Raw genomic sequence first — 256,475 nt, 5'->3', positions numbered from 1 at the left:
CTCTGTGGCAGTGTTTAAAGAAATCTGCATCTCCTGCCAACTTAGTGCAGACTGTGCTGAAAATCAGACCCAGGATTTGATTGTAAGGGTGCCAAGAGTACGGTTTCCAGATGAAATGTAGGCTTTCCAGTTAAATTTGAATTTCAGATAAACACTGAATAATTTTTAGTATAAGTATGTTCTAAATATTGCATGGAGCATACTTGCTTATCCTAAAATATTATTTTTTGCTTATCTCAAATTCAAATTTAACTAAGCATTTTTTATTGACATCGTTCAAATCTATACCAGAAATACAAAGGGAACACCCTGAATACATTTTCTGTGCTTAAGTCAGGGCATTGATAGGGTGGTAGAATCCTGTGACCTGGGAGGAGGACATTTGGATAGATGAGTATAAGCTTGAACACCTAGATTCCCAACAATCCTCTTGGGAATAGCCCTTTCCCTTTTCCCAAGGATGCTGATACCTGGACACTGTGCAGCGTCTTCACCTGAGATGGTTGCCTTCCAATGTGATGCTTGTCCTTCTCAAGATCTGTCTCCATCTCTTCTTATTTCCTCTACATCAATAACTAGGGCCAGGTCCCAGGATAGCCCAAGTGGGAAAATAAAGTTTCTTTTCTGGGAATAAACAGCATCTAGTGAACATAACTGCAAGTCTTGGCTAACATAGGTCACCAAGCAACAGACAGAAATGTGTCTGAATAAGCCATGAAGATACTGAATTCAGTTTGTTGATTTGGGGGAACTTGTCTATGTCTTAGAATTTGGCTTCCTGGCGAGGATACTTGGAAATCATTCAAATACATTGCTGAGATGGCTCTGCGAAGCTTGGGCGTGTTGTAAATGAGGTGTAGATGCTGTGCTCGCCTTGGCAGAGTATTGAGTAAGAGCTTAGAAGGCTTAGGGAGGTAGGAATGTGAGAATGGATTTATTATGTAAGATCAAAGACTCTACCATTTGACTGTGTTTCCTGGGAGGACCCAGAGGACACTTTCTTCACCAAAGCAATAAGAAATGTACCAGTGTGGGGAGTGTCTCCATCTTTTGGCAACTCAGTACTGGCTGTCCTCTGAAGCTGGTATTGACAGTAGGAAGTTACTCCGTGGAACTACACTCTGTCGTGTCACGGAGGATGCTGGGATTCTGAAATAGAAGAGTTCAGAGAGAGATCCTCAACTATCAGAGGCAAGGTGGACAGGATTTCTGTAATGGCAGAAAATCCAGAAAAGCAACCAACCCAGTATCTACGGGATGGCTAGTAGACTGTGGTATTCCTTGGGGCTCAAAAAATTAGCAGACGACTAAGGTACTGGTTGATTGTGCACACAGATAATTCAAGGACTGGTGAACGGAAGGCTGATATCAGATGCTGCAGTGAAAAATCACAATCCCTCACTCAGTTTCCATATCTAAACCAGTTTGTATAGACCTAGACCCCATCGACTAAAGGAGAAGCATGGTCCCTTTGAGAAAGGACTTTACAATGTCAGTACAATATATACCATAAATATTATACGTTGTTTTCCCCAAAGGGCCCACAGTTATTTACCAGGATAACTGTACACAGGGGAAAGGAAAACACTCAAACTTCGGAGGGTGATTGGACACAGATTCTGAGCTGACATTAGTCAGGGAAGCCATTACAGCATCATCAGAAAAGATCTGAAACAGCTTTTACGTGGGAAGGACAACAGTACACCTTCTCTCTATTGTCTGTCCCAGGGCTATATCAAATCTCTGATTGCTGTCACAATATAATCCTCAGGAACCTTGAGCACATGGGTGCAACATATGATGATATTTTCCAGATTAGACCCGGTAAAAAGGAGAGTAGAAGGTTGCTGAATACCCTGGTAAGACATATGTGTATTGGGAGGCCAGTCTTATGATGTTCCAGGGATATACAACTTTGGTTAGGTTTTTAGGGGACTAAAGATGTAGAGTGTACTGGGACATACCTTCGAAAGTATAGGGCAAATTATTCTCTTTGTAGGCGCTGTGACAAAGACAGACATAGCACTAGGTGGAACTTTGGATTTTGGAGGCAGCACACGGCTCACTTGGGAATACTACTCCAATCCATTTGGGAAGTGATTTGGAAGGCTGGCAGGTTTGAGGACGATTAGAGCATGAGAAAATTCTGTAGCAGGTCCAGGTATTAATGCAAGCTTCTCTTGTTGTTCAGGGAACTGGAAGAGAATAAGGTTGAAAGACTGGAGACAGAGACGTATGTGCAGGGATCTTGGCAATAGGCACCATGTGTGGATCTTCTATCTCATGTCAGTGCTCACCAGAGGCCACCCAGGACAAAAAGGACACTGAATGGATGATTTCACCCATACTAGGTGATTTACCCTGTGGAGTCAGACTCTGTCCTTGGTCACCTCAATGTTCATGCCAGGGGTCCATGAGGGAGGCCATATGGTCTGACTATGTAGGCTCTATCTCACCAAGGCTGACCTAGCTACTTCTGTTGCTGAATATTTGACTGATGCTGAGCTCTTTACATGGCACCATCCCCTGAGAAGACCAATGAATCCTTTGGAGCTGGTGTAGATTTGGGGTATTTAGTGGGAGTCGGTGAGAGGTAGGTTGGAATGTGCTATTGCAAAGCACTTAGGATTTTGGTTCTGAAACAAAATGGGTAGACTCACTTTTCCCTACTCCTCCCTTCTAAAAACTAAGTACCATGGAAATTATTTAACAGACAACAATAAAAGGACTCTGAAAGTTGGGTAGAAGAAGGTGGACTGGCCAGAGACCTCAGGACTGGAGGAAAGATAATATGGTGAGTTCCTTAGGCTTTTCTTTTTATCTCCCATGTAGCCTGGACTGGGTATCAGAGATGTCTGCAACCAGTATCTCCAACAGGAGATATTCTTTAATGTTTTGTAATAATCTTTTATTATGTTTGAACATAATAACCAAATGACCAGGATACAATACAGACCCACCTGTCATACCAAGAACCAGAAAAAAACCACCCGATTGAGAAAAGACAATAAATAGATGCTGATACTTCGATGCATCAGATGGTGGAATTATCTGGTAAGAATTTTAAAGCAGTTATTATAAATATGCTTCATAAATTAACATCAGTGCTTCAAAACCAATGCCATAAAAATGCCTCAACATCAATGTCAAGTCACTGATATACAGAACATCAATACTTAGAATCAGGAGACTGGGATGTCACACCCACTAGCTGTGTGACCTTGGGCAAGATTTCCAGCATTACTGGGCACTGATTTCTCTGTCTCCAGAGTGGAGGTTACATAGACTATGCAACAGCATACTGGCAGGTCCCGTTGGTTGTCCACCCAATAACCATGTCCCTTGTGTGCTAACAGAACCCTGACTCCAGGTAGAGGAGCAAGGACTTCCCCTAAAAATAGGCATTTTCCAGCCTCCCTTGCAGTGAAGATAGCCTGCATGGACACTTCTGGACAAACGAAGTGCAAGAGGTTCCTGACCCTTCCAGAATAAACAGGAAACCCTTGTAGGAGGAGGCCCTTTACCTCCTGTCCTTTCCCCCTTCTTCCTGCCTGGATCTTGAGTCTGAGGTCTGCAGCTACAGCAAGTATCTGGCAACCAGAAGGAGACCAGCAATAGGATGGTAAGGATCCGGGATGGAAAGAAAGCCCAGTGTCCTGACACATTGTTGAGCTGTGCTCCCAAGCTGACAGGCGACTTCTGAACTCCTTGTTATGGGAGAAAAAGACACCCGCACATCTAGGCCACTGCCAGTTGCGTTTCCTGAGCTTGCAGCTGAATGCATTCCTAACTGATCGAATGAGGAAGATGAGGAGGAGGGTGCCAGCTGCAAGCCTTTCAATGCCAGGTGCTGTTCTAGCGAGTTTACGGGTTCGACCACACTTCATCCTCACAGCTACCAAATGAGGCAGATGCCAGTGTGGTCCCCACTTCAGAGAGGACTGAAGGGAGGCATGGGTCCTTGTCTGAGAGGTAGGCACAGTGAGTCAGCGGTGGAGTAGGAGTGTGTCCACAGCACTTCCGAGTGCCCGGCGTATTCACAAATGGCTCACAGGTTCTGTTGTTGTGGTTACCTTAGAGGATTTGTGTGTGCGCGCGTGTGTTTGTGTGTCAACACCTCTAAGATGGTGCTTATGGCGAGGGAATTCCCTTCCTCGCTTCCTGCATCCTTCCCCTGGGTCTACTACCTTTTGCCAGGGGCTGGGGCCATATGAAAAGATAAAGATCGAGGGCATCCTCCAAGGCTGATCCCGACATCCCCAGGACTGACGTACGGCCTCCAGACCAATGTCAGGATCCTCTCTGCCAAGAAAGGGGGTCCCCGGGCGGGCAGCGCCCACCCCCACTCGGGGCCCCGCCGGCTTCGGGCTGTTTCCCGCCGTGACTCCTCCGCTCCGGGAGGGGGCGACAGAGGCCGCCGGCTGCAGCCGGGCGCGCCGCCAAAGCTCCTGCCTGCAGGGCGGGCCGGGGTCCGGGGCGGTTCGTCCGCAGGGGGCGGCGACACCGAGCGCGGCTCCTGCCCGGCGTGGCCTCCGTTTCCCAGGCTTCTGAGCTCAGGGCCCCGGCCGGGCTTCGGGAGGGCCCCGCGCCGCCTTCCCGGAGCCCCGTCCTCCCCGCGCCGCCCCGGCCCTTCCCTCCGCCCCCCGCGGCCCGGCCCCGCCTCGGAGCCTTTCTGGGCGCGGCCTGGGCGGCCCTGGGGTGGTTACAGCCCCGGCCGCAGTTCCGCGCGCCCCCGCGTCTGCGGTCCCCGGACCCCGAGACCGGAGATGTGCGCCCCCGGCTCTCCACCCCTTCCCGGGGACCCCGGGGACTCTGAGCCCCGCGCCCAGGCACTGTCTCCTTGGAACTGGAGCCCCCCAGCCCCACGTCATGTTGCCGGGAGCCCCTCGTTACAGCAAGCGGCTGCCGGGAATCAGTGGCCACTAGGACCTTTACCCTGAACGCTGCGCACCCGTGGGGCAGCTCTCCGCCCCGCCCTTCTGTGGGATTCAAAGTCAAACCGCACTAAGCCATAAATAAGTGGTTGTGGGAATCCAGCGCTGGGCCCCTGCATCCAACAGACTTTATCCACAAATTACTTGAATGCCTTTTTGCGTGTTTAGTATCAAATTAAAAAAATTCTCCACTCTTAATGCCCTGCCTGGCGTGTTGGTGGCCCAGGCCGCTTCGTGGTCAGCCCCTGGGGAATGGCTTTGCAGGGAGGCCTGCATCGCATTGCACCGTTGGGCTTTCTGCTCCCTAAGTTCTGCTAGGGGAGTACCTGGGGTCGGGGAGCTGGAAGTGCTGGGATTTCCCGCCATCCCCAAACACAAGGTCAAGATCCCTGGACCATTGCCCATCCAAGCCCCAGGAACTTCAGGCCTGCAGAGGCCTCCAGGGACCCACCCACAGCCGCCTGGGGCTCTCCAGCCAGGGCTGCCCCCCCTTCCCAACCCCAACCCCAGCAAGCACTACTGCTTGGGAAGGCCAAGCTCCCAGCTTGTCCTTTTCTGGCCTGAGCTACCCCTGGAGGCCTGGCCCCTGCCCCACTCTGGGGCCAAGCTGAAGGGCATCATTTCTGGCCACAGTTGCAGGGCAGAGGCTGGGGGCAGTCAGTGGGTGGGCCAGGTGGGCCGGGTGTGCCAGGGAAAGTTGCCAGGCTTTGTTTCTAACTGAGGGTAGGGGCGTAGATGAGCTGGACCTGGGCCTGCCATTTCCAAGGAAACAGTGGGAAACTGTGGGTGTCTCTGTCTGCGGCTTCTTCATGTCATGGGGTGTGTGGTTTCTGGAGCCGCCTATCAGCCTGACCAACTTGGGGCCGCTGTGGCTGCGGGAACATGTATCCTGAGTCCCAAGCCATTGAGTGAGGAAGCTGCAGAGAGGTTGGGAGGTGCTTCTTCTCACCAACCCTTCTCACCCAGCACCTCCTATCCGAGGACTTCCCTGGTGCTGCTGCTTCACCTCGGTCTGAGGTCTGAGGTCTGGACGCTCAGCCCTCATGGCCTGGGTTTTGCCCCATCTGGTCTGCCTGGTGCCCTGGCTCCACCCAACAGGACACTGAAGCGAGGGCACTGGGCTGCGAGACTTGGTAGCTGAAGGGCTCCGGCCTGAGGGCTAAGCCTAAGCTCTCTCCTCCTGGTTTCCTGTGGTTCCCCTGCATGTCCTTCTCTTGCCAGCCAGGATCTGGGCAGGAGAGAGGTGGCAGAGTTGCTGCCACGGGGAGCTCTGACAAAGGTGTGGCCAGAGTTAGGAAATAGGCAGGTGACATGCCTGGGGAGGGGCTGCAGTAAGAGCTGTTGCCGCCTCAGGCCTGAAAGACGCACGTGAGGGCTTGGTGTCTGGAATGTGGAGTGTGGAGCCTTGAGAGGTTCCCCCAGAGCTGTGGGGTCCAGGCAGCAGCAGCCACTGCAGGCAGGGAGGGAGACGGGGTCAATGCCAGGCTTCTCTCTTCCTGCTCCCCAGGCTCCTGCTGGGCCCCTCTTGGCTGAGCCCACTTGGAAGCTGGTGCCAAGAGGGCAGTTGGTGCAGGCTCTAGTGGCTGGTGTTCAGGATAGAACAGGGTGATGAAGGCGGGTAGGGCATTGGGAGGGGCAGACAAGTGTCCTGCTGGGGGCTGCCACCACACTGCCCGGGTGGGTTTCTGAGTGTGCAGGAACCCTCTGTAGCCTGGGCTGCTGGGCTTTTGCGGCATTGTAAGTGCATCTTAAGGAGTAGCAGCCAGTGGTGTGAGACTCTACCACACCCCAGGCCATCTGACCACCCGGGCCACATGGGCTTCTGGGCTGGCCATCTGGGAGGCAAAGGGAGTCTGGGGAGCCTCCAAGGAGGAAGAAGTGCTTGACCCCTTTGCCTTCCACACCCAGGTGCCCAGCCCGGTGGTGTTCCAGCGGTAGCCCCAGTGCCCAGGACCACATCTACATGTGGTTGCCTCAGCAAACGCTGTTGTGTAAGCGATGGCCTGGACCTCCCTGCTAATTCTAAGAGAAAGGCCCATCTTCAGGTGTGGGGGAGCGGGGCAGGCCTGGGGCTCCTCAGGGGATGGGGTGCAGCACCCAAAGCCCTGCAAGTGGGGGGCCCTGCCCTGGCCTCAGGTGAAGCCCAGCCTCTGTCCCAGGCCCCGACAACAATCTCCTGCCCTCTCTGCACCCTGAGCGACAACCACGTGATGCTAATACGGCTCCCTGATGTTGAGCCCTTCCGCTGTGTGCAGCCCTGCACCCCACGACAACCCTGGGGGACAGGCACTGTTATTAACATCCCATCTTATAGAAAAAAAGACCGCAAGGGAGGCTGAATGTGAGTTAAGCGACTTTACAAAGGTCACTGGACAATGCCGGTGGAGCCGCGGCTCCTGCTCAGGCCTCTGAGAGCAGACGTTGGCCTCTGTGCCTCTCTGCTTCTCCTAGAAGGTCAGGCAACTGAGGTCCCTGCAGTGGCCCTGGGGAAGACATGGCTGAGTCCCAGTTTGATGATGCACCAGGCCCTTGGGCAGAGCCACCTTGGCTGCTTCATGCATCGGGACAGGTCCCTCTCGAATACCCTTCCCTTCGAGACCGTCTTCTAACTGCCACCATAGACCTGCCCCAGGCCCCCACACCCCTGCCTAAAATGCACCTCTAAGCAGTCCTAACAGTCTGCTGTTCAGGTGTCTGGAATGGGCCCCTGAACAGTCCTGTGCCTACAATGAACCCTGAGTGGCGCTGTCCCTGGAATGCACCCATAAACAGTCCTGTGCCTGGAACACACGCCTGAGCAGTCCTGTGCCTGCAATCAGCTCCTGAACAGTGCTGTGCCTGTAATATACCCATAAACAGTCCCATGTCTGTGATGCACCCGTAAATAGTCCTCTGCTTCTCTTCTCTCCCCTCTGGCCAAACGTCCACCTCACCCTGCGGACATCCCTCCAGCCCTAGCTCTGCTGCGCTGAGCCCTCAGTGCCAGGTCTCCCTCTCATTCCTCAGGTGGCTCCTTTGGCCTTGCAGTATACCAGGCCATCCTCAGGAGCTGGCTTCAGGGCAATGGTGACAGGTCTGACCCCGCATTCAGTGCTTTCTCAGGGGGCTCATTCGGGAAGGGAGAGAAAAAGCATCGTCCCAAAGGGCCAATGTTTCAGGAGCCGATGACCCTGCAGGCCTCTGTGGCTCCAGCTGCTTCACTGGGCTCTTAGGAGCTGCTTCCCTCTAAGCCTGGGGGCATTCACCCAGGAGGCCTTAAAAGGCAGGTCTCCCCAAGCCAGCTGGGGTGGGGACTGCTTGTGCTACCTGCTTGGTCCCTCGGCCTTCTGATTCCCTCTACTGGCCAGAGCAGGTTACTGGGGATGACTGTGCAAGCTGAGGGACCCAGAGTCACACACACACTCAAGACAAGAGCCATCGGGGCCAGGCCTGCATGCCGGCTTTGCAGCAGGGGACTGTCCCTGTTTTGAATGTGTCCATCTAGCCGGCTCTGCTCTGAGACCTCCCTGTTTCTACCTTGCTCAGCTTGAGTGACTCCCGGGTGGCCCCATCTGACTTCCCATAGTGTCTGAGACGCACATAATCACAGATTTCTTCCGAACAGACTTACGTGGCATAACTTAATGCTCTAATGTTTACATTGTTTTGCTAAACGGCTTGCCATGTCTTTGGGTATATGGTTTCAAGCCAATGGTCTTTGGAAGAAATCAACGTCTCCGCTTGATTTCTCAGGAAGAATGATTTCAGACGTCTGGATGCTGGAGTCAGCAATGATTCTGCCAAAACATCTGAGTGTAAAATCCGGATGGAAGTTTGCTGGTCTGGGGAGCCCTCCTCCTGCATGGGCTTCCCAAGTCGGGGGCATTAGCCCACCAGGTGCACCCATGCTCAGTGCAGAGCCCTGATAGGGCAGCCTGGTGCGTGAGCTCTGTCCGGGAGGAGGCTCAGCTGCAGGCACTCACCTTGCACTCCTCTCAGACACAGTTGGAAACAAAGATCTGAGATTGTTTAGAAACTGAACAGTAGCTTACCTGCTAAGAGGAGTTCATTCTAGGAAATCTAGAGAAGATTATAAAATCCCATAGCTACATGTCTTCTTTAAGGTACCATCTTGAGTGAAGCATTTGTAGTGTTATGAGTGTGTTGTTTAATTTGTTTCTTTTCCTTTGGTCCTCTGAATATTGATCAAAGTGGAAAATTCTCGCCTTCCGGCCTTTCTAAGGATTTCCATCATTGTCGCAGTTGTATTGCTAAGGAGACTTATTGCTAGTGTGACCTTTCTTCCTCTCCTCTTTTCCTCCCCTCCCCTCTCCTCCCATCCCCTCCCCTCCCCTCCCTTCCCCTTCCCCTTCCCCTTCCCTTCCCTTCTCTTCCCTTCCCTTCTCTCTTTTCCCCTACCCATTTTTATGACAAGAATCAAACAGTATTCAAGTCATTGCCCCTTCCTCAACTATCTGGACAGCCAAAGCTGCAGCTGCTGTTGGCTGAGTGGAGTCATTTCCCATAAGAGCCTGCATTGCCAGGGGAGCAGCTGGTAGCAAGGGTCCAGCCTCCTGCAGTGAAGGCAGTATGGACAACAGTGCAGAACCAGGCAAAGGTCACCCAGGTGGAAGTCAAGGGCCACCTGTGCCTGTGGCTTGTGGCCCATTCTTCTTCCATCTGAATCAAGGTTGTATCAGCGTCATCAAGCCAGTTTCTCCTGGGCTGGAACTCTCTCTATCCTGCTAGGAAGCAGGGAGGTGAGGTCCAACTGGGTTGAAGAAACTGGGATTTTATTCACCTATACCCTGTCTGTCATTGATTGAGGCTGGGTGAGCTCCTGCAGTTGGGAAAGATGCCTGAGACAGAGTCTGAGTGTTACCACTCAGTAGCCTGGGTCACCTGTAGGACGTGTAGGAGAAATGCAGTGCCAACAACATCTGTTTGCTGCAGCTCCTCCGTGTGCCTCGTGTCCCTGGGGCTGCTCCAGCCCCCTGGCCAGGGCCTCTCCTGGAATGTCTTGCCCTATGTGCCAGATGCCCTGCTCCTTATGATGAGAGCCCTACCCCTGATACCACTGACCTGTGAAAGGCAAGAACCTGCTGAGCTTTTTCTATTCCCTTCCCTGCTGTGCAAGGGTCGAGCCCCACCCTTTGTCCTCTCTCTAGCAGTGGTTGGATTCAGGACCACCTGTTGCGAATTTCTTGACTCTGACTTGTACTGGAGCTCTCACAGGATCTTCAAAGGATGGGTAATACGGTTTGGCTGTGTCCCCATCCAAACCTCATCTTGAATTGTAGTTCCCATAATCCTCACATGTTGTGGGAGGAACCAGGTGGAGATAATTGAATCATGTGGGCGGTTTCCCCCATCCCGTTCTCGTGATAGTAAGTTAGTTCTCACGAGAGCTGATGGTTTCATAAGGGGCTTCCTCCTTCGCTCGGCACTTTTCCTTGCTGCTGCCATGTGGAGAAGGACATGTTTGCTTCCCCTTCTGCCATGATTGTAAGTTTCCTGAGGCCTCCCCAGCCATTCTGAACTGTGAGTCAATTAAACCTCTTTCCTATATAGAGTACCCAGTCTCCAGTATGTCTTTACTAGCAGCGTGAGAGCAGACTAACAGGATGGGAGATAAGTTAAAATTTTAGTTCAGATTATTTTGTTTTCTTAAAAATGAATGGTTTATGACATTAAGGGCACAATAATCAAAACTGTGAGGTACTGGTAGAGGGATAGACATGTAGTTCCATGGAATAAAATAGAAGACCCAGAAACAGACCTGCACAAATATACCCAACTAATACTTAACAAAGGTATAAGGGCAATCTGATGGAGGAAAGGCTGCCTTTTAAACAAATGGTGTTGGTGAGGGGCAAAAATATAAACTTCAACTTCAGCCTTGCACATTATATAAAATTAACCCCAAATGGATTACAGACTTGCATTTAAACCGTGAAAACACTAAACTTTTAGGGAAAAAAAAATAGGAGAAAATAGTTTGGACCAAGGGCTAGGTGAAGAGGTAGTTGTCTGACTTGATACCACAGGCACAATTAAAAAGGCACAATCCAAAAGTGGATATATTGGACATCAAAACTCACAGGTCTTGCTCTGTGAAAGACTCTGTTATGAGGATGAAAAGCAAAGCTTGGGAGAACATATTTGCAAACCACATATGCAACAAAGGATTAGTATCTGGAATATATAAAGAACTCTTAAAATTCAACAGTTAAAAAAATCCAAACAGTTTCATTAGAAAACAGGCTAAGGACATGAACAGGTATTTCACCAAAGATAATACACAGCTTGCAAATAAGCTCATGAAAAAATATTCAACACCATTAACTATTAGGCAGAAGCAAACTAAAACCACAATGAGCTATCACTATGTACCCATAAAAATGGCTAAAATAAAAAATAGTGTTAATACCAAATGTTAGCAAGGATGTAGAGAACCTGGATCACTTATACATTGCTGATAGAAATGTAGGATGGTACAGCTCCTCTGGAAAAGAGTACGGCAGTTTCTTACAAGCCCTCACCATATGGCCCAGCAATCGCACTATTGGGTATATATTCCAAAAATTCGAAAACTAAGTGTTCACACAGAAACTTGTATATAAATGTTCATAGAAGCTTTATTTATATTAATACTAGCCCCCAATGGAAACAACTCAAATGTCCTTCAGTAGGTGAAAGGCTGAACAAACTTTGGTACATCTGTATTTCAAAGTACTACTCAGCAATGGAAAGGAAAAGGCCATGGATGCATTCAACAGGTTGGATGATCTCAGGGGAGTTACGCTGAGTGAAAAAAGGCAGTCTCAAAAGGTCATCTGTTGCATGATTCCATTTATGCAGCATTCTTGTAGTGAAAAATTTATAGAGATGCAGAATAACAGATTAGCAGTTGCCAAGGGTTAGGGACAGGGAAAGAAGGAGTAGCTGTGGCTATGAGAGTAGCATGAGGGATCCTTGTGACAGACCATTCTGTATCTTGACTGTGGTGGTGTCACAAGAATGTACATGTGATAAAATTACATAGAACTAAACACACACACACAAACATACCAAGAGCACACATAAAACTGGTGAAATCCAAACAAGGTCCATGGTCCATATCAAGATCAATTTTTTGATTGTGATATTGTGCTACAGTTATGCAAGATGTTGCCACTGAGGAAACCAAGTAAAGGGTATATAAGGTCTCTCTGTATTATTTCTTACAACTGCATGTGCGTCTACAAGTATCTCAAAGTAAAAAGTTTAAAAATGGGTTGTAAGAGAAATGAAGCCTTGTACACAAATGTTCATAGCATAATTGCCCACAGATGGAAACCATGCAAATATCTGTCAATAGGTGACTAGGTAAACAAATTATGGTATATTCAGGCAATGGGATACTATGCTGCAATAAATAGCATAAACTGAAGATTCGCAGAGCACCTTGGGTGGATCTCGTAGACACTATCCTCAGTGAAAGAAGCCAGACACAGAAAAGTACATAGAATCTGGTTCCATTTATATGAAACTCTAGAGGAGACCAGCCTAATTTACAGTTTAGATAGGTAGTTGTCTGCAGCTGGAGGTGGGAGGTTGACAAAGAAAGGGCACGAGGGGTCATTTTTGGGTGATGGAAATGTTCTCTATCTTCATGGAGGTGGTGGGTACATGTTTTGTTTTTTTTTTTTGGTTGTTGTTTTATTTTTTTATTTTATCTATTTTTTTTGAGACAAAGTCTTGCTCTGTTTACAAGGCTGGAGTGCAGTGGCACCATCTGGGCTCATTTCAACCTCCGCCTCCCAGGTTCAAGTGATTCTCCTGCCTCAGCCTCCTGAGTAGCTGGGATTACAGGTGCGCACCACCACACCCAGCTAATTTTTGTATTTTTAGTAGAGACAGGGTTTCACCATGTTGGTCAGGCTGGTCTCGAACTCCTGCCTTGTGATCCACCCACCTCGGCCTCCCAAAGTGCTGGGATTACAGGCGTGAGCCACCGTGCTCAGCCAGGTACATGTTTTTATGCATTTGTTGAAACTCATCAAAATGTATACTTCATGTACATAGGTGTACATATTTGTCAAAATTCATTGAAATGTACACTTAAAATGAGTGCAGTTTTTGGATACAAATTATATCTGATTAAAAAGAAAAGGTTATTCAAAATTCAAGCGGGAGGTTTTTGGCCCCGTTGCTAGCCCTGGTTACAAATGTCAGTGTTAGAACATAGTTTCCCATGTTCCATTGACGACTGGATGAGATTTATCTCTTCAAAGATTTCTCTGTATTTTGTAGATAAGTTAACTCATCCCAGCTGGGCCTTAACAAGCCCATCCACTGTGACTCATATGGTTAATGATCTATTTAAAAGTGTCCACGGGGAAGAGACTTTTGGCACTGGAATTATATACATCAGTTTTTTGAGGTTAGGCCCTATTCTTGTTTATGTCTCAACTCAAGCGGAGTTCCTTTAGGATGAAATCAAGATGTAGTTTAGATGATGTTTTACTAAAGAGTTGCTTGCTGTGGCGGCTATGGCGTGCACCACTTGGATCTCCCTCCAAGAAAGAACTTGCTGAAAGCTGGAGGAGTATGTTAGCCAGTGTAACCGCCGGAGGGATTCCTCCTGTTCCCTGCACAAAGAAAGACGATGGCACTGTAGTAAAGAAGGAGTTTAATAGACGTGAGGCTGGCCACACCACGTGGGAGACAGAGTTAGTACTCAAATCACTCTCCTCCAAAGCTCCTAGGTTGGGGGTGTTCAAAGGCAGTTTTGGGGGAAGCGGTGGGGGCGACCAGGGTTGCTGCTGATAGGTTGAAGTGGAGATGAAATCAGAGGGGTTGAAGCTGTCCTCCTGTGTGCTGCATTGCTTCTGGGTGGGGCCACGGGAGTGGGGTTCGGGGGTCCAGGTGGAGCTAGGGGTGTCTGACATGAAACAAACAAACAAACCCTGAACAGGTATCTCCAAAGGCCAATCTACAATACAATCTGCAGGAGTAATTGCAGAAGTTGCATATCCTATGACCTCCTGAATAATTGCTTGCCATTGTGAGTAGCATGATGAAATCTTGTGCCATCCAGTTCCATCCCACTGTGGATGTGAATCATCTCCTTGTCCAGCACATCCACCCTGTGTATGCTACCCCCGACCCGTCACTCAGTTAGTAGCCATCTGCGTTATCAGATCAACTATTGCTGTGTCGCAGTGCTTGTAAACCCCGTTTTACTTAATACTGGCTCCAAAGCAAGAGTAGTGATGGTGGCCTGTTTTTGTAATTGTTCTGTTTTATTATTAGTTATTGCTGTTAATCTCGTATTGTTCCTAATTTATAAATTACACTTTATCATAGGTATGTATATATAGGAAAAAAACAGTATGTATAAGGTTTGGTACTATCTGCTATTTCAGACATCCACTGGGGTCTTGGAATGTACCCCCCTTGGATAAAGAGGTCTACTTTATTTCAAATAGAGGACATGATACAGAGAAGTATTTATACAGGTGGTGGAAAGAGATAAGAAGCTAAATGCAGACAGAACAGGCAATGAAGACAATAGTAAGAACAGGAAGTTCCTCTCTTCTCAGGCCTGGAGGGATAAAGCTGGAGAAGATGCGGTAGAATCCAGGACCTGGGGCTGTCTGGAGGAAGCTGGAGTCATTGCAGGCATGTCTGGGGGCAGGTAGAACCCCAGAGGGATGCATCAGGGGAGATGGAGCTATGGGGGAGATGCAGCCACTGCCTCAGGTGCTACCTAAGCAGAGAGGCAGACACACACACACACACACACACACACACACACACACACACCCCACACACACACAGAAAGGGAGAGAGAGAGAGAGAGAGAGGAGAGAGAAACACCCCAACCTTCTCCTTGCCTGTCGCCCTCCAGTCTTCCACCAGTGCCTGCCCTGTCTAAACTTACCGAGAAGCCAGGAGACAGTGAGGCCTGGGAACCATATTTTCCTTCAATGCAGAGCAGAGGAAGGACAGGTCAGGATGTGAATCTGAAAGAAAACAGGGAAATGACCCAGGTGCTTTTTCCAAAACTTCTTTTCTGCGAATTCACTAAAAACATCATTAGGATTCCAGCTAGGTGGCTGGGTGGATAGATGGAGAGATGGATTGAAACGTGATAAAGAAAATGTGTCGTGAAATGTTAATGGCAGAATCCTGATGGTGAGATTCCGGCAATTTTGCTGTATGGTTGGGCATTTTCATAATAAACTATTGTTTAAAATAAACGTCTTTAAGTAGAATTTTTATCTTTCCATGGAAAGAGGCAGGCAAGCCTCTGGCACAGCCACTTCTCAAGGGAGCACAGTTGCACAGCCTTTTCTTTCTCCTTGCCAAGAAAACAGTGAGGGGCAGTGGAACTCCCAGGGTCTGCAGTATCGGTGATCTGCCTTCCGTCCTGGTGGGACCAGAGGTTGTGTGCCCACGGGCAGGCTTCAGTCCAGGATGCGCTATGTGTGGCTCACCTATTGTTTCACAACTTTTGAGATAGATACTCGCATGTCAAAATCTGAAAACTTCTCATACGAACACAGATATCCAGCTTTTCTTTGAAAACAAAAGATTGGACAGCATCAGGCCTGCATGTCTTCGTCGTGACAGCTGTGTGCAGCTGAGCGAGCTGAGCACACCCTTTCCAGTTCACCACCGCCTCCACCGCTCCCTGTATCTATTGTATCACACCTGGCCCACTTTCCTCATTTAGATTTCCTACGTGGTCCCCGAAAACATTTGAATTTAGAACCCTGGATTCATGAGACCACTTCCATTTATAATGAGCACTACAACTATCCCTTCAAGGCGCTGCTTCCTAAGTATCTTAGTATTCCTAACTATCCCTTCAAGGCCATGCTTCACGAGTTCATCCATGAGCCCTCTTTTGTGGCTTGCCATATCCATGTGCCAACACTACTTGGTTAAAACTTTAAAAACAGATTCTCTTAGAGTCAAAGCCTGTTTTTCCGGTTTCCTAAGTAGTAATTCCCAGAAGACCAAGAGTTTGGTGTGCTTAATAGGTTTTTTCCCCTAACGCAAAACAAAACCTGCTTGCAGCTAAACCCTCAGAGATCATCTCTTGCACTCTGGTGACACCTGCACCTCCTCCCAGGCAACACGATTTGTGTGCCCAGGAAGACTGACCCTGTCTTATTAGTGTGGCCATCCTCTCCCCAGATGGCCTTGCTGAGTTACACTTCACCGATCCTAGGCCATCTATGCTTCTGCTGTGCTAGGCTGCCTTTCTTGTAAATCTCTGAGCCTCAGAGCATGTGGAGTGGCCTCTGAAGTCCCCACCACTCCAAGAGCTACCTGGTTCTTGCCCATTCTGAGTCCTGGTCCTTCCATGCCTCCTTGGATTCAGGACATCCTCAGTTTGCTTAAGTTTGCTCAAGTTCATTTCTGTTGCTTGTACATAGAAACCTTTAACCAGTTCAAGGTGTAAGTCATTCATCATGGATAGGGTGTGTGGTGGGAGGTAGGGACACGGCTGGGGGGTAGACAGAGGCTAGGGATGAGAGGGTCTTCTGTGTCACACTTAATATTAATAATTTCCTCTCAAGAAACCAACAACTTGTAGGAATCATCGTGTTATGCCAACGATGGAAATAGGAATCAGAACAACAGCAGCAACAATAACAACACCCACATTTAGCAAGCATGTACCATGAGTCCGGCACGCATATCATCTCATTTAATGGTCATAAGAACACCCTGAGGAAGCTACACTGACTCTGCTATTTCACGGGTGAGAAAAATGATATTCAGAGAAGTTGAGCTACACAAGTAATGCCCCACAGCTGCAAGTGATGGAGTCAGTGCCCAGTCCCAGGTCCGTTTGACGCCCATGTCCACACACTTCATGACTTGCTGTTTGCAGGCTTTTGATGCTGAGTCATTTCCTGTCTTTTGGTGAATTAATCCCAGTCCCTTCCATCTTCACTGATAGGTCAAGTGGCTTTGTTATTCTTGGATTTCCCTCTGGGTTCTCCACCTTTGCTCTAATATAGCATCCTGAATTGGGCACAGTGTTGTGAAAAGAGCATACAAACTGACTTGCCCAATGTGGCCAATTTTGGCTCCCATAATGATGCTGTGTGTTCTCCTTCACTAGGTGGGAACCAGCAGTTACGCAAGCAGCCTCCACCCTTCAGAGGAATGAATTCCTCTCCATTCCGGCCAATACCACAGAATACTCTGGAAAGAAGATGAGAGGTTGGTGTTCTGATGTTACTAAGCCCTCATTTTCTGGCTCAGTAACGCCCACTGACTTTTACAACTGGAAGGGCTCTGTACATGATGTATTCTCCAAACCCATCCTAGAGCAAGCAAGAAGGTGGGTTGGTTATGCTGTCCTCCACGGGAGGCTGTCCCAGTTTACACTCCCACCAACAGAGTATGGGAATCTCTGCATATGCTGGGTTCGTTCCGCAAAGGAAATAGATGAGGGAGCAGAGACAGTTAAGGCCAACCAAATAGTCACACACTCCTCTAACTTCCAAGCTTTCCTCATAGTCAAGTGGGGATCACATGGTTATTCTGGTCAATGGAATGTGAGTGGAAGTGATATGTCACTTCTGGGCAGAGGCATTTGAAAGGCATTGTACTTCCTCCAGCTCTCTCTCTCTCTTTTCCTCTGCCATGATGCCTTTGGAGACCACAGGCTCCAAATGATACTAGCTGTAAGATGGAGGAGGCCACTGGCCTGCCCAGGACTAACTTGAATGAGTATGGCAGCTGGTCTTCAAAGAGGGCCTCACTGAACCACGTCTCCTGATATTCACACCCTTGTGTCATGCCCTTTTGTGTTGAATCTGAGCTGGCCCTCTGATACCCTTGAACCAATAGAATATGGCAAAAGAGATGCTGTGCCAGTTATGGATCCAAGATGGATCCAAGCCTTAAGAAGTCCTGGTAGCTTTTTCACTTTTGGGAGCCTTAATCTGCCTTATATGAAGTGTGGCTGACCTTACCAAGTTGGAAGAGAGAAGACCTGAGAGGACACGGAGACAGAAGATGCTCAGCTATCTTAGTGTTCTTGCCATCCCTGTCAAGGTACCAAGTGTGTGAGTGAACCATCTTGGATTTTCCAGCCCAGTTGAGGTCTTAAGGGACTGCATCACCAGCCAACATTCTGTGGAGCAGAAGAACCACAGAGCAGAACCCGCCTAACCCACAGAATCATGAGAGATAATAGAATGGTGGTTGTTTTGTACCAGTAAATCTTAGAATGTTTTGCCTATAGCAATAGACAACCAATGCAGTAAGAGAGTAGCTGGTGACATTTTGGCTACTATGACTTGGCGGTTTGTTGGAACAGTTAGTGTCTGTTTCCTTGAGGTAGCAGATGACTAGTGCATTATACCGATCAAGAGATAGCCTTGAGCTCAGGCAAAGATGTAAAGACTGGAAGAATGTGCAGACACAGCAGTTGCTCTCCTCATTGCCTGATTGAGTAGAAAAGGAGACAGAGCAGAGAAGTGACAGTGACTTTGAGAATTCCAGCCTGTGACCATGAGAGGGTTCATGGTTTTAATGAGGGCAAGGGACCCAGGAACAGGAGTGAGTCTGCTTGAGGTAAGAAACTAGAAAAAGAGGGCATTTGAGTTTTGGATCTAAGGTGCTGATGGGCTCTCAATAGGAAAGTAACCATCAGGTAGAGGGCATTTAACTTTGCTGCTCAGACGAGAGGTCAAGGCTGGACGTAAGAGGGGAAGTGAGAGCTGAATCCATGAGAGAATGACACCCGTGGAGAGGGTGGAGGGAAAGGGAGAAGGCAGAGGTATAGTCATGGAGAATGCCTTCATGGAATTGGCATCTGGGGAGCTAGCAATCAGGGAGGGAGACCAAAGAAGAGCTGAGACAAAGAGATAATTCCTCAGAGCCTGGGGTCAGAGAATTTCACTTAGTGATCGGGAGTCAGTGGTATCAAAGCCTGTGGTAGTGCTAAGACGGGCACTGGCAGCAGAACCCCAGACTGAAGCCAGAGGCAATGGTGAGCAAAAAGTATTTGATCTTCATCTATCCATCTGTCTATCCCTTCATTTGTCCATTCATTCACCGATTCACCCATTTACCCATTCACCCATGCACCCATCCATCCACCCATTCACCCACCCACTCATTCACCCATTCACTCATCTACCCAGCCACTCATCCACCCATTCACCCACCCACTCATTCACCCATTCACTCATCCACCCATCCATCCACCCATCCAACCCATCCACCCATTCACCCACTCATCCATCCATTCATATATCCATCCATCCATCCATCCACCCATCCACCCACCCACCCACCCACCCATCAACCCATCTGCCCATCTGTCCACCCATCCATCTAACAAATCCTTGTCAGAGCCTGCCATGGGCCAGGAATGGGTATCGTATTAGGATGCAAAGCAGATGAGGTTCTGTCCTTTATTGAGAGCATTTAATGGTTCCCCTCAAACCCTAAGATGCCCAGATTTCCTGATAAGTTCTCTCCTGCATATGAAAGGCAACAGTAAGGATAATAACCACCATTTGTAGAGCGCTTGTTTGGGGCCAACTGCCATTCCTTGTGTGTTATGTATGTTGTACTACTTAATCCCCCCAACAACAGCAACATAAGATGGAGACTATTTGGAGGTGAGGTGATTGAGAGTTGAGAGGTCTCAACTGAGGCCAAGACAGGGTGAGCATCTGATCAAAGCATGAGGTGGCCTTGGGAGTCACACTCATATTGTGGGTCTCCAAAGCTGATGGCCACTGACCCATGTTCTTGTGAGTGCCTTACGCCATCACAAGGCCCTCCTCACTGCCATTCACTGACAGGAGATCTGGACCTCAGAATTTAACTTCTCATGGAAGCAAAGCTATAGATGATGTTGAGGGGAACTGGGAAGGTGAAAATGGTAGTGCATTTCAGATACTTTATTCAAGAAGGAGACATCTATGGGTTAACTTTGTGACCAATGCACATAGTTTCTATAGGAAAACGAGTTTCAAACTCCAAACAACTGACTTGGAAACACAGTCCTGGAACTCAGCCTGCATATAAATCAGGGTCTGTCTGTAACTGTAAAAATTGTTTATTTTGAAAGTGGACCTAACTGGGCTTTCCTTTCCTCACTCTTGTTCTTTCTCTTACGTTTTTTCTTTTCATTATGCTGTGCAAATATCCCCAGACTTCCTCTTCTAGCTAATTGGCACTAACCACATTGTCCCCTAGCTGAGTATACATTTTTGTAAATACCCCCTAGAGGTTCGTTTCATCGTGATGGAAAATGTAATTCTGTTTTCCTAAGTGACGGGATGTGTTTATCCAGGGACTCCAAGTGGGCTCGGGTGGTGGGGCCAGATGGCTCCAGATGTCCTCAGTGTAACCCGAGGAGTTGAGCCCGAAGGCCCTCCCTGAGCCACATGATGTGCAGCGAGGGCCAGTGTAGACGGAGCTGTCCACATGGTCCACATGTTCTCTGTGGAGGCCTGAGATGGTGTTGTAGGCGGGGGAGGGCTTGCTCTCGCTAGAGCAGTGGTGGGGCCCTCCCAGCCAGATGTGAGTCATGCCTATTTTTAGCATGCCACTCACCCAGGTGGGCCCGGCGCCACCCAACTGCTCTCCAGATTCTGTCTCTATTTCCAGAGTCGGATGGCTAGACCAGTCAGGGATTTGGTGGCATTTTCCGGCCAATCCTTCTGTACGTGTGACTCTTAGCAGGGCTGGCAATGGAAAGAAGGAAAATTAGCCATGTTGGGAACTGGTGACATTATGAGAGTGACATTTGTTTTATGGCTGTCAGGGCTCAGTAAGCCAGGGGCTGGAGTAGGGATGAGAAGTAGCTGTGCACTTGCCACCACCCCAACTCTTCTACAGGGACAGAGGTGACTGACTGGTTACGATGCTCTTTCTCCTCTGTGCGTGAACACAGCTTCGGAAAGTGCCATGGTCAATTAGACATGTCTGTCTCTAGGGGTGGTGAGGAAATCCCCATGGCCATGCACTGCTAATGTGCCATCCTGGTTTGATGGGTGTTGAGACATGACTTACTTATTGTATAGAATTTACTTATCTCTACCTTCTTGGCAGCAGTTTGTTAGTGTGGACAGAATATCTTAATTTGGGGCTCCTTAGAAGCAGACCAAGATAAGAATTTGAGCTCAAGTTTACTTGGGCAGTGATCCCAGGAGGACCTGAAAGTGGGCCAGTGAGACAGGGTGTGCAAACAGGCAGGTGGCCGCTGTGGCCTGCTAGGGCTCAGTCTCATTGTGGACCTTGGGGGGACTGAGTAGAGCATGGCCGAGAGTTGTCCCTCCCTAGGGCTGAGGAAGTGGGAGTCCCCATCTCTGCCTGTCGCTGAGTGAGGCTATCATGGCTGAGTAGCACCCTGGTGCTTTGGTCCTGTCTGCCTGGGGGCCATGCCTGCTTCTGTGTCCAAAGAGAGCTCTCAGACTGAGCTGCAGGGGAGCTGGTGGGAAGCAGGGAGAGGAGTTCTGGGTTCTGGGTGGGATACAAGAGTGTCTGCTATGGAAGGCCATTCATGACAGTGTCATGAAGTGGAGAGAGCACCCACTCTGGACTGCAAGAACTGGTTCATACCCCTGCCTCGCTGTACCATGGTGGACAAGCCACTCAACCTCTCTGGCAGCTGTAATCCCTGCTCTGTGACCTCAAGGGGCTGCTGCGAAAATGTTACCAAACCAAACTTGGGGTCTGCTTGCCCAGGGCAGTAAGGACAAATATCCACACTGAGGTTTTGCAGTGGGAGAACAGAGGGCGTTTATTTGCAGGACACCAAGCAAGGAGAATCAGATGCTTACACTTAAGACCCTAGGTCCTCAATGGCTTACAAGCAAGGGCTTTTAAAGGCAGGGGTAAATTTCAGGAAAGCAGAAGTTACAGGCAAAATTGTAAATCAATACATGGAGGTTGATATGGTTTGGCTGTGTCCCCACCCAAATCTCATCTTGAAATGTAGATCCCACAATTCCCACGTGTTGTGGGAGGGACCTGGTGGGATGTAATTTAATCATGGGGGTAGGTCTTTCCTGTGCTATTCTCATGATAGTGAATAAGTCTCATGATATCTGATGGTTTTATAAAGGAGAGTTTCCCTGCACAAGTTCTCTCTTTTTGCCTGCCACCATCCATGTAAGATGTGGCTTTGCTCTTCCTTGCCTTCCACCATGATTGTGAGGCCTCCCAACCATGTGGAACTGTGAGTTCATTAAACCTCTCTCCTTTATAAATTACTCAGTCTCAGGTATGTGTTTAACAGTAGTGTGAGAATGGACTAATACAGAGGTTATACATTGGTTTAACCGAAAATGATGAATATCTTGAAACCTGGGGGCTTACAGTTCCTATAGGTGCATTCAAAAACTCCCTTATTTGCAATTGGTTAAGGAAGTGAAGCTTTGCCTAAAACCTTGGGGTCAGCAGAAGGGAACATTAAGATCTGGCCCGTGGTCATGATTTCCTCCAGGTCTCTATGGACAGCGTTCAGTCCTCAGCTCCCCCCTTATCTGAGGCTACATGCCAGCAGATGGACTCCGTGGGGATTTGGGTTTCTGAAAAACAACTCAGAGACCTATGTTAAGGTGCTGTCTTGATAGGAATCACACACCTTGTGGCTCTAACTTCCTTGGTTATTGTTTTAAGTTGTTGTTACCTTCTTGCTCATCAGGTTGCTTATTTACTTCTGAGGACCAGCTAGGTGCCTGCAAATTTCCTTGAAGGAACTCAAGATTTTCTTTTATTTCCATGCTTGGAGACACCTGGCAGACCCCTAAGAGGGGTCCCTGCTCTGTCTCAAGAATGAAATGAGGTAATGTCTATGAAAATGCTTTGTTAATTTTAGAGATCTCTGTAAACGTCCGTGTGAAGATAAATTTTGACTGCCTGTTTAACTCCAGGGAAATGCTAATTGTGATCTCTCACTTCCCACCTGCCACACAGGTGGCACATGGCCCAGCCTGGCCCAATGGAGTGTTCTCTCTTCCCAACTGCAGTGGTTGGCTCAACAGGAGCACGTGACCCATGCAGGGCCAACCAGGGTCTCCCCTGGGATTGATATGTGGGTCCTGGGAGACAGAAGACCTCTGTTCTTGCCAAAGGAGGCTGTAAGTGTGGGGTTGCTGGTGGTCACTGTGTCACACTGGGGAGGCTTCCCTGGAGAATAAATCAAGGAGAGCCATGCAGGGATGACTGGCAGAGAGAAAGACAGAGAAAGAGGGAGAGAGAGAGAGAGTAAGATAGAGAGAGAGGGAGGAAGAGAGAGAACCCTGGCACAACCTTCACTGGGTCCCTGGACCCAGCTGTCATCAAATCTGGCACCATTCTCGAACTGTCCTGCTGGGTGAGTCTTTTTGCTTTCATCCATTGGAGCTGGGGTTTCTGGGATTGGTGGCGAGAACCCTGTTAACTGAGGATAGAGGCATTTGGAAGTGATGGGGAGCCTGCTGCGCAGGTGCTGGGTTATATTTGCTGCTACTGAGGGATCTCGAGGCAGGTACTGCCTGGCCTACATCAGGTGTGGAATAGCAAGGGGTCCCACATTGACCACATTTGCCCCAGGCACAGTGGGGTTGCCTTTGCAACTTGTTGACCAGGATTCTGCCCTCCTACCCCATCCCTGAGGGGCCATATCTCCTTGGCCCTTACCTACCAGTGGGCAGGTTCCTTAAGGCCCTTCTACTTTCCCTGCAGGGAATTAAGGTTACTGAGGCTTGCTGGTGTCTGTGATTCACTCCCAGTTCTGGGGAAGAACTAGTGCCCGCTGATGACTTAAGAGGCAGCCTGTCGCTGGGGATGCATTCGCAGCTTTGTCGTAGAATCTGGTATTCTCACATTTTCCTCCCCAGGTAACTCCAGCTGGGGAGGACAGTGAATGAGCAGCCCAGACACCAGGGGTCAGGCTTGGTGGGCTGGGTGAAATGTCTCCACTGTCTTCACATTCATCCTTAACAGGCAAGTGAAATTTGCTTTCTATGACATAATCTAACACCATTTTACTTACCATCAAATCATGTTTTGAATGACTTTAGTCTGCCACCCTCAGCTTGGAGTTTGGCAACATTCCAGAGCAACGGGCGAGATTGAGCCTGTGATCTCTCACCCTTCCTAGTTCTGCTGGAGTACGAGGACCCTAGTGCCACAAGCAGGGCCCATGTGAAAGGGCTAAGCTAGGGTGGGGTCCCCGTGCCCTGGACGGTGTGTCCTGCCTCCCACTCCCTGCCCGTGCCTTTCCTTTCTCGTCTCCCGCTGCCGTCTGATGTGCCTTCCTTCCCTCTCCTCTCGGAGGACACACTCCCCCTGGGGCCGCCTCGGGCACCAGCATCTCCCTCAGGATATCCTGGTTTTCCTTAGGAGCCCTTACCTACGTTCCCTCCGCTGCTGTCATGGGCATTGAGCTGTGGCCTGGCCATCTTTGGGGCCCAAGTTCCTGGGGAAAGGAAGGATGCAAGGTGTTGAATGCACCTCTGTCCCTGCAGCACAGAGCAGCCTGCCTGGCAAATACATAGTAGGTGCTCACTAAGTGAGGCTGAGCGCCACTCCCTGCAGGCCACCTCCCTCTCCGCTTTCTCTGTGTGGGACTGGTTTTCCTGTGTGATCCGAGAGGAAGTGGTTTGAAAAGGCTGTAGGGGAGTGAACCTCCCCGAGCATGGCCAGCAGGAACTGGGGTGCTCAGGGGGAGATGGAACCAGCCACATGAACTCACCATTAACTCTCGGGAAGAGGTGGGGGTGGTGCAGTCCAACAGCCTTGAGTGCACTGTTTGCAGTGATGGTTCCCAGCTGGTTTTCATTTTCGCAGGGGACTGAAGAGGAAATGGGTCTCAGCTGCAGCAGGAGGGTCTTGCATTTAAAAAGTGAGGGAGATGCTGTCACTCCAGAGACAGACCCTGGATGGGGCCCAAAATGCAGACATGCATCTTTAGGGCCATATGATGTGGGCTCTGGAGAGAGGGGTCAGGAGCCCCAGGGGTGCCGGGAGGAGCATGGTGCCTTATCCTCCTGTGCGAGTGAAGGAAAGTCAGCTCCCTCTTCCTCCCCACATGCCTCCCGGACTGGACCAGCAGAGAGGGCCTGCGTGGTGAGGGGGTGGTGATAGCAGGACGTGCTTGTTTGGGCAGAGGTTTGGCCGATTCCTTTTTTTGTTATGGAGGGCTTGTGTGTGCCTCCGAGGAGCTGCAGCGGCCACAGTGGGACTGGATGACGCCAGAAGAAACAGCTGTCGACTTGCTAAGGGTTCATCGGGGCCCAGGGGAGCTCAGGCTTTCCTCTGCGATGTGTGCTATAGAACTGCGTGCATCCCCGCATAGCGGGGGGAGCTCAGTGCTCCGCAGGTTCCTCGTGTCATTCTCCGCAGCTCTGTGTGCTGCACACCAACTTGGACGCAAATTTGCCCAACTGATTTTTGACAAAGGTGTAAAAGTCATCTTGTCAACAAATGGCAACGGAGCTCACGACCATCTGCCGGCAAAAGAATAAATGGGCAATCTTATATATTAACTCAACTGGGATCATGAACTCGAATGCCAGGCATAAAACCATGAAGCGCTTAGGAAAAGCACGGGAGAGAATCTTTGGGAACCAGGAGGAGGTGAAGAGTTCTTGGACTTGGAATTGAAAGCACAACCCATAAAGTGAAAAAGTGATAAAGTGGGCGTCATCAGAATCAACAGCTTTTGCTCTGGAAAGACGCTGTTTAAAAATAATGAACAGCTTCAGAGAAGGAGAAAACATTTGCAGACGGCAGATCCAACAGAGGACTGGTATCCAGAACATGGAAAGAACTCTCCATGCAGAATGTCAGTGGAGTGACCTCCCCAGAGGGCTGGGATGCCAGGCACTGCCGCTTCCTCTAGAACTTTCTTCAGTGAAGGAAATATTTGCTGGCCCTGTTCACTATGGTGGCCACCAGCCACACGTGCCTCTCCTCCCTGGTCACTGGGATTCGTCTAAGGGTGGGCATGCGGTGCAGGCTGGCCCCTCACAGCACCTCCTTTTGCTGTCCTGTGGCCTTGGCCTGAGACCCAGGGTGGGGGAGGTCAGTGCCCACCTGGCTGGGCATCACCACCTCCTGTGTAGCTTGTGTGTCAGGCCGGGCAGCCCGGTGCCTCGCACTGTTGGCCTCACTGCTGTGCTGTTGTGCACAGTTGGGGTAGACGAAGCTGAACTGAGGAAAGGGTGAGGCGTGTGTGGGTGTTGAAAAGGTGTTTGGCTCCTTGTCTATCAGATGTGGGCTTCATCACTCCCTCTGTAGGATGAGGAACGGGCTTGCTGGCCAGTCAGTCGACCCCTGACCTGTGATTAGAGCCAGACCCTGGATACCCACTAGGGCCTGTTCAATGGTCGTTTATGCTTTTTCTTAACACTATGATGCCTGCTTTAAGAAAATGTTTTTGGCAAAAATGTATTGAGTATATGGGCCGTATGAAAAATTGCCTGAATTTGTTGGACTTGGGGATTTGGAAAGTTACCCTGTTATCCGCTGGAGATCAGAACTCAGATGGCCACCACCACATCACATTGTCACGTGGTACACAACCATCATGCACCGTGGGCCTGGCTGGGGAGCTCCTGCCTCCCTGGGCCTGCCTTTCCCTTGCTGGTGCCTCAACATGGGAGTTGGAGCTGTCCCCCTGGACCAGGGTCGGACCTTGTCCTTACTGCCCATGAGCCCTGAGGCCTCTTCTCACACTCGGAATGATAGCTGCAAGCTAGTTCCACTTTCCCGCCTCATCTTCTAGAACTTTCTGTGTCATTTCTCTAGTCAGTCCTCCATGGACTCAGCCTCTCCCTCTAAAATCCCAGCCCTCCCTTCACACTTCCTCTGCCCCTCCCACTTGATTTTGTCCTAGCTCTTCTCACTTTAACACAACAGGCTCTCTCTTATGTATCTGAATCCCTCTCTAGAGTGGAACCTCCCTGAGGGCAGGAGCCTTAGCCTGTCTCCTGTGTCACAGGGCATCAGAGAGCAGCATCCAACACGGGGAAGCTTCTCAACACATGCTTGGTGAATAAACGATCAAATGGAGTGCCATGCACATGACACCATGTAGTCATTTTTGGCACAAGAAGAACCAGTTGGATCCGTATCAGAAAGCAGGCAGGACGGTGTGTTCCCTTGGCTGGAGAGCTCGAGAGTAGCCAGTGCTCTAGTGAGTGACACACCAGACTGGCAGGGTTTGCAGGAGTTGGTGTCATTTATGCAAACAGCATCAGCAGCAGCAGCAGCAGGAGATGGACAAAAACCGTTAACGGCCTTTTCAATAAACGAACAAGAAGACCCTTGGACCGCACTTCCTTCTGAGCTGACTTCTGTAAACACACGCGGGTCAAGCCCAATTCCCTGCTCCCAGTGGGGGCGTTTCAGCCTGGCTTCTGCCAAACAGGAAACACTTGGGCTTCCTGAAAATGCTTTTCTTATCTTTGACCAAAGTGCTAACTTAGAAGATCTTGATGTGGACATTGGGCAGTTGGGGGAGCTGTCAAGAATTCCACGGAGGTCCCCAGCACACGGGGCATCTCTCCAGGCTCAGGTGCTGGAGAAAGGAGAGGGCACAGCATGCTCCCTGGCTGGGTCTGAGGGAGGATGGAACCAACACGGCCCTCCGGGGAGTTGGGAGGGGAAAGGAGCACGGTCGGGGGAGGCACTTGGAGAAGGCGAGGCCACAGATCAGACTTGCCCTCACCCTGCTGTGGTGGGCAGGGAAATAACAAGAAACAGTTGAATAAATAAAGCTTTCCACTCAAAATGGGCCACAGACATATGTTTTTCCACTTTTTTTTTTTTTTTTTAAGAATGAAGAGAAATCTTCCCATCTGCACATTCTGAAGGGGAATTTTATTTTCCTTCTTTTCTGAGTGACCTCTTCCAGCTTGGTAAAAAACCTGCTCAGATCAGGAAATATTAGGAACTGGTGGGTCTGCTTGTGCTCAGAACCTTCCAGATGTGAGGGAAGGGCTACCTGGGCCTGGGCCTTTGTAGAGAGATGGGCTGGAGTCACTGTGGCCCAGATGCTGGGTTTCTGCCCTTCCTCTTCACCTGAATTCTAACGCGTCGGAGAGTCGGGGGTTGCTGGTGACGGACGAAGGTGTGATGGGGGCCCTGAGCACCTGGGCTCAGCTCCCCTTCCCATTTTCTCAAGCCCTTCCCTGGGCAGGGCTGGAAATACTTTACCAAAATGGCCCCTCTGCCAGCCCAGAGAGATCCACGTTTGCACCCTGTCTTGGAAATACTGTCTGGATTAGATGTGGGTCTTAAGGCCCTTGTCTCAGTGCCCTCCTTGAGGAAGGACACCTGAAGGTCACAGCCTTACGTCTCCGGCCCCCCGAGGAACTGGGACACAGCCTGGCAAGGAGCAGCTTGGGGAGCTGCCGCCTTTGGTGATGCTGCCTCACAAGCCCAGTGTACTGTCCTCTGGTCCTGCCTAGTCTTGAACCCCTCACTCAGCTTCATTCCCTGCCCAGGCAAATGTACTAGGGACAGCGACGGGCAGAAGTTCCAGGTAACAGGACGACTGGCTGTCCTCAGGGGAGGCGTGGGCCCCTAGAGGGCAGGGAGAGTGAACGTCTTCTGGAGCCGTGGTGCGGGGGAGGACTGAGGCGTCCACCTCTGCCATGCCTGTGAGAGTATAGGAGAGGTCGAGGGCTTGGGGTCTGATTCTTGTCGCTTTTGAAGGGCAGGGATCTGCCCTATTTTGTCTCAGGCTGTGTCCTCAGGGCTGAGAACAGCTCAGGACTCAAGGAATGAACAGGCAAAGAAAGAAAGTCCCAGCACCTCTAGTTCCAAAGTCTCGACTAAAAGAAAGCTGTGTGGATTAAAGAAAACGCCCTTGGAATCTCCAGATGTGGCTTGGACTTGGGCAATACTTTCTACTGAGTCGCTGGATTCCAGGCCAATCTCTTGACTTTTCCAGCCTCAACTGCTTTATTGGAAAACCTGGGAACAGGCGATGGAGCAAACACTATGGAAGGGGTGGCTGTGGGAGAGCATGGAAAGCAACCTGATGAGTTGGGTGGGTTGCTTTTCCCTGGGGAAGCCCCAGCTGGGGCATTTATTACAAGAGCAGGTTCCCCACACATCATGCTCAAATTACCCAGGCCACTGCCATTTCTCCTTCTTCGAAAGACACTTGTTTCTTGGTGAGAAAGATGGTATACACACACCTCTGCCAGGAGAGCCCAGGAAGCAGTGTCTCTAGGAAAAATCTGGGAGGTCCACAAAACCCACCTGAAGCAAGAGAGGCAAGAGCAGTGAAGGACCAGAGAGGCCTTGGAGCATCGCAGACAAGGTCAAGGGGAACCCCGGCCACTGCCGCACTCTGCTCTACCAAACGCTGAAAATTAAACCAGCCACACGAGCGAGTCGGTGGCCACCAGCATGGGAGCATCCTCTTGTTCTCATTGATTGGTAACCTGGTTCTTTCATTTTCATTTCATTTCTAGAAATGGGCTGTCTCCCCTCTGGAATAATGAATACACTGAAGTGTCATGAAAAGGTCTTTGAACTTTGTTATAGTTACTAGCACGTGCATTTGAATTTTTTTCTTAGTTGTTCATCAACTAAAATTAGCTGTTCATCAAAACCATAATGTAATGCTGTCTTCATAGTAAGCCTTCTCAGGGGTTGTTTCTGATGACAATGGTTTCGGTTTTTCCTAATTTGTTCCAAATATTTGTCTTTGTATTTTGCTCTAGAGCGAAGAGGGCTGCTATGGTCAGAATGTTTGTGTTACCCCAAATTCTTGTGTTGAAATTCTAACTCCCTCTACAAAGAACTCAAACAAATTTACAAGAAAAAAACAACCCCATTAAAGAGTGGGCGAAGGATATGAACAGACATTTCTCAAAAGAAGACATATGCAGCCAAGAGACACATGAAAAAATGCTCGTCATCACTGGCCATCAGAGAAATGCAAATCAAAATCGCAATGAGATACCATCTCACACCAGTTAGAATGGCGATCATTAAAAAATCAGGAAACAACAGGTGCTGGAGAGGATGTGGAGAAATAGGAACACTTTTACACTGTTGGTGGGACTGTAAACTAGTTCAACCATTGTGGAAGATAGTGTGGCAATTCCTCAAGGATCTAGAACTAGAAATGCCATTGGACCCAGCCATCCCATTACTGGGTATATACCCAAAGGATTATAAATCATGCTGCTATAAAGACACATGCACATGTATGTTTATTGCAGCACTATTCACAGTAACAAAGACTTGGAACCAACCCAAATGTCCATCAATGATAGACTGGATTAAGAAAATGTGGCACGTATATACCATGGAATACTATGCAACCATAAAAAAGGATGAGTTCATGTCCTTTGTAGGGACATGGATGCAGTTGGAAACCACCATTCTCAGCAGACTATCGTAGGGACAAAAAGCCAAACACTGCATGTTCTCACTCATAGGTGGGAATTGAACAATGAGAACACTTGGACACAGGATGGGGAACATCACACACCGGGGCCTGTTGTGGGGTGGGGGGAGTGGGGAGGGATAGCATTAGGAGATATACCTAATGTAAATGATGAGTTAATGGGTGCAGCACACCAACATGGCACATGTATACATATGTAACAAACTTACACGTTGTGCACATGTACCCTAGAACTTAAAGTATAATAATAATAAAGAAATTCTAATTCCCAAGGCGATGGTATAGGAGGTGGGGTCTTTGGGAAGGGGATTAGGTCACGAGGGCGGAACCCCCACGAATGGGATGAGTGTGCTTATGAAATGGGAGCTCGTTCAGCCCGTCTACCTTGTGAGGACACAGCCGGGAGGCGCCATCTATAAACCAGAACGTGGGCCCTCACCACACCCCAGGTGCTGGTGCCTTTATCTTGGATTTCCAGCCCCAAGAACTGGGATGCACGGATGTCTGTGGTTTATGGGCCACCTAATTTATGGCATTTTGTTAGAACAGCCTGAAATAAGGGCTCTGTTTGTACAACACTATAAGGTGAAAGCAACTTGATAGTAGGTTTGGTGTCTTTGGCAATTAATGTGCCTTGATGTTAAACTTTCATGTGCAAAAGTTGAATTCTACATTGTTAGCAAAAAGGATGGTTGCTTGACTCGATATTAAACTTCTTTGTCCCGCCTCTCTGATTAGGAAATGTTTTTATTTAGAAAGCCTAACACAGGCATGAAAATCATACCAGGCCCGTTCCTCCTCCAACAGGGGACTCTGACTGGGGGACTTCCCTTCTTGGAACTGTGCCGGAATCTGAGCCTCCTCCAACCAGGTCCTCAGGATTGGGAGTTGCTCAGTATGTGGAAAAAATGTAGTTTTCTTCTCAACAAACGTGATCCATGTGGTGGTCATTGGTGAGCATTCACTGAAGCCCTGAGGAGGGCAGGACTGGAGTCAGTGCTGGGGCCAACCAGGCTCTCTCCGTCCTGCTCTGTCACTCTCGCTTTGCTAGTTTATCCCACGAAGACGCCATGCTCCCTGCTGTTGAAGCCTTTGCTGTGTGAGGCCCTCCCATGAACCCTACCGGGGCAGGGGTGGCGATGCCCCAGGCCATGCAGGAGGGATCAGTCAAGGTCACATTCCACAGGAAGCCTGGTGCCCAGAGATCTGCCTGGCAAGGTGGAGCCAGCGGGAGCTGCTGCAGCTGGTGGGGCCTGGAAACCAAGTCCAGGGAGAGTGCGAGCCAATTCTCACCCAGCCATACCTGCCTGCCATGGGGCCGTTGGGTCGAGAGGCTTTTGTAAGCCGACCCATCCCTCAGGAGCTCTTTCCTTCATTGGGCACCTGAGTCAGCGCTGCCCATGGCAAGCTTGGGTGGGAGGGCCCAGATGCAGCATCCACATTTATTGTGGGTGAGTGACCCTGGGGCTCTGTTCTTTGTGGCCGCTTGCGCTTATGCCAGTGTCCCCGCCCTAGGGCTCCTGCACCTGAGCATGGCGCCAGGTGAGCTGGGGACTCTGCCCAGTGCCGGAGCCTGTGCCTCCCTGGGCTGAGAGGTCCTCCCCACCCAGACTCCTGTGGGGGTACATAGCTACTCCCACACAATAGCATAGATTTTGTTTCTCTGCAAAAAAGGAAAACCCCAATTGCTGGTGCTGGTGCGTGGAAAGAGATGAAAGTAAGACGAGTTTAAAAAATGGCTAGTTCTTTGAGAGAAAATTGCTTTATGAATCACTTTAATCTTGAATGCATTGATTATCATCTGAAGGCACCGCGCAAGTGTTCACTGAAGTTGTGTTTCATGTGATGCAATGAATTATATGCTATACAATTACATGCAAATTTTTGGGATTCAAGAAAAGTATCAGATGCAACACTTTAGATGCCCAGGGTGGAAAGCATCTAACTTTTTATGTGTGAGTCTTCCTCTTCCCCAAGGGACTATGGGCCCCTTGTTGGGGGGAATTATTTTCTTTTATTTATTTATTTATTTTTAGTATACTTTAAGTTCTAGGGTACATGTGCACAACATGCAGGTTTGTTACATATGTATACATGTGCCATGTTGGTGTGCTGCACCCATTAACTCGTCATTTACATTAGTTATATCTCCTAATGCTATCCCTCCCCACTCCCCCCACCCCACAACAGACCCTGGTGTGTGATGTTCCCCTTCCTGTGTGCCAAGTATTCTCATGGTTCCGTTCCCACCTATGAGTGAGAACATGCAGTGTTTGATTTCCTGTTCTTGTGATAGTTTGCTGAGAATGATGGTTTCCAGCTGCATCCATATCCCTACAAAGGACACGAACTCATCCTTTTTCATGACTGCATAGTATTCCATGGTGTATGTGTGCCACATTTTCTTAATCCATCTGTCATTGATGGACATTTGGGTTGGTTTCAAGTCTTTGTTATTGTGAATATTGCTGCAATAAACATACATGTGCATGTGTCTTTATAGCAGCATGATTTATAATCCTTTGGGTATATACCCAGTAATGGGATGGCTGGGTCCAATGGCATTTCTAGTTCTAGATCCTTGAGGAATAGCCACACCGCCTTCCACAATGGTTGAACCAGTTTACAGTCCCACCAACAGTGTAAAAGTGTTCCTGTTTCTCCACATCCTCTCCAGCACCTGCTGTTTCCTGACTTTTTAATGATCTAACTGGTGGTGGGGGAAATTATTTTCTATGTCTTTGTGTCTTCACACTGTGCCTGACCCAGTGCTGAATATTTAGAGGTGCTTAATAAATGCTTGTTAAGCGATTAATTTAGAAGCTACATGAGCCTTGGTTTTTGCTCTGCCTTCAGCATTGTAGGGGAGTGTTGGGATAGACAAAATGTACCCCCAGAAATCAACTTAGGAACATCTGGTACACCGCCACGTTAATAGTTGTAAAATATACCTGTGTTTCCCTATGCTATGGCGTGTCCCAACCGCAATGATTTTCTTCCCACTCCACCAGCTCTGCTTCCTCCCAACCTTTCTCTCCCAGGTGCCCCAGATTCCCCAAGGCTGCTGGTCTCTGTATACATTTGGATGTGTGGGCTGGAGACTGAGCAAAGAGTCCAGGTGTCCTCTGGCTCCTTTGTTCTGTTGTCCAGGTGAGCATTGAGGTCCCCACTGGATACTGTCCCCTTTTTCACCAGCGTAGCCCTCTCCTGTGGACACTGTCATTAGTGTTGACCACACTGGCTGCCTCTGGCTGGAGAACCAGAATAGCACTGCTGTCTCTGGAGTCCCCAGGTGCCCCAGCCAAGTGACCTTTCTAAGAGAAAAGGGATGGCGCCTCCTCTTTGGCTTTGGTATCTGTGCTTTGTCAATAATGGATGATTGTTCCCGTGGGGTGTGGTGACCCAGCCTGAGGAGGTAGCCCCGAGATGGTGAGGGGTGGTGCAGAGGGAGGAGGAAGTGATAGGCACAGGAACTCCGAGGGGCATGTGGAAGGGGTGGGGCAGGAGAGCTGCTGGGAGGCAGGCAGGCTGGGCAGCAGGCTCAAGAAGGTCTGGGAGTTAAGAGTATTTTCCGCTGGGCAGTTCTGAGAGACACAAGCGTGGACATTCCTGCTATTTTCAATCATGTTTAGGCAGCTGGACTGTTTCTTTGGATGGGACTGTGTGTGGTATGGGGTGCAAGAGGAGGCTCCCAATCCTGTTTCAGGAGGACAACTGACTTTGAGGGTAGCTGTGCCCCAGGGGCTGGATCTCTGGAGGGAGCCAAGGGAGGGTCAAGAGGAAAGAGGTAGGAAACAATGAGAAAAGATGACAATTTGTAAACTTCACCATTGCACAGTCTTAGAAATATAAACAATTTGGCTTGATTTCCAAAACATGACCTGAGAGAACTTAGGAAAGCCATGCTCAAGCTTTAAGGCACGATGATAAAGCCTTCACGTGGAGATGGCAGATGGCTCAGTAGCTGTATCTAGTATGTCTGCAGATGCATTAAATGCAGTCAAGAAGTTTTTAAGTTATAAACCCACAGAAAATAAAGAGATGGGAGAGGATCCTTCAAACAATGAGTGGGCCGGGCGTGGGGGCTCATGCCTGTAAGTCCAGCACTTTGGGAGGCTGAGGTGGGAGGATTCCTTGAGCCCAGGAGTTCGAGACCAGCATAGGCAACATGGTGAGACCCTATATCAACAAAAAATACAGAAATTAGCCGGGTGTGGTGGTGTGTGCCTGTGGTCCCAGCTACTCAGGAGGCTGAGACAGAAGGATTGCTTGAGCCCAGTAGTTTGAGGCTGCAGTGAGCTATGATAATGCCTCTGTACTCAGCCTGGATGACAGAGCATGGTCCTGTCTCAAAACAAAAACAAAACAAAAAAAACAACCAACTCCCAACTCCCTACTACCCCTCCAAAAAAAACCATGATGAGCAATTTCAACAAATATTGGGAAAGTGGAGAGCAGAAGAGGGCGTTTTGTGGAGGTGCCTCATATGAACACTCGCAGGGGGCAGAGCCCTGCAGAGCCCAGAGACGCCCAGAATTCAGAGCGCCAGGTGTGGAGAAGGCTGTGGGCCTGCAACATGGGCACCCCATTCTCCTCTCCCTGGGGTACCTGGCATTTACGTACTCCTTCTCCCCAGCCCCTGACTATCCCACCTTCCCCTGCAAATTCAACCAACCAACCAACCTACCAGTCCAACCAGTCCAACCAACCAACTAACTAAGCATTCTGCTCTAAGGAAATTTAATGGGTTATTTTGGGAGGTCTAGAGGTTATTTTGGAAGGCACCGGTATTCCGAAGCCAAGCCCTGTGCAGTTCGACATTTAGTGACCCCTCCCCTGGACCCTAGTCCTGGGATCCTGAGCTGTTGTTTGCACCAGTGCCATCACCTGAAGTGAGATCTACCAGCTATTGGCCCCTTTCCCAGGCAGCTTCTATTACCTGCTCGAATAAATGAGTAGACAGCCAGGGACTGCCAGACACTTAAACTGGCAATGTGAAGGAGAACAGAGGAAAACACTCAGAAAGAAATGCAGAGGAAACAAGCGTAGAGGCTGATGTGCCAGCCGTGGAGTTGGGTCACTCCGATCTCCTTCCAAGGGAGCCTGCAGCTTATGGGCAGCTCTGGCTGGGTGCCTTCAGGCACCGCCCTGCTTCTGAGCCAAGGTCACATGCTCCGCCAGCAGCCCCCAGCCAAAGATGGAGAACAGTGGTGGTACAAGGGCCACCCATCCCCAGCTGTGTGTGACTTCTCTGTGGATGTAGTTGCACCAGAGCTCCCTGATGGGCTGGCGGAGGCTCTTCCTACCATCACAGTCCTCCTTCCTCCCTCTCCTTACATAGGTGTCACACCTGCATCAACATCTAAAGATGTTGTTCTTGCTTTTGTTTGCAGAGGACCCAAGAATCGGGTTTAGGAGCGGGATTTTCCACTGCCTGGTTGGCAAGGGAGACTCTATCCTAAGTGGTATGGGGCTATGGATAGTCCCAGGCACAAGATAGTGGACCAGCAGTAACAATTTTAACGGCGGTGACTTGGACAAATGTCCCACTCAAGAGGGAAAGCCCTGACGAGTGTGATGATTCGATCTTTTGAAACATACAGAGGCAACAGTGCATATGAGGATGGTGAAAATGGCTGGCTATTACTGCATTGCATTGAATTCTGCATTCACTTCCCAGATATGTAATTGGGCTTAATATATTTGGCAGTGAGTTCAGCACCCATGCTGGATCCTTGGAGTATGGAGTAAGAGCAATTGTGATGAGGAAGACCAAGCAGAGCGCTCTGAAGTTCCACTCCCCACCCACCATGACAGTGAATCACAATTCCACACTCTGGAAGGGAGGAGGATGGATCAGGGTCAGCCTTGAAGATTTTAAGAGTGCAGGATTGGTGGTCAGACCCACCACATCACATAGCTGGGTGTGCCTGGGGAAGTCCATTTTCACATGGAAATGGCACAGCTGGGATGGAGCCTGAACAGGACCAGAGGACACAAGTGAGCTATACAAGCAGTGGTCCCAGATGACCACGTCCCCTGCCACGCTGGGCCAGTGCCCTCCCCCAGCTAGCACCAACAGCCCTGTGAGTGGGTCTGATAGGCTCTGCCAGAGGAGAAACAAAAAGTTGAAGCCTGGTTTACAGATGGTTCAGCTCAGAATCTGGAGGCAGGCTGGAAAGGCTCCTTCTCCCTTTGATCTTAATCATCACAGGCTTTTCTGCCAACACATCTCATTCTCTCTGACTCTGTCTTGTCTGCTTTGCAGATGACCCAACTCTCCTTCCCTCCCCCCACACATACACACAACCAGCAAGAACAACAATAAAAAAGAAATCAAACAAATCCTCAAACCCCATCTGAGTGAGCAACTTAGATGAATTTTGTAAAAAGATGATTTATGAAGCATGAATAGAGGGCTGTGAGAATAGAACAGTCACTACAAGAAGGTACAGTGAAATTAAAAGTGTGGGAAAAATATCAGCACAAGTGTTGGAAGATAAGTAGGAGAAATCTTCCAGAAAATAGTACAAAAAGACCAAGAAATAATATGAGAGAAAAACCACAAAGGCTCAAGCCAGAAGCTCTGATGTTTGACTATCCGCAGTTTGAGAGATGACAATGAGGGGGCAGCCGCTCTCTCTCCCTGACGTGGCACTCGCACTTCCCTGCTCCTCTCCCGGATCTCTCCCCAGGAAGGGCCCTGTGACCCTTCTGATGGGTAAACGTTGAAAGGTTACTGGGCAGGGGCAGCCCCATCTTTCTTCCTCTTCAGAGGGAACTGCCTCCTACTAGGAGCATTTTCTACTCTGTCTGCCTGTCAGGAGGTCTGCTGTTTCCCCAGTGCCACTGAAACTGGGTGGATGGGTCAGCCCAGTTCTGGATCTGTGTGATTTCTGGATCTGTCTCATTTCTGGAACTATGACATTTCTGGAGCTGTGCAATTTCGGGAGCTGTCTTATTTCTGGAGTTGTGTCATTTCTGGAGCTATCTCTTTTCTGGAGCTGTCTTGTTTCTGAAGCTGCCCAGTTTCTAGAGCTGTGCAGTTTCTGGAGCTGCCCTGTTTCTGGAGCTGTCTCATTTCTGGAGTTGTGTCATTTCTTAAGCTGTCATGTTTCTGGAGCTGTGTCATTTCTGGAGCTGTCTTGTTTCTGGAGCTGTCCTGTTTCTGAAGCTGTCTCATTTGGCTTTCGCCATGAGGCACATCCTCCAACTTGGTCTCCCCCAGTAATATAGGTGATGTTTTCTATCTTCCATCTGGCACTTCCTTGTTTTTCAATTTGTTCTTAATTTGTCCTCCCATGCCTCAAAAAGACAACAAGCAAGACCAGGGAGAATGGAAGGGAAGACATTCCCAATGACAGAAAGAGAGTGTGACAAAGATCACTCATGAAGAAATAAATACTAGGCTTCCCAGAAACTTCACCAGTAGCACTGGATGCTAGAAGCCAATGGAGTGAGTTCTAAAGGAAAAGGACTCTAGTTTATGACACCTTTAAACTATTGCTCAAGTGTGAGGGAATAACAAAGATGTTTTCACGCATGAAAGAGCTAAGCAAGTTTACCTCTCATGCATCTTCCCATGGGAGGTGAATGGAGGACATTCTCCCAAAAGAGAAGAGGCTAAATCAAGAAAGAGCCAGACCTGACTTTTAGCAGTTGGTGCATTTAATTGTAAGAGCACCATATTCTCTGCAAGGATGGTGGCAGTGGGGCATAGGCTGGAGGGAAGGGCTGAGAGGAAGTCTCTGGGAAAGGAGGAAAGAGTAAAAGAGATAAAGCAATCGAGATCCTGGAGGGTCTTGAAAAGATATAAGGCATTTAGCAGAGTGCAAAAAGGACTCACATCCAGAGACAATTTCTTTTTAGTTGTGTTGTTCGCCTTCCAGAGAAGGAAATGCAACACCCGCACTCTACTCAGCGGTGACACACATTTACATTGTGTGTGATATCTCTGTGAAGTGGTGACAGGTTTTTAACATTTAAATTCAATTTTTGAATAATTTACTCCATATGGAAACAGCATTGAATGTTAATATGACCAAATTTTTAAAAATAATAAAATAAGAGCAATGATTCCACAGAGTGGGGTGGTAGAAGGTGCTGAGGAGGGGAAGAGGGAAGATGAGGGCATCATGTCCTGTTATAACATGCCATTCAAGAGGCATAGCAAGAGTTAGTGGTTGGTTGTTTTAGGCCCTTTCTTTTTCCTTATCTTTTCTTTTCTTTTTCTTTTTCTTTTTTTGAGTCAGGCTCTTGCTCTGTCATCCAAGCTGGAGTGCAGTGGTCCAATCAAGGCTTACTGCAGCCTTGACCTCCTGGGCTCAAAAGATCCTCCCACTTTGGCCTCCCAAAGTTCTGGAATTACAGGTGTGAGCCACCTTGCCTGGCCATGCTTTCAATCTATTAATGCAAGTTATTCAATTCTGGGAAGTTTTCTTGTGTTATTTCTTTCATAATTTCTTCTCTCCATTTGAGGCTTCTGAGATAGATCAGTCTTTAATGGTCTTATCTTTTCCCCTCCATTGTAAATTCTTTTATTTTTGTTACACCTTCTTGGAGATTTTCTCAACATTATTGTCTATCCTTTTTGCTATTTTTTTTTTTTGGATATGGAGTCTTGCTCCGTTACCCAGACTGGAGTGCAGTGGAGTGATCTGGGCTCACTGCAACCTCTGCCTCCCAGGTTCAAACAATTCTCCCTGCCTCAGCCTCCTAAGTAGCTGGGATTACAGGCTCCCACCACCACACCTGGCTAATTTTTGTATTTTCGAGTAGAGACAGGGTTTTGCCATTTTGGCCAGGCTGGTCTTGAATTCTTGACCTCAGGTGATCTGCCTGCCTTGGCTTCCCAAAGTGCTGGGGTTACAGATGTGAGCCACTGTGCCTGGCCTATTTTTTTGGTTTTGATCTTTGTATTTTTAACTAAAGTGGCAGTTAAATATTCTACCTTAAAAAAAATTAAAATAACATCTTGCTCTTGTTTTAAGAATGCATTATTTTTTCTTTCTCTGAGGTTATAAAATATAGTGGTTTTTGAGGGTTTATTCTGCTCTCTTTATTGCTCACTTTAACTCCTCCCCCTCCCCATGTGTTGATTGTCCTTGGTCTTTGACTTCTATGGCAGGTACATATGTAAATTTGGGGCCTCAGGATGATGGTGGGAGGGTTTCTAAACATGAGTAACTTGGGCTTTACTGCAGGGTGACCTACAGGCCAGTTGGCTTGTTCATTAGGAACCCCCAGTGTCAGTCTCTGTGGCTGTTTTCTCTGGAGCAGTTTGGTTTCTGTAGAAAAGGACTCTGATTGCCAGCTGGGTTGGGGCAAGGGCTACTGGTGGTCTGGGTGAGGCGGCAGGACTGGGAATTTCCATGCTCGGCATGCACAATTTCCTTGCCTGCTAGGTTTCAGTCCAGCCACTCTTTTCTCCCAATGTGCCTGTAAATTTGGTTCCTTTGGTTCACTTTCCTCAGAGAATAAACCTCCTGTCTCAGCAGGAGTAGGTGGGTGTGGAACCCAGGTCAGAGGGCTCCTTGTACAGATGTTTACACCATGTGCTATTTCCAGCAACCCCCTCTCCTCGCCGCCTGGGTGGAGGATCCACAGGCTACAGTACCTGTCACCTGCAGTTCCCAAGCCTTCCTGGATTTGCTTCTCATTGTTCTCTCTTCCACCGGCCTTAAGTCCCACCCTCTCTGGCCCTGATGTAAATTTCCCATTCATTTACCTGCTTCCTGCTTTCATGTTGTGAATTGGGGTTATAAATATCGTTTGCATCCCTATTTCCCTGTTCTCCTTGCTAAAACGTGCTTTTTGAGAAAAGTTGGGAGTGGGAAAGCTTCTACTCCAGTATCTTAAAACTAGGACTCCCTGGTGTATTTTTTTAAATTAGAAATTTAAAAATAAAATGTAACAGGGCATTCATTCTCTGCACTCATGCCTGCTTTGAAGGGATTTATCATGCGGCCTGGCCCCAAAGTTTAAGTACAGCAGCTCCTTTCTTCCTAAAATCCAGGCACGAAGTGGCCTGCGGGGCTGTGGGGCTGTCTCCCCGGGATGCAGGAACAGTTAGATCTGAGAGGCTCAGCATGGATGGGGACCTTGATGGGCACACATTGTGGATGGGTGGTTGGCAGACACCATCTGGAGCTGGCAGCCTGCGGGTCACTCTGGCGATGACCGATGCCTTAACAAGCTCTCCTGGGCAGGCACAGCATCCACCGGGCTCCCGGGTCCCCAAAAGCTGTTCTGTGGAGTGGCCTTTCTCTGGTCCACTGACCGTGGCTGACTCTGCGGCTGCCCACAGAAATGGGCTCAGGTGCTTAGGTCACGCCCAGCCAGTGCCGCTTCTCTGACCCTCCCCATGTCCCAGTTGAGCTCCTGTCCTCACTGGGCAAGGTGCCATGGGACCCCTTCTAAGGGTGACACCCTCTCTTAGTTTCCTGTGGCTGCCGTAACAAATCACCATGAACTTGACTGCTTAGAACAACAGAAATGTATTTTCTCACAGTTTTAAAGTCCAAAAGTGTGAGATCCAGGTGTGGGCAGGGCTGTGCTCCCTCCAGAGGCTCTGGAGGAGAATCCTTCCTGCCTCTTCTGGCTCTGGTGGCTCTGGTGTTCCTTGGCCCCAATTTCTCCATTTTCACAGGGCCTTCCCCTCCTGCTCCCCTTGCAAGTCCTCTCTCTTCCCCCCTCTGTAAGGACACTACTTGTGGATTTAGGGCCCACCCAGGCAGTCCAGGATAATCTCATCTCAACTTTTTTTTTTTTTTTTTGAGATAAAGTCTCACTTTATTGCCCAGGCTGGCACAGTGGCATGATCTTGGCTCACTGCAACCTCCTCCTCCCAGGTTCAAGTGAATCTCGTGCCTCAGCCTCCCAAGTAGCTGGGATTACAGGCGTGTGCCACCACGCCTGGCTAATTATTTGTGTTTTTAGTAGAGACGGGGTTTTACCTTGTTGGCCAGGCTGGTCTCAAATTCCTGACCTCAGGTGATCCACCCACCTCGGCCTCCCAAAGTGCTGGTATTACCAGCGTGAGCCACCGCGCCCAGCCTTAACATTCTTAATTACACTGCAAAGACCCATTTTCCAAATATGGCCATATTCTAAGGTTCAGGGGTTAGAACATGGATTTACCTTTCTGGGGTCACCATTCAATGCATGGCACCCTCTAAACTCCTGACACATCCTCCTTTCAGCCTAATCCCTGCGGAGGGAGTTTTCTGCAGAGTCTCGCTGATGACTGTGAGGGAAACAGCCACCTTGTTGGATCTCCAGGGGGCCATTCTGCTCCTGGGCACTCACAGGTGGGATAGTCAACGGTATGAAGGGGTGGCTTCTCATTTGCATTCATTTAGCAGATGTTTACCCTCCGTGTGGCACAGAGCAGGTGCAGAGTGGTGGAGCAGCTTCTCTTCAAGGTGTATCTGTTTTTCCCGTAGGATGGTGCCACTGCCTGAATCAATCTTCAGGCTCATAAACCCTCTGCTGGACCGTACGCTGGTCTTGGTCCGTCCTGGGGCTGGTCTTCCTCTGGGGTTGACCAGCTGTGTGGCATGGCCACACTCCCCTCACCCCATGAACGACTCTTTAAACACCCAGTCCCTGGTGACAAAGCAAGAATTCGGTGCCCCTCCTGGGTGAGCATTTCACAGGGCAGAGCTGTACTCCAAAGAAGAGGCCAGCATGATCATTTTCAGCGGTGTGTAAAGTGAGATGGGATCGTTTTGGCGGGGTGGGGAGGGGGGTGGGTATGTACTACTGAAGTTGAGGTAATAAAAATACACATGAACCTTTAAAAGGAATAGTAAAAATAAATGAGCAAAGGCAGAGCAAAAACTAGATAAAGGAAAGGGGTTGGGGGAGAGTGTACCAGAAACACTGTATTTGTCCTCAAAAGTGCTAACATTTTCTGTTTGGAGCCTGTTGCCTAGTGAAATTCCACAACCGGGGCGTCATTCCTGCCGCGTGCAGGCTTCTCCAGAAGCCTCATGAGACCAAGGGCTTCTACTATTTTAATATATGGGTCAATGGAAAACAGTTGGAAATCTGGTAGTTGGTTAAAATTTCACTGGCCAGGCCCTTGTTTGAATAGACACATTTATAATTCAGTTAATGCTCTAGTAAAATTACACCAAGAGGTGGCTAGAAAATGTAAGGAATTTTTTTTTTTTTTTTTTAATTTTGGAGGAGAGGAGAAGAGGAGGGGTCGGAAATGTCCAGCTGGGAAGGCACTGAAAGACCCTGTGGCTCACCTCTCCCTTGTTGGTGAGCCAGGGGACAGAACTGAGACCTGTCCTCAGGTCTTCTGGCTCCAGCTTCTGTCCCACTTCCCTGGCAGAGGTCGCGACTCTGCAAATGTGTTTTGCTTCAGAGAAAAAATTTGCTCCGACATTTAAAAATTCAAATCTCACAAAAAAGGTGGAATTTCTAGCTCCTCTGAAAATGTTGGAAGTTCTGCTGGCTGTGACGCTGTCCCTGTAAGGGTGGGCCAGCACAGCCATGTGGAAGCCAGGGGACCACCGCCCGCCTGCCCTGGGGCCCCATGGGATTCGAGTCCTGTGGCGGCGCGGCAGAGGAAAGTTGCTCATCCTTAGTTCGGCTGCACCTCACCCAGCAAAGACGGCCCCTATAGGTCCTAAAGGGGCGAGGGACGCAGCCAGGGAAGCTTCTTGCAGACTCTCAGGTCTCTGAAGTCATTGTTGACTCCCAGGGGCCTGACCCCCATGTGCACGCCTTTGTTTATTATCTCCCGGGGTGATGTGGCAGCACATGGGGCATAAGGAAGGAGGGTTCTGGAATACCCCTGAATATGGCCTTTACTGGCATCGTGAGCCCCTCCCACCACTTCCTGCCACCCCTACTCGCTTTCTAGCCGCACGGAAATGTTTGTGGTTCTCTGCATCCACCACAGGGTTCCAGGGCCCACGTCGTGGCTCTCACAGTCCGCTCGGCTGGGATGTCCTGCCCCCGCATGGCTGCTCCATTTGAATAACTCCTGCACATCCTTCCAGACCCAGACCAGGTGTCTTCTTCTCCAGGAAGGCTTTTGTGACCCCAGCTGACCAGACTGAATTAGACCTTCAGGGGCGGAGCTGGGGAAAGGGTGGGGGGTGGTGGGGGAGGGGAGCTAGCAGTTTCAATAAGCACCCCCAAATGGCTCTGACAGGCAGCCAGGCTTGCCAGCACTGCTGTGTTCAAAGCATCCTACAAAGGCCGTGCTTATTTATTTACTTTTGTAAGCTTCATCAGTTCTTCCAATTTTCACCCTGAAAATGATCCTTCAACCTCAGCCTCTGGGTAAGACACCCTGAAACGGACATGCCTAATGTGAAACATAGGTGCTTGATTGAGTTGGGCTATGATCATCTGCAGAAGGTTGAGTAAAAGGGTGTCCAGTGTGTTATTTGTAGCTCAGAGAGACAAGCTGCTGGCTACAGTGGTAAGAACTGATGTCTCCTCCAGGTGCTTCTGATGGGCCAGGTATGTTCCAATTCCTTTAAGTGTTATGCACACGGTGCACTCTGCACTGCACCCTTACGTGCAAGTGTGACTATTATCCTTCTTTTACAGAGAAAGACAGTGAGACCTGGGGAGGTTGAGTACTTGGCGCCGGGTTACTCATCACACCTGAGATTTGATCCAGACCCTTTGGCTTACACATGTCTTAGGGTCTGGCTCCCTGGAAACAGTGCCTGAGCAAATTCTTAGTGCAAGTGACTGATCAAGGGATGCCCATGCTGTGGGAGAAGATAGTACAGGAGGGAGGGGAGCAGGAGAGGTTGGGGAGAAAGTGGGGCAAGGGGTGTGCGGGGGAAGTGCAGCTGAGCTGGCTCTCACGGAGCTCAGGAGCATTCACTAGGTTTGCCCCATCGTGCTTGGCACCCTTGCCTCTGCCAGTCTTTGGCTTTGGGCCTTCCCTGGAGGGGGACATACTTCTTGGGACCGCTGGGGAGAGGCTGCTGTTGCTCAGGAATGGTTCTCCAGGGAAGGCTACCTGTGCAAGTGCTTAGTAGCACCTGCAGCAGCTGGGAGATGGGCTCTCCCATGGACAAGGAATCCTAGGGGCTGGAGGGAGAGTAACCAATGATATGGCTGTCAGAGCCCTCATCCTTAGCTATGATACAGAATGCAGAGCTGTAAGTGATCCCGGCAGCTCTCAGCCTGGCCCAGACAATTCTTGAAAGGGAATGTTCCTGGGCTTTTTTTCCCCTGTGATCCAGAATCTCCACTATGGTTGCCATCAATAGACACGATTACCAGGCACCTCTCTCTGGCGGTACCTGGATGGGCTTCCTTCCTTGGGAGTCTGAAGGTGGCAAAAGGGTGCAGAGGATATCCTGAGAGTTCAAAGCCCTTTGCCTGCATTGAGAGTCACACGCAGGCGTCTGTGTTCTGCACCTTTAGCCCGTGGCACAGTCTGGCACATGGTAGCTCTCAGGGACAGCTTAGTGGCATGAATGAATGAGTGAAGCAATGATGCCATCAACCTTATTACCACCAAGTTCCTGGACATGCTGCTCTCCAGAAGCCCTGCTGGGCAAACTCAAGGCCTCGTTATCTTCTCCTTCACCATCTCTCTAAGAAACAGGCTTGCAGCCCACTCGCCACCCCTCCCAGAGTTTGGTTGGCAGATTTGATGCAGGTCTTGGGTGTCTGTGCAAGTGATCATGTGTGTTTCCTGGGGATGCAGACTGCCAACGTGCAGGTGAGAAGCCACAGGTTAGTTCTCCAATGCCCAGTGACCCTACTCCGGGCTGGAGAGGTGAGTCGAGGAGACAGCGAGGTAGGGATGCTCATGCATGGTTACCGTTACTGTTTATAGCTTCTCGGCCATTCGTGGCTGCAGCCAGTGGAAAAAGGACTTCACCATTGCTTATAAACCATGAATCAGTGGCCGCCTTTGCTAACGGCTTCCTTGGTGAGTATCTCATTCACTTTGCCCCTGAGGGAGGATTGGGGGGTAGCTGGAACAAGGTGTGTCTGTGCCATTTCCTGTGAACGGTTGCCTGGCAGTCGTCTGCTCATCAACCCCAATGCAGCGCTCTGACCCCTCCCGGTCTGTGGCCGAGGTGGGTGGGTGGGAGGTGAGCCTGGCTCCTCTGCTCGCCTGCCTCCCTACTTACTCACTGCCATGTCATCTACCCGGGCCTGTCCCCGCCCACTTGCCGATGGCATCCCGGACCTGGGACAGCCTGGCAGGGAGCCCATGTTTCTGTTCTTCCCTTTCCCTTCCCTAGAACTTTGTTTATCTACCCCAGAGAGCCAGTATTCCCTCCTGCAGGGGCTCATCCTCCCGCAGTGCTGTGGTCAGCAGGGGGCTGGACATAGAGAGGTGAAAGCTCATGTCCTGTCTGTGAGAGGCACATGGTCTTATCACAGTGTGCACAAGTGATGACACAGGGGTCGGGCACACTCCTGCTGGCAGCCCTGTTGCAGGAGGGCATCACTCTGTCTGGGGTGTCAAGGACGGCTGCACAGCGGAAGTGATTGTTAAGTGTCTAGGTGGAGAAGAGGGAGTGGATGTTCCAGGCAAAGAGAACAGTATGAATGGCTGTGAAGTTCCAAGGCTCTTTATTTGTTACATGTGCTAAAACATTCTGGGGCCTTCAAGTCTCTTCTACTCACTCCTCTCAACCAATCTCCATGATAACCCTGGGAGGCCAGAAAGATGAGGACATTATTGTCATTTCACCACCGAGAAATTGGAGGTCAGATGGAGTAGCCAACAATCCACATCCTCTCCTTCAGACCAGTGACAGACCCCAGCCTGCAGTGTGCCCCCCACTTCTCCATTGCTGGGTCAATGCACAAGATACACGATTTCATTTCATTTCATTCCATTTCACTTCGTCTCATCTCACTTTATTCCCCTTGCCTCCTGCTCCCCAGCTCTAGGCAACTACTGACCTTTCTGTCTTTATAGGTTTGCCTATTCAAACATTGCATAGGAATGGAATCATAGAACACATGGTATTTTGTGACTGACTTCTTTCACTTGGCATGTTTCCGAGGTTCATCCATGTTGTAGCATGTATCAATACTTCATTCTTTTTTAATAGATGATTAATCCATTGCATGGATATAACACATTTTGTTCATTCATCACTTGATGGACATTTGGGTTGTTTCTACTTTTTGCCTATTATGAACAATGCTACTAAAATAAACATTTTTTTTGTTTTGCTTTTGTGTGGACATTTGTTTTCAATCCTTTTGAGTGTATACCTAAGAGTGGAATTGTTGGGTCATAGGATAACTCTATGTTGATCCTTTGGAGGAACTGCCAGAATGTTTTTTGAGGTGACTGCACCATTTTACATTCCCACCAGCAGTGTGTGGGAGTTCTACTTTCTCTGTATTCTCATTAATACTTGTTATCTAAGTCATCCTAGGGAATTGGAAGTGATAGTTCTTTGTGGTTTTGATTTGCCATTCTCTGATGACTGGTGACATTGGGCATCTTTTCATACACTTTTTAGCCATTTGTATATATCCTTTGGAGAAATGTCTGTTTAGGCACTTTGCCCATTTTACAAATTGGGTTTTAATTTTTTTTTTGAGTTGTGAGAACTCACGATATATTCTAGATACAAATCTCTCATGAGATATGTGATTTGCAAATATTTTTTCCCATTCTGTGGGGTGTCTTTTCACTTTCTTAAAAGTGTCTTTTGAAACACAATAGTTTTAAAACTTGATGAAGTCCAATTTTTCTATTTTTACATTTGTTGCTTTTTTTGTGTGTCATATCTAAAAAAAAAATCCATTGGCTAATCTAAGGTTGTGAAGATTTACCCCTATATTTATTTATTTCTAGGAGTTTTATTGTTTTAATTCTTGTGGCTAGGTTTTTTTTTTTTTTGGACAACATCTTGCTCCATGGTCCAGGCTGGAGTGCGGTGGTGTGATTACAGTGCAGCTTCAACCTCCTGGGCTCCAGCTCCTCCTGCCTCAGCCTCCTGAGTAGCTGAAACCACAGGTGTGTGCTACCATGCATGGCTAATTTTTTTAACTCTTTTGTAGAGACATGGTCTCACTATGTTGCCCAGGCTGGTCTCGAACTTTTGGGCTCAAGTGATCCTCCCACCTTGGCCTCCAAAAGTATTAGGATTGTAGAAATGAGCCACTGCATCAAGCCACATTTAGGTCTTTGATTCATTTTGAGTTAATTTTTGTATATGATGTGAGGTAGGGATCAAAGTTCATTCTTTTGGATGTGGATATCTAGTTTTCCCAAGAATGATTGAAAAGACAACTGTCTCCCTTGGAGTTGTTTTAGTGCCCTTGTTGAACATAAATGTAAAGGTTTACTTATCAATTAAACATAAATGTAAGAGTCTATTGCTAAGACTTGTTAGATTCATTAATCTGTATGTCTATCCTTATGTAAGTCCCATATGCTCTTGATTCCTGTTGGTTTGTAGTAAGTTTTGGAATCAGAAAGAGTGAGTACTTCAGCTCTATTCTACTTTTACATGATATTCTGGGTACCTTGCAAATTTTAGAATAGGTTTGTCAAGTTCTACAAATACGTTAGCTCTTTTTTTCCTTGTTGTAGATCCAAATTTCTGACATCCTGATCATCTTAAGCCCAAGGAATAAGCTCAGAATGGCAATGGAAGAAGTGTTAAGAATGTCAGATGCTAGGTCAGGTGCAGTGGCTCATGCCTGTAATCCCAGCACTTTGGGAGGCTCAGGGGAGTGGATCACTTGAGCTCAGGAGTTTGAGACCAGTCTGGTCAACATGGTGAAACCCTATCTCTACTAAAAATACAAAAAAATTAGCTGGGTGTGATGACCCATCCCTGTAGTCCCAGCTACTCTAGAGGCTGAGGCAGGAGAATCGCTTGAATCCAGGAGGTGTAGGCTGCAGTGAGCCGAGATTGGCCCACTGCACTCCAGCCTGGGTGACAGAGTGAGATTTTGTCTAAAAAAAAAAAGTCAGATGCTATAGAGACAGAGGCATGGGAAGCATAGTCAAGAGGTGAGGGAGTGGTGCAAAGTGAGGGACTCCAATGAGCATGGGCCCTGCCTCCTGTCTGGGTGTCTCCTTTCTGGGTTGTAAGTGGATTCGGGGTGCCGACAATCCCCAGAGTCCCATAGGGCTGCTCAGCAGGCTTTGCAAAAAATTCTTACCAAGCTAGGGACACATTTGGGTTCATTTGGGGCTAATAGGATAAAATAATTTTGCCCTCAACCCTGTCTTTATTCTGCCTGTAACTTTTAAATCTGAAACTTGAGTTTCATATGTGTTTAGTATCTTGGAGACTTGTGATCTCAAGCAACTGTATAGAAGCTTCAACTGTTTGCATCTTGGATACGGGCTGAGGGCTGGAAAGCCAACAAGGACAAAAAGGCCAAAGAAGCCTATTTATTTCCCCATGAACATTGCAGGGATGTGACTCAGTGTCACTTAGGTGATGTGCATGACATGAGGGAAAAACCAAGGCTGATTTACAATATGGAAGAAGCCTCATCATAGTGTGTCTTCTACCAAAGATCAAAATAGTAAAAAAAAAAAAAAAAAAAAAAAAAAAAGTAAAAACATTTCGAGGCTGAAAATAGGCAGAATAGAGAAAAAGTCAATGTTCTCCTCAGGAAGTTTGTGGTTAAGGGCTACAGAGTATGCAGCAACCCACATGGAGAACCACAGAAAGATTAGAAGGTCATCAAGAGAGCTGGGACTGGCAGGGCTGGGAGCTGGAGGCTGAGGCTCTGCAGTGGATTCAAGCGATTCCCCTGCCTCAGCTAGACCTTCCTGTGCCAGTCATGGTCTCTTCTTGCCTCAGTTTCCTCATCTGTAAGATGAAGATTTGCACTAGATGCTCTCTAAGGAGGCTTTCAATGATGAAATTTTTGAATTCTGTGGATTGACACATTTTTGTGTAACATGAAGTTCTCCTGTTGCACCAGTGATTCAAAGAGACTCATGGGAAAGAGGAGGCTCAGGACATTCATCAGACAGAAGACTGAGTAGAGAACTCAGCACTTGCTTCCTTTGCCACCTGCCAGCATCCAATCGGATTGTGAGGAGAAATGGTTTTTGTTGGCAAAGCATTTGTTCAATGCTAGGAATTGAGGAAGTTTGATTTTCTCCAGCTCCTTTACAGAATAATCCCAGTAAACGCCCTGATATTTTAAGAGGAGGGAGAGGGATGGAGAATTGAGAAAGAGTTATGAATGGAGGAAGGATACACAATGACTGCTTGGGGCTGTGGGGCTCTCTGCCCAGGCTCATCTGAATCTCAAGGACCTTTATGACTGAACTCTAGGTCTATTCGAAGTCTGTCTTCATCTTCCCTGCCTGGCAGTTTGTGCAGGGCTCAGCTGTCTGGGTTCAAATCTCAGTTTTATCACTTATTAGAACAGTGAGCTTGGGGAGATTTCTTAACTGCTCCAAGCCTCATTTTCCTCATCTGCAGATGTCAGTGGTGACAAGAGTGTCTCATGGTGTTGTGGTGAGGTTAGAGAAGGCAAAGCACGTGATGTCCCCAGCATTGAGCCTGCACTCAGTGCTGATCATTGCCACTTGAGGGAGATGGTGGGGCCCCCCACAGAATGCACAGAGCCTATAGCAGATGAGGCTTCCTGACCTTGGGGCCACTTTCCAGAGAGTGGGGCTCCTCCATGATGATGAGTCAGGGAGGCACCTGGTGGCAGAGAAGTAGTTGGCATTGTTGGGTAGTGAAGAACACCAACACCAAAACCGAACCTCAAACCAGAAACAAGACCCGAAACTCAACTTGCCTGCTATCCTCCCATTAACCAAGCAGATCAGAGGGGACAGAACTGCATCTTTTGAAGAGATTCGCAGCCATGCAGGAACTTTAGGGACTGGGATGGATAGCCACCTTGGAGGAGATGAGTGTAGGACATCATATCAAAGGGTTGAACTGAAGCCACCCCAGAATGGCTGAGGGGCCACTGTGCTGCTCTACATGACCTTTCACAGCCAGAGAAGAGACACCACTGGAACCCAGTGGTAAGGCATGTGGGAGGGGCTGCTTGGCACAACCTCATAGACATCTGGAAGAACAAGTGTGGGGACTGACATTAACACTAATGAAGCATGAATTGGGGGTTTTCAGCTGCTGAGTCCTAACTCCCTTGGAGCTATGTAATGTCCATGTCTCAGAAGTGGGAGTGAACAACAATGATTCCTTGGCCTGCCCACCATTCAGGACTCATAAAGCTCATCCCTAATGTCCATCCTCAGAAGAATGAGAGCCAGTAAGACATGACCTGGCCTCACATCTCTGAAGGATGGTTCTTAGAGCAAGCATGGCCTTGCTCTCCTCCCCTTCCACAGGGATGGCTATGACTTTTGTATACTCTGGCTCATTTCTGTTTTGAACTTGTTAAATTTTATCAACAGCTACCTACAGAAGATTTGTTCATTATACCTTTTCTTGGCCACCATATTTTTTTAATGGTAAGTTAAATCAAAAGAAGTCTTAAATGGTATTGTGATATGTAGATTCTTTGGAAAGTTATTACGAAGTAGAGTGTCAGGTGATATGTGAAATACCTAGTAGAATCATTTCTTTCTTGCCCTCTCTTTCTTCCTTTCCTTTCTCTTTCTCTTTTTCTTTCTCTCTCTCTCTCTTTCTCTCTTTCTTTCTTTCTTCTTTTAGATGGAGTTCTGTTCTTGTTGCCTAGGCTGGAGTGCAATGGCACGATCTCTGCTCACTGCAACCTCCACCTCCCAGCTTCAAGCGACTCTACTGCCTCAGGCTCCCAAGTAGCTGGGATTGCAGGCACGTGCCACCACATGTGGCCAATAATGTTTGTTTTTTAGTAGAGACGGGGTTTCACCCAGTTGGTCAGGCTGGTCTCGAACTCCTGACCTCAGGTGATCCACCCGCCTTGGCCTCCCAAAGTGCTGGGATTACAGGGATGAGCCACTGCACCCGGCCCAAGTAGAATCATTTCTTTTAGAAAATAAGGGCTTTTACTAGACTTTTAGATTTAACTGGAAGTTTCAAAGAGCTCAATCCAGATCTTGGGGTGCAGATTAAAAGCGAAGAGTAGAATTAGACCTTAAGAGGCACAAGACTGAATGTATTTTAGGAAAAGAGAGGATGTGGAAAGAGAAGATCCTCATATTTTAGGAAACTGTCTTCCACCATCTTTGCAGTACACAGCTGTTGCCATGGTACTACTAACCTCGTCTGTTAGTGAGCTCTGCTGTGATAACAACCCCCAAGTCTCAATGGCTTTGAACACTGAACATTTCTTTCTTCCTTATGTTACACAAAAAGTGGCTATGGATTTGCCAACAGCTGGGCTGGTGCAGCTGGACTCCAGGAATCCAGTATTCTGGAAAAACAGCTCCTATTTTGTATGTGCTCATTTTGTAGCATGTAGAAAGGAGAGTTAGGGAGTCACAGAAATTTGTAGTGCGTTTCTCATATATCACATTTTCTCAAGTTCCATTGGCTCAAGCTAGTCACATGGTCAAGGCTGGCAGTACGATGAAGAATTAAAATCTGGGCCAGGCGTGGTGGCTCATGCCTGTAATCCCAGCACTTTGGGAGGCTGAGGCAGGTTGGAGGGTGGATCACCTGAGGTCAGGAGTTTGAGACCAGCCTGACCAACATGGAGAAACCCCATCTCAACTGAAAATATAAAATTAGCCAGGCATGGTGGCACATGCCTGTAATCCCAGCTACTTGGGAGGCTAACACATGAGAATTGCTTGAATCTGGGAGACGGAGGTTGCAATGAGCCAAGATCGTGCCATTGTACCCCAGCATGGGCAACAAGAGTGAAACTCTGTCTCAAAAAAAAAAAAAAAAAAAAAAAAGACTTAAAATCTGCATAAAGGTGGGTTCAGTAAATCAATGGTGATTAGAGGGAATGTATAATCTTCTACCAGGCAGGAGCTGCATATTAGAGGAACAATCATACCCTCCGCCACACCCAGCAGGTTGTCCTCTCTTTCCTGTAAACAGGGGAAAAGTCACAGATACTGGAAATTTCAGATTGGCTTCGCATGGTGGATGGGACGCTCACCAGACTGCATCCCTACAATTAATATAGTGCCTACTGCGTAAAAGGTGTGTTGAAAGAGTTAAAGAATCATGGAACACAGACACAGTTGAGATGATCATGCGTCCTGTTCTTTAGTAGTTGTTTTATTTGTGCTGTCTCAGATTTTAAAACACAAAAGCCGCAGTTAATTTCATTCACAAAATATGGTACGTCTGGGGAGCAACTCTCCAAATTATCTTTTGGATTTCTTTCCTAAGCAGGAAAATTTCCCGGGAACACAGAATGGCTGCTCGTTTAGGATTAATGAAAAGCAGATATTTATAGTTTAGTCTTCAGAACCTTCCCTAACTAAGCCCCGTGTCTTAAAAGAATGATGAAAAACACCTTTGGAAGGTATATTGGCATGGCACAGCTAAAACTTCCAGTACATGTAAGTACCAGGAATGACCTGTGAACAGCATGGGTCTCCTTGGCAGGCAGTTCTAGTCCATAGGCAGTGTCCCAAGCCACTCCACAGTCTCTTCAAATCACCAAGGATGGGATTTGCTTCTCAGTTTGTGATGAGGTTGGAGTTGTTTCAGACAACACAATCTATCTGTTTTACTTATGACTAAGGGACTCAGTAGAATAAGAACAGATGAGAAAAAGGCATTTTAAAAGAAAGGTCTTCTTGCTTCAGCTTCCTATAGGGCAAATCCTTAAAACCGAGACATCAAGAGGGAAAAATATGCCTTGGAGACTGCACACAATTTCTTTCTACTGCTGTTTTGAAGGGTATGGTGGATTTCAAGAACGTGCCAGTCCTTTGCTTTTTTTTCTTTCTGTTTTAAAATGGTAAAAAGGACATGTGTATATAAATTTATGTCAGAAAATTTTAAACTTTAAGCCCAAAATTCCATCTCTCCAAATTGTAAAGTAGTGCTTGGGAACAAATGAACTTGATGCTGTTGCTAGGACCCTTTCCCCCAATTTCCACCCTTTGATCATCTTCAGAAACTTTGAAAATGAATTATTTGACAGGGAGCTACATTTAAAAAAATTTTTGTCTTGATTTTCTCTTTCTTTTCAAAAGGGATTAAAAAAATAAACCACAATCCAGCAACCCTCTGTCTTTCCTGAAGCCACTTTCAATTCTTTTCACTCTTTCTTCTGTCATTTTCCTCCCTGTGAAATGCTTATCCTGCTCATCTCAGCTTCTCCAGTTATAAATATCTCTGACTTCCTTCTATGGGAATGAGCATTTCCTTGTCTTATGTCAGCCATTCCTCTCTCCCTGATAATTGTATCACAAGTGTTGTTTAAAGAATTCTTCAGTGTTTACATGATCACGAGAGCTAAAACGACCTCTTTGGTTTGTTTGCTTGTGTGTGTGTGTGTGTGTGTGCGCGTATATATATACACACATACACACACACACACACACATATATATATATATAGAGAGAGAGAGAGAGAGAAAGGGAGAGACTCCCAGCCTCCAGAACAGTAAGAAAATAAGTTTCTATTGTTCTAGGTGACCCTGTTTATAGCAGGTTGTTAACAGCAGTCCTAGCAAACTAACACAGAGATTGTGTGTGCCCACTGCTGCCCAGGATGCTGGCCAGTGGGGCAGGGGCTCGGCGGGAAGCACTTTCCCGAACCCCCTCCACTTCCAGGGAAGCACTTTCCTGAACCCCCTCCACTTCCGGGGAAGCACTTTCCCGAACCCTCTCCACTTCCGGAGAAGCACTTTCCTGAACCCCCCTCCACTTCTGCGCCTGCTGTAGGTCTCCCCAGGCCCTGTTCTGTGCTTGTTGTCCCCGGGTCTGGAGCTTGTCTGGTTTAATTGCTCTTGAAATTAATCCCAGGGTGAGGAGGGAGGAGTGGTCAGCGTGGGGTGGGGACCTAGGGACTTAAGTCCTCCCTACTGACACTCCCAACTCATCCCTGTGTTTTCAGCCTCAGCTCAGTCTTGGATAATAACGGGAGCCTCCAGTTCCTGAGCGATCTGTTATCACTGCAGATCGGATTTCCAGTTTACACGTTCCTCAGGGCTTCCTTCCAGGTGGAAGTGAGGGCGCCCTCTCCTGGCGTCCCCAGCATCCGCCCGTCCCTTCCCGGCTGGCCCCTTAACCCCGGTTCTCCACAAGTCTGCAATGAGATCCTTGAGGTCCACGCCTGCTTCATCTTGGCATCACCTCCACTTCCTAGGGCAGGGCTTCCCCACACAATAGCCCCTCAGTCACATTTGTTGAATAAGTGAAGGAATGAAGGAGTTGAGATGACTTTGAAGCTAAAATGAGTAGACATCTGACTTTGTGCCTAAGAGAAAATTCTTCCTAAGGCTAAGATTGTTAAATAAAGGAACTGGTCCACCCATCCTTTACACATGGAAATTTATATTTCAAACTGAAAAAAGCCAAATTGGCACTTTGGTGTCGTCCTATAATTATAAAACCAAACATCTCCTTGCTAAAATTTTTGAATTCCAATCAACTGCAAAAAGTTTCTTGGATCTTCTCACATTTGGGTTTGACAGCCTTAAAATTAATCAGCTGAGCATGGTTTATAGCTCACAAAAATCTAGGGAAAATGCTTTTTTTTTTTTTTTTTTTTTTTTTTTTGAGACAGAGTCTTGCTCTGTCGCCCAGGCTGGAGTGCAGTGGTGCAATCTTGGCTCACTGCAACCTTCACCTCCAGGGTTGAAGCGATTCTCCTGCCTCAGCCCTCCTGAATAGCTGGGATTACAGGTGCGTGCCACCACACCTGGCTAATTTTTTTTTGTATTTTTAGTAGAGAGGGGGTTTCACCACATTGGTCAGGATGGTCTCGAACTCCTGATCTCATGATCTGCCCGCCTCCGCCTCCCAAAGTGCTGGGATTACAGACGTGAGCCACCGCACCTGGCCAGGAAAATGCTATATATTTTAACTAGGCAATTTTACACCGATTTTTCCTAGAGCCACCTAAAAGCTGGCACATTCTCTTTAATGCAATTTTCTCATCCTCCTCAAATGTCTGGGTTCACATGTCCCCCCAAAATTAATCATTCAAGATGAATATAAAATTGTTTGTTAGACTTTTCTTCACAAGGATGTTTATTTTCATAAGGTGTTTCCCATACACTCAAAGACTCACTTTAGGACCCCCAGTCCTTGCCCATGTCTCCCTGGGTTGATGCTTTAGGAAACATATTTGGCATCTACTTTATATTTCAGGCTTTTGTGCTACTGAGAGGCAAAGACTTCCCTTCCTGCCTGTTTTACTTATTTATTTATTATTTTTTTTGAGACTGAGTTTTGTTCTTGTTGCCCAGGCTAGAGTGCAATGGCATGATCTTGGCTCACTGTAACCTCCACCTCCTGGGTTCAAGCGATTCTCCTGCCTCAGCCTCCCGAGAAGCTGGGATTACAGGCTCCTGCCCCTACACCCAGCAAATTTTTGTATTTTTAGCAAAGATGGAGTTTCACCATGTTGGCCAGGCTGGTCTTGAACTCCTGACCTTAGGCGATCCACCCATCTTGGTCTCCCAGTCCTGCCTGTTTTGATGAGAAAAGTGTTTTTAAGAAAAGTCAAGGAAAATCTAGAATAGCTACACTTTCCACAGCAGAAGAAATTGTGGAATTACAGTGGGAATAAGTGTAATGGCTTGACTGATCTGCTAGTCCAGGACTTATTTCAGAAATGTGTCTTCTTTGAACAGATTGTATTAGTGCATCAGGCAGGACTTCTTTGGTTGTAAGTGTTGGGAACTTAACTTGAACTAGTATAGAAAGGATGTCTGGAATCAGGAAGCCGGTTGCATTCTCTTTCTCTCCTCTCCACTTCTCTCTGCTTTGCTGTCCTTGGCTGGCTTCCTTCAAATGGTAGCAAATATGGCAGCTCCTGGTATTATCAGAGAGGGCTCAAGACTGGCTGGCTCTAAGATGAAAGCAGGCAGACCTGGGGATGAGCTCACCAACTCTGGATCACCTGGTAGAGGAGATGCTAGAAGGTTCTTCTGGAAGATGGCAGCTCTCATTTGAACCCCTGGTCAAAGAAGGGGATGGACATTCCTGAAATAAGAGAAGTGTTGGTCTAGACACATGGCCCAACAGCTCTCTGTGCATGGCTGGCACTACGTTTTCCTTCATAGCCTGGTATGTTTTAGTAGCATAAAGTGAAGTGCTATTTGGTTTTACTCTCAAAAATTGCGGAAACAGCATCATTTGTGCAGTAGAATAGAGTAGGAAACATTCACACCAACATGTCCATATGAAGTGCTTAGGGAATGGGGAGGGGCAGCTGGTCCATCCTTATTCCTGAGCCTGGGTCTGGGTGGGTCTGAATCTAGAGGTGGGAGCTTTGAAATGTGCAAATTGGGGCAGGGAAAGAAGTTGAGGCTGAAAATGAGGCAGAGACGAATATGGTTGATGCAGCCCAGATCCCTGGGGGGTTATTGCTGGATGATTCTGGACATTATTGAGCACAGCTACCACTCACTCTGCAGAAGAGAAAACCGAGTTGCAGGAACCTTAGCTGACGTGTCCAAAACCTGTGGTGAGTTAGTAGCAAAGAAGGCACTAGGGCCTCATTCCCAGAGATCTGCTCAACTTTCCATTCTTAAAACAGGCACAGGGATGGAATGAAAAACCCCAGTTGCCCTCTGGCTGTGGGGTCATTGGAAGCCTCAAGTCCTCTTCCTTGGTTGGGCTTCTAATCCTTCTCGTCTTGAAACAGGCCTAGTTGCCTCAGTGGAGCATTTTACTTTAAGCTGATTTTAGAATCTCACATACCTCTTCTTCAATAAGATGATACTCCAGCCTCACTGCAACAAGCAAATCTATTAACATGATCGCAGATCCATCACCGGGAGCTGGTTGGGAGGGTGAGAAGAGTGGACTTGAGCTGGCCCTCCAGGAATAACTCACAGGACATCCCAGCAAGAACCCTCTGGTCCATTCTGGGAGGTGGGGAAACAGGAGCCTGTACTGGAGAGACTGAACTTAGGAATGCACTGCACAGCTGCAATCCAGGGTTTAGAGGATAAAGATGGAGGCACCCTTCAGCAACTGTCTGGATGCTGGGATGTGGGGTGTGGCAGACGCTGCTGCTGTGGCTGCAATTTCCCTTTGAGTCCCATAGACTGTGATGGAACCCGGATGCTGAGTCTGCTACACTGTCTGCCACTGCCTCTTAACATTCAGGAAACTGGAGTCTTCATATTGGCTTCTCTATGACTGTGTGTGTGTTCAAGTTCCTTCAAGCAGAGCCTGAGATGGGGTGCTGTGCAAGTGATTACTGAGGGAGAGCTCCCAGGGGAAACCTAGAAGGCAGGCAGGAAGGAGGACAAGGGCAGGAGAAGAAGCCAGGCAAGGGGTGGGTTCTGAGAAGTCAGGCTGGTCCCATGGGAGTGCTCTGCAGTGGGAATCCTCTTGCCAAGTTTTTCTGGCCCAGAGGCAATGGACCGGAGTGTCATATCCCACATTAGACATCACTGGTTGTGGGCCACCCCAAGGGAGATGGGCTATAACCCTGTACTAGTTATCAACTGCTGTGTAACAAATTGTCACAAACTTAGCAGCTTACAACAACATGCATTTAATATCTTGGGTCAGGAGTTTGGGCCTGGCTTCGCTGGGTCCTCTGCTGGAGTCTCAGAGGCTAAAACCTCAATTTGGGAGAATACATTTCTTTCTGAAACAGGCAATATTTTCAAAGCTCACGTAGATGTTGGCAGAAGTCAGGCCCTTGTGGTTGTTGAGTTGGGGTTATTGCTTGCTTGCTTGTTAGGAGCTGCTCTCAGCTCCCAGAGGCCCCCACATTTCCTTGCCATTGGCCCTCACAGGATGGCAGTTCACTTTGTCAAGACCAGTGTCTTAGTCCATTTGGATGGCTGTAACAAAATGTCATAAACTTGACTTAAACAACAGAAACTGATTTCTCATGTTTGGGAGTTTGAGAAGCCCAAGATCAAAGTGCCCGCAGATTCAGTGTCTGGAGAGGTCCTGCTTCCTGGCTCATGCACAGCACCTTCCCTCTGTGTCCTCACATGGTGGGAGGATGGAGCGGTCTCTGCATGTCCTCTTTTATAAGGCACTGATCCCATTAATCAGTGGGATGATGATCTTCTCCTCTATGACCTAATAACCTCCCAAAGACCCCATCTCCCAATACCATCACTTTGGGGGTTAGAATTTCAACATATGGATTTTTGGGGGACCTGACATCCAGACCCCAGCAGTCAGCAAGATAATCTCTCCCTGCCGTTTCCTAGGACAGAGTCTTCCGTGATCCCTGGATGACTTCCCGCGACCCAACTGTAACCTAATCCAGGGAGGGACACCATTCATCTTTGTCATGTTCAAAGGCTGGAATCAGGGCTCAGCTTCCATTCGCACTCAAGAGGAGGGGATTACACAAGGGCTTGACTCCTGGGGGTCACCTTAGAATTCCACCCACCCTACACACCCCAATGTCTCCAGAAGAGACAATTCCCAGCATCCATGAACAGTCTCCCAGGAAAGGGCATGGGAGTGAACCACTAGCATTTGACTCTCATATGAAGGGGTTCTTGCAGAGGCACTCATGGGACCTTCCACACTGTCCTTGCCCACGGGAGAAAGGCCAGCCAAAGTCACAGAAAATCACCCTCCCTCAGGCCACCTTCCAGCCTGAGTATCTGGGTGGGGAAGCCTTATCCCCATCAGGGCCACAGCCACAAGGGAGCTTGGGAAATGGAGTTCTGAACTTGCTAACTTGTATAGTTAAGGAAAAGATATGGGAAGAAAATGGGAAGAGGTGCCAAGGGCCAGTTCAAGCCTGCAGTGAAGGGGAAACAGATTTAAGAGATTCTGTGACTTAATGAGGTCCCACTGACGGCCTGGCCTAGATCCAGGACTCGGGCCATTTAGGGCAGCTCCAATTTTTGAGGTTGTTTTCCTCCTGGGATCGGGTGGCAGAGAGGAACTGGAAATGTAAGTGGAAATCCACATACTGGTGACTAAGGAAGAAAGCTGCCATAGAACCCAAATTCTCTCTTGTTAGCATGAGAGAGGATTACCACGAGTTTCTGGAAGTTTCTAGAGCCATGGGCAGTGCTGAAGAGGATCTGGATCATCAATGATTAGGTGCAGCTAAATATTAAAGATTATGGTTTCCTACTGAATGGGAGCTTTTATTTCTTTAAATCTTGTTCTAAATGATTTCTTGCCCTTGCTATTTAAATATAGCCATCCATTGGTATTCATGGGGGATTGATTCCAGGATCCTCCATGGAGACCCAAATCCACAGAGGCCCAAATCCCTGAAATAAGGTGGTGTAGTATTTGCACATAACCTACGCACATCCTCCTGTGTACTTCAAGCCATCTCTAGATTACTTATAATACCTAATACAGTGTAAATGCCATGTAAACAGTTGTTATACTGTGTCATTTAGAGAATGATGACAAGGAAAAACATCTGTACATGTTCAGTACAGATGCAATCATCCACTTTTGAAAACCATTTTTGAACCACAGTTGGTTAAATCCATGGATGCAGAACCCATGGATACAAGGTCGACTGTAATAGAAACTTTCAGTACCAAGAAATGCTTGTGCCTAGCGATTTTGCGAAAAAGAGTGTATTTGTATTTGAAAGAAACCATGGAGTGGAAACACCTAAAACGTGCTTGTTCAGTTAACCTCAGTTTGCTGAGCTGCTTGGAGCACGGGGTTGTAATCAAAGGTTGTCTTCTTTGCAGCAATGTTCTGGGAGAAATAGTCCTCCCTAGTGCTGAACTTGCAGACTCTAACCACGGGGGTGGCAGCAAGTATCCCAGGTCTCTGCAGGGGCTTGAGTCCATGCCTGCACTGTGCAGAGAGGATGAGGGCAGAGAACTGGATGCCCCTGGAGGGGCGTGTTATCCTTCTACATGGCATGCAGGCAGCGCGGTTCTATACTCGGAGCCTTTGCTCAGCACGTTTTCACCTAAGAACCCCATAATTCATGTTCCATCCTTGTTCCCTACCCCAGTGCTCTGCAAGTGAGCCCTTTGGTGCAGTGATGGGTTGGGCCCCTTTATGGGAGAGCAAGGGAGCCCTGGAGCTGCAGAGGGGAGCAGCCGTTCTCTCCGGGGTACTGTCTTCTTTCTTCCCTAAATTGGAGGGAGATAATCCATGGAAAGGAGTTAATGATTTCTTCACTCTTCAAACTTGGTCCAGAAGGATCTCAAAGTCAAAAAGACCCTTTGGGATGTCTCTTGATATTTCACATTAATGGACTTTTCATAAGGACCACCTGATGGGAGAGCAGTGAGAAGTCTGGGGATGGCCAAGGCTGGAGTTGTCATTTGAGCTCTGATACTAATCCAGACCGGACAATGACAATGTCACTTACTCTCTTGGAACTTTCTTTCTTTTCTTTCTTTTCCTTCCTTCCTTCCTTCCTTCCTTCCTTCCTTCCTTCCTTCCTTCCTTCCTTCCTTCCTTCCTTCCTTCTTTCCTTCCTTCCTTCCTCTCTCTCTCTTTCTCTTCTCCTTTCTTTTTTCTTCCTTTCCTTTCCTTTCACTTTCTCTCTTTTTTGGAGTCTCACTCTATTGCCCAGGCTGGAGTGCAGTGGTGCCATCTTGGCTCACTGCAATCTCCGCCTCCTGGGTTTAAGCGATTGTCCTGCCTCAGCCTCCCAAATAGCTGGGACTACAAGCGCCTGCCAGCACGCCTGGCTAATTTTTATATTTTTAGTAGAGACGGAGTTTCACCATGTTGGCCAGGCTGGTCTCCAACTCCTGACCTTGTGATCTGCCTGCCTCGGCCTCCCAAAGTGCTGGGATTACAGGCGTAAGCCACCGTGCCCAGCCTGTTTCCTTCATCTGTAAAATGGGGCCACAATTTCACCTAATAAAAAAGGATATCTTTCCATTTAAAAGGGCTCAGGATGTTGATGTTTGTGATAAAGGAGAGAATGTGTATTGAAGTGTTTTGAAATGTACAAAGCTTTCTAGAAACAGAAGTTCTTACTCAAGAATTTTCCTGAAGCTTTGGCAAGATAACCATTTTCATTACCCCTGTCTGTGCCTAGAATGGGCCTATAAGCTCCACAATCAGAATCATTAGATATAGAAACTAAAAGAAATGTAGCCTCCTTTTTTTGCCTTTTCATTGGTGAACAGAGCTTTGGTTAACGGAAAACCAAGGCGATTTTAATTGCTGGTTTTTCTATTTGAAAGGGGAGGTTATTAGTAGAAGTCTCAATTCAGAAACTTCAAGAAGAAATGGGAGGGTGTGGTGAGGGTAAGGGGGGGACTGCATTTCCTGTTTTCCTTTCAGATGGTGTTGGAAAACATTGCAGGAAAACCATGGAGACCCACGAAGAAATTCCAACATTTATTCTTTTTGACGCCAAGGGCCCAGCCCAAAAGGTGACGAGTAGGAGTGGTCAATTTTTTTTTAAGAGTTGGGGCTTGCGGGAGTCCAGCTAAACGCTTGTAGGGTGAAGACAGAATTCAGAGGGTGACATCAGCCCGAGCGGGGGCCAGAAGAAACAGAGTGGAGGAGTCTGGTTTCATTTACAGTTTGGGTCAGTTCTGCAGTGAGGAGGGGGAGAGGAGGGGTCAGGGAGGGGGGAGGAGGAGGAGGAGGAGCTGGAGGAAGCCCTGACTGGTATCCCTGGCCCCAGTCCAGTTTGGAGCTCAGTCTTCCACCAAAGGCTGTTCAGTTCTCCTGGGCTCCAGCCTCCTGCAAGGACTGCAAGAGTTTTCCTCCGCAGCTCTGAGTCTCCACTTTTTTGGTGGAGAAAGGCTGCAAAAAGAAAAAGAGACAGAGTGAGTGGGAAAAATATGCATCCTATTCAAACCTAATTGAGTCGAGGAGCCCAGGGACACACACGCCTTCAGGTTTGCTCAGGGGTGAGTGTGATTTCTGTTCTGTTTTTCCAGGTTTGGGGCTAGAAGGAAATGCTCTCAACCTGAAGTGACCGTTTCTAGGTAGCTTTAGTGGCTCTTATGTTCACGCTGTTCGCCAGTTTTCTGTACGTGTTTTAGGTCTCTGGAAGATTCTGCTGATTTTTCTTTCTCACCTTGTGGCAGTGGGGTTTCCTTAACTTGGTTAAGGTCATGCTTGCCTAAGAGCGTGAGCGCTTTTCCACTGTGCGTCTGTGGCTGCTACGAGCGCCCTGTGCATTCCGGGCGGCAGCGTGTTTTGGCGCATGATTTATTTAAGTTACTGCTGCCTTCTAAAACCCATTTGGGATCCGCTTTGTTTGCAGAAGCGTCTTTGCCGAGGACTAGCAGAGCTCCCTACCGAGCGGCTCTGCTGGGAGGTTTTCTGAGCTCTCTGGGTGGTGACACTAGGTTAGGGTGCAACAACCTGCGTGGGTTTTCAGCCCAGGGCCGCCCACGGGAAGGTGCTGGTGGAGCACATTGGCTGCTTTCACGAGATTGGAGTGACTCTGGTGCCCAGGATGGGGGCCAAGTAAAGGGTCACTCAGTCATTGCCATCAGGCTTTCGTCTTTTCAGGAACCTGATGTCTCTGTTGGAGACTTTGTCCCTTGAGGTTGCTTAAAGGAGTTGCAGGGGTCAGAGAAGAAGAAGGAATTTGGCATTTGGGCAGCATGCTGAGTGTCTAAGGCAAGGCCCCTGGGGCTGCAAGGCCAGCCCATGCTGCACAGAGGTGAGGCCAGTGCCAAGCTGGGAGGCCCCAAGGGCTGTTCTCTGGCCCGGAGGATGCAGGGTGGGGCTTGAGTCCTCTCTTGCTGAGGATGGAACACGTTCACTGACAGTGGCCAGCCTGTTTGGGGAACCTGTTTCAAGGGGCCTACTATGTTCGAAAATGAATGGGGATTGAAGTATGGGTGGAGTCACTGGGAGGGACTAGGGGATGGTTGAAGAAAAATCTGCTTCCACAGGAAGCCCCAGGAGCCAGTTTTGTGGCTGGTGCAGACCCCAGGAGCAAAGCCCTCTGAGCGCAGGGGAGTCTGCTGTACGGGATGGGGAGGCAGGGCTGTGGCCCCGGCTGACCAGCTTCTCTCCCCACACACAGCTCACCCCGATGAGGACCACAGGGTGCTAGAGCTGCAGGGTGCTCAGAGCTCACAGATGGTGGATGATTAACCTGGGATCCCCCAGCTCCCCAGGGTCCCATTCTTAACACTGTAAAACACTGAACCGAAATGGCTTTAAAATTGAAGTTACATTGCTCCTAAGCAAAACTATATTGAAAACTGAGTGGGTGGTCATTGATGACATTACTGGGACTTCTGAGGTTTTTGTTGGGCTAAAGATAATGGAAGAGATGTTTGGTCAGAAGCCACGGACGTAGTCGTTTCCTGGTTTTCAAAATGAGCAACCAGGGGCTCTGAGATGTGGAATTCCTTGCCTAGGCCATGGTGCGAGTGTCTGAGATGGCAGTGAAATCCTTCCCCATTGCAGGAGAGCAGACAAGCCAGCAACGGGGGATCCCAAATCACTCATATCTAGTTGGGAAAACTACTTGGGGCTCACTGAGACTCTACCAATGAACTGAGAAAGAAGTGAGGTGGACTGTGGGAGGGGGCATCGGCTCTGTGACCGGAATACCGGGGCTGGCCGCCCTGCTCAGGCCACCTCCTGGGGGTGGCGGGCCCCGAGGGAGGGGACTTGAATGGTCTTCTTTCTGAAGTGGGCTTGTAGCTGAGGATGAAAGCCTGGGGTGGGGAGGCGGGGCTTTTACAGAGATCAGGATCTAGGAACGGCTGCCTGTCTGGACTTCTTTGTTTAGGCGAGGGTTTCTTGTAACCCAGAGGTTTACTTCTTTCCTCACTCATGGTCGAGAGAAGCCAGGAAGCAGACACTGAGCAGAGAGGAGGGTTTGGGAAGGAATTCCATGTTGGGGTGAAGTGAGGCTGTCCTGTCTTTTCCTATCCAGGCATTGGAGGGTGTGGCCACAGCACCTTTCTGGGAGGTGGCTGGGGAAGCCTCTAGAACGTTAGCCCTTGGCCCCGCTCTTCCCCTGCTTGGCAGGGAGTGTGTTCCACCCCACCATGGTTGTGGCCCACAGGTGAGGAGATGTGTGGCAAATGTCCAAACCTGGGGTCTGAGTGATATTTTTGATACGCGATAGGCATCTTTATGAAAAACTGTCTTCACTTCGCACTTCATTTTATTTCTAAAGCGTTCAGGACTCAGCAAATTGCACTGACTTTATCATAAGTGCCTTTTGTGATTTCCTATCCTAGAACTTAATACGTCCCCGATGAGAAAGTAGGAAGAAGCTCCTCTCTCCAGTCGATTGTTGATTTGTGGTTCCAATGAGGCTGCTCATCCTGACCTTAGTTTCAGGAACGGAACCCATAGATGCGGATGCCTAAAGCCGGCTTGAAACGAGACCGCCTTCTTTGGAAGCTTTGGAAGCTGGCGGTGACTTTTTGCCAGCGAAGCTTCATTTGTTTCCTTGCTCATAGTGTTTAGACAACTGGGTCAAGCGTAGACTTCATCAGTGGTTGATATCACCTCCCACTTTTATGTGAAATTCCATGTTTAGGATTTAAAATTCACCGGCAAGTCATGAATACTATTGCGTGACACTTCCTTACAGGCACAGTAGCAGCTTTAGCAAAAATTTTTATTTGAAAGTTCAGTTTTGTCACTGCTCTTTTCGGAAGAAGCTGAAAATCTAGTATCTCTCGGGGGAAGAATCGCAGGTGGTTTCCATCTGACGGGGATGTTGTGTACCAGGCAGCTTTTCCACCCTGACTTAAGGGAGCAAATTTTCACGGTGTCCTGGCTGCAGCAGGCAGTAAAAATACACTGCCACTACATAAATAGCTGACGATTTGAGAAGGGACCTGACATTTAAAGAAAATCCTATTAGCTCTAGCTAAGGAAATGAAAGCCACAAACCATCCAAATTTTAAAGCAGGGGAGCTTTAAAGGTTCCTGCTAATTCAGACAGCTATGAACTAGATAAGAATGGTTATCTTCATTCTCGCATTTCTAGATACAGCTTCTCCGCTTCCACTGTAAAACTTTGGTGGAATTCAGTGTAAAAATTCAGTGCAAAGAAAGGACAATCCTACTCTTTAAATAAAAGATGTTGCTTGCCCCCTCTAATATATGGTGATGAATGTCTTATTTGCAGGGAGTATTCCACAGGTCCTGATTTTGCAGAGATATTCCCTTCAAGAATTCACTTTGTTAATTTTGAAAACATATAATTTTAATACATTCTGGTCTTATAGTCCATTTTGGGAAGGAGATGAAATTTTGAGGGCTGGGCACTGTGGCTCATCTGTGTAATCCCAGTATTTTGGAAGACTGAGGCGGGTGGATCGCTTGAGCCCAGGAGTTTGAGACAAGCCTGGGCAACATACAAAAGCCTTGTCTTTACAAAAATAATTTAAAAAATTAACCAGACATGGTGGCATGTGCCTGTGATCTCAGCTATGAGGTTGAGCCTGGGAGGTTGAGGCTGCAGTGAACCGTGACTATGCCACTGCACTGCCCTTCAGAGCCTGGGCGACAGAACAAGACCCTGACTCAAAAAAAAAAAAAAAAAAAAAAAGAAAAGAAATTTTGAGTTAGCACGTTCATCCTGGTCTAGCTGTTTTTGAAAAGGCAGTTTGGTTTTCTTTCCTCTAGAGGGAGGTGTATCTCTGCAAGCTCCAGAAAAATCTCTGAAGTGGTGCCTGGAGTCTCCCTGGGTGGGGTTTCAGGGTTTGCAGTGACTCAGTGATGACCATCTCAACAGAGCTTGTGGGCAACTTTAGGACTGACATTTCCAGACATGATTATCATTATTATATTTATTGTGGTTGTTCATAATAACTGAAGTGGACATACATTAGAGCTTTGTTTTTCTTCTCTGTGCAGGTGTAAGTGTATTGAGATGAAATTGTGCCATCAAAGGAGGCAATCTTGGTTCTCAAACAATTGCATTACAAGGGTATCCAGCAACTAAAACATTTTATAGGAAGCATTTTACCCATATCTAATCACAGAGGTTTAAATGAATAGTCGGGTGCTTGGGAACCAAAGTAAGTTTGCATATTCACGCCATTGTGGATCCCTGTAGAATTACTGGATTTTAGAACTGTAAGGGTGTTCATGACATGTCCTTTGATACTTTCCCCTAATGGACAATGGGTTTTAACATACTTTAAAAAATTCACACAAGCTATAATTGTGAATGTCTCATCTTAAATATTTATTAATACAAATATAAATTACTGACGCTCAGATTTATGTTTGTTAGCTTGAGATAACCAGTGTTAGGACCCTGAGGGAGACAATTCTAGCTCAGAGTAAAAATAATAATAATAATAAAAACAAAACAAAATAAAACAAAAAAACCTAACCCTTTGGTTGGTCTTTGTGTTCTCATGTTTACTTAAGTTTAACAAGACCTATTGTGCATCACAGCCTTGAGCGCTGAGATTCAGGGAGGGAATAAAAATGACCAAGACATAGCCCCCTCTCTTCTGGTTGGCAAACACATAATTTCTGTTTGGCTAATTGAAATATCAAAAAAACTATCACCTTGGTGGATGGTTTCTCCATGCCTTTTATACTTCAGATGAAGACAGAGAGCTCAGAAAGGTATGCCCAGCGACAGGGCCACAGAGCTAGTAGCAGAAGTGTCTGATGTTTCCAATATACAGACATCTTGGACTCTGGACATTTCAAGGGGGACAAGCCTTTAAGAGTGTATTTTAGGGTGCCATGTGGAGAAAAGTACTCTTGCCATTCCCAGTCTTCCTTGGAGTAACCTCTTTTAAGTTGATTCAGCAGAGGAGTAACTGTTGTTTAAAAAAATCTGGAAAGAAAAAGGAGAGAAGAAAAAAACAAATACGAAAAGTTCTGCCAAACCCTCTCCCAAAGGCAAATTGTTAGTCTTGTAGGGATCTGGCAGCATTTAGCACAGTATGATCCTACGGCTCTCCTGAAGTTTAAAACTCATGAAATACAGAGAAACGTTTTGAGAATGTGAGTGGCCAGGGATAAGTACAATGGGAAATGTTTCTGTAAACCCCCCCATGTGTACTATACATTAGATTTTCAGGAACCCAGAGCATTGGGAATTGGCCACTGGAAGGAAGAGCTCATGGCTCGGTTTAATTTCAAAATTAAAAATTGAACAGCAGCTGGAGTTGACTCAGATCTCAAGGGAAACCATTCCAGGAAACTGGTTTTTCACTTCTGGAATCTTCATTAGTTGATTCAGCAGCCCAGGGCTGGTACCCAGAGTTAGCGCCAAGTCAGCTAAACCCACAGCTGGCCCGGCGGTGCACCAGGGTGCTCTGTTTCTAATTGGGGCTGCAGAAAACCCATCACCCCTCAGAGCCCAAGGCAACAGATGGAAGAGAGCAGTTGCAGGACTTTGGCCAGTTTGAGCAACAGACAAGGAGCATTCTTTTACACAAAAGGGAGGCTGGGAGAGATTGGCTGACCATTGCTGACAGAGGCAATAAGGAAGTAGAATTTCCCAGGTTATTGCAATAAATCCAGCATGGATGATATTTTATCAGGTGTTCCAACTTGATTTTTGAAAAGGTTTCTATGTTCAAGAATAATTTTCTCTTCTCTACTTGATTATGAATTAGACTAGAAAACAAACAAAATATTGAACTTTTCTTTTTACAATGGGAGCACCTTTCAGCCTTTTTAATCATTTACGATGGAACACCATAGTTTTGGAAAGGTCAGTAGCACCCAAGTTCATTGCCAAGAAGGAAAGAGACAGGAATAACTGCCAAGCTCCAATCTGGATCCAGCAGCGTCATGTGGCAAGGGGTTGGAATGGAGTGGGCATTTGTGCAATATTTCTTGAAGCATTTTCTAACGCACCCTCTTCTTTAACGTTGAAATGGAACTAGTCTCTGCCTGATGTTTATAATTAGCAGTGTAAGCGCAGACAAAATCTCGTCTGGCTGCCATATATTTCAGAATGTGGAATGTGTTTTACATTTGCCTGGTGGTGTCTAGCTTTTCAAATCACACCAGATATGGAACTTTCTGCTTCATGGTTATTATCTTGAATGCTAGGAATATGTTTTAAAATAATTTTTTCAAATATCTGGGCAATTAATCTGGAGTTTCTTAATTGCCTTTGTAATGGGAAGGAGACCTACCTCTGAGGAGCTTGGCCTAAGCCTGGCCGGAGGTCGGCATGTTCTTACAGGTGCTCTTGTTCACAGAGTGGGGGCATTGCTAGGGGATGTCCAAGCCCTCTCTTTCTGCATTGCTTTGTTATAATCCACGAGTTGCAGGACAGGTGTTGCTTTGTTAGATTTTACCGGGAAGAGCCGAAGATCTCAAATTGGCTACTCTATATCTAACAAGGACCACAGTAGGTAATGAAATACCCCAGTAGGTGACAAAGGAGGTCTAGTTACCCTGCCTGATGAGAAGAGTTTTAAAATGTTGCTATCACAGGACACACATTCAGTTTGAGTCAAACAGATTACTGTTCTAGAGTATTTCCATAGAATAGAAATTTGAAGGCCAGGTGTGGTGGCTCATGCCTGTAATCCCAGCACTTTGGGAGGCTGGGACAGGAGGATCCCTTGAGCCCAAGAGTTTGAGACCCGCCTGGGCAATATAGCGAGATCTTGTTTCTACCAAAATTAAAAAAATTAGCCAGGCATGGTGGCACACACCTGTAGTCCCAGCTACTTGGGAGGCTGAGGTGGGAGGATTGCTTGATCTCAGGAAGTTGAGGCTGCAGGAAGCTCTGATCGTGCCACTGTATTCCAACCTGGACAACAGACCTATATTCTGTCTCAAAAAAAAAAAAAAAAAAAAAAGAAAAGAAAAGAAAGAAAGTAAAAAAGAAATATGAAATCCAAGTTGTTAAATAAACAGGAAAAAACCAAAATTTGATGTATTTCTTAGAGCTGTTCCAAAACATTTAAGGATTTTTTTGAGAATTCTCCTTTGGGTCTTTCAAACAGCAAGAGCATATTAAATTCCACTCTCCTTCTACCCTAACTGCAGGACTTAATAAATTCTTTCTTAGCTTCCTCCCTGAGGTAAAGAATGGGGACTCCTTTCCCAGGATTCAGGCAAAACAAGAAAGAGTGAGAAAAAGAGAAAGAAATGGGCGCTCCTTCTCACAGTCTAGGAACGGGTGTGGCAAAGGCAAGGGTGGATGAGTGCCTCGAATTTACTGAAATTTGACTTTTTATTTCACAGTCAGTATGCACGGCTCTCCCACTGTGGTCTTTGACTATTTCCAGTGCTCCCATTTTAAACAGGACAATTAGGAACTAACAGAAGTCCCAGAACTTGATAGGAGGGACAGACTGATTTTAAAAAGCAGTGCTTGGAGAAAACCAAATAAATGGCTTCAAAATGGGAGCTCTGGATTTATTTGAGTCTTTGTTTTAAAATTATTTCCTTGTGTGCATGTGTGCGTCTCTTTCTTAAAAAAGATTTCCAGACGTGGAAAATGAAAAAGGTTTTGAGTAGGCTGAATGAAAACTAATTTACAGAATTGCAAAATAGCTTGGGAAATCATATTCATTGGAATATGATTGAATATGATTTCAGGTTGAAGGGCCATGTAGGGCAACCTTTGTAATGAAAGGTATCCTTTTAAATTTCAAAGGGATAGAAACTAGACGGGAAAAGGCACCTCGAATCCTTTTAGAATGAGGCAGAGTAAACATAAAGATGAATAATTCTAAATAGAAAGATGAGAATGAAAATGTGATAAATGTCTGTTATTGAACCTGTTGCCTTTAGGACGCAGAATCTAGGATGAAGGAACAGACCCCTTCCAGCCCAAGGTCTCAAGCAGCCAATTCGGAGTCTTTTTTTCATATTTGAAAGAATGATAGCAGACAGCCGAATTCTATTGACATAGAATCTGTGGTGTGTCACCACCAAGGAAGTCTATTTCTTCCCCAAAAGACATGGGGAGTTTCCTTGAGATCTGGATCAAATCTGGCACAGCCTCTAGGGTTTCCTGGGGTTCTTCCCACGAGCTTTGGAAATGCTAACTTGGGTTAGGTTTCTGGTTCTACCTTGTTTTATCTAGGTAGCTTTGAACAATCACTTTGACTTGCTGGGGTTTCAATTTCTCAGCCCTAAAATGGAGGGAAATCAGCCACTGGGCAGTGGGGAGGAGGATGTGAAGTCCCACCCACAAGACAGAAGCCCAGGAAGCGTTACTAGCGCTCTCCTCTCTCCTTCCTCGGGGAGGGTGGTGTCGGCCAATGAGCGAGGATGGCTGCCTCATTCCTCCTCGTTGAAGTGGGCGGGTGGTCATTTGGGGAGATGGTGTTTGACATCTTTTAATAATCTAAATGAAAAAGTTCTCCAAAATTTGCTGCCAGGGAATTTCATTTTTTATAAATGGAGACTCCAGGACATGATAAACAATAGAAGAGAGTTAATTGCAAATGAAAATATCAGCAAATATTCAACAGCTGGGCTAGGAGCCCACGAGCCACAAGACCTGCTTCCCGCATGATGGCAGGAAAGTGTGTGGGGCCAAAGGCGTTTTTCCCACCTGGGAATTCAGCTCAGCTGAACCACATGAGTTCTGAGTCATCAGTGGAGCCTGGATAACGCATTGTCCTACAGGCATCATCTCCTGTCCCTTTCAGAACTGGAAGGGCTCCTTTCCTTCTCTTCCCTCCCCTCCTTTTCCCTCAATATCTGGATATATTCTGGATAAAATAATTCCTGTGCACAGTGTATTTGTCCCATTACTTTGTGTTCCAATGGGAAGTATCTCCATTGAGGAGGTTACTCTTCTAAAGATTCATATCTTGAAAATAAAAATCTTGACATATGATTTTCAATGAACTGAAAGTTTATTTTACCCACAGAATTGTTGATGTAAGTGAGTGATGTCTTAGAAAGACTTCCCAGATTTTATTTTGTAACTATTTAGATTGTATTGAGCACTCTGGAAGATGAGAAAGGTAGTTTTGGAATTGCTCCAGAGTGAGCCCACTCAATGCTTTACATGTGACAGAAACAGTGGATTCAAAGGTGTTCACTGTGTGAAGGATGGGAATGGTGAAGAAAACTGTTAGCAAAACCTGCTCAAGGCATAATTCATTTGTGCTCTTTGTCCATGCTCCCTGCAGAGGAGTCTTCCCATCCCAGACTCAACAGTGAGGGGACGGCTCTCATCTTATCACATGTCCTATTTTCTCCACCTGGATTACAAAGCCGAATGCTTTACAAAGAGCTTCTCTTATGTTCTCATTCACAAACAAGATTACCGCTTAAAATCATGCCTCTTGAACATGGATTAAGCATTTAAAATAATTGAACTGGATCTTCCTGAAGATTTGCATTAAAATTTTTAATTGAAGCAGTGATGCTTAAACTTTGGGGTGTGAGGAGTGGCACAACTGCCTTTTAGAATCACATACAAACATGGACCCTTATCCCCAGAAAAACCCTCATCCATAGATGGGATTTTGCACTCAACTGTGGGAGGATCATAGACTCTTTAAATCTGTAGATCCCATATTAAAACATTGATCTAGACCAATTATAATAATACAGTTTATTTTGGAAAGAACAGGACATTTTCCTGGAAAGAATCTAGCAGTAAGTTTATACCTTTGCTAACAAAAATTGACTCTCAAGTTTGATAGAAAGAATCAAGAATAGCACATATAAAATGTACTTTTATAATATTCTAAAGTGTATATCATTATTTAATTGAGGTCATACAAAAAATTAGATATTGCGATTTTTTTTTTTTTAAGAAACACTCAGGAATGGGTCTAACAGACTGTAGGGAAGAAAGGTAGAGCTTGGTGGAAAGGTCTGGAAAGTTCCTAGGGTTGCATGGGCTTGAGGGATTCCTAGAGAGTGAAGGGGCAAAGATGGGGCTGTAGCACGGTGGGGGTAGGGTCATCCTAAGTGGAGGGAGGAGAACGGGCAGTCCAGCTTGTCAGGGGTCCCTGAGCCCTGCTGTGCTGGGACTATGCTAAAACTTGGGAGCATTGTCAAACCACAGCATAAGCACTGGAGACTGCTCTTCTACATTGTGTTAACATATATCCATGTCCAAAAGGCAGTGACCATTGCAAGGCAAAAAAATCAGGCTGAGCTTTTGCAATGCTGCCTTTATCACCAATCATTGCTGTCACTTCGTTGCAGAAAGAAATGTGTTCTGTTGATGGCTGGCCTCCTGAGCATCATTAGAACAGCATTCCTTTCTCACTGTTGATACATTTCCAAGAGACCACTGTATTGACAGGTGGTTCTGTTTTAGCTGCTGAGATCATGCCTTCAAGTTCTCAGAGTCTGAATCACAGGGTAGATTTGTTTCATCACAGGTGGTACTTTTTGTTGATTTTTTTTTTTTTGGAAATCCAAAGCCACATGGGTCCTGGTGTTCATTCCCTTGTTTATGGCTTCATCTGTCTCCATCTTACCAATTTTTGGCAGGTCAGGCTTAGGGCCCACACTGTGTTCCATCTTCCTCATAGCTGGGCCACATGATTTGGACTTCAGCTTCTCCCTCTGGGCCTGACCTCAGGCAGGAGGAATTTCATGGCAAATCCATGGCACTGAGCTTCAGGTTTCCTTTGCACCCACTTAGCTCCTGTCCTTAACTGGCAGTCTCAATAACTCTCTGTGGCTCTCCCTCTACTTTTGCTAAGTGGTCCATTTGGACACTAGTCCGCTGCTCCATTCATGGCAAAGTTACATCACTCATCAGCCAGACAGACTCTCCTCTGCTATCAAACTTCAGATGGCAAGGCTGAGAACATTAGATTATCCTCATCCCTGATTTCATTAGCTATATGGGGAAAATGGAATTCCTGTGCGACACAACAGACAACCATAAAGACTTGCAGAGCCCATGGGGGCACCTGTGGAGAGAGGAAGGTTAAGATAGAGATACAAAAGCTCAGGCCCTGGGTGGAGCCGATTCCAAAGCTCAGAGGATACTAGTCAGGGCAGAAGCCATGATTGCACCAGGTCTGAATGTTCATATTAGATTCTCTCCCACTTTCATGAGACTCTGATCTTCTTTGCCAAACCCTAACATTTTGCATGACATATATTCTTTTCTTCTTTTCTTTCCAAATCTTATCTAGAACTAAGGGCAAACATTGTGTTATTTGAATACAGCGGCATGTAGACACACTTTAGGATGTTTAGTTGTGTTCTTTTCTCCTCTTAGCTCTTAAACTCTATCACACCTCAAAAAAGAGAGGCTACACTTACATCATTCCTGTTAAATTGATGGCTACATTTTAGAGGTAGTTACCCATGCTTTTAAAACCTGGCAAATGATATTTCCTGTCCTCATTTCTATTTTAATTGTGGTAAAAACCTTATAACCGGCCGGGCGCGGTGGCTCAAGCCTGTAATCCCAGCACTTTGGGAGGCCGAGACGGGCGGATCACGAGGTCAGGAGATCGAGACCATCCTGGCTAACACAATGAAACCCCGTCTCTACTAAAAATACAAAAAAATTAGCCGGGCGAGGTGGCGGGCGCCTGTAGTCCCAGCTACTCGGGAGGCTGAGGCAGGAGAATGGCGTAAACTGGGGAGGCGGAGCTTGCAGTGAGCCGAGATAGCGCCACTGCACTCCAGCCTGGGCGACAGAGCAAGACTCCGTCTCAAAAAAAAAAAAAAAAAAAAAAACAAAAAAAACCTTATAACCTGAAACTTACTATCTTGACTATAATTAAGTGTACAGTACAGCAGTGTTAACTATATGCACCTTGTGGTACAACAGATATCTACAACTTTTTGATCTTGCAAAACAGAAGCTCTATACCTATGGAACAGTAACTACAACGGCCCCCCTCCTCACAGCCCCTGGCCAACACCATTCTAAGTTCTTTTTCTAAGACTTTGGCTACTTTAAATACTTTTACATAAATGGAATTATACAGTAATGTATTTGTCTTTTAGTGACAGACTTGTTTCACTCAGTGTAATATCCTCAAGATTCATCCATGTTGTAGTAGATAAAAGGATTTCCTTCTTTTATAAGGCTGACTAATATTCCTTGTATGTGGCATGTGTAAGACTTAGTATAATACAGTAGGCTATGCACGTGGCTCACGCCTGTAATCCCAGCACTTAGGAAGGCTAAGGTGGAAGGATCTCTTGAGCCCAGGAGTTCAAGAGCAGCCTGGGAGACATGGCAAAATCCTGTCTCTACTAAAAATACAATCCTGTCTCTACTAACAATACTACAGCTGGGTGTGGTGGTGTGTTCCTGTAGTCCCATTTACTCAGGAGGCTGAGAAGGAAGGATTGCTTGGGCCTGGGAGGTTGAGGCTGCAGTGAGCTGTGATCATGCCACTGCTCTCCAGTCTGGGTGACAGAGTGAGACTCTGTCTCAAAAAACAAAAAAAAAAAAAAAAAGAAAAAGAAGTAAAGAAAATTACAGCATAAGTGGTGTAATAACAGTGCAAAGTCCTAGGAGAGCTGTAGGAATAGCAGTTAATGAATTTAACAAATATTTACTACACACCTACAATGATACAGACAGGCATTTTGCCATACTCTATGCTCAGAGTGTGGCTGAGCTTCACAATCCTGGAATACTCTTTGTGATAAAGCAGACTTGGGAATCTATAATTGATTTCATAATTGCAAAAATTCCATTGTGTGTGTATATACACATACATGTATATATATATACACACACACACACACACACACACTTAACCAGGGAAGAAAAAAACCTGTGCACTAAAAACTATAAAATACTGTGGAAATAAATTAATTTCTTTATTCATCTCATCTATTGATGGACATTAAGTTATTTCCACCTTTTGGATATTACAAATAATGCTGAAATGAACATGGGTGTGCAAATATATCTTTGAGATCCTGTTTTCACTTCTTTTGGATATACCCAAAAGTGGGATAGGTGAATTATATGGTAATTGTGTTTTTAGTTTTCTGAGGAACATTTATACAATGGAGTCTATCCTTTCCCCATTATGTGGCTTTATTGAAGCTCAAAGATCATATATATGAGGTTTTATTTCTGGGCTCTCTATTCTGTTCCATTGGTTCATATGTCTGTCTTTAAGTCAGCATCATGTTGTTTTCATTACTGTCATTTTGTAATATCGTTTGAAATTATAAGTGTGAGGTCTCAAGCTTTGCTATTTTCCACCCCCTCATTATTGCTTTGGCTATTTAGGGTCCTTTGAGAGTCCATATGAATTTTAGTATTTTTTTTTCTATTTCTGCAAAAGATGCCATTGGGATTTTGATAGATATTGCACTGAATTTGTAGATTGCCTTGGGTAGTATGAACATTTTAACAATATTAAGTCTTCAAATCCATGAACATGGGATGCTTTTCCATTTGTTTGTGTCACTATTAATTTTTTTCAACGGTGTTTTATAGTTTTCAGTGCACAGGTTTTTGCTTCCTTGGTTAAGTTTATTTCTGAGTATTTTATTATTTTTCACGGTATTATAAATGTGATTGTTTCTTAATCTCCTTTTTGGATAGTTCGTTGTTAGTGACTAGAAATGCAAATGATTTTTGTTTATTGATTTTATATCCTGCAACTGTGCTGAGTTCGTTTATTAGTCCTAATAGTTTTTTTAAATATTTGGAGTATTTAGGATTTCATACATTTAAGATCATGTCATCCATGAACAGAGTTAATTATACTTTTTCCTTCCAATTTGGATGCATTTTATTTATTTTTCTTGCCTGATTGCTCTGGTAAGGACTTCCAGTGCTATGTTAAATAGGAGTAGTAAGAGAGATCGTACTTGCCTTTTTCCTGCTCTGAGAGGGACAGCTTTCGGTTTTTCACCATTGAGTGTGATGCTAGCTGTGTGTGTTTAATATATGTTCTTTATGGTATTAAAGTCATTTTCTTCTATTCCTAGTTTGTTGAGTGTTTTTATTTCAAATCATGAAAGAGTGTTGAATTTTGTCCGAAGCGTTTTCTGCATTAATTGAGATGATAATATTTTTCCCCTTCATTCTGTTAATGTGGCGTATCACATTGATTGGTTTTCAAACGTTGAAACATCCTTGCATTCTAGAACTAAATTCCACTTGGTTATAGCGTATAATCCTTTTAATGTGCTGTTGATTTGGTCAGCTGGTATTTTGCTGAGAATTCTTGCATCGGTGTTCAACAGGGATATTGATCTGTATTTTTCTTTTCTTGTCATGTCTTTGATTTTGGTTTCAGGATAATACTGGCCTTATAAAAATGAGTTTGGAAGTGTTCCTTCCTCTTTAATTTTTTTGAGAAAAGTTTGAGAAGGATTAGTGTTAATTCTTCCTTAAGTGTTTGGTAGAATTTTCCAAGAGTGTACATCTGGTCCTGGGCTTTTTTTTTTTTTTTTTTTTTTTTTTTGGTGGACATCTGGTCCAAGAGTGACATCTGGTCCTGGGCTTTTTTTTTTTTTTTTTTTTTTTTTGGTGGAAGGTTTTTGATTACTGATTCAACCCTGTACTAGTTTTAAGTCTGTTCAGAATTTTTTTTTTATTGTTTCATGATTCAGTCTTGGTGGATTGTATATTTCAAGCAAATATCTATATTTTTTTCTAGCTTATCCAGTTTCTTGGTGTGTTGTTGTCCTCACTTCTTACAGATCTCATGGAGTCTTGTCAGTCTTTCCAAAGTCTTGTATGAACAGTTTCACGTGCCTGATTTGCTCTCATTTCCCCTTGCTTTCTTCAGGGAATTGTCAAATTATTCCTGATGCAGGGGATATAAAACCAATTTAGAAGCATTTGGGGTTTTAGAATTATAAGATGAAAAAAGTCACATTTCAAAATCTGACATATACTTGATAACCAAAAAGATGTTTTTGATTTTCATTCACACTGATGCTGAATGCCTTTACATGCTGTAATCTGTGAAACAGACTTCTTTTTAACCTTTAAACCCTAACAGTGAAATGATGATGATAACTCAATCTCCCTAGATTATGTGTATTTCAGTGTCTTAAATCAAATGGAATTTCTAATTTAACTGTACTCTACACTGTATCATTTCCAATATCAAATAGTACTTCCTGAAACTCAGTGTAAGAAAAAATGACAATATTAACTAGTGTCATGAAAGTTCATGCTGATAATGAGATTGAGTCTGGTCCTTCCCCTGGGCTTCTCTGGGGAAACGTCAATTGTCTACCCATTCTAATTCTCTCACCTGGTGACAGGCAGGCGGCGAGCTCCACCATCAAGGCACATGGGTCCCACTTACAGTTAACGGAGTCCGAGAGAACAGATATTTGCAAGCCCAGTGACCTGGGCTCAGTGGAGGCCTGGGCAGGTGGAGATGCCTTTGGTTGCTGCTTCAGAGGAGTAAGAACTTAGCAAAATTAGATGCATGGAGAGGAATAGTCGATGGAATATGTTTGGGGAATTCTGGGTTAAATCAAGTACAGCAGGTTTCTTTATTTTTCAGGACTGCTATACATTACTGTATATTGTAACTGTTCCAGAAGGAAGCTCGGTATTCAGCACTTTCCAAACTGTGTTGCTCATGGAACGCCTGTTTTTCCCCCTAGAACATCTAATGGAATGGGTGTTCCATGGAATGTGCTTTGGAAAATGCTGATGAAACCTAAGTTGTTGGAAAATGGTAGGTAGAGTTCACTTGCCATCCATTCTGCGTCAGGCATTTACTGAACAGCCTGCCACATGCTCCTCACAGAAGGCGGGAAGAGAGGCATGGCTGTCATTGCTCTTTGTTGTAGAGGAGGAAATGGAGGCTTTGAGCAAGTATACCACCTGCCTGAGGTAGGGTGTGGTGGATCCAGGATCCAGATTTATCTGATTCCAAGCACCTTATCTTTCCCCAATATCACTGGCTCCTTTTCTGATTCCTAAAAAGCCCAAATTCAGGCTGGTGAACTTGACTGAAAAGTTGCTATGGAATCATGGGGTTTTCATGGAGGAATAAAAATGTTCTTCTTATCCTCTCATCTTATGAACCTCAGTGTGGCAGGTGCTATTGAGCACCAAGGTGTCTTTGAATAGTTGTGCACCTTGGCCACTTATTCTCTGCACTCCCATTTTTTCCTGTAAGCATGAGGACCAGCATCTACCTCTAAGGATAATGTAAATATAAATAAGACACATTATGAAAAATTATGAAAAACTGCAATTATCACATAGTAGATGCTGAATAACTTTTGATAACATGGCACCCAAAACGGTGGTTTGATAACATCCTAGCCTACTTGTGTTGCCAATGTCCTTGTTCCCCAGTACTCTTACCCAAACCTCTGCAAAGGGAACCCCTGACCAGAGAGCTCCTAACTGGGGAACCCCTGGCCAGTCTGGGTAAGAAGAGTCACTGACATGCACATCATTGCAAAATGAAAATGAGCTTCTTGTTCAAATGTTTTAACAATTCCAAGATAGCAACATCAAAGCATCAAACTGAGCATGGGGCCCTTCAGAGCACAGGGTCCTGTGGGCAGCCCTGGCTGTGGTCTAAGAAAAAGTTAAGGGAAACCAGAATCCTGCATCAAGGAGAGGAGAAAAAAGGTGCTGTCTTGGCAAGGGGACTTCAGCCTAGACAGAAAGACCTAGGGTAGCTCTCTGGAGGGGTCTTAAGGGAGACCCCAGCCCCCAAGCTGATCTCTTAGATTGGAGATTGGAGAGTGAAGAGGCTGTCACAAAATCTTGTGGTAGGAAGAGAAGGTGTTGGCAGGGGAAAGATCTGATAACGCACCTACTGAGCTCATGTCAACATAAACTTGGCTGGTGGGGCATCATGTGTGCAGCCCCCAGAGGCCCGTGAGTATGGGAGACTATGCAACAGAGCAGTTAGCCTCCAGGTCTGCCTTCACAGTCTTACTAATTAAATCACCCTGGGCTCATTCCATTGTGAGATTGGAGGTTGGCATATGGCAGATTTTCTGTGGAGGAAAAGTGCTAAATATTAATAGAGAATACGGACAAGGCTTGACGTGGTCCCAGCTGTGTGGTTGGGTTGCATTTGGTGTGATTTGGGCAAAGACTGTTCTCTCTAGAAACTGAAGCTTTCCTCTAAGGTTCTTTTAAACACGACTTACAAACTTAAGCTGGGTGTCAAAACCTGACACCTTTTGTGCCTATGAGTGCCTTTACTCCTGACCCATTTCCATTCTGCTCTTTGCTTAGGAATATGCTATGTCCAAATTGCTGCCCACATCACTTTGGGTGGAAAAAAAGGTTTAATTGCATAGCTTTTAGCTGTGGCCAAAGTAATAGTCACTGGATTCAAAAATTCTCATTTATATGTTTAATCAAAACTATCTTTCATAATGGGTAAAATTTTCATTCATTTGTAATTTGAAAAAGAAAGAGAATATTTTCAGATTGTGGAGAAACTACTATGGAATGCCTACTTTCTAAAAATGTAATTGTGTTCTTTGAACTATGTTTAAGAATGTCCAGAGAGGACAATGAGCAGTGTCATTACATGTGATCTATATTCTGCTAACAAGAAGAGATCTGAGGTCACCTTAGACAGAGAGCTCTGACTATTCACTTCTCATTTACCTATTCTTTACCTCCCTCCCACCATCCCTCCTCTCTTTCTTTTCTCCTTCCTTCCTTCCTTTTTTCCTTCCTTCCTTCCTTCCTTCCTCCCTCCCTCCCTCCCCCCATTCCTTCCTTCCTTCCTTCCTTCCTTCCTTCCTTCCTTCCTTCCTTCCTTCCTTTCTTTCTTTCTTTCTCTCTTTCTTTCTTTCTTTTTCTTTCTTTCTTTCTTTCTTTCTTTCTTTCTTTCTTTCTTTCTTTCTTTCTTTCTTTCTCTCTTTCTTTCTTTTTCTTTCTTTCTCCTTCTCTCCTCTTCTTCTTCTGGTTCTGTTTCTTTCTCTTTTCCTTCCTTCCTTCCTTCTTTCTTCCTTCTTCCTTCCTTCCCTCCCTCCCTCTCTTTCTCCTTCTTTTCTTTTACTTCTTCATTCCTTCCCTTCCCTTAACTTTCTTCTCTTCTCCTTTCCCTTCCTTTTCCTTTTCCTTCCTTCCCTCCCTCCCTCCCTCCCTCCCTCCCTCCCTCCTTCCTTCTTTCCTTCCTTCCTTCCTTCCTTCCTTCCTTCCTTCCTTCCTTCCTTCCTTCCTTCCTTCCTTCCTTTTATATATGCATATATGTGAAAGTGTATGTATATATATCTATTTTTGTCTATCTATCTATCTATCTATCTATCTATCTATCTATCTATCTATCTATCAATCGATCATCTATCTATCTATTTATCGTCCATCCTTTTGCTGCTGGTTCAAAGAATGAATCAGATACAAAGTCCTCTTGGAAGTCTAAAAAAAGACATGGAAAGCATGGGATTTTGATGGGTTTTGCATAATGAGATTCAAAAACTGATCATTCCCTTTGCCCTATTTTCTCTTTTAGGTTCATATCTGGTGCTTAGACAAATTCAAAATGAGGAAACATCGGCACTTGCCCTTAGTGGCCGTCTTTTGCCTCTTTCTCTCAGGCTTTCCCACAACACATGCCCAGCAGCAGCAAGCAGGTAAGAGCCAGAAACGTCCCTGATTTTGTAAAAAGAAATAGCGTTCTTTGATTTTAGATCTTAGGCATCATGCACTGACATGGAGCTTAGATATGTTTTTAAGGCAGCTAAGCCATTTATTATAGGAGAGTCAGATAGGATAGTTATAGGGTTTACAGACCTTTTCAGTGAGAGATGACCTATTTTTATTAAAATTTGGGTTTGGTATTTTGGAATTGGCTTGAAAATGATTTGTTTTTACATTGGATGTGAACGGAAAGTTTGTATCTCAAATGTTTTACCACCTGAAGGGACTTTCCACATTTCTGGCATTGGCTGGTCTCTGAGCACATAAACTAGGCAGAAGTCAATGATTGAAAGTAAAAACTATTTTCCCTGAAAAAAACAAAGATCACCCTCTCTCTCTAACTCCACATGCAGAAAGGCATTTTCATCTAGGATCATTGGATCTTTAAGATTTCTGTTTCCCGAAACGAATTAAAAACACGGATTCTAATTAACTCCATTAGGAATTTGATTGCAGGGTTTTAGAAAAGTGGGAAATGCTTCATGCATTGCAAGCTGGAAAGGACTGAGGTGGGTCTCCCTCTCCCTGATCCAGAGAGCTGGGCCTCTGAGGGATTCCTCCTGCAGGCCAGGTTGCTCTTAGATGGGGGGAAGTCTAGTGTCACTTCAATGGAAGAAGAACGTGGGTTGGGGCATCAGGTCAGCCCGAGGTAAGTAGAGTCCAGGAGCAAGCCTGGCTCACAGCTGCGGAAGGGCACCTCCTGGGGCGGGCCACTGACAGCCTGATACCCTGAGCTCCTACCCTTGAGGGAGAACTGGGTTCATCTGGAAATGAGATAGATAATGTTTGACATCTATGAAGACTTTTCTGGCTCTGAAAAATATGCAGTAACTAATTAGAATACCTTTTGTTCATGCTCAAAAATCTGGAAAAAATAAGTCTTTTCCCTTCTCTACATTTACACAGGTCCTCCTCTCTTAAAGAACATGTATTTATTATATTTATTTTTCATGCAAATTACCCAAAGCATTGGGGGTTAGTGAATGGAAAATAGCAATTTTTACTTTTTCTTTTTGTCAAGGCCCAGTTTCATATTCCAAACTAAAGAATGAATTTATAAAATGATGGTTGGTTGTCTGTGATAAGACTTCCTTCTGGTTTAATCAGGTGGGTCTTGGGGCTCAAACTGCCACAGGGAATCATGTTTGAGTTAAAGACAGCCCAGGAAATTGTTTCCTCAATCTGGAGCATGCCACTGGCCCATTCATGGTGGTCTCTGAGTATGGAACTTGGGCTAGTGACTGGGCACCAGCAGCTATTGAGTGCATGGGCCCAGGTCCCTGGTTCCCAGGTAAGTGAGTCTACCTTCCTGTATTACCAGTGAGGTGTGAAGTGTTTAGTTAAAATATAGTGTAAACCAAATTTGTTTAGGAAGGCTTTGCACTGATAGGAAGTAATTGCTTACATAGTAGAAAAATCTAAACCAATGTCTTTTTTTAAAGATGTCAAAAATGGTGCCGCTGCTGATATAATATTTCTAGTGGATTCCTCTTGGACCATTGGAGAGGAACATTTCCAACTTGTTCGAGAGTTTCTATATGATGTTGTAAAATCCTTAGCTGTGGGAGAAAATGATTTCCATTTTGCTCTGGTCCAGTTCAACGGAAACCCACATACCGAGTTCCTGTTAAATACGTATCGTACTAAACAAGAAGTCCTTTCTCATATTTCCAACATGTCTTATATTGGGGGAACCAATCAGACTGGAAAAGGATTAGAATACGTAATGCAAAGCCACCTCACCAAGGCTGCTGGAAGCCGGGCCGGTGACGGAGTCCCTCAGGTTATCGTAGTGTTAACTGATGGACACTCGAAGCACGGCCTTGCTCTGCCCTCAGCGGAACTTAAGTCTGCTGATGTTAACGTGTTTGCAATTGGAGTTGAGGATGCAGATGAAGGAGCATTAAAAGAAATAGCAAGTGAACCAGTCAATATGCATGTGTTCAACCTAGAGAATTTTACCTCACTTCATGACATAGTAGGAAACTTAGTGTCCTATGTGCATTCATCTGTGAGTCCAGAAAGGGCTGGGGACACGGAAACCCTTAAAGACATCACAGGTAATGGCAATGCCACCAAGCTACGCCGTGCCCTGCTGTTCTTGGGAGATGAGCTTGGCAACTGCTGGCCTTAAAGCAACAGCTTGGATGGTGCGCGGGCCAGGGAAGAGATGAATGTTCACAGGTTTAAAAACAAAGGTTTAATTTGGAATATTCTTCCGTAGTCTTCTCCCCAAGTAGGGCATTCACCTACGTACAAGAAGAGTCTTTTTTTAAACAACTAATATTTTCACTCTAAAAAAACCCACATTCTAATATCATGATCCCACGAAGCACTCTGCCTTCCTTAGAAAAGAAAGCCTCAGAGTGGTGAGATGTGCATCTGATCAAACCCCTGTATCTGGTGTTGGGATCTGTTTCATTTAAGGAAAGTTCCCTGTTGGACAGTGCATGAACTGAGAGGGGAGCGAGGGCATCTGTTTTTGTGTCCAATGGACTAGTAGAGAGCTCCTCTCTTCTACTCCATGGAGTTAACTTAAGAGTGTTGGTAGAATCGGAATTGCAAGAAACCTCAGCTATGATCCAGTCTAGATCAATTTGGAAGGAATTGAGTCCTGGATGATTAGTGACAGCCAGAGCTGGAGGCTGCGCATTTGGGCTGTGGGTCTGGTCTTCTTACTTATCCTCCATGTGGTAATCATGGCTGTGCCCACAGCCACTCTTCTAATTCTAATGGCATTGATGAGAGCCACTCTGGAAGTATTGAGAGCACGTGGACATTGCATTGATGTGTCATGTGCTGTTGCATGTACAGAGACAATTGGCCGACAAGTTATTTAACCAGTTAAGTCCATTAGCTCTCCTTCCAGGGCTAAGTGCCTAAATGGCCAGTGGGAAGGAATTTGACAAGTAAAATTTCAAACTGTACCATATCACAGCAACTGTGATGAGTGCTCAGAGTTTACTCACTAGTGATGGACAGAGCAGAGGGCCCTCCCCTTTGTTAGAAAATCAGTCCATGCAGCCATTTGATAGCTGGTAGCAGAGAATTCTGGGTGGAATGAGCAGGAAATGAGAGAGGAATCCAAGGGGAGAGTTGGGCTCCAGAAAGGAGACACACATGTTCTCTGAGATGGAGGGAAGGGATGAGAAAAGGGGCTGTGTTTCCAAGATATTCAGGTGGAAAAGAGGCACATTGAGAGAGAATTCAAGTTGAGTTGACATCCATCATCTCAATAAAGGAGGGGAGCAGTGGGGCTTGGGGTCTTGGAGGGATTGAAGTTATTTTTGATTAGCTGCTATAGGGATGTGAAGAGGGGTCACAAAACATTCAGGAAGCAACTGCTGATTTGCAGTGGTGTCCAGTTGCTATCAGAGATTATGAGTCATTGGGCATCTCCATTAGTGTGGATCCCTGCCTTTCTGCAGATGTCTCAGGCACTCCCAGGATCAAAAGAGTTCCCAGAACTGGGACTTGCAAAAAGGGAACAATAGAGAGGACAGAAGAAAATTTTCTCAATAAGGAAATCCAGAGTGGTGGCTAGTAAATTCCTAAAATAGCCTGCCATGGTGTCCTGGCAGTGTGGGGAGCTAATGAGAACTAGAATGGGCCAGGAGACCTGTGAAGAGCCAGAGGATGAGAGGCCAGGGCTTGGAAGGAGAGCCCTGGAGACAGCTGAGTATGCAAGTCAGAGACACTGCTGGTGTGTAGATAGGGAGACCTCCAAGGGCCAATCTCAGGGCTGGAGGAGTTTCCAGTGGTGCTCAGTGTAGTCCTCGGATGTGTAGGAACTGTAGACAGCCAGCCACTACAGAAACCAGAGAGGCTGGTGCTCACAAGCATTGTCCATAGAGTCCTCAAAGTCTGGAGATGACCACAGAGCCTGCAGTGTGGATGCAGGCTGAACATGATGTAACTAAATCACGTAGGAAGGTTAGAGACTCTTCTGTGTATTTAGTAGGCATGAGGAAGTGGATAATTCTTTGAATCAAAAAAGAATGAGTGGGCAACCACATGGCGTAGGGGAACTGATCATAGGAAGCAAGATTTATGAACAGACTTTTCTCCTACACTTTTAAAAATGGTTACCACCGAGACAGCCATTGAGACAGGAGGTAGGATGTCAGGTGACTGATGGAGAGTCAGTCTCTTGTGAATACACAGGGATGGTGGGGCAGGAAAGAGAGAGTTGAGGCCTGGAGGCACACATCACTCTATAGGACCACATGGGAGGGACAGCAGAAGAGCTGCAAGATTGCAATCAGAATAATGGAGCAGTTGTAGAGAAGCAGTACCAGAGGTCAGTTTTTCATAACAAGGATTCAGACAGCAGGAGCTGAAGAGAGATGACCCGACGTCAGAAGAAAGGAACCAGCTGTCTTGGGCAGGCAGAGCTTGGTGAAGAAGAGGGTTTCAGAACTAGCCAGCCCCAGGGTGTTGCAGCAGTTTGTTCATAAAATGGTTTTCCCAGTGGTTACCCCTGATTTCAGCTTTAACGGGGCTGGCAGTGCTGATGCCCTTACACAGTGGGTCTACTTCTCAATAGGAAGGAGTGAGAGGCAGTTCAAACACTGAAAAGTGTTCCCTGCTTCCAAATGACAGGCCTCCCCCCTGGCATTACCACACAGGCATCAGTCCTGCCAAATGACAGGAAAAGGTGGGTGTCCCCAAGAGCACCCCAAACCACTCAGGTTACCAGGAAATGACAAGAGGGTATCTACAATGAACAGCACTGTTTGTTACCATAGTATCAATATCATTAATTCCCTGATCCATCACATTTTGGAGTATAAGGATAATAACAAAGACCTATCAAAAAACAGTGAAAGGGGCTCACGCCTATAATCCCAGCACTTTGGGAGGCTGAGGCAGGTGGATCATCTGAGGTCAAGAGTTTGAGACCAGCCTGGCCAACATGGTGAAACCCCGTCTCTACTGAAAATACAAAAAATAGCCAGGTGTGGTGGTGGGCACCTGTAATCTCAGCTACTCGGGAGGCTGAGGCAGGAGAATCGCTTGAATCCGGGAGGCGGAGGTTGCAGTGAGCTGAGATCATAACACTGCACTCCAGCCTGGGTGACAAGAGTGAAACTCTGTCTAAAACAAACAAACAAACAAACAAACAAACAAACAAACAAACAAACAGTGAAAGGGACCAGTAGATAAATGGACCATCTTTTATTGACGTTTTGTTATACTCACAAAAATAGCTGAGTTTGCCTTTATGTTTAACCATTATGTAATGGACAAACAATGAGATTACCATCATGAATGTTAAATGAAACTACCAACACCGTGTGTTTCCACACAGATGATAAAACCTTTGTTTTTATGCCAAGAAAGCATCTCTGTCTTCTAGTGTCCAAGCCACTAGCAGCACCAGGGCAGAAAATTAATCCGTTCATGTCTCTTTTCTAATTAACATCACTCTGCAATTCCTCCTAGTACCACGTCCCACTGCATGTTCCACTGCAAAAACATAGAATAATAATCCTAGGAAGAACAGTACATCTCTGCTTATAGTTTTTGGAAAGGCAGTTAGAAGGGCATTATAGAAATTGCAGTTCGTTAGGGCTGCTTTTCTTACTCCCTGTCTGCTAGGTAACTTCCCCATAGAGCGTTCTTGATTATAAAACACACATATGTGTAAAATTTGAACAATCACCACAGTTGTCAATGAACTCTACTCAAATAATCAATCTCCAATGGTTGTGTTTTAAAAAATCCCTCTATCATTCTTTAAAAAAATGGATATACCTGAGATACAAAATCTTTATTTTTAAACAAAAGCTAAAGGTGACAGGGAAGATTATGGTATCAGCTTTTTTTTCTTTGTGAAGGATGAAGAATTTTTAAATTTGTAAAATATATCTACAATTTTGTGTTTTGCATAGGAAATAAGAATGTGAACTTGTTTTTCTTAATGAAAGGAGGCATCACATGAGCTAAGAAAGGCATTGTGCCCACACCAGTGAGTTCAGGAAAAGAGCTTCCAGGGATGTCGAAGGAAACTGTGAATTTTCCTTGGACACTGTAAAACTTTTCCATAGAAAACACCATAGAGGCTGTGATACACAAAGCCTAGAAGCAGAAAACCAGACAACTCTAAAGCTTTCAAATTGTGCATAGATCTGATTCCTCGTAACATTAACATTGGTCATTGGTCCGCCTTGCTGTACACAAGCACACATGGCCCCTGTGTGTCCTTGAGGCTTCAGCTCTCCTGAATAACAAAGCATGCCCTTGTATGTCCCATTATTGTGTGTGTAAGAGGATAATGTTGTTATTCAGTGATGACAAATTATCCAATGTGTTTCTATGACCGGTCACTGTAGATGTTCAGTCTTTTAGAAGAGAATGTCCAAGGATTTTCCCTCAGGGTTCATTTATCTTACTTGCACGATTATAAATTTCAACCCAAAAGTAAGTTACAAATGGAGAAGAAATAGTGTTATCCTGCGACTTAGGGATCATTTTTAAAAAACTTGACTGTATTGATCATATTTAATCCTTCTTTTAAATGTTTTGATATGCTGAGGAAGTGGCAAACCCTCCCATGTCCTTTGAGGTCATTGGTTTAAGCCTGGGAAATGTTGAGGAATTTTGTGGGATTTGTGGAGCCTCTGTATTATACAATGAGGTAGGCCATTTCTACGGCTTTCTGTGTAATTCACACCCCCTGGCACCACAGCCTCTTGAAGATCCTTCAGGAATCGTATATTTTGGCTGAACAGTGGCAAATGCTTTGGGCTCTAATCAAGGGCTCAGTCTTATATAAAACTTTTGTGTGGCAATCACTAAAAACACAAGATCTTAATTACTGTAGCACAACAATTATCCTACTCATTATATCTTATAAGAAGGATTGTGATAGCAATGTTGCCCGGTTAATATATTTCCCTATGCAAAGAATTAATCTGCAAATATATTGTCAGGAACTTTCGTGTATATTAGGAAGGGAAGAGAGCAGTTCCAACCCTGGTAATCTCTGTTTCAGTTCACACAATGAGAAGAGCTCGGGTAAGAATGTAATTTCACTAGAGCGGAACTCCTCAATTTGGGAACTCCTCACTCCCAAAGTGAGACAAGCTTTGCATCATTTTCTACAGTGAGAACAAAAACAATTTTATTGGCACAAGGAAACATTAACTTTAAATATAAAATGTTCACTGTCATTGAAAAATCAGAGATCAGAGTGAATGGTCTTACCTGTAATATTACCGTCATTTAAAAACGATACCCTGAGTGTATCTTTCTGGAATCCCAGAATATAAATAGATAAGCGCACACATAATCTCTTCTTGTCCCTAACACATACTTAAGTTATCAAAAAAATCGACTAGAATAATTGTGCTCTTCCTTGAGTTTAAATCAGCCAAATTTAAACTTTCAAACTAAGGCTGTGAAATCTCTGGCCCTGCGTTTTAGATTTCTCAATCCCTATTCCTCCCTCAGGGCTGTTGTACATCCCTGTTCTCAGTATCAGGATGGAAATTCTCTGTTCGCCGTTATGGGGGAGAAAAGAGGTCTTGGTCAGCTGTTTTTCTGTCCTTTGTGTAACCCCAGGCGAATTCTGATTGGGGTTTATTTGATGCTCATAGTCCTTTAGGTAACTAGTTTAGGATGTCATAAAAACAAGGTTGGATAATTATGTCATGACTGGTTTAATATCATTCTACTTAACACTGTTCTGCATTAGGTGACTGAATATAGAGGCAATGACAAAATAAATGAACAAAACATCCTGCCCGATCCCAGAACTGCATTTGAGTTTTATACAACTAAACATCATTTGAGAAAAAAAAAAAAACACAAAAATTTCATCAAAGTGTTTTTTACGTGAAAACTTTAAATGTAGTTTGAGTTCTGATTCACAAAGTTGCATGTACAAGGTCATTTTGGCTTTTAAAGAAAAGAAGAAGAAACAGGAGTTGCTTAAGGCATCGAGCAACATACTGGGCTGAGGAATCACCAAATCGTGACTGTTTTATAGCTGTGGATTTATATAAAAATTTTTTCTAATCATTTGAGAAGGCAGGGGAAATGACCAAAAATTAGAAATCATCTCTAAAGTTTTCTTAACCTACTCATTGATTTTCCCCGGTAGGTTTGGTAGCAGACAATTCATGCAACTACATTTCCCAACAAATTTCTAGAATATGCACCCAAGATTCTCCCCTCAGAAAAGTGAATATGATGTTTGGAAATTTAACTATGAGGACAGCACAAATGAAAAATTGCTATAAATGTCCCTTTTTTATACAATGATTCCTAAGAGGTTGCCTCTTATCCATTCAGAATGCAGAACTGAAAGAGAATTTCACATTCCTTCATCAACATGTGTTTTGTTTGCCCATATTTCGTGTTTCTTATTGGTTTCCAAAGAAACATGTCAGAACACTGAATAATGCATGTGGTCACTTGTTCTAATGCTTTCACATTTTTTGCATTTCTTTCTTTTAAAGCACAAGACTCTGCTGATATTATTTTCCTTATTGATGGATCAAACAACACCGGAAGTGTCAATTTCGCAGTCATTCTCGACTTCCTTGTAAATCTCCTTGAGAAACTCCCAATTGGAACTCAGCAGATCCGAGTGGGGGTGGTCCAGTTTAGCGATGAGCCCAGAACCATGTTCTCCTTGGACACCTACTCCACCAAGGCCCAGGTTCTGGGTGCAGTGAAAGCCCTCGGGTTTGCTGGTGGGGAGTTGGCCAATATTGGCCTCGCCCTTGATTTCGTGGTGGAGAATCACTTCACCCGGGCAGGGGGCAGCCGTGTGGAGGAAGGGGTTCCCCAGGTGCTGGTCCTCATAAGTGCCGGGCCTTCTAGTGACGAGATTCGCTACGGGGTGGTAGCACTGAAGCAGGCTAGCGTGTTCTCATTCGGCCTCGGAGCCCAGGCCGCCTCCAGGGCAGAGCTTCAGCACATAGCTACCGATGACAACTTGGTGTTTACTGTCCCGGAATTCCATAGCTTTGGGGACCTCCAGGAGAAATTACTGCCGTACATTGTTGGCGTGGCCCAAAGGCACATTGTCTTGAAACCGCCAACCATTGTCACACAAGGTATGTATCCTCTTCTCACCATCTGTGTGGGAGTGGGGTGTTGTGTGTGTTGGTTTTCGTAGAGGTAAGGTAGGCACCAGCATGATTCGCCACAGGAGAAGCTGTAAGTACCCACAGTCCAGTCCTTCTCTGATGAGCTGGGTCCTGGATGTCATGTTTGTGATTGTTGCAGTGTGCGGAAAAACTAAAGACCAATGAGTGAGTGAAAGCTCTTACGAGAGTATGAGTTGCTGAGAAAGTGTGCTTTTAAGGCTAATTCAACAAACCTGTTGCTTTGAGATTATTAAACTACTTATAATCCAGTCTTTCTAAAAATGGGCTTGAGGGGCTCATTACAGTTCTGAGAAAGTTACTCCAGGACCATGGCACTGGGCTCTAAAAGTCAGTGTTAGAAGTGTGCTCACAGTGTCTTTCCAAAAGCACAGATGGAGTGAGGGTGTCTCCTCAAAGTCCTTTTGTGCTAGGGTGCTGAGAGTTACACTTCTGAAGGTAAGAAATAACAGTGCAATCGCTTGATGGAATATTTATGAAGTTTGTTTTTTTTTTTTTCCTGTGCTTGTCAAGTGTAGGAGGAATTCTCTTGAGTGGCAATATTAGGATACAGGCTCAAATGGAGGGCCTTTGGCAAAACAGCCAATTGGAGTGGTTTAAAAAACAAACAAACAAACAAAAACAACCAAGTCACATAACAAATACGCACTTAACAAACATAGGAGGTGTGGTGGGGGCATCAGGATACATAGCCTCCTCCACCTTTTGAACTGTTTTCTGAGACATCAGTCACTTTTCAGACCTATCAATTTCATTACCTAGGTGAGGCCAATAGGATGTCATTTGGTAAATTAGGGACACAGTGGCCCCCAACAGTTTCCAGAAACACCCAACTCACTTCCGGTGTTGCTTACACACTGGGATGCTCTAACAAGATCAGTCCTTGAATATAAGACCTTGTTCTTCATTGTCCTTCCAGAGTATGGGCTCAATGAAAATTGATGAATGGATACCGAGGCTCCTATAAGACTCTGATTATCATCTGCAACAAATCATCTAAATTTTCTTGGGTGAAATAACACACTATCACAGCTCTTATATGTTAACTTTATAAGTAAAGTCTGGGTCTACAGGATAAATATTGTAATAAGATACTGCTTCACCCATCGTATCAATTACAATTGATAAAGGGAGGTTTTCCTTTGATAAAGGAGTGACAATAATTTAAAAATAACCCTTTTGGAGACTATACTGTTGTATGAAATTAAGAGTAGAACATTTTAAAGTCTTGATGAAAAACATCACTATCTATTTATTTAAGGAACTGACATCTACTTAATAGTGCCTTGCTAATCATTAGCTCTAGTTGCTGCATTCATGTAAAGACAACATCACCACATTTCCTTACAAGGGTTACAAAATTCACCCTGAGTTATCTCAAATTTGCTTCAGATGAATTTAAACCGCGGCTTTTGTTGTAATAAAAATTGCAGGTAGAAAGCTCAGGCAATGGCATCTCTACTTAATCTGTATATTGGAACTGTGATCTGGTGATGTAGCAAGAAAAGTGTATGTGAGCATTGCCTTCTGGAGAAGCCTATGCCTAGCATTTATTTAAGTTTGAAAGGCCAATTCCGTGTGGCTTAGCTTTTGCTGCATACGGTTTTCCAGCTTTTCCTCTCACTTAATGGGACCACAAAATTGGCCCAGATTCTTCAGATGAGCTAATAGGGAGACTAGAATTTTGAGCATAATGTTCTGAGTGCAAATGGAGATTGAGAAGCAATGGAAACACAGCGTGCAGGACTGCCTGCCGGGTGCCTGGAGCTGCTCACGCTCATTCCATTATGGCGCCGTTGTGTGACTCTGGCAGTTAAGAAAACAGTCAAGTGAAAATTTATGACCTGCCAAGGTTTCTCTGAGCTTGCATACTTTTAGTTTGCATCCCGAAGTATAGAAGCCCAGACATTTCCCTATGTTTTGCAAACACCGAGGATGCGACATGGCTGTAGATGGGAAAGCTGGTCTCTGGTCCTTGGTCTTATGTGAACCTGTCGTGTGATCCTGGGCAGGTCAAACTTATTTCAAACTTAAATAAATGCAACCTCTCTGGATTTTGATTTCTTGAATTTATGACAAAGGAGGTGCACCAGATGAAGATATGTCTGTACCAGGAGAAGTTTCAACTTTTTAATGAAAATGGGCAGAACATGACCCTTGTTTCAGCTTTTCCCTAGCTAAGTAGAGTTTCAACCTTCATTACAAACATCATGTTTAATATCAATGATTAACTTGTAAATATTCAACAAATATCCTTGACTATCTGTCATGTGTCAGACACTATGCCAAGCACTGGAGACATGGTGCTGTTTAATGAGACAGATGTGGCTGCTTGTCTGTTACAGGATAATGGGGAAAGAGATAATAATATAAACTAGTGTCCAGGCAAAATATTCTGAGCATGATAAGTTGCAGTGGGGCACTCAACAGGGCTGTGATAGGAAGACTGGGGAAGAGAATTTTAGATCAGGTGGATGGAAGGCCCTGAGAAGGCATGGGACCCAAGCAGATGAACATGTGGAGAGCAGGGGAAGAGTGCTCCAGGCAGAAGGAAGAGCAGGAGGGGTGACCCTGCAACACAAAGGTGCTTGGTCTCTTCCCAGAACTGTCAGAAAGCAGTGTAGCTGGAGCACACTGGACAGGGAGCCTGACAGGGAGCCAGGTTCAGGCTCCCTGGATGCGTGGAAGCTGGAGAAGCAGCTGCTGTAGGGGGATGAGAAGCCACAGGGAGCAGGGCCTGTGGGTTGGGAGCCAATGGCAGAGGCAGGTAGGCTGTGGGTTAGGGGTGGGAGCCGGGGCTCTCCTCTGAGGGCTTCTATTTTCTCAGAGACAGATGAGGAGGCCTTGGCATGGTGGAGGCAGTGGCAGAGGGCTGAGCAGAGAGCACAGCCATGAGACAGTCATTCTGGAGGACAGGACAGTCAACTTCCCAGGGAGGCATGGGAGGATGGTGGGCAGGCACAGGTCTCCTGATGGGGGTCTGGAGTTCTGACATGCAGGTACCTGGTTGTGTGGTCTTCTCCAGAAATGTCCCCTTCTTGGGTGATGCATGAGGAAGACCGCGGGCCTGATGGAGGCTTTGTCAGGAGAGTCTGATGGAGGCGCAGGGACGAGGCATGGAGGACAACATAGAGAGGCGCGGGAGGAGGGCTGAAGAGGGTTGTGCCGTGTTGGCGAGGAGTAGCAGGACCTTCAAGTTCATCTTCCAACAAGGCAGTGAAGTCAGGCCCCACAGACTCACATGAAAGAGAAAAGACAGCTGTGTTTGGGTTGATATTTATGTCAGGTGGAAGGAAGTGCAGATGCATCCCTGACCTAGCTCACGGAAGGGTCAGCTGTGAGAATCCCAAGGTTTTTATCAGCAGGTCGGAGGAGATTCATGGTGCAGCCCCCAGAGAAATGAAATGATTCTGTAAAGGCTAGGTGACTTGTGTCAGAGTCATGAAGCAAACACAGGAATTCAGTTGTTCTTCCAGTTACTCAATATTTTTCAGTGTTTATTGTATTTGGCTAAGCATGGTTTTAGGTATATCATCTGTTATGAGCTCCCACGACTTGAATAAAAATAAAACGTAAATGACCTCTTACCTAGTCAAAGGGGACTCTGCGACAGAGCCTCTGGGAACAAGAGGTGCATTTCAGGGTTCCCAGAGCTGAATCCATGTTGGGTGCAAGGAGACTAGGCCAGTTGTTTCATCAGATCTGGAAGGTAGTCCTTCCCACTGGCTCATCGGGAGAAGTTTTAGTGATGCATCGGTAGGAGGAGGGAAAACGTGGGGGCGGGGAGAGAAAATGTGGGGGGAGAGGGAAAATGTGGGAGGGGAGGGAAAACGTTGTGGGGGAGGGAAAACGTGGGGGGAGGGAAAATGTGGGAGGGGAGGGAAAACGTTGGGGGGAGGGAAAACGTGGGGGAGGGAAAACGTGGGAGGGGAGGGAAAACGTTGGCGGGGAGGAAAAACGTGGGGGGGAGGGAAGACGTGGAGTTGGGAGGGAAAGCTTGGGAGGGGAGGGTATGATATTTATCTTCTCCCACCCCAAGAGTTGTGCCACTGCTGGTACTTATAAAGAATAATATAGCCATCTGGGCCAGTTGGTATAGGAGCAAGAAGCTTCTCAGGTCATTGTTTTATGAGTATTTGTCTATTTTTCTGTCATGTGTGATACACATAGTAAATACATGAGTGGTAGATTCATGGATAGTGTATATGGAATTTATATGTGTCTCTATATATGTGTGTGTGTATATCTATATATATACATATGTATATTCTCTCTAATGGTACAAAGGTATAAGAAGTCTTCTAGACATCTAAACATTAGTTTTATCTGCAAAGATATTTTAAGGCAAAATCAAAGGGGTAGCCCAGAGAGACAGCATATTCTAAATTAAATGAAGGAAGGAAAGCCCAGAATCAATGTTCATAGCAATGACCATGAAATATCGAGGAAAGGTTCAATGATATTCTGCACACATTGTTAACACCAGTAGGCAACTGAGTTATGGTATTAAGGACGTTGGTGCATAACATGTTACCCTTCTCTTAGAACATATACCTTGTTTTGGTGCTGCAGGTGAGCACCCAGATGAGGCACTGTTGTCCTAAAACGATTTCTTGAGGCATGTATCAGCGATTCTCACCCCAGGTATCATGCTCCCAGCCTCTGATCCAAACAACTAGAAATGAACTGTATTTCAAAAATGTGTTCTAGGCTTGATGTGGTGGCTCACGCTTGTAATCCCAGCACTTTGGGAGGCCGAGGCGGGTGGATCACTCAAGGTCAGGAGTTTGAGACCAGCCTGACCAGCATGGTGAAAGTCCATTTCTACCAAACCAAACCAAACCAAACCAAACAAAAATTAGCCGGGTATGGTGGTGCGTGCCTGTGATCCCAGCTACTCAGGAGGCTGAGATGGGAGAATCGCTTGAACCCAGGAAGCGGAGGTTGCAGTGAGCTGAGATCGTGCCACTGCACTCCAGCCTGGGTGACAGAGTGAGACTCTGTCCTAAAATAAAAATAAAAATAAAAATAAAAATAAGTTCTAGAAGGTAGCTCTGATTCTTAGAAAGTTCTTCCTTACCTTCATCCCAAACTTTGTTTCCTTTGTCTGCTTTTACAAAATCAATTTGCCATGCAATCTATCTGATGGTATATAGTAACGGAGGACTCTTTTGCAAACAACCTATCTCAGGTTTAATCATTTATGTTCCTCTACTTCTTGGAAGCTCTGTCAGGTTTCTGGGTTAGGTGTTGTGGTCTAATAGAGTTCATGGTTCTTGCAATATGGGTGGGGTGCCTACACGTGGATACGGCAGTTCACAGTCACTGTCAGACAGTGTCTTATTGAGATGTTTTTGTTTTATGGTTTGCCTTTAAGTTATCACTGTCATAATGTATTACTTAGGACCTTTAAAAACAGGTCTTTTTTTTTTTTTTTGAGACAAAGTCTCGCTCTGTCACCCAGGCTGGAGTGCAGTGGTGCAATCCCAGTTTACTGGAACCTCCTTCTCCCAGGTTCAGGCGATTCTCGTGCCTCATCTTCCCAAGTAGCTGGGATTACAGGTGTCCACCCACACGCTCAGCTCATTTTTGTATTTTTAGTAGAGATGGGGTTTCCCCTTGTTGGCCAGGCTGGTCTTGAACCCCTGAACTCAGGTGATCCACCTGCCTCGGCCTCCCAAAGTGCTGGGATTACAGGCGTGAGCCACTGTGCCTGCTCAAAGCACAGATTTCTTAAGTGAAAAATGTTTGCAGCACTTGCTGACTTTGATGCTAATTTCCTTTTTATAAGTTTTATGTTAAGTAATTCTTTTACCTGTCAAATGAAGACATGGAATGTAGAACTGAGAAGAACAGGGATGTGCTCTTTCAGCTTGTGCACTTGACAATGAGCATTTTGAAATCAAGACTGTGAGGCAAAGGGTTCTCTGAGCAGACATCAGTGGTTTCTTTAATTATTCAAGCAATGGCTTCACTCTGGCCAAGTTGTGTATTTGTGGCAGAAAAGAACTTACTGCATTTTCAGTGACAGCCTACAAAACAGGTGGCTACTAAAACTAAATTTGTTTTGTGCAACTATTTTGTAAAAAGTACTGACTGGGCAGGGTGGAAGGGGAGCCAGCAGGTGGGGAGGCAACTGTAACTTATGTGTTCGTTAGGACAAATTCCCTTTGGGGCGGCCCTGTGGTCACACTGGCCACAGTAAATGGGGGTGTCCTTTAAATGGAGTTAGCTTTGTAGAAAGTCATTGTTGATTGTGCTTGGTAAGGCCATTCTAATTGCCTTATAATGTTGCCACCTACAGTCATTGAAGTCAACAAGAGAGACATAGTCTTCCTGGTGGATGGCACATCTGCACTGGGACTGGCCAACTTCAATGCCATCCGAGACTTCGTTGCTAAAGTCATCCAGAGGCTGGAAATCGGACAGGATCTTATCCAGGTGGCAGTGGCCCAGTACGCAGACACTGTGAGGCCCGAATTTTATTTCAATACCCATCCCACAAAAAGGGAAGTCATAACCGCTGTGCGGAAAATGAAGCCCCTGGACGGCTCGGCCCTGTACACGGGCTCCGCTCTAGACTTTGTTCGGAACAACCTGTTCACAAGTTCAGCCGGCTACCGGGCTGCCGAGGGGATTCCTAAGCTTTTGGTGCTGATCACAGGTGGTAAGTCCCTAGATGAAATCAGCCAGCCCGCCCAGGAGCTGAAGAGAAGCAGCATAATGGCCTTTGCCATCGGGAACAAGGGCGCCGATCAGGCTGAGCTGGAAGAGATTGCTTTCGACTCCTCCCTGGTGTTCATCCCAGCTGAGTTCCGTGCCGCCCCATTGCAAGGCATGCTGCCTGGCTTGCTGGCACCTCTCAGGACCCTCACTGGAACCCCTGAAGGTATGGTGGGGATGGCTTCAGACACACAATGGGGTGGTCTCCAGGCAGGACTTTTGAGAACAAAACGAAATGAAGTGTGTTTGTGTTTAGCTAAGAGACCACAAGTGACGAAAACAGCAGCAACAAACACAATTTATTTCAGGTTCCCTTTTGCACTGGATTGAGGATTGTATGGTTTGAAACGTCATACAATAAAATTTCACTTGATAAGAACCATGTGATTTAAACCGTAGGACCATGGGGCCACCTGTCTTTGAAGCGGCTGGCCGAGGAGGTCACATCTCAGTTCTTACTGCTTGTCAGATCCCTGTGTTCTTCTGTTTCTACTGGTGATTTCTGTCAGTCTCCTCCCCACCACCAGGATGTAGCTTTCCTTTCCTGAGTTGACCATCTACTTCTAAACAGCCTCAGTCTGAGCTGTTTAGGGCACAGTGTCCTCAGTTTTTAATCCCTCTCTTCTCTCTCATTAAGGGATTACCCTCAATGGGAAACATATTGAATGGATAAGTGTGGAGTTCAAACCTAGTGGTTCTTCAAATCCCTCATTTAATATGATTGTCAGTGGAGAGTTATTTTTAAAGATATTATACAGATATATGAGCTAATGAGTTGAAGAAATACAATTCACCATCCTTAATGAAGAGAAGATGAGTATCACAGAATGACGCTTTCCCTCCTTGCAGACTCGATGACTAGAGGATTGGCTGATGCATGACCCATGCTGCCTGGATACATGCTTTCTCTTCACATTCCCTGGTCTTCTAAATCCATCTCTTTCTCTCTCTCTTCCAAAAATTTTCTTAAAACTTTTAATCAACACTTTCATAGCCAAAGTTCAACTTAACCTAGGATACAATTAGTTGTGAGGTCTAAATTACAGTAGGGCATCAGGGAAGAAATAAAAAAATAAAATTTTAAAGGCACATGCTAAATGTGTTGGGTCAAATACGCTATTTTGAGAATTATACTTTTTATTCTTGATGTGTATAACTTTGGCCAAGCCTAGCAAATTGTCTCTTTCTATTTTACTGTGTATTTATGGTCCCATCATCTCACTTTGGGGGAATTCCCTTGTTGGATGATTACCTAGCAAGGCTGTGACTTCCTAATAGAAGAGTCCCAGTAGAGAATGACAAACAGGAAAGTCTGAAGAAGACTTCAATATGAGACCAGACTACTTTTGTTTCTTTTTTTTTAGCCTTAAGGAACTCATGTTCCCAGGGCTAACTGCTTCTGAGCTATGGATGGAAGACCCTCTGTTAGTGGATAGAGGTGAGCCCCAGAGGACCTAGCCAGGCACACTTAAACCTGTCTGGGATGAGTGATGTGGAATGATGCAGCACCTTCATAGAATTCATTTTTAGGGAAGGAGTGTTTTGTTTCAAGGATTCTGATCATTTTTGTTGTTTGTAAACATTCTAACTTTGATGTTGCAGCTCTCTTTGAGCCAATTTGGTTTTGTAAACTCGGCTACCAATATGTCTCACAAACACCAGCCACCACCAGAGGAAAATATGCAGCCATCTGCCATATTTTATAAGACGGGCATGCTTTGCCACACTGACTCTCTCTGTGTTCTAAATGTTGGCATGTGTGCACGTGTTGTAGGCACACATGATAAAACTCTCCGTGGTTGTCTATGTCTCACTTTGTTTTCTGTGCTTCACTGCAGTTCACGCAAACAAAAGGGATATCATCTTCCTTTTGGATGGATCAGCCAACGTTGGAAAAACCAATTTCCCTTATGTGCGCGACTTTGTAATGAACCTAGTTAACAGCCTTGATGTTGGAAATGACAATATTCGTGTTGGTTTAGTGCAATTTAGTGACACTCCTGTAACGGAGTTCTCTTTAAACACATACCAGACCAAGTCAGATATCCTTGGTCACCTGAGGCAGCTGCAGCTCCAGGGAGGTTCTGGTCTGAACACAGGCTCAGCCCTAAGCTATGTCCATGCCAACCACTTCACGGAAGCTGGCGGCAGCAGGATCCGTGAACACGTGCCGCAGCTCCTGCTTCTGCTCACAGCCGGGCAGTCTGAGGACTCCTATTTGCAAGCTGCCAACGCCTTGACACGCGCGGGCATCCTGACCTTTTGTGTGGGAGCTAGCCAGGCGAATAAGGCAGAGCTTGAGCAGATTGCTTTTAACCCAAGCCTGGTGTATCTCATGGATGATTTCAGCTCCCTGCCAGCTTTGCCTCAGCAGCTGATTCAGCCCCTAACCACATATGTTAGTGGAGGTGTGGAGGAAGTACCACTCGCCCAGCCAGGTAAACCTCCCCTGTTGCCGGGAACTCCCTCTTCTTCCTCAGGCACCACCCTGGCTGGTAGTTGGCCAGTCTGAACTCAAGAGCATTGTGGACTGTAGAAAGACAATTGTCTCCCTTCCATTGAAATAGTTTGAATGGGGACTTGAGACACTGTACCAGCAAGGTTGGACTCTGTCTAAAGGGTATTCACGAAGGAAAGTCTAGAACATCCAGCTTACGTTCTGTCCATTTTGCCTTACCCTTTATTCAGAAGGATTTTTTTCCTCTAATGACTATGAGGATTCTAGAGTTCGAATCCAGAGTTGGGGGCCATGGGGTAGAGAGAGACAGAGAGGGACATTTTTCTTACATGAGTATGCCTTGGGATTATTTAAACATTGAAATTGTTGTTTTTACATGATTTTTAAATGTTCAACATCTGCTGTATCTAGAAAATTATTTGTTATAAAACAAACAAAGGGTGCGTCTTCATGCAATGGTAAAATGGTTTCTAGGGGAAGCCTAACTTACTATTATTATTGCAAATTATTATGGTGGTAAGATATGGTTGTATTAGATCTACCAGTCTGCTAACATCACACAAACGAGTGGCAAGACTGAACCCATTGAAACCTAATCAAAACAGCTCTAAGAGTTGTTTGAACTGAGAATGATATTTACATTACACGTTGTGGCACCATAGGGCCTGTCGTCTGTGTTTCCTATTGTCTTATTACAACAGATTGGGAAGCACTGACAAAGAGCCTGACCCACACAACAATAATGGGCACTATTGTGGGTCTTGGCTCGTAACCTCAGATTTAATGATCTGATCATTCAATTACAGCAGATTCATGGCAACCCAGTTATCTTAGAGTGGTTGACTCATATCAACCCCCCCTTTTTTTTCCCTAGAGATTGAGGTCAATTTTTTAAGCAAAAGTATATTAAGTGCCATGTTTTCAATACTTTTATTTGTAACAGTTTGAAAATGCTATCTGTTTTCCTGGAGTGATTGCCACCTGATGTAAGAACAGAACCCGGTGGAGCTTTTCCCTGGCTTGGTTTCTTGAAGAAGCACGATGCTAGATGGGATAGGCTGATCTAGTCACTAGTTTTGTAAATATGCACTGCTTTGAAATAGGACACTTTCAAGACAAGTGGTATGAATTTGGGTTTTCTCTTCTCTTGCTGGCACAGTGGTCATCAGATGAGTTATGCTAACTCCCATTGTCAAATGGTGCTGGGCTGACGTCACTTTGGTGCCTGTTGTGCTCTTGTCCCTCATTGTATCCTAACCTACCTTCATTGCAGAGAGCAAGCGAGACATTCTGTTCCTCTTTGACGGCTCAGCTAATCTTGTGGGCCAGTTCCCTGTTGTCCGTGACTTTCTCTACAAGATTATCGATGAGCTCGATGTGAAGCCAGAAGGGACCCGAATTGCGGTGGCTCAGTACAGCGATGATGTCAAGGTGGAGTCCCGTTTTGATGAGCACCAGAGTAAGCCTGAGATCCTGAATCTCGTGAAGAGAATGAAGATCAAGACGGGCAAAGCCCTCAACCTGGGCTACGCCCTGGACTACGCACAGAGGTACATTTTTGTGAAGTCTGCTGGCAGCCGGATTGAGGATGGAGTGCTTCAGTTCCTGGTGCTGCTGGTCGCGGGAAGGTCATCTGACCGTGTGGACGGGCCAGCAAGTAACCTGAAGCAGAGTGGGGTCGTGCCTTTCATCTTCCAAGCCAAGAATGCGGACCCTGCTGAGTTAGAGCAGATCGTGCTGTCTCCAGCGTTTATCCTGGCTGCGGAGTCGCTTCCCAAGATTGGAGATCTTCAACCACAGATCGTGAATCTCTTAAAATCAGTGCACAATGGAGCGCCAGCACCAGGTACGGTAGAGAAATGCTAGTTGCTTCTGCCACTCGGTTCTCTAATGCATGAGTTGAGGGTAGGCTGCTGGCCACTGGTCCTCAGATAGAAGCCCTCCTTGAGTTTACAGGAAAGGTGGAAAATTAATCGCCTGCTGGTTTCAGCAGGAACAATAGAATATGAGATTTCCTTCCTTTGATTCTCTAGCTGCTCTCGCAGGAGAATCAAGGTGAGTATTTTTAAGGGCATTAGATTATTTCATAGTAAGACATGTTACAAAGATTTAGATATCAGTGGTTAAAATCCTTTTTAAAAAAGTTTTTACTGTACGCATAATAAAAGCCATATCATATGGTTATATTGTTATCAGTCCTTCATTACATTCATTAAAAATTAAAGGATTAGAAGAGGCAGATAAATTTCCATCATAAACTCTGCATTAAAACCCCCCAACTGCTAATTCACACGGCCATGACTTTTCATTTAACCACTTTCATTCGGTGATAAAAATGCAGTGAAGAGACTAACTTCCCCTATACGCCTTTTGATGAAAAGCGGAGACTCCAGAGCCTCTCCTTCGACTACTGGGCCCATTGGCCATTGGCTTGGGATGGTAACTCTGACATCTGGGTTCCATTTCCTCCCATTAACCCACTTGTGACTTAGAGCAACTCACTTGAAACCTCCCATCAATAAAATGCTAGTGGCTGTGCAGGTGCTGCCATCCCATATCTCTCCTCCCATCCCAAGTTTTTTCTTGAATACACCTTTGAAAGCTAACAATACTCTTCAAGCACTGAAAAGTTCAAAAATAAAAGGGGTCCCTATATTGGTGTATTAGTTTTCCATTGCTGTTATAACAAAGTAACACAAATTTAGTGGCTAAAAACAAAACAGGCTGGGCGCGGTAGCTCACACCTGTAATCCCAGCACCCTGGGAGTCTGAGGAGGGCCCTTACCTGAGGTCAGGGGTTGGAGACCAGCCTGACCAACATGGTGAAACCCCATCTCTACCAAAAATACAAAAATTAGCTGGGTGTGGTGGCGGATGCCTATAATCCCAGCTACTCTGGAGGCTGAGGCAGGAGAATCACTTGAACCCAGAAGGCAGAGGTTGCAGTGAGCTGAGATTGCACCACTGCACTCCAGCCTTGGTGACAAGAGCAGAACTCTGTTCACACGTGCCCCCAATACCCCCCCAAAAAACTTATTATCTGACAGTTTTGAAGGTTGGAAATTGGAAACCAGTGTTGCTAAGCTAAAAACAAGGTGTCAACAGGCTGTATTCTTTCTACAGGTTCTAAGGGATTCTCCATCTGCTCACCTTTTCCAGCCTCCAGGGGCCGCCTGCATTCCTTGCCTCCTGGCCCCATCCTCTATCCTCAGTGCCAGCAGTTTGGCACCTTCTCTCCTCTCTGACCTCTGTTTCCATCCTTACATCTTCTCTCTGACTCTGAGCCTCTTACCCCGTCTTATAAGGACACTTGTGATTGATTCCATTGGGCCCACCTGGCTAATTCCAGGGTCATTCCCCCATCCCCAAATCCTTAACTGAAGCACATCTGCAAAGTCCTTTTTTCAAGTTCAGAGATTTAGACTTGGACATCCTTGGGGTGCTGTTGTACAGCCCACCTCGCTGATATGAAGTTGTTACCACCTCGCTGATATGAAGCCTGTGTGAGTTACCAGGCTGTCCTCCTCCCAGTTTCAGGCGAAAAGGATGTGGTGTTTCTGCTTGACGGCTCTGAGGGCGTCAGGAGCGGCTTCCCTCTGTTGAAAGAGTTCGTCCAGAGAGTGGTGGAGAGCCTGGACGTGGGCCAGGACCGGGTCCGCGTGGCCGTGGTGCAGTACAGCGACCGGACCAGGCCCGAGTTCTACCTGAATTCATACATGAACCAGCAGGACGTCGTCAACGCCGTCCGCCAGCTGACCCTGCTGGGAGGGCCGATCCCCAACACCGGGGCTGCCCTGGAGTTTGTCCTGAGGAACATCCTGGTCAGCTCTGCGGGAAGCAGGATAACAGAAGGCGTGCCCCAGCTGCTGATCGTCCTCACGGCCGAAAGGTCTGGGGATGATGTGCGGAACCCCTCCGTGGTCCTGAAGAGAGGCGGGGCTGTGCCCATCGGCATTGGCATCGGGAACGCTGACATCACAGAGATGCAGACCATCTCCTTCATCCCGGACTTTGCCGTGGCCATTCCCACCTTTCGCCAGCTGGGTACCGTCCAACAGGTCATCTCCGACAGGGTGACGCAGCTCACCCGCGAGGAGCTGAGCAGGCTGCAGCCGGTGTTGCAGCCTCTGCCGCGCCCAGGTACGCAGGGAATTCTTTGCGTCCTCACTCTGTGTCACTGTCTGGGGCTACTTGTCTGGACTGTGGGCCACAAGGTGTTTTCAGTTTTGCTTTTCCTGCCGTATGAAGTGAAAACTAAAATTACAGGAAAATTTAGGAACCCGCATGCCCTTTTTGGCCTCGATGGGCAGAAATGGCAGAGGTTCAAGGTGGGAGATGCTAAGATTCATGTTTTAGGGCAAATTAAATTCTCCAAAAGGGACATATATGCAGCTTGGAGTTCAGACTCCCTAACTTTGCATGAAGGCTTCTGTCTGGATATCCGAAGGGAGGGGCCGTCTAACTGATAATGCCTGTTCCATATCAGTCCTGAGTTCCCCTGGTAGGTTTGGCAGCAGCCTTCTGTGAGGCAGGAGGGAGTCTGACTAGAGACACTCTGCAAGCTGGGACATAGACTCTGAAATATTGGTATCTCCGGAGCTAAGGTGTGAAGACGATTTTGACTTTGCTTGGTGCTGAGAAGTAAGTGTCTTAACTGGCAGGAAGACCACCCGGCTCTTATGACCATAGTTCTATTTCCTTCTTCCTGTTCCCTCTTTGTAGGCCTGGTACAATAAACTAAAAAATGGTGGGAGCCCTGGTGCTGAGAAGGAAGGAGGGAAGATATATCCACCTCTCGATGAATGCCCTCCAAGGGCCACTCTCCCAGGATACTCAGGTGGGGGGGGCTCACAGTGGCGAAGGAGGCAGATGTGGCCTTGCTCCCTTGTACCCACTCACTCGCCTGCCCTTCCAAGAGGAGAGAAAAGAAGGAAAGGTGGGAGGAGCGGAGGAAGGAGTAAAAGCAAGTGAAAGGAAATCACCGCAGGATCCAGTGGGTGATGAGGGTGGTAAGGAGGACTATTTGGTGCAACTGAGAGGGACTTGGTTTCTCCTCACTGGTGTCCGGGGCAGAGAGCAGTGTGGCCCACCAGGTTTCTGTGGGATGTTCCTAAGCATTTGTGGTAGGATAAATTTGGGCAACAGGGGGATAAACAAAGTGAAAGAGATGTTCTTTCTCCCTAATTAACGTGCTTTGTGTGTCTCCAACACAAGACAGGAAATGCAACATTTCCAAAACGTATCTGCCTGCAGGAGGCCTCTGTTATGCTGTGTCTTGGCCCCAGGTTGCCGAGAATGGACTTTGGGAATATTGTCACAGTGCGGGTGCAGCTTCTGTCGTCAGGAACGTACATTTCCACAACCCTGTGGCTCTTCGCCCACTCACTCTCCTGCGCTCCAGAACGGCCTCCCTCTTTCCCTCTTCTCCCATTTGGAGGCTTTTCTCACACCTCTCCTGACCCAGCTGACCCTCAGCTGGTAATCTTGAGCCCCATTTCTCCAAGAAAATGCAAGTAAACCTGAAGAGAGCTGTCCCCGGCCACGTCGTCCCACGGTTCCGTGGGTGGCCTGTCTCCGCTTCCTCTGCTCCCTTTCCTCTCACCTGCTCAGTGGCACCATCTGCAGTTCCCTTTCTTGCTCTTGTGCCACCCTTTCTCCACTGTACTGGATGGTTCCATCCGTGATAAAATGCATTGCTTCTTTTCTCATAAACACCCTCTCTGATGCTCTACTTCCCCTGTCAGCAGCACCTGTCTCTTTCTAAAGACTTATCTATACTCTAAAGTTCCTTTCCTTTCAGCCTCTCTGAGCCCACCCTCCTTTGTCATTCATCCTTGCTCCTCCCCCAAGTGCTCCAGTTGAGGTCACTCCATCTGATAAGGCCTCTGCCTCCAGTGAAGCCCAGTGGCCGACCCTCAGGTCCCCGAGCAGCACCTGCTGCAGTGCAGGTCCCCTCCTTCCAAAGCACCATCCTCACTAGTCCTGAGGCAGCTCTTCCGGTTTCTGCCTCCCTCGGGTTTTTCATCCTTTGCTCCCCTTCTCTCTGACATGGAAACACTGAAACACCCAGGACTCCCACTTCTTGGACTTTTAACAGTGGTGATTGGTGTTCGGATGCCCTGCCTGTGACTCCATGACAAACTGGGCAGTGGTTCATGAACGCTAAGAATTTGGTGACAATGAAGGTGAAGCCATGCTCACATTTGTTTTGCAGGTGTTGGCGGCAAGAGGGACGTGGTCTTTCTCATTGATGGTTCCCAAAGTGCCGGGCCTGAGTTCCAGCACGTCCGCACCCTCATAGAGAGGCTGGTTGACTACCTGGATGTGGGCTTTGACACCACCCGGGTGGCCGTCATCCAGTTCAGTGATGACCCCAAGGTGGAGTTCCTGCTGAACGCCCATTCCAGCAAGGACGAAGTGCAGAACGCGGTGCAGCGGTTGAGGCCCAAGGGAGGGCGGCAGATCAACGTGGGCAGTGCCCTGGAGTATGTGTCCAGGAACATTTTCAAGAGGCCCCTGGGGAGCCGCATCGAAGAGGGCGTCCCACAGTTCCTGGTCCTCATCTCGTCCGGAAAGTCCGACGATGAGGTGGATGACCCGGCGGTGGAACTCAAGCAGTTTGGCGTGGCCCCTTTGACGATCGCCAGAAACGCAGACCAGGAGGAGCTGGTGAAGATCTCACTGAGCCCCGAATATGTGTTCTCGGTGAACACCTTCAGGGAGCTGCCCAGCTTGGAGCAGAAACTGCTGACGCCCATCACGACCCTGACCTCAGAGCAGATCCAGCAGCTCCTAGCCAGCACTCGCTATCCACCTCCAGGTGAGATGCGGGTGTCGGAAGTTCTCCTTGGAGTATTTTCCATATGAAAAATAACAGGCTCAGAGGCCATAGTACTCAGAATAAATTAAATTAAAATAAAGGTTGTGTGCCCTTACCTTTATGGTTTTTTACTTTGTGACAGGGTCTGGCTCTGTTGCCCAGGCTGGAGTGCAGTGGCATGATCATAACTCATTGCAACCTCTGCCTTCTGGGCTCAAGTCAACCTCCCACTTCAGCCTCCTGAGTAGCTAGGACTACAGGTGCATACCACCACGCCCAGCTAAGTTTTGTATTTTTTGTAGAGATGGGGTTTTGCCATGTTGGCCAGTCTGGTCTCAAGTCCCTGAGCTCAAGTGATCCACCTGCTGTGGCCTCCCAAAGTGTTGGGATTACAGGCGTGAGCCACTGTGCCCAGCACCGTTATGTTCTTCATGCCCACCAGCCAGCCCCCACCAGGACACACCTGTGATTGAGCAGGTTGGGTCTATTGCTCACAGAATCCAGGGAGAATGCATACTGTGGCGAAGCATGGGACATCTCCATAGGAGGGTGGCGGGAAGGACTGGGGGGACTTGAGCTGGTGGCAGGTCATTTTGTGGAAGGCTTAAAGAAATGGAACTTTGGCCTGGATTGGATGTTGTCAAGATGCGGAGGTGATTATGTAGCTGTATCTTAAGTCTTATCTAGAAGCAGGATGGCCCTGGTATAGACTGAGAAGAGCAGTCACTCTTATTAACCAGGATAGGGGGTGTTTTTGTCCTTTTTGTGGTTTGCACCATGTTTTTCTTTTTGTCTGTGTTCAGATAGGGTTACAATGTGTTCTCATTTTCATCTTGCCCTGTCATGATCACACAGTGGACTTGTCTGTTGTGGGGGTTCTGTGAGATCATGTGTGCTCTACAGAAGAACCCCAAGGCCGTGTGTGCTGGACCAGCTCCCCAATGCGGGGCTGATTCTCTCTTTCTTAGAATAAACAGCTCCATCACAGGAGCTGCTCAGCTTCCACTGTGCTGCATTTATACTGTAAATAGACCAATTGTGTATGAGGCAAAGGGCAGGTTGGAATGTGTGGAGTGGCAACATACAAGTTTAATAAAATGGCATCTGAGGAGTACCTAAAATTCTGACTAACAGGAAAATGTGGCTCATCTTTCTCAGGATCTTTTGATTAATTTTATTGTTGAAAAGGCACTAGGCTGGGTGTGGTGGCTCATGCCTGTAATCCCAGCACTTTGGGAGGCTGAGGCAGGCTGTTCACGAGGCCAGGAGTTCGAGACCAGCCTGGCCAGTATGGTGAAACCCCATCTCGACGCAAAATACAAAAATTAGCTGGGCATGGTGGCACACACCTCTAGTCCCAGCTACTTGGGAGGCTGAGGCAGAAGAATCCCTTGGACTTGGGAGGTGGAGGTTGCAGTGAGCCGAGATCACACCACTGTACTCCAGCCTGGGCGACAGAGTGAGACTCTGTCTCAAAAAAATAATATTAAAAAAATGCACTAATGTAAAGAAAATTAGGGTGGGTGGGGGAAGCTGGGCACTGTGGCTCATGCCTATAATTCCAGCACTTTGGGAGGCTGAGGCAGGAGGATCACTTGGGTCCAGGAGTTCAAGACCAGCCTGGGAAACATAGTGAGACCCCCATCTCAAAAAATAACAAAAAAAATTTTTTAAATGAAAATTTAAAAATAAAGGCATGGGCATGATGGTGCATGTCTGTAGTTCCAGCTACTTGGAGGATAAGGAGGGAGGGTCACCTGAGTCTGGGAGGTCAAGGCTGCAGTGAGCTGTGATTGTGCAACTGCACTCCAGCCTGGGAGATAGAAAGAGGCCTTGTCTCAGAAAAAAAAAAAAAAAAAAAAGGAAAGAAAAGGAAATAGAAGGAATAATAGCGAAAAATAAAAACTTTGTATAAATGCTAAAGATGTGTGAGCAAAAAGGAAATACGAGGACGCAAATGCCTGGGGAGCATAAATGTGACCCCTTGGATATGGCACTGTGTTATATGTGCCCTGCTCCCATGGGCTGAGCCTGGGCAGCACGCTGGGCTGGTGTTGGGCTCCTCAGGGATCTCGCTTGCTAAGTGATAGCTTTGGACAAGGCAAGGACCTATGGCTTCAGCTGTTTCTCTTCTTGTGCAACAAAGATGTAGACCCCAGTGTCCTTGGTCTCTTCTGGTAGCAACAGTTCATGATTCTGTAGATTATGGTAGCCCAGGATTGATTTCTAAAAGCTGCTTACATTTTAGAAATCAGTAGTAACCCAGACCACAATGCCAAAATTTAAATAGAGTAAATTCAGAAAGACACATTTTGGATAACTTCAAATATTTCAAGAAGCAGAAATTGCTTTGGTGTAAAAGGTCCAATTTTTAATAGCTAATTTCGAAAAGCCCAAGATACAAACAATACATGCATCTTGGGATATAATTTTAAGGTTGATTAAGATTATGGTGCAAGGTGCACACCAAACACAGGCGAGGGTTACTTACACACTGAACGTTTCCCTTTTTCTTCTTTGATCTGTAGCAGTTGAGAGTGATGCTGCAGACATCGTCTTTCTGATCGACAGCTCTGAGGGCGTTAGGCCAGATGGCTTTGCACATATTCGAGACTTTGTTAGCAGGATTGTTCGAAGACTCAACATTGGCCCCAGTAAAGTGAGAGTTGGGGTTGTGCAGTTCAGCAATGATGTCTTCCCAGAATTCTACCTGAAGACCTACAGATCCCAGGCCCCGGTGCTGGACGCCATACGGCGCCTGAGGCTCAGAGGGGGGTCCCCACTGAACACTGGCAGGGCTCTCGAATTTGTGGCAAGAAACCTCTTTGTTAAGTCTGCGGGGAGTCGCATAGAAGACGGGGTGCCCCAACACCTGGTCCTGGTCCTGGGTGGAAAATCCCAGGATGACGTGTCCAGGTTTGCCCAGGTGATCCGTTCCTCGGGGATTGTGAGTTTAGGAGTAGGAGACCGGAACATCGACAGAGCAGAGCTGCAGACCATCACCAATGACCCCAGACTGGTCTTCACAGTGCGAGAGTTCAGAGAGCTTCCCAACATAGAAGAAAGAATCATGACCTCATTTGGACCCTCTGCGGCCACTCCTGCACCTCCCGGGGTTGCCACCCCTTCTCCTTCGCGGCCAGGTACATGCTGTGTGACCCATGACTGCAGAATGTGACATCAACATTTTTTTTAAATTAAAAAATTTCAGTAGTCATTTTTAAATAATTTTCTTCTCTCTGGGTTGTTTCTGCAGATAATATTAGAAATTAAATACTGGAAAAGTAGTTCCATTGAAATTGCAGAAGGAGGCATATTATTGATCTTCCATCACTCCTGAGACTAATCATAGCCCCATTGAAAGGTTCTGTAGTGTTGCACTGAGTTAATTATAAACTCATTGGGTCTCAGCATAGGATGGCATCTTTGAAATCAGCCAGTCCATGCCCCATTGAACATGACTTTGAAGTTGGCCCATGCCCAGTGGCCAGATGCCCACCATAGTCTGGGTTCCCTCATTCCTTGTCCTGGTGGGACCATCAGGGAGTACCTCCCTGGAAGACTTGCAGCCGTCCACCTCAGCTTCTACCCTGTGCTCCTGGTTCTCACCTTTGGGGCTGCAAGAGCAAAGTGGATCTCTCCACCAGCCCATATTTTTCTTTGCCCCTTCTCCAGGCAATTGCCGTGTAGACATCTGAAGCAAACCATTAGGGTTGGTTCTTCAAGGGGGAGCCATATGCCTGTTTCCCTGGCTCACTGCTCCCCATCAGACTGCCCATGGCACATCTCACATCCCTCATACTGTCTCTCATACTTCCTCCTCTCTACTCCAGTCTTAATTGCTTGATTATAATGAAGAGATTACCCTCGACATCGCTGATATTCAGCCAGCTCCCAAAAAACTCTTAGACCATCCTCCAAGGTTTAATGGGATCTCTTCCTATTTTCCAATCTATTTCTCCTGGTCCTTCCTTGCCTTGCCCCTAATACACCTCTCTTCACTTCCAGGCACCATTTAAAATTCTTGACCACAAAGGAAGCTTCTAGTGGCATTTCCTAAAACACCTGAGATCACAGATGTCAAAGCCAGGTCCCTATTGAATTCTTGTCACAATGACATTTTGTACGGGATAACTGAAGTTCTCTGTCACTGAGTTTTCACAGAGTGTGACATCAAATAATTTTCCTCCTTTCCTTTTTAAGAGGATTTATCATTCATCTTCTTATATTTAGCATGTTTGGGAGCTGCAAATTCAGGAACTACAGACTAGAGAGGCATGGATTTGAGTTAAGGTTTCACTGTGAATAAATTATTAGGAATGTTTTATTTCAGTTATTTAATTTTACCTTTGGATCTGGAGACCCAATCTCTTCTTATTTTCACTTTAATCACTTCTAGAGAAGAAGAAAGCAGACATTGTGTTCCTGTTGGATGGTTCCATCAACTTCAGAAGGGACAGTTTCCAGGAAGTGCTTCGTTTTGTGTCTGAAATCGTGGACACAGTTTATGAAGATGGTGACTCCATCCAAGTGGGGCTGGTCCAGTACAACTCTGACCCCACTGACGAATTCTTCCTGAAGGACTTCTCCACCAAGAGGCAGATTATCGACGCCATCAACAAAGTGGTCTACAAAGGGGGAAGACATGCCAACACCAAAGTGGGCCTTGAGCACCTGCGGGTGAACCACTTCGTGCCTGAGGCAGGCAGCCGCCTGGACCAGCGGGTCCCTCAGATTGCCTTTGTGATCACGGGAGGAAAGTCGGTGGAAGATGCACAGGACGTGAGCCTGGCCCTCACCCAGAGGGGGGTCAAAGTATTTGCAGTTGGAGTGAGGAATATCGACTCGGAGGAGGTCGGAAAGATAGCATCCAACAGCGCCACGGCATTCCGTGTGGGCAACGTCCAGGAGCTGTCCGAACTGAGCGAGCAAGTTTTAGAAACTTTGCATGATGCGATGCACGAAACCCTGTGCCCTGGTGTGACTGACGTTGCCAAAGGTAACTCCCATTATATGCATATTTTCTATCCTTTCCTATTGATGTTTGTGCCTCTTTAGCTGTCTGCTCCCTGGCGCTGACTTCTGGAGTCCTTAGTCATTTGTTTGCCTCATACATTTACTTATACCTAGTGGGACTGGTCCTGACACCCACCTCACCACTACCTAGGGTGTTCTTCCAAGATAAGAATAGAAGTCTATTGTATTTTGCTTTTGTAAGATTTACTTTTCTCCCCTATTTTTTAGTCCCTCAAACAATTCAGATTTATTGATTCCTGTTTCTATTTATAGATTTATTAGATCAAGTATTTGAGATCAGAGTATTTGATTTTCAAGTGCTTTTAATTTAAAGCACAACCTTGGGATTCATCTAAACACTGATGGTGTATTGTTACTCCAAAGTTAATTAACAATACCGAAAAAGTCAACTTTAAAAAATAGCTTATCATTTGGCACCTAACAGCCACCCTCATTTCTGTCTGTGAGAGGAATGGATTGAATTGCTTCTCAAAGCTCACACACACAGGATCTCATTTTGCACTTGAGTGCGATGCCCTGGTCCTCTGCCTGGGTTGTCCCTGTTGCTGGTATAAGTAGAGTTCATCTCCTTAGCCCCAGCTGAGAACTCATCACCTGCATTTCTCCTTTCCAGCTTGTAATCTGGATGTGATTCTGGGGTTTGATGGTTCTAGAGACCAGAATGTATTTGTGGCCCAGAAAGGCTTAGAGTCCAAGGTGGACGCCATCTTGAACAGAATCAGCCAGATGCACAGGGTCAGCTGCAGCGGCGGCCGCTCGCCCACCGTGCGTGTGTCAGTGGTGGCCAACACGCCCTCGGGCCCGGTGGAGGCCTTTGACTTTGATGAGTACCAGCCAGAGATGCTCGAGAAGTTCCGGAACATGCGCAGCCAGCACCCCTATGTCCTCACGGCGGACACGCTGAAAGTCTATCAGAACAAGTTCAGACAGTCCTCGCCGGACAGTGTGAAGGTCCGTGGGGCCCCTTGGTTTGGGTGCTCCCTGGGCAATTTCCAGATTTTTACTGGAAAGGAGGAAGCCCCTTCCCCCAAGTTAAATCCTCTTCATGTTTAACTGGATTGTTAGTGCCTATATGGAAAATTCCTTACTTATTAACTGATCTAATGTCATGTACTATCCTCCTCATTTTGGTAGTCTTACTCAAGCTCTAAAAAGATCCTGGAAATCAGTAGTTTAACTTGAATGAGTTGAATTTGTGATTGATTTATGTTTAGGTATAGTCCAGTGAGGTATGTTCTCCACTTCCATTTCTCTGTGTGTATGTGTGCATGCATGCATGTGTGTACATATATGCATATATATTGTGTAGACACACACACTATGTGAGTTTGCTAGGGATCATCATGAAGTACTACAGCCTGGCTTGCTTTTGCAACAGACATTTATTTTCCCACAGTCTTGGAGGCTTGACATCCTCGAGATGTTTGCAGGGCTGTTTCTCCTGAGTCCTCTCTGCTTGGCTTGTAGGCAGGGGTCTTCTCCCTGTGTCTCCACATGGCCTTCTCTCTGTGCATGTCTGTGTCCTAATCTTCTCTTCTAAAATGACATCAGTCATACTAGATTAGGGTCCACTCTAATGACCTCATTAACCTTAATTACCTCTTTAAAGACCCTATCTCCAAATACAGTACCATTCTTATGGTACTGGGGGTTAGGACTTACAATTTTTGAGGAGACACAATTTAGCCCATGACACATGCACAAACACACATGCATGCACCCCCACACATGCACTCCTACACATGCATGCACACATGCATGCACACACATGCACACACACATGCATGCACACACATGCACCCACACACCCACACATGCACACAAACATGCATGCACACACATGCACACACAATGCACCCACACACAGGCCCACATATGCACCCACACACATGCACACACACATGCATGCACACACACACATTATTTGCAGAAAATACATCTTAGAAATATGAGAATGAGATAAATTGCTTTTATTGTCATTGCTGCTTGTCTTTTAAAAAAATAAATTAAGCACTCAAATATACTTCTCCATTTTAAGTGTAATATCAAAGGCCTGTGAACATGGGTAATCATTCCTCAACTTGGGCCCTCAGTTTCCTTAAGTGTAAAACGAAGGGTTTGAGACAGCTGATCTCTCGGTTTTCTATCAGCAGTCTGCAATAGTCAGCAGTTTTCTATCAGCAGTCCTTTTTCGTTTGCATGGGGTTTGACAGCTCTCTTATCTTCAGGTGGTCATTCATTTTACTGATGGAGCAGATGGAGATCTGGCTGATTTACACAGAGCATCTGAGGACCTCCGCCAAGAAGGTAGGTGCCAAGGCTTTTAAACATGAGAAGTTAACCCCTGTGAGGCAAGGTGTGCTGCTCTGATGGAGAGAACCTCTCTGCTAAGGCAGTGCCCCGAGGGAGCAGCACGTCTTGGGAAACTCTTCTTCCCAGCATCATGGCCCTTCATCACCCGCTTGGAGCTGTGGGATGGAGCTAACAAAAATTCCTTCTGTACTTAGACAGCTTTACTGCTGTGTTGTGGCTGTTCAGGTGGTAGAATGTTCAGAAAGCATGATGTGTTTGCAAACGATCTTGAAATATTGATTCATTTATCTTCATCATATAAACTAGGAATTAATTACTAACAAAAATACATTGCTCTATTTTTGGTTTGCAGTTATCACAGTTCAACATTTAATAACAATACACCTAAATAATACAAAGAAAATAATGTAAGCAATGATGTACCAAACATAAGGTGACCAGAAAGCAGCCACTCCTGTTATCAGATGTGATACTTGACTGTTTGCTTGCTTTGGTATTTGGCAGCACTGACTATCAGAAAGTGGATGCCATTACAGAGGCGCAGTTTATCCTAAGAACGTTCTATTTATTAGCTTACTTTTCCCAAGCAATGGAGATGAGGCTGCTATTATCTGATTTTGGAGGTGTTAGTATTTCAGTTCTTCCCACAGCATACTCGTGTTACAGAGGGCCTGAGTTTGAGAACTCATGCATGAATATACTTCATGGATGCCACTTCCTATAGTTTTGGTAATAGGTTTAGTTCTTGACATACTGGAAACAATTATTCAGCAGAGTCCAAAGTTTCAGTATTTCAACTATTCAGAGTAGCCAATTAACTTGATTAAATATATTCAAGTTAGAAGCTAAATTTTACACTGAAGTTTTCTTTAAAAATGTAGTCAGGAAAAAGGACATTGCAGTTCCCACCAGCCTAGGTGAGCCGTATTAAATGTGTCTTTCTTTGCAGGTGTCCGCGCTTTGATCCTGGTGGGCCTTGAACGAGTGGCCAACTTGGAGCGGCTAATGCATCTGGAGTTTGGGCGAGGGTTCATGTATGACAGGCCCCTGAGGCTTAACTTGCTGGACTTGGATTATGAACTAGCGGAGCAACTTGTGAGTTTTTTATGTCTTTATACACAAACCAGTTTAGATACCACACCTTTTGGCATTTCAAGAGAATGAAGTTAATTATTATCAGGCGAATGGGGGAGGGGTGCCTGGAGGATAACTAAATTTATTTAATTCACTTGGGAACTGCCTTGTTGCCATAACATTTGTGAATCTGGAAATGGAGATAGCAAATCGCTGGAAATCCAGTGATCTGGAAGGGGGTCCTAGGCGCACTGAGGTTGTGGCCTTAGCATTTTCTCTGCTCCCTTAGCAATGGCCTCTTTTAACACCATTGCTGGGATGCAAACCATTGAGATGGCCATCCTCAAACAGGAAACTGTGCCAAGGACATCTGAAATCTTGCATGATAAAAACAAGAACATGCAGGAAAAGACTGTTTCTGGGTGAAGTGCTTTAATTGTTCTCTCTAGTTTCCCTCTGTGTCAACGAAGCTACCTCCGAGGCTTCTAATTCTGCCCAGGGCCAGCCTCTCTCAGCTGGAGGTATGACCTCCTGGGTTTAGACTGGGGAGATGTGGGGCTGAGCTGCGAACTCAGAGGTTTTTTTTTTTTTTTTTTTTTGAGATGGAGTCTCACTCTGTTGCCCAGGCTGGAGTGCAGTGGCGCGATCTCGGCTCACTGCAAGCTCCGCCTCCTGGGTTCACGACATTCTTCTGCCTCAGCCTCCTGAGTAGCTGGGACTATAGGTGCCCACCACCATGCCCGGCTAATTTTTTTATTTTTAGTAGAGATGGGGTTTCACCGTGTTAGCCAGGATGGTCTCGATCTCCTGACCTCGTGATCCACCCGCCTCAGCCTCCCAAAGTGCTGGGATTACAGGCGTGAGCCACCACACCCGGCCTAACTCAGAGGTTCTTTGGTGGTAGCAACAATGGACTGTGGCTATGAGAATGGGATGAATGGACCCTGCTCCTTCCTTTCTTCCCTACTTCTTTGCAGGGCTAGAATCAGGATTTTTTTTACTGGTGGAAGTAGGTTGAGTTAGCTCACAAATCTGGGACATGGGAGAAAGGGAAAGCTCTTGGAACCTCATTGGAAGAAAGTGCATGTGCCCACCATTAGTTAGCAGATGGAAATGTATTTGGGCACGCTCTTTCTCACATTAGGTCAGGGGCCGGATGGGATGAGAATGTAGAGGGTGTCTGTGTGACCCGGAGTTGAGAAGCTTGTGGCTCTGAGGCCAGGACCACTTGTGCCTGCTCCCACCAGGGCTGCTCTGGAAGCCTCTTTCTGGGCTGGTACCATATCCCGTGACTCTCACCCTGGTTCCAAGGAAGGGTGGTCATGGATTTCTGTTCTGGAACCACCTTCGGTCTTGGCCATCTGCCATTTGCTTGGCTTTGCACTTTGGAACTGGAACATATGTAAGTTATAGTTAAGATGTGACGATGGAAACTTCTAGAAATAAGGTCCAGCCTGAGGTGACATTGTGCATAAGATCTATCTTACTTTGGTTGTTCTTTCCTTTCCCATTGGTGACTTCCCACCCGCACCCTGACTGCCAGGAGCTGGGCCCTCCTGACTTTGCTGATCAGCCGTCCAGCAAATGTCACCTGGAGGGACTTCATCTCTCACTGTGAAACCCCCACGCATCCGATTTTGACCCTTAAAGCATATTTGTGATTTTCTGCTGGGCGTTTCTTGAGATCTGAACATTTGGTTTCTCTTCCTTTTGGTAGGACAACATTGCCGAGAAAGCTTGCTGTGGGGTTCCCTGCAAGTGCTCTGGGCAGAGGGGAGACCGTGGGCCCATCGGCAGCATTGGGCCAAAGGTATGGTGGCTTTACCCTTGCCCACCCCTGAGATGAACTATCAGAAGTCTAACATTACTTTGGTGGGGTAATTTCTCTAACAGGAGAGTGTGGAGATGAAGGAGGAGACGAGAGACCATATCTTATGTTAGAAGGAGGAGCTCTGAGGGGCAGACCCATGTGCTGCTCTGCTGGGGCCTCTCCCAGTGAATTTGGTTCAGGCGGAACCCTCCTTTTGCACGGGATAGGGGGAACTGTGCTTTAACATCTTGGTCCTTCATTTCATAAAATAACGTTAAAGTGAGCTGGCATCCCTGACAGCAGCCTGGCTGCCAATGGCAGCCGGCACTCGTAGCATTTGCTCTGAGTCAGTAGGAACTAACAGGCTTTCTTGGCAGAGCAGGAGCCTTCGAGATCCTGACAGACAGAATCATGACATGGCATAGTGAGGGGAAAAGCAGTAACAGGGAAAGCCATGCTGAGTTTTAGTGCTGCTCTGCCAAATGAAGGGGGGACCCAGGGATCCTTACTCTAGAACAAAGAAGACCACGGGGTTTAACAAAGGACCTGATTTACTATGTTTCAGGGTATTCCTGGAGAAGACGGCTACCGAGGCTATCCTGGTGATGAGGGTGGACCCGTAAGTAAAAGTTGTTTTAGTTCCTAAAATTTCACGCCCTCCTTGATCCTTACCCATTGGGATTGCATTGTGGATTTCATCGTTTGTTCAGTTGCTGATGGCTTTCCCTTTGGGAGAAAAATTAATTTCTAATTTTCTTAACAACTTTGCCCAGATGTCTAAGTACGGTAATTGAAGTATGACAAATGTGGGCATGAAGGGTGGGATTTGTTCTTACTCTATTTCAGAGGGAGGAATTGATTGGTTTCTGAGCCAGAGGGACACCGAATTTGCACACCCAGTATCTACTAGATTAAGACATGCAAGTAGAGATGGGAGTGAGCTGAGGGGTGAGGGCATAGTAGGAAACCTCACCAGGGCTGTAGGGGTTACCCTGTTAAGGGCAGTCCCCAGAGGGAATGTGCTGGATCAGATCATCAGTGTCCGAGGGTCTTGAGGATGGACAGACCCCAGTAGCAGGGTCCATGGGAGCAATGCCCAGGATAGACGCCTGTCTGGCGAGCTTTGGGACACTAGATCAAGGTCCAGCCCTGGGATAGGGGACAGAGGGGCTCACGAGCAACAGTGCGGTCACCAGGGCCCAGCCGGCAGGGCTTGGCTAGAGAACTGGGAATCAAGCATCACTTGGAGGAGCTGTCGGGCCAGTAGGTCTTCCCAGGATTCAGCACCCACAGAGACACGGTGCTGGGGGCCGCCCACTCTTAGCCCGCAGAGCAGTGCTGTCTGCACTGCCTCCCTCCCAGATCTCATTTCCTTCAGCGAACTGCAGGTTCCAGGCCAGGCCTCATGCAGGAACCCAAGAGGCTCCCTGGCTCATGTAGCCTCAATCGACGTTCCCCATGGCGCAATCTGCTTTCTGCTGCATGCTGTTCACAGTACCTTCACGCTGCTGCCAGCCCAGCGGAGACAGGGTGATGAAGGGCTCCAGCTTGCAAAACGCCTTTGTCTCTCACAATAGGGTGAGCGGGGTCCGCCTGGTGTGAACGGCACTCAAGGTTTCCAGGGCTGCCCGGGCCAGAGAGGAATAAAGGTGAGGTGTGGGTGATGGGCGTGTTAGTGTGGGGAGGGGTCAGGTGACTCGCAGTTTCTCTGGATGCTGCCAGGAGGGGAGGCCACCGGTCCAGGTTTCTTGACCTCAGCATTCAGCAGCCCATGACCTCTCATGGGAAGGCAGTTCTGAGCGGGGTGGGTTCAGGAGTAGGGGCTGCAGCTGGTGGGGAACCTGAGAGTGGGGAAATAGTTTCCTATGGAAACATGAAGGAGCCAGGAAATGCTCACCAGGAAAGAACATGGGTCAGGGTGGAGGGGAGGTGGTGCCCACGGGCCCAGCCCTGGACCGTGGGAGCGGCCGGGGAAGGGAGTGGACTGAGAGGACAGCAGGGGGGTTGAAGGCTGGTGAACTTGCTTCTCTGTTTGCTGAAGTTTGAAGGCAGGTGCTGAAGGGAAGGGCTGCAGAGTTACAAAGTCAGCTGCTTGCCCTGGGTTTTGGGCCCCCGCCCCCCGCCCCCCTACCCAGGGAGCCAAGACCACCCAAGCGTTCAGTTCGAGTTTTAGCTTTAAAACACCGCACGTGGTGGTAAGAGAGGAATCCAAAGGGGTGGGACTCTAATATTAAATTTTCAGACACTGCAGCGTTCAAATGGGGTGGAGCGGGGGAACAGCCCTCGGCCTCTTCTGCCCAAGGGACCAGCCCTGTAGGAAGAGCTAATGCTTCCCCTGTCCTCTTGCCTTCCAGGGCTCTCGGGGATTCCCAGGAGAGAAGGTACGCAAGCTTGGTTTTGTTTTATAAATGGAAAACTCTCCCAGCATTTCTCTTTTCTTCCTTTGACAGAATAGCTTTCTCTACTTACCTGTCTGCCTTATTCCCTCGTAGGGCGAAATAGGAGAAATTGGACTGGATGGTCTAGACGGTGAAGATGTAAGTGATTTTACTCTAAGTCCAAACTGCTTTTGGTTCTGAAGATTCCAGAAACTAACAACTCAGTCTATGATCGAAATTGCAGCAGGTGTGACCTTTAATCCTTGTCTTTGGCAGGGAGACAAAGGATTGCCTGGTTCTTCTGGAGAGAAAGGGAATCCTGGAAGAAGGGTAGGTGTATTTCCACAGTGCTGCTATTATGGAAAGAATATCAACATTTCATTTAGGGAATAGTTATTTCCTTTCCTCATATATGTCAATCCCGCTTCCTCCAGGCAGCCTTCCCTGACTTCCCCTGTGGGTGCACCCGTGACATCCCCTCTCAGCTCTGACACATTACAGTACATTTTCTCATTTGGAGATCACGTCCCATAGGGCAGGGACTGAGTTTGTTTTGTTGTAAATAAATCCCCAGTGCCTGGCACAAAGTGGGTCCTCAATAAATATTCATGGATTTACTAAACGAATAAAAAATATGTGGAAGTGAATTTGCCTTCATAGTGAATGAATAAATTGTAAACATTGTTCTAGTTAAGATTTATTATTTGAAGAATGTGATTTTTTAGGGTGAGATAAAAATGGAAACATCTAGTTTTTAGCATTCACTTGTGCTTTTTGTTTAGGGTGATAAAGGACCTCGAGGAGAGAAAGGAGAAAGAGGAGACGTGGGGATTCGAGGGGACCCGGTAAAGAAGATTTCTTTATTGACGATTTCAGACCTGAGCCTGGGGAAGAGGGTTGTTGGGAATGTGAGATGAAAGGAAGAATTCTACTTTTGAAATTGCTTTAAAACATGTTGATAAAATATGTGCTTTGTCTTTTTCTTGCAATTTTGGGGTTTGGGGAGATGTATTTGTTCTGTTGCTAACCAGATAATCATTTGCAAGTCCTGTTATACAAATATCTGAGAAATTTCCAAAAATGTGGTATCAGGGCACTTTAAATTTGCTTTTGGAAAAGAGAAGAGTTTGCAGCTTTTCTCATTTTGTGGCTCTGTAAAACCGTTAAGCAAATGAGCAGTACATGCTAGCCTCCTCCTCCAGTCCATCCTGCCTCTGTAGCTAAGGATGAGCAAGAGTGAGCCTGGGGCGTCCTCCTCCCTGGGGAAGAACCACTGCCCCTGTTTGGGGCTAAGAGTGCTTTGCTGATCCCGTGATTAGATTCTGTAAGAGCTACATGGATGTTACCTGGATGGGCTGTGGCCGACGGGCTTGTCCCTCGGAGCCTGGCATGCAGGTCCTTGCTAATATTTCCCTGACCGTTGAGTCCAGTGGCAGCTTCTTTCCTTCCATATGTGGCTCATTTCACTTTCCCATATCGCTTTCAGGGTAACCCAGGACAAGACAGCCAGCAGAGAGGACCCAAAGGAGAAACCGGCGACCTCGGCCCCATGGTAGGGTGCTGCACATTCCTAGATTCTCCCTGTACTGAGGGCTAGAGAAAGGACATTGTCCTCGGCTCATCAGAAGCCACAGAGGCCAAAGACGTGGCCTTTAACACTCCTGAGTAGCCTAAGATTAGGAGCAGAGTCCCCATGAAGGAAGTCTCCGTGGGGAACCAGAGTGACCCTTGCTAAGTGGGGCTTTTCAGCAGAATCTGTGCCTCTTAGATATTTACGGAAGGTGCTTGTTAAGCCAAAGGCTTGTAGAGGTGGGAGTGTACTGAAGTCCAATGCATCTGGCAAAGTGTGCAACTGTCCTGCAGACGGGCTCTTCCTCTGTGAATCGACCCCTTTCCCTGCAATGTCTTGTGCAACATTTCAGAGCTAGACATTCTTCTCTGCAGTTGAGAATCTCATGCTAATTTTCCCCCCACCAGGGTGTCCCAGGGAGAGACGGAGTACCTGGAGGACCTGGAGAAACTGGGAAGAATGTGAGTGCCATTAGAGCTTTGGGGAGCTCTGCAGCAATACTCAGTGCCCTAAGATCTGCCCGACATTACATGGTGCATGGTTACTCCGCAGCTCTTTACTGAGTGAATGTAAAAGGATTTCTGAAACGGTTGTTACTCCAATCTATTTTCATTCTTATAATTTCCTTGGTGCCTCATCTCTTCTCTCTCCCCAATTCTTGCTTTCCCCAAAAACGTACTGAAAGATGCTTTTAAAAATAATATCTTTGCTACTTTGAAATATCGGGCCAGGTTTGATCCAACTAAATATTTAAGAAACCCAAATAGAAATCCTAATACTGGGGGAGGGAGGGAATAAGGGGCAAGAAGGCTGAGGGGGTTGTAGATCTGTTATTTTTGTAATTATCTGTGGGTTTTTGGGGGGATGCTGTAAGTGAAATAACAAAACTAGATTTATTTCTTTTCTGGTGTATTGCATCTTGCAATTTCAAGACATTTCAGAAATATCTGTAGCAGAATAGTTCCTTGTATGCCTAATCCTCAGTCTTGTTGAAGAAATGCTAAAGTCAAAGTGATGTGAATGATCTTTCTGAAGTCATCCAAAAGCTTCCAGGGTCTTCCTTGTAGCTGGGAGGTAAGACCCCTGCTCAGGGAGGCAGTGGTGTAGAAGTTTGTAAACCCTCAGAAGAAATTCAGGATGCTGGTGGGTGCCTAGGAGAGGTCTCTGCTCAGAAGTGAACAGAGCACGAAGGCTGCAAGCTGGGGCTGGGTGTTGGGAACCGGGCCCTCAGCCACGCCCTGAGGGGCAGTGGCATGTTCAGCGCTGGCACTTGGACCAGTAGAGTACGCTGGGGTGAGGGGCTTTCAAAAGGAGAGACTCACCAAAATCAAATGAAGGACTACGGGCACCATTTTGCTTTGAAAATTCAGAAGAATGTAGAAATTTTGAAAATATCATTTTAAAAAGTTTGAGCACTATTTATTTATTTATTTTTAATAAATTGCAAAGACCTCGATCAACTGCTTGGAAGTGAGCATTATTTTTGAATAATGCTACGTAATGAAAAAGAAGCTATATAATGGAAAAGAAGAAATACTCATCAAATGTTACAATGGGCTATTACAACTCAACGTGTGAGCAGAGCCAAACCTTGTTTTCATGAAATGACTTAAAATTGAGTAGTTCGTACAATTAATTTCAATTCTCCACACAAGGTAGAAACTGGATTTGAATTCGGGTTCAGTCACGGGCTCTTGAGGACTCAGTTCTTCTTTTTGTGGCCTAACGGCCTGCTACCCCTTCCCTTAGGACCACAGTGCCAGGCCCAGGCCAAGCTGAAATGTGTCCTCCCGCTGGGCTTCCGCATGCCTACATCCGGTTTTTAGAGTCTCCGCAGGCGGCCTCTGGCCTGAGCAATGTATCATTGAGTGCTGGTGGACTCTCATGGAACTCTGGCATGTCTCTTTTGGGAGGGGCCAGTCCATATTGTTGCTTTGTAGAGGAGAAGAGTGTCCCCTTCTCTGAAATTCTCCATGGAAGGTGGCCAAGATCTTCCACTGAAGCAGGTGACACTACAGTGAATAATGGCAAACTGGTCACCGCAGATCACTGGGCTGGTCAACTGGAAGCGGAGAGTGAGGTTCCTAGGTTGATGTAGCAGATGGCCGAGCCTCACAACAGAGCTAGTGGGTCACAGCCTCTGCAACACCAACCCTAACTTTGCAAAGACCGCCCAGGACATTCATAGAGTCCCACCCCAAACCTTTCCACTGCCGAGGAAACAATTTTGAGGTGGAAATTAATGGATTACTTGTGAAGTAAGCCCACATGTTTGAACTAAAGGTCACCTCTGGAGCATCCAGGAAGATGCTGCCAAGTCATGAGCCCTACCTAAGTACACGAGACGTTTAGGTGCACATGTGTGCACTTCAGATACTTTACTTAACCGAGTGTGTGTTGTGTTTGGCCAGGATCACCTAGAGAACTCAGGACTCCCTTCCATTATAATTAACGTATTTCATGACTTCTCACTACAGTTGGGAAGATGGAAGAAAAATAGACAGGTTGACATTCCCTTTTCACATTCCTCATTTGAAACTGGCTGGGATCTTGCAGCCAAAAGGAGTCATTATTTCGCTTGGCAGGTCTGCAGTAATTCTCAAAACTTCCATTGGGTGATTAACAGGAGTAGTAAGGAAGCAAAACTTCACCCGGATGAGGGTGGAGGAAGGGTGTCTGTGTGTGCGAGTTTCCCCAGGGCTGATGAGGCGTGATTTCTGCTTCTTGGCACAGTGTGGGTGCTTGGGAAGATTCCCCTGAGTAACCGCAGAGTAAGAGGGTGAAGTCTGAAAGAGCTCTAGGCCCCATGCCCAGCATCCCATGCTCCCCCTCACGGTTTGTGGGACTTTTTCTTCCACAGGGTGGCTTTGGCCGAAGGGGACCCCCTGGAGCTAAGGTGAGCCTCATGGAGTGCCCTCGGGAGACTCTCTTCAAACAGCCCAGATGCCGCCCAGTCCAGGAGTGAAAAATACTCTCTCCTGTAAACCCAAAGCTTCGGAGACAGATGCCAATCAATTTAGAAAGTTTGTTTTGCCAAAGTTAAGGACATGCCTGTGACACAGGCTCAGGAGGTCCTGATGACACCTGCCCAAAGTGTTTGGGGCACAGCTTGGTTTTATACATTTTAGGGAGATATGAGACATCAATCAGTATGTGTGAGATGTACATTGGTTCGGTCCAGAAAGGTGGGACAACTCGAGGCATGGGAGGGGGCTTCCAGGTCATAGGTAGATAAGAGACAAAAGGTTGCATTCTTTTGAGTCTCTGATTAGCCTTTCGCTGAATACACAGTTTACAACAGTCACCTATGCCTTAGTTAGGCTTAGTGAAAAATAGGGCTAAGGAAGCAATTGGATATGTCTTTGTCTCCCATCAGCAGAGGGATGACTTTCAGTTCTGTCTGTCCTTTGTCCACAAGGAATTTCCCTGCAGGCAGAATGTGAGGGAGGTATGCATCTTAAAAAAAAGAAAAAGAAAGAAAAGTCTGACCAGGCACGGTGGCTGACACCTATAATCCCAGCACTTTGGGAGACTGAGGCAGGCAGATCACCTGAGGTCGGGAGTTCGAGACTAGCCTGACCAACATGGAGAAACCCCATCTCTACTAAAAATACAAAATAGCCAGGAGTGGTGGTGCACGCCTGTAATCCCAGCTACTCAGGAGCCTGAGGCAAGAGAATCGCTTGAACCCGGGAGGTGGATGTCGAAATGAGCCAAGATCGCGCCATTGCACTCCAGACAGGGCAACAAGAGCAAAACTCCGTCTCCAAAAAAAAAAAAAAGAAAGAAAGAAATCTTTGTAGCTATCTTATTTAAGAATAGAATTGGAGGCAGCTCTGTCTGATGCAGTTCCCAGCTTGACTTTTCCCTTTGGCTTAGTGATTTTGGGATTCTGAGATTTGTTTTTCTTTCTCCTTGGGCTGTCATGGCTCCTGAGCCTCTTTCCGCCACCTCCTTAAACTTAGCCTCCTCTGCAGAGTGTAGAGAAAATGGTGCCCAGTGGGAACTTGGGGTCCAAGTGCAGGAAACATGATTGAGGCAGTAGTGTCCCGGGCGGGCGCCTCTTCCAGAACGTGCCCACCCTATCTGGCCATTGGCAACACGCAACTTCCCGGTGTCTTGGTCCCCTGCTTTGGGTCTAAACGATCCTTGTTTCACAAAGCTGTCCTAGAAGAGGTGAGGCAAGAGTGAGGAACAACTGTAGAAGCTCAGGGAGACAGCTGACTCCTGTGTTTAGCGTCTCGTCCTGGGGTTACCACTTTGATCATCTGTTACCTCTGGAAGAACTGAATTTTCCCTGGTTGCTTTCCAAGTCCCTGGCCCAGAAATGACTGTAGAGCAAACAGCTGACGTTGACAGGAACCTTCCTGACTCCTCCCTGCATCTTCTCTTATTTCAAAGGGCAACAAGGGTGGTCCTGGCCAGCCGGGCTTTCAGGGAGAGCAGGGGACCAGAGGTGCACAGGTGAGTGCTTCCTTGTGTGACTGCATGTCCTTTGATATTTTCACAAATACCCTGGTAAGTTCTTTGGAAAAATGATTAGGTGGCATTTATATCACGGAAAGTTAACCATTTTAAAGTGAACAATCCAGTGGCATTTAGTACTTCCACGATGCTGTGCAAACAACGCCTCTGTCTAGGTTCAAAACATAGCCTTGAAGGAGACCTGTACCTAATAGCAGTCGCCCCCCATTGCCCTCCACCCCGAGTCCCTGGCAAACACTAATCTCTCTCTCTTTATGGATTTGCCTGCTCTGGACATTTTGTATAAATGGAATCATTTACTAGGCAGCTTTGTGTGTGCGGCTTGACGGAGCATCATGTTCTCAATCAAGAACAAGGAGGCTCATGTTCCACATTGAGCTTCATCCACATGGCAGCACGTAGAAGCACTTCATTTCTTTTCATGGTGGGAGGATACTTCGTTGTGTGGCTGCAGCACACTTTGTTTATCCACTCATTGGTTGATGGACATTTAGGTTGTTTCCGCCTTCTGGCAATTGTGAATGATGCTTCTGTGAAGATTCTCCTGTACGTTTTTTTTTTTTTTTTGGAATGCTTGTTGCTTGTATACATTTAAGCTCACTTGCCTATTCACATTCTGGATTGAGGCAGCTGCTACTGCAGCTGAGATGGAGAATTGTGGGTTTGGGTGGCCTTTTTTGGCTGGCAGAAGTGAGGCTCCGGGTCCTGTGGGACGGGCAGATGCCATGCAGAGGCTTCTCACGGAAAGTCACTTCATTAGCACTCACGTTGGCCTTTTCCTTCCTCAGGGTCCAGCTGGTCCTGCTGGTCCTCCAGGGCTGATAGGAGAACAAGGCATTTCTGGACCTCGGGTAAGCCTGTCCCAATACCAGGCCCCTCTCTAGCTGAACAGAGGGCACGTTGCCAGGCAGGCTGAGCGTGTCTCGGATGATGCTCTTGTAGACAGACCTCCCTTTAGCTCTCCTCTTTGGCAACACAAACCCCAGATTTAACCTCAGGCCTTGCAGTGACTAGATACTTCACCCCAAGAAAGTAAGAGTTTCCTTATTTGGTGCTCCAGGGGCCTCTAAGTCTCAGTTCTGCTCCCTCCAAGCGTAGGCCTCTGGGTGGAAATCAGGGGATGTGCTTGAGATGGAATCATGGAAAATCTAAATCCCCCAACATGGTTAGATTATGCAAGGTATTTCACCTTTGGTCCCTGGCGATAGCCCCTTGTGCTTATGTATTTTGTATAGTGATTGCCTCAAGTTCACCCTTGAGTTCAGCACAGAAGATGGTCCTTAAACTTACTGTGACTGCGGATGTTATCATGCATTGTAGCTATCAGCAATGATGAGCAGAGACACATTGTCATTGCTGGGCTAGGATCAGGTGTCATGGAACTACATATTCGAGTTTCTCTCATGTCTGAGATGATATTGAGGGAGGTATCCTATCATTTGTTACCAAAAAATGACTAATAAACTGATAACAAGCTCAATATGTTGCTACATAAACGCACAAAAATATTTTATGGTGGAAGAGGGCAGGAACTTGCTTAGAAAGTCCTTCTCTAGCTTGAAAGCTGATAAATACATATTTTTAGAGGTTTTTTAAAAAAACATTTACTTAACTTGTAGTTCATTAACAATTTAAGATGGTATAGATGCAAAGCTATTCAAATAGTTGTCCAATAGCTCCAGAAACACGTATCGATTTGCACTTTTTCACCACCTATTTTAAGTTATTTCTGGGCTAGGTAGACTGTACCACATTTTAAGAGTCAATTTCTTCGATCAGTTTATTCATTCACCTAACAGGCTTTAACAAACCTGTGTGCACCAGGTGCTCATTGTGAGTGTGAAAAGGGAGGCAGGATAAAGTCACATAAAATCTGGGAGCTTGCTGTCCAGTCAGGAACCTAGGATATGTGTATTAATAACCGCGACATGCGTTAATTTGTGAAAACTGGCACTGAGAGGTAATACTCATGTTTTAAATTTGTGCACGCCATTTCTGTGCATGTTTATCTTTGAGTCTGTACCCCTGTGCTCAGAGCTGAGTGCTTGGGATTTGCAGGCGGGACAGGTCCCATGCCCCTGGCGGGCTCTGACCTCCATGCAGGGGACAGTCAGGTTTCAGAGACAACTTTGCTTGGATGGTTGACCGCTTGACTGACACATTCCTCCCCTCCTGCTCCAGGGAAGCGGAGGTGCCGCAGGTGCTCCTGGAGAACGAGGCAGAACCGGTCCCCTGGGAAGAAAGGTTTGTGTTGAGAAAGGCAGAGCTTTCCTGAGGACAGGGACCAGCCAGGCATACATGCCCCCTCCCTCTTTTGTCAGTCTGTCTGTCCCTCCTCTTCAATACTACTGGTTCCCACCCCAGCCTCCCCTGTTGATTGCGGCTTGGCCAGTGGGATTATTGTCCCCCAACAATTCCCACCATAATCCCCACTACCATCCCTGCCACCAACCATCCCTGCTCAGAGGGCTGGCTTGCACCTGGCCACAGCCCTCCATCGGTGGCCGGCTTTTCTGCTCCTCTCTTGCTTGGCTTGTGCCGATAGTGCAGCACCCTCTGAGCCATCAGAGCAGCCGGGCAGTGCTTGGCACCGTTTCAGTATAATATGGAATGAGCAGTCTTTAAACACAGGCAGTGCACGCACAGCGGCTCAGCTAGTCACATTTAGATCATCCAAGAGCCCCGCCCCTGACTGTTCTGGATAACAGCAAGTCTGCTGTATGAAGGCTACCTGAGAACCTCCTTTCTATCAGCTTTGAGATAAATTACGATTTGTCATGACCAGTCTGAAAGACTGCATGTTTTCTGTAAAAGAAATGAGTTCCTGTGAATCCACGATGGTCTCTGCCTGGAAGGTGTTGCCGGGTTTCGTGCTGGGCTCAGTGTCGTGCTGGGCTCAATGTCCGCTGCCTTCTGTGCCTTCTTCTCCCAGCTGTTACTCTCTCTTCTCATCGGCCTGTCCCCCATGCCACGCTGGTGAAAAGGACAAACACAAACCCTCCTGGATTATTTTCCAGGAGTTTGCACATGAACGTTGCAATTTAGAAATTCATTTCACTGAAATCTCAAAGGTAAAGTCAGCATGTTGCAGCACCCTTACCTAGAGTAAAAGCAGGGCTTGGCATCACAGTGTAAGCCAGCCTTAGGCCACAGGGTCTCAGCCGTGTTTCTCATGTCTAGGGTGAGCCCGGAGAGCCAGGACCAAAAGGAGGAATTGGAAACCGGGGCCCTCGTGGGGAGACGGTAAGGTCACGCACGCTCGGGGCCACGTTGTCGCTGACTCTTTGCTCGAAGGTGCAGGAAGCCGGGAGAAGGTTCCAAATAAAGATTAGCCTTGCTTCTTGTGTTATTGGGGATATGGCTGGAAACAGTGAAACTTGCTGCTTATCCATGGCGAATTAACAAGTTTTATTTTACTGGCAGGGTTAGAGAGGTGGTGTGGGCAGTGGGTAGAGACGTATTTTTCCCCTGTGTTTTTCCTGATACAAGGGAATGTAGAGGCTAATGAAGCTTAAACCACCTTCATCTGAGGTCCCGCAAATGCTTTGCAAGCATAACTAGATGAAGCTTTTCTGCAAAGAAGTAAATGTCATTTGGGTTAAAAAGGAATTGGATTTGATTAGGTCTCAATCCAGATGGAAACAATTTCTTTTGAATGAGACATCTTAGGAATAGAAATTATTACCCCAGTAACTCATTTTTCAAATGCTATTTAAAAACGCCCCAACAATTCACCAACAATAATTTTGTAATGTACATTTCTACATTACAAAAGAGCACAGAAATCTACGGTCCATTGTGACTTTTTGCAAAAGGAATCATGACACCTAAACACCATATAAAAGGACCAGGTTGATCTGACTGCTTTAATCCCAAGCTTTAAAATATTTTTCTTCCTTGCATTTTTTTCTTTTCAACTAACTGAAGTTTAAAAACAAATCTGTTTGTATTAATTTTAATCTCAGAAGCACAGGGAAAAAAATCAGACTTTAAAATCTATTCAAACCATTGAAGGAAATCTCTTCCTGATTCTGTTTCTATTAATTTGGGTCAACAGATCTCTAGTTGTTGATATCTGTTGAAAACTATAATTTAACTAAGTGGCAAGTTCCTACATATGTTAGAGATAGTAATGGACAACTCACAGAAGTTCTTCTGATTCTTTTGAAATAATTAATGAAGTCCAGTTCTGAATGCTCCACATGAGAGAGCAACAGGAACAGATCTGAGCATGCTGGGGGGAGGTGTTGGAAAGGAGAGGGTCTAGGAGTGATGACTTGGAAGGAAGGGAAGGGATATGGGGAGGGGGAATATGACCTGGGCCTGAGAGATGGAGTTCAGTGTTCTTGTTTTGAAATAGAATCAAAGCTCATGGATGCATAGAATCAAAGTCACCATCAAGATTCCTGTCAATTCTAAGATTCTCGGGGTTGATGAGTCTTTGATTCTACATCCAAACAGAATCTTTACCCAAAGCTCCCAGCAGTTCTTTCTATGTTAGTCTGCCAGCACCATTTTGCTACGGGAGTCCTTTGAGCCCATCGCCTACAGAAATGGTCTTATTCACCCTTGGAGGATAGGACAGGAGCAGGAAGTGTGCCTACTCCTGTACCTTAGTCTGGAAACATTTCAGGAGCTCAAGATCTACTTCCCAGGGCAGTAGTAGGGCAGAGACGGTGGTTATGGCTCGCCACGCATGGCGACCTGCAGTCACATCTATTTCTTACTCTTAGGGAGATGACGGGAGAGACGGAGTTGGCAGTGAAGGACGCAGAGGCAAAAAAGTACGTATCTGCTGACGATTCTCCAAGAGTCCTTGCTGCCAGGAGGCTCCAAGGACAACTTCTGATATGTTGTGTTTTAAAAGAATTATTTCTTTAAAAGTTGTCTTTGTATTTGAGTGAGTGTTTTCTTTTGATGACTCTGCAGACATTTCTTTCTTTCAAGGTCAATTTATTTTAGATGAATTTAAATTAGTACCGAGTATTCAATAATGTATTTATCTTTTATAGGGAGAAAGAGGATTCCCTGGCTACCCAGGACCAAAGGTAAATAATCCCCGGTTGGTTTAAATCTGCATCACGATTCAGCTCTGGTATGTCCACAGACCGAGAGTCAGAATATCTTCGCATTAGGCATGGGTCAGCCACTCAGTTAACTGGGCTACCCTGAGAAAGACCCTTCCTCCCCTAAAACACTCTCTCATCTGTCAAGTGGAGGTCACAATACATACTTGTCCTGGTGCTTATGAGATTTAAATAATATATACTACAATCAAAGTACTCTGTAAGCTGTGAAATGCTATAACCTATATGATAGTATCATTACTGATTAAATAAATGAAGATTATCTGCAAATACCACAAATATACTAGTGACCCACCAGAAAAGTGAATCAAAGCTAACCACTTGGTTGCCCTGGAAAAGTGTGGCCCACATGTCCCCTGGATGTCTGGCCCCACGGACCCTCAGTGAGATCTTCTGTTCCAGAGCTTACTGTGCCACTTCTCGGCTTTATTCCCAGGGTAACCCCGGTGAGCCTGGGCTAAATGGAACACCAGGACCCAAAGGCATCCGAGGCCGAAGGGTAAGTTTGCCTGGGCCTTGGCTGCAGGTGAGGAATGAGAATGGATGTTTCAACGTGATTAACTGCTGAGGCTTTGACAATTATCCTTCACTTGCACCCTGGCCAGGGATAGCACAGAGTGGAAGGAAGGGACTCCTGAGCCCCAGACCAATGTCCTCAGGGCACCCCCATGGCTGTGGTCCATGGCTGTCCTCCTGCAGGTGTATTCCTCTTCCTCCAATTCACCTCCAGGGTCGCCAGCCCAGCTCACTCCAGGCACAGCACCCACCTACAGTCTCAGGTCTCATTATGGGTGACTGGGAAGTCTGTGCAGTCACTTTGGGCCATGCCCACCCAGACGGTCAGGCAACAGGAGTGAATGAGGCATGGTAACTGCTTCCGAAGCCTCTGGGCTCGTAAGCGAGTCAGGCCAAGGCCATGGGCTTTTCAGCCTATTGGTGCTGAGATTCCTCTTCCTTAAGCTACTTTTGGTCCTGATAGCTCTTTTCTTTTTATTCTTTGTGTGTGTGTGTGTGTGTGTGTGTGTGTGTGTGTGTGTGTGTGAGACAAGGTCTCTCTCTGTTGCCAAGGTCTTGCTCTGTCATCTGGGCTGGAGTGCAGTGGCGCCATCTTGGCTCACTGCAACCTCCATCTCCTGGGATCAAGCAGTGCTCCCACCTCAGCCTCCCAAAGTGCTGAGATTACATGCGTGAGACACCACACCTGGACAGATTACTCTTTTCAATGGATGTTTACTCACTCTCCTAAAATGGCAGAGTCTTCAATTAGCAAATTGTGGCCTAGATCTGGGTAAATATTACTAACAGTTATTTTCAGCCTGAAATGTAGTTTGAAAAGAAACATAATTATCCTATCAATTTGATCAGTGAAGACAGTCAAACCAGATCATTTAATACCCCAAAGAGCTTTAAAACATTGGATGATTATCTACACTGAACACATTAGCTAATTCATTGTCTGTTACCTATTCTCCTGGGAGTCCTTCATAATCATATTAATGGTTCTTGGGAAAGCATCTGTCTTACCTTAGCCTGGCAGAGAACATAATCCCTCCATAGTTGGTGGGGGACTCCCATTGGCTTTGTTGAGGTTGCTTGTCCCTAAACTTGAATTTAAGAGACATTCTAGCCCCTTAAAGTGAGAGATTTCTCGTGGTGATGGAGTCCCTTGGGTTAGATCACTTTTACCATCCCTTCCAACTATAGGAGCCTTAAACTCTCCACTTTCTGACACAATTGAACATGTTTGTTCTGCTCCCTCTAGGGAAATTCGGGACCTCCAGGGATAGTTGGACAGAAGGGAGACCCTGGCTACCCAGGACCAGCTGTAAGTATTTATCCAGTTCTGACCCAGCCACCTGGGGCTGGGTGCTTTACACATGGTCCCTGAAAACTTCCCACCACTGCTTTGCTCACAAGAAAGTGTGCTCTGTGTGTATTTGCTTAGTTGTCAGACCAACTCTCTGACATCATGATGCAGCAAAGAGATTTTGAATTTTAGAGTAACAAGAAACTTAAAAAAAATAGGTTTCATGGGATCCTGTCATCTAGAGAGTGTTGTAATTTATAGTTTCCTGGCATAGGTGCATTTGAGGTTTGTATAGAGGAGAAACCAAAGAGGAGAAATCTGAATGCCTTTGGCTCGCATCTTGCAGAAGCAGTGCAATTATGCCAGGTCTTGGTTTGGCAATGCTTCCTTTGGTCTATGAAATCCCCAGGGGAGCTCCTGATTTGTGGTTAAAGCCCACTAGTCATGCCGCCACCAGGAGCCAGGAGGGCATCCTCCCACAGCCCTTCCAAATCTCTTTATTGCTAATACCTTTGTTTTCTTATTTGAATTTCTCCCTATATTGTCCCTCAATATTGAAATTGATGAGTTTCAAAAAATAATGGAAAAGATAATTCAGGAGTTGGAAAATCATTCCTTCTTCAGGGCTTAGTTTAGATGAATTAGGGAAAAGAAGGCTGGTCAGGTGGGTCTGATTGCTGTCTTTAAGTAGATGAAGTATTGGGGGGAGCACATTAGGCCAGTTCCTGCAGAAGACTAAGCAGGCAGAAATGGCCCCCGGAAAGACAACTAATGGCCCATGAGATGCCTGCTGGACTGTCAGGATGGTGAGGTTTAGGGATAGGACGCTGAGGGAAGCCTTGAGTCAGTCCCTAGAGCTCCTTGGGGTGGAATTCAGCTGGGATGCATTAGACACGGAGGGAACCAGGACAGCTCGATGATCTCTCACTGCCCCTTCGGCAGGGGTGTATCAAGCAAGCGTGTGAGAGGGAGCTCTTTTCTCAAGAGAAGGAGAATCTAGACCCAAGCTCACTAGTGGGCTTTACATGGATTGGTGGTGAGCTTCCTGGTTTCAGGACCTGAGGCTATTTCAAAAGCCAAATGACCTCCCAGGGAAACACATTTGCTCTGAGAATCTTTTCTCTTTTGTTTTGCAAGAGAAAAAATCAGGTTTATAGGGAGCGGCTATAAACAATCAAGGTTATCCAGGGGCCCCTTTGTTTTGCTCTGTGTATTTCTTCAGGGGGCGGGGAGCAAAGGCTGTTTTTTCAAATTCCCCATCTACTGTGCCTCTCAGCCTTTCCTTCCTTGGTTTTACAGGGTCCCAAGGGCAACAGAGGTGACTCCATCGATGTAAGTTGCATGTATCCAGAATGACTCATTACCTCATGAGCCTTTGATTTGCTCTCCTTACATATTCTTTCATTTTCTTTTAAAGCAATGTGCCCTCATCCAAAGCATCAAAGATAAATGTCGTAAGTACACGGTTTTCTGTTGTCTGACAATGCATATTTTTACATTTGAAATTCTCACATGGTAGAGTAGTCTCTCACCCTTTCTTCTCTTTGTTTCTTTTCTAGCTTGCTGCTATGGTAAGTTGATTTTGGTGACTTTTTCCTAAGGAAAGGAAGCCTCCCTTTTGTAGTAAGTATGGTTTGTCTTTAACCCTCCACCCTTCACTTTCCACAGGGCCCCTGGAGTGCCCCGTCTTCCCGACAGAACTAGCCTTTGCTTTAGACACCTCTGAGGGGGTCAACCAAGACACGTTCAGCCGGATGCGAGATGTGGTCTTGAGTATTGTGAATGACCTGACCATTGCTGAGAGCAACTGCCCACGGGGGGCCCGGGTGGCCGTAGTCACCTACAACAACGAGGTGACCACAGAGATCCGGTTTGCTGACTCCAAGAGGAAGTCGGTCCTCCTGGACAAGATTAAGAACCTTCAGGTGGCTCTGACATCCAAACAGCAGAGTCTGGAGACCGCCATGTCATTTGTGGCCAGAAACACATTTAAGCGTGTGCGGAACGGATTCCTGATGAGGAAAGTAGCCGTTTTCTTCAGCAACAGGCCCACAACAGCATCCCCACAGCTCAGAGAGGCTGTGCTCAAGCTCTCAGATGCGGGGATCACCCCCTTGTTCCTTACGAGCCAGGAAGACCGGCAGCTTGTCAACGCTTTGCAGGTCTGTGCTCTGTTGGTGCTATTGCCATCTCCCTTTCTTCTGGGGCTCTGAGGAGGTTCTCAGACACGCCCATGATCCTCGGTGGCTTCATGTCGCATAGCTCCTACAAGGTCCCCAATGAGGCCATCTGCCTGAGAACTTCTCTTGTGAGGTCTCCAGGACAGCCTCGTGACCCCAGCACTACAGGGATGCCTACATGCCTGTAGCACTGCCCCCAGGTTCCTCCTCACAGGTTGACAGCTCTTGCTGGTTAGTGATGCTAGTGTTAGTGACACCCTCTATCTACTAACAAGGTAGTGTGGCTTGTTTGCTTTATTCAACATGTGAGGAGGACCTGGACGTTTGGATCAGTTCTGTCTCCTCCCAAGATAGCCCCATGTGCACACTCTGAGCTGTGTCTTACTGTGTGTGTACTGGGCATTTGCTTCCCATAACTGGCTGGTGAGGTTTGTGTCATCCGTCTCACCTCATGGAAAAGGACGATCCTGCTGTTAGTGAGGTGCTCGTGAGAGGCTAGGACCCTAGTCCATTAGACTCTGAAACTCATGTGCTGATAATACCCATTCCACTCTGTCCCAGTCAGCTCTGAAGGTGAATATCCAGGGTGGCCCTGGAGGCCTGCAGTCTTTTAGTAAGGTCCCCAAAATTACGCCAACTCAGCAACCCCGATCTACACCACTGTGCAAAGCTTTCTTCAGCCAGGCCCCAAGGGCAGCCCACAGAGAGGCCAAGCGTCCCTTGTAATTCTATTAAATAACTGGTTTAATTGTGTGTGTGTGTTTTTGTTTTTGTTTTTGTTTTTTTGAGAGGGAGTCTTGCTTTGTCACCCAGGCTGGAGTGCAGTGGCGTGATCTTGGCTCACTTCAACCTTTCAGGTTCAGGTGATTCTCCTACCTCAGCCTCCTGAGTAGCTGAGATTACAGGCACTCACCACCATGCCTGGCTAATTTTTGTATTTTTCTTTTTTTTGTTTAGTAGAGACGAGGTTTCCCCATGTTGGTCAGGTTGGTCTCAAACTCCTGACCTTGTGATCTGCCTGCCTTGGCCTCCCAAACTGCTGGGATTACAGGCATGAGCCACCGTGCCTGGCTGACTGGTTTAATTGTTATATCAATTAATATTTATTCAGTGCAGTTCTGGTGATACTGTTCAAGACAGATGGGTGATGGATAGGAAGGAGTCCAGCCAGGAGTCAGGAGGCCTTGGCCTGGTTCCACACTCCCCCCACCCATTTAAAGTAATGCGCACACCACTTAGCTTCCCTGCGTCTCAGATTTGTCATCTGTAAGTTGAGGCTGGGGCAAGATGATTGCTGATGTCTTTCCTTCCACATTGGATGTTCATTGGGAATCCAGTGTTGAAGTTGGGCTACTGGCCGTGTGCTCTTGTTGGGGGTTCATTCACATAAATCTGTCCTTGTGTGGGCTGAGGGACTCAGAGCCACATGAGTTTCTTAGCATGGTTTCAACAAGACCAAAAAATTATTCGTTCATTCGTTCATAACGATTCACTCATTCATTCAGACTAGTTATTTGTTAAATGAATAATTACTAATTGTGTGCCAGGTACTGCGATAGACAGGACTCTTTGCATCCACTGGGAGTGATTTTGTTACTTGCTTTAACCACACCTGAGAGGGTGGGGAAGGGATGGAGCTCCCACATTGGTGCTAAAAATAACGATAAGATTAAGTTCCTACTATTTGCCAGAGGGTACACCAGGTACTAACATTTATTATCTAATTTAACCCTCCAAATGACAGCATTAGGAAGGTATTACCCCCATTTTACATCTGAAAAAAGCTGAACCCCATTTCAAGGGGATATGAACTCCAGCTCACCCTATTAGCATAAAACCTATGTCTTTCTATTATACTCAGAGTCCAGCCCCACTCCCAAATGAGAAGATATTCCCAATACTGCCCTGTTGGGAAGTTAATCTATCTTATTGATGTGGCTTTGATTTACTCCTCTGCCATATTTTCAGATATTACTGATCATGTACGCCCCTACTGAAATTGTTCTTTTGTTTAAACCAGATCAATAACACAGCAGTGGGGCATGCGCTCGTCCTGCCTGCGGCGAGAGACCTCACAGACTTCCTGGAGAATGTCCGCACGTGTCATGTTTGCCTGGGTAAGCTGTTTATCTAACAGGAAGATCTGCTCAGCTGCAATTGCAAAGCATAATATCCATAGGAGAGTGAGAGAATAATGATGATCTGTAAAAAGAGCTTGAGTTCAGTTGATTCACAAAGCCTCGTATTTACCCGTGTAAATACTACTGCAGCAGTTTCTGTATTAAAAATGGACCTCCCAAGACAGAGCTTCTCTTTGATGGGGGATAATTCATTTTATAGTTAACAAAGGAGGAGGTGGGTTCTGCTTAAGTTTTGACATTAGAATCTAGAATGAAAATATTTGGCACTAGCGACATTCTAGAACATATTTCTTCAAGGAGTGGCAAAGTAAGATAATGTTTCTTTTCTTTTAAAAATGCCAGCACGTGGCATACTACAAAGATTTGATGTTACTGATTTGTTTCATCTAAGTATTAGGTGATGGAAACTGAAATCTGGCCGTAATCAAATCAAGGCAGCAAGATATAAATTGGTTTTGGTTTTGGTCCTTTTTGCTTCTTTTTTTTTTTTTTTTTTTTTTTTTTTTTAAGACAGAGTCTCACTCTTGTCGCCCAGGCTGGAGTGTAGTGGCACAATCTTGGCTCACTGTAACCTCCGCTTCCTGGGTTCAAGCGATTCTCCTGCCTCAGTCTCCCAAGTAGCTGGAACTACAGGCACCTGCCACCACACCCAGTTAATTTTTGTATTTTTAGTACAGACAGGGTTTCACCATGTTGTCCAGGACGATCTCGATCTCTTGACCTCATGATCCGCCTGCCTTGGCCTCCCAAGGTGCTGGGATTCCAGGCGTGAGCCCAGCCCGCTTTTGATCTTATGGGATCATTTTAATCACCCAAGGCTCCCAGCAGATTGATGAGTTGTGTATCCTGCTGTGGGTGTCACAGAATAAATGGGCTGCCATGCTTCTTTCTAGACATCTGCAACATTGACCCATCCTGTGGATTTGGCAGTTGGAGGCCTTCCTTCAGGGACAGGAGAGCGGCAGGGAGCGATGTGGACATCGACATGGCTTTCATCTTAGACAGCGCTGAGACCACCACCCTGTTCCAGTTCAATGAGATGAAGAAGTACATAGCATACCTGGTCAGACAACTGGACATGAGCCCAGACCCCAAGGCCTCCCAGCACTTTGCCAGAGTGGCCGTTGTGCAGCATGCACCCTATGAGTCCATGGGCAATGCCAGCGTGTCGCCTGTGAAGGTGGAATTCTCCCTGACTGACTATGGCTCCAAGGAGAAGCTGGTGGACTTCCTCAGCAGGGGAATGACACAGTTGCAGGGAACCAGGGCCTTGGGCAGTGCCATTGAATACACCATAGAGAATGTCTTTGAAAGTGCTCCAAACCCACGGGACCTGAAAATTGTGGTTCTGATGCTGACGGGCGAGGTGCAGGAGGAGCAGCTGGAGGAGGCCCAGAGAGTCATCCTGCAGGCCAAATGCAAGGGCTACTTCTTCGTGGTCCTGGGCATTGGCAGGAAGGTGAACATCAAGGAGGTATACACCTTCGCCAGTGAGCCAAATGATGTCTTCTTCAAATTAGTGGACAAGTCCACTGAGCTTAACGAGGAACCTTTGATGCGCTTCGGGAGGCTATTGCCATCCTTCGTCAGCAGTAAGTCCTAAGTGGCACAGCATGTGCCCTGGCCTGGCTTTATGCTTGGGCCGGGAGGAGTGTGGGAACAGTCATGGAAAAGACAACCGATGTGTTGACTGGAACTGGTTCATTCATTTAACAAACATATATTGACACCTGCCATATGCCACAAATGCTTTTAGGAGCCAGAGTAAGCAGGGAACATGCAGACAGAGTCCTTGTTCTCATTGACTCATTTATCCCACCACATTTGACCGAGCACCTCCTAGCCATAAGGCACTCTTGGTGTCCTTAACAGTTTACATAGAGGGTGGGCAAATGGATCAAATGCGCATTTATTATGCATGACATAATAGGCTGGCATGTCGCAAAAAAAGTGATTTATGTTGGGGGCACTGGGGAAAGCTTCTAGAAAGAGTTGCTTTGATCTTGGCTTAGCCACCAGTCCTGTGCTTGGATACCACTGGGCCTTTGCTCATGGGGCTCCCCCTCCCTGGAATGCTCTCCACCGCACTTCAGCAGCAAACCCATATTCATCTTCAAAGCTCATTTCCAATGGCTTCTGCTCGCCGTGGAGGCTCCTGCTCCCAAGGCCTGCTCATGGTTAATCCGGACACCCTACTTAGGGCATCTTTACCTGGCCTGTGGATCATTTGTTTGTGGGTCTGTGGTCCCCTAGACTGCTCTTTGAGGAGCTGTAGCCCATTATAGTTTCCAGAGCCTGTGTATAGTGTGCAGCCTAGGGTCAGTACAGGCAAGGCTTGGAACAAATGAGGGAGATTTATAAAGTATAAATAAACATGTATATACTGAATGTTTATTATTTAAGGGAATGTTGAGGTCTATGAAAACGGTATTCACATTTGTGAAGGTCTGGCACCCAAAAGACTCAGGGAAAAATGTGAAGCAAAGGTAAGCCAGCAGGTTCACCCACGGGTCACTGTTCCTGTCTTCCTAAGATTAAAAACAGAAGCTTTGTTCAACAAAGCATTGAGAAAATATGAAAGCTGTTGGATTATAATCTGATGTTCAAGAGACTAGAACTTGTCAGACTCTCCACTTGATTTTTCTTCTATCCCTGTCTTCTCCCTCACATTGAATAAATATATTTTTAACTTAATCACCCAAATATTGCCAAATAGAACATATTGGCTTACCATGTTTCATGGATCAAATGCCATCATACTTTATGTTTAAAATCACTGGACATAGTTTGTCTGATATGGTTAATTCAACAATAATTTGGGCTAAATAAATGTTATATGATTCATTTAACTCGCTAACAGATTATTTTTAATTTTCATGTTATTAGCATGCAGTTCAATTGTTTTCTTTTTTTTTTTCTTTAGGCGAAAATGCTTTTTACTTGTCCCCAGATATCAGGAAACAGTGTGATTGGTTCCAAGGGGACCAACCCACAAAGAATCTTGTGAAGTTTGGTCACAAACAAATGTAAGTGATTATAATTATTGTCTTAAAAATTATAGTGCTGCAGGGATTGCCCAGGTCCTCCAACCAACTCCTGACTTTATGTGATGAGGACCTTGAAATCCAGAAAATGTGACTTCTCAAAGCTAACGTGGGTCATGCTTCTCAAATAATCTGTTTTATCAGTTAGCTTTTGCCACATAACAAGCTACTCAAAACTTAGTGGCTTAAAACAACCACCACCTATTTATTTACTTAATTAATTAATGTATTTAGAGACAGAGCCTTGCTGTGTTGCCCAGGCTGGAGTACAGTTGTGCAGTCTTGGCTCACTGCAACCTCTGCCTTCTGGATTCAAGCAATTCTTGTGCCTCAGCCTTCCGAGTAACTGGGACTACAGGTGCATGCTGCCATGCCTGGCTAATTTTTGTATTTTTTTCAGTAGACATGGGGTTTTGCCATGTTGTCCAGGCTGATCTAGAACTCCTGAACTCAAATGATCTGCCTGCCTCAGCCTCCAAAAGTGCTGGGATTGTAGGCATGAGCCACTGTGCCTGGCCAACAACCACTTACTTAGTTTGTAATTCTGTGGATTAGCAATTTTTGTCTGGGTTCAACTGGGTGGTTCTTCTGTTTTCTACTTGGCTCCCTTATGTTTGTGGTCAGCTGCTTGTCAGCTATAGAGCTGCTGGTCTAGAATGGTCTCAGCCGGGCTGACTCATCTCTGCTCCATGTGGTCTCTCATTCTCAGCAGGCTAGCCTGGGTTTGTTCACAAGGTGACCTGGCAGGGTTCCCTGAGAGAAGACAGAAGTGTGCAAGGCCTCTTGTGACCTAGGTTAGAACTGGCACACTGTTACTTCTGCCACATTCTATTGGCCAAAGCATGTCCAAAGGCTAACCTAGATTTAAGGGTGAAAAACTAGGCTTGATGGAAGGACTTGTCACATTACATTGTAGAGGGCATGGGCAGAGAGAAGGTAGGTAATTGAGACCGTATGTCCAAACAATTTGCTATATCTGGTGTGAAATGGTTACATAAAAGAAGGATTGGATACATCAAAAAATGGACTCCATGTCTTCTTAAAATTGTTAATGCTGTGATAACATGTAATAATGGTAATAATAGGAAGCCATGTGCATGTTCCACTATGAAGACTGAGGGGAGGGATGGGAGTGGGCAGGACTGTGGCACCCATGCTGATGCTGCTGCCTGGCCCATGTGCCATGGTTCGTGCCCTGCTCCATCTCGGGTGCCAACTCTAGGAGCAAAGAGGGCAGTGGGGCCATGTGACAAAGGGCTAGCTAGGGCGGTGTGGCCACAGAAACTGAGCTCCTGTAGTGTGTCAGCAACGTGTGCTCCTTAAGAGAATGTCACAGTGGGTCATGCTTTGGAGGGAAGTGCAGATTCTGCAGATTCTGGACTTCATGCACAGATGAGATGTGAATGCAGATGATCCTTGGAAAATTACTATCTGGCTTACTACTGGCTGACTCTCAAGATGGGGAAAGAGAGCCCATCTCTTCCTACTGCAGACCCTTCTCTCTATCACCACTTAAGTCCTTCAGCTCTTTCCTTTGACCTCAGAAGGAGTGGCTTTAAATCTCAGCATAGCAAGAATGAATATCATTGCTAAGGCAACTAGGACCTGTATCATGGTACCGGATGCTTCATTTAGCTTTGTAGCCTTTATTTTTCTAGGCTTTAATGGTTCCTATTATTTCTCTGAAACATTCCCGAAAATTGACTTAACCTTTCATCTTTTGGAAAACAGAAGGAATGAAGTAACCTAGTATTTGAAGTCTTATGATATTAACTTGAAAATATATTATTACTTCCTAGGACATGTAGCAAGATATGATGCTAAAATAATACATTTTCTTCTAAGATCAAGAAAGCTACGAAGTGTGGGTCCGTGTTGTTGTGTCTGTTTGATTAGGTTGCTATTCTCTCTAGATATTGGTAATGGATCAAGAAATTGTAAAAAAAAAAAAAAAAGAAAAACACATACACAAAAATAAAGACAAGTAAAAAAAATATATATATACTCCCAATAAGAAGCCGTGGAGCAAAATAGTACATGCTAACTTCATAATTTTCCAGCTCAACATAGCATTTGATTGAGTAGATATTTTCTTATAATGTAAGTAGCTAACTACTGATTTCATTTAATTTTTGGTGTATGTTTTGGTTGGTTAATTGCTATAATGATAACATTGTTGGATATTATTTATTATTGTCTCTTATTTTCTCTCAGCCTTTATGTTATAAATTGAAAGATGTTTTTGTAGAACAATATAAGCTTCATTTTTAATGATTCTATTTTTCAATATGCTGTTTCATATATTTTTTTAGGGGGGCACAGATCCTTAAAAGAAGGAATTTAATATATGCACTACTATACATAATCTGTAAAAACTATTGCATGCATTTTGCTAAAACAAATTTAATGTAGTTCATGGGGTTATGTCTTTGTTTATTTTACATAGCGGGCAAAAGTAGAGGTAATATTTAATTTGTCTTAACAGAAATGTTCCAAATAATGTTACTTCAAGTCCTACATCCAACCCAGTGACGACCACGAAGCCGATGACTACAACGAAGCCAGTGACCACCACAACAAAGCCTGTAACTATCGTAAATCAGCCATCTGTGAAGCCAGCTGCTGCAAAGCCGGCCCCTGCGAAACCAGCCCCTGTAAAACCTGTGGCTGCCAAGCCTGTGGCCACAAAGACGGCCACTGTTAGACCCCCGGTCGCGGTGAAGCCAGCAACGGCAGCGAAGCCTGTAGCAGCAAAGCCAGCAGCTGTGAGACCCCCTGCTGCTGCTGCCGCAAAACAAGTGGCGGCCAAGCCTGAGGCCCCTAGGCCACAGGCAGCCAAACCAGCTGCCACCAAGCCAGCCACCACTAAGCCCGTGGGTAAGAAAGCCCTTGCTAGGGCTGCCGTCTTGTGACGTCCTCGTTTACTGCTCCAGCATGTGTTCCTCAAAGCCTGCATGTAACACACTCAGAATACAGTCCTTGATCTGGGCTTGGACATCTGGATGATGTATTTTAAGAGGTGTTGGTTAGGGATTCCAGCCTCTGCCGCCTGCCTTCTCCCACGCCCCATCCTGTGCCCTCAATCCTGTCCTGGGGTAGGGATGGGAAGCTCTCATTCTCTCTGGAATGTCAGTGGGGGCACAGCTCACCTCACCTGGAAACTGAGTTGTCTTAAACGAAAGGGAAAATGTTCCAGGTCAAAATAGGGTTTTAACCCCTATTTAGGGAGTGGGAGAGACAGAAAGAAAAAGCCTGCAGTTGGTTCTTAGGCAGCAAGGCAGCTGTTTCTGGGCTGGTGTTTGGAGCCGGACTTGCCTACCTTAGAATATGACTTGAAAAGGTCTGGGGGAGCCCTTTGCAACTGCAAACTTTGTCCCTGCCTCATACCCACAGAAAAGGGGCCCTAAGCTGTGTGCTGTGGCAATGTTGGGTGTTCAGTCCAATAGCCTGAAAAGTGAGAGCCTGGACCATCAGTCGTTCCCCAAGGCTGAAATCTATGCGCATACTGACCATGAGAAAAATATTGAAAGTAATAGCAAAACCGACAAGCACTCTGCACCAACTTAATATATTTCAGACTGAATTAGATACAAAAGGTAGATGACTCTAATGAGACCAAGAGTATGTTATTTTATCGTTTTATTAAAGAAGACACTGGAAGACACTACCGAATGTCACAAGCTGTAAAGGAAGGCCCATGATAAAACGGAAATTATCTTCATTTTATGAGCAGTATGAAAGAGAGAAAGCAGAATTCCTTTAAAAGAATTTCATGTCATACCCTAACATTTTATGATTTAATACATTTTAAATTATGGGGCTCATTTTGTAGCAAACACAACTTATGATTAGTATGCAGGGCTTGTATTTCCAAAGTATCTTCTTAACAGTGGAGATTTTTAATAGAAAAAAAGATAGTTGATGAATGATGAGATTTTTCATTACTGTGAATTTCACATTTCATGTATGCTGATAGATTATAAGAGCAATATTTTTTAGGGGCTTGAACAAGAAATTAGTTCCCCACCTCACCTAAATTTCAAGTCAATTTGTCTGTTAACACACCCCTTTCAGATTTCCTCTCTTGCTCATGCACAACAGTCATGGAGGGTTTTATTTTTTATCTTCACACTCTGATCTATCTTCCAGTTAAGGTGTCCCGAGAAGTCCAGGTGTCTGAGATCACAGAGAACAGCGCCAGACTCCACTGGGAGAGGCCTGAGCCCCCCAGTCCTTATTTTTATGACCTCACCATCACCTCAGCCCATGATCAGTCCCTGGTTCTGAAGCAGAATCTCACGGTCACGGACCGCGTCATCGGAGGCCTGCTCGCTGGGCAGATGTACCACGTGGCCGTGGTCTGCTACCTGAGGTCTCAGGTCAGAGCCACCTACCACGGAAGTTTCAGTACAAGTAAGTACATGATCGGTACAAGTCAGTACCTGATTTCTATGTAGAGTATCAAATAGGACACAAAGGAGACACTTACTTATTGAATCTATTCTGAAATAAACACAAATTAGAAAAAAAAAACAAAAACCAAAACAACTCAGCCTGGGTGCTTTGGTGGCACCCTAACTTTATAAAACACAGAATGGAAAATGGGATTCCATGTGGAATGCAGTCCTCTGGGTCCTGGGCTACTTTATGGAGGAAGCCAGATCCATGTCACCTGAGCACAGCCCTTTCCAACACTGCACCCGGGAAACATGGCCACGTCTCCGGGCGAGGGCTCCTGGTTGCCCACCACCCTGTCCAGGTTTCCATGTTCAGGGAAACACTAGTCAGTCACTGGCCCCTTAGGGAGTAATGGAGGTTGTACCTGAAGTCTCACCAACCCAGGGGTGGAGGATGTCCATAGCTGAGTCTCCCTGCCCTGATCTCACCATAGTTGGGCTCTGCCCTTGGCTGGCTCTTGTCCCCAGGGCTCCCCCATTTCACTGAGGCCTGCATTTGAGTACTGTCCCAGCTTTTCTTAATTATTCATGGTACCCTCTCTCATCTTTCTAAATTCTTCTGGGATCCCCCCTCCCATTCTTCTTGACCCCCACTGCTCTAGGAATGTGAAGGGGAAGGCTCCTGTTTTCTTCAGGCCAATGCTATTCAGATCGAGGAACCAGCTTGAGGAAAGGGAATTCCCACCAATGCCCTGGATTAGGCCCATAGAGATATGAGTCCAAAGATCCAGTTAACCCTAGGGCTCTATTTTCCTGGACAGCAGCAGAAGAGGCTGTGTGGGAGGGGAGAGGATTTGTTCGGAGGTTCAGGGATCCCCTCCAGCTGCTTATTAGCATGTGGATCCAACTTGCAGCCCACAGCATAAGTGGTGGATGTAGAGATGTCTCGGATCTCTCTTTCAATCACCGCTCCCCCACATAGGACATTAATCACAGCGGGCAACCTTGTATCAGTCACTAAGGATTCCCAAGCCCTCCAGTTTCTGATTTACCTACGAGTTGCATGTATTTTTCTTTTATAGAGAAATCTCAGCCCCCACCTCCACAGCCAGCAAGGTCAGCTTCTAGTTCAACCATCAATCTAATGGTGAGCACAGAACCGTTGGCTCTCACTGAAACAGGTGAGTTGTGAAACTATTAGGTCCATTAATGGCACTAAGAAAATACCCATCCAAAAACGTTAAAGCTCTGGAAGACTTGATTCCAATTTACCTTCTTGGGTTCTAAGTTTTAGCCCAGGCATGACTTCTGTGGGGAAAAGGTCCACATCAGCTCTGTGCAGCCCAACGTCATCTTATTCTGCAAGATCCCAGGTGTAAATGAAGTCTTCCTTTACCTGTGACCAGACTCAGTGAAAAATAGATGGGAGGTGCTTTTGGGGCTATCACTAGAATTCACGTATCCGTTAGTCATTTCTCCTGTGCCTCATACTGGGACTCGAGTTGATTTGTGGTCTGTGATGCTGTGAAGATTGACGTTTCATTTACTCAGTGATTTAATCTAAGTTAAAAAACCTGCTTAGAAGAACACAAGACAAATCTGGCTGGAATCCATGAAATGCATGGGTTTGAATCTGACCCACGGGGTGTTCTGGTCCTAACATCCTAAGTACATACCCCAGCTTAGTGTGTGAGTCTGTGATACCCTCTCTCATGTGCTTGAGCCCCAGAGTGTGTGCATGGTCTACGCTAAGTTAGTGACTGGTTAGTGTAATTCAGGAACTGACAGCTGTTACTTGCTTTTGTTCTTGGGCAGTGAAACTCTGAGAGGCCTGGAATCTCTCATTCAGCAGAATGTGGACTTGGCTTGTTCATCCGTGAGAAACTGATTATTAAAAGAGTTGATAGGCTTTGTTGAAGAGTGTTCAGCAAAGAATGATGGTACTAGCATAAAAAATGGAGATTCCATGGGAATTTAGATACAGTACTGTTTTATAGACCTGAAGCAAAAACTTTCTGCTAACGAGGGGACAGTTCATTATTTTCTGGTGTATCATCTACCATCAGGAGGAGGAAAGCATTTCTCTTCACAATGCTCATTTCTGTAATTGATTTTAAAGGCGTTTGTTGAGTGAGCCTGTTAGGCGACCCCACCATGGTGCCTGAGCTCAAAGAACAAGCCACAAAGAACAAAGTAGATTTCCCCCAGAGGTGCGGGTCAGGACAGATTCAACTCTAACTTCAAAGTTGCTGAAATCTGCATGTGTCATTTCTCACTCAATGGTTAACTTCACCCTGAATACGGTGTGGGAAATATAAAATTTTTAGCCAGTTTAGTGCTTCATTGAGAGAAAATGACTTGGAGTAAACTAGAGATCAGAGATCAATACTGAGTAAACTAGACAGCAAGATTTGGGGATGTTTTTGATTCTCTTATGTGTGGTCCAGAAGGGACAAGATTGTATAAACAGTACCTAGTTAATATAAACAACAAAATCTTTAAGCAAGGGTCTGGCTAGGCTGTTTTGTTTTTCTTTTCTTTTCTTTTTTTTTAATATTGAGTTGTGATCGAGTTGCTTTTGATCCAGACCTTTAACACTGAGATCGCCTGTCTACCTGTGATAAAGAGAAAAGAGTTTTTGAAATTGGGGCTTGTGTTTCTTTCAAGGCTACAGGTAGTTGATACAGATGAATCTAAATAAAACCTTTCTCCTTCATACTAATTGGGGCATAACCCTCAGACCCAGGATGTGAATGTCCTCTCACCATTTCCCGTGTGTGTGTGTGTGTGTGTGTGTGTGTGTGTGTGTGTATGTATGTGTGTACACGGGCATATGTGTGTTTTCCCGCCCAGAGTGAAGACATAAATTACTTTTTTTTTAAAAAAAGAACAAGGCCCTGCATAATTGATCTCTGATCTCTTAAACTTAATTACTTCATAGTAACAAAACAAGCACTTAACATACCTCGGCCTGATGAATGCATGTTGGTGAACACACAGGCATGCCATTTTTGAGAGCTCTTTTTGAATTATTAGGTTGGTGTGAAGGTAATTGCGGTTTTGCCACTGAAAGTAATGGTGACAACCGGAGTTACTTCTGCACCGACCTAATAAATGGGACATTTACTTAAAAATGTCTAAAATTCAAAATGGATAACCAGAATTAGGAGAGGAATTCTTATCCCCCCCACCCCCTACCAACCTCTCTCCCTCCCCTCCTCAGTCTCCTGTAATTGTCGTTTTAACCATTTCCCCTGGGGCGGGGGGAAAATCTTTTAATGATTTATATATTTTTGGATATAGCAAAAGGAGTGACAATGAATCACTCTTTATTAAATAACCTAAAAAAATAGTAACTGCATGCTCACTCAGGAGTTGCATGTGTATTTTGCCTCCGTATTCCAATGACCACAAGATGCATTATTTCTCCAAATATACATTTTCCAGACCATTCAGGCAAAACGAAATTTTACAAATATATTTTTTATATTTACATGTGTGTATTTTAATTCCTCTTGCTTTCTGCAGCATCTATTAATTAGAAACATTGACAGAGATGGGTCCATTTCTTAGTATTAAATAGTAGGCACTATCGTTTGCTTTTTTACTTCTGTGAATAAAAGATGCTGTCTTAAGAACCCATATTTTTCATAGTTTATCACGTTGGATTCTGGGAACCTGGTGACCTGTGTTTGAATCTGTGAAGGAATGTGTGGGCAGAAACACTCTGAAATGGAAAGGTTCCTAGTCCTGGGCACCTAAGGCAGGGGAAGAGGAGAGGACCAGTGTTACCACTGGTTTTCATTTGCATATGTTAATGTGTGCCCATTTTGACAATAACATTGAATAGACGCTTGTTTATCAGGAGTTTGAGTCAGGCGTGTAATGCGAGGGCCGTCTGGTTAGGGGATTTTTTTGTCCGAGGGCCGTCTGGTTAGGGGATTTTTTGTCCCCACAAGGTCTGGCCCTATTTGGTGTGTGGCAAGGAGACTCTTGCCTTTGACATGAAGGTTGATTCTGTTAACAGACCTTGATTCCGTTAATATACCTAGGGCATCATATACTGAGGGCAACCACTCAGGATTCCAGCTTTGCAATATTACATGATTTGATTTTAAATGCTTAATATTTGTATTTTTAAAAAATAAAACCAAATGAACCCCCACAAAAATATCTCACTCCGCTTTTTGCTTTGCTCAGCATCTAAAAGAATTATACTCCAGCCGCTTTTCTGTCACACATCTGCTGCCTGTAAATGGCGCGGAGCAGCAATGGATCTTTCATTCATTACCATGGCCTCCTGAAAGCGTGGGTGTGCTGGGCCTTTCTACCACCGGCTTTGTCGCTGCTGATTTTGACAGTGCTATGTGGTTGCTAATTTTGGTTTTAGGCTTTTGTTACCGCCTCCCTCTTCTCTCTTCTCATTTTTAGCTAAGGAAGCTTTGGATAGATATTTTCTATGCATGTTACTACTAAAGCTAAGACTCTCTGAAGTTTCTAAACAACAACAACAAAAATCTAAGTTAAAATTTTCTTTTTGCAATATTACAAAATGAATCCTAAATTATTGGCTTAATCACATGTGTTAAAGAAGTGTCAATGCAGAAACTAGACAAAATAACTAACAAATCATCATGTCCTTTATCATTTATTCTTGAAATTAGCAATCTGTAGAACTGATCGCATTTTGTCCAAGTAGACATGACCGGGCCAATTGTATACCCTTGAAGGAACCATCATTTTGTGTTTACTAACGTTTTACTTATTGATTCTAAGATGCACATTTTTTTTTCCATTGAGACACTTCTGAAACTGAAATGTGACTTAGAATTGACAACGACATATCATGGTTTATTGGTAGTATTTTGTGTTACTTAGTGGAACATACAATAATAGTGCACCATAAAATTAAGATATCTTATATTGGATGGAATACAGTATTTGGTTAGCCATGTTCCATGTGAATATATATCACTGATTAGCATAAAATGGTATATTTGGGTAAAATATCTGACTTTATGTTAATAATAATTTAAAGAACAAACTAATCCCATGGCTGAAGTAAGTTAAATAGCTACAGGGATTTGGGAAATGGTCCTCTCCAGGCTGTCTGTTGTTCATTGCTGTGTAAGGATGTTTTCTGGTTAGTTGCCGGGTAGGGGTTACAATGAGACCAAAGGGATGTTTTTTATCCTGAAGTCTTAAAAAATAGAAGTCTGTTGGTCAAGATCTGAAAGAGTAAAGGCTCCAAAAGTTAACCACAGCTACATTCTGTAGCTGTTAAAAATTGGCCGGGTGTGATGGCTCACACCTATAATCCCTGCACTTTAGGGGGCCGAGGCAGGAGGATCACTTGAGGTCAGGATTTCGAGACCAGCCTGGCCAACATGGTGAAACCCCGTCTCTACTAAAAAATGCAAAAATTAGCTGAGCATGGTGGCTCATGCCTGTAATCCCAGCTACTCCGGAGACTGAGGCAGGAGAATCACTTGAACCCGGGAGGTGGAGGTTGCAGTGAGCTGAGATCATGCCACTGCACTCTAGCCTGGGCAACAGAGTGAGACTCTGTCTCTAAATAAATAAATACATTAAGTAAGTTAAAAATTTAGTAAGTTTCCTTGGTACCCTTTGAACTGACCAATGCTCAAAATGTAGACGGCGGAAAGTGTTTTGGTTCAGGCAAATCATACCTGCATCCAAGGTTTGGAAGTACTTTATACCATAACACCAATGCCGAGTGAGAAGGTGATTGAATTTTCTGGTTTTGAGCACCATTAAACTGATGAGGAACATGTTGATGATTACAGCGTAAACACCTCTCAGTCTGCCTTCCTTCAGTTTGCTCAAGGAAGTATTTACATAGTGATTTGGAAATCAGTATGTTTGGGAAATGTCAAAGCTGATGCCTTTAAAAATGCATTGAAACACTATGGGAGTATCAAACTATGAAAAAGACAAGAGTTGCCAATCAATATGTTTTCTGCTTTGAAGGATACATATTTTTTTGCTGATTATAAAGTTAATAGATATGCATTGTCAAGCATTCATTCAGGACGTACAGAGAAATATGTTACACGATTCTCATTGTGACAGCATTGCTGGCTTTTGATGAAAACCAATAGTGACCCAGTGCACAGCCTTCCTGTTTTTTTTTTCTATGAATATTATTGCTTGTGGGAAGGTGCATGCATTGCACAGGTGCATCCACTCCCACAAATATTTATTACAAAAATGGATGGTGGTGCTTAGGGTGCCTTGCACCCCACTGTTTTTGAATGGTTGTTGTTAGGATGTTCTAGATAGGCACCTGTGGCTTCTGGGAACAGGTGGGATTCCCAGAACAGGGTCTTAACCTAACACTGTGCTTGCCTCCATTTCCTCTCTTCTAGTTGGATGCTTTCCTGAAGCCCAATGACCAATAGTAAGGAAGTTTCAGCAGACAGTGGTCTGCGTCAGGCAGCCTTTTACCTCTCTGTTTTCCAAGCAAACTTATGTACATTGTTATTCTAGGTTAGGAAACTGGGGAAGGTTGTGGATACTTTTCAGTCCCTATTGTCTTTTAGGCTCCCACTAGGTTCTCAATAGTAAGGAAGAGCAAATTAAGGAAGACTCAACCAAGCACTCCTCTCAGATAAAGAGAAGGCTCTAGCTTTCTACAGGTTATGCCTGGGGGGCAAACTCATTTCAGAGGGAAAAGATGAACAGCCATTGCATCCAAAGACAGGTGGTTCGAGGGAAAAGTCCAGGTTAACTTCAACGAGGGCAAGCCATCTCCCTTTGTACTCCAGGACACGTAAATACTTCTTCTTCTTCTTCTTTTTTTTTTTTGCTTAAAACAGTTGCTTTAACATATGCATTCATAGCTGAGGAGAGTCCAACCAAAACGATGGGTCTCAGAAGTCAAGATGATGTGGAGTTTGCATTAGAAGGCTTCTTAAGAACATGAAATCCCCCATTTTCATACTTCAGAAGTGGAGAAGTCCAGGTTTTTGTCTCTGAATAGTGTTGGGTTCTCACTTCACTAATATATTTGTCTTGGTTTTCCAAATATCTGCTTGTCCACAGTAACAGTGTCCTTATTTTCCACTAGTAAATCTTAGAGTCTCAGCAGTGACTCTCACTGAAATAAGGGCAGAAAACGCCAGTGCCATGGTGTGGAACTAGAGGGTTAGGGTGGAGATCCAAGGAAGCTGGAGAAGCCCATCAGACTGGGAGTGGAGCACGCTGCTGCGAGGCCGTCCACGGGCTGAGTGTCCAAGGGTCTGGGCAGACCTCTCGTGACTGGTTCAGCAGAGCCCAGGGGACTGGGAACTGAACAGTTAAACACAGATGGTCAGGACTGAAGTGCACCTGAAACAAATAAAACAGAGCACATAGGGTCCATTGGCCAACACTCTGGGAAGGAAGGAAGAATAGGGAGATCATCTGACGTGGGCCTCACTCTAACAGGGAACCCACTGGTAAATGAGGAATAAGTTTTGATGGTTAAATAACCTTTTGCCTTGTCAGTTCCCTCCAGGACCTTCCTTGAAAGCCAGGCATTTTCCTTCAGTTATTGGCATATTTGAGAGAAAGAAGGTTGTTTTTGTAAATTGTCTTCATTTTATTCTGACTTCCTGGAGTCTTCAAAGGCTCTCTGGGGGACCGCTGGCTTTCTGGGCCCTGAGAGGGTCTGCGACTAGGAGATGTTGCAACTGTGGAACCACCAGCCACCAGCCTGGCATTTGGGTGACAGCAGCAACCAGGAAATGTTTTAAACCAATTCTGAGCCTCAGTCCTATGCACCTTTGAGTCTGGTCCATCGTGGGTGATCCAAGCTATGATTATCCACTGAAGACTTAGGTTTTCTTTGTCCTTTTTGGTGTCTATCTGAAGCACAGATGCTCACCACCTCCGCAGCTGTGAGCAGCCTGCCTCACTGGGGACAAAGGAGGTGGAGAAGTAGCCCTTTGTGGGGAGAGCTGGATAATTCCAGCCTGTTAGCTACTCACAGGAACATGCAGAATTATTGGCTCCAGGGAGTTTTGGAGAAAGAAGGTTTACGTTTTCAAATTTACAGATAACAGTTGACATCAATACTTCTCTTTCCCAGAACAATCTGGAGTTTGCCAGAAAACTCTGTAAACAGGAGTCACGCTGTGTGTGAACTGTAAACTTTTCTCTCCGGGCGTCGAGGGGACCTTCGCTTTACTTTGCAGCTGGGCTACATCAGACGTGTGCATTTAATACACAAACTTCCTTAACTGGAAAAAGAATGCTTCTCTTCTTCAGAATAGCTCTGCTCTGTGACATTTTTGCCGTCATGAATTTTACATCAGTGCTAGCTCTTTGTTTTACGTGTTTCATTTGGCAGGTCACAAAGGCCCTTGGCTACCACACATGCATGCGTACACACACACACACACTCATAAAGGATTTTCTTTTGTGCTTTACCTTTAATTTTCAGTCTACTTGGCTTATAATGAAAGGTAGAACCTTATTTTTGAACTATATTCCAACAGAATCGAATTTCCTTTTTGCCAAGAAATATAAAACCCTGAGGTTTTAAAATTCGGTTTCTTTTCTGGGGATTTAACATGGAAGGATTTGGAGGGCAAATGGCCCAGTGATTGGAAAGGAGAAAAACAATTCATTTCATTTAAAATTATTCAATAACCGTTGCCAACATTTGGGATTCTGAGTGCTGTTTATGAAGCCCTTTCATTGATACAATTTCATCTATCTCTCACAATGCTGTAAGTGATTCCTGTGTCCATATGGCAGTGAGGAAATGGAAATTCGAGCAGGTTTAGGGAGTTTTCACCTGGAAGGAAGCTCTTCCTTTTTCTCCTTCTACCCACAGTAGGTTCATCAAACTATCAGCCCCGGCACTGGGAGCAGAGTAACACGCATGTTCTCATTAATGTCCTTTTCTCATGTTGTTATTAAAGATATATGCAAGTTGCCAAAAGACGAAGGAACTTGCAGGGATTTCATATTAAAATGGTACTATGATCCAAACACCAAAAGCTGTGCAAGATTCTGGTATGGAGGTTGTGGTGGAAACGAAAACAAATTTGGATCACAGACAGAATGTGAAAAGGTTTGCGCTCCTGGTAAGTGATTCTTCCTTGTGTTTATGGCTTTTGCAAATAAGATAAGAGATTCAGGGCAATAAGTCACCTTGAAAAATAGTAGAAGTGCAATTATAATACGTATGAAAAAGAAGATAAATTGTATCCTCAGATAAGTAAGAGGTTCAAATACAACCCATGACATTTCTTTTTGAATTCCTATTTTGGGTTTCTAAAAACATACTTGTCCCTCGTCATTCTTCAGAAATGTTATTAAGTTGCTGTTATTTGTAAAATATTGCACCAAAAATGATTCCTGCGAAAATAATATAATGAACAGCTACAGATAACACCAAAGATCAATAACCCCCACAAATTTATCTTTAAATAATTTTACTTCCTATAAATAACAATGTTGTCACTGGGGCCATCCAGTATCTCCATTATATTGTGCAGTTCAACTGGTAATAAAATAAACACTTTGAACAGACCCTGGGGTCAGTGCCAGAATGGGGAGAGTTCAGTTCGTATAAAGGCCTGGTAGATGGTGCAGGGCAAAAGAATGGAATCAGATTTCACAGACATCCCCAGGCCCCAGGCCAACAAGGTCACAGAGGACCATTAATGGTACTGAGTAGAAAAGTGAGACAGGTGATGGAAACCAGAGGCTGCGGGACTGTGTCATGTAATGACAGTGCCCTTTTGGGTTAGTAATGTGGCTTTTTTTCTCCTCTCTCGACTCCTCACCTCACCCCACCCCACCCACCCCCTCTCTCGACGCTCAGTGCTCGCCAAACCCGGAGTCATCAATGTGATGGGAACCTAAGCGTGGCTGGCCAACATCATATACCTCTTGAAGAAGAAGGAGTCAGCCGTCGCCAACTCGTCTCTGCAGAAGCTCCGGGTGTAGATTCCCTTGCACTGTATCATTTCATGCTTTGATTTACACTCGAACTGGGGAGGGAACATCCTGCTGCATGACCTATCAGTATGGTGCTAATGTGTCTGTGGACCCTCGCTCTCCGTCTCCAGGCAGTTCTCTCGAATACTTTGAATGTTGTGTAACAGTTAGCCACTGCTGGTGTTTATGTGAACATTCCTATCAATTCAAATTCCCTCTGGAGTTTCATGTTATGCCTGTTGCAGGCAAATGTAAAGTCTAGAAAATAACGCAGATGTCACGGCTACTCTATATACTTTTGCTTGGTTCATTTTTTTCCCTTTTAGTTAAGCATGACTTTAGATGGGAAGCCTGTGTATCGTGGAGAAACAAGAGACCAACTTTTTCATTCCCTGCCCCCAATTTCCTGGATTAGATTTCAAGCTAATTTTCTTTTTCTAAAGCCTCTAACAAATGATCTAGTTCAGAAGGAAGCAAAATCCCTTAATCTATGTGCACCGTTGGGACCAATGCCTCAATTAAAGAATTAAAAAAAGTTGTAATAGAGAATATTTTTGGCATTCCTCTAATGTTGTGTGTGTGTGGTTTTTTTTTGTGCAGGGGGGAGGGGATTTAATTTTAATTTTAAAATTTTTAGGAAATTTATACAAAGAAACTTTTTAATAAAGTATATTGAAAGTCTCCTGAGTGTGGCGTTCTTGGCTGTCTTGTTTCCATAGCAGCGATTGTCAGAATCACCCCTAGGCTGGGGACACTGGGCTTGGTTCTGGTCCCATGGACCTGGGCAACACCCTTTTGTTTCCAGTGGAGGAGGCAAAAGAGCTTTATCAGCCAGTGTGCAAAGAGACCCGGCAGAGACAAGCATCCCCCGCTTTGTGGATTCAGCCCCACACACTCCAGTGCTCCATGGCCAGGTGGAAGGTGTTCCTGCTGCTGAGTCCCGGCAGTGTTTCTGATTTTCAGAGCTAGTCTGGCTTCCATCTTTTCCTCTAACTCTTGGTTGCCCCCAGAGCCTCAGCCTCCTCCCTTCTTCCTCTCCACAGTGATCCTTTCCCAGGGGGTTGATTTGCTCCCTCTTGCAGTGGCTGAGAGATTCAGTGTTTCCCCACGACCCCCCACCCCTTTCCTGGAGTCTCAAAGACAAAGCACAAGGTCTTTCATTTTTTTGTTTTTCTTAAAGACTTTTCTTTTTCTTTCTTCAGAAATAATACAAGAAACCAACAAATGCATGTTCAGGTGGCACTTGAGTTCCACTTACAAAGGAAACAACTTATTGAATAAAATACATATGTCCTGACAAGTGCTGAGGGTAGAATTACAGGAAACTTGGGTGTCAGCAAAAGTGTTCTATGTGAAATCAGGGGATGAATTTGCCAGTTGGTCTATTGGGAAAGGAGAGAGGAGTGTGGTCCTTTTCAGAAGCGCCACTTAGTCCTCACAAGGCCGCCATGACCTCCTCCCCAGTCCTCTTCTATCTCAGCAGCTACCATGGTGTGCTCAGGTCAGTGTGCTCCGAGCGATGGCCCTTGGTGACCAGCCCTGGGAGAGTGGAATCTGCCAGGCACCCAACACCAGCCTCTTACAGGAACTTGAGCAGCAGAGGGCTCTGGGCCCGGCTCCCATAGCGATGGACCGAGTGCTGCACTTCCCAAGGGATCCCCCCGTATTGACTTGATCTGCTATGGACCTAAAATGAGCATCGCAATCTGGTTTTCCTTTTTGGGTTCCTCTGGAAGCAGCCCCTGGGACTAAGGATATGGGTGTGAGTGGTTTATATGGGAGGTGAAGGAAGTCACAGAGTGGCTGAGAAATGGAGAGTGAGACAAGGAAGGGGAGAGCACTGTTAAGAGGTGTATAGTCAGCGTCCACTGTGGGTGCCCAGAGCCTAATCCCTCGGGGAAACCCTGGCAGCACCTGTGGCACTGCCCCTCATAGCCCAGCAGAGGGGTGAAGGAGCTGGGGTGAAGTTTCCACGGGTCACTGAGGCATTCATGCTCTGGTCCTCTTGGCTTGCAGGCACGCTGGCAAAGGGGCCTTCTGTGGTGTAAGAAAATGTTCTTGGCAAAGACCTGCAGATACTCATGTGTAGAACCTGGGGGAGTAGTCAGGCCCAAGGTACAGGAGTAGGACACAATATTTGTAACATACCTAGATGGTCTGCTCAAGGCATGTTACAATAGACTGGAGCAGGGCCCATCACTGGGAGACTCACTTCCAAGGGCTCCAGAGGTGGAACCCTCTCTCCCTTTCCACCTCCTATTGCCAGCACGCCCATCCCTGCCATTCTTGGTTCACTCTATCCATGCATTACTTCTCTGTACGTGTCCCTGGGCTGCTCAAGGTTGCTGGGACAATCACACCCACTGTCTCACCTGAGTCAGGAGAAGCAGGAAGTGATGGAAGTCCAGGTGAGTGGCTGGTTAAACTGTGTGTTCTGCTAACTTGGGGGTAAGGCAAGGTGCTCAGGTGGTGGATGAGCAGTTTTTCCATTTATTCCCACAGAGCAAATAAAACAAAATCCTTCGTTGCATCATCTGTCCTAACTTAGGGTTCTGCAAAACATGATCTGAGCTGCAGGATTCCTGACCCCTTGACAGCTCGTGGATTTGTCTTCCCAAGACATGTCTTCTGCCAGACTATGCTAAGGACTCTGTGTCCTTCCTTGAACCCTGACATGTCCCTGATCCTAATATCCGCTCAGCTCTCTCTGGGGAAGCCTCCAGCCTGGCCCGTGGAAGGTGACCTGCCAATAAAGAACACCTGTTTTGGATTTTGTGACTAAGAAATAAACTTCTATTGAGGTAAGAGACTGAGGTCTTGGGCTGTTCTAGCAGCTGGTGTGACCTTAACGAACACAGCACACCTTTATCCAGAAGCCTTTGTGGGTCAGGTGCTGTACTAGGTGTTTTACACACATCTTAGGTGGTGCCGTTCAGTAGTGGTCATTGTTCTAGTTTTAGAGATGATGAAACAGAGGGTCAGAGTGGTCCAGTTCACCCAGCTATGTTCTAATGGAGGATCTGGGCAAGTCACGGTGACCCAGAAGCCCTCGAGAGCTCCAAGGTTGGCTCTTGTGGCACCCTCACTGCCATTCTCTAGATGTTTCTGGCTGTTTCTCTGGAAGTCAGATCTGAGCCATGTGTCTTTTCCGAAACAAAGCATGCCCTTTGCATGACCCTCCCCAAGACCTTCCATCACTCTCGGATAGCGAGTCTCTATCCTTCTCCTTCCTTTCATTGTAGTCTTTTCCATCTCTTCTCATTATCCTGAGCTGCTCTGGCTTAGGGAAGAACTTGGAGAAGCTGGGGACTCTGGCACGTGTTGAGGGCTTGCGCAGAAGGTGGCCTGGGCTGAGTATGGCCTGCCTGGGCTCCAAGGCTGAGTCACGAGGATGTCTTTTTGCTCAACTATGAGCACATCTCAATCCTTTCAGCAGCAGCTTTGCTGGGTTTTTAAATACAAGTGCTTTCTACTTTTATTCCCTCTTAACAATTTTCTGCATGATTAAAAAGAAATCACAGCACTTATGAATGGGTGCCAGCCTTTTTGTAGAAAGCCAGTGCTTTGAACCCTCAAGAATCATTTTAAATTTCTTCCCCCATGGCGATTCATTTTTAGGAGATGGTTCGTATTTTCTTGCCAAATTTCCATGGTGGTCAGATTTCCAGCGGGACCTAGCTGCTCTGCTTGAGCCAGGCTCTCAGGGTTCCACCTATCTGGGTGTGGCTTCCAGAGAAGCTGGGGGCTGCCGACGCTGCCGGGCCAGGGGGCCCGGTCCAGAGGCTGCCCTCTGCCATATCCCTCTTTGGTTTAGTTTGGGTCTGAGCTTGGCTGCTGCCCTTGCCTCCCCTTCCCTGGGAGCTGAATACTGATGGTGAGCCGCTGTAAGAGCCACGGAATTCCTGGGGTCTTCTTGTTTTCTTGGAATCATGCTCTCCAGCATTGGGCCACCCCTCAGCATTCCCGAGACCCCATGCAGAGCCAGCTCAGAAATCCTTTTCCATGGTATTCCCGATTGTTTGACCCAAATTTATGGCGGGCATAAAGTTGCTAAAGACCAAAACACCAAAGAAGTCGTATTTTGGAATCCAGTTGTCAAAGCTTGAAGGCATTTGGTCACGAGTGATGGGAAAAGGCCAGCGATTCAAGGGCCTCTGTGCACAATGGGGACACCACTCAAGTATCGCTCAACCTGGAAAGCTGATATTGTTTTCCTGCCTATGTCAGATGTCTCTGTGAAAATCATGCTGCTGTTGCAAAAAGGTCATCTAAGAGAAGGTATTTGGGCATCTGCAAAGGGAGCTGGCTATGCATGTTTGATTTCAAGAGAATAGTAAATTCCCAGCATTTACATGAATTTGATGAGATGTTAGAAACAGAAATAGCAAAATAAAAAGAAATTGGTGGAACTTGTATATCTAGGAAAGAATATTTGTTTTGAAGGACTCCATTTAAAACAGTCACGTCTGATAGGAGCTGTTGTTGAAGGGTTGACTCGTCATTTGTAAACCAGCCTTATTTTGAGTTCCCCGAAAGCAGATCCTGACCAAGTTTTGGCTGCAGTCATTTGTTTGGGAAGGTGTGTGGGAAGGACAAATGAGGCCACTGAGAAGCAAGACAAAGAAGCGGGCAAGTCAAGGGATGGTGCACTAACAAAAAGCATGTTATCCTTGAGAGCAACTGTGGCTCAGTCCCCCTGGAAACCCACTGAGAAATTGGGGAGAATGCTATGAGGAACAGAAAGCTGGGCGTTTATGGACTGACCCTCATCTCTTTTTGGGTGGAGGTTGTAGTAGTCACCATTCTCTAGAGACACAGGACTAATAGGATAGATGTATATATGAAAGGGAGTTTATTAAGGAGTATTGACTCACACGATCGCAAGGTCCCACAATAGGCAGTCTGCAAGCTGAGGAGCAGGGAAGCCAGTATGAGTCCCAAAACCTCAAAAGTGGGGAAGCTGACAGTGCAGCCTTCAGTGTGTGACCAAAGGCCCGAGAGCCCCTGGCAAACCATTGGTGTAAGTCCAAGAGTCCAAAAGCTGATGAACTTGGAGTCTGATGTGTCAGGGCGGGAAGCATCCGGCACGGGAGAAAGATGAAGGCGGGAAGACACAGCCAGTCTAGTCCTTGCACGTTCTTCTGCCTGCTTTATTCTGGCTGCACTGGCATCTGATTAGATGGTGCCCAAACAGACTGAGGTGGGTCCGCCTCTCCCAGGCCACTGACTCAAATGTTAATCTCCTTTGGCAACACCTTCACAGACACACCCAGGAGCAATACTTCGCATCCTTCAATCCAGTCAAGTTGACACTCACAGGGGTTGACCTGGGGGCATTACACACCAGCATTTTGAGGCTACCCTGCACACACTGTTGCTAGAAAAGTCCTCGGCAGAGAAGCAGAGCGATGTGGGCCACTGAGGTGGAGTGCTGTCAGCACACCTGGAACCAGCCAGCACAGCTGCATGGGGTCTCAGAGGTGGGCCGAGGAGCAAGGCATAAACAGCATCAGCAATCAGCCAGTTTGAACATGAACCTATAGAAGTGGAAGTGCCTTTAACATGAAGTTGATTAGAAAGGGTTGTCTAGATGAGGATGGTAATAGAGACACATTGTCCACTCCTGATTACTCTGATGGAAGGAAATGAGGTGATTCATGCATTAAGCACAGCTTCTGAGCTCTTAAACCGTAGCCCACGGCATGCCCAGCATTGTACCAGATGGGGGTCAGAAAACGTCTGGTAAAGGGCCCTGCCAGTGTCCAGTGGTTTTGGGGCTCCAGCAAGAGCCACAGAGCCTGTGCTGTGTCTGTGAATTTCAGCCATGGCTCGGGCTGCCCAACTCCCTTGTTCCTTTCCATTTGTGGAACTGAACTTGATTTGCTAGCCTTCCCATTGTTGCTATAAACTACTCAATATTTTTCCCATAAGTCAATTTTCTTCGTATGCTAACCAGATTAAGTTTGTCACGTGCAGCCTAGAGCCTGGGCTGGTACACAGTCTTTCATTCAGTCACTTATTCAACAAACATTTTCTGAGCACCTAACATGTGCCAGGTATTAGACAAGGCACTGGGGACACAGGGGTGAACAGCACACACTTCTTCCTCTTGTGTTCCTTACATGGCAAGAGAAGTAGGTGGCAAACACACAAAACCCTCAGTAAATAAGGACATATGAGCTGCCGTGGAGGCTGTCTGATGAGCTACTGCGTGTTTAAGGCAAGCCTTTCTGAGTGTTGATTTATGAGCTAAAATTTAAAAACTAAAATTAAAATTAAGAAAAAGAAGCCAGCACAGTGGTTCCCGTCTGTAATCCTAGCACTATGGGAGGCCGAGGCAGGTGGATCACTTGAGGTCAGGAGTTCAGGACCAGCCTAGCCAACATGGTGAAACCTCTCTATAAAAATACAGAAAATAAAAATAAAAATAAGTTAGCTGGGCATGGTGGCACATGCTTGTAATCCCAGCTCCTAGGGAGACTGAGACAGGGGAATCACTTGAACCCGGGAGGCAGAGGTTGCAGTGAGCCAAGATTGCACCACTGTACTCCAGCCTGGCAACAGAGTGAGACTCCATCTCAAGAAACAAAAAACAAACAACAAAAAATCCTAAGACAGCCACCTTTGGGAAGACCTGAAGGACGATTCCAAATCCAGAGAGGGGCTGGATCTGAGGTCCTGGGTAGAGAAATGACTGTGACATGTTTGAGAAACAGCAAGATGGCCAGTGTGGCTGGAGCCAAACAAATAAGTGGATAAATTTTTGGAGTTGAAGTCTGAGAGAGAATGGCCAAGTCACATCCCATAACTGTTTCATAACTAAGGAGCTTGTGGATTTTACTTTAATGTGATAGAAAGCCACTGCGAGCTTTAAGCCAGGCAGTCTTGGGTGCGACATGTGATTCTTTCAGGGGGCGGGGTAGTCAATCAAAACTTCTGTCACGCGTATTAGAACTTGGGATGTTTATTGAACTTTCAAGTGGTGATATGAGGAAGGCAGCTGAAGTTCAGAGGAGAGGGTGGGGCTAGGGATATACATTCAGCCGTTTGGAAACACACAATATTCGAAGCGTAGATTTACGGTGAGATTTCCTTGTTTGAGAGTGTAGATGAAGAGGGACAGGGAGTCAGGAAGGGCCTCTCTGCGCCCTGGCAGTTGAGCAGAGAAGACAGGCTTGATGAGAGAGGCTGAGAAGGAGTGTTTGCAGAAATAAGAAGAGAATCAGTAGAGACAGGTGTCATGCATGGACAGTGTTGGGAGAAGTTGTGTCAAAAAGAACAGAACAATCACCTGTGCTGAATGTTGCTCATGGTTTAGAAAACAGAGAGCAGGAAGGAGAGAGTATTCTTGGGGCTGTGGTGTGTAGTGTGTTAGGATGCTCTCAGCAGCCAGGAACTGAAACCCTGTCTCGTGTTGGCTTAGACCATGAAGTCACTGGGTGTCCCCGTTTCACAGAAATCCAGAGCGCAGGCTGTGGGAGGAGTCAAAGACACCATCAAGGACCCAGGTGTTCCCATCTCTCTGGGCTATTTTCAGCTTGGGCTCCACTCTCAGGTTGGTAACAAGACGGTCTCATGTGGACACAATGATATTTAAAGGAAGAAGCAAGACCATCCTTTCTGTGGCTTTTCTCCAGAAAGCTCCCCTGCAGATGTCCCCTGGCATTCCATTGGTTGGAAATGGGTCGCATGCCTCTAAGCCAGTGTTGGGAATGAGAATAGAATCCGTGGATCACCTGGGGTCAGGAGTTTGAGACCTGCCTGACCAACATGGTGAAACCCCGTCTCTACTAAAAATACAAAAATTAGCTGGGCATGCATGGTGGTGTGCACCTGTAATCCCAGCTATTTGGGAGGCTAAGGCAGGAGAATCACTTGAACCCAGGAGGTGGAGATTGCAGTGAGCCCAGATCATGCCACTACACTCCAGCCACTCCAGCCTGGGTGACAGAGCGAGACTAAAAAAAAAAAAAAACAGAATCCCTCTTAGATTAAATAAACCCACTCCTGTGGAGAGGCACAGGAACCTGAGGGCCTCGGGCTCTGGTGGGGAGGATGTGGGAGGACTGCGTCCATCACTGCGCCTGTGTAAGTACATGTGTGTGCAGCCATGACACACAGTCATCAGTGACATTTAAGAGCCTGTAGTTCACCCTATGGTATAGGCATCACCTTCCCAACTAACCTCCTTGATAGCTTCCAAAAGAGGCAAAACAACAGAAACAAAGCTTTCTAGTTTTTGTTTAAGGGAAGCACTTAAAGTAATGAGACTTAATGACACGTAAAGTCTATTGTGGTTTCCTCACTGTGGGACAGGAAAACTGGGTCCTTATGTGACTGTCAACCCATCTGCCTCAACTGGACAATGACTTTGCTGACTCTAGGTTTGAAGGCTGGGGGTCTGTGCCCATCATCCTAGCCACACTTTTCTCCCGCCTTCTTCATTTGCTGGTGTCCTTCATTAATTCCTGGGCCAGGTCTAATGCTTGTGACCTAGGACAGTGCTTTGAAAAACAGTACGAAGGTTGAGTACATGTTTAGGGCTACGCAGAAGGACCTCAAAAATGTCTCTATCTTTATTTTTCCGTGAGGCAAAAGAGGACTTTGGCATTAGATTGCCTGGCCCTTATCTATACACAATGAGTCGTTTGTTGAATTTCCCGCCTCATGGGGGGAATGAGCTACTCAGAGTAAGACACAACTTCAGGGTAAGAAAGATAAATATTAACCATTTCCAGAAACAACTTATGCGTGCTTACTGATATTCAGAATCAAGGTCTCAAATTAGAATATATTCGAATTCTGTTCTATTCTATTCTATTCTAGTCTGTTTAAGGATATACTCAGAAAACTGCTTCTGTCCACGAGGTTGCCCTGGGAAAAGCTTGAGCTAAGGCCTGGGTCTGCTTAGCATCAAGCTGTAACCGGCTGGCCAAACTGCTTTGATTTGTGAAGTAAATGTTGGAGGGGAATTTATATGAGTGGCTCTAGAGTCTCTGCCACAAATAAATCACACAGGGATCGCTTTTCCTGAGACGACCGGAATGCAATGGAACAATCGGCTCAAACCCCTGTCCTTATTTGAATTTCAAGATAAAAATCCATTTTCACCTACGGCATGTTCATAAGCAGACTTCTGTTAGTTCGCTCGCCCCTAAAGAGCTCTCTAGGATGGAAATCCGTTCCCGTCCCAGGATCCATGCTCCTGTCCCTGTGGCCGTGTGATCCAAATTTCTCTTGCCTTTTAAGGAAACAGGCTCTGCCGCTGGCCTTGGTTCAGCCGCTGCATTCCAGCCTGCACACATGGAACGCATTGCCTGCCGCGGAGCAGGACAGCCTCGCCAGCGTGGCAGAGAGCAGCACTAAAAATAGCGGGGTGCAGCTGGGCAGGCTCTGCCGCGCAGCCTGGCTGTCTTCTGTGGAAGCGGAGGCACTGAGTGCGGAGCCTCATCAGGACTCGGCTGATTCCCTTGTTTGGCTGAAGTTGTTACTTAAACCCCAACCCAAATTAATTGTTGATTTACAGAGAAAGGGCACCATCCTGGAGCCCCTTGGGGTCACTTGCTTTGTGACCTCCCTGAGTGCGAGGCTTAGGCCTCCTATAGGCTCCAGGAGCAGGAGTGGGATTCTCACTAGACAATTTCAAAGTGGGCAAAACATATAATAACTGGGGATGTATTGGCAGCCAGAGCAGCCACTGTGATGATGGCTCAGAGACCACCCTCAGCCTCAGTCCCTTGGGGTCCTTTTGGAGCTCGTGGTCTAGGCGGAGTCGCAGTCTTGTGTCTTCAAGGACTGGATGGGTCTCTCGGGCAGAGGAGGAGCAAGGCACTAGGGACTGCTGGGGCTTGAGGCAAATGAAGAAGATGTGTCCATCCTAAAGGCATTCAGGTTTGAAGACTTGAATACACTCCTGTCAAATAAATGTCTTCTGGGCAAATCCAGCCCTTGAGCCACCAGTTTGCAATCTCTGGTTTAGAGGCACTGGGTTAAATGCGCCGCTAAGTACACGTTTCTGTGTCTGGTCTTCTGTAGAGTGCTGTGCAAAGCTTCATCTGGCCTGGGAATGAACACCCTTGCCCTTGACCAAAAGATCATTGAGCGTGACCCCAACAGAAAGACTGTACAGATGACAGACCTAGGTTTTATAGCGAATGCACAGGTGTTTAGGCGTGAGAGTGGCAGGAGTTGTCTGAAGGTCTGGTTGTGTTAAGTAGGCTGTTTCTATGAAGAATAAGCAGAGTTCTTGACACAATGCAGGTGTGTGTTGTAGATGTGCTGCTGAACCCGTGCCATGAGGAAAGAGGAGACCAAGCTTTATTAGGCACCAGATGCCGAGGAAGCTTCCATAAATGGAGAGCCTGAAGAAAGCAGCTTCTAGAAGGAAAGCTTCAGGCCAGGTCCTCCAGCTCAAACTAGCCTTGGAGATTTGGCCTATACTGGTCATCATCCTATCTGGTAATTAAAAAATCCAAGCAGATCCAAGAACGATCATGCTAGTACAGGCATATGTGTAAGTTTTAATGTCTGGTAACCATTTTGGTGTGTAGTTAGCAAGCAGTGGTCTGTGCTATGGGATGTACATCCACGAGGATGAATGCATTAGAGTTTGTCTGTCCAGCCTAGCAGGGGAAACAGATGTATAAACAATGACTGCCGTGCAAAATGACAGGAGCTTTGAGGAAGGCATGCATGCCATCGAGAGGCCCTCTGTGAACCACGCACTGTGAAAAGCAGTGGGGATAAGAAAATGAAAAATCTTGGTCCTTGCTCTTAAATAGCATTCAGAGAAAGATGCACAGGCAAATAAAGACAAGATAATATTTGTTCCAGTTGAGGTGAGGGTGAAGACTGGGAGTTGAGGAGAAACACATTCAAGTCTACTCAACAGCACCTGGGGAGACTGAGTAGTGGTGCTGGCATTTCAGCAAGGCTGAAAGGACGAGATGCCTCTGCATGGTGAGTGCTTGGGCATGTGCAAACGCTTGACATCTCTAGAGAGAGGGAGTTATTTAGGGGCATGACTTTTGTCATTGGGGACCTTCCTGGGATAGTGGAGAAGTGGCAGGACTGACAGCTGACAAATAGGTCTTGAAGGGCCCTGTCTGTCATGCAAAGGAGTTTATGTTTAAGACAGCACAGAGGGAGGAACATTGACTACAGGTTTAGGGAAGCAGAGGACACGATTGCATTTCAGTATCCAGGACAATCTACTCTCCATTTTCCCTTATAATGAACTATTAGGTTTATGTCAAGTGGAGCAGGGAGGCCGTGAGCAGTCTGTAGAGAGAGATGTGAAGGCTTTCCTCAGGGCTGTAGCCCTGGGCACGGGAAGGGGTGGGGGATTGAAGAGATGGGAAGGAGACAATGAGGGGATCCAGGCTGGTGGCTGACTACATGTGTCTGGTGAGGAGAGGGCTGAGCGACAAAGGTGCCCAGCTGTCTGGGTGGATGGTGGAACTGTTCTTGAGACAGGGGACATATGATGAGCTATGCAATGGTCAAGAAAATAATGCATCCTGCTTTTGAGTCCTTATAGGGTGTAACCTAATTAGCCAGCAGTTAGATCCATTCATCCAAACGGGGAGAAAGTTGGCTGGATGTTAGAGATTCGGGAGGAATCCCTACAACACTGAAGCCTTGGATTCAAATGCTGTCACCCAGAGAGAATGTGTAGTGAGCAAAGAGAGGCAAGGGCCATTGGGGAACGTCTGCCTTTCGGGATGGACACAGGGATGGGGCCTTCAGCAGGTTTCAAGGAGAATGGAAGAGAGGAAGTGGGAGGTGGGAGGGTGGATTCTGGAAACCAAGAGTGGGGGTAGGAGAGAACATCAAGGAGAAGAATGTGGCCAGCAGTGTCCAGTATTTGGCAGTCCTTCCTAATGAGATCATGGTTGTGTTTCTTGTGACTGATTTTGATTCTGCAGCCTGGTTTTCATAAACTTCTGATCTTTCTTAGGTGTGCATGTACCACAGTCACATCGTCTCATTTTCTTGGACACATGTGTCGTTTCTACTTTTTCACTACACAGTGATGGCACACTTTTATCACAACATAGTGAAGAATAACATTTGCATAGGTATTTACCCAGTTCTCTTTTTGTTACTTCAGGACAAATGATAAGAAATGAAATATGTGTGTCCAAGATGGCTCATGTTTTTAAGTCTTTTGGGATGCACCATCAAACTGCCAGCTAGAGAAGCTACACCAATTTATACTCCCACTAATGGTCTTTTATTTTTTATATAATTTTTTGTTTTTGTTTTTGAGACACAGTCTTGCCCTGTCATTCAGGCTAGAGTGCAGTGGTGTGATCTCAACTCACTGTAACCTCTGTCTCCCAGGTTCAAGTGATTCTCGTGCCTTAGATTCCTGAGAGGCTGAGATTACAGATGCCCACCAGCATGCCCGGCTAAAATTTTGTATTTTTAGTAGAGACAGGGTTTCGCCATATTTGCCAGGCTGGTCGGTCTCGAACTCCTGGCCTCAAGATCCGCCCGCCTTGGCTTCCCAAAGTGCTGGGATTACAGGTGTGAGCCAACGCACCCGACCCATTAATGGTCTTTTAAATGTCTCGTCTCTCATGTAAAAATATGTTCATTTTACTAAATCTTTGCTGCTAATTTGATTTGTGAAATTGATGTTGCATTATTTTGATTGGTTAAAATTACCAGTGAAGTTAAAATTTTAAACAATTTGTTCTAAACAAAAACAACAACAGCAAAAACAAACAAAAAACCCAACAGCAACAGAAACAATAGCTCTATAGCTCTTCCGGGATGGAGGGGATTGAGGGATTCAGCTCCATGCCTGGCTCACAGTGTCACATTTAATTCTTCCCGTACTCATGGGAGCTTTGCATTTTGTAGCTAGGCAACAGAGGCTCCCAGAGGTTTTGTAATTGCCCTTAGTCACACAGCTGCTTTTGAATTTAACCCAATCTGAAAGTCAGACAAAGAGCTTGGGCCCTTCCCCCCCCTCCCCTCCCCTTTCTTTTCTTTTCTTTCAGATGGAGTCTCACTCTGTCGCCCAGGCTAGAATGCAGTGGTGCAATGTCGGCTCACCACAACCCCTCCTCCTGGGTTCAAGCAATTCTCCTGCCTCAGCCTCCCGAGTAGCTGAGATTACAGTCACCTGCCACCACGCCTAGCTAATTTTTGTATTTTTAGTAGAGACGAGGTTTCATCATGCTGGCCAGGCTGGTCTCGAACTCCTGACCTCAGGTGATCCACCAGCCTTGGCCTCCCAAAGTGCTGGGATTACGGGTGTGAGCCACCGTGCCCAGACTGTTTTTCTTTTGGCCTATTTATTGTTCTGTTTTAAAGATTTCTTTACTGATTGAGTTACTTTCACAAATATTACTAATTTTAAAGTACTTATCATTTTCCTTTTATTTACATGGTTTTAAATTTTTCTGAACTCATACCTTTTAATTTTTTTTCCCTTACAAAGTTCATCTCTACTGCTGTGCTTATAAACGCCATCTTGAATTCCAGGTTAGAAAACACTAGAGTGGATGCAGTTCAGGCGTCTGCTCAGCCCCCGTGCCTCTTCTCTGATAATGGACCCCTGACATCCCCACCCCACTCCCCTAATAATGTGGGCTCCAGGAGCCGGGTTTTGCTCAATGAACCATAGCAAAGGACAAAATCCGAGGGTTAACTGGTAATTTCCAGGAGCAAACTGAATCTCAATAGTCATATTAGGCAGTCGGGCTTAGGAGTGGCTGATGCTCAGAGACGTCAGGCTGTGACTCATACGTGGATACCGCAACCTGAAATTGAGAGGCAACTCACCAGGGTTCCGCTGCCAGGGAAACCTCAAGTGGGTGAACTGAGGACCCAGCGCTCTCAGCACTCAGGTCATCCTTGGGTTCAAAAACCAATGGGTCAACCGCAGCTCTCAGTGGCCTGCCAAGGAGAAAAAGAGAGGCTGCCAAATATCCCAAACATCAGGACGCAGCACCACCATGGCGTAACAGCGCCCCTCGCGACCGGATGCCCAGACATGAGGGTTTCCTCCTCTTACCTTGTGAGGGGCGTGGGAGAAATGGCCACTGGTGTCCACCCAAGAGTTTAGGCTTCTTTTCTTTTTGTTAGGGTCTGGAGGAGTGCCTTATTTGGTTGAAACACGCAGGGACTAGGAGATCTAATAAGGCTGCTTGTGAGTTATGCAAGCAGCCCAGAAGCTGTGCAGCAAAAGTCCTGGACTTGCTATGAGGTTGATGAGAGGGGGAGGGGAGGTGAAAGCAAAGCCATCTTCATTTCCCAAAGCACTCCAGGTCTGATTCAGTCTCATGCGGGCCTTTCACAGAAAGAGCAATGAGAATATCATAAATTATAATGAACTCACTTTCTATATCATTTAGCTTGAAATCTTTTCTGTTACTTATAACCACATGGAAAATCATAAGAAATTGTCACCCATACTTTCTCCTAGTATTTTTAAATTTAAATTTTATTTAATTTTAAATTTAAATATTTGAGATGTGGACTGTTTTTGGTGGGAGGTTTAAGGTAGGAATTTTATTTTTTTCCAAATTATCAATCAATTGTCCCAGCACCATCTGTTGGTATACTATCATATCATTTTGCTATAAATGGTATTTTGATATTAATTTCCAACATTTGTAGCTCTTATTTTTCTTACTAAGCATTTCTATCTTCACTGAGAATGTCTCATCCATTGTTTTTTGATATTAGATTCTGAATTTAGATGTTAAGCAATCATGTTATATACTATGTTGTATATATTTATGTTAAATATTTTTCTTTTTTAATTTATTGAGTTTTTTACAATTAGTAATAAATGTTGAATTTTAGCAAAAGTATTTTTTTTAGGTTAGAAGTTCAGAATTTTTCTTCTTTATTTCTTTGAAAATTTATTCTAACCTGTTCCTAACTTCTCCTTAAGGCAGAACAATCCTGCTGAACAATTATTGTTTTGGAATATCTAGTAGGTCAGGCTAAGGCTACACTTCACACGAGACCATGATATTGCTTGATAAGTATGAAACATCCTCTCATTTGACTTTCTGGCAAGTTCGTGAAGAGAGTCACACTTGTCAAAACGCTCCAGGGATTTAATCATATCTTTCCAAGGCCTCTCTTAATCCCTTAAATGTTTAAGATGTCTTGTTGCGAGTCACTGATAATGTCACCGATTTTGTTAACTTTTCCCTTTTCAGTGATAGCTATTCTACCAGACTTTGTGACTCCATAAGTCCTCTAATATGACTGTCACCTACTACACGAAATCTTACATCCTTTGAAGAAGTTTGCAGTTAATTTACATTGTATTTCTGTTGTGTTAATAGCCTCCTCCAATCAGGAAGAGAATGGCTGTGCCTGACACGGCTTGACTGTGTTATGGCAGCTGCAGTGTTAAGCAGGGAGAGGGGATGGCATGGGGGCTAATTTGGTAAGTGGTCAGCTCTTCAGTGAATATTTTCTGGTTGAGAACAATTTTTGCCTCCCCCTGCAACCTGGTTGCTGAGAACACTGATACTTACAGTTCACTCAGAAATGAGGAGGGTATTGTGTGTGTGTGTGTGTGTTTTTGGTAGCAATTGGTATAAATATTTATACAAGGAGAGACCAGGAGAAACTCCACTATGTTAAGAAGGACCCTGAATATTAATAGATGAATGGATAAACAAAATGTGGTCTATCCACACAGTTGAGTAGTATTCAGCCTTAAAAAAGTAGGGGATTCTAACCCATGCTACCTACAACCTGGCTGAACCTTGAAGAGAAGAAAGCTAAATAAGCCAGTCAGAAAGGGACAAATACCGCACAATTCCTCTTATGGGAGCAACCTGAAATAGTCAAATTCATAGGGATAGAAGTAGAACAGTGGTTTCCAAGGGCTGAAAATAAAGGGGTAAGGGGGAGTTCGTGTTTAATGGTCATGAAGTTTCAGTTTGGGGAGATGAGCAAACTTCTGGGAATGGATGAAGGTGGTGATTATGCAGCAATGTGAATATATAAATGTACTTAATGCCACTGAACTGGGCACTTACGGTTAAGATCTTCTCCCCTGCAACCCCCGCCAACATACACACAAGTGTGACCCAGGGGTGCTCTGCAAGTACAGATAGAAAGCCATGAAAGACCAGGGAGGCTGGGTGGAGTGGGTGCTGTGGTGCACTATCCAGACCCTCCTTCAGGATAGGACACTAATTTTTTCACTGCCAGGAGTGGTGACTGCTGGTGGCTTCCAGCTGACTCCCTCTCTGAGCATTACCCTTGGTCCCAGGTCTTACCCAAGATTGTGCCCCTTCCTTGGAGGCAGCCTGTGTCCAGTGACTGGTCATTAGTGGGTTCCAAGTCATGGCCCCCTCAACTGAGTCAACTCTGAAGCCCTTCCATTCTCAGGACTTCGTCTGAGATCAGTTTAGGCTCCATGCAACCGCACCATAGCCCATCTGTTCTCTGGCCCAGCCCACTTCTTTCTCCTCATCAGTGGCATTGATGCCATGAGTGCATCTCAAGGGTTCCATGCCAATCTCCACACCGGCTCAGTGAGCCCAACTGCAGCAATAAGAAGCACTTAGTGGTAGGTGCCAGGCAACTCTGTAGTGAATGGGCGGCGGTGGGGACTTTTCCAGTGTGTGGCATATGTAAGGCATTGCCTCCTGTGCGCCCATACATGTTGAATAAAACTACAAGAAGCGGGCACAGTGTGAGATCGATGAGTTCAAAGTTGACTGTGACCAAAACAACAACATTCCATGCAAATGGGAGATCAAGGCTGGAGGCTAGTGGGGTGGAGAAAGTAGACATTTGGGTTTCAGCTGTTTTTGCACATAACTGTCGTTCCTTATTATTCCTTGATGTCTTTGAGAGCAGGGTTTGGGTTAGCTTGCAAGTGCGGCCCTCACAGACCCAGAGAGCCTCTTGCCAAGCACACGTGCACAGTATGGGGAGAGAAGGGGCAGCTGCTGCTGCCTGCTGGACAGTGCAGGGCATTAGGGTGTATCCAGGGACAGTTGTGGTTCTGAGCCAAAGTCCGGCAGAGGGCAAACTTGCCTCTGCTGTAAAGACCACTGCTTCCATGTCCTAGCTTGAGCAAGGCCGGAAGCCAGGTGTGTGATTTGATGCCAACTTGATGTCACCTGGTCTCCTACTACATAGGAAGTCACGGGGTCCATCGCAACCATTCAGAGGGTCCTTTTAGATCTTTGTCAAGTAGGAACTGGAATCGAAGTTGTCATCTTATTGTATCCCTGTCTTTCAGTTCTTTTCAGCTTTATTCCATAATCATGAGTCTCAACACTATTTTTGTTTTATTTCTCTTGAATCCTTGAGAAGTTTTATTTTTATAACCTTTGAATCCTTTTTTAATAGCTTCTTCTTGTCCATACCCTCAGTTCATGCTATTGCATTTCACTTTCTAAAAGCTTTTTAGGTTGTTTAATTGTTGTTTTCATTTCCTTAAAAATTAACTTTGTAAACCTCAGGCTTTGTATTCTTTTTTAAATTTGTTACTACTATTCCCTTGTTTTCTTTAAAGATTCTGTAGTTTGTTGTAAGACACACACATGAAATTAGCACATGGGGACCTGCTGTGGGTCCCATACATGTCTCTGAGATCCAGCCCACCGAACCCTTCTCAAATTCTTCATGGATGTGAGGAAACTGGGCGAAACCTATGGCAAATCGTGACTGGTGGGGTCAAGGCAGAGTTCCTCAGGATTTTGGAGCTAATCCACATTTCCTTGAGCATGCAGGACTGTCCTTTAGGAAACAGCTCCTGACATGCATGAGAGGCCACACCATCTAGGTTACCAGTCACAAGCCAGATGTGACCCAGCCCAGCTAGTCACAAGTCAGGTGTGCCAGCATTGCTCCACCATTCAGTGGAGTGAAGGCAAGACTTGCCAACACCATGTGACAGCTGACTGATACCACGGTAAGCCCTTGCTTGGGGTATCCTGAAGGACAGCAGAGAAGGAAAGGAGCTCCCAAAGGCAGAACATTGAGCAAGCATCTGTCCACTTGTATGCAGTAATCCTAATGGGGAGGAAAATAACAACTAAGGGTCACATGCTAGGTACCCTGCCCTTCTCACATTTACTGCTTTTGTGGTAACCAGGGGTCAACAAATGGCAGCAGATGAGGATCTATGCAGATTTATGGGCTATGACACAGGAGCCAGAGACTCAAAAAGAGTAGGACAGGGGGGTTAGAGAGGAGATTTGGGGAAATGACCGGTCTTTTTGAAATGAGCCCACAGCTGAGGATATCTGTACTCCATCTGAAAGTTGCAGGGGGTTCCTTCAATAAACAGTAGGTTGGGATGACTCAGCCTGGGATCTTTGTCAACTTCTTTTCTCCAGTGATCATGGGCTCAAAAAACCATGTGACCCTGCAGCTTAGGATGATGCCTATGAGTGGGACCTGTGATACGGACTCTGCTTCATCACAGCTGGCCTCACCTTTGCTGCTGCTGTATGGGCGATTTGCCAGCAACCATGACCACCCTGACCTCCTGACCTGGCACCTTGGGGACTGACCAATGACCCCATGGGAGTTGATAGCACTGAACTCAGGCCACTACAAGGGAGCAATGATTTGTCTTACTTGGAGTGGACACTTAATCTAAATGTGGGTTTGCCTCTACTGATTACCATGCTGTCTGGACCTCTATCCATGGACTTACTGAATGCCTTATCCACTGTCTTGGGATGCCACACAGCATTGCTTCTAATTGAGGGAATCACTTTCCAGTAAATGAAGTCCTGTTGATCTTATCCTGTACCCATGACCTAGGAGCAACTGACCTTGTAGAAGAAATAGTGAATCAGTTACAATGGGTTGGGTTATTGTGAAGTAATAAGCAACTCCAAACACAACAAAGGCTTATTTCTCACTGACCCTTCAGGTCCAACCCAGCCTGCACTCAGGCTGATGGAGGCTTTGCTTGACAAATGCTTCCACAGTTACTAAGAAAGGAGAAAAAAGATATGGCAGTTCCTACCCTGGTGTGAGTTAATACATACCCTTATATGTCATTGGCCAAGTCATCACAAGGATGAAATTAGCTTCCAGGGTGTGATGAAGGAGAACCAAATATATATGTGACCTCCTAATGACTAACATAAATGGCTTACTAAAAACTCAGGTCTGCATCAGCTGGGGAACAGCACCATGTCATTTTGTAGCATTGTCCTGTAGGCTGCACCTATATTCTCTTAGCCAAAGACCAATATACTGGTGCTGGTTCTTCCATAACTCATAACTATGGGTCTAAACACAAAGAGATGGAAGGAGACATGGAATTTCCTAGAGGGTTATTCCTGATAATCCAGTTACAATTTTGTTTTTCTTCTTGTTCCCAAGACACTGGAATCTTAGAGATTTTAGTATCTCTAAGATGCTAAAGGGAGGACTGCTTCTACTAGTTCTTACAATAATGGTTCCATTCATTGATTAGGAAGTGATACTGCTACTTGGCTATTCAGGGTTCATTCTGCTACTAAACCAATCAGCAAAGAAGTGGGTTATGGGGCTTGCATGATTGATTGATCCTGACCCTCAAGGGCAAATAACTAATTTGCTTCAAATTGGGTAGAGAGGAGAATGGCTGGAGCCCACAGGATTTCCTGCTATGCTTCCCTGAACCGCCAAGCACAGTGATTAAGGCTAATTGAAGACTATTACAATTCCACAGAGGCAGAACCACCAATGACTCATACCCCTTGGCCATGAAGGTTAAGGCTCCTCCCTGGCTGGGAACCACCAACTTAGGTGCCAAGTTAGGGAAGTGGGACTCCAGAACAGACAGTAGAGGAGGAAAGTCCTGGCCATTAGCTGTCGCCTCATGATCAGAGATGAGGACTGAAGCATTTTCTAGTATCTTTTTTTTTGTGTGCCATGCATTTATCTCTGTGTTATAATTAATTTTTATTTCGTATCTTCGTATTTTCTTCCAATATTTTATATGAAGCATATTAGTCTGTTTTCACCCTGCTTATAAAGACATACTGGAGATTGGGCAATTAACTAAATAAAGAGATTTAACTGGACTTAGAGTTCCACATGACTGGGGAGGCCTCAGAATCATGGTGGGAGGTGAAAGGCACTTCTTACACGGTGGTGGCAAGAGAAAATGAGGAAGAAGCAAAAGCGGAAACCCCTGATAAACCCATCAGATCTCATGAGACTTATTCACCATCATAAGAATAACACAGGAAAGACTAGCTCCTGTGATTCAATTACCACCCGCTGGGTCCCTCCCACAACATGTGAGAATTCTGGGAGATACAATTCAAGCTGACATTTGGGTAGGGACACAGCCAAACCATATCATTCTGCCCCTGGGCCCTCCTAAATCTCCTGTCCTCACATTTCAAAACCAATTATGGCTTCCCAACAGTCCCCCAAAGTCTCAACTCATTTCAACACTAACCCAAAAGTCCTAGTCCAAAGTTCCATCTGAGACAAGACAAGTCCCTTCTGCCTATGAGCCTGTAAAATCAGAAGCAAGTTAGTTACTTCCTAGATACAATGGGGGTACAGGCATTGGGTAAATACAAGCATTCCAAATTGGAGAAATTGGCCAAACCAAAGGGGCTACAGTCCCCATGCAAGTCCGAAATCCAGCAGGGCAGTTACATCTTAAAGTTCCAAAATGATCTTTGACTCCATGTCTCACATCCACATGGTCTTGGGCAACTCCATTCCTGTGGCTTTGCAGGGTACAGCCTCCCTCCCAGCTGCTTTCACGGGCTGGCATTGAGTGTCTTTGGCTTTTCCAAGTACATAGTGAAAGCTATCAGTGAATCTACCATTCTGGGTTCTGGGAGATGGTGGCCCTCTTCTCAGAGCTCTGCTAGGCAGCACCTCAGTAGGGACTCTGTGTGGAGGCTCAGCCCCACATTTCCCTTCTGTACTGCCCTAGCAGAGGTTCTCCATGAGCACCTGGCCCCTGCAACAAACTTCTGCCTGGGCGTCCAGGTGTTTCCATACATCTTCTGAAATCTAGGAGAATGTTCCCAAACTTCAGTTCTTGACAGGCTCAACACCACATGGAAGCTGCCAAGGCTTGAGGCCTGCATCCTCTGAAGCCATGGCCTGAGCTCTATGTTGGTTACTTTCAGCCATGGCTAGAGCAGCTGGGACACAGGGCACCAAGTCCCTAGGCTGCACACAGCACAGGGACCCTGGGCCCCCTGGCTCAGGAAACCACTTTTTCCTCCTGGGCCTCTAGACCTGTGATGGGAGGGGCTGCCATGAAGATCTCTGACATGGCCTGGAAACATTTTCCCCATGGTCTTGGGGATTAACATTAGGTTCCTTGCTACTTATGCAAATTTCTGCAGCTGGCTTGAATTTCTCCCCAGAAAATTGGTTTTTCTTTTCTATCACATAGTCAGGTTGCAAATTTCCCAACTTTTATGCTCTGCTTCCCTTATAAAATGGAATGCCTTTAACAGTATCCAAGTCACCTCTTGAATGTTTTGCTGCTTAGAAATTTCTTCTGCCAAATACCTTAAATCATCTCTCTCAAGTTCAAATTTCCACAAATTTCTAGGGTAGGGGCAAAATGCCACCAGTCTCTTTGCTAAAATATAGCAAGAGTCACTTTTACTCCAGTTCCCAACAAGTTCTTCATCTCCATCTGAGACCACCTTAGCCTGGACTTTATTGTCCATATCATTATCAGCATTTTGGGCAAAGCCATTTGACAAGTCTCTAGAGAGTTCCAAACTTTCCCACATTTTTCTGTCTTCTGCTGAGCCCTCCAAACTGTTCCAACCTCTGCCTGTTACCCAGTTCCAAAGTTGCTTCCACATTTTCAAGTATCTTTTCAGTGATGCCCCACTCTACTAGTACCAATTTACTGTATTAGTCTGTTTTCATGCTGCTGTTAAAGACATACCTGAGACTCAGGAATTTACAAAAGAAAGAGGTGTAATTGGACTTAGAGTTCCACGTGGCTGGGGAGGCCTCAGAATCATGGTAGGAGGCAAAAGATACTTCTTACATGGTGGTGACAAGAGAAAATGAGGAAGAAGCAAAAGTGAAAACCCCTGATAACCCATTAGATCTTGTGAGACTTATTCACTACCACAAGAATAGCACAGGAAAGACCAAACCCCATGATTGAATTACCTCCCACTGGGTCCCTCCCACAACACATGGGAATTCTGGGAGATACAATTCAAATTGAGATTTGAGTGGGGACATAGCCAAATCATATCATGAAGTGTGTTGATGGAGACTAAACTACCTTTAGTGCATAATTTGCATAATATTGAGGTGGACTTATACTAATAGAACCATAGAAACACTTGGCACACAGCTATCCCAGGCCTGCAGCTGGGTTTAGTGCCCAAAGAGATTTGGACCTCTCCTTTTTGGAGGAAGTGAATGCATTTACAGTTGCAAGGGATTAGTTACATTGAGTTAGGCTGGCCATTTTTGGGCCTAAAGGCATCTTTCACTTAAGTGAATGATTCATTCCTGAAAATCAGATATTCTGAATGAAAATGATAACAACAGGGCCTATTTATCATCACTTAAGTAGAAAGAAAATATGATGCATTACATGTTAACACAAACCTCCCAAACAATTTCCTGAAATACACTAAAAACATGGTAAAACACCCACATATAAGTAACAGACTATCACCTGCTTGAAGACTATATTGGGAAGAGCTCCCTTGTGGCCATGCAGTGAGAGCAAGAAGTATAGTTAGCTGTAGTGAGTTTTCAGGGTTAGAAGCATCAACTGCTGCTCAACCCAACCAGCAAAATACAAAACCGAGAACACTTTTGAGTGATAAAGGTTGATTGAAATGTGACTGTGAATCAAGGACCAAGGATAGCGCCATCATCCTCATTGTACATTCACATACCTGCAGATATATATGTATTAAAAGCAGGAAACAACTTATTACAGTAGTGCCCCCCACCCCTGCCTTATAGAAAAGTAGGTGATATTTTCTTCTTCCCTGTATCTTTTTGTTGCCAGATCCTGTTTTATTTTAATATTTTCAGATTTTGTTGTATTTATCTTGATTTTTAAAATATTGCATTAAAATATTACTCATCTTGATTGCTAAGTTTTTTTGTGCCCCCTTAAATTTTATGCCCAAGGTGAGTAATTCACTTACCTTACCCTAGTCCCACCGTCCCTCTGCCCATCACTGATATCCTCTCACAGCCTGTACACCTTTGTGATGGCGTCAGTTCTTCACTCACTGTCATATAAGCCACCTAGCATGGCCCCTGGCAACTTGCAGGAACTCAACATTCAATTATTTAATAGTAATGATAACGAGCACAGGGGATGTGTCAGCGTCCTTGCTCATCGGCTTGTGGGCCCTGACTTGTACTTCTGCCAGATGTCCAATTCCTGCTTCACCAACATCCAGTGTGACCTACTCCATGTGGCAGAGCTCCTTCTGCCTGGTGCTGCCATTCAACCCGAGACTCCAGCTCAGCCTGATCCCCAGTCTCCTGGCTGAGCCCTGATCCCTGCCTGACTCCTGCTCCCACCGGGAGTGCTGGGTCTGGTTCTTCTGCTGCTCCAGTCCCTGTCTGCAGATCTCCTGAGCCACATCATCTGAGAACATCAGCTCCTCCCATCCTGAGTGTGAGCTGATCCACTTCCAAGCTGACGCGATGGCTCTTCCTCGAGAGCCTCATTTGTCTGGACCTGCCCGAATGTGCTTTCCCCATTTGGACATTGACATGGGTCTTCCTGGCTTCTTCCAGTCTTGTCTGATTTCTCGCTGTAGCCTGTGTGGTTTAGATCCTAGCCATGCTAGCCTAGCGTGCCTTGTGCCCAAGTCCTCTTGATAGTAACCAAAAAGGGAAACAGCAGTGGTGTGGGCCCAGGGAGGCATTTTCAGTAACAGGGAAGAAAATGGCAAGAGGCGAGTTGAGAAATTGGCAGCAGCTTGGTGTGCTGCACGGAGTCTGAATTTAGTGGGAAAAGGCAGGGGATTCTGAGTCAGACAGATTGCGTTTGAATCTCAACTTGGGCATTGAAAATCTGTGTGGTGCCGAGAAAACTGCTTAACCTCTCTAAGTTTCAGTTTTCTCATTGGAAAAGGGGTTCATTGAGCCAATGTAAGAGAAATGTTCTTCATAAACTATATAGTTCAATATAATTTTAAATTTTAAATCTCTACTGAATATTTGCTTTTACCCTTGAAGAACACTATATTTCCTCATTATCAAAAGATATTATATATATTAACATTAAAGCTAGAAGCTACTGTGGTTTTGTTATTTATAACTTTAGTTAAGTGTGAGTATTCTCACTGCACTCTGCTTTTAAATGACTTATTATCTTAGGTTTGGGAATTTTGCTACTGCAAATCCAGACAGGGTCAGTTCATTTTCATGGATATATATTATGTAAGTGCATATACATCATAGAGGGTTTTATTTTAAGAAGTGTATCTACTAGAGATTTAATGACTGGGATCTCTGATATCATGACAAACGTTAAGCTCAAGATCAAAGGCAGCTCCATCCATCCGCGGAAGCTGGTCTTGCATGAATTAGCCATGATTCATCTCAAGAACAACATCTGCTGCTGTGTTAGGAAAAATCCTGTGGTGTATCCTGGCTTTCGTGTTGGCAATTTCATATGTATTATTTCACTTGACTTTCTGAGCAGACCTATGAAGAAAGTACAGTGGTGAAGAGGGCACAATGGTGAATTGGTACGACAAACCCACTTTACAGTTGAGGAGATGAAGCTCTGAGACTTGGCGTAGCTAAGTCATTGGTACGTGAGGAACACTGGTCTTCTCCCATCACCATATTTCAAATATGTCCTGTGTCCTGCGTGTGTTCAGGTGGGAGGATGAGAAGTGCAGCCTCATCCTCTGTGTTGGTCATCTCTTTGGTTATAGGACGGCACTGAGTAGTGGTGTGACTGGACATGCAGAAGTTCTCCTGACAAATCTTTCTGAGACCAGGGATGATGCTTTAGTATATCCCATAGCTCTGAGCACAGGCACACACAGGAGTGAAGTGATAAAAGCCAGAAAAGAGCTGGCTAATTCTTTTCTTTGGTGGACCATTCCAAAGATGGTAGGGCTATGGCTTAAGCACTTTCATAAGTACAAATTGGCTTGTGGAGTATGAAACTTGTTTTATTAAAACAAAGCAGGATTAACATTTTCTTGGGATTAGTATTGTTATTGTTTTGGTCCTATGAATTGTCCTTAACCTCAAAACCTCAAAACTGTCCATATGTAGTAGGTATGTGTTTTTTGTTTTTGTTTTTGTTTTTTTTTTTTTGGAGTTTCACTCTTGTTACCCAGGCTGCAGTGCAGTGGCTCTATCTCGGCTCACTGCAACCTCTGCCTCCTTTGTTCAAGTGATCCTCCTGCCTCAGCCTCTTGAGTAACTGGGATTACAGGCGCCTGCCACCACATCCTGCTAATTTTTTGCATTTTCGGTAAAGATGGGGGTTTCACCATGTTGGCCAGGTTAGTCTTGAACTCCTGACCTCAGGTAGGTGATCCACCCACCTTGGCCTCCCAAATTGCTGGGATTATAGGCATGAGCCACCATGCCTGGCCAGGTGGGTTTTTAAGGAAGTTTTTGCAGCTAGAATTTCCCTGAGGTTTGCACCCAGATGCATAGCATTCCTGAGAAGGTTGAGGATTCTGAAGTATCGTAAAAGATATTACTGAACCATGCTACGATTGCCTGACATTCATAGCACTGGAGGGTGTGTGTGTGGTTTTCAAGCACACGTGCGTGACCTCAGCTAAACTGATACTCACCATGAGTCAGAGAGGCAGGTAGACACAGGTTCATTTCATTGACAGGAAACCGAGGCAGCTTGGGGCCCTATCCAAAGGCATATGAAGTGGACATGTTGCAGGACCGCACGATTCTGGTTCTGTGTTTCCCCCAGCACTGTGGGAGAACATTGCTGTTTAGGGTGAAATGCCTACATTGAGATCATTCCTATGACTGCATTCCACTCAGCGGAGGATCTGAGGAAAATAAGTAGAGCTGAGTCTCGCTGTCACTAGCCACCGATCTCACTCTTTTCTTTCACAGCAGTAGCCCTGGGAAATGCAGTGGACACAGAGCGTCTGTTCTTCATCAAGGCACTTGACAAGATTTTTATGATCTACTTGTGGACACACTGCAGAAGTGTGGGGTAGAAGCTGGGATAATTAGGAGGATTACTAACTGGCTAATGGTGTCCAAAGGAATCATTGACTCAGTAACCCAAAGGCTTTTGATCTTGTTTTCTAAGACTCTGTCCCTGATTCTAGACTGTTCAGCATTTTTATTAGTGCCATGAACAGAAATACAGAAGTTGTCATTTCCTCTATTACAGGAGGCATGGTAGTGGGAGGGAGAGTGGAGAGAACTTGATTGAAGAAGCCTGAATCAATAAGGCTGGGCTCGGTGGCTCAAGCCTGTAACCCCAGCACTTTGGGAGGCCGAGACGGGCGGATCACGAGGTCAGGAGATCGAGACCATCCTGGCTAACACGGTGAAACCCCGTCTCTACTAAAAAATACAAAAAACTAGCCGGGCGTGGTGGCGGGCACCTGTAGTCCCAGCTACTAGGGAGCCTGAGGCAGGAGAATGGTGTAAGCCCGGGAGGCGGAGCTTGCAGTGAGCTGAGATCCGGCCACCGCACTCCAGCCTGGGCTACAGAGCGAGACTCCGTCTCAAAAAAAAAAAAAGTACATTTTAATATGCATAAGTGTAAATGCTTTTATTTGCGTCCACCCACCCCAAATCCCATAAACTACTTCCCAATATAGGACAAAGGAATAGTTCTTTAGTGGTAGCATGCTGCAAATATCTTAACAGTTTTAATCAATGGCAAATCAGTTAAATCTGAAATTAATTTGCACTGTGATACACCCACTGAGAAGCTAGTGTGATCTCACATGAGTTTACACAAACACGGTACTTAAGGGTGTAGGGAAAAGAAAGAGAGATCAGACTGTTACTGTGTCTATGTAGAAAGGGAAGACATAAGAAATTCTATTTTTACCTGTACCTTGAAAAATTGCTTTGCTGAGATGCTGTTAATTTGTAACTTTGCCCCAGCCACTTTGCCTCAGCCACTTTGCCCCACCTTTGAGCTCACAAAAACACGTGTTGTATGGAATCAAGGTTTAAGGGATCTAGGGCTGTGCAGGACGTGCCTTGTTAACAAAATGTTTACAAGCAGTATGCTTGATAAAAGTCATCGCCATTCTCTAGTCTCAATAAACCAGGGGCACAATGCGCTGCAAAAAGCACAGGGACCTCTGCCTTGGAAAGCGGGGTATTGTCCAAGGTTTCTCCCCATGTGATGGTCTGAAATATGGCCTCGTGGGATGAGAAAGACCTGACCGTCCCCCAGCCAGACACCCGTAAAGGGTCTGTGCTGAGGTGGATTAGTAAAAGAGGAAAGCCTCTTGCAGTTGAGATAGAGGAAGGCCACTGTCTCCTGCCTGCCCCTGGGAACTGAATGTCTCAGTATAAAACCCGATTGTACATTTGTTCAATTGTGAGATAGGAGAAAAACTGCCCTATGGTGGGAGGCGAGACATGTTGGCAGCAATGCTGCCTTGTTAGTCTTTACTCCGCTGAGACGTTTGGGCAGAGAGAAACATAGATCTGGCCGACGTGCACATCCAGGCATAGTACCTCCCCTTGAGCTTAACTATAACATAGATTCTTTTGCTCACACGGTTTTTTTTTTTTTTTTTTTTTTTTGCTGACCTTCTCGTTATCATCACCCTGCTCTCCTACCACATTCCTCTTGCTGAAATAGTGAAAATAATAATAAAAACAGAGGGAACTCAGAGACCAGTGCTAGTGCAGGTCCTTGGTATGCTGAGTGCCGGTCCCCTGGGCCCACTGTTGTTTCTCTATACTTTGTCCCTGTGTCTTATTTCTTTTCTCAGTCTCTCGTCCCATCTGATGAGATATACCCACAGGTGTGGAGGGGCAGGCCACCCCTTCATCGGGGAGGCTTGATTAGAGCACATATGGGGAATTGCCACTCTTTAGGGGACTGCGGGTAAACTGTAGGATGCACAGGGCGGTGTGCCAAGAGTGTGGAGGAAGTGCCAGTCCCTGGCCTTCGGAGATGGCTGAAGGAACAAAGTTCTTTCTCCTGGCAAAGAGAAGACATGAGGGTGAGAGGTCACTGGTCATTTCCTTGGTATTTGTGAAAAGCTTTCCTAGGGAAGAAAGATTATTCTTGCTGAAAACCAGGTGGGTAGATGATAGAAAATGACGTGGTTCTGCAGCACTGGGGGTGGTTCTCCATTCCAGATGCGTTTGAGTCCAGACTGTATAAGCACTGGGGAGGGAAGCCTCCACAGGGGCTGTGGACCACATGACTTTGATGTTCACAGGAGAGTTTACTCAGGAAATGCTCCATGGCAGAGATGAAAGTCGCGCTGAGCTTTGAAGAATGAGGAGGCTTGGATGCAGGGATGCTCGAAGTGTCTCAAGAAGTCATTCAAGGGGGAGAAAAAGCAGCCTGGTAGTGAGTTGAGAGGCAGGAGAATGTGAGGGCTATGCGTATGAATGTTCTAGTTAAAACTGTATTTGAATCCAAACTCTGCCACTGGCTAACTTGGCAACCTTGGTGCTGTAGCTAGAATAATGTCCCTGTGAAGACGTCCGCATGTGGATCCCTGGAATCTGTGAATATGGTACATTACATAGCAAAAAGGAGTTGCGGTTGCAAATGAAATTAAATTTGCTAAACAGCAGAGCAAGAGATTTTCTTGGATTATCTGGCAGGCCCCATGTAATAACATGGGCCCTTAAAGGTGGGAGAGGAAACAGACGAAAACAAGAGGGGCTCAAGGAGCAAGGTATGAGGCTCAGAGAGAAGCAAACCCAGAGAGAGGCTCTGTTGCTGGCTCTGAAGGTGGAGGAAGGGGCACTGAGGGAAGGAATGTGTCAGCCTCTAGAAGAAGGAAAAAGTACGGAGGAAACTCTTTCCTAGAGCTTCCAGGAAGAAGAGCAGTCCTGCTCCACCCTGATCTCCACTCAGTGAGGCCATTCCAGACTTCTGTAAAGTAATAAATCTGTGCTATTTTAAGTCACTAAGTTTGTGATATTTGTTAACCGTCAACAAAAAAACTAATGCATTTGGGTTAGTTTGACCTTTGTGAGTCATTTTTCTCATGTGTAAAGTAGAGATAGAAATAATGTCTACTTCTGGCCGGGTGCGATGGCTCACGCCTGTAATCCCAGCATTTTTGGAGGCCGAGGTGGGCGGATCACGAGGTCAGGAGATAGAGACCATCCTGGCGAACACTGTGAAACCCTGTCTCTACTAAAAATACAAAAAAAATCAGCCAGGCGTGGTGGCTTACACCTGTAATCCCAGCACTTTGGGAGGCCGAGGCGGGTGGATCATGAGGTCAGGAGATCAAGGCCACCCTGGCTAATATGGTGAAACCCTGTCTCTACTAAAAATACAAAAAAAATTAGCTGGGCATGGTGGTGGGCGCCTGTAGTCCCAGCTACTTGGGAGGCTGAGGCAGGAGAATGGCGTGAACCCAGGGGCAGAGCTTGCAGTGAGCAGAGATCGCACCACTGCACTCCAGCCTGGGCAAGAGAGCGAGACTGCATCTCCAAAAAACAAAACAAAACAAAACAAAAGAAATAATGTCTACTTCCCAGGATTCTTGCAAGTAAAGTACCTAATACCCTATTTGACATATTATATATATTCAGCAAAAAGATAGTCATCATTGTTACTACCAAGACAGTTTTGTTTGTGAGGTTCCCCTCAGCATCATTTAGCTGCCACAAAAAATCTGCAACAGCAATTAACATATTCCTCCCCAACCTTGTGGGACCTTCTAATACTTTCCTTGAATAAGAAAACATCACCACTAGGATAGAGATCCACAGCTACCTGACTCCTTCATTCCAATTTCTGGGGAAACACTGATTGGCCCAGCTGCCCAGTATGGGTCAAGTCCCAACTCACCCTAACCAGATTACTGCATGGATAACAGGAAAGGACAATTTCTTTTTTTTTTTTTTCTCTTTTTCTTTTTTTAAATTATTATACTTTAAGTTCTAGGGTACATGTGCATAACGTGCAGGTGTGTTACATATGTATACTTGTGCCATGTTGGTGTGCTGCACCCATCAACTCGTCAGCACCCATTAACTCGTCATTTACATCAGGTATAACTCCCAATACAATCCCTTCCCCCTCCCCCCTCCCCATAATAGGCCCCGGTGTGTGATGTTCCCCTTCCCGAGTCCAAGTGATCTCATTGTTCAGTTCCCACCTATGAGTGAGAAAATGCGGTGTTTGGTTTTCTGTTCTTGCGATAGTTTGCCGAGAATGATGGTTTCCAGCTGCATCCATGTCCCTACAAAGGACACGAACTCATCCTTTTTTATGGCTGCATAGTATTCCATGGTGTATATGTGCCACATTTTCTTAATCCAATCTGTCACTGATGGACATTTGGGTTGATTCCAAGTCTTTGCTATTGTGAATAGTGCTGCAATGAACATACGTGTGCATGTGTCTTTATAGCAGCATGATTTATAATCCTTTGGGTATATACCCAGTAATGGGATGGCTGGGTCATATGGTACTTCTAGTTCCAGATCCTTGAGGAATCGCCATACTGTTCTCCATAATGGTTGAACTAGTTTACAATCCCACCAACAGTGTAAAAGTGTTCCTATTTCTCCACATCCTCTCCAGCACCTGTTGTTTCCTGACTTTTTAATGATTGCCATTCTAACTGGTATGAGATGGTATCTCATTGTGGTTTTGATTTGCATTTCTCTGATGGCGAGTGATGATGAGCATTTTTTCATGTGTCTATTGGCTGTGTGCATGTCTTCTTTTGAGAAATGTCTGTTCATATCCTTTGCCCGCTTTTTGATGGGGTTGTTTGTTTTTTTCTTGTAAATTTGTTTGAGTTCTTTGTAGGTTCTGGATATTAGCCCTTTGTCAGATGAGTAGATTGCAAAAAATTTCTCCCATTCTGTAGGTTGCCTGTTCACTCTGATGGTAGTTTCTTTTGCTGTGCAGAAGCTCTTTAGTTTAATTAGATCCCATTTGTCAATTTTGGCTTTTGTTGCTGTTGCTTTTGGTGTTTTAGACATGAAGTCGGAAAGGACAATTTCTAGAGAAGTGGTGCTGGTCAAGCTGTCTGGTCTAGTCTAGAGTCCACTGCTGGGCTGCCTAGTACACACATAGGTGTACACACTCATACACACACAGACACATACACATATAGACAGACACACACACATAATCAGAAACACACACACACACACACACACACACCAGTCATTGCATCTGGAGGTAATACCAGAGAGCGGCTGCAGCTCTCTATGTACAGGATAGTACATAGTACCAAAACGTAAAAACCAAAATGGTAAAAACCATTTCTCCCCAGACACAGCCTTGATACAGTCCAGATGTATGTCCTTACAGCCTGCAACCTGGGCATAACTGTCCATCACATCTGGTGTAAACTAGTGGGGACAAAGCAAAGTGGAAATGTTACCCGCACTGTACATTGGTCGAAGGTCCCGAGCACAGGCTGTTTTATTCTGGATAGAAAAAGTGACACATGCGTCCTTGTTGACATGTTGCCCTAGATGTGAACTGAACTCCTTAATAAGTTTGTCTGGTGGGCACAGCTTCCGCCTGATTGAATGATTTCTGTATTCCAGTATGCTTCTGGGCCAGGCTTAAGAGAGAAAAAGAAGTGTTTTCATGTGGTGTGTATGTATTTGTATGCTACTCATCTTGGAGAGTGATGGAAAAATCTCAAGACCCTCTTAGCTAAGCTTGGGAGTTTTCTGGTGACATAACTACCTTTAATATTACCAAAATTCCTTTCTCTTTTATGTGTGAGGAGTACGTTTATAAGTTTTCAATGCCAGAATTGTTGGATAATTATGATTTTTATTCACCATGGCCCGCTAAAGAAAACTGCCCAGAGCTTTGGGGCATTTTAATTTCTTTAGTTCTAAATTTAATAATTTGCAGGAGGTTTGTGTGGTGAAAAATAAACAGAAGTGAGAGTATAGTTGAATTTGTCCCTAATGTGCCCTGGACTGTAGCCCAGCCTTCTCAGGGTACATTCAAATCACATTTTATGTCCATTTTTTCAACTTCATTTAATGTGAACTTATTGAATGTCTACTATGTTCCAGGCATTGCTGTAGGCATTGTAAATATAACAAAACAGACTACGTTTCTGCTTTCAAGTAGCTTACCTTTTAGTGGAAGGACGCTGAATAGAGAGGGCAAGCTGTTCAGCAAAATCCAGTCTCTTCTACTTTGGACACACACCAAAACTCTATTTCCCAATATTTCTTAAAGTTATGTATGGTCAAATTACCAAGTCCTTTCCAACCAAACGAGCAAAAGTTTTATGTTCCAGACCTGGACAATGAACACCTCCATGTATATTCCTTCCTGACTACTAGCTTCTGTTTACTGGATTCAGAAATGATGGAGCCACAGAATGGAAGGAGTGTGGATCCCTGAATGACTGCATGGAAGAGAATCAACCTGCCAACTTCAGTACCTACCTAGGACTACTTGGTGAGCAGGAAACAAAGCCTACTCTATTGAGACATTACATGCTTGAATCTATTTGGTATAACATCAGTTTGACCTACTCTGAATAATATACAGAGATGGGCAAAGAAATATATTCTATGTTAAGTGGTGGTAAGTGCTAAGCATAAAAATATAGCAGAGCAGAAGAAGTGAGAGTAATGTGCATGTTCATGTGTGTTTGTGTTTTTTAAATGGTGTTGAGGAAGACCTTCCTGGAAATAAGTAATTTGAACAGACAATTGAAGGAAGTGAAGATGTGAGTCAACCTTGAAAATCTTAGGCAGAGGGGAGAGGTGCTGATGATGAAGGAAGAACCCAGGTAGGAGCCCCACAAACACAAATGCTCTGAGATAGCTGTGTTTGATTGGGGCCCAGTGGAGCTATTAATAGCATCCTGAATTCCTCTGACTCTTCCCAGAGAGCCTCATTCTAATGACAAGGATCTCTTATTTTACTTATTGGTACATCAACTTTAGCTTTAGGAACGGTTAAGTTTTGCAAATGGCCTATATATCTGAATTTAGCAATATTATATTGCTGGAAATCAGGAGAAAGGACTTCCCTTAACAAATAATAAACTTGCCCTGCTGTTATTTCTCTCCGCCTCTCTCTTTTTCTTTCATTTTTGCTTCCAGGCAGTAACCTTGGACCAAAGCTCATATTCTCCTTTAGATTCTTACTAAAGGCTGTAAGAGGAAGTCAACACATCTTGATTCTGTGACATTTGCCAAAAAATATTCTAAAGCATTGGCCTCAGTAGGCCCTTGGTTTAACAGGAATTACCAGCTTTCTTCCCAGGATGGAGGAATCTTGAGAACTATCATCACCCTCCTCCCTGCAAATTCAGTCAATTCCATATGTTTGGGTCAGCTACTTACAATTAATTTCTGATTTTTCTTAGTTAGAAATATTTTGCCTACAAGTAATAGAAACCGCTAAGCAATAGGGGAATGTTTTTGACAATTACTGAGTTGGCTTATGGAATTTAAATATGAGATGCATAGACTAAACACCATCTGGGGCTGTCTTCCAGTGTAAATAGATAAATAGATAAGTTTCTGTTTATTCTTCATGCACTTGCTTCACCATGATATATGCATCCACCTGGGACACAGTAAATGTGGCATAAATTATATTAAGGAAATCAAATCAATGGAAAGGATTTGCAAACTAAGAGAAAGACTGAGGAAAGGAAGAGCAGTGTAGCAGGAAAATCCAAGTTTTGAGGCATGCGTTGGAGATAAGGAGGGGGTAACATTGATGTCAATGATATATAAAAAATGCACAAAACCTTTTGCATCACTGTTTTCACACTGCATGGGATAATTGTTGACAGCATTGCATACAAGTTAATGGCACTGGCTTTGGGGTCCGATTGGCTAGTGCTCTAGTGCAGATTTGCCACTTACGAGCCGTGCATCACTGAGCAAATCACTTCACTTCATAGGGTTGTTTTAAGGATTCAAAATGCTTAAAAATACATGCCAAGGACTCAAACTTAGTAAGCTTCTGATAAGTAATATATTTTCATTACAATATAGATCAGAATCAATATCTCTATCCAATTATCCCTCATTGAATATCTGTGTTTTAACTGTCACTGTTCCTAAAGGCTTTGTATTCTCTTACTTCAATTCTAGGGAGTGGAGAGTTGATGAAGCTAGGAAGCAGGCTTGATATTTCCCTTTTTCTGAGCCTTAGTTTCATTTCTGTGAACCCGCAGTGGGATTCACCAGCTCTCATACATATTCTATTCATATTGCAGATAGTGGGTCCAGACAATGAATTCTGGCCAAGGACAAAAGATGAGTGTTCTTTCCTGTTGAGATCATAAAAAGCCATGCTCTTTTCTTCAATCTCTCTATGCAGGCCCCATGTTTTTGACGGTTTAGGTACAAAACTGTAGAGGCGTCATCAGCCTTGATCCTCGAGTGACTGTGTGGAGTAGAGGCCTCTGCTGTCCTATACAGGACGGGTAATGTTGGTGAAAAACTAAATTTGGCTGGATTAAGCTACTGAGATTTTGGAGTTGTTGGTTATTACAGCACAACCTAGCCCCCTTCCCCACCCCACCCCACTAACATGCCAGTTGACAATGATGGTGACAGACCAGCTGATCCCTCACATTTGAAGAATCTGCATTTCTACAAAATAATTGACAAGAATCTCATTCTAACCCTATGTCTACCACTGCAGTGTCACTCTTTGCAGGAAGATAAATTACCTAATGTGTCTCTTTTCTCCCAGCAGTTGGCATGGTGTTTAGCACTGAATAAACATGGAAAACGGTCACTGAGTATTCTTTATATTAATTATTTCCCAAAAATATGACTCAGAAATTAGAACAGCACTCAGTGCCCTTTACCTTATTTTACATTTTCATAGTTAAATTCCTCTGAAGTCATTGGCATTATGACCATAGGAAAAATATCTGATTGACTCAGTTCTTAGTTAAAAACATTTTGACATTCATTTTATTTCTCTTATAAATCATTTAAGAGAAATCTATGCATGTCACATGCTTCTGTGAAAAATGGAAAAATTAAAGTAGTTTTTGGAAACCTTAATGCCACATAGAGGAATTTTAGAACTTCATGGGAGTCTACTGGAAACACACGCAGTACAGCACTAAAGCACATTGGAAGCACTAAGGAAAGAGACAGTTTGGAAAGATTTGCAAATAGCTGCTACAGCTTCATTTGCTTAACTTCTTTGTGCCTCAGTTTCCCTATCTGTGAAATGGAACTGATTTTACAGTTGAAGAGACTAAGAAGCAGTTGAATCAGCCGCTTGAGAGAGCAGAAACTCTGGTGCCAGATTGTGTCCTTGTCACATGACTGTCACTTACTAACAGATGGGCAAGTTATTAGTAGCTATGTGTTCTGTGCCTCAGTTTCCTCATCTGTAAAATAAAGTTAACAGCACCTATAGTGTGGAGTTGCTGTGAGAATTAAATTAACATTTCAAGTATTACCTGGCACATAGCATGATTATGTGTTAACTCCCTCTACTTCTGCAAAGTTTACTTAAAATATCAAATATCATATGTTCTTACTACAATATGTATGTACTTCCGATTTTCTCACCACTTTTATTGGAATAAACTCTTATGTTTGACCCAGCTGTACGTTTGATACAGTTCATTTACATGCCTTATCACAGTGAATTCTTCTCTTGTCTGCTTTTCAAAGATAAAAATGGAGAAAATTATCAACGTAGAAGATGGCAGCCAGACTTGAAACGACACAGAAGGGAAGCAGTTCTTCTGAAAAAGGAGACGTGCTGAGTAAACAGTCCCTGAAGTGCTCCTGGCTGGGCTCCAGATGAGTAATGATTTATGAACGGGAAATCTGGGTCGGCCGGGCTTCAGTCCCGTGGCGCGGGGAGATGGAAACCAGATGCGGAGGCTTCATCCAGAGGCCCAGGAGCGGCAGCATGGAGGGGGTGCGGGTGCAGAGAGGGACGCAGACCCACAAGGGCACATGTGGCGCGGGGAACACACAGAGAGGGGAGGAGGAGAAGACAGAAAAGAGGAGGGAGAGGAGAGAATCAGCCAAGCCGTCACTCATGGAAATAAAACACCCTTCAGAGTTAACTCAGGAAACGTTTCCTCAGCCAGAAAGCTTCCTCAGAATATACGTTTTGTTTTCGTCTATGTTCCCATGGAAACCAGCTAAAAAAGTTCAGACACATTTGTTGACTTCAACTACTTGGAGTACAGAGACCGTGTCTGTGTATGTGTCTCAATATACACAATGTGTTTCAAAATATATTTCAATGAAATCCTGGTTCTCTTCCAATGAAATCTCTGCAAGAGTTCAGTTTCCTGAAAGCTAAAAAGAAGATTGACTTTTAATGCAATTCTGGCAAAGAGAAGAAAATTTAAGTGTGTATTCTTCCTATTGCCAAACCGTCCAATACAAAGCACATCAGATATCCGAAACAGGGGTCAGCAAACTATGGCCGGTGGGCGAAGTTTGGCCCACAAGCTCTGTGTAGTCCACAGGGTTTTTTGTTTTTTTGTTTTTTTTAATTTTGTTTTGTTTTGGTTGTTGTTGCTTTGCATTTTTTTAAAGTTGTAACAAAAATTGAGAAGATTATAAACAGGATTATGTGTAGCCCGCGAAGCTGAAAATATTCACTCTCTGGTCCTTTACAGAAAAGGTTGCTAAGCCCGGATCTAGAATATGATGCTCTTGCCAGTGAAGCCGGTGTGCATGATAACAGGTCAGCTGGGTGATAACTTCCATAAATGAAACGATTCTTAGAAATATTGATATAGACCCATAGAGTGCTTTGGTGTAAACACTCATTTGATCACTTCACGCTCAGCCACTGTGCTCCGCCCTCGAAGTGGGGAAAGCTGGCGAGTAGCATGCGGGAGTAGACGAGCTCTCCCTGGCCGCGCCCAGGGGAAAGCACATGATGTTCCGGGTCTGTGCAGCGGCTCCCAAATACAGAGCTGGCACTCATCTCTCAAACCTCGTAAAGGAGCATGAGCAATGGATGGTGAAAAGTCACAGAAGAATGTATCTTGGGCTTTGGAGAGACCCAAAGAATAAGGCACTCATGGAGAAACAGCAGATTGTACCCTGGCTTTGATCAAAGTGACCCTGACCAAATAATCATGAGAATAATAAACAAAAACAATAACTCAGCTAATGGTGACTAAAATTTATTGGGTGTTTATGGTGTGCCAGGCATCATGCTGAGCACTTTCCTTGAATTACCTTATTTAATCCCCATAATGACCTTCTGAAAGCGAAGGAACAGACTCAGAGGTAAAGCAATGTTTTTGGAGTGAAATAGCTGTTAAGAGGCAGAGCCATGGTCTGAGAACAGATTCTTAAGCACTGCCTTGACTGCTTCTTAAATGTAGAAAGACTCAGGGTGCAGCGCTATCGATATAAATATATAGGGTACAAATGGAATTGAAAAACAGGTCTTTATGACCCATATTTTTCTCCCCTTTACTTTCAAACCCCACAATAATAAAACTCCAAGCACTGAGGTATCACAACATTTCATTCTCGATGTTATTTTCCATAGAGTCTGAAATGTGTGGTAAGAGGCCGACCTCGGCATTTGGGGCTCTTTGGAGGCCTCGTCTTCCTGGGTGTCCTGATTTTGATATTTTCTGGCTTGTTCCTTGGTCCCCAGGTCAGTTGACTCTATAATATATCTTCACTTGACTCAGCTTGGAAATCAAATTGATGTATCAATACATGCATTTTCTTCTGAAACAACTTCAGCATGATCAGTGGTTCCTTATCAAATAAGGGTAACAAAGTCCAAACATGCAGAGGCACCGCAGGGGAGATTCACACTGTGCTTGAGTTGAAGCAGGTGTAGTCCCTTGGCCACAGCCATGGGACAGCTTGACACACAGAACTTTGCTCAAACAAGGACGATGGTAGTCAGTTAGGGCAGTCAGGATTCTCTCTCTCTCTCTGAAATTTGTCTTGCACAGTTTTTCATAAGAAGTCTCCTATAAATTCTTACCTTTGTTCTTATGTTGGTAATGTGTTGGGGTACTTTCAAGATCTTTGTCTTTGTTTTTAAGAAGTTCAAATATAACGTATTGAGGGGTGTTTTTCTTCCCCTCAGTGATTATCTGTCTCGTTTCTGGTTCTGCAAGTTTCACAGATCTGTGATCTAACATCTTTCACTGTTTTGATAAATTCTTGTCCACTATCTCTTCAAATATTTCTGTTTCTTCTCTCTCTCTCTTCCCTTTCGGGGATCTCAATTCCACTTATGTTTGACTTTTTGCTAATGTCCCATGGCTTTTCATTTCCTGCTCTATTTTTCCCTCTCTTTTATTTTCTTTGTGTTTTATTTTGGTGATTTCCATTGAGTCACCTGTAAGTTCAGTGATTCATTGCCTGTGTTGAGTCTAGTAATAAGCCTGATAAAGGCTTTCTATTTTTTTTTAATTTAAATTGTATTTATTTACTCCAATAAATAAATAAATATTTGGGGGTACAAGTGGTTTTTGGTTACATGGATGAATTGCATAGTGGTGAAGTTTGGGCTTTTAACATACCCATCACCCAAATAGTGTACATTGTACCCAACAGGTGACTTTTTATCCCTTGCTTCCCTCCCATTCTCTCCCTTCTGAGTCTTCAATGTCCATTTCACCACTCTGTCTGCCTTTGCATACCCACAGCTTAGCCACCCCTTATGAATGAAAGCATGCAGTGTTTGGTTTTCTGTTCCGGAGTTACTTCAGTTAGGATAATGGCTCCAGTTCTATTCAAGTTGCTGCAAAATACATTTTTTCATTCTTTTTTATGGTTGAGTAGTATTCCATGGCGCATATATATACCACCTTTATTTTCTTCATAACTATTTTATTTCCAGCATTTCCATTGGATGCTTTTTTATAGTTCCCCTCTCTCTGCTGAAATTTGTCATCTGCTCATGCCTGTTGTTGACCTTTTCCACTAGTCTTTAATATATTAATCACTATTATTTTTGATAGTATGGACATCTGGTTATCTGTGAGTCTGGTTCTATTTCTGTCTCTTGGCAATGGGTTATTTTTGTCTTGTTTTTTTTTTTTTTTTCCTGTCTCATAATTTTTGATCTAATGCCAGACATCATGCATAGAACAGAAAAGTCTGAGGTCAATAGAATTTATTCCTGGACATGAAAATACTTTTTCTTTTGATAAGCTATTAGTGTGAAAGTTGAGTCAGTCTTGTCAGGAGTTAACCTACAAACTGATGTTGTTATTGCTGGGGATATCACCACCAGCTATGCACCACCAGCTTCAAATTCTTCTAATGTCCCCCTGTGCTTTGAGTGGGTGCTAGAGGGTGTTTCTCAATATTCTGCTCTGCTTTTACCTTCTCTGTGAGATTGATCCTTGGATAGGCTCTCTAACCATGGTCTCGGCCCTTTGTAAACTGCAATTGCTTATTTCTCAGTGCTTTCTAGCTTAGCGGAGGAGGGGATGGGGGGTTCTCTGTTGTCCTCTGTTGTGCCTCACTCTTAGGCAGACCCTGTGTGCTTGGGTCTGGAGGAAAGGTCTCTCTCATTAATCCTTCCCCTCCTCCTCATGGCAGCCAAGCCACCTTGTATCATTTCCAGCAGCAGGCAGCACCTACCAACATTGCTATAGAATCCTGGGCCCAGGACTCCTTTTTTTTTTTTTTTTTTTTTTTTTTTTTTTTTTTTTGAGACGGAGTCTCACTCTGTCACCCAGGCTGGAGTGCAATGGTGCAATCTCGGCTCACTGCAACCTCTGCCTCCCAGGTTCAAGAGATTCTCCTGCCTTAGCCTCCTGAGTAGCTGGGATTACAGGCACCTGCCACCATGCCCAGCTAATTTTTTGTATTTTTGGTAGAGATATGGTTTCACCATGTTTGCTAGGCTGATCTTGAACTCCCAACCTCAGGTGATTCACCTGCCTCGGACTCCCAAAGTGCTGGGATTACAGGCGTGAGCCACTGCACCTGGCATGAACTCTTTCTTGACCTTCTCCCATGGACAGATGAGTTTTCCTCTCACTCTTCCCAGATGTACAATGAGGTTTCACTTATGCCCTGGGGGAGTGACAGGGTTTTCTGCCCTTCCCAAAGGGGCCTGAGGCTTTTGTTCCATATGCCAGACCTTCCTGTGTCCCCACCCAAATCTCGTCTTGAATTGTAATCCCCATGTATCATGGGAGGGACCCAGAGGGAAGTGATTGGATCATAGGTCGGTTTCCCTCATGCTGTTCTCATGATAGTGAGTTCTTATGAGATCTAATGGTTTTATAAGTGTCTAGCATTTTCCCTGCTCTCACTCTCTGTCTCTCCTGCTGCCTTGTGAAGAAGGTGAGCCTGCTTCACTTTCCACCATGATTGTAAGTTTCCTGAGGCCTCCCCAGCCGTGCAGAACTGTGAGTCAATTAAACCTTTTTTCTTTATAAATTACCCGGTCTCAGCCATTTCTTTATGGCAGTGTGAGAAAAAACTAACACAGTCCTGTACCATCCACGAAGCTCTCTTTCTGATCTTCAACCCCACCCCCAATCCACTAATGAGCACCAGATGGGGGTCCATGGAGAAGAGTTCTCAAGTGGGTGCAACCTCCTTTTGTATCTGGGAATCCAGGTACTGACATGCTAGCCAACACTTGGCCCTCAGAAGGTTATTACAAAATTTAACTTAAATTCTCTCAACTGTCTGATGTCTGGAATGTCTTTCTCTTGTGTTTGCGTATCTCTGGTGAGGATTTATAGCAATAGAACCTCTCCTTCATTGCTGGTGAGAATGCAAAATGGCACAGCTACCTTGAAGACAGTTGTCAAATTTCTTAAAAAAACAAAACATGGGTACCATATTGTACCAGTCAGGGTTCTCCAGAGGGACAGAACCAACAGGATATATGTATATATAAAAGGGAGTTTATTAGGGAGAACTGGTTCACACGGTTACAAGATTAAGTTCCATGATAGGCCATCAGCAAGCTGCGGATAGAGAGAAACCAGTAGTGGCTCAGTCCAAGTCTGAAAGCGTCAAAACCAGGGAAGTCAACAGTACAGCCTTCAGTCTAAAGCCAAAGGCTCAAGAGTTCCCGGAAAGCTGCTGGTGCAAGTCCCAGAGTCCAAAGGCCGAAAAACTTGGAGTCTGATGTCCAAGAGCAGGAGGAATGGAAGCAAGTGTCCAGCACGGGAAGAAGAAAAATACCCAGAACTCGGCCAGCCCACTTATCCCACCTTTTTCCACCAGCTTCGTTCTAGCTGCGCTGCCAGCAGATTGAATGGTGCCCAGCCACATTGAGGGTGGGTCTTCCTTTCCTAGTCCACCGATTCACATGCCAGTCTTCTCTGGCAACAACCTCACAGACACTCCCAGAAACAATTCTTTACCAGCCATTTAGGCATCCTGCAATCCAATCCAGCTGACACCTAATATTAACCATCACACTTATGATTGCATAATGGGCTCCTTGTTTTTTACCCAAAGGAGTTAAAAACTTATGACCACACGAAAACCTACACACAAATGTTTATAGCAGCTTTATTCATAATTGCCAAAACTTGGAACCCACCAAGATGTCCCTCAGTAGGTGAGTGGATAAATAAATGCAGCATATCTACACGAAGGAATATGATTCAGCAATAAAAATAAATTAGTTTTCAAGCCATGAAAAGACATGGAGGGAACTTAATGGCATATTACTATGCATTGTAAGATTGAAAGAAGCCAATCTGAAAAGGCTACCTGTTATATAATTTCAACTATATGACATCCTGGAAATAGCAAAACTATAGAGACAGGAACAAAATCAGTGGTTGCCAAGGGTTAGGGAGATGGAGGGATGGATAGGTGGAGCACAGAGAACTTTTAGAACAGTAAGACTGTTCTCTGTAAGACACTGTAGTGGTGGATATGTGTTCTTATACGTTTATCCAAATTCATAGGATGCACAATACCAAGAGTGAATCCTAAAATAAACTATGGACTCCAGATGATAATGATGTATCAGTGTAGGTTCATCAATTATAATACATTTACTTTCTGGTGGAGGATGTTGATAATGAGGAGGACTGTGTGGAGGAAGGAGGTATATGACAAATCTCCATATTTTCTGCTCCATTTTGCTGTGAACCTAAAACTAATATAAAAAAGTCAATAAAAAGAATTGAAAGCAACCTAGAATGTCTGGAGTGGAGAGAGTGGTGGTGGGAGCTGATGGAGAAAGCTGGGCCTGGTGGTGAACTTATGCACCATACTGAGAATTTTGGCCTCCATCCTGAGAGTGGAGTAGAACCCACTGAGATTCCATGTTGGAAAGTGATGTGGATTGATTTCCATTTTATAAAGATGATTATGGATGTGATGGGTAGAATGGACTGACAAGGGGACAAACACAGCTGGATGGGGACCAGCGAGGAGGCAATCGGAGAAGTTTCACAGCACAGACGATTGTGAGTATAGGAGAGAGAATGTGAAATATTGAAGAAATTCGTAAAAGTGATGCTATATTGGACATGGAGAGAAAAGTCACAGATACCTTCAGATTTGAGTCTTGAGCAAGAGGCTGTATGATGATCGCATTCACCAACGTGGTGCCACAGGAGAGAAGCAGGGTTTCTCTGGGAACTGGGGTGGAAGATGAGCTCATGCTTTCAGCACATTGAGTTTGAGGTGCCACTTAGTCACCTACCTATGCGGAGCTGTCAATAAGATAGTGGGATTTTATGCATCTGGCTCTCAGAAAGAGGTGTGGACTAGAGATGGAGTTTTAGGATATTCAGTTCATAGATGGTGTCTAAATTCATGACACAGATGGGATTGTACAGGCAGAGTTTAGTGTGAAGAACAGGGTGAGCTGGTCCTCAGAGACAGCATTTAGGGTTAGAAGAGGTGGAGGTGGAAAAGGAGACAGGGGCTATCGAGGAGCTGAGAAGACAATGTTGGGGTTATGCATCCTGCACGCTGAGGTGTCCTGAGAGAGCAGACGGGGGCCCTGATAACCTGTCTTGGGGGTGGGGAGAAGAAATAGGCTGAAAGGAAATGAGGGAATTACACCGATGAAGAAGCATGACCGAGGCAGGGGCAATAGCAGGTATAACGCAAAGACATAAGAATGAGCAGGGATTGATATGGGCAATTACAGATTAGTAAGAACCATGGGAGAGTAGGGTGCTGCATGAGGAGAGGCAAGAGTTGAGGCTACAAAACAGGGGTGCAGGGCAGATCCTAAACAGCTCTCTGCTCTATTTTAGTAAAGTGTGGATTCTGATGAAATCTGCTGTGCTACATTTGCATAGGGACAGAGCAGATCCCATTTGCAGGGACAGGAATTGCAGAGAGATTTAAGAAATAGCACGGACAGGAATTGCAGCTAGATATCTAGTACCGTACAAAGTTTAAAATTTTAAATTTCCATCAGGAAAGCATTATTCTTAGAGAAATAGATTATTAAAACTCATTGGTGATAGTCCAGATATGATTCATCAAAGTGGAAATGTCATTCCTTTAAAGATGTGAGTCACAGACATTGTTGGAAGTTGGTGCCACTGTGGCTGTTTTTGGAAACCACCATGTGTCTATATCCATTTTATGCATTTCACGTACTAAAGTATACCCAAAATTATTGGATGTTTCTCCTCAGCCACTGGGCACACACTACCTTATCTGTCATAATACCATTAGAAGTGGGTTGTCATTGAATACAAATGCCTTTGTGATATGAAAAAATGTGATAAAAATATTGTCTTTCCAAATGGAAAACACCAATCAGAATTACCAAAAAAAAAAAAAAAAAAAAAAAAAAAGAAAAGGTACAAGACATCAATTCTTCTAGATGGGTCATCTTAATACAGCCCAATTCTGTTTCAAAAATGTAAATATCCAGCCTGATTGCACAAGTAGCTCACTACTTGGCTATAATGAAGTTGTTCCCACTGCATGGTGGAATTTGCTAAGGCAGTATAGCAAAAATGTGATCATCTGCCAGCATTTGCTACAAATAATTCTGTGAAATTTCCTGATATAATAGCAATTACCATTGGATTACTTCAAACACTAAACAGGATCACTTTTAGGTTGAGTAAAAAAAAAGTGAAATGAGAATGATGGGGTATTGGTGGTAACTGTCAATCTCATCCCAGCCTGGATTGTTACAAAATGGCCAGACAGAAAGCCTCTCTTTTCTGAGGCCTTCATCTAGGATCCAGACGGACAGGGGAGGCTTTGGGCTGAAACTGAAAACCTAGAAACACCCAGTCATCATCAGAGGCTCCACCACTCATCCCAACTCTGCTCCGGGGTAGACAGACAGACACTGTCTCCTCCACCTACACAGCTCAGTCACAGCTGCGGAGTTAATGGGGTGTTCCCAGATGAATAAAGCTCTTGGCATTTCTGCTCCTCCATGTAAATGCACATGAGTAAATGGGACATTTCCGTCCTTCCCCTCCCCTCCCCTCCCTTCTCACCCCTCCCCTCCCCTCACCTCCCTTCCCCTTCTCTCCCCTTCCCTTCCTCTTCTTTCCTTTTCCCTTCGCCTTCCCCTTCTCCTTCTCCTTCCCCTTCCCCTCCCCTCCCTTCCCTCCTTTCCCCTCCCCTTCCCTCCCCTCCTCTCCCTTTCTCCCCTCCCCCTTCTCCTCTCCCCTCCCCTCCCCCTTCTCCTCTGCCCTCCCCTTTCCCCTCCCCCCCTCCCCTCTCCTTCCTCCCTTCCTTCCTTTTTTTCCTTCCTCCTTCTATCCTTCCTTCCCTCTCCTATCCTCCCTTCATCTTCCTTCTTCTCTCCTTTCCTTTTTTCCTGCTACAAATATTTGAACATCCTATTGTGTCCCAAGTGCTGGGGATACACCAGTAAACAAATGGACAAAAATCCCTATCCTTATGAAATTCATCTTCTAGTATGGGAGGTAATTTAACATGATTGTCAGGCAGATTACATTTCCTTTGAAGTAAAGCCTGAAGACTTGAGTTGTAATCTTTTCCGTGGTCACTTGCTGTAGGATTTAAGTCACTTCATGTCTCCAATCCTTAGTTTACAAGATACCGAGGAGGATTAAGTGTTTGTCAGTTAATCAGTGCTCCATAAGTGCGTGTGATGAAGCATGCAGACATAACTGAAGCTGTAGCTCTAGTAAGCTTTATGGCATTTAAACAATGGTTGGATTTGTAAATCCTATAATCCAATATTCTGTGTGTGGGCTCCTTTGTCCTCAAGATGAGACATGATTTCCAAATTAAGGTTGAAGAACTTTGAAATTCATTTCCTGGGATTATGCCCAAACCAGCCTGTCTTTGAGAAATCCTACCATCTAGAAGTGGCTGCGTTTCTGACTGGGTTGTGGTCACTGCGGCCTCCAGTTCTATTCAATTTGCTCTCTTGGGAAATGTGCCAAAGACTCCACCAGAGGCTCATCATTTCCATCATTGCTGATGTTCTCAATGCCACAGATCATTTTCGACACAAAATGACACTGCATTTTACAGCAAACCCTTATTAGCAAAGGGAATTAAGTAAAAAGCTAAGGTAGGACTCGTTTTACGTGCACTTTAGGGCAAGGCTTTTGTCCTTTGTTTCCAGTTGCTACCAAGATACAATAATTTCCCTAATTTGACAGCATGATGTTAGAAGATGCAGATAATTTCCTTTAGGCCTCTAAAATTTGCTCACCTGGGAATCCTTGCCTGTCCTGGACTTTTCTGTACTTCATCCTAAACCCGACCCTTCTCTTGCCTAGACAAACCTTGGCATCCAGTCCCCTGCCCACTCTTGCCAACAGCACCCAAGTCCTGCCCAAAGCCAGTGAGAGCCTCTGAGTTTTCCCACTGTGGTGTGGGATGTTTGGATTTGTCTCTTTTAAAATGTTTTAATTCACTTTGTGCTTTGATTTTATGTAGACAGGGAGATGGTCATTCTCTGAATATTCTGATTTTCCATTTGAAAATTAATTACTATTGTGCAAAGATGGTAAAGCTAAATTATTTCAACCAATCAATTAGAATATCCATTTTATGAACTGTTACATATTTTAGAAGAAAAATGAGTTAAAACGAGGCTAACATCAGAAAATTTTTCACATGACACATATTTATTACACACCCTCTGAATGAAGACATTATATTGGGCCCTAATTATCCCGGCCACTGTGCTCAGCGTGGCCTGTGGGGGCTGATTTGCCATCCAAGCCAAGATAGATACGGCTCCCGTCGTCATGGAGCTTGTCTCGGAGGAGAGGCATTGATCAGAAATGAAGTGGATTTATTAAGGGGGCCAATATTCATTCAGGGTTAGCTCCACTCATTCCTGTCTGTCCCCTGACCTGGGAGGGGCTGAGAGATGCCCCAGATGGTGTTACCAAAGTAAAAAGGTAAACAAACATTTTAGGAAGCTTTTAACATAGGTTAAAACAAATTCACTTCACCAGAAACCCATTCCCAATTTAATCCAGTTCATTGAGGTGTTATATGAACCCAAATATGCTTTTTGGCAAACGTCCATATTTGCGAAGACGCCAGTGGTATATTTCCTTTGACCTGGAAACGTGGTGAGGTTGGTAACACAAGAATTGTTGGTCCTTATTTTACCATTAAGTAGAAACATGACTTCTGAGTATTTCCTGTTGGCACAGCCCTGTTCTCCCTGCGATGGGGTTTTTAAAAAAATTGATATGAAAATGATTGGCCTTGATTATGGAGTTAAAATGGAGAAGCTTCAGTAAATACAAGTGCACAGGATGTAGATTTTCCAGAGGGAGGTCTTCAGAGCCGAGGCAGATGTAAGCAGCCTCAACTGGCCGCTGGGCTCAGTGTGGCCTGTGGGGGCTGATTTGTCATCCAAGCCATCGGTGTGGGTAGCTGAAGAAATTCCCACAAGCTACAGACCACGGTTGACTCTCATGGTTTGTATTTGGTACTACGGAAGGCATTTCCTCCGAGATGATTCACTGAGGGAATCTGATATACTGCGGGATGATGGGGCTGGTCTCTGACATTTTCATTACTGTATTAATTTTGTGGCTTCCCGACTCCTATCAGCTCCCACACGTACACAGTTGGCTGTCGTTTCCCTTCATTCCAAACATGTATAACATTTATTTAAAAAAAAACTCCGGAGCAGAAATGTACATTAATCCCTTTAAAATTCCATTCAGTTAGTTTTGGCCCGCTCTTCCAGTTTCCCACTCTGTGAACGAGCGACTTCGAGCCTGAAGGCCTTTGCAGTCCAGACTCTGCAGCTCTGTGTCGCTGGGGTCCCACCATGTCACGAGCTTCTTTGCAGATGCCCACACGAAATGCAGACAAGACTCTGCCCAAGGTTCCCGTGGACTGTCAGAGTGAGGACAGCAGAAAGCACAGGGACAAAGTTCACTTCTTATTTTTTTCTGCAATGTGTAGTGAAGTTTTTGTCTCAGAGCAAATGACCGTGTGGACAGCCAGCCCATACAGACTCCAAAGCTGGTGTTTGGAATGAGGGGCTTTGGCTTGCTGGCTTCCTTTATGTCCTCTGTCCCCACCAAGCCACAGACCTTTTGTCTCTTTCCATGGCTCCCCTTCCACCTGGCAGCGGTGTCCCTGCTGACACCAAATGCAGACCCCCAACCTGTGTTCTGCGTCTCCCTCTCTGTCCTAAGCACCTTGACCCTACAAGCATCTCCGTCTTTTGTAGTATCAGCATCTGTCTTCTGCGTCCTTCCCATCAGCCACATACTCCTACATAGCTCTCGTCCTAAAACAAACAAACACCACCACCAGCAAGCTTCTTGAACTCGCAGATTACCCAGCTCCCTCTCGTTTCTCAGCTCTATGTCTCAGCCAAACCCCTCCTTCGAGCCTCTCTTTAAACTGCTGTCATCAGGCTCTGACCCCACGGCAATGTCCTTTTTCCCCACCACCAGTACGCTCCATGCCATGACTCTGTCCTCGTCTTACCTAAGCTACCAGTGGACTTTAGTACCCTTGGCCTCCTCTAAAACCTTTCTTCTCCCAGCTTCCATGACTCCACGCTCTCCTGGTTTTCCCCAGAGTGGGAAGCCTTCCATCCCATTCACAGCAAAGCCCCGCCAGCTCTAGCCCAGGTCCGTCTCTGCTCTCACCTCCCTCTCCCCATCCTGCCTGGTGTCCCCTGACTTGGAGGGAGCATGCATGCTCTTGCTGTGGTGAAGGGTGGACTGCGGGGGAGGTAACGGTGGAGCCCAAACAGCCATCACATCTGAGGTGCAGTAGGAGGTAAAATGAGAGTGCTCCCCAGCTCTGATCTCAAGTAAAAACGTTCCAGCAAAGGGCCTGGGACTTAGGTATGCAAATACAGGTTACAAGTGTAATATGTTCTATGAAGCGAAGGCTCTTTCCATATTTAAATACACTACAAAACAATTCTGAAACAATGTGACTAGGTTATACTCAAAACGATAGTGCAGGAGGCATCCCTCTTTCTTTAAAATTGCTTGCTTAAAGGTAGGTCATAAAATGAATCACTGGCCAGCATTTTGGCAGCCATGCTGGGGCTATGCTCCCAAGCCCTGGCCTCATTTGCCTCCTTTGGAAACGAGTCGAAGCTTAACTCAAGCTGAGCCAGGCAGCCTGTTAGCAATTACAATGCAATACTATAAGATTAATATCCTGTTAAGGGACTTTAAAAATCCGATCATCACTCAGAAAGCCTAGTAGTCAAGCAAGAGTTGTCAGGGCAAAAGGGAACAATCAAAAACCCAGAGCGAAGCTTTGTAATTTTGTAGCAGGACAAGCAGCAGACAAATCCCCTCAGACACTGAGTTAAAGAAGGAAAGGCTTTATTCGGCTGGGAGCTTTGGTAAAATTCACCGTCTCCAAAAACCGAGCTTCCCGAGTGAGCAATTCCTGTCCCTTTTAAGGGCTTACAACTCTAAGGGAGTCCTCTTGAGAGGGTCATGATCGATTGAGCAAGCAGTGGGTATGTGACTGGGGGCTGCATGCACCTGTAATCAGAACGGAACAGAACAGAACAGGACAGGGTTTTCACAGTGCTTTTCCATGCAATGTCTGGAATCTATAGATAACATAACGGGTTAGGTCAGGGGTCGATCTTTAACCAGGCCCAGGGAGTGGCACCAGGCTGTCTGCCTGTGGATTTCATTTCTGCTTTTTAGTTTTTACTTATTCTTTCTTTGGAGGCAGAAATTGGGCATAAGACAATATGGGGGGTGGTCTCTTCCCTTACTTTAGTTCACTGAACAGACTGGAAAAAGTGAGCCCATTTCAACAGATATGATGAATTTGTTAAGTTTGTATTACTCTCACCTTTAACAATAAAAATCTTCGGCTTTTTACTAAAAATGTATGGAGAGAATATTCTAGTTTCTGTCACATGTTAGGACTGACAGAATAGAGATCTAAAGCACTACTCGATTATTAAAATGATGAATATGAGTAGAAAACCACCATTACCCTAAACACAGCACAATGGTGGCAGTTTTCCTCTTGCTTAGGCATTTGGTAGTTGGAGAAAATGAAAAGCTGCGTCAAAGTGTACATTTTTTTTTCTGTCAACATACATGCTTTTTATTGCAGCAAAGAATATTATATATAGCATAAAACTTACCACTTTAACCACTTTTGAGTGTAAAATTCAGTGATATTAAGTATTCATTTTTTTTTGGAACTTTTATTTTAGGTTCAGGGGTACATGTGCAGGTTTTTAATGTAAGTAAACTCATGTAATGGGGGTTGTTGTATCGATTATTTGGATACCCTGGTACTAAGGCTAATACCCAATTTTTAAAAAATTATCTCCCTCCTCCCAGTCTCCACCCTCAAGTAGGCTCCTCCCACTCTTCACCGTCAAGTAGGCGCCTCCCACTTTCCACCCTCAAGTAGGCTCCAGTGTCTGTTGTTCCCCTCTTTGTGTCCATGTGTTCTCATCATCCCACTTATAAGTGAGAACATGCAGTATTTGGCCTTCTGTTCCTGTGGTATAGTTTGCTACAGATGATGGCCTCCAAAAGACATGATCTCATTTTTTATGGCTGCATAGTATTCCACAGTGTGTATGTACCACATTCTTTTTTTATCTAATCTGTCACTGATGGGCATTTAGGTTGATTCCATGCCTTTGTTATTGTGAACAGTGCAGCACTGAACATTTGCGTGCATGTGGCTTTGTGGTAGAATGATTTATATTCCTTTGGGTATATACCTAGTAATGGAATTGCTGGGTTGAATGGTAGTTCTGTTTTTGGCAACTTGAGGAATTCCCACACTGCTTTCCACAATGGCTGAACTAATTTACACTCCCACCAACAGTGTATAAGCGTTCCCTTTTCTCTGTAACCTTGCAAGCATCTGTTATTTTTTGACATTTTATTAATAGCCATTCTGACTGGTGTGATATGGTATCTCATTGTGATTTTGATTTGCGTTTCTTTAATGATCAGTGATATGGCTTTAATTTCAGTTCCCACCCAAATCTCATGTTCAATTGTAATCCCCAATGTTGGAGGTGGGGCCTGGTGGGAGATGACTGGATCACGGGGGTGGATCCTTCATGAACGGTTTAGCACCATCCCCTTGGTGCTATTCTTGTGATGGTGAGTGAGTTCTCATGAGATCTGGTTGTTTAAAAGTGTGTTGCACCATCCCCCTCTTTCTCTTGCTCCTACTCTGGCCATGTGATGTGCTCACTCCCCCTATACCTTCGACTATGATTATAAGTTTCCTGAGGCCTCCCCAGAAACTGAGCAGATGCCAGTATCATGTTTCCTGCACAACCTGCAGAACCATGAGCCAATTAAACCTCTTTTCTTGACAGATTACTCAGTCTCAGATATTTCTTTAGAGCAATATAAGAATGGACTAATGCAATCTGTGATATTGAGCTTTTTTTCATATGTTTGTTGGTTGAATGTATGTCTTCTTTTGAAAAGTGGCTGTTCATGTTCTTTGCTCACTTTTTTAATGGTATTTTTTTTTCTTGTAAATCTGTTTAAGTTCCTCATAGATGCTGGATATTAGACCTTTGTCAGTTGCATCATTTGCAAATATTTCCTCCCATTCTGTAGGTTGTCTGTTTACTCTCTTGATAGTTTCTTTCACCATGCAGAAACTCTTAAATTTACTTAGATCCCATTTGCCAACTTTTACTTTTGTTGTGAATGCTTTTGGTGTCTTCATCATGAAATCTTTACCTGTTCCTATGTCCAGGATGGTATTGCCTAGGTTGTCTTCCAGGGCTTTTATAGCTTTGGGTTTTACATTTAAGCATTTAATTGATCTTCAGTTGATTTTTGTATGTAGTGTAAGGAAGGGATCCAGTTTTAATTTTCTGCATTTAGCTAGTCTGTTATACAATCACCATTTATTAAATAGGAAGTCATTTCCCCATCACTTTTTTTTTTTGTCAACTTTGTCAAAGGTCAGATGGTTGTAGGTCTGTGGCCTTATTTCTGGGCCTTCTATTTTGTTCCATTGGTCTGTGTGTCTGTTCTTGTGCCAGTGCCATGCTGTCTTGGTTATGGTAGCCTGTAGTATAGTTTGAAGTTGGATAGTGCGACACCTACAGCTTTGTTCTTTTTATTTAGGATTGCCTTGGCTATTCAGGCTCTTTTTTGGTTCCATACGATTTTAAAATAGTTTTTTCTAGTTCTGTGAAGTATGTCATTGGTAGTTTCATAGCAATAGCATTGAATCTGTAAATAGCCTTTGGCAGTATGGCCATTTTAATGATACTGATTCTTTCTATCCATGAGCATGGGATGTTGTCCATTTTTTGTGTCATTTCTGATTTCTTTGAGCAGTGTTTTGTAAGTCTCATTGTAGAGATCTTTCACCTCCCTAGTTAGCTGTGTTTCTAGGTATTTTATTCTTTTCGTGGCAATTGTGAATGGATTGCATTGCTGATTTGGCTCTCAACTTGGCTGTTGTTGGTATATAGGAATGCTAGTGATTTTTGTGCATTGATTTTTGTATCCTGAAACTCTGCTGAAGTTGTTTATCAGTTGAAGGAGATTTTGGGCTGAGATTGTGGAGTTTTCTAGATATAGGATCATGTGATCTGCAAATAGGGATCATTTAATAGGAGTAGTAAGAGAGGGCATCCTTGTCTTGTGCTGGTTTTCAAGGGAAATGCTTCCAACTTTTCCCCATTCAGTATGATGTTGGCTGTGGGTTTGTCATAGATAGGCTCTTATTATTTTGAGGTGTGTTCCTTCAATCCCTAGTTTCCTGAGAATTTTTAACATGAGGGGATGTTGATTTTTATCAAAAGCCTTTTCTGCATCTATTGAGATAATCATGTGGTTTTTGTCATTAGTTTTGTTTATGTGCTCAATCACATATCTTGATTTGCACATGTTGAACCAACCTTGCATCCCAGGATGAGGCCTTGCTTGATCATTGTGGATTAGCTTTTTTATGTGCTGCTGTATTCAGTTTGCAAGTATTTTGTTGAGGACTTTTGCATCAATCTTCATCAAGCGTACTAGGCTGAAGTATTCCTTTTTTGTTGTGTTTCTGCCAGGTTTTGGTATCAAGATGATGCTGGCCTCATAGAATGAGTTGAAGAGGAGTCCTCAATTTTTTGGAATAGTTTCAGTAGGAATGGTACCAACTCTTCTTTGTATGTCTGGTAGAATTTGGCTGTGAATCCATCTGGTCCTGGGCTTTGCTGGTTGGTAGGCTATTTATTACTAATTCAATTTCAGAGCTCATTATTGGTCTGTTCAGGGAATCAATTTCTCCCTATTTCAGTCTTGGGATGGTGTATGTGTCCAGGAATTTATCCATCTCTTCTAGATTTTCTAGTTTGTGTGCACAGAGGTGTTCATCATAGCTTCTGATGGTTATTTTTATTTATATGGGGTCAGTGGTAATATCCCCTTTGTCATTTCTAATGGTGTTTATTTGGATCTCCTCTCTTTTCTTCTTCGTTAGTCTAATTAGTGGCCTATCTTATTAATTTTTTCAAAAAACCAACTCCTGTACTTATTATCTTTTGAATAGTTTTTCAGGTCTCAATTTCCTTTAGTTCAGCTCTGATTTTGGTTATTTCTTGTCTTCTGTTGGCTTTGAGATTGGTTTGTTTTTGCTTCTCTAATTCTTTCAGTTGTGATGTTAGGTTGTTAATTTGAGATCTTTCTAACTTTTTGATGTGGGTGTTTAGTACTATAAATTTCCCACTTAACACTGCCTTAGCTTTGTCCCAGAGATTCTGGTATGTTTTATTTTTGTTCTCATTAGTTTCAAAGAACTTCTTGATTTCTGCCTTTATTTTATTATTTTCACAAAAGTCATTCAGGACCAGGTTGTTTTATTTCCATGTAATTGCATGGTTTTGAGAGTTTTTTTTTAGTATTGACTTCTATTTTTATTGCACTGTGGTCTGAGAGTATGTTTAGTATGATTTCAGTCCTTTTGCATTTGCTGAGGATTGTTTTATGTCTGATTGTGTGGTTGATTTTAGAGTACTTGTGCTATGTGGTGATGAGAAGAATGTATGTTCTGCTGTTTTTGAGTGGAGAGTTCTGTAGAGGGTTATCACATACATTAGGTACAATGTTGAGTTCAGGTCCTGAATATTTTTGGTCATTTTCTGCCTCAGTGATCTGTCCGATCTGTCTAATATTGTCAACGGAGTGTTGAAGTTTCCCACTATTATTGTGTGAGAGGCTAAATCTCTTAAAGTGAGAGGCTAAGTCTAAGTCTAAGTCTACACTGTGAGAGGCTAAGTCTCTAAGAACTTGCTTTATAAATCTGAGTGCTCCTGTGTTGGGTAAATATGTATTTAGGATACTTAGATCATCTTGTTAAATTGCACCTTTTACTGTTACGTAATGTCCTTCTTTGTCTTTTTTGATCCTTGTTGGTTTAAAGTCTGTTTTGTCTGAAATTGGAATTGCAACCCCTGCTTTTTTTCTGATTTCCATTTGCTTGGCAGATTTTCCTCAATCCCTTTATTCTGAGCCATGTGAGATGGGTCTCTAGAAGATAGCATACAATTGAGTCTTACTTTTTTATCCAGACTGCCTCTCTGTGCCTTTTAAATGGGGGCATTTGACCCATTTACATTCAATGTTAGTATTGATATGTGTGGATCTGATCCTGTCATTGTGTTGTTAACTGGTTGTTATTCTGGCTTGTTTGTGTGGTTGCTTTATAGTGTCACTGGTCTGTGTACTTAAGAGTGTTTTTTTATGGCTGGTAATGGTCTTTCCTTTCCAGATTTGGTGCTCCTTTCAAGATTTCTTGTAAGGCAGATCCGGCGCTAATGAAGTCGCTCAGCATTTGTTTATCTGAAAAGGATCTTATTTCTTCTTTTCTGAGGAAGCTTAGTTTGATTGGATATAACATTCTTGGTTAAAGATTTCTTTAAGAATGTTGAGGCCGAGTGCAGTGGCTCACACTTGTAGTCCCAGCACTTTGGGAGGCCAAAGCAGGTGGATCACGAGGTCAGGAATTCGAGACCAGCCTGACCAACATGGGGAAACCCCATCTCTACTAAAAATACAAAAAAATTAGTCAGGTGTGGTGGTATGCACCTGTAATCCCAGCTACTCAGGAGGCTGAGGCAGGAGAATCACTTCAACCCGGGAGGCGGAGGTTGCAGTCAGCCGAGATCGCACCGCTGCACTCCAGCCTGGGTGACAGAGCAAGACTCCATCTCAAAAAAACAAACAAACAAAAATGTTGACTATACGTCCACAATCTCTTCTGGCTTGTAGGGTTTCTGCTGAGAGGTCCACTGTTAGCCTGATGGGGTTCCCATCGTAGGTGACCTGCCCTTTCTCTCTGGCTATCTTTAACATTCTTTCTTTCATCCTGACCTTGGAAAATCTGATGATTTTGTGTCTTGGGGATGATCATCTTGTGTAGAATCTTACGATGGTTCCCTGTATTTCCTGAATTTGACTGTTGGGCTCTCTGGCAAGGTTGGGGAAGTTTTCATGGATGATATTCTGAAATATGATTTCTAAGTTGTTTGCTTTCTCCTCGTTCCTTTCAGTGATTCCAGTGATTTGTAAATTTGGCTTCTTTTCATAATCCTATATTCCTTAGAGGTTTTGTTCATTCCTTTTAATTATTTTTTTCTTTATTTTTGTCTGACTGTCTTATTTCAGAGATCCAGACTTCAACTTGCGAGATTCTTTCCTCAGCTTGATCAAAGTGTACATTTTCACATATTTGTCTAACCTATGGAATTCTCGTGAGCATTTTTATATCGTAACACAAGTTCTTGAAACAAAATAGGTCATTATTCTATGTTTTCACCTGAACTTAAATATAAGGATTTATAACTGTAAACTAATCACTGTATCTGAACAATTTTAAAACCACGTAATTTTGAGCTGTAATTTAGGAAAACATGTGTGCATGCAGTCCTGTCTTCTAAACAAATACAGGTTCCCTCCCTTAAGTTCTGTCATGTTTGAGTCTAAAGCCGTCGATAAAGGTTACTATCATCATACCTGTGGTAGAGGGTTGAGCTGGCATTTTTGTGCTCCAGGTCACAGCTGTGTTCACAGCTATTAAATTTCACAAGTTAAAAGTATGTTAAGTGTAGGAGTTTCTGGATATTAAATATGATCCAACATCTCCCGTGAAAATCAGATATGATAGATGGATAATCAGGAGATCTAAATAGATAGATGATAGATCCATAGATAGATGATTAATGGATGGACATATGGGTGGACGAAAAGAGACAGATGGAGGTAGATAGAGGATGGATAGATAGATAGATAGATAGATAGATAGATAGATAGATAGACAGATGGATAACCTAGGACTAACTGTAGAAGGAAAACCAGGTATACCTGCATTTCTGTGAAAGTGACTTGTTTGTTTATTTTCTCCTGAGGGATCTTCTAATTCATGCACTTGATCAAGTGTCTCCCTTCTGCTACTGGCAAGCACAGTACCCTATCTAGTCTCACGTCTGTCAAGTGTAAGCTCATAGGCTGCATTTCGGGTGCTGACTTCACTACTGGATGACATTATTTTATTATTTGTTCACATCTTATATGTGATTTTTCATTTTATTTAGCCTGGTGTTTATGTTTGTAAACTGTAATTTATAAAAGGGAAAGGGATTGGGAGAAGAGAGCAGAAATGCTGGAAAATGAAGGGAGGCCGCCACCAGTCAGACACAGCACTTCTCCGGGTCCCTGTCCTTCCTTCCCAACGCCTCCATCTTGCAAATGAGGAAACTAAGGCACGCAGAGGATGACAAGCTGCCCGCAGTCACACAGAGGATGGCGAGCTGCCTGAGGTCATGCAGAGGATGGTGAGCTGCCCGAGGGCATGCAGCCTAGTAAATGTTGAATCTGGATTTCACCCAGGCTCACTGACACTAGTGGTCATGATCAGGTTGTGGTCACCATGCCTTCGTCTCTCCCCAGACATCAGGGTTATCTCAGGACCCCGCTCAGGCAGCTGCCTCATTCTCAGTACCATCTCTCACCATGACCTTTGTACCTGTTGACTGTGGTGAGACATGCCGGGCCCACTGGCCGTTTCTGGACTTCCTTACCTTCATTCAATCACTTCCTCACCTTCATTCAATCACTTCCTCTCTGCAAGTGCTTTTCCTTTGACAGGTTTTTCATCCTTCAAACCCCAGCTCAAAAACTGGTTTCTCAAATCTTCCCTGGGACTTGGTAGGTTTTCTTGTCTTTGCTGAGTCAGTGAATGGGAGGATAGATGTTTTCAACAGGAGGCTGCATGCTGTGTGCTGGGAACAACCTCTCCCAGGCTGCAAAGCTCTAAAGATGCACTGAAGGCAAAGTGCTCAGCTCCCAGCCACCTGAGAAGCCAGGGTATGGGGTCCCTTGGGGTGTATGAGAAGCTGCATTCACATGTCAGGAGACCTTTTATTGTCACGAACCAGTAGGTCCAGGTGTTGAAATTTGCACGGAGACAGGGTCCAGTGGGCTTCTATTTCCCTGTGTCTCAGAGGCGTTTGCTCCCTGGTTGACCAGCATAGCAGGAGCCCACCCTGGAATGACTGTGGGAGCTGGTCCTTATACTGCATCTTCATCTGCTCTGGTGCTTCAGTGTATGTCATTTTTCACGGCAAAACAGTCCCATTTCCCCTCTATCTACAGAACTGCTGGGCTTAGGGCTAGATCCCCCAGTTGTAATGATTCTCTGCCACAGACACCTGAACACACAGAGGCTTCCCCATCTTTTCTGCTGCTCACTTTCTGCTGAAGATGAGCTCAGACCCTCCCCTCCAATGCCACTGAGGGCTGAACAGAATCTCCTCAGCTCTTCTAGATAGTAAAGTCCGGGTCTCACTTGCTAGAGAGCAGGGGAGGTGGGTGGGGGGCACAGGTGGCACCCTCCTACTGTGCACACGACAGCACTAAGCACAGACCCCACTGACCACTGGAGCTGGCAGCAGTATTTGCCATTGGAGGAATAATGGTAGATGGCAGGCTGGGTGAGAAATGGATATGCAATTGTCAACTCTGCAGAGCACATGCACTGAAACAGTCTTAACAGGACATTGGAATAGTTACGGAGACCAATGAAGATAGGATGGCAGCTACTTTGCAGGTGAGTTGTTGAGGTGGAGGGGCCCAGGGTCAAACGCAAGTCAGGGAGAGTCGGAGCCTACTCCTGGGAGTGACAAGATACCTGTGCCTTCACCCTCAGGACACATTTGCAGGCATGTCCCCATCTTTCCAGAGAAGGCAACGGTGAGAGAGAGGAATGACCTTTTCTGGGACAGGGGCTGAGCAGCCCTAGCCTCCTCTCCCCAGGCAGAACGCATGACCACCAAGGATTCTGCCATTAGGAGCCACAACAGAGACTTCCAGGCCAGTTTCCTTCCCACTTGGCAGGGAACCACCCAGAATGGAAAAATAATTCAAACTTCAATTCAGAGTGTTGTGACCAGCATTTTACAGATGAAAGCACAGTGAAAAAGTCCTAGGAAACTGAGTAGCCCCTTTGCCTATGTTCGTAGGGAGAAATACTAATATTTACTGAATCCTTTCAAACATAAGACTGTTATTTGTCTTCAGTGGCTTCATTTACATATTCATTAATTGGCTTCATTTACATATTCATTAATTGGGATTTCTTTTCACAGAACTGAGATTATTTATTATCCAAGTGAATAAATATTACAGCTCAAAGCATTTAATCACATGGTAATTGCATCCGGCTGACTGATGGTTGTTTTCTTTGTTTATACTCAATGCTGTGCTTGGGGCAGGTGTTATGTTTAGGAAGCCTCTTTATTGTTTGAATTGAAGGACACGGAAAACAGGGAAAAGAGCAGAGGTGTGGGGCGAGGCATGCCTGGGATCCATGAGCTCCTGCCTTTGGGAATGCCGACACGCCGGAGAACTTTTCTTGGCCTCACATCACAGATAATACATCAGTAATCTCAGTCTCAGAGGGTTGTTGTAAGAGCTACCTAATGATGCATACAGAATGTCAGGGTCGGGTACGACGGCTCACATCTGTAATCCCAGCACTTTGGGAGGCCAAGGTGGGTGGATCACCTGATGTCAGGAGTTCCAGACCAGCCTGGCCAACATGGTGAAACCCCATCTCTATTAAAAATACAAAAATTAGCCGGGTGTGGTGGCAGGCGCCTGTAGTCCCAGCTGCTCAAGAGGCTGAGGCAGGAGAATCACTTGAATCTGGGAGGCGGAGGTTGCAGTGAGCTGAGATCATACCACTGCACTCTAGCCTGGGCAACAGAGCGAGAGTCCATCCCCCCCCAAAAAAAAATCAGTAGTTACCTTGCAAATGAGGATGCTTGACTCTTCTAACTAGGGTAGGATTCCGCATGTGTAGGTTGTGGGCTCAGTGTGTTCATGGCCTAGCTCTGTTATTCCCAACACTGCTTTTGTGGAGCAGGGTCCAGTCATGATCTCCTTTTACAGAGATGGGGACTGACTTTCCTAACATCCCACAACCAGCTTTGGGCTGAGCTGGGAGTTGAACCTGGCAATGTGGACCCAGAGTCTGAGCTCTTTGCCTCTCTAGGATCACATGCAAATAAGGGGTCTGGGCAAGTGCGAGGCTGTCCCCTGCAGCCTGCCCAAGAGGACATAGTAGGAGGCAGGGTCAGAGAACGAGGGCAGACCCAAGTCTCTGGGCACCAGGGGAAGAGGGTCCCAGAGGGGTAGAGGAAAGTGAGGAGGGGGCAGCAGAGGTGAAGGAGAGAAGGCAGGGTCTTCTCAAGGTCCCCCAAGTCCCCCACTGAAGGAGCTTCTGGGAGTTCCTTGCGTTCTGTGAAGAGGCCCCTCCTTCCAAATCCCTGCTCACCAGCACTGACTGCTCGGCCAACGCTGGATCCACGGTGTCCAATTGGAAGCTATTTAAAGAGTTGTCCTTGATACATTAGAGATGAGGTCTGGAAACTTCCAGAAGAGGCAAAGGCCTTACCCAACGTGACAGCTTCTGAGATATTTTCTTTGGCATACAGTACTTAGTAGTTGATCCAAACTTATCATCATTCATTCCTAACAATTCCAAAAAGTGCACCAAGTATAGAGATGACATTGAACCTGGACAGCCAGAGGGCTCTATGAAAAAGCTATTTCCATAGAAATAAGCTCTTTACCTTAGAAACTGCATGAGGTCACTTGGAACAGAAATAGAACTGTTTTCACCTTATTTGTTCCAGAATAAAGTGTCTTTCAGGCATTTCTGTCGATTTTAGATGAATAAAAAAAGTCCTGTTGTTATGTGTAAAGATGAAAAGCATAGAAAGTCCTTATGTACCTTAATGGTCTTCCCAAAGAAAATTGTTAATCTTTTTTTTTTTTTTTTTGCTGATGAAGTATAATGACTAAATATCAAGGAAAATAAGATTCATGATGTACAGCGTGAAAAACAATATATTTGGTGAAAAGAAAATCTATAAACCTATAAGCCAAATGATTTGTTTCACATGATTATGGATATTTTGTCTGTGTCTTTTCCCAAGGATATTTCATTTTGTTATAAAGAATTGGAGAGAAAAACTATTTTTAACAATATGTTTATCATAAAAGTAACAACTATTCCTTAAGAAAGACTGGAAGAATGGAGTACAAAAGACAAGTTAAGGGCCAGGCGCAGTGGCTCACACCTGTAATCCCAGGACTTTGGGAGGCTGAGGTGGGCAGATCACCTGAGGTTGGGAGTTCAAGACCAGCCTGACCAACATGGAGAAACCCTGTCTCTACTAAAAAAATATACATTCATTTCCATGCCATCGAATAGGCTATAACCCATCACTTCCATCATTAATATTTGCTGTAAAATCTTCAAGTGTCTGTCCATATATGGATGTGCCAGTCGACTCTCGAACATCACAGGAGTTAGGGGTGCTGATCCGTGGGTAGTTGAACATCTGAGTGTAACTTTTGAGCCCCCAAAAACCCTAATTACTAGTAGTCTATTGTTAACTAGAATTCTTACCAATCACATACAAGGTCAATTAGCACATATTTTGTATGTTTTATATATTATGTACTGCGTTTATTAAAGTAAGCTAGAGAAAAGAAAATGTGATTAAGACAATCATAAGGAAGAGAAAATACACTTATGATTTGTTAAGTGAAAGTGGATCATCCTAAAGGTCTTCATTCTCATCGTCTGCACATGGAGTAGGCTGGGGAGGAGGAGATGGAGGAGGGGTAGTTTGTGCTTTCTCAGGGGTGGCAGAGACAGAAGAAAATCCATGCATAAACCTATCTGCACAGTCCAAACCCGTGTTGTTCAAGGGCCAAATGCATTGTTCTTCTACTTAATGTTGGAGGGGAACTCTTTCCTCAACTGACTCTCCATCAGCACAATTCCTGTAACGTTTGCATGGAATCCCATTACTTGGCCTTTCCATGGCTTATTTATTTATTTTTGGTCATGCAGACTTCTTCCAGTTTTTCACTATTTCAACAGTGAGGTGGTGACCAATTTTGCCTCCATGACTGACTATCTTTTCGACTAATTTTCTAGAAGGCTTTCAGCTGGGCCAGAGGACAGGTGACCATATTGCTCTCTACAAGGTTTAAACCAAATTGCCTTCTCCCAGTTAGAGAACAGTGAAGTCCACTCTCTGTTTTGCCAACCAAAACATTCATTCATCTTTTTTCCTTTTTTACCCAGTATTTTGGAAATGATCATCTTAATTATTTTAAATTTGATAAATGAAACATTTTTCATGTGTTTATTTTTCCCTTGCATTTTGCCTTTGTCATCAAATAGTTTGCCTTTTAAAGAATTTGTATATATTTATCTTTGCCTTCATGATTTATACATGATTTTGACGTAAGAATATCAAACCTTTGCCATTTATTTTGGTGCAATTCTTCCTACTTAGTTATTTGTCTTTAAACTTGATTATGGTGTTTCTAGATATGCAAAACATAATTTTTGTAGAAAATCATTTTCTCTATGGTTTTTTGCCTGAAATTTTGTTTTGAGAGGTTTTTGTCACCCTTGGATATTATAAAGTCAGCTAAGTCTTCTGTAGTAATTTATGTTTTTGTATTAATACCTTTAATTATTTAAGATATTTTATTTAATGTATTTTAAGTTGGAGAAACAAAGACATAGTTTGTAGGTCTAGTGTGAAACTAGAACATTTTTTGGGAAATAGTTTTCCTGGTACCCTCCTTTACCTGTTCATTTCAAGTATCACATTTCTCTACTATTTATATGGGAAATGAATTCCTGACAGCGTCACAAAGCTGATGTGAATCCACGGGCACTGAGACACGCTTTCTGGTCGCATGTGACCCTGCACGCTCCTCTTTTCTAGGAGAGGAATTAAAGAAAGTCAGGGACTCTGGACAGATCTGATTTTTCCTTTGACCCTGATATGCTAGGTGGCTGTGAGCGAGTATTCTAGCTTTTCTCGGGTCCAGTCTCCTCATCTACAACAATGAGAGGCAGGACATGAGATACTTCTGTTACCTTTGGCTTGAAAGACCCAGGATGCTGGACCCTAGAGGCCAGATGGTGTGAGGCAAGAGAAGCCCAGGAGCGGGCTGGAGGCCTTGGGGAGCTGGTGGAGGGATCGTCAGCTCTGTGAGTCAGTGCTGTGGCGGGTGCCCAAACCAGTAGCTGCAAAGGCTGGTGTGAACTTCTTCTCAGAGGATGCGTTGATGGAGGAGCCCGGGTGACTCACTGTGCACGGCTTGCACCCACCTGAGTGTCTGCATGCTTCCCGCCATCGTTTTTCTATGAAAGACTCTCAAACACAGGGCCTGCTGGCCACATTCTGCCCCAAGAAGTTTGGTTTGTTCTGCAGATAAAAAAGTTGGTCCACATGGTGGGCATTTTTTGGGTTCAATTTATCATGAAATTCGTTGCAAGGTTAAAAATCACAAAAATCTTGATTTTGTGTTTCTCTTTAAAACTGGCAAAGTTCAGTAGACACAGAGCCACGTTCCCCCACAGCCACAGTTGCTGATGAGTGAGACATGAGCTGTTCGTTCCCTGCAGTCCCCACCACCCTCTACTGTTTCCCAGCACTGCGTATTCAGTTGCCAAGGATCATCATTTATGGGCCGTTTCTCTTGCAGTAAATGGGGAAGAAAATATTTCTTATATCCTTCTTGTGCCCTATACAAAACACAAACATAAAAAAGGTAGAAGACTATAGGTTCCAAGAAGAATCATAAAAGTAAACCAATTGATGTGTAAAAGTGAAAAATAATTGGGTATGTTTACTCTACAAACAAAGCACATCTGTGTAGAAGGAATTCAGTTAAGACATTGTCATTAATATAAAATAAATACAGCAAGAAGGTGTATGTTCCATATAAGGAAGAGATGCATGCTGGAAAATTTAACAAACTATAAAAAAGAACACTTCCGTAGACTTTGTTTTTAAAAAAGAAAATTCAATAACTAATGTGATTGAAAAATAAACTTATGATTGAAATGAAAAACAGTTGCCCAGACATAAGGGCAAGTTCATAAAAGAGTGTCTTGTGAGTGCAGTAGAAACTGTGTGTTCTGAATAGACAGAAGTATTTGGAAATGTAAACCTAACTAGAAACCGCACTGTTCAGTCCATGTAGACACAGCTAAGAACACATATGACAAGTTATAAGGAAAAGTGAATCATTTGTAGCATTATTTTTTGTAATGATGAGAGTCCAGATGTAAATAATGCTCCCCAATAAGACCAATGTGCTCAGGTGTCAGTGAGAATATTTGTAAACACTTTCGAATCTGTTGTGCAAGGAAGACCAGATCTTCGAGCAGTGACTTAGTTTGAAATACTGAGATAAGGCTTAAAGTTTAACACAGACTAGCCAAAATTTACATATGTGATCACATGTTAGCTCCTCCAATAGTTGCTTTAAATGCTGGGTAACTAGCCAATCCAACAAGTTCAATACAAAATGACAGTACTTTCTCCAACAAGGGAATTGGGTTATCCATTGTGGCATGTCCTAGAAAATGCTTTGTGCTAAACAGAGAAAGCAGACATGTGCCATGGACGTGTGGTTAACTCGGCAAATTTCATGTATGCCTGTGCTGAACCCACTGGCCACTCAGCATCAGGATTGTGGAATTAGATGTGCAACGTCCCTCTTGGCTGTGCTACAGGAAGGTCAGGTGCTTTAGCCTTGGCATGGTGCCAAAAAGATGTTTTAAATTTAAAAGGTAACATTTTTCGGTAAAAACATTTCTGTCCTTAATAGAGAACTTGGGATCAAGACTCAGCTTTTTCATAAATTCAACAATCCATCTCACACTTGTAATCTTTTTCCTCTGCTCAGACATTAGCCATTTGTTACACAATTTTGTGATTCAGTTCATATATTGTAAAATTGTCTTTGAAAAACTCAGAATAATACGGCTCATATATTAGTCCATTCTTGCACTGCTATAAAGAAATACCTAAGACTGGGCAATTTATAAAGAAAAGAGGTTTAATTGACCCACGATTCTGCAGGCTGCACAGGGAGAGTGGCTGGGGAGGACTCAGGAAACTTACAATCACGGAAGAAGGTGAAGAGGAAGCAGGTATGTCCTCACATGGCCAAAACAGGAGGAAGAAGTGAGAGGCAGGAGGTGCCACACACTTTTAAACAACCAAATCTCGCAAGCACTCACTCACCATCATAAGAGCAGCAGTGAGGGAAAAATCCAGCCCCATGATCTAATCACCTCCCACCGGGCTCCACCTCCAACACGGGGAAGTGCAATTTGACATGAGATTTGGGAACTCTGTCGACCCATTTTCCTTTGCTCTGCCTGAGTGATAGCCTCCAAATTGTGACATTGAAAGCTGAAGTCCAAAAATGATTTCCTGATTTAAAACGTTATGAAAACAATCTGACATTTTTCAGTTTGTCTTCCTCTTTATATGACAGTGGGAATGAAAAGGTATGAATAGAAGTGATTGAACTGTTACTCCATTTTAGCATAGAAAACTAAAGGATACCTTAGAGTCCTAAAGGATGACCTTGAAATACCAGAGTTCTGTCATTATATTGGCAGAAAAAGCCATCCTGCAAAGGTTACCCCTGTGTTCGGAAGGCTCACACTTGTGATCAGCAATGCTGAACACAAGGCCTGTTGTTGATAATTCAGAATAGTGGATACCCCGCACCCCATTTCCCCTAACGGTAACATCTCACCTTAAAATAGTACAATTGTTGCAATTAATGAACCACATTATTATTAACTAAAGTTCACACTTTATTCAGAGTTCCCCAGTCTTTGCCTAATGTCCTTTTTCTGTTCTAAGATCCCGCATGACATTGAGTTATCACGTTTCCAAGAGATCTTCTGAGCTATGGCAATATCTCACACTTTCCTTGTCTGTTTTCTTTTGATTTCTTTTGATGACTTTGTCAGTTTTAAGGAGTATTGGTTAGGTATTTTGTAGAATGTCCTTTAATTGGGGTTTGTCTGGAGTTTTTCCCTTGATTAGACTGAAGTGATATGTTTTTGGGAGGAAGGCCACAGACATAAGGTGCCATCCTCATCACATCATGTCAAAGGCACATACTATCAACGTGACTTACTACTGCTGACCTTGATTATCTGGCTGAGATCATGTTTGTTTACTGTAAAGTGACTTTTCCCCATCCCTGACCCCCCTGCCATTCTGTCCCCTTTGGAAAAAAGTCACTATCTGCAGCTAGCACTTTTAGAGTGGGGACGTAGGCTTCACCTTCTTGAGGATGAAGCATCTACTGAAATTGTTTAGAATTCTTCTGTATAGGAGACTTGCCTCTCCTGTCTCATTTATTTTGATTCAATGATTTATTTGTATCAGTATGGACTCATGATATTTATTTTGCATTTTAGGTTATAATCCCATATTATGTGATTTTTGATGCTCATATTCTTCAGCTTGTACAGTTGGGAGCTCTTACAGTTGGCTCCTGTGCCTTTTGACAGAACCCACATTGTTCATTTGTTTTTACTTTTTAAAATTTTTTGAGCACTACCTTACTTTAGGCCACTACAAGATGCTCCAGGCTTATTTTGTGTATTTTCATCAAATTGGACTGACATGGTTAGGCTTTGTGTCCCCAACCAAATCTCATCTTGAATTTTAATCTCCAGGCATTGAAGTAGAGACCTGGTGGAAGGCGATTGGATCATAGAGGCGGTTTCTCCCATGCCATTCTTGTGATAGTTAGTGAGTTCTCATGAGAGCCGATGGTTTTATAAGGCAGTTTCCCTTGCTCTAGCTAGCAGTCTCTTTCCTGCCATCGTGTGAAGAAGGTCTTTGCTTCCCCTTTGCCTTCCGCCATGATTGTAAGTTTCCTGAGGCCTGCCCAGCCATGTGGAACTGCAAGTCAATTAAACCTCTTTCCTTTATAAATTACCCAGTCTTGGGTATTTCTTTATACCAATGTGAGAATGGACTAATACACAGTCATTTCTCTAAGGAGTCCTGGTTCCTTTTATTGGAAAGTGATATTAGAAACCAAAATCTGGGCACTAGGTATATGGATTACACTTTGAAATTATGATTTTAAATTTCTATCTAATGCTCTTTACCAGGTATCATAATTTATTTAAACATGTTGAGTCTTTTCCATTTTTTACTATTATGAACAATGACTAATGCATCCCATAAGCAGGTGTAATGGAGAAATTTTATAAAGATCAACTCCAATCCTTTATTTCACAATAATAACCTCTAAAAGGTGTTGTTTAGTCACCTTCAGTCATAGAAACCAGTGTGTGAAAATGGACATTGGATCCTCCTGGCTGTAAATGAGCTCTGCAACTTCACCCGTTGCTCTCCACCACAACCAGAATGGCCACCCACTATGGGGTGGGAGGGAGGTTACAAGTAGGCTGTCAGCTGTGCTCTGGTCAGCAGCTCCTGCAGGGCACCTTGCCACCTTTGTTTTGTCTCCCCTGCTCATAGGATAGAGTCATATTTCCTTATTCGGGAGTAAGGAATTCATTAGCTATCCCCAAGGTTTCTGGGCACCCACAGCTTCAAAGGATCCTTCCAGAGTAGAGGTAGATGCCCCATTCAGTGACTTTGCACAGCATAAAGGATTAATTTTATCATCACAGGACGGGCTGAGGCTGAGTGCTAGAAACTGACTCTTCATCAATGAGGTGGGGCTGGCATGTTAGGTTTTCTTCTCCTACCACAACTTTCTACCCTCTGTTCTTACTGTTGCTGACGCTCTGTAACCATGGTTTTGGAAAAATTTATTGGTCTCTTCCTCTTTTTTTCTTGCTGCAAAATCCACAGGGCACAAAACAATAACTTCTTTAATATTTTAGCCTATAAGCCACCTATCTCCTTGCCTCCCAAATTTGTCTCACGTTCACTTTTAAATATTTTATTTAAAGTTGTCCTGAAAGATTCAACTGTGTAGACCTCCATTTATAGAGTCCCATGTATGGTACCAGTGGCAGGATTGTGGGGTGGGAAAACCAACCCACCCACCAACCAACCAGCCACCAAACAAAACCAACCAACCAACCAACCAGCAACCAAAACCAACCAACCAACCAATCAACAAGCAACCAAAACCAACAACCAACCAACCAACCAATCAGCAACCAAAACCAACCAACCAACCAACCAACCAGCAACCAAAACCAACCAAGCAACCAACCAACTAGCAACCAAAACCAACCAACCAACCAGCAACCAAAACCAACCAACCAACCAACCAACAAGCAACCAAAACCAACCAACCAACCAACCAGCAACCAAAACCAACCAACCAACCAGCAACCAAAACCAATCAACCAACCAACCAGAAACCAAAACCAACCAACCAACCAACCAACCAGCAACCAAAACCAACCAACCAGAAACCAAAACCAACCAACCAACCAACCAACCAGCAACCAAAACCAACCAACCAACCAGGAACCAAAACCAACCAACCAACCAACCAGAAACCAAAACCAACCAACCAACCAACCAACCAGCAACCAAAACCAACCAACCAGAAACCAAAACCAACCAACCAACCAACCAGAAACCAAAACCAACCAACCAACCAACCAGCAACCAAAACCAACCAACCATCCAACCAACCAACCAACCAACCAGAAACCAAAACCAACCAACCAACCGACCAACCAACCAGCAAACAAACAACCATCAGATTAAACAGAGTTTTGGTCTCTGACAGACTTGAGGTGGAAGTTACAGTTTTATAGCTCTATCTTCCTGGAAGTGATCCATTCTTGCACAGCTGGGAATATTTAGCAATGCATATGAAAATAATTTATATATTGCAAACATCACTCTTTTTTCTGCTTTCCTTTTTTCTTTTACTCCTTGTCTATATGTATGTGTGTGTGTGTGTGTGTGTGTGTGTGTGTGTGTGTGTGTATACTTTCTCTTCCTTAGCTTATCAGAGCACATAGAACATAGAATGAGAAGCATGTTTCTCTAGGGAATTCTCAGACTTTGGAGAGAAGATGTCTCAAAGGTCTGTTATGGCTGTGGAAGTCTGGCTCAAGTCTCTTCTAACTAAATCCCTGCTAATAAAATCACCCCTAGCAAAGGCAACTCTAAGACCTGGTTATAAGGAATAGCTGCAAGAATCATTAAAAAAAATGTTTCTAGAAATCTGGAGTTACTATACCAGACATTAAAATTTGATGCCATTTTTCCTTTTTTCTTTATTTTTTCAGGTTGTGACATTAATTATGCTTATAGAAATAACAAGTTAGTCTTTTAACCTTTTGGTTTTCTATAAGATATGGAGATTCACAATTGTCTGCCTGGTGGGCTTATGATGATAAATAAGACAATAAATGCAGTGGCAACACATGGCCTGGCATATAGATTTTTTCAACTTTTTTTAATAGGCAATAGTGTTTTTAAAAGATTTTTAAAATGTTGATTTCTTAGTTGACAAATAATAATCGTACATATTCATGGGGATACATCATGATTTTTAGGTGCATGTAATGTATAGTGATCAACTCAGGGTAATTAGCATATGCATCATATCAAACATTTATAAACTCATCGTGTTGATAACATTTGATATCCTTCTAACTATTTGAAGCTGTATAATATTTTATTGTTAACTATAGTCATTCTATAGTGGTATAGAACACTAGAACTTATTCTTCCTGTCTAGCTTTAATTTTTTTCATCCTTTAACAACTCTAAAAAAATACAAGTTGGAAAGTTTGAAAAATCAACATTGAATATACAACATTCTGCTTGCATTATTACAATCTGAAACATTCTTCATTGATTTACATATTTGGTTGCTGGGTGCCTTTTGCTCTGCATGCATTCCTAAAATAGCCTCATAAAATAGTACTTCAATGTAAGACTCTGTCTTACAGTATGCATCACATACTATGAATCAGAGACCATGATAGCCAGAGTCCATGGGTCCAAGAATTAATCGCCATCCTAGCAACCTGGGATTCTGAGGGCTTGGGGATCTTAGACAGCCATGCAGGAGCACTTACCCCCCCCATCAAGAGACACAGCAATGACTCTACTGAACTAGAAGCAGAGACTACACGTGGCCATTGTGGGGTCCTAGAGGCCACTGGACAAGCAGTCACAAAAGGAATGAGTTTATAGCTCGGGTGGTTGATCCTGGTGACCAAGGGGAAACTGGGTTGCTGCTGCACAGCAGAGGGAGGGAGAAGCCTGTCAGGAGCAACGAGTGCCCGTTCGTACTTGCACGTAAGAACTAACCAACAGTAAAGTTTAGTAGAAAACTAGAGAAACTAAAGAAAAGGCAGGGTGGTCAAGGACTTAACCCCCTTGTAAAGAATTGGAGCAGCCAAGGTCTGGCTTAGGGCAAGGGGAATATGGAAGAGTGAGAGAAGGAAGCCATAGATCCTAACATGGGGCTTCATGCCAAGTTACAGAAACAAGGATTATAGAAGCTCTGCAAATGTTCTATTTGCTTATGACAGATAAGTATTTTTTTCTACATGGTAACCATTTTCATCGCTTTTCCTATTTTTATTTTATGTACATGTTGTTAGAAATTCATTTTATAATGTATGCAAAAAACATGAGTGAGACTACGACTGAATTTGAGGAGTGATTAATATAGCCCATCACCAATATAATGACCTTTAGGGCTATGTGTCTCCTCATTTGGGGGAAAGGCTAAGAATTTCTTCATTTTTGTCCCCTTCAGTTTGGGGAAATGTCTCTCCTTCAATTTGAAGAAAAGAGGCCCATTTCTAGCAAGTTCTACTGTTGTAACACCACAGCACTTCAGAAATTCCCTGCCACTTACTGAGCTATGGCTGAATCTTTTCAGCCCTTTCATGAGCATCCGTCTCAGCTCCAGGGACGGAGAGCGGCGCCTCCCTCTATCTGCTGCTCTGTATTCTTTAGAGATCACTTCTCACTAGCCAATCCCTTGTTGCTCCAGTTCTCCATTTTACTTATTAATTATTTATACTCAACTTTCCCTGTTTAAGTTACTGTGTGGTTTCTGCTTCCTGCTTGAACTGCAACTGATACAAGACCATAATCATGTGAGGAGAAAAACATACACACAAGCTTAAAAAGTATAAAAATCAACACTGCCTTGAATAAACAACACTACTCACAATATTGCAAGTTGAAGCACAGTCTTCATTGCTTTATACACTTGATTCCTGGGTGTATTTTGTTCTGCTAATTCTAGAAGAGCTTCATAAGATATTACTTAAAGGCGGTTAGGGTGCCCCATTCTCCCCGGTGTTGATCAGCTTAATGCATAAAATACCTCTGTTTCAGGAAAACGTAGTCAACCAGATCCCTGAAATGCTTGCCAGCCTAAGCCGGCTCAAGCTGTAAACCATCTGGGCCTCAGGACAGTTTAAAATGGGGATGTGGAGGGTGGAATGTTTCTGAATCGAATGCGTGTGTGTTTGTGAATTCCTTATGTCTCATTCTCCGACCTCAAAGTGTAATCTTAAATGAAAAAAACAAAAAACAAAAAAAACCCCAGAACTTCAAAAGAAAATTGCTTTTTAATTTCGTGGTGGAATGGTAGGAAGAGCAGAGTCCGCACAGCTGTACCGGATGCAGGATCGGAAAATCACTTCTCTTCGTGTTATCAGGCGGGTCAGCACAGCAGGCAGCCCTGCCAAGGTTCGGGTCTTCCCGCTCCGGGGCAGCCAGACCGGGCATAGCTGTCTGATTTTGATTTCTGAGGGTTGTTTTTTTTCTCAGTAAGCCTGGCTTCACTTTCCTCCATCTGTTGAATATAATATTATCTGGATTACTTAAAAATAATTTTTTTTAAGGTAGCTGCTTTTCTTGTTGAAGAAACAGATTTTGAATTTATGTGCCTGAATCACCCTTGAGACCTTTCCACACCCTCGTGATGAGCTGAAAGCCCCTTCTGCACCTGCGTGTGTGGACCTGGGGCCAGACGCACTTACATGTGTGCATCCTGTGTCTGTTCAGGAGCGTGTGTACCCGGGGAACTCACTGAGAGTAAAGAGCTGTCACCCTCACACGGGATGTCCATGAAGCTGCAAATCCATGTGCTTTTCTGTAGCATTGTCATTCTTCCAAAGGAGACTGGAATTTTCCTGGAAAAAGAGGGTGTGGTGTGCGAGGAGGAAAATGTGATTTTCGCTGGTGACTAACTCACCGTGTGATCTTGGGACGCTGCCTCCCCGCTCTGGGCCCAGCTTTCACAATAGTGATGTGAAGGGCTGGAGTTCCTTCCAGCTAAGGAATGGTACTGCCTGAAGCTTCTGTGGGGAAAACAAAGAGAGATCAGCCTGTTACTGTGACTATATAGAAAGAAGTAGACATAAGATACTCCATTTTGTTCTGTATTTGAGATGCTGTTAATCTGTGACCCTACCCCCAACCTTGTCCTTGCAAGAGACATGTGCTGTGGTAACTCAAGGCTTAATGGATTTTGGGCTGTGCAGGATGTGCTTTGTTAAACAAGTACCTGAAGGCAGCTTGCTGGTTAAAAATCCTGCCCGTCCCTGGGCAATGGAACATCTCGGTGTGAAACCCGATTGTATGCTCTGTTTACTGAGATAGGAGAAAACCACCTTACGGCATAAGGTGGGACTTGCTGGCGGGACTTGCTGGAGCAATGCTGCTAAGAGGTTTGTGGAGATGTTTGCATATGCATATCAAGGCACAGCATTTGCCTTTGAACTTATTCATGTCACAGAGATCTTTATCCATGTGTCTTACTGCTAATTTTCTCCCTTCGATGATCCTATTGTCCCGCCACTACCTTATCTTTAAGATGGTAAAGATAATTATCAATAAATACTAAGGGAACTCAGAGACCGGTGCCAGTGTGGGTCCTCTGTATGCTGAGCGCCGGTCCCCTGGGCCCACTTTTTCTTTCTCTATACTTTGTCTCTGTGTCTCATTTCTTTTCTCAAGTCTCTCGTTCCACCTAACGAGAAATACCCACAGGTGTGGAGGGGCAGGCCACCCCTTCAGCTTCCTCCTACATTTCTCCTGAAGAACCCGCTCTGGAGAGGCTGTGGTAGCAGAAAGCTGTGGATTTCCCCTGCCCAGCGTACGCATAGCTATTCAGTATACGAAAACCACTGCCTTCTGTCTGGCCGTTAGAATAACGATAACCATGTTTTTCAAAGGGTGATCCACGGAATGCAAGCCCCACAAGACGGGGCTGAAAAAAATGGAGGGTTTTGTGATCAAGACTTGGGAGATGAAGCTGGCAGAGGTACCAGCTGGTCTGGGAAAGGAGGGTAGTTGGCTGCTCAGAAGTGAATCTAGCCTGGGCTGGGAGGGAGAAGGGTGGAAGTGGGTCACTGCCATCCCCACCTGTCCACTGGGCATTCAGAGTGTTTGCCAGAGGGCTCTCCTGCGCCTCGTTCCTCAGCCTCTAAGTGGATATCTTGGAAGGACACCAGCCTTGTGAGGAGATGGCAAGACTGAACCCCTGGGGAATCCCTCACAATCTGGCCTGATCCTGCCATTTTCCAAAAAAGAAACAGGTTACACAAAGTTTTTGGGGGAGTTGTCTCCTGATTCCCAGTCTCGTGGGGCGAGGCTGCCTCTCCACCCTCTCACCTTAGTCTTACTCCCATTTGCTCTGCCTCTGGTCACAGCTTCTTGCAAGCTCTAGATCCAAACAAATGGGGAAAACCAAAGGTGCTTGAAGACGCGTGGTCCAGTGGGGATGGTTTGATTCATGTCAACAAAGCACCTGTCACGTGGAGGTTCCATGCCTGGGCTTTGGGCTTGTTAGCTGAGTGATCAGGGGCCATCACTTGCCTTCTCAAATCTTAGCCTTGTCTTTGTAAAATGGAGATGATACCCCCTTTCTCATTGTCTTCTGAAGATTAACGAAGGCAATGCATATGGGACTGAATGAATGACCTTAAAAAGCTGTTTTATAACCGATAATAGCACTTGAACATTGATTGATAGACTTAACCACTGCGTACTGAACACTCACTTAAGACAAGGGAAGACAGAGCAGTGAACAAGGAGGATGGAAAACTCACCCACAAAATTCTCACATCCTAGTGACACAAGCCACAAAATGAAGATATTCAAGATCCATGAATGAGGGGCATGATTTCTAAAGGTTTTTCAGAGGCTACAAATTTAGAACTGGCTCTAGAACTAAAATTGAGGATCACAGGATACTGGAACCCTCACTATCCATTTGTGACTGTTTGGGTGTCTTTCCTAGTGGGTTACATGCTTACCTCCTGAAATTCATAAGGATGGGTAGAGAAGTGTTTTTCAGATGGAGAAACATTCTGAACTCCTTGGTGTGCAGTCTATTCATTGTTGTATTTTATCATACAAGAACCTGCTGGGTTTTTTGTTTGGACATTTAGAAACATAAACCAACATTTAAGGCCAATTTAGATTTAAACTGAATCTAAGAATTTTATTCTTATACTTTCTGGTGCTCCTGGTATAATAAATAGTTTTGGATGTGGGAGGAAAAGACATCCCTGCATTGCTAACGAAAGAGGCACAACAGCCAAATACCAAAGTGACTCACCAGCACACCGCAAATGTGAGCGGCCAGCTTCCCCGACTCCATCTGGGATTGTCAGGGGCTTTGACAACATTCAGCACTGTATGATAACTTCATATATGGGCTAATCTTTCCATTAGAAAATGGATTCAAGAATGCAATTGGTTTGAAATTTCTTTGGAAGAAAAAAGCCAACACATCTTGTTTGGTGTTTGGTCCTTAGAACTAGGAGCTGTTTTCTGGCCTTAGTGATTCCTGGAAATCTTTTTGTAAAAATGACATGGCAACCCCTGCTTCAACACATAACATTTCTACATTATTCATCCCTAACCAAGTCATGGCTGAATTGCTTAAAAAAAAATAAATGTAATGGTGGATACCTTGGAAACAAATAAACAAGATATCTATCCATTAAAAAAAAAACTAAATTAGGATAACCGAATACATTGCTTCCAGTACATTTAGTTCTTGAGAAGTAGAGTACTAGTACTTGACATTTGAGTGTAACAATCAATGAGCTGTTGAAATGACTATTTAAGGCAGTATATTCCCAAGGATTACCTTTCATTCAAGGGAGTCTATTTTTGCTGTGAGTTTCCCGTGTAGTAGGCTCAAGGATTGTTTACTCTCTTCTAGTGGTTTGCGCCCAGTGAGGACTTCGGTAATGTCTGTGGGTTTCATTTCCTAGAAGGAACAGCCCTAAGGAATTCTGCCTAGTCCCCACGTAGATTTTTTTTTTTCTTGAACTATTTAATCATCCCAGTCAATTTGTAATTTGGGGCAAAATAAAGGAATTTGAGCTATTATTCAGAATTGTGTTGCTTAATTTTAGTTTGCTGGTAATTTAAATGGTGATTTAGATAAACAGTCGAATTCCATGATGAAACTTATCCAGAGGACAGGGAAATAATGATTATAGCTAACATCTGTGGATCACTTAACAAGTAGCAAGCTTGTTCTGTGCTTTCCCATTAAATTCTCATGACAACCCTATGACTTGGAGACCCAGCTTTTCTCAGGTTACAGTGCCCTTAGGATCTCAGGAAATTTTCCCTGTGGCCCCAGGTCAAAAGAAATATGTTTTCCGTACTTAGGTCCAACCAACCCAAGAGTTGCAGTATTGCAATCATGATTATATCAAGACTTCACGCAGTAACTGGCAGACATCTTCATGTTTCCTCCTGGAGATTTACAATGTGCCTTGGTGCCCTTGTGAGTTTGTTGTGGCACCCTGGGGTGCCTTGGCACACAGCTTGGGAACCACGGCCTCATGAGATAAGTCTTATCAATATCCCAGTTTGACATATGGGCAAACTGAGTTTCAGAAGGTCTGGGTACTCAGCCAAGATTACCCGGCTGGTAAGAAGGAGTGGAGCAGGGAGTCAAACCTCCGGTGGGTGATTCCAGAATGCACCCTTCAGCCTCTGTGCTCCTCACCCCCAAGCCTGTTACTATGGGGAAAATTTCAGGATTCCAAAGCCTGAATGGCATAAGGAGAAAGAAGAATTTGGGATGCATATCAAGGGGGTCTGATGCAAAAAGATGATCTAGAGCTAATTCATTCATTTTTCTTTCCCTTTTTTCCACCCATTTATTCATTTCATTCACTTAAAAAGCACATGCTGCCAGGCACTGAGCCGTGCCCCATGGAGCTCACAGTCTACTGGGGAAGATGGAGAGAGATGACGGATAAGAGCTGGGAGGGACTGTTCCCCAGGTGCGGGGAACACAAAGCAGGCTCTGTACTGGGGCAGGGGGTAGAGGGGCATGCCGGTTTATGAGCAGCAAGGACAGAACCAGTCATACCAAGCAAAGCCAGAAGGGAACAGACCATCTGCCTGGAAACTGTGACGCAGCCCTCCTGTGGCCGTACTTGTATTTCACAACCAGGCTACCCGTGCCCTGCTGACTCATTCACATTGTCTCACCTTCATCAGGCGGCTACAATTACACACTAATTAAATCCAAACTTGCATGATATGCATAGTCTGTAAGAGATACAATTCCTTTAACTCGATGGTGATGGAATTCATACTTGACTCCATATGATATTTAAAAATAGAAAGTCAATGCCTTAGCAACTTTTACTTATGCTTATGTGTGTGTGTTTTTCCCTTTTAAAACCAGTAAGTCATGTACAGCTCCACCCCTTGATCAAATAATGCATGACTTTTCCTTGTTGCCAGAATCACATTTTCCTTCTCCAAGGCTATATTTCACAAATGCAGCAATACAGCTGGCATTCATTGAGCACCTACTTGTAAGGTGACTCATGAAAAGGACTTACAGATTCAGGGAACCTGCTGGAGGGTATGGACTTGAGCAGGGTCTTTAGGAGTAAATTAGGGCAGGGAACAGAAGAGAGATCCAGCCAGGAGGAGTACCGTGTGCAAGGACTAGGGCCTGAGATAGCACAGTCCTCAAGCAAGCCACCAGGTCATGGAGCAGCAAGCAGCTGGGGATGGCTGGACTGGAGGAGCCAGCCAAGGAGTGTTTGGAGATGAGGCTGAGGCAGGCAGCGATGCAGTTATCAGGAGCTGGGTTCCTTTGGTGGGAAATTGGCAATTTCTTGAAGTCACTGAAGGATTTCAGCAAATGAGGGTGGTAATCTTGGTGACCTCATTAGTCCATCAAATGAGCCAGATATGCAAAGTCAGACCTTAGTATAAATTGTACCATTTAAAATAATTTGTATAGCCCTTGCTATTCTCCATTTTCAATAAACAAATATTGACTAGGCTTTGATTGCATGTCAGGCGCCATGTTGGGAGCCATCTCTGAGGGCAGTCTTCTTTCTGGTCAGCAAGGCTCGAGGGTACCTAATGATAATCAAAAGAGTCCCATGTGTCCTGCTCTCCCTCTGCATCCCCTTCTACCACACTGACAAGTAGAAAGAAAGAAAAGTCAACAACCTCAGGATGTTGGCGATGTCATGCAACCCCTAGATGAGTTTTTCCAAGCTGAAGACAGTGAGTTCTGTTTGCCTCAGTTGACAGGAATGGAGCCGTCATCTCACATAAATACACGTCCCTGTCCTTTGGCTTAAAAAAAAAAGTTAGTCTGTTGTGTGTATTTTCAAACATTTAACAGGGAATAAGAAGGTTTTCCTGTTTCCTAAGAAAGGTCCAGAGACTATCTCTTCATGCTGGCAGACTCAGGTGGATATTCACTTCTGCTCTCTGACACAGCGCTGCGCTGCCCTTTTTCCTTGATATTATCCCATTCAAAGTCCAGGTGAGATAGGTACCTGTGTGTGTGTGTGTACGTGTGTGTGTGTGTGTGTGTGTGCATTAGAGAGTCTGTGTCAGACAGAAAAAACATTCTAGGGATATTTATTTCCTACTTTAGGTGTATACCACACTGCTTCATTTCCTTGCTCTAATTGCTCCAGTTCTGGGCACTGGGAATTCTTTAGGTTGACTCCTGTGTTCTTTTGACATATTCCCATCAAAATGATTCTTCCCCATTTTTGAGCGTTTTCTTATTTCTGGCACTACAAGATGCTCCAGGCTTGTCTTGTGTATTTTCTTCACAGTCCTAGAATCATCCATGTCTCTAAGGAGTCTTAGTTCCTTTCACTAGAGAATGATATTATACACTAAGATCTGAGTACTAGGTGTGCTGATTGCTACCCTGGGTGTCATTTCTTTTAGGTCCTCTCAGCCGACACAGCAAGGACATATATGTGTGCATTCTAATCTATGTAAGTACACATATCAATAAATAGTTCTATATGTAAATACCTATACTAAGATAACATGTGTTATACTGATGTCTCCAACTCTAGTCTATTACCACAGGCATCACTGTTGCCTCTCTCCCTTGCTTAACTGTGCAGTCCCACTCCAACAGCGAGATATGTTGTTCCTGCCATTTGCCATCCATTTACTTAATTGTTCAGTTTTAATAGACATGTACAGCAGTATTAGAATTGTTAACTTGTGTTTCTTGGGAAACAACTTTATCAACTATAGCAGTGGTCCCCAAACTTTTTGACACCAGGGACCAGTTTCATGGAAGATAACTTTTCCATGAACCAGGGGAGGGGGGATCATTTCAGGATGATTCAAGTGCATTACATGTATTTTTATTATTATTACAATGTAATATATAATGAAATAATTATACAACACACCATAATGTAGAATCGGTGGAAGGCCTGAGCTTGTTTTCCTGCAATTAACGGTCCCATCTTGGGGAGAAAGTGACAGATAATCAGGCATTAGATTCTCATAGAGTGCACAACCTAGAACCCTTGCATGGACAGTTCTTGGTAGGGTTCCTGCTTCTGTGAGAATCCAGTGCACTGCTGATCTGACCAGAGGCAGAGTTCAGGTGGTAATGAGAGCAATGGAGAGTGGCTATAAATACAGATGAAACTTCACTTGCTCACCTGCTGCTCACCTTCTGCTGTGAACCCTGGTTCCTAACAGGCCATGGACCATTAGTGGTCCAGGGCCTGGGGTTCGGGGACCCTTGAAGTAGAGTACAGTCTTATATAAGGTTCCTTTTACCTTTAGTCTTATGTACTCTACTCATTTCCAAAGTTACTTAGGTCAGCACCTTTTGACCTACCACCTTCAATGAGGTCGTTTCATACATTAGCAATGCATTTAGACTTTTTTGGTCTGTCAGCATTTCTTTCCGAGATTGCTCAACCTCCTAAATACTTTTTAAAAATTTATATACATTAAGACTCACTTTTTGTGCTGTAAAGTTTATGGATTTTTACAAATGCATCATACCATAAAAGCACCACTACTGTATTATACAAAATAGTATTACTCCCCTAAACATTCCCTGGGCTTCACTTATTCATTCTTTCCTCCTCCTTCTACTCCTTTGGAAATTACTGAAGATTTTGCTCTGTCGATAATTTTGCCTTTTCCATCATGTCCATCATGATGGTTAATGTTATGTGTCAACTTAAATGGACCACAGAGTTTCCAGACATTTAGTCTAACAGTATTCTGGGTGTGTCTGTGAGAGTGTTTCAGGATGAGATTATCTTTTTTTTGCGGGGCATGCGGGGAGGGGACAGAGTCTCACTCTGTCACCCAGGCTGGAGTGCAGTGGTATAATCTCAGCTCACTGCAACCTCTGCTGCCAAAGTTCAAGTGATTCTCCTCCCTCAGCCTCCTGAGTAGCGGGGATTACAGGCGCCTGCCACCGTACCTGGCTAATTTTTGTAGTTTTAATAGAGATAGGGTTTGAACATCTTGGCGAGGCCAGTCTTGAACTCTTGACTTCGTGATCCACCTGTCTCAGCCTCCCAAAGTGCTGGGATTACAGGCATGAGCCACCACACCCAGCTGAGATTATCTTTTGAATCTCTAGACAGTAAAGCAGATTGCCCTCCCTATTGTGGGTGGGGTGGGCCTCATCCAATCAATGAATCCTAAGTAGAACAACAGGATGTGTGAGAAAAAACTGCTTCTGCCTGACTGTTGAGCTGAGACATCAGTTTTCTCAGGTCTTTGGACTAGGATTGGAACTACACCACTGGCTCTCTTAGGTCTCCAGTTTACCTAGTGCAGGTCTTGGGACTTCTCAGCCTCCATAATCACATGAGTCAATTCCTTACAATAAATCTAATCTAATCTAATGTCTACATAACCATGCATCCTGGATAATACAGACCTTTGTCCTGAGAGTGATTCTAGAGAAACAAAATTTTAAGGATGAGTTTTCTAAAGCTGTAAATAACATTTTTTTTTTTTTTAAGTAGTAAAGAGAACACTGACTGTCCATGGTAAGATCTGGCAATAGAGATACACAAAATATCACTATAGGATACTTCTAATCAACTACTTATATAAAGCAAGGATACTGATGACCAAGAATATGATACACTGGAACCTTTTTGGCAAACTAACAAAAATAATGAGATTAGCTGGTTGCTTCTAATGTCATTGGACAAAGTGGGAAAAGAAAGAGATCAGATCAGGTATTTGAATTCCCAGAAAAATGATCTAAAAGCTTCTGTGTGTGCCGTAAAGGAGACCCTTATCTCCTGTAGCTGCAGGGCTGATATTGCTGAAAATTAAACCCAGAACCTCATATTGTGACGGGCTGAATTATTTAATACAACACAAGTTGAACTCCCAGTCTTGTAGATGTCCACTGTTAAAGTGAAGGTATTGATTGGGAAGGAGCAGGACTCTGAAAGTTGGAATGGGGATGTGTAGGAGGACCCTGATAAGGCTGGAGGCATTGAGCCTCTAAGTTCAGATGAGTTTCTTTTTGTTGTTTTGTTTTGATTCTTTTTTTTTTTTTTTTTTTTTTTTGCCAGTGGAAGAGGTTTCCCCATCCCTAGTGGGAGCAGCTTTTCCACTTCCATCTGAGAAGCTTAACACTGCTTTGCGTGAAAAAACTGTAATGACCTCTCCTGAGGCAATTGTCATACAAGACTGAGTCTCCTCAGGACCCACCCCCACCACCCCTCTTTGCTCCTAGACTTCTAACTAGACTTAAGTCCCAGCAAGCCCCTGAAGGTGGGGACAAAGTATGCACACTTTGTGGCATAGGTGTGCTACTTTAAAAAAAACAAACTTGAATTTTTCTAATTTATACAGACAGAAATCCAAAAATATATGTACAGGAAAACAGGAAAGAATACTAAGAGTGTGGGATAATGGTGGAAGGAACACAAGGTTTGACCAGGCCTAATATATTGATGTGGGCTCACATCTCTGTTTCCTAGCCAACACCTAAAGCCTCATGGGAAATTTTCTACACTCAGTTGACAGAGGAAAAGAAGACTACAGTCTGATTTATAGATGGTTCTTCATCTGAAAGTGGACAGCTCCAGGACTACAGCCCCTTTCTGGAGAATTCTTAAAGAACAATGGTGAAGGGCAATATATTGATGTGGGCTCACTAAGCAGAGATTCTGCATTTAATGTTAGAGCTATGAGAATTAGAAATAGTTCTAACAGCTTGCTTTCAGCAGGCAAGCCTAGCAATATACCTTTATTGTTTTATCTCAGGGGTCTATCAACTCTTTAGCCCTATGTTGTAGTTCACAGGAATCCTGATTATCTTTCCCTTCCACAAGATGAGTCACACTGGTCCATTACATTGATGACATTATGCTGATTGGACCTAGTGAGAGAGAAACACCAATGACTCTATGATGTTTGTGTGTCAGAGGCTGGGAAAGTATTTAGGAGGTTGGGAAATCTCACGGCCTTTCTACCTCAGCGAAATTTCTAGTTCAGTGGTGTGGAACACATGACAGTATCTCCTCTAAAGTGAAAGACAAGTTGTTGCATCTGGGCCTCTCCTACAACCAAGAAAGAGATGCAACACCTGGCAGGCCACTTTGGATTTTGGAGGTAATGTAGTCCTCATTTGGGTGCATTACTACAGCCCATTTACCAAGTCATTGAAAAAGCTGCTTGTTTTGAATGGGGCCCAGAACAAGAAAAAGCTCTGCAACAGGTCCAGGCTGCCATGCAAGTTGCTGTGCCATTTGGGCCTTATGATCCAGCAGATTCAATGGGGCTTGAAGTGTCAGTGGCAGATAGGGATGCTGTGTGGAGCTTTTGGCAACCTCTAGAAGTGAATCACAGCACAGGCCCTTAGGGTTTAGAGCAAAACCTTGCCATCCTCCATGGATAACTCTTCTCCTTTTAAGAAATAGTTCTTTATCTGCGACTGGGCTTTTGTAGAGAGTAAATGCTTAACCACCAGCCACCAAGTTACCATAAGACCTGAGCTGCCCATCGTGAATTGGGTGTTATCTGAGCCACCAAGCCATAAGATTGAATGTTCACAGAAGCAGTCATCAAATGGAAGTGTTATACACAACACCAGACCTGAGAAGGCTCTGAAGGCATAAGTCAGTTGCATGAAGAAGTGGTCCAAATGCTCATCATTCCTCTCTTATTTCACCATCTTCTGTTTCCTAGCCAACACCTATAGCCTCATGGGAAATTTTCTACACTCAGTTGACAGAGGAAGAGAAGACTACAGTCTGATTTACAGATGGTTCTTCATCTGAAAGGGGACAACTCCAGGACTACAGCCCCTTTCTGGAGAATTCTTAAAGAACAGTGGTGAAGGGCAATCCTCCCAGTGGGTAGAACTATGAGCAGTGAACTGGTCTATCACTTTGCTTGGAAGGAGAAATGGCCAGATGTGCAATTATATATTGATTAATGGGCTACAGCCAATTGTTTGACTGTATGGTTAAGGACTTAGTAGGAAGATGATTGAAAATTTGAGGACAAGAAAATTTGGGAAACAGTGGTATGGATAGAACTCTCTGAATTGACAAGGAAGATATTTGTGTTTTATATGAGCACTCACCAAAGGGTAACCTCAGCAGGGGAGAATTTTAATGATCAAGTGGGTATGATAACCCATTCTGTGGATGCCAGTCAGCCTCTTTCCCCAACCACTTTTGTCCTCACCCAATGGACTCATGAACAAACTGGCCATGGTGTCAGGGATGGAGGGGATGCATGGGCTCAGTGACATGGACTTCCACTCACCAAGACTGACCTTGCTATGGCCACTGCTGAGTGCCCAACTGTCCAGCAGCAGGACCCAATTCTGAGTTCCTTATATGGCATCATTCCCCAGGATGATCAGCAGCTACCTGGCAGCAGGTTGCTTACATTCCATCATGTAAGGGACGGAATTTTGCTCTTACTGGAATAGATAATTACTATGGATATGGATTTGTTTTTCATGCATGCAATGCTTCTGCCAAAACTACCATCTGTGGTCTTACACAATGCCTTACCCGCAATGATGACATTCCACACAGCACTGATTTTGATTAGGAAACTCACTTTATAGCAAATGAAGTGCAGAAATGGGACCATGCTTATGAAATTCACTGGTCTTACAATGTTCCCCACCACCCTGAAGAAGCTAGCTTGATATAATGGTAGAATGGCATTATGAAGACTCAATTACAACACCAGTTAGGTGGCAATATGTCCTGGGCCTAGGGGAAGATTCCTCAGAAGGCTTTATATGCTCTGAATTCATGACCAATATATGGAGCTACTTCTTCCACAACTGGAATTCATGGGTCCAGGAATCAAACAGTGGAAATGGGAGTGGTGGCACTCACTATTATCCCTCACAACTCACCAGTAAAATTTTTCCTTCCTGTTCTCATGACCTTACTCTTTGCTAGTCCAGAGATCTTAGCTCCAAAAGGAGTATGCTACCTGGTGCCTCTGAATCAGCAGGCAAAGAAGGGAAGTACTGTGCTGGCTGGGGTAATTGATCCTGAATGCTAAGGGGAAATCAGATTCCTCTACAACAGAGGTTGAGGAGAAGTATATTTGGAATACAGGAGATCTGTTAGGGCATCTCTTAGTATTACCATACCCCAAGATTAAGATCAATGGAAAACTACAACAACCCAATCTAGGCAGGTCTACTAATGGCCCAGACCCTTCAGAAAAGAACGTTTATATTATCCCACCAGGCAAAGAACCACAACCAGCTGAGGTGCTTGCTGAAAGCAAAGGGAATACAGAACAGTTAGTAGAAGAAGGTGTTTACAAAAGCCAGCTGTGACTATATGACCAGTTACAGAAACAAAGACTGAAACTGTTATGAGTATTTCCTTATTTTGTTATAAATATGTTTCTCTGTATGTGTGTATAATAAATAGCTTGGTTTTCTTTTTCTCTCTTGTTCTATTATCATGTAACATAAATTGTATTGACTTTATATCATAATATTTAAGCATTATTAATTATGCATCATATGGCATATCAAGGAGAAAAGTAAACATCACTCAAGGACTTAACCTTCTCTTCCGGGGAAGAGGTTAGTGTGATTTTAGCTGTATTCAGGATAATTGTATTATGTCAGGCAGAATTATGACCTTGTTATTGTCTTTATTTGGAGATTAAGTACAATTTAGGAAGATGTGTATGGGTGCCAAGTTGACAACAGCAGACCTGTGATGGTTCATTTTATTTGTCAACTTGACTGGATCACTGGGTGCCCAGGCATTTGGACAAACATTATTTTGTTGTATCTGTGAGGGTGTTTCCAGATGAGAATAATATTTGAATTGAGAGACTGAGTAATACATAATGCTTCCCTAGTGTGTGTACTCCTCATACTATCAAGTGAAGACTTGAATAAGAACAAAAAGGTAGAGAAAGAGGCAACTCCTCCTGACTTGTGGACTGGTATATCAAATTTGTCTTTTCAGGCTCAAAATGAAACCTTAGTTTTTTTGTTTTCAGATCTTGCCAGCTCTTGGACTGGAACTTACACCATCAATTCTTCTGTTTCTCTAGTTTGTCAACTGCAGATCTTGGCATTTAGCATCCATGATTGCATGAGCCAATTCATTATAATAAATATCTGTCTCTCTTGGTCTGTCTTTGTCTTTCTCTTTCTCTCTCTTTCTCATACATGTACATTTACGCACACACACACACACACATATATATCCATATCCACATATATATATGGATATCTATATCTATATCTATATCCATCCATCCTGTTGATTCTGTTTCTCTGGAGAACCTTGACTGATACAGTGATAAAATTAGAATAATACAGTATGTTGTATTCTCAGGCTGACTGCTTTTAATTACCAATATGCATTTAAGGTTCCTCCATGTGTTTTCATGGCTTAACAGCTTGATTCTTTTTACCATTGAATAATATTTTTATGTATGCATGCACAATGTTTGTTTATAGATGCGCCATTTTTAGTAATCAGAATTCTTTGGAATGTTCTATGTAGGCCAACACATCATCTGTGAATGAAGTAGAAAACTAAAGATGTTTTTATACTTTCCTTTTTGACCAGATGCATTTTGTTTCTTTTACCAGTCTTATTACACTGGTTAGAACCTCTAGAATAATGTTGATTCCAGAGGGGAAGAAAATTACAGGACATAATTGTGGCCATGATGTAGGTTCCTTCCCATGTCATGACACCGTCTCTTCAATTAAAGACCTTCAGTTTTGGAACTGAATGAGAAGCAAGGACTTCCCATTAGATAATTCGGCCATATTTTCCTCACTGGCTGCAGAATTTTTCTAGTTACAGATACCATCTATTTTATCCATAGGAAACACTTGATAACTTAGCCATGACTATTAATTCTCTACCATACAAAACATATCACCACCCTGATTGTACAGCCTGTTATGGTAATTGTTATGGTAACTGCTGCCCTTGATCTTGAGGGTGTAGTGCTGCTATCTGGCCTCAGTCACACTGGGATTCTCTCATTCCTATAGAAATCAGGTCAGGGAGTCTATTATGTTAAGGGAGGGCTCTCCTTTCATCCTCTCTTGCAGAGGATGCTGTGACAGAGGCTTCAAGGTTGCTGAAGCTCAATTCCTTGTTGAGTGTCCTTTGAGTCCAAGAGGAAACGGTCAATATGGGTGGGTTCTACATAACTACACCTACTTCTTTACCCCCATCTCCCTAAGTGTTTGGATTCCTTCCCACTAAGCTGCAGAAGTTCTGACATTCTGACCTCATTGAATGTAGGTCACCATTAAAACCAAGTTTCAGTCAATGAACAAAGCCAACTAGTAAAGCCATTCCAGCTGTGAAAGCTAGAACATTACATTCTGAATCTTGTAAAAGTGTTCCCATATTGTCAAGTTCAGCTTGATCCAGTCATATTTCAACCTCGTTCTGATACCCTTTAAATCTTCGTGTTCCATGGGGTTCTGCCAATACAAATTATTGCAATGATTTTGGTGCATAAGTCATTTTCTTCTACTGAAGACCTTGTAGCTGTCCCTGGGCTATGCTCGTTATGAGTCACAGCCTGAAGGCAATGAGAGGGAATGAGGATGGGTCCTGAGGAGCATGGGTGTTTCAACCACCACCACAAGCAAGATAATGACAGATTCTTTAAATAAGGGAAGGTAATCTTCTCAGATTTGAGGAAAGGCCTCATTCTCCTGAGAAAGAAAACTCAAGGGCATTTGGGAGTTCAAGGTCCCACGTTAATCTAAGTCTATCCAGTAGCCCCACTCCAAGTCTCCCTGCCCAACTTCTTTCAGATATTAATAAGTGCCTTTTCCTTAATGCAGGAAACTTACCACTTCTATGCTACCAGCTTGGTTGGAATTCTGCAACTGGATTAGAATTTACAGCTAAATTTCAGCTCTGTCTGTCATATGGACACATAAGTATAAGTACTTCTCTTAAGTTTACCAGAGATACTGACTCTCTGTACCTGCTTGAGCTGACAGTTGAAAGCCCTGAGCATATCATTTTCTTTTTCAAAGATCTTTAGCTCAGTGAGAAGCACCATTCTATCTCCTCATTGAAGGCTGCAAGTACCTGAAGAATCTAGAGGCCTCTAGGTTTCTAGAATTGGAAACGTGTCCTCTGACATTTCAGGGAGTTAGTAATCCATACCTTATATCCAACTACAGCAGGGATCAGGGGAACTACTTAAACGGAGAGGCAATCTCATTATCCCCTTAGCATATTGTCAAGGCAATGCTGATAGATTAGCTGGTAAAGAAACAATGAGACATTTTTAGGTTCAGATAGTTTATTGCTTACATAGACAGAAAAATAAGCCAGAGTAGCAAAGGTTAACCACCTTTCTGGTCTCACAGGATGACACCAAAATATCAGAGATTCATTGGTGCCCTGTTGCTGAGGGCCTTATTCCACACTGCAGCTAAGTGTTTTAAAGCCTGCGGCTGTTTCTAAAAGAGGTCCTCTTTTAGCATCAATTTTACCTTCAGTTATTTGACAGTCACTTTTTACACTTGATATCCTCATTACCTTTTTGGCCATTAATTTCTCAAACACTGAAAACTAGATTCACTCCACCAAAACCGTTCCTTTCAAGACTACTGAAGATCCACTTAGGCAAGTTCAATGGACTTCTCCATCTTCATCCTATCAGAACTTTTCACTGTATTTGACTCTGTTGCTATTCCTTCCTCTGGGAACTTTTCTCAGACCTAAGTATCCAGCATATCATGCTTTTTTGTCATCTGGTTCCTTTCTTCTAATGGACAATGCTGGACAAGACGCAGGGTTGACCCACATACCTGAAAAAGGGTGCTGGCGTGGGGAAGCCCACTCTATTATCTTCATGCATGGAGTAGAGAATGAAGTGTGGGAGCCATGATCCAGAGGAGGAGCTGAACGAAGGAGGAAAAATAGTTATCAAACTAGAGGTATGCAGCTAGGAGGAGGTGGTAAAGCATGAGAAAATGTGAATGGGGATGGCTGGGTGTGGTCAGTGAGATGTGCTCTCTGGGTAGTTCCAGTGATGTCATACCATGTGCCTCTGATTCTGCATCCCCTGACCACCCCCCTTACACTGACCCAGTCCTCGCTATATCATTTTGTGCTTGGATGGGAGAGGTTTATGTTCATCCTCCTGGTCTTAGGGGTGTCGATATCTTTGTAAAAATCTAGGTTATTACAACCGCTGAGAGTCTGGGCTGCTTTGGTCTCATACAACCTGCTTCCTGCCTGAACTAAAGCCCTGTAATCTGGGAAACCGGGGTACACAGAGCACATCCTGGGCCGCCAGCACAGGCAGCAGAGCCATTTTATGTACCAGGTGGGGTGTGGGTGACCTCAAAGGCCAGATGCTCAATTTCTATAGAAGGATGTTTCCCTTCTTCCTAGAGTAGGAATTCCTCAGGCAATTCATCCTGCAGCTTCCTTCTGATAACTTCCCAGGACTGAGCACAGAAGGCAAGGTATTTCCTTCTAGCTTCTGCATGAAGGAGCCAAGTCCATAGGTGCGATGGGCTGCCAACTTCTTCCCCTGCCCATCATCCACACTGCAGTTTTCTTTGTTTTGTGTTGTTGTTGTTGTTGTTGTTGTTGTTTTGAGATGGAGTCTCACTCTGTCATCCAGGCTGGAGTGCAGTGGTGCGATCTCTGCTCACTGCAAGCTCCGCCTCCCGGGTTCATGCCATTCTCCTGCCTCAGCCTCCCGAGTAACTGGGACTACGGGTGCCTGCCACCACGCCCGGCTAATTTTGCGTGTGTTTTTAGTAGAGACGGGGTTTCACCATGTTAGCCAGGATGGTCTCAATCTCCTGACTTCATGATCCGCCCACCTCAGCCTCCCAAAGTGCTAGGATTACAGGCGTGAGCCACCGCACCCGGCCCACACTGCAGTTTTTAAGTTTTTGGACACCTCTGGGAGGAAGGCACAGGCAAAGAAGCTACTAAGTCAGAAATCTTGTGGGGAGTCTAAGAGCGGGGTTACTGGCTTGCAGGAAGGGGATCCTGCCACGTTGCTTCTCTGCTTGCCTTGAAACCAAAAATGCTGCTCATCTGGGTTGCTCAAAGACCTAGAACTTAGCATCTCCATGAAAAGCCATGACAGTAGGAGTTAGGATTGTTCTTTTCCCTACCAGGGCTGTAGTGGTGGCAACTGGGGAAAATTGTTTTCCTGATATTTGGAGGAATAGGTGCTGGTGTCAGGGCAGTGGAAGACTTGCCTGGGCTTCCAAAGGACTCAGCACCATGGTGGGCCATACTCTGCAAGGTTCACAGCTAGATCCTCATGCAATTACAGTTCAGCTTCAGAACTCTGGTTGATATTTTTAGACAATGCAAAAAGTTTGTTTTTCTTCAAACTTTGAAATACTAATTTCAGCATTCATCAGTGGATCTTGCTTGCAACACTTGTTCTAATGCTGATTATATATTTCCTTCATTCCTTACACATTTACCAACTGGAACTCTTTAAGAGTGGTCCCCAATTAACTAATTAATTTATTTATTTATTAAATTATGTGTATTAATATAGACCCATGGATATGATTATTGCTATAACTCTTAATATTTGCTCAAATTTTTCCGGTTTTGCCCATTGGGGGTTCTTTCAAGTTGGCATCTGTGCCCTATGGACCTGCCCCTGTCCCTTTTTGATCGGTTTCTTATGTTTGTCATCTTAACAGCTCTAGGCTCATCAACCAGTTCTGGAATCAACCACTTTCCCCTGCATTATTTTGTTGGAGAATGGTGTTTAGAACTCAAGATCTGGGTGCTAGATACGCTCATTGGCCCTGTGGTGCCACTGCTTTTAGTCCCTTTCCATTCAATTCAAAGTTAGGGAATGTATGTTTGTACACACATTCATGCATAAACATACATCTAGATTTATTTTGCCTATCTTCATCAGCACCATCGTCCATCTATATTTATCTATCAGTTAAAAATCCATGAATTCATACTGATGCCTCCAATTCCAGTAGAATAGCTGAAAGATGATTCTAGTTGTCACCTCTTTGTAACTAATTTCTCTGACAGTAAGACACTTGGCTCCCTTTTTCTGTACTATATTTACATATTTGTTCCCTAAACATAAGATGGTTTCGGAGTGGTGACCCATTCTCTTGTGAAAAACAAAAGTACTAACTAGAGTACTGTATTTGTGTCTAGTTTTTTGTTCTTAGTCTTAATAAAATTTTTTTGGTGTTACCTAGGTTAGTTCTTTTCTTCCCCATCCCCTCCAGTGTGGTTATACTATTTATTTATGGTAAAGTTAGGTACATTTACTTTTTGTGTGTGTGTATTCCATTTTTGGGTCTCCAAACAATGTGGCTGATTTTAGAAAAATGTATATAGGTTAAAATTCACTCTTTGTGGTGTCCATTTTTATAGGTTTTGACAAATGCATGGAGTCATGTATTCACCACGACAGCCCTTTATCCCAGGGCTATATTAACTCTCCCGCTCTCAGTCACAAAAGTAAGCAGAGGCTTTGATCATCTTGGCAACCCATAGTATGATACACTAGTCCCTTATATGAGTCATAATGTTAATTCCATTTGGTGGGCAGAAAATGACAAGTACTCTGAATGCCTTCGTAAGACACATTTATACCAGACAGTGGAAGATAAAATCTACAAAGAGTCAGGAGTCTGTCACATTGATGACATTTTAAGGAGGTCACTAGTCTAGGGCATGCTGTGATCTCTTCCCAATAAAAAATTGTTGTATCTCACACCCCCTACCACCATCAAAGAGGCAAAAAGCTGTGTCATTCTTTTTGGAATTGAAAGCCATTTACACTGTACTGAACACCGCCTTGACCTGTGTACTGAGTGACCTGCAAGGTTGCAAGTTTGGAGTGAAGCCCAGAAGTAGAGTGGGTTCTGCAGCATGTTCACAGGTCAGGCTGCCCTACCCTTCAGGCTGTCTGACCGTGTAGATCCAAAGCTTGTGGTGGAAAAGAATGTGGGGTTGTGGTTGTTACAAGCTCAATAGGTGAGTTGCAGTGTAGACCACGGGAGTCCTGGCACAAAGCTGTGCCTTCTGTGGCTCACAGGTATTCCCCATTTGAAGAGAAGTTCCTGGCATGCTGCTGGGCCTTAGTAGGGTCAGAGCATCTGGTCTTGGGATGTGAAGTGACTGTGGACAAACCATACATTTTGAAGTGGGAAGTGTCAGACTCGCCAAGTCATCAGATTCAGTGAATGCAGTAGCAATCCATTGGATGATGGAAAGGGTACATAAGGGAGCAGGTCCAGAAGGCACCAAAATGCAAGAACACGTAGCCCAGATGCTTCTCAGTTAACTTTCATCCTTCTCCCTGTGCCAGGACCCAACTTTCGTTAGGTTCTAATCACCTGATGCATAAAACAGAACAAAACAAAACAAAACAAAAACAAAAATAGAAACAAAAAAAACCACTTAGGCTTGCTCCTGAGATGGGTTGACTGGAAATGTTGGGGGAGCTAAAAAAGGACTGTTTCCACATGGTGGCCACAATCGGGGTGCCCCTAAAGAAAAATGGTTGAAGGAAATCATCCCAGTGGGTGAACTGCAGTAGACTTGGTCTGTCACTTGTCCTCTGATAACTCTGCCATTCTAGAGTTTACTGAATGCCCGTTTACTGTCATGCAATGCTAAAAACCATGACTTTGGATCAAAAAACCTACTTTATGAATCTATCGGTCTTATCATATATCACATTACCAGGGAACATCTGGCATACCAGAATTATGAACCTATTAAAGAACCGAATCTTCTATTTACCTAGGGGTGTTGTACCCCAGAATGCAACATATGGAGTAAGCTCACAGCTGATGCATGGGTTCCCCATTCACTATAATATTTAGGCTTGTGCAACAAGGAGCTGAAGTAGAATTGCCTCTGGTCCTGTAGCTTCCAGTAATCCACTGTGGAATTTGTGCTTCTCATTCTTATAACATCAGACCCTGCTGAAGCATAGGCGCCAATTCCCTGAGATGGAACTTCCTCCAGGGACGTGGTGTTCACTGATTCAGAGCCTACGAGTACAACTTGTTCATTTCGGTCTTGCCATGCCTACAGATTCACAGGCAAGTAAGGAGGAGTAATTGAGTCTGTCATCAGGATCTATAGGTGCTCCTGGGGTGGGAGAGGAGCTTTGGAGCCTACAGAATTTCCTGGAACATCCCTTAGTGATTCTAAACCAGTGGTGACAGTAACAGGCAATTGCAGCAATCATGGCCTGAAAAAAGAAAGACAGCCAAATGCTGAGACCCATCAAGGGGGAAGGTTTAGGTCATCTGACCTGGCAAGCAACCTAGACCAGCTGAAGTGTTAGCTGAAATAGGGGAGTGGATCTGGAAAGGATGGTGAAGGAACGAGGTGAAGAGTAACAACAGAGGCCTCTGGCTCCATTGCAGCAGTGGGGACTGTGCCTTCTTCCACTAACCCAGTGTGTTGAGTCTTTGGAAGACTTTGGCTCAACTACCACCCTGAAGGTTTTGTCTTGGTGGAATTGGATGTAGTGTGAGGCAGGAGTGGATCCGAGGAATGCAAAGGGTCCATGTATCATATACCTCTGGGCTCCCTCCCCTCACCTTCCTGGCTTCCCTTAGATTGTAATTCTGATGGGAAGCTCTGTGGGGGCTTCCAGTCACATTTTCTAACATCTACGGCCTCAGGCATGAGCTTGCCTCCTTCAGTCTCTGCCCCAGAGCCCCTCCGTTGCTGTGGACCTGGCAGGTCCCCACTTGACAAACATATAGGGGCATCTAGAAGTGTGGGCGTGTAATGCCCCTGGTGGCACCCAATGTAGTATGGGGGCTCTTAGTGTGTTTCCTTTGGGTCTTCAGGCGGCCAATTCTGGAGGTGTTCTGCAGGCTCCTCCTAGGTCCGGGTGGGACTGAACCCCTGTTGCCCACGACAACTTTATAGTGCACTTTTCATAATGCACTGTTGGTCCATTATGGGCATTTCCTCCTTCCTTTACTCTCCCTGACCCCTTACTTCTATTCTCTGGGATTACATTTTAAATAAAATATCTGCACACAAGTCTTTGGCTAAAACTCTGCTTTCGTGGCAGTGGGATGGAGAGAAATCCAGGCTCAGACAACCTCTTTTCCAAGATAGGTTAATAAGCCACCTATGTAATGTTGCCGGAAAGGACAGTAACAATGGTGCAGCCAAGGTTGCATTGGAGATGGATTAATAGCACCAGGCATTGGGAATGCTTTCTTGAGTTTCTTGCTCACTTCTATTCAATGTATCCTCTGGTGAACATATTAGTCCCGTAACTAGTATCAATCAAGTGGCTCCTGGTACACTAGACCCAATCTCTCTCTCGATCCCCAGCATGCACCGCCCCACCCCTGCGCCCACCTGACATATGCATTTAGGCACATTCATGGCCAAAACCTAATGTGTTGCCTTCCACACGTGTCTCTCCCTACGTGTCTCCATTGCTGTTGGTGTTGCCACACTTAGCCTCGTGATGTGGAGAGACCCTTGATTGCTGCTTCTGCTTCCTGACAAGCAATAATCAATTCCAGCTCTTAAAGGTCTCTACAACCCCTCCCCATCTTTAATTCCACTTGTGCTTGTCCCAGTCCAGACCTGCCTTGCCCAATCTTTCTTTTTTTTTTGAGTTGGAGTCTCACTCTGTCGCCCAGGCTGGAGTGCACTGGCACGATCTTGGTTCACTGCAACCTCTGCCTCCCGGGTTCAAGCAAGCAATTCTCTTGCCTCAGCCGCCTGAGTAACTGGGATTACAGGTGCACGCCATCATGCCCTGATAATTTTTGTATTTTTAGTGGAGACGGGGTTTCACCATGTTGGTCAGGCTGGTCTTGAACTCCTGACCTCGTAATCCCCCTTCCTCAGCCCATCTTTCTTAGTGCATAGCAGTTATTTCAGCAATGTGCCTGCCTGGGGCATCCACTCCTTCCTTCTCTTGTCACACTCACTCTCCATTATTACCCAAATTATTGTTCTAAAACATTTCATTCATTCATTCATTCATTCATTCATTCATTCATTCATTCAACAAATATGTGTTGATTTTCCATCTCCTCCAGCAGCAGTGAAAAGAGACAAAATCTAAACTCCTTGGCGTAGTTTTCCAGAAAGTTCTAAAGCTGACTCATGTCTGTTCCTTTGGCACTTGATTCCAACCTTCCATGCTGTGACTACCCTGAGCCATGTGGTGACAACTGGGTCTTTTCTATTTTTCGAGTGCCAGTATTTGGGTCAGTAACCCCAAGTGAGAGAGAAGGAAGATGTTTCCTGACCCAGTGCTATTCTTAGACATAGAATGAAAGGCTTCAGTGGCATTGAAACTTGGTAGACACTTGAAAAAAAAACCAAAAAACTTTGACTCGGATGGAGAGTTGGGACTGAGCCTTGCAACTTAAAATAAAAGTTTCTGGAGAGGGACAGGGGAGTGAGGTGTCCTCCAGCTCTCCGGGACAGTTTGCAATGGTGTTACCCTGTGGCCGGCAGAAAGCATCTGGGCTGTCACAAGACCCCAAGCCCACAACCGTCTGTCTAGGGAGGCATTCTGGAAGACTCACATCATGGTCCTTCCTCCATCTGTTGACTTCTTTAGGATTTGAATCCTGGAGCACTCGGTGGTCTGTCCCATCATTTTGTTCCAACATTGCCACTGTGTTTGCTGTCCTGGAGTCAGGACTCCGGCCACCTTCCTGGCTGTGCCCCTCACTTGGTTGCAGTTTGAGTCATTTGCTCATCCGTGCTGCTCTGGTGTCTGGCTCCACATCTGCTCCCTGCTCTTGCTCCCAGTTTTCCCAGCGTATGTGTTGATAGCCCCGATAGACCCACCCTGTAACAGGGCCAGAAATGGCAGCCTTGGCAACCCATAGTATGATATATTAGTCCCTTATATGAGTCATAATGTTAATTACAACTGGCGGGCAGAAAATGACAAGTACTCTGGATGCCTTCATAAGACACACTTGTACCAGATAGTGGAAGATAAAACCTACAAAGAGTCAGGAGTCTGTCACATTGATGACATTTTAAGGAGGTCACTAGTCTAGGGCATGCTGTGCTGTGATCTCTTCCCAATAAAAAATTGTTGTATCTCACACCCCCTACCACCATCAAAGAGGCAAAAGCTGTGTTGTTCTCTTTGGAATTTGAAAGCCATTTACACTGTACTGAATACTGCCTTGATCTATGTACTGAGTGGTGGCACTACGGACAAGAGAAGTGTCTTCCCAGCTGAGACAGCCTGAGCAGAGGAAGAGCTGTGAAGGGCTGGGAGTATGGAGTGGGGATTGGGGCACCCAGAGGAAGATGACAAGATGAACCTGAGTGAAGGGCAGAGAAGGGTCAAGGCTGTAGAAGACCCAAGAGCATGTCACATGGCCAAGGTCAGAGCTGAAAGCTCCGTGGGTCTTGGCCGGGACAGCTTGTGACACCTGACTGCTAAATGACCTGAGTGTTACCCATGAGACTGCAACATTGTAGGGGCAGACAGCAATGGACTGGGGACAAAAAGCTGGGGTTTTAATGTGATCGTGTTAGCAATAAGTCCAGTAACTTCCCTCACTCAAACACTAGGGCATCCTATAGTGGACAGCTGGTGTTTGGTCACCTAAGAACCTTTGGGGTGTCATTTTGGGGCATCATTTCTTCCACGTAGGACCTGATACATCTCAGAGTGGACCCCCAGGTGACTCTACTGATTATCTCCTACTATCTAAGCCATTGGAACTTCCCTGATTACCCCCTAAGCCTGAGTTTTCAGCTATCTTTCAATTCTGTGAGCCCCTTCTATTTTTCCAATAAACTCCTTTTGGGGTTGACGTAAGTCAGAGTCTATTTCTGTTGCTTGTAACCAAAGAATCCAAAATGATGAAGACTCCTCTGCCTCCGATCCTCTGGAATCGCAATTATCAGGGTGGCATGAGTTTGGAAGGGCAACAGGACAGAAAGGCTCTTTGCCTGGAAGATGCTCCTGGATATAGAGGTTGATGAGGCTGAGCTCTACCTTCCCTGTGTCCCTTCCCACACTACACCTGGCTGTCACCTGTCTCTAGTTAGGCTCATGCTTCCGTGCCTTTTAGGGAGACTGCTATATCTCCAGAGTGATGGTTTTAGGTGTTCATGGGCCATTTGATTCCTTCGTGGTACCTCTGGGATTATTTGTGGAGAGGGGCTGGGGACTGATTAGGTCACCATGCCTCTCTGCCACTTAATCAAAATTGTTCCTCCTCTGTTTTATGTATTTTCTTTATAAAATTTTATTTGAAAATTTGTATTTTCTCACTAAAAGTTTAAAAGTCACTACTTTGAAGAACTCTTGAGAGTTTTCCCAGATGGAAACTCACAGGATGTCTAGTTCTACTTTGTCACCATCACTGGCTCTCCAGGGCTGACGACTCTCCATTGGCATCTTCTGTGGGCATGGATACTATTTTCTGAAAAACTGGATCCAAAATCTCAATTATACTGGCCATGTACCACCGTATGTTCAAGCATGACTCAACTAATGGATAAAGTTAATAAAGTTAAAATGTTTGCAGTTACTGCCAAGGGAGTCAATGAAAAGGAATCACTTCGGGAAGGACATGCAGAGCAAGCTTGGGGAAGTCCAGCACCCAAAGCTGCTGGGTGGTACGTGTCACCCAGAACAACTCACGTGAGCCCAGGGCGCCTGAACTCCCACCAATGACAGCAGCACATTGGGGCTGCCTTAGCCTCTGCAGTTGCAGCAGCAGAGGTACAAAAATGGCAGTAATTCTGGAGAGGCCAAGAGAGGGTGGCAGAGGGAGGAGATGAGCAGGCTTTTCAGGCATGTTGAGGCTGCAGGGATAGAGAACCTCAGTGATAACCAGAGGAAGTGGGGAGTGGAGAAGTTGATTTTGGAATTGCGAGAGCCAGGAGAGATGAGAACAGGTGAGCCATGTAGGACCAACAAATGCAAAAAAACCAGAAAGAAGATTAAACCATAGTCTTTAAACTATGAATTGCTTTGGGATAGTGATTTAAGCAAGGTTCTGGTTTAGTGATCTATAAATATTACAAATAATAGATGTCTCTTTTTTTTTGTTTTCATTTATCTTTTTGTACCAGCCACTATGTCTGACACCTTACAGCCGTGATCTTATTCAATTCTTGAAAAAATAATGACTGCCACACACTCAAAATATAGGTGACATTAACTCTATCTACAGATTTATTTTTAAAAGAATACAGGCCTGGTGGCGTGGCTCATGCCGGTAATCCCAGCACTTTGGGAGGCCGAGGTGGGCAGATCACGAGGCTAGGAGATCGAGACCATCCTGGCTAACACGGTGAAACCCCATCTTTACTAAAAAATACAAAAAAAACAATTAGCCTGCTGTGGCGGCAGGCGCCTGGAGTCCCAGTTACTCGGGAGGCTGAGGCAGGAGAATGGCATGAACCCGGAAGGCAGAGGTTGCAGTGAGCCGAGATTGCACCACTGCACTCCAGCCTGGGCGACAGAGAGAGACACAATCTCAAAACAAACAAACAAACAAACAAACAAAAATACAACCTGGCAACATTCAGTGACTTGCCCGAGGTCACCTCGCTAGTAAGTGGCAAAATCTGATTCAATTCTGATCTTGCTGATTCAAAGGATCTCACATTTTTACCTTCATGATGAAAATGAAAACTTTAACATTATATAGTGTATTAAAAATTGTTTTTAAGTACTTTAAAAATGTATTAAAAATCCTTCTCATCTAAAGAAAATTACAAATAGCAGTAAATACTAGGAAAGCAAATGAAGTTTCTGCACCAATTATACAAATGATATGTAAAACTTCTGACAAATTGTATTCATCTCACATATTAACTTCCAAAAAATTGAAAAATCCCGATTTTGGCAGCTCTCAAATCTTTTACCTTCTCTTCTTCCCTACCTGCCACCACTGTATTGGGTACCATCTTCATCTTTGGCCTAGATCACTTGAATGGGCCTCTAATTAGCCTTCCTGCATGATCCTGACCCCCAATACTCCTCGCACCCATAGACAAAGTCATCTTTGAGGAATAGTCTACTCAGAGCCCCCCTGAGGCTTCCCCTGACTTGCCGGATAAGTGCTCAAGGTTCTTCACGCTTGGGTTCTGGTTCACTTCACCAAAGTCTTTTTCATCACACCCCTCTCCAATCTGTCTGCTCTCTCTGCTTAGCCATTAGCCTGCTAGGGCTGGGCTACTTTGAATTCTTTAAAAACACCATACCTTCACTTGCCTCCAGCCCTTGGAATCTGCTGTCTCCCTTCCCATCACACTCCCTCCTTTTCTCCTGCCTTTTCCCAGGAGTGGTCTTATTCGCTCTTCAGGTCTCAGTGGAGAAGCCCCTTTTTAGTTTCCTAGATTAGGATATTACAAAATCTAAAAGCACTCTGTGCTTCTCCTTTATAGCATTTACACTTGTAATGATTTATCTGATTGCTTTCCCAGGTGTCTCCAAGCCTACCATGATGCTTTGCACAGGAGGACTTAATAAATATTTGGAAGGAAGGCATACTAGTTGGTTACAACACTGTATTGATCTGTCTTAGCCTAAGTTCTTTAGAAAAGAAAACCTGAGACTAACACTATTGATCAACACTTTCACTGGGAATTAAGATCCCAAGAGCAAAGCTAAGAAATAGGGAAAGCATTTCAGCAAAGAAGAGAGAGTCAATGCAAGCTATGCTGGCCCCTGCGATGGGAGATCGTGTGTTTAACACCACGATGTCTTCTGAGAAGCCACAGAAAATGTGACTCAGAGTCAGTGCTGTGGTGTGGGATGGTAGGAAACGTTTATTAATTGGTTCCTTTCTCCCACTGTTTAAAGAGCTTTCAAGCGGAGCGTTAACTATCCTGCACATCTGAGTCATGCATATGTGGACACCAAGGGGTTCCTGTGGCATCCCATGCCCTGGCATTATCAGGAGCCACAGGCTGGTAGCCAAGAGATGTGTGAGCAGATCTGAACAAGGCACTGTCAGGGTGCACTCAGATGAAGGCTGCACTTGGATGAAGCTGATTGGCCCCACACAAAGTTGCTATCACTTGGTTTCTGGAATCGGAGATGGGTGTGTAAGTGGTGTCTGAGAGTCCCACCATCTAGATCACTCATATCATCTGATGCCCTATATTATATATGGCTCCAATTCTAAAAATGATATCTCATTGATTATTAGAACAATATGCCCTAACTCCTCTTTGGAGAGAGGGGAGAACTAGTGCAACCTGAGACATATTGCACTCAAATGTGCTGGCCACACCCAATCTCTGTTGACTTAACCTCAGAGGGTTACTGCTATAATGTACGGTCACTGAAGCCGCAGATGCATAAGCCAGAACTCATATTCGTGTCTCCTTTTTCTTTTCCTCAATTTACATTTTCCCACCTTTCAGACACACTTCGATGGGTCTGGGTTGCTTGCCTGGTTGAGGGAATTAAATTTGTAACCCTGAGGAGTCTGAGCTCTTGTCAAGCAATGGTGGCTACAGTGATCCTTCCACAGTGATTTCTAGGGAATCCTGGAAGCATCAAGGTACATGCAAGTATAGTGCCCAGTTTCCAGACACATCCACCCCTGCCTCCATTGCATGGAATGGTGCTTCCCTAATATTGTCTACAGACTTCTGGGGGTTTTCCCAAACAGCCTTTCATGGTTCTGCAAGGTCAAAATTATTTTCACAATAACATTAAGAAAATATCCCATGCAAAAGAATTTTAAATAATTTATGTAGATAGTTCATCCTCCAGGAGGTGGGGCATAACTCTCCACTCATTAAATGTAGGCTGCACATGGTGACTTCTTTTCAAACGGTGCAACTTGGAAAAGGGAGAAGATAAGTTTTCACTGTAGAAACCTGACAAACACGTTGATCACCCGGCAAACCTCTGTCAGCTGATCAAAGTCAACATCAACAATAACAAGTCAGGTTGAGGCCGGGCGCAGTGGCTCATGCCTATAATCCCAGCACTTTGGGAGGCTGACCAGGTGGATCATCTGAGGTCAGAAGTTTGTGACCAGCCTGGCCAACATGGTGAAACTCCATCTCTAATAAACATGCAAAAATTAGCCGGGTGTGGTGGTGCCTGCCTGTAATCCCAGCTACTCGGGAGGCTGAGACAGGAGAATTGCGTGAATCCCGGAGGCAGAGGTTGCAGTGAGCCAAGATCATGCTACTGCACTCCAGCCTAGATGACAAGAGCAAAACTCCATGTCAAAAAAGAAGAAGAAGAAGAAGTTAGGTTGATAGTATGTACCCTTAATATGATGCAATGAGAATGGCACTTTTCTTCTGCGGTGTTTCTTCCCCAAAACCCACAAACCCAGTCTAATTCAGAGAAAACATCAACAAGCCCTGATGAAAGAACACTCTGCAAGATAGCTGACCAATGGTCCTCAACATTGTCAAGGTCACCAAAATCAAGGAAGGTCTGAGAAATGGACAGTCAAGATGAGCCTAAGGAAACGCGACAAGGAAGTATCACATGATATCCTTGACGGGATTCTGAAACAGAAAACATTGGGTGAAACTAAGGAAATCTGAATAAAGCATGGACTTCAGCTAATGCTAATGGTTGTGACCAAAAGTCCCATACTAATAGAAGATGTTAATCATCAGGGAAACGGGACGTGGGGTTCATGAAAACTCTGTATCATCTTTGCAATGTTTCTGTAAATCTAGGCTGCAGTTAACACTACTGTAGTGCACACCTGAAATTTGTTAAGAAAAGGGTGGGCGGTGACGAGGGATAAAATACTCCACACTGGGTATGGTGTACACTGCTTATGTGGTGGGTGCACCAAAATCTCAGAACTCACCACTAAAGAACTTATTCATGTAACCAAACACCATCCGTTCTCCAAAAACCTACTAAAATAAAAAATTTAAAAATGATTTAAAAACTGGATCTTAAATGTACTCAGCAAGCACACACAAATGGTAGCTATGTGACATGATGTGTGTGTTAATTAGCTGGATTATAGTGATCGTATCACAAAGTGTACACATATCAAATCATCACATTATACATCTATTTATGTAATTTTTGTCAATTATACATTAAAAAATAACAAATATTCCCAGAATAAAAAACTTATTTAAAAACTCCACTAAGACATTTTTGCCTTCTCTACTGTGTTGACATTTTCCCTAAGGGTGCAAAAAGAGTGGTTCCAGCACCTTGGCAGGAACCCAGGCAGTGACATCAAATTCTACCAGGACACCTGAGCTCTCCATTGCCACAGAAGTATTTTATAAACAAATTTTATTTATAATATCAATAAAATTATTGATTTTATTAAATTTTAACTTTTGAGGACCTGTCCTTTGAATATTCTGAGTGCCAGGATGGGGAGAACACGTATGAGACCTCCATACACCAACTACAAGGGTTACCCCAAAGAAGAGCTCTCACGCGTTGTCTGTGTTGTGAGCTGAGCTAGTCTCTTTTTTCACAGAACACCAATTTTCCTTTTTTTTTTTTTTTTGAGATGAAGTCTCCCTCTGTTGCCCAGGCTGGAGTGCATTGGTGCGATCTTGACTCACTGCAACCTCCGCCTCCCGGGTTGAATTGATTCTCCTGCCTCAGCCTCCCAAGTAGCTGGGATTACAGGCTTGTGCCACCACGCCTGGCTACCTTTTGTATTTTTACAAAATACAACACAGCTATGTTGGCCAGGCTGGTCTTGAACTCCTAACCTCAAATGATCCCCTGCCTCTGCTTCCCAAAGTGCTGGAATTACATGTATGAGCCACCGTGCCAGGCCTAGAACACCATTTTCACTTGAAAGAATAACTGAAAGACAAATGATGATAGTTCAGACTTAAGTATTTGGCAGAGAGTTGCTAAAAGAATTAATGGTGTGGGCCTGTCACTTCAAGGAAAACAATTGACCATGAAAATTCGAACTTTCAAGCACAAACTAGAACTTTATACAATGGTCACCAACTCAAGTGACACCCTGGAGCCCCGAATGAATCTTTGTTGACTGGCACATTTACTTGTAGAACTTATTTTCAACGTCTTAATGTTCCATGTTTTCCTAACAAATAATTATCATCATATTATTCATATCTAAGTGAATTTTTAAAACCACAATTTATATACATTTTCTATTCCTAGTCTCCAGGTCTAGCGGAGTCTGTTTGCCTGGGTTTGGTGAACGCAGAAAATAATTTTGTTGTAGGGCAGGGTGAAAAAAACAGAGTCTGTCCCAATAGCCTGGAGGGTGTGGAGACTGTCACCGTCCTTCCTGACTGAGGGAAGTTTGATGCCTAAATGAAAGATGCCATGAACATGAACATACACAGGCATGTACCTTTGTAATCAAATGATTTATATTCCTTTGGGTATATACCCAGTAATGGGATTGCTGGGTCAAACGGTATTTCTGGTTCTAGATAAGTGGGAGCTGAGCAATGAGAACACGTGGACACAGTGGGGGGAACAACACAGTGGGTCCTGCTGGTGGGTGGTGGCGGGGAGGGAGAGCATTAGGAAAAATAACTAATGCATCCTGGGTTTAACACCTAGGCGATGGGTTAATAGGTACAGCAAACCACCTTCGCACACATTTACCTGTGTAACACACCTGCACATCCTGCACATGTACCCAGGAACTTAAAATAAAAATAAAATTCTTTTATAAAAGAAAGACGCCAGATGGGCTCAGTGATTAAGATGAGGGATTTCTTAGGCAGAGTCTGAGATGGGGGGTCTTGTGGAAATGATCTGTTGTAGGGCCTGTGGGCAGAAAAGGAGTGAGGGAAGCCAGGAAGGCGGGAGAAGGGTGGAGCCAGGCAGATTCTTGGCTGGGGTCCAGTTTCTGCCTGATCCCAGGGGAAGCTGCGGAGTGTGAATTGCACCACGGAGTTGGTCCCACTGTGAGGGAGGTGGCCTGGGCTTTTGTCCTAGTCAGGCTTGGCCCTTGGCCGCCTTGTGCGTGGGAGAGTAATCTGGGCCCAGAAGCTGTTACTGTCCCAAGGGAACTTCTCTGGAAATGGGCAACTGTGAGCCCTCGGCAGCCAAGGCTCACAGACCTAGAGATCTGGGCAGGGAACAGAGAGTATCAACTACAAGGTTTTGCAGTCCCTGTTTTCTCTGAACAAAAGCCCACAGCCCCAGAAATGAGAATGACTTGGGGCAACCCATGGCACGTAAGACCAACACATTCTTCTTAGGGGAATTCCTGTGGGGACTAGTTGAGGTCCTGGCTGCAATTCAAGAATGAGTTGCATCTTGGTGCTCCTTCATGAGACCAGCCCTTGGGACCAAGAGTTCCTTTCTCCCCTTGCCACTTCAAAGCCATAGTGGAAGAGTGTATGTGCATGTGTGTGTGCATGCAAGGTGCGTGGATGCACGGGTGCACATGCCTCAGATATGCACATGAATGGCTTCTAGTCAAATAAAAAAATCCACACGACTGTGTGGAGCTTCTCTGCTCCATTTTGGCTGTGATCATGGATTTTTATGTAAAGTACAATTAGTTTTATATATTGTTGCACAGTTCGGACCTATTAGAAAAGACCACTAAGGCTAAAAATAGAACCAGAGGAAAAAGGGGACTGACAGCAGACAAATCCCCTAACCTAATTCCCTCCGTGTAAGGTAATCTAGAAGGGTACGGAGGGAAATGTTAGGCATGGGCCACTAAAAAGCAAAGGGATTTGTCTGCCTGGACATGTAAGTTTAGGAAAGCATTGCTTGGGGGTGCTGGTGACAGCAGCTGCTGTACAAATGCAGCCATCCACCCCGGGTCAGTTTGCTTTTTGATTGATAACTTCAGAGCAGACTCAACACATCTGGACCATACACATCTGGAAAGAGAGTAGCCAAATTAAACATGCACTAACTTCACACTGTCTCCCAGATTGTTTAGTTTTGGGGAAACTGAGGAAGCAGTGGGAAATGGTGGCCCCAGCAGCTTTGTCTGAGCAGTTTGTTTTCCACCGAAAATCCAGGTCCCCAAAGAGGTTTCCAGGTATTTCAGTTTTGAGAACCGTAATATTGGAATACGATTGTTTTGGTGAAACCAACCTGACCGTAAATGAACTTTGCTTACAAAGTTATTTTATGCCAAGATTCTTATTGTCTAGAGAGTAACGGCATGTAGAATGTTTAATCAATATGTAGTCAAGCCAATTGGTTTCTCATCAGACAAAAATGCTGTGATGGTAATACTCTGTCTCTGTGGTCTTTTATTTTTCTTTACCCAATAAGATAAAAAATCTTTTTTCTTCCTGAGAAAAATGGTCATTTCCCCAAGCATGTTATAAACAGGAAATGCACCATCTGCAGTTGCTTTTTCTCCCTTCGGTCCGCAAACCACCTGCATTCTAAACTCACCAGGCTGTACTCCCTGAGACGCTGCCATGTGTGCTAAGGGAAAGTTTGGCTTTCCACGGGGAAGTTTTGTGAAGAGATGACAGCGAGCTCCCAAAGATGCCAATTTCAATACTAAAGAGAAAAAAAAACAAACATGATCTTTTAAAAGAAACAATATAACTTTCACTAGATACCAACCCTTCAACTGAATAAAATGAGTAAAATTGACCTCCATAGCTAACATTTACAATCACTGTGCTAAGCAAGTTACTCAAGTTAACTGAGTTCACCTTTACAAGTTCCTATGAGTTAAGTCTGCTTGTTATTCTCCTTTTTGAGATGAGAACCAGAGGCACAGAAGAGGTCATTCAAGCCAGAAGTGGCAGAGCTGAGA

At 45.0% G+C, this 256,475-nt stretch overlaps 1 protein-coding gene across 1 annotated transcript; it reads left to right on the top strand.

Moving 5' to 3' along the window:
• The first annotated feature begins 61,583 nt into the window (after positions 1-61,583).
• COL6A3 (collagen type VI alpha 3 chain) lies at positions 61,584-153,822 on the top strand. The gene is made up of 44 exons (XM_077958001.1): positions 61,584-61,668; positions 80,557-80,677; positions 82,187-82,804; positions 89,210-89,812; positions 96,168-96,752; positions 98,425-99,024; positions 100,318-100,890; positions 102,576-103,184; positions 105,259-105,864; positions 108,393-109,007; positions 110,264-110,863; positions 111,515-111,852; positions 113,130-113,208; positions 114,164-114,309; positions 116,006-116,098; positions 116,664-116,717; positions 117,676-117,747; positions 118,453-118,479; positions 118,591-118,635; positions 118,753-118,806; positions 119,259-119,321; positions 119,963-120,028; positions 120,454-120,507; positions 122,907-122,942; positions 124,448-124,510; positions 125,320-125,382; positions 126,713-126,775; positions 127,712-127,774; positions 129,265-129,315; positions 129,544-129,579; positions 130,055-130,117; positions 131,381-131,443; positions 132,725-132,757; positions 132,843-132,879; positions 132,985-132,996; positions 133,094-133,587; positions 135,626-135,722; positions 136,640-137,338; positions 138,670-138,772; positions 141,276-141,667; positions 142,940-143,203; positions 144,270-144,368; positions 152,118-152,282; positions 153,026-153,822. The coding sequence occupies exons 1-44, from the start codon at positions 61,606-61,608 to the stop codon at positions 153,064-153,066; spliced, it is 9,621 nt and encodes a 3,206-aa protein (XP_077814127.1). The 5' UTR covers positions 61,584-61,605; the 3' UTR covers positions 153,067-153,822.
• The last annotated feature ends 102,653 nt before the right edge of the window (positions 153,823-256,475 follow it).

The sequence above is a fragment of the Macaca mulatta genome, chromosome 12, assembly GCF_049350105.2.
Source record: "Macaca mulatta isolate MMU2019108-1 chromosome 12, T2T-MMU8v2.0, whole genome shotgun sequence".
Taxonomy (NCBI): domain Eukaryota; kingdom Metazoa; phylum Chordata; class Mammalia; order Primates; family Cercopithecidae; genus Macaca; species Macaca mulatta.
Note: the sequence above shows the minus strand (reverse complement) of the source record. Positions and strands in the feature narration are given on the sequence as shown.

What these genes read in the sequence shown, in the direction of transcription:
- COL6A3 (XM_077958001.1), top strand. Translation starts at nt 61,606, where the DNA reads ATGGAGACCCACGAAGAAATTCCAACATTTATTCTTTTTGACGCCAAG. An exon ending in CTGGAGAAACTGGGAAGAAT is followed by an intron (nt 120,508 to 122,906) that starts GTGAGTGCCATT and finishes TTTCTTCCACAG; the next exon opens with GGTGGCTTTGGCCGAAGGGG. An exon ending in CTGGCTACCCAGGACCAGCT is followed by an intron (nt 131,444 to 132,724) that starts GTAAGTATTTAT and finishes TTGGTTTTACAG; the next exon opens with GGTCCCAAGGGCAACAGAGG.